Consider the following 288,358-nt stretch of genomic DNA (forward strand, 5'->3'; position numbering starts at 1 on the left):
CTTCCCCTCTGACATTCAGGTGGTATTGGATACTTGACTGTACATTTCAAGGTGATCTGAACAGTGACTGGAGACACATTCACAGAAGTTGTGAAACTGGTGGTGTCTCTCCATTGGTTATAAAAATAACATATTTCAGCCCATACCTTTGCGAACTGTTAATGGAGACACGAATGTGAGATCCATACATCCATGTTTGTAAACAGACGAATTGATAACAGCAAACAGTCTGACATCAAGCGTGACCACGCATCTTTCGTATGCACCTGTTCTATGCCTGTGATGGCCAATGAGTTTCAAAATATAAAACAGTGGATCATGCAAAGCTTTATTTGATCCTTCTGTGACAGTATCCTGCTTATCTGATGCCTGGGTGGTGTGACAAAACTATGAGGCATATAAGCAAATAGAAATTTAAATCACAGCCTTGTGCTTTTCACAGTTCCTGGAATCCCCTGTGATCAATCAGCCAGAGCTCTCAAGAAACTATTTAAAATGATTAGTAGTTAGAGTGTGGGGGACCACTGTCATGTTTATATTTCAACATAGGATAGAAAAGCTTCAAATGTACCTAAGTTAAAGCTAAACTTGTTCAACAACTTAGTTCTCTCCTTATTATTTTTATGTGCGTGTGCAAGTATCTGAACGTTATCACTAACCTCTGTGCTTTTTAGAATTTCTCCTATACAAGCAATTAGCCTTTTACGACAAATGTCCACTGTTAAACAGCATTGAGATAAATTCTAACACAACCATCATCTCAGCCTCCAGGGGAAGTTTTGTGGTCTCTCTTTACTCTTCTTCCTTGATTAGGTCAGATCAGTATACGAATAGATTCTAACTAGGGGATGCTTCTCTTAGAATCTACTGCTCACTTCTCTTCTCGCCTAAATCTGGAAGCCTATTTCATAAGTATTTCAGGTGAGATTATCTTAGAGGAATTTGATTAGAATATCAACAGTTTATGAAATACTGCAGTTAAACATCACAGATGGCTTGCACAGTTATTACTCAATTGAACTTCTTATTCTTTAGGCTACCGTTGCACAGCTTTTTTTTTTCCTTAATGGAAGAAAATCGATGAAACCGGGAAATACACCTCGACAATATGATACTAGATTTTCTCCCACGGCCACGATACACTTAAATAGCAGAATGTTGGATTTGTGATTGTTGCTGAAGAACTATGCTATTGTCATAGTAACGGGAAATGGAGGAAGGGGGTTAATGGATGAGTAGGGAAGGGAAGGGAAGGGTGGAGGAGGGATCCTTCTATCTACAAAACCATACTACGGAAAATAATAACAACAAAACCAGAAAAAAATAACGGCCTTAATGAGGTCACATTTTCCGCTCAGCTCTTTCAATTCAACACCTATTTTTTTAAAATCGCTTATTACATATATAGAGCATCAGAGGCATTGAGGATGTCCTTGGGTTCATTCTTCCTTGGAGCATGAACTACCTCTTTGAAGACTGCACCGCGGCCCCTCTTTTGGTTGTTGGAAGGCACCTGTGTGTCTCTTCACCAGGTTTTCCAATCAGTGATGTCATGGTCAGGAGTGTGAACTTGGCTGTGCAATGGACAGAAGCTACACGGCTGAGTTTTCCTTCTTTTTTTCTACTGGAAAGCCAGTTGTTAAAGGATTAAGGGTGTACAGTTGATTTTAATCCTATTCATATGAAGTTTCAGGGGAAATAAGTTAGTCTTGCTTTTGTCTTTAAAGCGGACATAGTGGGACAAGCATTTGGCCTAGCAATTCCATTCCTGCCACACAGTGGAAAACGTGATGTTGAATTTCCTAATATATTCTGTGAGTTTAAAGATATATTAATTCATCCCAGTGATTGATTCATAAAGAGATCAAAAAACGTTAAACTATAAAAGAAAAAAGAGTGAAGGAAACATACTAAAGATTCCTATTATTTTTAGGGAAAGTTATAAACAATGAGCAAAAGGAGTTTCTTGGAGAAATTTTGATATATTACTTGAGAAAAAGACATGTAGACATTAAGGTAAGTTGCATATTCTTAACGTCTGTTTCAGATGTCCACATTATAGACAAGAACTTTGTGAAAATGTGTGTTTGAAAGAGAGAAGTTCCCCCAGTCCTCACTTCACCGCCCGTATTCCTATAATCCTCTTCCTTCTCCCCAAGCTGGAGCCAAGGCTGGGTGCCGGGGACTCAATCTGTGGCACCCAAGGGAGCCACAACAGCCCAGTCACCTGAGCTGTCACCGTGCTATTTAGACTGTGCATTTGCGAGAAGCTGGACCCATAAGCAGAGGACTGAATCCAGATATTTCAATATGGCATACAGGGGTCATCACGACTAGAACTCACTCATGCTCTTGTAGCTTATTGCTTGCAGATGTAGGAAAGGCTTTGTCCAAGCTGAGTAGGAAAAGAGAAATGTGAACTGTCTTTTCCCTTCCTCTAAAAATCTGTCTTCATTCTCCGCATCACGGTGTATAAAAATAAGGAGAGTCGTGCTCTCCTAAGCGATCCGTTCTACAAGATAGTGGCTGGGGTACCTGTCAGGAGCTTGAAAAATAGACTCTTCCAGATCAACCCACAGCTGCACCACGCAAAGCTATAGTTTCACAGGACTGAAAGGAGATTCACACACACATTCAAGTCTGAGAAACACCAGAATTGAGAAGATAAAGATCATGAATGAGGAGAGTTGGGGGAGGAGGGCATGAGGTGCCAGGTTAGGTGGGAGACACAACCATTCAGTTCTCCGGCCCTGCTATGCTAGCTCTTCTAGAAAGAACAGACACCACAAGAATGGACTCGGGCTTGTTAAAATGACTTTTTTCTTCCCCCTCCAATGACGTTTTCTATTTCCCTACACCTGTGGTTGCTTGTCTGGTTCTTAGCACCTGTTAACAAAGAATGCGATGCTGACAAGATAATTCTCAACTACTGCTGTGAAACGCTTCTTTTTTTTTTCCAGCATGTAGGAACAGCAGGCTGGGGAAAAGCATGTTTTTCCTTTCATTTTGGCTGTGTTTCGCACTGAGGCCCCAGAGTTGAGCAAAGCCAAATGAGACTGACCCAAAAAAATGTGATCCAGTTAGACAATACAAATGGACAGCAGCCAGCCCGTGAACTGCAACTCTAGGAATTCAAGCTGGAAGGGACAGGACAACAGCTGAAAAGAGTCAGTTTTTTTCCCCCCTGTCTTAGGGTACATTTCCACATTGCATAACCAGGTCTCTGGGACACCTACATAGAGATAGAGAGCTTGGCACTGCAACATGCAGGATCTGCTTTTGCTCCAAAACATGTGACCCCTTTGCATGTCTGAGAGTCACATGTGCCAGTGCCCAGATACTCAAGAGCCAGCTAACAAAGTTAACTGTTTCTGTGTAACATCAGCTGCCCCAGTGTGTGCTGACAATTTGTTCCTCTTGCCTTAGCTTTTGTGAGTCCTCAAGGTCTATATTTAATATATTTGTCAGAAAGATTTTTTTTTCAGCTCAAATATGGACATTGTGATTATTTCTCTACTTAGATGATTTGTTTTAAAGATGTATTTCTTTTTATTGCAAAGACAGATTTATAGAGAGAAGGAGAGACAAAGAGAAAGATCTTCCATCTGCTGGTTCACTCCCCAAGCGTTTGCGATGCATGGAGCTGAGCCACTCAGAAGCCAGTAACAAGGAGCTTTTTACTGAGTCTCTCATGTGGGTGCAGGGTTCCAAGCTTGGATGGTCAACATTCCATCAGTGGCAGTGGCTTTAATATCCCACAATAGAATACTTGCTGGATGGCAGGTTGGGATCACAGATATGCACATTAAATCACTCTAGAACAAAAGTTAAGTTGAAATAGAAGCAAAAGGGACGCAGGGGAAAAAAAAACAAGCTAATTAGAAAGTAAGGAGAGTGATCAGGTTGGGCAATCTGTTGAGATAATTCTAAGCTTTGTTAATATTTTTAAGGTTTATTTTTATTTGAAAGGCAGATTTCTACGGAAAGGAAGGAGAGACAACGGGAGGTCTTCCACCTGCTGGTTCACTTCCCAAATGGATGCTGTGGCCAAGGCTGAGTGTCGTGAGCCCGGAGCATCTTTCCGTATCCCAGGTGGGTGCAGGCCACCCTCTGCTGCGTTCCCAGGCTACAAGCAGACAGCTGGATTGAAAGTGGAACAGCCACAACTTAAAAATCTACTGCCCCATGAGATGTTTGCACCACGGGGTGCAGGATTAGCCTGCACGCAGGCTCCAACATATTATTTTCTCCACTCACATTATTATAGATCAAAAGCACCAAGCTAGAAAAAAAAAAGTTATGGGCTCCTTCAGCCAAAAGTGTTAAGAGGATTATGAGCTAACCTGTGGCTTCCTTCCTCTGACTTTGGCAAAGGCTTCTTTTATTTCAAAGATATTACCTGCTCCCCGGGGCTTTAGCTGTCAAAGGGACTACCAGGGCTTGAGTCTCCACTCCATTTCTGATTCCAACTTTCTGCTAGCCAGTACCCTGGGAAGATTAGGTGATGGTTGAAATACTTGGTCCCTGCCACCTGTATCTGAGACTCCAACTGAGTTCCCGCCTCCTGGCTTCCGTCCAGCTCAGCCGCAGCTGGCCTGGGCTTTTGGGAAGTGAATCAGCAGATGACATACTTGTCTACGGTATGTCATTGTCTCTTTTCTGTCTTTCAAATATAATAAATATAAAAGATATGTTGTTACAAATAACTTTGAAATCCAGGGATAGTGGTCTTCCTATTCTTTATTTCCCATAAAATTTTTGAAGCCCAATCTTTTTTTTTTCATGAGAACCCCTCTGGCATTTTAAAGGTGGAACATACCTTGATATGTACTTGTTACAAAAATCGATGTTTATGATAATTAGTAGGATTTAACTGATTCTGCTACATGAATAAGCAACCAAATTGTACATTAAAACAACAGCCAAAGACTTCCCTTGGGGAATTCAACATGTTTTATTTTTTCCAGACAAATAATTTAAGTATCCAATTACGTTTTCGTAGGCTAATTACATTTAGCTTGCTTTTTTTTTTTTTTACAAAGAATTAAGATTCACTGGACGGTCCCATCATGCTATTCACAAACCTACACCGAGAGGGGCAAAAGTGCATTTCTAAGCAACTGTACGGACGACACACTTGGAAAAAATATCAAGTCATGAAATTGTCAACTTATGCAAAATAAAACCAGCCAACCATACATATTCAATAACCATGAATGATACTTTTGGGGAAAAAAATTTGTTTACATTTGGCAGAGTTATTTTTGAAGACAACATCTGAAGTTTTAAAAGACAAGTAATAAAGGCATAGACACTTTAGTAATGGTCAAAATAAAGGGCATTCAATAGCACAATAATGATATTAAATCAAATATCTTATTACCTATCAGTTTGGGTTGATGTGAAGCCGGGGGAATCGGGATTCTTAAAGAATGACTTTTGACGGTGTGCGTAGCATAGATTGATCACAACCACAGAACATGGTTTTCGTTTTGCATGGACACAACTTTGTTTGCTCAGGTAGAGGTGACAAGAAACCTAACATCTTTAAGGCAGACAAAGCATGTGCATTGCTAACTTCTTTAAAGATAAGTTTAGGATTAGATACACTTGGGATAGATTTTTAAAGCTAGTTTGCCGTTGCCTTGTTCATTTTCACTGCCACGCTAGAATGCCACGACTTGTACCCTTTGATTACAGTCACAGGATTTGAATGGTAACCCCACTCATTTTGACAGTGGTGCTACTTCTCGAAGTTTCGCATTGAAATTTCTTAAAGGGCAGTATGACCTTAATGACCTGCTTCACAGATTGCTAATTTCAAATATAATTTTAACACCAGCTTATACTTAGGAATTTGGTGCAAGTTTTGTATTTATCTGAAAACATGAAAATGTCTTCAAAGCAAATGAATTGAAAAGCCCCACGCTGCATTTTTAAAACATGAGAACAAGAGGAAATGTATCACATTTTCCTCATCTAATTTCCATGGGAAGAAGATGATTTCAGTATGAAATTACTCTAATATAATTATCCAAACACACAATTCGGAGATAATTATTTTATTAATCATAAAACTTTCCGCATTTACCAGTGAACATAGGCGGGAACATTCATTTCAAAGGATGCTTGAAAGAAAAAACAATATAATACTAACATAAATAAAATGAATATTTTTATATTATTTTTCCTTTCTTGACATAATGAGTACCTCTCCACCACAAGCAAAAGCTTATAAAAAATAAAATATTGACTTCAAAATCAGTCTAGAGTCTACTATGTGAGCCTTGCTTTGTAAAACAGTGACAATTCATCACCAAGCTTGACTACCTAATTTGAAAGTGAACCACATTTACTAACACATTCCTCTTACTATTGAATTTCCTACTTGGCCTTTTCAGTCTTTTTTCCTTTTTGGTGATTTCCTTCCCCATAGACAAGCTTGATACTTCCAAGCTTTGTTCCTTTTCCTATTGACGAATATCAATACGAAACTCAGATACAACACAGTAATCAATTAAATAGTGGAAGGCTGTAGGTAAGTCTAGAATAACTTAAATAACTTCTCCCCCAAAGTGCTTCTGTTCAGAAGATGATCCTGTAACAAGATAAACCCAATTGTTTCTCTGCTCCCTCTGCTTTAGGGTGTAAGTTAGCCATTTTTAATCTACCTGAAACAAGGGAACAGAGGTCTATGACGGAAACCAGCAACGGACAAGACCTCTGATCTGAAAACACCTCCACACGTCACTGGCAGCTTATCAAAACATTCTTTTCCTTTATTATCCATTAGTGTTTTCATATCACTCTCAAATGCCCCTTCTGAGTCAAGTACACTGTCTACATTTCTTCTGTCGGCTATTCTGTTTCTTGCATTTGTACATGACTGTTTCTACGTGAAAACTGCAAATGTGGAATTTGCTTTCCTGCAGAAAAGTACTACCAATCAGACCTCTGGACTCACAGAGCAGGATAGGAACAGCCCAGGGTGAGGACCCTGTCTCAACTGAGGGATACAGCCACTCTTGCTTTTGTAGCCGCCAGATGGATTTTGAAGGTGAATAAAGGATATAAATAAAATTTGGGTTCAGTTAAATACTTCTATGCACCATGAAGACCATGACAAGTCTAGTGCTAGTCAATAGCAGACAAGAAAACGCATGCTCATTTCAGTTCGCGGAAAACCTTCACTGGAGGAGTAAATAATGACCTTAGTTCAGTGATTTCTCAAACGGCAAAGCACAAGTGATTGTTGGTTCAAAACGTGCCCGTTGCAGACTGAGCATTTGTTGTCAGAGGCTTAACCCACATTGGGAGAGTCGATTATGACTCAGGCAACTGATTCCTCCTGTTCCTGCTTTTCCGGCTGCTGATGAGCGCCTTAAGCTTGCCGTAGTCCCCCCTCATCCTCTGTGTCTCCTCGCCATGGTGGTGGTGTTGAGACCGAGTGTCTTTGCAGTATTGGTTGATCATCTGCATTTCGGAGTGGCTGAATGCCCCCATGATGTCCTTGGGGTGGAAGGGGAGGGCCCTCATGGAGCTGGCCCAGGTCCACGGGGACCATTTTTCTGTTACGACAGCCACCGTTTCGGAATCTAACACCTTGAAGTTGATCTTGGCTATGGTCTGCTTGAAGCTGTTTTCGGTGGCAATGCAGTGATACAGCCCTTGGTCAGAATCTTGAACTGAACGGATCAGGAGTCCTTGGGATGTGGCAATGATGCGTTCGTTCAGCTTAACCTAACAAAGAAACGTAGTTTTTAAAGATGGATTTTGTTGTTGTTGTTGTTGTTGAATCGGAAAGGCAGATTGATAGAGAGAAAGAGAGATGGAGAAAGATCTTTCGTCCCCAAATGGCCACAATAGCCTGAGCTAAGCTGATCTGAAGCCAGGAGCCAGGAACCTCTGCCAGGTTTTATACGTGGAGGCAGGGTCCCAAAGCTTTAGGCCATCCTTTGCTGTTTTCCCAGGACACAAGCAGAAAGCTATAGGAAGTGGAGGAGCCAGGACACGAACTCTGTCTGTATGTGGTTCTGGCGCTTGCAGGTGGATGATTAGCCATTTCAGCCACCGCGCTGGGTTGAGAAGGAAACCTATTACATTTCCAAAACTGTATTTTCTAAAATGATATAACCAACATATACAGAATAGTTTGGGTCTTCACAAGTTTGGGTAGGAAAAGCACTGAGTACCAAACAGCTTCCTGCTCAGCGGGTAAAGACCGTTGACCCCATTGTGTGTTGGTTTTTTTTTTTTAAGTGAATTAATTAGTTGGAAACCTCAGCTTCCTCTTAGGGGTTGTGGCTACGGGAAGCTGGACTGAGGAGGTGGGACCAGGACTTGAACCTGGGTCGTGCAGTGTGGGATGCTGGCTTCTTTACTGGGGTCTTAACCGCTAAACTAAATGCTTAACTTCCTCAAAGGCTGCATTTAATGTATATGGAAAAAAAATCAACTACAGAAAAGCATAAAAATGCAACTATAGTATCGAAAGCCCATTGATAGAACAGAATTAGAAAAGAGAGAATCATTGGGGGAAATCAAGACACAAGTTTCGATGTTACTCTTTGTACATTTACATGTACCTCAACAACAATGTAATGATTAAGGAGGGTCATGCAGAAATTGAAAGAAAAATGAAAGCTTTGTCCTGTCTATGCAACATCAAAGAACGTTATCTGAGTCCAATTTAATTAAAGCTTGTACACGCTCTGGTGCAGCCATTTCATTTCTAGGAATTTACTTAGAAGGCAGTCTTAAAAATCCACCATGTTTGTTTACATTGTGTGCATTGAAAGGCATATGTACAGATAGAGGGAGACACAGAGAGAGAGAGAGAGAGTTCTCTCATCCAAGTGGCCCGAATGACCAGGGTTCTACTGCACTGAAGACTGGGTGACAGGGGACTTGCAAGCACCTGGGCCACCTTGCGCTGTTTTCCTAAACCCATCAGCAGGAGGGTGCTGGATTGGAAACGAAAGAGCCGGAGCTCAACTACCTCTCCTGTGAGGGTGACGTCACAGATGGCAGTTTACCCCACCTCCACGGGCCCCCGCCTTGTGTTTCTGACTAGAGGAAAGCTAAGAAGCATCCTAACCCAAGATGTAGTCACAGCGGAGAATACTATGCAGTTGTTACAAGGAAATTGGCCCCAAGTGTCCTGTGTGTGTGTGTGTGTGTGTGTGAGAGAGAGAGAGAGAGAGAGAGAGAGAGATACAGGGAGAAAGAGGATTTATAAAGCACATTTGGAGGAACATAGAATAATAGAAATCTTTTAGTCTGGAAAGTGGGCATAAATGCTAATGCAGAAACAGGCTCTCAGATTTTACTTAATGCCATTAAATATGAACTACTAGGAGTATTTTGGTCCCAAGTTTTTGTCACTTAGTCTTTTTTAGAAAATGCTCACTTTTTGCGCACCCGTGACATGCATAACACGTGTATTTGTCTGAAATAGTAAGAATCGGGACAAATTTTGTGAAACACAAATAGCTTTTCTAACCAAATTAAGAATAAGCAGAAACGTGTTCTGATTCAATTTGTTGTTTTTTTTTTTTTTAGCTTTGCCATTTGTTTATTTCTGATTAAATTTAAAACTGAACAGCTGTCCGTGACTGTGCTGGAATTAATGGTATCAAACCTTCAGTTAGTTTGTTCTTGTTTTTGAGATTGTAAGAAACATCCACTTTGTGCCAGCTCAGTCGCCACACTCTTCAATGTTGAGACGCAGTGCTGCAAACATCATGAAATGCTACATGTATAGCATATCACATGCAAAATCATATGATTAATTCCTATGGCATGTATCAAAACCCATCTACAATTATTTAAGCAATGGGAATTATTCAGTTGTACATTGTTTCATATTAACTATTTGATTGACAGGAAGTATTTTATCTGTATTAGGTATTTTTGGAGTTCAGAACCAGTTATACAATTTGCAGGCAAGCACTGAGCGCTTTTTCTGGAAGAATTCTTATTGTCCACACATTCATGGCCTAGCCCTGGCCCTCACCAGCACACACGATGACTTCTGCTTTATCTTAAAGTAATCAATTAAACTGCAGAAACTTCAGGACTTTTTTAATAACTTTTTTTTAAAACAGTCAAAAGGCAATCTCTGATCATTGTCATGAAGTTTCTTTCAAAGGTTCATAAAGTTTCATAGAATTGTGGGGAAAAAAAAATTGGACTCCGAATGAAATCCTTTTTTCTCCAGATAATGAAACCTCCTTTGATGGGCAAGGAGACCCATTTGCAGCTTAACATTCCTGAACACAGGATACACAGCCCACTCAAGAGCTCTCAGGCAGCCCCCAGTGTTGCAAAGAATCCCTGGTGAGGAACCAATGTTTATTTCAAGAGCTGTGATTGGTGATGGCCTTGTACCCTGTGGCCATTCTACTTAGCCTTGGCCAATTCAACACTTAGCAACAAAATTGCCACAAGAGGACACAGAATTCAGATAGCTGGGGGAAGAGGCTAGTTCAGGCATCTCTAAGGATATACATATCAGACAAAATGGCAATGCTTTGATTATATTCTGTCATCTCCACCCGTTTTTTAACAGCTTTTACCCTCAGTAGAACAGGACAGTGAGTGCCTTGTGATTGGAAAATCTAGGCTTGGTTTCTTCCACAGCAAATCAATACACGTGATGCTCCCATAAGCCATTCACGTCTCACCTATGTCAAGTGTGTGCATGTTAGGGAAAAAAAGCAAAACCAGGAAAACAGATGACCTAACAGCAGAAGAATGTTGCGTGTTATACGAGGTAGGCTTCAGAGTCATTTCTTTGCTGTGGGAAACTAGAATCTTGTTAAGGACCTCTTTTATCTTGTGAGTCACCCTAAGCTGCTGTTGTTGGAGAATGTGGCTTCCAGATTTACCTTATTTCTTTCACAAACACTTCCTTGTGTTAAGACCAAAGTCTTGGGGTCATGATTCCTGATTCAAACACAGAGGTAAAAAGACAAGCGACGATTTCCAATTAATCCATTCATTCCAAGAATAAAGGGTTTTGAAGGGGGTGGCCCTTGTCACCGCAAAGACAGAAGAGGGGATGCTCATAGGCCATGACTTTTCCATTGACCTGAACTTGGCCAAGGGGCCAGTGACTGAAGGCTCCTTCCGGAGGAGGGTTCCTTGATGGTGTTGGGCAAGTCACTCACCTCTTTCCTCCTGTCCTTGTCTTTCTGTAACAACCACTTGATGGATGCCTGGGGAGACTTGGGGGCACACTCGAGGAACGTGGTATTATTTTTCACTCCGTACTGAACAATTTCAGCTGCGTTTCTATATTCTGAAGAGCAAAGATAGAACAAGAGAGAGCGTAGAAGTTAGAGCATGTGCTGTCCCGTGACATGATTTTTCTGTGACATGGTGATCAAATCACGCAGCCAGCACAAGGCAGTGTGACCACGGAACAAGGCCATTCGTCTCCATTTTTCCCTTGGTGTTTTTATCATAAAGGGACGGGGGCTGTCATTGTGGTTCTGCAGGTAACACTTCCACTTTTGATGCCAGCATCTTACAAGGGCGCCAGTTCGAATCCTGGCTAATCCACTTCTAATTCAACTCTCTGCAACTGGAGTGGCCGAAGCATAAGAAGTGGTCCAAGTGTTTGGGCCCCTGCTGCCCACATGGGAGACGTGGAAGAAGCTTCGGGCTTATGATTCCTGTCGAAACAAGCCCTGGTGGTTATGACCCAATGCAGAGTGAGACAGGGGATGGAAGATTTCTCTTTCTGTCACCCTCTTTATAACTTTTCTAAAATCAATCAATCAAGCAATCTCAAAACTAATAAAAGCATAAAAGGGGTGGAGCAAATGATTTTTTTTGTTATTATTGTTTTATGCCACATTTTTTATGGGCACAAGTATTCCTCACTCTTCGTACCCTTCCTCGCTCTCCACTCCCTCATATTATCACAGTAGTTGAATAACAGTTACAAGTTTGACATTCTGCTATTTTATCTCGTATTATGGCACAGCAGGTATTTAGAAGTAAAAGATGCCTAGTGTAACACGTTTTTACTTTTCAGTGTGCCTGGTTAATCTAACCAAGGCTACACTATTGGTGAGGGGAAGCATGTTGATTGGCAAGAATCTACACCAAGAACTGTATTATCATTTTGGCCTGATTGCTATGACGCATTTGCAAGTGAGGGTTTCTTAGCTGAGTAAACAGAGGTGAGAGTATTTAAACAGCTGCATGTATTCCAGTTTTTTTTTGCAAGTCACAGTTACACAGAGGGCGAGAAGAGATGACAAGAGATAGAAAAACCTTCGTCCGTGGGTTCACCGCCCCCCCAGCTAGCCACAACGGTAGCACTTTGGCCATGCCAAAGGGCCAGGACCTTCATCTGAGCCTCCCATGTGGGTAGCGGATAGCCAAACATTTCAGTCATCTTTCTTTGCCTTTCCCAGGCCATTAGCAGGAAGCTGGAGAATAAACAGAGCATCCAGGACACGAACTGGCGCCCACAGAGGATGCTGTTGTAGCAGGTGGCGGCTTTGTGTGCTACGCCACATGGCCAGCGTGTGTCCCCCGTTAAAATGTTTTATTTATTTATTTGGGAAGTCGGAGTTACAGAGAGAGGAGGAAAGAACATTTTAACGGGGCTGGTAGGGACTCATGGATAGCAAAGGTAGCTTTGTCCCCACTCCCCCACACCTCAAGCCCACCCCTCCGTGAGGCATGGAGGAGGACAGCCTGTGGGATGAGGGATGGCATCGCAGCTTTAGCTCGGCTGGCCATGCAGCCACAGCCAAGCCACGCATCTCTCTTGTGCGCTAGCTCCACTCCCAAGCAGGGGTTACAATGAATTCATATAGGCTCCTGAATGAAATCATTGAATGAGGCCGAGAATTTAACATCATCACTTTGAGATCAATTCTCACTCGCAGAGCAGGGATAAAAATGCATTCTCATCTAGATCCATGAGCATTCAGTACATCACCGTAAAAAGACACTCGCATCCGGACACAAATTCAGCCTCCATATGGCACTAAGATGATCACTACTGTTCATGGGGTTTGACACAGTCTCAGAACATGCCTGCGTATTAAATCACACAGAAATTGTGATTTATTTCGGCAATGAGACTTCAGGAACAATTAATTTGATTTCAGCAATTAGACGTCAGGAACAATTAATTCCAATCTGCCTTCGTTTGTTCCCTGTGGTTAGGGGCACTTAGTAACGAGAACAACTTCCTTTACTAAAGGAGAATCCAAGGCTTCAAAGCATCATTAAGAGGAGGCCTCAGGCTGATTTTCCAAAGCAGCACAGCTCTAAGCACTTGGGGGCATCAGGACAAAGGACCCCCTGGGGATGCTTCCCCGTTGGTGGGAGGAAGGGAAGGGGGGGTGTGTGTAATGCTATGGTGTCTGTACTTCTTGGACGCCAAGAAAGGATCAGATGAACTGTAAGCCACAAGGCAGGGCTGTCAGCAGCAAGCAGGCACTGCAGCCCATCTGTGCACCACGTTGGCACATTCAGTGCAATTCAAAGAGAGAAGCAACTCAAGTGGCCAGCAATAGACGAGTGGCTCGGCACACTGCAGCCTGTGGGACAAGCCCCACAGAGGATTCCTCAGGCTTGGCTGGGGGGATCATACGGACACACACAAACTCGAAAGGAAATGAACAGAACCTGGCAACTTTGATGCTATGTGAGAACAGGGCAATCACGGCAGGCCAAGTGTTGTACAAGTTGACTGTCAGAAAAACCTTCTAGGAACTGCACTCATATGAAATTCATAACACACTAGAATGGCACCAGTAGGGGCTGCTGAGAAGGAATACTTAGAATGCAATGGACGCAGGGATATAGTTTGGCAAAACGAACAATGCCTGGGGACTGGCTGAGTGAATGTATTTGGGGATGCAAAACCACACACTACAACATGGCTACAAATCCTAAATGCGACGCTACCTGTCTTTACCATGATCAAAAACATTGTTGGATGTGTCCTGCAACAAATTGTGAGAGCAATTGATTTTTTTGCTGAAAAAGGCAATGACTGTGAAAACCTGTAATTAAAATATATAGGAGAAAAAAAAAAACCCACCAATTGCTGGAAGTGTGTGTGTTTCTGGGAATTTGACTGTCACAAATCTCAACCAATAATACTTGTAATTGCTATCTTTGAATACTAGAAATTTCTACGGTGAATTGCTTAAAACTGAGAGGCTTTACTCTAAACGTATTTCTCTTTACTGAAACATGACAGGGAGCCCGGTGCCATTGGCCAGGGCTGATCGAGTTGGCTTCTCATACCTTTGAGATTAAACCCTCTGCACTGGGTCAGTGGGTTGCCATGTCTCACGTCCTGTCTCCGACTCCTCCTGCAAGCACACAAGTACATTAACAAGACTCAGTATCATCGCTGCCAATTTAAACTTCTGACTTGCCGATGGCCTCCGTTGTCATCAAAATGAAAAGAGATGCTCTGATTGGCTGATGGAGGAATGGGACATTGCCCAATGATTCAGTGTATCCACGAGAGAGCTGATAATGAATCCAGCCTTCAACCTGAATAAAGTCTATCCCTCCCAGCTACCACGTGTGATGGAACCACTTGAAACCTGCTGTTTTACCGTATTCCTAGGCAAATGTTAGACTCTATCATTAAGAATGTGCGATTTTAGTATAGAGACACTCAACCAAAATTTTCTAAAATAATGCCTAAAAGGATAAATTCCTCCTATGAAACTTATCCAAGATATTTTTTTTTCTACAAAGGCCAACACTGGCTAGGTATATTAAAATCAGTTTAAAACAAGCAAGCAATCAAGAAATGGACGTTCATTTATGAAGGGATGTTATGCAATTAAAGGAAAAATATTTTCCTCTGGAAAACATTCTGGTTTCTAGAAAAATGCGTACGTGAATGGAGTGGACACAGGTGCAGCTTGATTCTTAATCTATCATATTTTGCAACATTGATCTCATACTCTGACATGAGCAGAGACATGCCACACACATACTGATAAACACACACACACACACACACACACACACTCCATCTGCTAGTTCACTCTCCAATTACCTATACTGATTGAGTCCAGACCAGGTTGAGGCTGGGAGACAGTAGCTTTACTTGCTAGTTGGGACCCAATTGCTTCAGCCAAAATCAACTGTTCACAGGGTTTACATGAGTAGAAAACTACATTTAGGAGCCCAAGTCACCAGGACATGAAGTCAGGTATTCCAATTTGAGATGTGGGCATCTCAATCAGCGTGTTAATTGCTTGGCTAAAAGTCTACTCTCTGGAATCATTTCTGATATATTTTATTTCTCTAACCTGTCACATCTATCACATCAATAGGTACCATGAGGGTACTATCAGGATTGAACCACTTTTTTTAAATAAAGATTTCTTCTTCTTTTTCTTTTCTTTTTTTTAATATGAAAGGCACATTTACAGAGAGGGAAGATAGAGAGAAGGTATTCCATTCCCTGGTTAACTTTCCAAATGGCTGCACTGGCTTAGAGCTGAGCTGATCCAAAGCCAGGAGCCAGGAGCCTCTTCTGGATCTCCCAAATGGGTACATGGTCCCAAGGACTTGTGCCATCCTCCACTGATTTCCAGGCCATACATATACAGAGAGCTAGATCAGAAGTGGAACAACATGAACACTCACCAGTGCCCACTGGAATGCTAGAACCATAGCAGGCAGGAACAGCCCATGGAGCTGTGGTGCTGGCTCCTGGACCACTTTTGTGATGGCTCTATTCCTATCAATGCTGAACAATAACTGCATCTCACCTGGACATACAGTGAAAAGCTTGTCTTACAACTTCTATCATCCACCCTCACCCAAACTTCCTAGCCCGGAGCTTCAAAGAAAGCTTGAGATTCAAATTGTATCCCCTTTCAGATAGTACGCCTTCAGGAAGGCTTCCTTACCACCCACATAGCATCACAAGCCCTGGTTCCCATGTGCTTCCCACGCCTTCTCTGTTGATTTTAAATTCATAAACCTTATCATTACTTGGAGGTATGAGGACTGGATATTTTCCTTCTTGATTTACCACCCATTAGAAATTATTATTCCAGAAGGCAGAACATTCTTTGCCTTTGTTTTCCATGGTATATGTTGACTTTCTAGAACAGTGCTTGGAAATCTTCGTTCCATGATAGGTCTTTGACATAAAAACAAAGGATTAAAGAGAAAAGAATACTTGGGCTAAAGCAAGGGTGATTTTAATCACCTGTCACAGGACTTAACCGAACATATGTGTTACAGAGAGTAAAAGCTACAATCCATCAGCCAGCAGGGCTCTACTTGGAACATTATTAGCACTCGTGGCTGGTTCTATTTGTTCCTCTGTTGATGCTAATTTTTATAGTTTTGGCCCGTTTCCCCATCATGACCAATATCTCAGTAAGATTGAGAGCACTGATTATCTTGGCTTCCCCCTGAATTCTCTGTAATTTTGTTCTTCAAGCTATTTTTTCTACTAGTGGCCCTTTGCCACCTAGACATGGTTGCTTCTGAGTTCCCTGAGTGAGTCTTTCCTCGGACAAAATGCACCTGCCACAGCACGCTTTTCTCTGTTAATCAAGCCGTACCCCCCCACCTCTCTTGGTGGTCAAGACCATCCAGGAAACCAATGCACCCACATTGAGAAAACACTCCCCGAAGCCTGAAGGATACAGTTGGCCTCGCTCTAGATAATATCTTTGTTTCTGTAATCTGCAGGACAAACATTTCATTGTAAACTAAGTCAGCAACGTGGGCCAGGACGATGCAATCTAAAGATAGAGTGGATCCCATAAAAACAACCAAACACATAAATTAGTTGGAGTGAAAAAAAAAAAAATCTGAATGCTATCTCGACATCTTTCAGCATCTCTTTCTCTGTAAGAATCTCAAGTTCTAAAGCCTGGCTATGTTAAATATAGCTACTATTTTAATGCTTTTTCCTTTTTTAAGAAAACTGCACCAATTGCCCTGATGGTGAGCAATTTGGTATGTCTGGCAGCACACATCCTATTTGTCAGTGGAATGTGGAGTCCTTACCGCTTGCCCGTTGGGTAGAATCTGGAGCAGGACTTGCCATCCCAGGCACAGTATGGGTCCCTGGCCAGGCAGCAGTCAGCGCAGGCCGTGCCGTAGATGTGGCAACGATGCAGGGATACTTGGGAAATCCCTTCATTGGAGCTCACATATAACTGTTGCTATGAGAGAAACCATGATGATTTGTATCAGATGTGGAAGTTCAAAAGCAGACTTTTCGGCAAGAATATTTTATAACATATGCCCATGGAGTCCCAGGTTGATTCGGAGACAAACTGAAAATGAGCAGCGAACGCACACAAGGTTTCCAAGCCAAAATAAATAGAATTTTGCTACATTCATGTGCCTATAACATTACCCCTTTTCTGTTACAGAAAGAAAAAAAAAAAACCCCTTCCGAGCTCCATGTAGAGTGGGAACATATTTTGAACACTGGACTTCATTGTTCTTTCAGGTTGTGGCTACCACACTACAGATTTAAATGATGATATTTTGTTTCTTTTACATTGAATAATGTCTCTTGGCAAAGCAGAAGGAAGCTTTATTTTTCAACTCTGGCAACACAAGCCTTTACAGATTTGGAAAAGTGATTAAAACAAAGGGTGTTTTCAGTTAGAAGAAAATAGAGTAGTTTTTTTTTTTTCTTTTTTCTTTTTGGACTGGGTATTAGATGACATGAAGAAACATTTTGGTCATCTGCCTTGGCGTGTGTTATACTCTACTTATTTCGGTTGCATTCCAGTTAGTCAAAAGAATATCAGTATGTGTGTTGAAACATCGAAACATTTCTGCAAGAGGCAGCTGCCTTCATCAGCCTAAAGCAAATCATCCAGAAAGATCTTCTTCAACTGGGTAGCGTCACAGCTTCTCAACATCCCCTTCCAATTGCTTCAGACAACGCGGTTCTTAGGAAAAGAGTTTTTCCATTGGCACAGTTTCTTTTCCAAAGGACTTGCAGTAAATCATTCAATTTTGAGCAAGATCTCTAAGCTCGAACTTGAGTAGATGTGGCTACGAGGGACATGCATTTCCACTCCTCCCCTTGCCACTGAGACCTGGACAGTCCATGATGAAGTTTGTAGGGGCGCAGTTCACGCTGGAACTCTGAGACCCCTACACTCAATCTCTCAGCAACATAGCTGGTGAAAATAAATAAATAAATAAAGAAGTTGGAGTGGCTAACGCACCAAAATGCATAGAATTGCTTTGTGGGTGTTGCTCACTTATTGTTTAAGTAATAATAATGGTAGAGCAAATTCTGTAAATTCTCGAATCTAAGCAATCATTCAGGTCCTGTCTTACTCCGTTAGGTCTTCATGTAATTACGTCAAGTCAACTGTTAGATCGCTAGTTAGGGGCAAACAATCACATGTTTTGACAAAAACGACTGGCCGAGGAATACCTGAAATAAATCCTGTTTGTATGATTCATGAATCAACAGTGAATATATGAATTCGATCAAGATATTTTAAAAAAACTACTATGCCTGGGGAAAAGACCCACATGATTTCATTCAAGACAATATATTTTTAATGTATCCAGCTATTTTATATGGATACAAGGATAAATTAAAAAATGGTCACAAATGAGCAACAAAGTCCTTAAGTATTAAGAAATGGACTAAATGTATAGCAGGTCCTTCACTAACAGCAGCCCCCTTCCTCCTGAAGAAACAATGCAACAGGCCATTGTGCAAATGATCTCCAAAAAATGAAACAACCACCTGTACCAGTTGTTTCAACAAAACATTTTAAAGCACATTTACCATAATATTTTGAAGACAGACGGAGCATAGGGACCAAAGCAACATGACACTTGTGCCCCTATGGTTTCTGGGTCATGTGGATGGAGACTTGGTGTTTAATGAGAAGTAATTCTTTCAGTCAAATGGATCCATTTGGAATTCTGCTCTTTCTCTCTTCCCATTAAGCTACCATAAACAAAGGGCTTCCCCGCTGACATCAAAGAGAGCCCAAATTTGGATCACGGTCCCGGGACATTAGACAAAATGCCACATGGCTCTTTGTTTCTTGGGAAAATGTTTGTGATGTACCATTCAAACATTTTTACAGATGACATCTTTAGTTTTATCATCCCCTATTTGTTTTTCCTTGTAAAATTCGGTCAAATAGAAACAACGCAAGACTGATTACGGAATCCCACTTTGTCTCAACAGACCAGATATGGTCACCGGCGCTACATGGACACAGCCATTTGTATTAATATTGAAACCTTTATTCCACAGTCCAAAAAAAACAGGTCGCAGGCGCTCACAGATAGAGACCGCGAAGGATGCACTTGATGTTGGCAATTTAGAGAAATCAACTCTTTGCAAGGAAGGGCCTTACTGTGCAGATGTGGGAGCTGTGGTCAATGATGTTCAATGACTGATTCATAACCGACGGGCAGGCTGGGGGACAAGCACATGCTAGCCCCCATCCTGAAGCCTTCTCTCTCTTGTTCCTATTACCTCACTCTCTAGAGATTTTGTTTTCAGATGACATGTTTGGGGCCCTCAGACATGCATGTCTTATATGTGTTCATACTGGTATCAGGCTTTTCCCGGCCACATCACTGCACAGAAGAGAAGGTGCTGCCGATTTTTGGTTATCACAGTCAAATACTTTGTTCCCAAATGTTTAACCCGTAGATTTCAGCTTTCCATGTCTACCTCTCTTTCTTTTGTTAAGGGCATGTTCACACATTGGAAAATTGCATTTCCTTACAAATCAACATGGAGGAAGGCATTGTGCCTTTTAGACACCAGATTAGAGCAGCGATTTTAAACAGGATCCACCGTGCGTTCTAGGCCCCTGAGTATGCCGTGATGTGAGAGCTGCCCAAACATTATCTGATATTCGTCCTTCAGAAAGACTGCTTTTATTTAATTGGCTTCACACACTATAATATTGGAGAATACAGGTTATACAAATGAGGCATATCTTGGCTGTCTATATGGTCTGCTCTGACGAACTTTTCTACAAAAATAAACTGATAGGAATGAATGGGTTTTATGTCAAAAATAATCTTGTCGCATTTAATACTAATAATTTTGTTCACAGTAAAGCAAATGCTTAAAAGTTACATATTTGGATAACAGCAAAGCTTATGAAAAGAACAGGAATGCGAATTAGTACTTACCTTTTTGGATGAAATTTTCATGGTTGTTATGGGAACACGATTCTAAAAAATTAGAAAACAATGTATTAGTTGTGCAAATGATTCACCTTTTCAGACAATCTGTTAAACTCAAGCAATCATCATTTTATCGCTATGTGAGAAAATAACCCGTGTGTCATATGCTCCTATAGCATGTATTCCTGTACTTAGCTATAAAGTGTATTTTCTCTTTGGGATTAAGGATGGATTTTGAACATGATACATGCATAAATAAACAAGATGATTACAACATATCTATCAGTACAGAAAGATGGAGAAAAGTAAAATTTGAGAAAAATGAGATCTTTAAAGAACTGTCTTAGAACACTGAATTCGCATTTGATCTACTACCATCTTTGCAGAGGCTGTTTTTGGGGATACCCCGTCTAAATTCTTCACAGTACAGGCATTTGCCCAAGATGCCACTGTGGCGCTGTCAAGGATGGCACTGGAAAGATATATTAGGCTAGCTACACGAAATGTCACTATGGTAAAAAATACTGATAAATTTCAATGAGTGAAACAACCACAGTATTTCCCGAAATACCAACCATCTGAAAGTTGCTCTATTCATGGTGTTACTTCTTTTTAAATATCCTATTGTTTTGCACACTACACTTTCTGTAGGTATAGACTTCCTGGAACTTGATGAAGATCCCAGCTGTAAGTTAAGGGGCAGTGAGCTCTCATGAGAAAATGCATCCCCAATCATTTGTCTTCTCAAGTGATACGCAGTTGAAAACCCTTAAAAAATGATATCTTTATCTCCCAAATATAAGGAGTTTTTGATCACTCCTTATGAACACACACATTACACATATACATGTGGTAGAATTTATAAACACTTAGGCAAAAGTTATCACTGCCAGTAAATGCAAATGGAAGACTTATTTTCAGGAAACAGGAAGAGGGGACGGCAAGCAGGGGTAACAGTTCTCTGTAGAAGGCCAACTCAGCTAGGGACTTCTTAAGACTTAAATGCACTCTTTCCTCCTGCCCCCGTCACACTATCTCCTACACACTCAATTATTTCTACCTCACCTCAGGAGATGTGACACAAAGACCCCGCTGAGGAGTCGCTGTGTTTGGTAACTGTGTCTCTTGATTTGGCCACATCCCTCACTGCTGCCACACGCATCAGTAAGAAAGCTCAGACATTTCTTGGGCTCCCACATACATGTTGAGTGGCTCAGGTTTTCCATTGAGAGTTTATTCCTCAAGATGATAACAGCAGCATAGCTCAAACAGCAGGACATGTGTAGTTAACACATGATCGGAACAACTTGCAGCTCTTAAAGGCATCCCCCTAACACACTTGTTTGGATTTAAGTCAGACTCACTTCATGAACACGGACTGATAAGCAGTATTAAAAATGAAGTGCTACAACATAATCCTTTCGTTGTCTATAAGAAAACTTCACAAAAAGGCACTCTACACATATCTAACCAGCCTAGGTGTCCCTGCTAAATTGAATTGAGAAAAAAAAATATTTTATGTGCAATTAATTTTGCTTAATCTAGTGAGGCAATTCTTTACAAAATAAGACATGGAAAAATATTTGAATGGTAACACTACTGTATGAGCATGATTTTCATGCAATGATCAAAAACGGAGTCATGGCTGGCATTAAAACCTGCAAAGCTGTAATAACATACCGGAAAACTTTCCAGAGTTTGTTAGAGTTTCTGTTTGGGTTCATCTTATATATCTCCTGACTTACATGTTCAGCAAAATCTTGCAACACTGCAGGTATTGCAACCACTTCTATGTTTATAAAATGAAGATTTTGGGTGATCATGGGGATACATTAAGGAACCAAGGCATTCTGAGTACACCCGGCTGAGCAAAGCCGAGAGCTGGGTGTGCGCATGGCTGTTCTGATGTGCTGCCTCAGCTGCTGCAGAACACAGTTTCTTGGTGGAATTCACTAGAACCGGTGGTCTGCAGCAGGACTGATACCATGTCAAGGTATCCCGTGTGTTCAAGGTTCCTGTGGCTAAGCCTTATCCAGTACTCCATCTCCATGGATGCGCGTCACAGGGGAGGAGGTCATAGAAATGATCCCATGAGTCCACTCTGCCACTTCACAGACAGCGGCCACCCTGCCCTGACCGCATGGCCTGTCACAGGACCAAAACCCCCTGGTTCAGACCTTTCAGGCTCTGTTTTTGTTACATTTTTATGTCCCAAATTCCAGGAAGCATAGAATAATAACAGTGCCAATAACGCAATCTTAGAACATGAGATGTTGAGTAGTTAAGAGATACTGGTTGTGCTGAGTGAGAGTGACATTTGAATTTAAAGCAATAAAACATGAGAGAACCATGCAGTTCTTGAAATAACTGCCTACGAAAATATAAGAAATCTTATCTGAGAATCTATACTGCGAAACCATCTGGTGTCAGTGGCTGGGGAAGCAAACTGATAAAAATCCTTTCATGCCGAAATCTTCAAGACCCTCACCCCGAGAGCTCATTTGTTGAAAGATAATGATGGCCCAGATTCTTCATGTTGCAATGATAGCTGAAGAAAACCAAAAATGAACCCTTTTATGTTAAGATACATTGACGTGTAAAAAAAACAAGTCACAGAAATATTTGTTCTATATTTCTTATTTTATCTGCTGTTTTCCTACCCTCGAACATTAATCACGGTCACTTATTTGAGCTTTCACCCAATATTTTTTTCCTCTTCAGTAGCTGGAAAAATCAAAGAATTCCATTCATCATGCACGTTCTGAGATTAATGGAGAGGAATGTTCAAACCTTAAAGACTTCTAGCTCTTCCAGAATGAGTTCGCCGTTGGCAGAATTGTTCGTAGGAAGGACAACCACCTTTTGCACAGTGCCTCGGTCTAGAAAAAAGACAGCAATGAGATGTTAAAATGTTTTCTTACCAAAGGGAGGGAGGGCTAGTGGCTTAACTACGAGATTACGGTATGCACATATTTAGTTATGAAAAAAAAAGATGCTGGTATGTATTGATCCAGCACCATTTGCAAGACACTGTATCCACTTGCATGGAAAGGAATCCTGATTTCTAGAAGCCCAAAGATAAAGCTGTCACCTCTGACAGTCATAAAGCATAAACAAATTGACTAATCGTTCTGCAATGCATACATATAAAAATACATCACGTTTCTATATCAAAAATACAGAGAAGTTTTATTGAGCAGTTAAAACTGGAAAAAAAGAGACAGAAGTTTAGAAGATTGATTTAAGACACAGGATGGGACATTGTAATCCAATCAGACAACCTGGGATTCATGCAAAATTGTCTCCTGCTTGTTGCTAAGACTCACTACAGGATGCAGTGGGGATGGCTTGAATTACCCAGGCGTGAGGTTGGGATTCAATACCAGCTCCTAGTTTCTGCCCCAGTGCAAACCCGCCTATTATAGGACTTTGGGGAGTGAATCAAAGATGACAGATGTCTGCCTCTCCAATTAATTAATTAATAAAAGAAAAATAAGTGGGGGAAAAGTAAGTATTCTCCAACGGGGGAAAAAAAATCAGTTCTCTTCTTTTCAGTCTACCTTTCTGTTTGCTCCAGATTTGGCATCATTCATCATTTTCTCCTGAAATGGGTTTCAACAAACACACCCCGTCGAAGCTATTCACAAAATAGTACACAAGAAAGCCAAAAAATGGGCTAAAATAAAGGTCACGCAAAATCAATTCTTGACTTATTTGCAATCAAAAGCTAAAAATGCTACGGTTATGAATCGCTTTCTTCCTAGATTTCATTCATTTCTATTTTATGGGGACCTTATTCTCTACATACAGAAGACTTGGAAGGGGTTCTTGATTCCCCCCCCTCCCCCATTCCCAAGCAAATAAACAAAACTGGTGAACCTTCTATCAATTTTGGCTCAGTGACTCAAGAGGAAATCACTGTGTGCCTTCCATGAGTTAGACAAGAGGGCTGCTGAGATCAACGGGCCTGGGACTATGAGTTCACAGACCACAATTTATGATTTCTTTTTTTCTTTGGAGTAGTGCATGTTTCCCCATTAAAATGCTTGCGATTGAGAGAGATGCATTCCACGACAGCCATAAAACTTCAGTAACTTTGGCTGACATGAAGGCATCTCCGTACCCTCTCACTGGAAGATGATAAATAGACAGTGCATCTTTCTTCTTGGGGAGCTGGTGAGAATCATGGTTCATGAGTGCACACATAACTATAAACCCCTTTGCGTTTTCCTCTAGAATTGGAATATTGCCTTGACATCCTCTGCCTAAGCTATGGTCACAGTGACACCTTTTTTTTTTTTGAGACCTCCATTTCGCGTGTATGCAAAATGTACGTATTAACCATATTTCTTGTGCCTGACCTATGTTACCGATGCCTAGAATTACATCCCCTGGTTTTGGTACACCCTTGCCGAAGCTCCATTGGAAAACCATTCCCATCTCATTCTCAGTCTCCAGGAGTTAAGGAAAGAAAGGCTCCAACTTTTAGGTCCCCACAACTTCAGCCCAGCCAGGAAGAACAAAACTTCACTTCTGACTCTCCTGGAGCTGGAGGCCCTGGAAACATGTTAGAAACACGCTAACGCAAAAGAAGGTACAACCAGAGGGTTGGTGAAAAAAAAAAAAAATGTTAGGCATCGCACGGATAACAGCCCTGTCTCTGGCTGGCTTGTAGAGTTTGCTGCTGAACCAAACAAACAAACTGCCTTCTCAAGACTAGTTTGAACAAGAAGAGTGGCCAGTTTCAGATGAAAGAGTTCTGATAAAAAGGAAGAACTCGTGGAGTTGCTCAGTGCCACGTCAGCACATCCCAGGCCTTCAGTAAGTAGAGGTGACTTTGCAGTTCTGGCTCTCAGTTACTAAACTCCTGACGTCAGTGGAGTAAAAACTTCTTTCCTGGCCCCAAATGTCCTCATCTAGAAGGTACAAATAGCAGAGGACTTGAATGTGTTACAATGCTATCTAAATAAGCAAGGAAACTCTTAGACGTGACTCACATCAAATGCAATCCTATACACAAGATTATAAAGACACATATTAATGACGTCAGCATTATTGCAGCGTCTTTAGAAAAAAATAACCCAACAGACTTTTTTTTTTCTAGCAGTGTTTATACCATCAACTTATCGCTTCTTTAAAGCCTATTTATTTACTTTCAGGCAGAAAGGAAAAGAGGGAGAAATGGAGAGCTCTTCATCAACTGTTCACTCCCCAAAGGCCCACTCATCACAGGTGTTTTTCCAGCTGCAACAACCCATGCTCACCCGTATGACCGTGTACGCATGTCCACACTCTCACCTCGACATTTCATCCCTACAGGCGCCTGATACGTGTCAGTGTTTAGAATGCAAGTCTTTTGTGCAAGGTAAGATCCTGGAGTGAAATGCATACACCCCTCGCCCACATCAACCAGCCCTCTTACCTTGGTCATTGCTATCCCTACGCTGCCTTGTTTCATGATATTTCAAAATCTTTGTTACTTCACCCATTCCGTATAGGTTTCCCTTTTTTGTCAGGCTACCCAAGGCTGCTAACATCCTTTGAATAGTCCCTGAACAATGCGAGAATGAAACCGAGCCATACGTCTTTTATAGACACATGAATCTACTTTAGTTTTTTTCTTTATGCCCTGAATCTACTTTAAGAGGTGACGATTCTAAGCACGCACGCTCCTTTACCAAAATGAATAAATAACTAAATAACATCACAGTGCCTCCAAAGTGGGGCGATGAACAGGGCTTCACACCTGGGGCAGCTCTGCCACTCTGTGAGCCTGGAATAGGACACTGCCATTGACATCTTCTGACTCAGCATAGAAGCAGCGGGAGCCAGGGACTCAGGGAGAGGCAGAGCGTGGTCAGCATGGCCTTGGACAGGCAGCCTCTACCAAGGATCCAATCATCTCCCCCCAAGTTTTTAGATACTAAGCAATTCGGAGGGTCATTTGAAAACCCTCGGTTACCTGATTAAACAGGTGTCTGTGGTCATCTTTAGCAGAAAGGTTAAAACACTTTCATGCTTTTTAGGGAAAACACAGAATTCCAGTTGATTAAACAACACTGTTCATTTCACTGGGCTCCTGAGTACCTTCAGACACGAACAAGTGCAAGAAAAGTTTCTCAAAGAGTGCCTTCCCTTTGGCTTCCCTCAAAGTCACGTGGGGAGCTCACTTAAACAGTATAGACAAAGGTTCCCACGTCAAAGGAGAGACTCCTAAGCACTGGAATTGCTTTGTGTTAGCATTTCAGAATCATGAGAGACAAACAGCATCATTCCTTTTGGCCTATTTCATGTCTCAGCATCTGTGTTTATAGAAGAGGAAGCTACAAAATTATTTGTTTAAAATATAAATCAGTTAAATTGTTATTTTCTTTAGGTCTAAATTTAGCTAAAAGATTTTTTTTAGTAATAAAGCAAATTAAGAACTTATTTGCAATGCACTCAAATACGCTTGGAAAGTGCCCAAGCAAAATTATAATAAGGACATTTCAGACATTTCAAAAAATCAGAGGGTGTGGGGTCAATATTCTGTTGAGGAGGCTTAAACTCCACTGCATGGCTAAGATCTCGCATGGGAGAGCTGGCTTGACTCTTGGTGGTTCTACTTCCAATGGAGCTCCTGGCTGATGTACCTGGGATGGCTGGGGGGCAGGGCAGAGGAAGATATGCCAAGTGCTTGGGTCCCTGGCACCCATGTGGGAGACCAGGTGGGCTTCCTGGCTCTTGGCTTCAAATGGGCAGCGTTGGATGCCTGAATATTCCAAGCACTTGGAAAGTGAACCAAGAAAAGAAAGAAATTTCTTTTTCTCCCCACCTCCACGTCTCATTTTCTCACTCTGCCACACAACCAATAAATGAATACATAATATTTTGAAAAAAAAATAGATGTGTGTGATATGTAGCGCGCAATGACAAAATAACTCATTTTCTAACATCCAAACGAATGACAAAACCAGGAGTTCAAGTGACTATAAAGAAACAGAATTTTTTAAAGTTCTTTCAGAATTCAATATGACCATTGACTATGATGAGCTAAATGACTTACTAGGTATCTTTCTGCAGTAAGCTAAATACAAACGAAAACAAAGCTAAAAGGGTTGCATGAGCAAAGGATTTTTAGGTACCGAGTAACAGGCAGTACGCAACTTCAGAGAAGGACCCTCACAAAGTAATTTTCATCAGCATCCCTTCTTTTCCTAGGGATCACTTCCTAGGAAGTAGGGGTTGGAATTCAATTAGAACTGAGTGTTCTCCCTGAGAGGAGAAGGTAGGTGTGAACATTTAAGGCAACAGAAGAAAATGAATTCTCTAGTGTGGAATATCACAGAGACAGATCTTTCTAGAAAGGAAATTCCAGAAAGCCATGTTAGAACGCGTTATGAGCTGGTGGCTGTGTCCAAGACACATGGAGCGATGCTAGGTGGCATTGAGACAGCCCGCGAACGCCTCCTTTAAAACTTCTGGCACCCAACTGACATAAGCTGGACTGGGTCTTTAAGAATATACAGCACATTCTAGAATAAGACCTACTGTTAGCTTATTCTATCAAAATATATAACCAAGATCTGGCAAGTGATGGAAAAGAGAGTTTCCAGCTTAAGAGTCCTGTAAAATTATTAGTGACTAGCCTGAAGCATCAAACAGGTATTTTACCAAAGCATATTACTAGATCAAACAAGTCCCAAGTGATTGGCTAATAACAAAATGCTTATTATAAGAAGAATGAACACTACTCAAGAGAAGTTGCCAGAATTCAAAGCCAGAGAATTATCTGAAGTGCCTAATATTCAGAAACCAAATTCATGATCCATAATACAGGGAAAGTATGATTAAGAATCAGAAATAATAAAGAAGTTAACATAATGCAGGCATTGGATTCAATAAATAATAATGAAAGATACTACTATGGCTGTTATATAAATGCTAAAGGAACTAAAGGAAAATTTGTTCAGAAGCTAAAGACATGGTTTTAATGACTAAAAAGAAAGGAAAATTCAACAAAGAAATAGAAACAATCGGAAATGAAAGAAATTTTAGAACCACAGTAACCACAATGAAATATGTTGAAGGTTTTAATGCTGGCTCCAACTCCTGACCTCAGTTCCCTGCTAACACAGATGCTGGCTTGTAGGAGTGATGGTTCGGGGTTTAAAGCCCTGTCGCTCACCTAGGAGACATGCATTGAATCCCTTGTTTTTAGCTTTGGTCTGACTTAGCTAGACCTATACGGGTGCTTGAACCAGATTAGAGAAATTTCTCTCTCTCTCTCTCTCTCTCCTCTCTGTTTCGTTCTCATCCTATCTTGCCCATCTCCCAAGCAATACATGTTAAAAGCTTTTCAAAAGATAAACGTGAAAACAATCATTGGTACAGAGATTGAAGCTGGGAGGCAGTGCACCTGCAGACCTCCTGCCTTGGAAGAAAAACTGCATCTTTCATTCTGAAAGCAAAATAAGGCAGAAGCGAAAGTCAGGTCTTCAGGGAGGAAATAATAAGGACCAGAACTGACCCTCTTTGTGTTGCGGCTGACCTGCCGGCAGATCCAAGTTTTGGAACTTCTGCAGACTTTTTGGGAACAGGATAAAAGTTATTGCCAGCACAAAGCTGAACCCTGCTCCTTGCAAAGAAAGCAGAGCCCAAATTCCAAAGGCATAAGCCCAGGGTCTAATTGAATCACAGGGAACATTCACAGGCCCAGTGGCTTTCAAATTAGCAAGTCAACAGGATTTAATTTAAAAAGTAAACATGGAGAGAAACAGACCCCTTTGAAAATCTGAAGCCAGAGTACAGTAAAACCGTTACTCTGAAAAAGTCATCTGAGTTTAAAAAAAAAAATCAACATTTATTGCATGATACCTGTATATTAGCAGGAAATGACACTTTTTGGATCAGCATTTACGTTTTCACTTTTGAGGCAACATTTTAAATTCACATACAGAGAATCAAGGCTCCATTAAATTAAGAGTTCGACAACTAAAAAAATGATCCAAGAGAAAAATCTAATCTAAAGCTATGAAGATAATAGACACTTACGTATGAGAAGCAGCTGTCGTTTTACTGATTATCCGCAACATTAAAATTCCAAGTTTTTGTTTTTCTTTCATTAAAAAGAAAACTTCCTTTAGCAGCGAGGCCTAGCCCAACGTGAAGTAGTTTAGTCGTAAGCCTGAGCTGCACCGACACGGGGTTATGGATGGTATTTACTCATGACACTTGGCTTGAAGATTCCTCTGGCTGCGGAGACAGCGCAGGGCATTGATTGTTACAGGGTGTGGTCCAAAGTCAACACACCCCTTCGTGCACACATGGCCTTTGTAGACTCCCAGGCTCGTGAGTCCTGAGCAAGGGTGATTTTGAAAGAAGGGACGCCAAGGATAGTTTGCTCATTTGTTTGTGTTGTGTTTTGTTTTTTGCCTTTATTTATGCGCATTGCTGATTCTCTACTCTGAGCAAGCATCATTTGAGCAATCAGATCAACAAGTGGAGGCAGAGTTCGATAAGCTATCAGCTACAATCAAGTCGCTGGCTTCACCACGGTCACAGCGCGGGTCTGGTTCGAGACACATGTGGTGTTGTACACTTCCTGATCAGGACACGCTCGTTGTACCTGCGGAACACCTGTCGTGTTAGACGGCATGCTGCTGTTGGAGGGGCTTCCTCACATACTCTGTGTGTGTGTGTGTGTGACCCTCTTCTGCTCTACAATGATATATAAATGACATAAATGGGTCATGCATATGTTTAATTATCTTCATGAAAATGTATTTTCACTATGTAAATACCTGTGCTAATAGGCCTATTGAATGTTTACAAATTTCCAGGCAGTACACCCAGGGTTTCCTATACATTATCTTATTTAATCTTTAAAACAAGCCTATCAAGCAGGTACAGTTAATAAAAACCTAGGCTGGGAGACGCTAGATCACTTGTCCTAGGTCACACAGAGCTAGCTGATCAATGGGAACTCACAGCCTTGGAATGTCAAAGCATATTCCCGAATTCATCCAGAAATAACAAGTTGTTCCAACAAGTCATTCTGTATTTAACATAGTTTGCGAGAAATCCCAACCAAAATTAGAATTCACAATTTTGGGAGACTCGCTGGGCATCTTAATGATACAGCACCTTGCCATATGTTGACCTAGAATTTTACAAGTCAACACACACAGACTTGGATGCATTATTCCTGCAGAAAATTTTAAGTCTCTCCTTTTCGGTAGGTAGAATAAGTGAAAAGCTAAATTCAGGGACAAAGCCAAAAGAGAAATCTTAAAAAGCAGTGAGGTTGCTAAATTAGAGAACATATAATAACGGGTGATTAAAATACGTTATGAGTTAACTGAGGCATTAGTAAAAGGTCAGAAAACAGCAAAAAAAAAAACCTTATGTATTCTGTCATAAAAACATTTGCTATGTTTAATATATCAGAAATAGTTTAATAATTTTGCAGGTTTTTTTGGTATAATTATGGTTCTAGAACCTAATTATCTCTAGGAGGGTTATTGAGTTCAAGAGGCTACCTTTTTGGGGAAGTGGGTTGACTCACTGCTTGCAGGGCTGTGAGCATGGTCCCAGTCCAGGCTTCTTGCGTTCCCATCCAGAGCCCTGGCTGATGTGCCTGGAAGAGCAGTGGAAAATGATCCCAGTGCTTGGGAATCTGGCACCCACAATGGGGAATCCAGATGGAGTGCCTATCCCTTGACTCTGAATTGACTCAGAGCAGGCCATTTGTGGAGCAAAACACAGAATGGAAGACCTCTCTCTCTCTCTCTCTATTTCTGTACCTCATCCCTTGATATAAATAAAACTAATTGTTTCAAAAGGAGAAAATCTACTTAGAAATTCACATGATCTTAGTGATTGACTGGTCATATAGCTAAAGAACACTCATGTTGGGCCTTAGCAATCTTTAAAAATGAACACTTTGGAATCGTGTAAATTAAACTTCACTTATTTTAATAGTTCTAGTTGCATTACGTCAAGTATTGTTTTTATTTGTATTTCCACATCAAGCAAACTGCCTTATTGTCAGTACAGCAGGCATCCTATGTAAGGATTTACTCATCACATACTGGAGGTATCAGCCAAATTTCCATAGATCCAAATTTACGATAAACTTTTTCCAGAACCCTTTATCAGATAAGAAAGATGTATTCTTCGGAGGTTAATAAATCGCATGGTCATCATTTTCCAGCACCATTTTGAGTTTAAGATACGCTACTCTGCATTAGCTTTCAAGGTTGACATCACTCCCACAAACTGGCTTGAAACATCAACCCACGCTTCCAGGTGCCCAGTTGTAAAGTGGGTCAAGCCTCTGTTCACAAAACCTTGGGCATCCATAGTTGCTTCTTCCGCTCAAAATGCCTTCTTTCCTTCCTCTCAAATGTGACCAACGTGTAGCAAGGTGCAACAATATGAAGAGCAACTCATGACAGTGACCCTCAGCTGTAACAACGCCACGTCTGATGACCACTTCTGCCTGAATGTTCTGTCCTCCCTCAGGCCACCACACTATTGTTTCTCTTAATCTCTGGTAATTGAATGACCACTCCTCTTCCTTATTTCTAGTAAACGCTCTTATTTTCCTACCCTCTAAATGAGCTTCGAGAGTGAAGCCCTTGTCTGCACAGTCTCCTAGAATGACCTCCATGAGGCGCTGTCAAGCACTCAGCCAACACCCGCACAGGAGCGACACCCCTATCTCCATCTGCAGCACACGCTCTCTGCTGAAGTGCCATGTGCAAGGACACCTCTTGGTCTTATCCTTCTCCCACAGTGCACCAAATCTTCTACCCAGTTTGGGACAGACATGAGCTGGAAAGAGATTATGGTTCCTAACACCTTCACTAGCCACAGCGAGCCACTGAAGCTTTCAAAACCTCAGTCTACACCATGCTGACTTTGTCTGAAGTTTTAGTGAGATGATTCACTTTAGGTGACGAACTCAAACCCTAATGATTAAGAAGCCAAACGAAGGACAGTTACCCCATTCAAAAAATGATCTGTTGCTCTCCAAATCAGCCTTAATGATTCTCCATCACTCTGTTGAGCACGATTCCTGTTGCCTATTGGACTAGTTTTCAACCTACAAATGAATTTGTCCTCATCAGCCCCTTTCGTCCTCCTAACAAACTAAACAATAATAATAACCATCGTTCTCGCCACTCACTTCTAAATTACTGATTTTGATCTGAAAGGAACAGTTACAGAGAAGAAGAGATGGAGAGAGGGAGGTATTCCATCTGCTGCTTCAACCCCAAATGGCTCCAACAGCCAGAGTTGAGCCCATCTGAAACTAGGATTCAGGAAGTTCCTCTGGGTCACCCACAGTAAGCCATCCTCCACTTCTTCCTCAGGCCATAAGCAGAGAGCTGAATTACAAATGGAGTTGTGGGGACATAAAATAGCTTCCTCACACGGAAGCTTAGGCCACATGCTGCTGTGCAGACGCCATGACGGCACCAATTCACCTTAGTACTTTGATTTCAGAACTCTGGGTTCCAATTGCACTATGGTCCCCATCCTAAAATGAATCATTTCCTTTGGTTTCCTGGACCGTGAACGTCTCCTAGGCTGATTGCTGGCTGTGTATTCTGCTCCTGAGAACCAGGGCTAGCAAGTCTGCTTCGGGGAAATGACTGCACATCAAGAACGAAAAAATGCTCTGTGGCTCTGTATTCTGGATGTCGTTGACAACAGACTTAACGGACCGTAGTCTGCCAGCTGGGAGACATGTTGATGTTTGCCTAAGAGTGGAGGGTCGGGGAGAGGCAGCACACAGGGCCAAGGCAGAACTGTATGCTCACAGGTCACCCAGAGAAATCTTAGTGGGAGGAAAGAAGCTCTGGTTACCAAGCAGGACAGTCTTACCTTCTACAGGCAAGTGTTACATCCTTGGAGGGTATTCGGAAATCTGCCAATCATCTCAGCCAACTATGTACATTCAATAAACAGATGCACACCAGAGACCCTTACCTCTATTTTAAAGAGTTTTTAAGACCTTTTGATGGCAAATACACACTTCATTTGAAAACTACTTTTAGAGGTGTAAACATCTCATCGGACACCAAGAGTTCAGGTGGAATTGCACGGTTTGTGCAAATTCTTCTTCCCCTGCAAATTTTTATCTTTGCTCCTAACTCAAAATGTGACTGACATAAAACAAATCAAACTCACAAGCTACATTCTAGCAGAGCTAACCCCTCACACAGATAGCGCGTTGGCTCCAAAGCCAAGAGTGTCCAGGCCTTCTCTGGCACCTTGTAAAACACATCTAGTTCACATGGAAGACTTGGTGACAAGACGTCAATGAGTTCTTGGAGGAGTATCCCTCATCCGGCGCCATGCCAACGCTCACACTGAATGTCAACACAGCAACAATATCATTTGCACAGCCAAGAGTCCTCCAAAAAGTTCATGGAAAAATGAAGTGAAAGATATGTCTATGCTAGTGTAAAAACCTTTTCAAGGTCATGCATACTTTTCCAGGTACTTCCTGAAGACCTCTCTCGGGCATGATTGGGACGCTGATTTCAGACTTATATAAGCAAATGCAAGGGCAACTAGCGTCATGAAATATATAAAGTGATACTGACAAATCACTTTGAAATGAGAAGACTAGTGTTCAGATGTGAAATTGTTCATTGTAGTCTGGCCGTGTCATAAGCTAATGATCTGGGACATCAACTGGGACACAACTACAACTACATCAACTACACACAGGGAGAGAGAAGGATGCAATTCATTCATTCATTAAATTAATAACACAGACTGAGTGGCTCCTCTGAGTGTTGTGTTGGATCCAACAATCCAACAATGAGTAAGCCAGACCAACACCTTGCCTCCTGTTGGCCACCTCTTACACTGCCTCGCCAGGTTGGTAGGAAACTGGGCAAAGTAATTCCTATAAATGCCCAGTAAGAGGCAAGGATTATAAATACATTTAATTGGTGTCATCAAAGTAATAACAAAATAGGTTAGATTCCTGACCGAATTAGACTCCTTGCATGACAAGTAGAATTTAGATAGATACATGGGTGATTCCAGCAGAGTAGCTCGTCTACACAATAATCATCGGATATTTTTACACTGTGTCTAATGATTTATTTGAAAGGCAAGAATAAAAGAGAAAAAGGAGAAGGGGAGGAGAGTGAGAGAAGGGGAAGGGGAGGGGAGGAGAGGGAAGGAGAAAGAAGAAGATACAGAGGGAAAAGGAGAGAGAATCTTGATGATCTACCTGTTGGTTCACTTCCCAAATGGCCAGGAGGGCTGGAGTTCAAGGGTTGGGCCAGGATGAAGCCAGGATTTGGGAACTCTGTCCTTGTCTCCTATGCGGGTAGAAGGGGCCCAAGTACTTGGTGCATCCTTCGTTGCCTTTCTAGATGTATTGGCAGGGAGCTAGATTGGATCAAAGCAGTAGGGACTTGCATCTTTGCTCAGTTTTAGATCCCGGCATTGCAAGTGGCAGGCTGGGCACTGTTGTTAAAATTAAACTCCAAAGAGCAGTATAAAAAAATGAAAACTAAGGAATCTCTTCATCAACCAGCTACTTCTCTTTAATTCATTTTCTAAGATAAGATTTAAAATGAATTTTAAATTCATCTCAGGACAAATGATGCATTTGTCAATAGATCAGCAATCACTCTGGGTTCTTTTCCAATTTTTCCCCTTCACATCCTTCTACTATCTAGTTACCCATGATCACGTACTAGACGCCATAATTCATCATTTTTCTCCTATCAAATCACTCTCTCCTTCTCTCTGTTCCACCAATACTTCCTGCTATGAAAAATCCCTGCAGTATCCATAATAAATTCCCAGGCTTGGCTTGGAAAAGCAGTGACCCACAGAGATATTACAAGCTGATGGCTTACAGAGGGATTTGCTCCTTACTCGTGGGCAAAGGAGACGTCTCAACCCCATCTCAGAGTGCCACGCAGGCTCAGGCTCCAGCCAACACTCTGTCTTTCCAGAATTCAAGCACACTCCCTTCAGTATCATAGGGAGTCCTGCAAAAACCAAGATTCCTGGCCCTGCAGTTCATTAAGAGAGCCACTGCATGGGACAGAAGTGGTGACAGGCTCCAAGATGGTCACACATGGGGCACACACTTGAAAACTCCCCATGTGCAAAGGATTCGCAGCAACCAGCCTTCCAGCTCAGTACCCAGCCCATAACACAGAAACCAGCAAGAAGGGTCAAATAGTGTATGTCCATCAGGATTTTGGCAGAACAACCCTGCATACTGTACCTCCAGGGAAGACCTATCAAGGCATTAAATCACACTAAATCCTAAATCTTTAACACCCATTCATTCTGATTCTTGCACAGCGCTAACATACAAACTTGACAGAACATGTTTGAACTTGACCCCCACAGTTCCATAAAAATGCCTCCAGAAGCAAAAGAAAAACAGGGAACAACCTCTTGACTGTGTCACACAGTCGGCTCTGCACAAACGGCCTGCATGCAAGCAGTAGGTGGTGAGGTTAAAATAGAAACATTAATCCTAGGAGAGCCCTTGTGTGCTGTTCTACAGCCCTTGCTAAAGATGAAAACAAAAAACAAAAAGTAAGGAATATAAAAATACTCACAGTACTAATGCGAAGATCCCAAAACGAAAAATCAACAAGTTTAGAATTAAACAAAGCTTTGAAACAGATTTTTTTGATCTGTGATCTTTTTTGGAGACTAGAAGGAATGAGGTTTTACTTAAGAGCAAAGAATCATTCACATTGAGCCGCATAAGGAACTCGTGTTTCATATCTGTAAATCAGAAAACAGCTTCTTTACAAAGTCCTAAGTCTTTCAAAATTCTTCATTCCTCAGTCAAGATGGATCGGCCAAAGGTTTTTTTCCTTATCTTTATTTGATGTAGCGACATAGATGTTTATGGAGTAGCCTGTGATCTGTTGAGAAATGTATGCACTCTCTAATTTCAAAATTAGGAAATCATATCTCTATCTCAAATATTTTATTATTTTAACATGATGAAAATATTCAGTATTGTTCCTTCTACCTTTTGAAATTCACAGTCCATTTTTAGTATCTGCTGTCACCCCACGGTGCAACAGAACCCCAGAACTTCTGTCTGCAGTCTGACTATAACTCCATCCCTGTTTTTCCACCCTTTCTTGTCCCTCCCAACCCTACCTTCTCCCCAGAACCTGCTGCTCATCCTTCCATTCTGAACTTCCAAGACAAACTCACTTTCCTGGATTCTATACAGAAGATTACACAATATTTGTGTTTCTGTGGTTGGCTTACTACACGTCATTCCATTAATGTTATTGAAGACGACAGGGCTTCTAGTCTTTATGGCTGGAGAGGACTTCCTTGTGCGTATTAACCACATTTTCTTATCCCTTCCTCATTGGGTGGGTTGAGTCCGTTGCTTGTGAATGGTCCCACAATAAATATAACAGTGTCAATATTTCTTGGACAGACTGATGGTATTTTCTTTGGAAATATACCCAGAAGGGAGATGACATTTGCAACATATGGTAGCACTATTGATAATTTCTTGATAGTTTTTCCATAGTATTAGTCCAGGGTCATACTAATATGCATTGTAACCAACATGCTCACCAACACAACAGAGAAACAAGAGGGTTAACCCACACACAAGACCAAATAGACCCAACAGGTATCTACAGAATGTTCTACTAGAGCTCCCAAACAGTGTTTTCATCGGCACATGGAACATTCCTCATGTGAGATCATGTGGAACACCTCAGAGTAATTCTTCACCTTCTCTGTAATAGGTCAACAGTGTATTTATTTTAAACTTCATGAGCTGATGGCTCTCCAGGACCCTGGTAGTATTAAAACAGCCACAGACAATATGAAAATAAATATCTGCATTTGAATAAAAATTCATTCAGAGATATTGAATTTTAAGGATTTTATGATTTCCACCGTTCACGAAATTCCTTCCCAGCTTTTTCTGTATCACATTCACCATTCTGAGCCTAGATATTACATAAAAAGAAATGCAAAGGCTAGACTTAGTTCACAAGTTATATGTGCTATGGTCTCCATTCCTTTCTTTCTTTCATCTTCCTTTTTTTTTTCATTTGTTGACTTTTTTTTGGCCTATTTTGCTTGGTATCTGGTGCCATACAAAATATAAAAGGAGACAGTCTTCACAACATTGGAAAACACTTAGGACTCACATCTTAAACTCGGCCAGAACTGTGTGTAATAACAGCAGTGGGATGATGGTGACATAAGCCAAACATTAAACATCTCTAAGTATCACAGAGACACCTGGGAGCTTGGGTTAAGTACAGACAACAAAGTCTCATCCTTAGATCTCAGGGTAGGGCCTGAGGAAGTGTGTTTCTAGCAAGTTCTACATGACCCTGATTTTATCTTTCTGAGAAACACCCATGGAGACAGGCAAGGATAAAGCTTCTTTCGGTCCATAGCAGGTAGGTGTGTGAAAGCAGAGTCTGCTGCGTGATATTCTACTGGCACTGCAATGACTAGCCAGACACTGTCCCAACACATCTTCCCTGACAACAAATGTTTCCATTGGATTTGTCTAGATTTCCCATGATGGGCCAGAAAGGAGATTCTGAAAAAAAAATATTCTGCAGGGGCAGTAATGAGCCTATCATTATTAATCCAAAGGCCACCGAAGGGCTCTCTGGCATGGGGGGCATTTGGCAATACCCAGGATGATTACAGACATGAAGACGCACCAGCTGAGCCATCCTGGGGACTGTGGTCCAAGAGCCGTTTCAGACAAAAAGCTATTTCATTCACTTCTGACAACCAATGTGCAGAAAGAACTTCATTGGAAAGAAATCTCACCAGCAATCCAGGCACTAAATGGGAAGAAGTATATTCGTGTAGACATGAATACTATACTGGTTGTTAGCACTTACAGCAAGCACACTGAAGCCACCGCTTTTGTCCTGCAGTGTGTCTGCTGTGACCATGTGGTCTAGAGGGTTGGAGTCCACTCAGCAAGGTGCTGGTGCCGAGGCACTGCCTGTGAGGATGGGAACCCTCAAGAGACTCCTGTGGCTTCGTAAGCAAGCATTAGTGAGGTTTCCCACCACCACTGAAAACACATGCTTCAATATTATTTCTGAAAATGACACGTGTGTTCAAATACCAACATACAAAATGTACAGAAAGATGCCAGAAGTCTATGTGGCAAGAAAAGCCAAAGCATTTGTGCAAAAACGTGTTTTTTTTCCACTGAATAAATATGACTGCACAGTTTGAAAAGGCTTGAAAAATCCATCCATGAAATCTACATATTTTATGTAGATTTTCAAGGAAAAATAAATGAAAGCCTACATTGGGACATCAAAGCCTACCTCTACAGCCGACTTCAAAGGACAGAAAAGTAAACAGTCATCATTCTGGGGTAATATGAATATCAGGGAAAGGTGTGACTCTAAATTTTAACTTAGCTTGAGGAAGAAATTTGCTTTTCTGCCAAGTGCAAACTTCACATCGAATGTTCTGAGTTGAGGTCCAAAAGCAAATTTGAGTCAACTATATGAAGACTATATGACCACAGACTATATGCAAATGAAGATGAACATTTACAGGTGTTTATGAATTCATTTCATGGCATGGGTTAGAATATTTATACCAGATGCTGTGATATTCCTTGACAAACAACCTTGAGAGGAGTGTGTGGTCATGGACATGGTTGTGGAGGACCAATTGAAGTTCTGGGTACAGGACTCGGAAGATGAGAGGTGGTGCTTGGGCTAGTGACACCCACGTTTGGCTTGTTTGCACAGAACAGACAACTAAAGGCAAAGGAATGAAGGAGACGGCCGAACAATATCCAAACGAAGAGGATGGTGGACAGACCCTTGGGGACTCTCCGTGCTCACCGTCCAGGGAAAGGCTACGGTTAGGGGAGGGGAGATGAGGTGACACACGTCTGATACAACAGGCAAGAGGGGAGTCTGCAGTCCCAGATGACAGCATGAGGGGACCGGCAGTTCCACGGGAAACAGACTAGATGGTCCTAGCATCAGTAAATAGGCAGGACTCCGCAGAGAGGCGCAGTGCCGTGCAGGCGGCAACAAGGGCAGATGTACGCGTGGCTCCACACTCAGGCATAAGGAGTGTAAAGTAAACACCAGTGTGGGCAAAGGAGAATAAAGAGAACGGGCATCCAATTTGCAAGAAAGGCCATGAAGATCACAGGCTAGATCAAAAGCTGAGGGCAAAATGAGGGAGCTGACATCGCAGCACGGATGGTTAAGTCCCTGTTAGAAGCACCTGCGTCTCCTATTGGAGTGTTCCGGCTACTCCACACCCAACACAACACTTCCTGTTCACAGCAGCAGCAGGTGGGCCATCCAGACAGAGTTCCTGGCTGTGAACTTCAGTCTGGCCCAACCCCAGCATGTGTGAGTGAAGTTGTGTCTGTGAACACAAGTTGGTCTGTGTAAGCGATCATTCATTCAGTCAAGCACGGCCTTTCCCATCCCCTATGTTACGGCTGCGTCACAGTGCGGTCTTTGCCACCTTCGGGTAGGGCTTCGGGCACACACTCACCCGTCCCGAGGAACAGCACGCGGTAGCGGCCGTCGGCCGCGTGCACCTGATCCACGGCGATCTTCGTGTACTTGTAGTCGGTGCCGATGCGCACGATCAGAGGCCGTCGGTGAATGGGGTAGATGGAGTTGTACATGAGCGGGTGGTTCCGGATGAACGTGACCACGTCATCTGGAAACTCCTTGGTGCTTCGCATGTTAGGCGTAAACGCTCCTCCGGGGCACTGAGAGGTTTTGGCAAAAAAAAAAAAAAAAAAAAAGTAAATAATGACCTCATGCTAGAAAGAATGAAAAGGCCTTTACCTCTCAGAACACGAAAACTCCTGTTGCTATGGTACCCGCGGAAACATCAATAACTTCCTGCTTATCTGTACGCTATTATAGAAATATTAACACAGGACGTGTATGATTTGATCATTTGGACGAGACGAAGCTCATTTTTCCCGTCCTATTCGTGTGTAGAGAAAATTACGGCCATTGTGAATGCATTATTTCCTGCTGAAGGTTATCCTGTCAGAAAACACACACACACACATTGTGGCCCTAAGTCTCCGCTTCTACTGTTTGACATAATCACACTATTGGGATAAAATTCAACTTTCCTGCACAAGAGTTTTATTCCAGCTCGTCTCCCCTGCACAAGGTGCAGCTGAAATGGGAGACGGCAAGTCCGCTGCAATGATTTGATTCTAGAAAAGTCTCTGCGACGTGTGTTATCCTCAGGATGAAATACCAACCGCTTAGAATGGCTGCCGTGACTTCTGGCCTGAGCTGTCACTCCCAGGCTTATCGGACCTTTGCTTTTGCTTCAAGCATGTTCTGTCCTGGAATACTGGCTCCTGCTACTGCCATCCATGGGCCCTTCTAGAACTCGTCCCCCATGGTTTTGTCGGAGTCTTCTTTCAGTCCTGATCACGCACGGGCCCTCCTGGGGGCAGCACTGCGGTAAATGAGTGAATGCTGCTTCCCCAACACTAATGGTTCAATTCCCGGCTCCTCCACTTTTTTTTTTTTAAGATTTATTTGTATTGCAAAGTCAGATACATAGAGAAGAGGAGAGACAGAGAGGAAGATCTTCCATCTGATGTTTCACTCCCTAAGTGGCTGCAATGGCTAGAGCTGCGCCAATCCGAAGCCAGGAGCCAGGAGCTTCTTCCGGGTCTCCCACGCAGGTGCAGGGTCCCAAGGCTTTGGGCCGTCCTCGACTGCTTTCCCAGGCCACAAGCAGGGAGCTGGATGGGAAGCGGGACTGCTGGGATTAGAACCGGTACCCATGTGGGATCCCAGCATGTACAAGGCGAGGACTTTAGCCGCTAGGCCGCGCCGCCGGGCCCCCATCTCCTCCACTTCTGATACAGTTCCCTGCTAAGGCATCTAAGAAAGCCACACATAATGGCCCAAGTGCTCGGGCTTGTGTCACTCACATCAGACTGAGATGGGGTTTCAGCCTCTTGGTTTTGGGGCTGGCCCAACCCTGGTCATTGGGATCATGTAGGGGGTCTATTGTGGGGTGAACCAGTAAATAGAAGATCTCTCTGACTCTCTATAGTTGCGTCTTTCAAATAAATAAATACATAAATAAATCTTAAAAGAAAAAGACATGCCTGGGGTCTGGCGCATTAGCCTAGCGGCTAAAGTCCTCACTTTGCACACACCAGGATCCCATATGGCCGCTGGTTCTGATCCCAGCAGCCCCTCTTCCCATCCAGTTCCCTGCTTGTGGGAGCAGCCAAGGACATTCCAAAGCCTTAGCACCCTGCATCCAAGTGGGAGACCTGGAAGAGGCTCCAGGCTCCTGGCTTCGGAGCAGCTCAGCTCTGGCCGCTGCCGCCTCTTGGGGACTGAACCATCATATGGAAGTTCTTCCTCTCTCTGTCTCTCCTCCTCTCTGTGTATCTGACTTTCGAATAAAAATAATCAATAAATTAAAAAAAATACAGGTCTGAGTATGGTGGCTCAGTGGATTCAACCACCACTGTAACGTCGGTATTCTGTAAAGGTACCATTTCATGTCTGGCTGCTCTACTTCTAACACTGCTAATGGGGTGGGGAAAGCAGCAGAGGGTGGTCCAAAGTGTTTGGGCCCCCACCTCCCACATGAGAGACCCAGAGGAAGCTCCAGGCTCCTGGCTTTGGCCTTGGCCATCCCTGACTGTCGCAGTCATATGGGGAGCCAACCAACTCAATGCAAATTTCCCTAACTCTGTAACTGTGATGTTCAATGAATTCAGATGCAACTTGTCGAAAAAAAAAAAAAAAAAGAAAAGAAAAAGAAATTAGCAAAGCATTATCAGGTAGAAGGAAAGTACCAACGTAAACCTTCTAATCCAGCAACGACAGACAGGCACTGGTTCTGTGGACACTAGGTTACAACAAGAATGGTAACTCACCCGGAAGTTAAATCTCATTCAAATGGAATAACTTCCTGATCCTGTCTGCCCTATCCACCAATCCCTTGCGGCCCCTCCCACGACTACCCACCTATCCCTGCATCTACTAAACGCTCATGGCCCGCGAATAGCCCTAGCTGCCAATCCATGATGGCCACCGCCCCTTTCTGTGTTCTCTCTCTCTCCCTCTCCCTCCCTCTCTATCTCTCCTTTCCTCGCTCCCTCCCTTGGAACCCCCTCGTGGCACTACGCCAGGAGACCTCTCTCTCTCTGTCTTTGCTCAGGTCCCCAAGGCCGTCTTCCCTGCTGGATTGAAACCTCCTGCATGGCCAGCTGCATCTGGTATTTTGGGTTTGTGGCAGACAAAATGGAAAAAGCGAACACTGAGCAGAGCTAACACCAGTAACATGACCTCACTCCACATCCTGGCGAGGGCATGTTTCAGGCTAAGTTTGACGAATGAAAATGTGCTAGCACTTTTTGTAGTAGCAGAATTTATAGTTGTCTTATTCCACGGAGGCGTAAGAAGTAGTCCGATGACTTAACAAAGAGAGGTAATGAAGTAGTTATTCTGCTAGTCTTACTTTTTTTTTTGTTATAGTATTAAATACATTATCCCGGGGATGATATATAAAATATATCATTTGGGGATGATGTATTTTTCTTTTAAGAAGATGTATTATCCTTAAATGTACAAGTTAACTTCCCACAGTGAAGACCCAAAGGAGGACAAAGAATTGAACTGGAGGTTGTCCTAGGCAGACGGGTGTGTCTCACATTGTGTGTGGTGTGGGATCACGGGTATTTTCTCCCCAGAGTCTTCACACAAAAAGGAAAAAGGGAAACCCATTGCTCATTAAATGAAAACATGGAAAGAACAATGCATGGGCAACTGAAATAGTTCCAGTTCTTTAAGAAAACACCACAAATTATGGCTTGCGAGGCTGAGATGTTTTCTTAAATATGCGCAAACACTCTCATTTTCAAGTTCGGGACAGACCCAAAGTTAGCATATATTACAAGGCAACTTTTGTTATTTCCAGTCTAGCATGGGATAAGCTTATTAAAATACCAGTGCCTAGGGTGTACATTTCATTTCCAGGATAACTGGAATTCAGATTAAAAATTATAAAGTTGCTCAAAAACATAGTTATTGAATAAGTAAATGAAATAAAATCAGTGGGTTTACATTCATCTGACTGCTCGCAAGTGGAGAACTCCATGTTCACAATGAATATTTTCGTTTAGAAACAAGGGTCTTCTCATATAATTTTGTTGCTAATGATGGTTGATCTATTAATTCATGTCACAGAGCCTTCAGGTAAGGCAGAATGAATAACAGCAAAGGCGACAATAACCACAGAAAAAGATACCCTTTTTAAGTTATTTGCACTGGTAAGTTTACTCAATCTAACAACCCTGAGTTTAAAAAAAAGATGGAGTTAACTTTTCTCTTCTCTTGAACTATAATAGAGAGTGTGTACTGAACTGTCAAGATAATAATATATTCACATGCTGTCATAAAAATAAAAGATTCGGTCCACTAATTGGGCTGGCTAAATTTACTCCACAAACAGTCGTTCAATAATTCCGGTTAAGCTTCTCCTTTAATTGCTTGCTTTTCTGCTGCTCCGGTTTAGTGAGCAGCGATAAGTAGTCCTTCTTGAGTGAAGATACTTTAAGCATTGTGATTAAGCAAGGTGTTGGTGAAACCCAGGAACCAGAGTGTCACATTAAGGAAGGGTTATCATTCGGATTCCGGTGTGCAGAGCCCCTTAAGGACCAAGGAAGCAGGACTTGTTTCCCAAAGCCTTATGTTAATGGTTAATGGGTTATTGTTAATGGCTGACACATTAAGGCTGAAGCCTTGATGCCATCCGGGTGTCTGAAGCGAAGGCCTTGGAATAGTAAGTAAACTGGATTGGGTTCGGTTGACCATGAGCTCATGATTCAATTCTGCCGGTTTTGTGAGGAGATACACACGGACATGGAGAATGGGCAAAGTCGAATTTTTCTCTCTGATTTCTAATTCACTCCTTCTGCCATTCTGTGGCCTGCCCAGATGCCTACCCAGATGTGGCCATTGGATCCAAGTCAATCGGCCCCTTACCCAAGACGTGCCTCTCATTTATGGCAATGGAGAAGTGACTAATACAGGGAGTGTTAGCAACTGCCATCCCTCCCTAACTTCTCCTTTATACCCAGCTACTTCTAAAACATGTATCATTTCTGATTCTCTGAAATGTTTCTAATCCTCATCTTATACAATTCCTCAAAAGGAGCATGCTAATGTGAGTCCTTTGGGAATGTCTTATTTAGAAACCATTTCAATGTGCCCATGGGGTCCCAAGAACCAGAAGGTCCTTTCTCTACCCAAGCACTCCAAGCAGGAAGATGGGCACACTCAGAACTCGATTGCATTGGAAGTGTTCGAGCTCTAACTCCCCTAAAGAGGCATCTGAGATCTGTGGTCACAAATGCACAGAGTGCAAAAATGTGATATGTTTCAGCAAGATCATCATCTTGGAGTTTGATTATGGTTTACAGCCTTGGTCTATACTTTCCAACAGTGGGACCTTTTCCTACTTATTTTCGTTTAATTCTTTACCTAACAGAGCATCAAGCTTGTGATTAGGAAGCGAACTGCAAATATGTCATTGTAAAATTGTTTTATAGAAAGAAATAAGGAAGGAGAAAGAGGAGTGTGGGCCACAGGTAGGATCTGTTTTGCGATACATGAAATCTGTTCACTTTATGCAAAGAAAAGAATTTGAAGTCTAAAAAATAAAGCAGGACGTTAAGACACGTAACAATGATGTAAAATAATTAACAGTGCTTGGATTGGGGCCAATTGCCACGGACATCGAAAAGCCAACACATTTAAACAAACTGAGAGCAATAAAAAAGGGCTACCAAGATGGGCAAAGGCGCTTAGAGATGTGTAAAGAAAAAGCTGGGCTTCTGCAGGGAGCTGTGATTCCTGGGGGCACCACAGGGTCACACAACCTAATGTGAGTGAAGAAAGAATTGGGAGTGGGAGATGACACGCAAGACAGCAAGCAGGAAGTGACCCGAAAACCTGTCACAGAGTGACTAGTAGGTCAAGGGGATCTTGACCTGACACTGGAAAGATGAGTACTCTGTGGATAAAAGGAGACACCCAGTGGCCTTCCAGAATCCGGGCTATGAAATTCGTGGCTGGGAGAAGCCAATTTTACATTACGGCCCTTGGTAATCTAGGTCTTCTGTTTGAAGGCCAGATAATCATACAGTAGGAGCCATGGATTGCAATAGGGCTGGTATTCATCTTCCCCATATTGGCCCTTTTGTACCCTGAAAAGCTCCTGGCTCCAGTCGCACTAGCCATGCAGACCCTCCAAGATGCATTCATTTCTACTGGTACCTTGTTGTGGAAGCTGGACCCTTTGTCCACACATCCTTCCAAATCGGTTCTTACCCGATTTATGCAAACCGCCTTGCCAGGCATGCAAGCATAATTTCAAAATTGTAATGGGGCTTTTTGCACAACATTTGCCCATTGCAACCTCTTTTTCCTCTAAAGTCATATTTATGTTTAAAAGTTTACTCATACGTTTACGCGATGGGCAGAAAGTGATGTGTAATTAACTTTTCCTGCATACGGGTCTTTGGTGTTGTGTTTTATCATGACTCTCCCTAACTCAACACACTCCAACATCAAAGAGAAATACAAGCGCTTTAAGCTTCAATCAGAAGATACAGAGCCAATCAAAATGCCAGCAAGAAAAATACCTCTGATTATCTGTTTTATAATCAACCACGCTGATTATTTGTTTTGCTGATGCTTGGCCTGCTTAAAGGAGACAGCTCAGCCTCACTCCTTTCCAAATAAATGGTCAAGTTGAAGGTTCTTAGCAGGTTCAATCTGAACAGACTCTATCACGCACACAAATCTCCTGCAGACACCACACAGCCAATCATCAGAGCATGGACCACAAGAGCCGAGCCGCAGAGACAATCTGCAGACTTTGGCTGCCCTTTGCAGCATACCAAAGGTGTCTTGTTGCGTCCACAGACTTGAATCACTTATGGAAAAACATTATGACACAATTGGCAGGCTTCCCCCTACTGATTCGATCTTGCCGCTTGGGCTGTTTGCTCACACAGCTATGCAGCCTGCCTTAAGAGCAGCACCTACGGGGAGCACTAGGATGAGGGTATAGGATTTCTGCCAGTGGCATTCTTTGGAAAAACACAGTTCCCTATTTATGGGGTTGACCTGGCAACCTGACTACTGTCTGGAGAAGCGAAGCCCAGCGGTCACAGTTGATCCTTGCCCTGGGAGGACTTTGAAGGCTGGCAGCGAGGACTGCCTGGGGTCACTTGGCAGCAGGTGCGCTGGCTGCAAGGAGTAGGATATGAAAGCCTGCAGGAGACAGGGGCTGGCCAGTCTGGGTGAAAGAGCTGACTCCTTGGGGTTGGCTCGGCGCACGGCTGAGGCAGTGAGTCTTCAGGGAGGTATGCCTTTCCAGGATGAGTTCCAGAAGCCAGTCCTCCACCCTGCCCCCTTCAAGTCCCCAAGGATCATTCATCTGACAAGGATTGTGATTTAAAGAAGCTGTTCTGGTCTCAGCACAGCTGGAGGAAACCACATTATAGAAATATGCCTCAAGCCCCGACTACTACCTTTTTTGCCATGGTGTCTTTTCCAGATGTGTGGTGCTGAGCCCCGGCTGATTCTAAACTGTTTTAGAACAGAAACAATAAAAATCTTATTCTTGAGAACTAAAACACAAATAGTGACAATCAGGATTGTTAATTTAAAAAAAAAAAAAAACAATAGTTATTTGAAAGGCACAGAGAGAGATATCTTCCATCCATTGGCTCAGTCCCTCCAATGCCGCACAGCCAGGGCCGATTCAAGCCAAAAACAACATCCTGGATCATGATGTGGGTATCCCGGCTGGTTGGCAATCACCAAGTCCTTGACTCATTACTGCTGGGTTCCAGAGTGAACAGGGAGCCGGGATAGAGAGCAGAACGGAAGCCCAGGAACTCCAATATGGGACGTAGCAACCCAAGCAGCTGCTTCACCACTGCACCAAAGCGCCAGGCTGAGCCGTTCCTTTTCAAAACTTATCAATACACAACCCTCGTACATGTTTGCAGCATACAGCGAAGTACTGACACTCGCAAGCATAGTGACCAGAGCAGCATCACATCAGACAACCAGCACTTCCACTTCCTTACCTATTCTTTAGACCTGCTCCTTAAAAAAAAAAAATGTTTATTTTCTTATCCGAAAGTCAGACATACAGAGAGGAGGAGAGACAGAGAGGAAGATCTTCCATCGACTGATTCACTCCCCAAGCAGCTACAATGGCCGGTGCTGCGCCAGGAGCCAGGAGCCTTTTCTGGGTCTCCCACAGGAGTGAAGCATCTCAAGGCTGTTCTCTTTGGTTTTCCCAGGTTACAAGCATGGAGCTGGATGGGAATTGGGGCCACTGGGAAACCAACCGGCACCCATATGGAATCCCGCCGTGTGCAAGGTGAGGACTTTAGCCACTAGGCTACTGCACCGGGCCCTCAGGCCTGGCATTTTTTAAGCACCAACTTTACCAGGTAGCAGCAGTTGTGGCTTATTTTGTTTTTACCTAGACGTGCATATCTAGTTGCACATTTTATGCAGAAGAACTATTCTTCAACCTAACAGTTTCCCTATGAGTCCAGTCCTATACTTTTGGTAAGCTGACTCTCACAGTGGCAAGTTTGTAAAGCAGTCAATGAAGGACGGGGACGGAAGCTGTCCCTGTGACGTGCCTAACTGAAATGGAGAGCAGGTGTAGTCATGTCCCGGCTGCCTCCAGCGCACACCGCGCATGCTTCTGAGGCCTCAGACCTTAGCACCCGCAGCACAACTCTTGCATCTGGTTTCTTTATTTGAGAGGTTTCTCTTCAGGTCAAGAAATGGGATTCTGTTGAGTTTGCACATCCGTGGAAATGCTAATGAAAACGTTCGCAGCCACAAGCACCCCTTAGCGTGCTCAGTGCAGGTGAAGCTGACCGAGTCAATTTCAGCTCCTCCTCAAAAACACGCCCGATTCGGGATTAACTCAATAGTGAAATGCCAATACACATATCTTTCATGAAAATTATATAAGTCTTTGACTTTGAATGAAATTCGTACTTCCGCCTACGTCTCCCCTCAGTACTTCCTGCTCGATCCTTAATTCCTAGCTAACTCCCCAAGTGGTGTTCTTGGTCGGTGGCCCAAGAATGCTGCGCGTACTCCTGTTTGTCCTGTGGCAAAAGGAAAGAACCAAACACAAACCCCCCACTCCTGTCCTGACCGTCCTCCTCGAAGCTGTGAATAGCAAAGGATGAACATTCAAAAGGACATTGCCAACTCTTAGAAGACATTGTTGTTAGTCCTAATTGCCACGGCTTTCTAAAGGTTAACGTGTTCACGGCTAAGTGGCAATTCTCAAAACTGGTCCAGTTAATGGTTCAATATAAAATATGCATCAAAGGACATCAGGGCATCAAATGAAAGACAGCTTAATTTTGAATCGCTTGGCCTAGGAATGAAAACACCAATCAAGATGGCCAGTGGCGTGAGACAGGTTCCTGGTCCAGCGTCAAGCATTATGGGCACTCCCGGACTAGCTGATGGAAGTTTTCCCCTTAACTACCTTGTCAGTGTGTTTTGCTCAGTCCATCCCTCTACCCCTCAAAAAATGAGAAAAAGCAGCTTTTCAAGTTATTGTTTCTATTAAAAAGTAAACCGAGGGTGTCATTTTAAGACAATGAGAAAACAGGAGTGAAGGAGTAAGCAGTACATTGAAAATCAGTTCCTTTAACACAGAGAAAAGAAGAATCTAGAAATAGAGAGAACTCCAGAAGACCTGAAAGAATCGTGGCAAAAGAAATTTCAAACTCAAGGAACAAATTAAAAAATACACACCTCATTAAAGTAAATATCACGATAATCACTACCCTGAGATTTTTATGACATAGTTCCTGACTGTTTCCTCCCATCAGCCACACGATAATGATAAATAGCCCTGTTCTATGAAATACAGCAATGGCTAAAGATTTCTGCGCATGGTCTATTACATAACAGCTCCTCATAATGGCCACCCTGTCCCTGCTTTCATAGAGATGGAAGCTAGGATTCTAGAAGACACAACTATTGTTACTGAGGTCTTATACAAAGTCCAGCTCCTTCTGGCCAAGCACTCAGTATCCCCAGCTGGAAAATCAGTTTTCAATGTGTCCCATAATGCAACTGCCATCACACGCTGTGGTTATAGTAACATGGTTCAGGGATTTCTAATTCAAAAGCTGGGCAAAACTAAAGAAAGAATTCCAACTCACCTATTGCTCAACAATTAGAAATGTTTTCTTTGAGTGATGACATCACTTCCCTTTTCATTATTTGCTCACATATTCAAACACATTCTTCCTTTGAGAAGTATGCAATATAGAACTTTCAACACAATATGCCAATTACGAATGAAATGTCGACACAGGCTATCATGCATTAATTCTGACATAGTTATTTGGTCACTGAAACATGGAGACGACTTAACAGAGGGCAAGGCTCTGAAAAGTCACTAAGCAAATTCTCTGGCTGTCCTGCAAAAGTGAACTCCTATCAAAACTAAATCTCATGAATTGAAAACCTACAAAGGGCAGTGGTCCATGGTGATAGTTCCTACATGCCTGGATGACATGTACTTCTTGTTAAGCAATATTTTCCATAAAGCAAGGAGCCAAGATTCCTTCTAGGATACTTACAGTTCCAGGGCGAGGATAAGGAATCCTGCCCTGGTAGGAAATGAGCTGATGGTTGGGTCCTTCCTTGTGGGCAAATGGTCCATTAAACACAGTCTGAATGTCAGAGAAATGATACACACACACTGCTGAGCCTTTAAAAACTGAGCTAAAAGATAAGAAGGCAAAAGATTAGAAGTTCATTTTCTCCCATTTTTAAATACAATTTTTAAACAATGGATGATAAATACAACACTGCATGCTTTGTAGAAAAAAAACTGAAAAGATTTAGAATATATTTACCATAGAAAAACAATAACGATTTGAGGATAGAGAAATGTTTGCGCTTATTGAAAATTGCACAATGCATACATGCAATTATATTGCATGGCTCACCACAGAAATGAAAGATCTGTCAGCTAAAGTTTTTAAGTTTGATCTGTCACTCATCAAAATGATGTGATGCAAAGACGTCAAAAGAGCCGAATGCTAGGCTATGGAATTGTGTATTAAAGTTGAAAATGTCTGATTTGAAATTAGACTTTAACACAAGATATTTAATCCATCCATCCATGAATGCAATAGGCAACAATTAATGTTACAGAAGATTCCTTCCCGCATTTCCCAAAAGTGTGTCAATTTAAGCAACTTCCTATCTAGCTAACTTACTTATACAGAAGTAAAGATTCATACATTTTAAAATATATGAACTTGATGGGGGGATGTAAAGGGGAATCCATGTACCTATGGAGCCATATCATGAAAAATAATAAAATATAATAATTTGGTTCCTTGATGATACATTGAATTATTAAATAAACTGTTTTTGTCCCTGCCAAAAAAAATTAAAAAATAAAAAAATAAAATATATAAACTTGAATTCCAAATGACTACCAATGCAGCCTATGATAATGTTACCCAAAATAATCAAGCCTGTTCATACGAAATTATCATAGCTTTTTGTATTAATATACACTTTGATGAATTTGGACATACGCACAAGAAGATATTTCAAAAGTAATGGAAATATAAACTTAAAAGATAAGTTTACTGTGGCACAAATCTCCTGAAATGCAAGCACAGTGTCCCTAGAACATTCATTTTCCATGAACTTTTGCAGGGCCCGGCATGTGGACCACACTGTCATCTACCATTACAATCCAGGTGGTAAACATTTCCATCACCTCCAAAAACAATTCCTACTTAAACATGTTCCTGTGCTCAGACTCTATCCTCATTGCAATTTATCTTATACACTGTAAGATTTTAAAATTCTTTTAAAAAAAAAGGCACAGAATCATTACCAAGACTACCCTAAGTAACTGTTCAGAAAGTAGTGTTTTGACTCAAGTACAGCTTATTAATTTGGACAAAGAAATTGGAACATCTATACCCCAAATACTCTGTGAGAATAAAAGTCAGACAAATAATTGTTTCATGCCGAACACTCTTACTCAATAAAGTTCACACAATATAAATGTTCAAAAATTACCTAGATGTTGTAAAAATGCCATATACCAGTGTTGTCCTTGGATTATCAGTTTCCAGGAGAAATACATCCTCTATAAATGAGAAAAAATCTTATTATTTCAAGTGTCCAAACATCAACAATATTCTTAAAATAGTAACAAATAATTCTATTCTCATACATTCTGATCTCAAATCAGAATATCAGATCATCTAGCAGGCATGAAATAGGGAATTCGCTTCCATAGTACAAAACTAGGGTTCCTTATAAAGAAATCAAGTAAGTATGATTATACCTCTCTGCCTGTCTTTCAAAGAAACAGTTAATACATGTAACACATTCCCTCATTACAAAACATGGTGATGTTTAAAACACATTTAAAACAATTAACTAAATGTCTCTGCAGTATATTCAGGGTTATAAATAAGGCTAAAAAATGCATGGGGAAAGTTATAAACAGAATCTAGGCCATGAAAACAAGCTGGCACATTACTGACGCTGAAATATCCATGGGAAAGACATTTTCTTCCTGAGAGCTTTCAAGTGCATAAATATGTTTCCATGCCACTTCTCCATACCTAGCTCATCGAAGTGAGTTTCCGGGCCATCTTCATCTGTGACGGAGCACACCAGCCTTGCTTTTAAGAAGGTGGTCCACTTGTTGACCAGGCTGCGCAGCCCACCCGTGTCATTCTGAAACCATTTGGCACACATCTTTAGGATTTTCTAAACACATACTGGGGTGCATTAAAAGCTCAGCATCGACTTACTTTCATTGGGGGTTGACAACCATCTAAAGAAATCAAACGCTGACCACATCTCCACATGAATAGTTCAAGTAGAATATTTACGATATATAGTATTTTATAAAATGACTATCATTACCCTATTATTGTCATGTCTGACATTACTGAATGCCCTCTTGCTCTCATTTTAACAATTCACAAGGAACATATTCATAGAATGCTAGGAGGGGAGAAACCTTGAACTTGCCTTTTCTTGATTATACACCATCATCAAGAAGAAGAAAATGACTGTACATCATGAGGTTATCTGTACCTGCGATGGTGAGGGGAGTGACTAGAGACTAAGGATCCCCAGTAATTTTTATTTTCACTCATTCATTTCTCTGAAGTATCATTCAGCCCTCAGTACTTCTGGTGTTTATTATGCTTAATCCTGTGGTCACAGCAAATGGAATAGCATAAAGAACATCCCTATACAATCTTTATGAATGGCAGTTCCCCCTTCTGTGTCAAGAAAATTGTACCCTTCTGCTGGCTTGGCTATGAAATGATTGAAAAGGAGTCTGTGATCAGTGGAACATCATAGTTAAAGATAATGTATAAACTAGTTCAAGCACAAAACCCTTTTAGAAAAACACCTTTTCAAATCCAAAAATCAACCGAAGACCATAAGATTCCTATATACAAGGACACCACCAATTTCTATGAGTTGCTATGTATATTAACCATGTGTTTGCACTGGTTGGGTTGCTCTTTATAACCGATACTTTAGTTACCAAGACACTTCTTCATTCTCACAATTATAAACAGTCCCTCCACAACTACCTTTTACCCAGTTTAGTTGTACTTCACTCACAGTATTTGCCACTATCAGGACTTTACATTGATATGCAAAATTAGCTCAAAATCCCTGTCTGTTAAACACTATGCAATGTTTCATTAAGATATATAACGAAATTTGGTGCCTTCGTACAAGTGACAAGAATACTTTTTCTCCACATTCCATTTCTTTGTAGTTCTCAACAGCAAAAACAAGAAGATACACCACGCATCTTTATATACTGCTGATGCATTGGCCTTCTTTCAAATTAGAACAGAGGTCTTACTCACAGGACAGATTCTGGCAATCATGGAATGAATCTGCTTGGTACTCCGGTTGTTGTCCGTCAGTTTCTCTTTGAAGAAGAAGTACACCTTAGCATCATTGGGATCAGTGCCGTCGGGAATGACATGAGCATCCACAAACATGGGCTCTGCAATAAAGCAGGTAGACAATCTGTCATCATGATGAAGATCCAACCACTGTGTAAGCAACAGACACACGCTTTTCTCAACTCTGACAGGCATGAGTAAGGCTCCCCACATGATGCTTCTAGGAGCAGTACGAGTATACAGTCCACCCGACCACCTGTGGAGGGTCAATTCCCTCAACACAGAGCTACGAGATCACAAACTATGCCTCTCCATCTGCAGTCTATTCTGGAAGCATGGTAAATTAAAAAGTATGTGCCTACTGATGAGTCCTGAAAACAAACTGGAAAAGCGTTTCTACTAGCTATTTCCCATGAAATCGGATGACTGTTTTATTTATAAAAAAAAAAAAAAAAAAAAGTTTGTTTTTCAACCTGTGGTTTTTAATCTAGTGCGCATACATTCCCCGAGGCAGGATGAAGGACTGGGAGTCTGAGATCTGAAAAATACATTTCTTCAAATACAGCAAATGAAATGAAATGAAGGGGAACATTTTCAAGGAAACTATGCAGCCATCTGAAGACAGACAGGGTTTCCTTATTTGAAGAACGAAATAACTTTGAGAATACTCTATTTCCAGATGTACTGGAAGAACATCATCCAGAAAGGAATGGGACAAACGATGCTTTCTTGTGCTGGCCTATCAAGAACGGGACGCTGAACTGTAGCAATTCGTGCTCAACTGTGCAATGCTAAGAGAACCGCCAAGTTCAGGGTCGGCGACAGATGTGCCCTAAGCTGAGGCCACAAGGCTCTTAGCCTGCTTCTGTCCCCCATAAACAACAGCGACTAATTGGACTCGTATAGTAAATCCTGTAATTTCTATAAAAAATTAGCCAAGTGCCGGCAAATATATGGCAGCTTTAACATTCTAGAATCTATACATACAGAACACATAAGATACCTGCATATAATCTGTTCGTTATATCTACGTGAGATCAATTTAGGATAATTTCTAGATTTTACATGGCTAAAAAACATAACCACATTCAAATAAGTAAAAAAAAATCAATTTTAATATACTATAACTGAGGAAGATGCTTGGGTCCTGGAATTTATAAAAAAAATATTATTACACATTTATTTGCGCTTGTATAAAAGTTGTGTGATAGTTTGCCAAGTGAAGACTTGGCATTTGGGATAAGCATTTAGCTGAGAGGGTTAAGATGCTAATTAGGTACCCAGGTATGGTACAACAGAATCTGCCACATCAGACTTCAGCGCTCACTTGATGAAAATGCCAGGATGCAGTGGCGGTGGCCCAAGAAGCTGCGTTCCTGCCAGCCATGTGGGAGACCCAGACTCATTTCCTGGCTTCCAGCTTCAGCACTGACCGCTGCAGGCATTTGGGGATGAGCAAATGGGAGCTCTCTCTTCTTTCTAACAACTAGCTTTAAAAATCAGAATACGCAGTACGTGGCAACTCATTCATTTATATCAGATATTTTCAAATCATAGCGTACCGAGTTATCATTGCTCGTGTCATGGCCAGATATTAAGTTTTGTTTTTTTTTTTTTTCACTGTTTGTCATCTGTCATGATGGAATTAAATGTTAATTTAAAACAATGTGAAAAAGAATGCATGAAATGTTTCCTTACCACTGAGCCATTTAGAATTGTGTTGGTCAGTTCTGACTGCATTTCTCTTGGTTAAACTTCGAAAAATGGCCGCATCCGTCCCCATGAAATCTATGTACATCCCAGAGAAAAGTTCCTCATCTGTGAGACAGGAAACAGCAACAGAAATGTTCGTGTTTTTAAAGGTAATTTTGAAATTCAAGAAGAGTGAATTCAATATCAGGTCACGATACATATTACAGTGCGTTTGTATGTGTTTATCAATTTTCATGTCCACCGAACCAAATATTGGAAAACTCTTTCTCCGGTCTCATTATTATCTGTATGGTTACTCATATAAAAACACACACAGGTACTTTGAAATGTTGGTGGAAAATGCAATTAAACGATACACTTGTTTTGCTGAATAATGTCTGAGTTTAATGCAGAATAAGAGGCCTTCCAAAAGAACATGAAAATATACCTTATGAAAAGCTACATGCATTTCAAATCATGCTTGCAAATTATACAAAGATTCTTACTTCATTTTCCCACAAACATTCTTAAGTATCAATTTATATAGGAGTATAGTTTGAAGTAGTAAGTCTTTCAGCATTTTTTTTAAGATTTACTTATTTATTTGAATGAGAGAATGACAGAGGGAGATATAAAAACAGAAAGAGAAAAATCTTCAGTCTGTTGGTTGACTCTCAAATGGATATAAGGCTGGTGTTGGGTGAGGCCAAAGCCAGAAGCCAGAAACTTCATCCCAGTCTCCCAAGTGGGTGACAGAGGTCCAACATTTGGGCCATATTCAACTGCTTTCCCAGGAGAGAAGCCTTAGTAGGGAACTAGAATGGACACGGAACAGTATGGACTTGTACCAGCACTCGAAAGGGAAGCTGGGATCGCAGGCAGAGGGTTAGCCCGTGGTGCCACAATGCCACCCAGTCTTTCAATGATGAATAGCATTTTTGACAATTTTCATGTGGTCTTCACAACATGAAACACTAATAATAAAAATTGCTATGTTGAATCCATTTGGTAATACGACTGAGTTTTAAAATGGGATGGGAACTTTAGGGACTGGCATTCAATTCTGATGAGAAGATTAAGATGTGGGTTTTTAAGGGATTTAAAGCTGATTCTCAATTTTTAGTAACTTCCAAAATTAGAAACCAAGTCTTCTGGTTTGCCTAGTGCTTATTTACTAAAATCATCGTTACCTTGCGCATACTGCTATTTCTGATACACATTATATAAAAACTGACACTTATTATAATTAAGTACTTGAAGAAGACTGGTAATTTCACACAGAAAACAGGTCTTAGGGTGTTTGATTGGTTTGTGTGTAGTGACAGGGGAGAAAACATGTTACAAATCTGAATGAATTATGATAATCCACAGTTATTTCAGATACGGCAACCTGCATACCAAAGAGCCTTCAAAAAGTCTGTGGAAATTTCAGAGTATGGAAAAGAAAGTGAATTTCAAAAATCTCTTGCATCAAAATCTATTTTAGCTTCATTGTCCGTAGACAATGGATGGATCACAGTATCTATTCCCCTATAAACTCCCTGTTATGTTAATTCTTGTAAGGCGTCATAAGCATTGAATTGGTAAGAAATAATGTAACATAGCCCATGAGTATGAAATAGCAGCTAGGTACCTATTTCAAAACAACAGAACTGATGGGCTCTTGCAGCCCATTGAACTGTCAAGTAGCTCTGGGCTGCCTGACTGATGCTCCAGGAACACTCTGTGGCTCCGTGCCAATGGAGGCCACTTGGCAGGCTTTCTGAAGCATCCCTGGCTCACTGTTGAGTAACAAGGAGCACAATCTGCCTAGGCTGGAATGAAGAATAGCATCCTTTTTGTATGTGCTGCTCCGGTTATGAATCGAGCCCCTACCCGTCAGGGAGCTGGGGAAGCAGCCTGGTGTCGCCCAGATCACCCTCCTAGAAGGGGTTCGGAACCCAGGGCACTAGATGATAGGAAGAAAACAAAATGGGCATGAAGGCATCCTTGAGGAAGCTGGCTTCTTTAAAACTCTTGTCAAGGGTTTTGAATTCTATCTACACAGTATTTTTTGCCATGGCGCCATGATGACTTTCTAACAATAACCATAAGGCTACACATTTATATTCATACTGTTCAACACATTGTAGAGTCATTCATGGTCAAATATATTTCTAACAAGGAAGAGGAAAAATATACTGGTAGTAGACATGACAATTTTGTTTCTATCACATATCACACGTTCAGCTATGTTATAAAAATCTCATGATTGAATGTCACTTGTGAGTTGTCTTGTAAGAGACACACTAGTTTTTATCGGTGTATGCTATTATCTTAAAGAGTGATTTTAGAAGAATCTTAGAAGTTGCCACCAAAAGCACACGTTTAATCATTCAGGAAGAGTTTTATTTGAGAAGGAAATTTTCATCAGAATTTCTTTACAAGGTATTAGGCAAAGTTAAAACCATGCTTTTTCACTTTAATTTAACCTCGCGAGGCCAGTTTTACTTTCAATAATTAGAAATGCCCCCACGATTTTTATGACAGTTTCTTTAAAAGGCAGCAACTGTTTTTCTCGGTCTCCTACAACAAGGACTAAATTTAGAAAAGAATGCTAAATTGTTCAATGAGTTAGATGGCATCAGTACGTTATGAAGCTGAGAATTCTTTTCATTCCCAGGGTTCTTCACATTTGATAACTGTAAGTATTTTAGCCAATCTATGTCAGTAGATGATAAAGTACTATGACATGGTAAAACGAGTGCATCAAGAAATTGTTGGACAAGCAGTTAGAAAAACAATCAACTGAATAAAATAAAATAAAACCGCAGCCAATAATAAATGTCATAAGTTTGCAACGTTTTGAAGTTTTCCTGTTAACAAAATTGCTCTAAGACTTTGATATGCAAATTGCAAGTGTTAAGCAAAATATCAAAACTCAGCATAGGATTACAGCAGCAATTCGAATCAAAGGTCCTTGAGAAAAAAAATCAAGAACGTCAATTTTTAACTCCCATTGTGTAAACAAATCTAATTCTCTAAGACCACAAATATTAAAAACAATGCGACAGTTCAAGTTAGAAAATATATCTTGTTCTAACCCCTTTCATTTTACACAACATCCAATAAAATTACACTTTGGCATGGTTGTGTTAAGAGATATTTGAAGGTCATATCCATAGTATTTATTCAAAAGAAATGGAAACAGTGACTTTGCAAAAACTCTGCTTTATTCAAAACATTCAGAAATATCTCTGAATAGACTGTATCAGACCAAATGAAATAGCTTGTGTTCTCCATTTTACGTGAATTTTTTTCCCTAATGGTGGTCCTCTGGCTCTATGTTGCCCCATCTGGCTGCTCTTACGTACAATGACGCACTGCATGACACATAACCTCAGACCTGGTCAGCACCAGGGGAACCTATCTTGACTCAGTTTTCAGATATAAGAAAGATAAGTCACCTACATAAATGAATTAAGCAAGAATTCTAAGCACAACATTTTTCTTTTACCCTTTTTATTGTTAAAGAAGGAAATTTACCTACTGGCCACACATACAGAAAGCCAAAGAAGAAACCTCCAGTACACACTGAACACACTGAAATCCATGCTTCCTTCCCCAGAAGGAACCAGTCAACTCGGATATATTCTCAAATGTCTTAATGAACCAAAAGAGAATATTTTTCTTTTCCAAGTGAGACACAGAAAGTCCAACAGTGACAGAAGTTGAAAAATGAATTGTTTCACCACATTATGTGAACCAATTGGGCTTGGTGCTTGCCTAGCATTTTACCAAAAGTAAGAAAATGCCAAAAGATTATTTATCATTGTCTTCTTTTAACACGATCACTGGTAGAAACTCCACAGAGGAAGCAGTCGGCAAACACATGAACTTGAAATGTACAAATGCTAGATTAAAAAAGAGGCACAGTAGCTATAACAGACTGACCAATAGTTACCTAGAACACTTCAAACTACTTTATTTTGTTGCATAGGTTAGATATACATATAGATGTATCAATATATGCTATGTACATGCTTTTTCAAACGCTCAACAAATGCCAAGAATGGGAGAACTGACACGTACATCATCTAGTCCAGAATTCTTCAAAATGAGAAATTTGGTTCCCTAGTTGGCATCTCTCCTGATTCCTCCAATGACTGAGCCATGCGGTGTCGGCCCGCAGTCACCCACCATGGTCTCAGCGTGCTGTGTTACTTTTATTTGTTCCCACGGGCTTTGCACCTCCCTTCCCTGTACTCACTGATCATCACAGACACCGTGTTCACGCTGGGGTTGAAGGAGCAGCGTCCTTTCCCGGATTCGCACTTGGAGTCGATCACGAAGACTTGATCCTTTACCACAGACAAAATGTAAACCAGGATCAACAAGGACAAATGTGAACAATTCCTTAGTGAACGAAGAGTATGCCTCAAAAACAGTACGCGTCTGCTTGCCCAGCCTCTCTGCAGATACTTTATTAGGGCATGCATCCCATTTCAAAAGAATTATCTGGAAACTAGGAGCTAACTTCAGCAGGCCCAGCTCTCACCCTATTAGAATCCCCTTACAGGTAACCAAGAGAAAAAGGAGCTCTCTCCAAATCAACATTGACTAAATCAATGAAAATTATAAACATGGACTAGAGGTGCTGGCTACTGTCCACAGAAGAACAATATCTCAGAGGATTCTATTTCCAAAATAATTAGGACATTCTGAAAATAAATCAGTGTAACTCTTTACTTTTGTTGTGTAAAGTATTACACAGGATTCAACAAGAAATGTCATAACTTAGATTAAACTGTAGCATTTCCCCATCCACGTCCCATAAATTTAGAGTATTCATCAGAGGTCAGATACTGTCTAGACAGTACAGAAAATATGTGACTGTTTTCATCCTCAAATAATATGTGCTAATGAGGAAGACAGAAAACAAAGAGGTCAAGTCAAATTAAGAATATGCTAGAGGACGTTCGGTTCTTTGAGAAAAATCAGACAGAAACGGGAAAGCAGACAGAGTGTGATGGAACTGGGTATAATGTGAAATACGGTGATCAGCATTTTCTTAGCAAGAGGGGTTGTCTGCAGGTGCAAATGTGTAAGTTTTCTTACAGAAAATCACTAAAAGCAATTTCGATATTTAAAAGAGAGTGATAGTTCCTTTTGTAGGTTGCATTAAGTGAGAAAAGTCCTAACTTGATGTGCCAGCACCTCGGTGTTCATGACAACAGCCAAGATGAAAGAGATTCTATCATGAAAATCAACAGAGCCTGTCCTTGTCAAGAAATTGGTTCTAGTTCAGGAAGATGGAGAAAACAAAGACGATTGTAGAGATTTGGCTGCCTGGAAAAAAAAAATGCAGCTAGATCAGTATCGTTAAACAAGTACTGAGGTTGACACATCGCAGGACAGCTATGAACCCTTAAGGAATGACGGGGCTTAAAGACAAGGGTAGTACTCTAGCCTGAGAAATTTCTACAAATGATCTGTTATTCTCTTCCTGACTGTCAACTCTTTCAAACCCTGGTATGGGTCTTTAGCCTGGCAAATAAGACACTGGTCAGAATGCCAACTCCACATACTAGCATGCCCAAGTCTGGATCCTGGCTGTGTGCCTGATTCCAGCGCCCCAGGAGACAGCAGGTGGTATTCAGCCATTAGCATCCCTGCCACCTGCCCTCTGTGCGGATGTCTGCCTCCCAGCTTCAACCTGATCCAGCCCTGGCGAATGGGAGGCATCTGGTGAGTGATCTAGCACACTCCTTCTCTCTCCCTGTGTGTGTGTGTGTGTGTGTGCTTCTGTCTTACAAATAAACAAGTAATTAAATAAATACATGTATAAATAATTTCAACAGTCTTAACCTTTTGCCACTACCATCAAATCTTACTTTGTCTTATCTCCTGATATTCTCACCTCATTTACTGCCACCTACATTGTAGAAAAATAAAACCCTTAGATGACATGTCTTCAACTCCTAACAAATACATAATTAGCATACATACATATGCATATGTGCAAATACATGCGCTCACCTGCAAGAAGGGTTATATCTGTGCTCTGAGGACAATTATTCAACCACTCCTTTTTAGACTTCTCAAACACTCTATACTTTCTTTTATTCTTTTTTTAAAATAAGTTTCCTTTGTACCCCATCAATTTATCCTTTCTGCTTCCACACATCGCTACCACTGTCATATTTCTCAAAGACATTCATAAATATTCATTGCTCCTTATGACTTTTCATTCTAGTTTCAATTTATTTCCATTGGGCATTCAACCTCAGCTGCTCTCTTGCAACACGTTTTGATAAGATCTTTCTTGAAAATCCTGGTGCCCAATTCAGTGCTTATTTTTTTAGACTTCATCTTACTTGGAATCTTAATAGCATTCCGAAATTGGCAACCATGGCAGTCTTTCCAAAATGACTGTTTTTATCCTCAGAAATAAACAACAACTTTTTTCTCCCCCCTCTATCTCCGTGTCTGACTCTTTCATGTTTCGTTTGCAAGTCTGTTTTCCTCCAGCTGGTCCCCAGTTTTAGTTACAGCCGTTCTGTGCTTATTCAGTTCTCTGCCCAAGTAAACCTTTAGGGTCCTTCTAGTACTTTAATGAGCAGCAGATCATTTTATCCGGGCTTATGTTCAACTATGTACTTGATCGGTCAATGTGTCATACAATGTATCTCTGAATGAAGATTTTCACCATAACACTTCACGACAACTCTAGAAGGCAGTAAGCTCAAATTAACAAATTGTCAACAGTGCTGGGAAATTGGGAGGGAGAAAAAAGCAAAAACAAAATGTTTTAAGATATCAGTAGAGGTACTGACAAGCACAGGGCATGGCCAACAGTGCTCAGTGCTATAGAGGGATCTAAGATAAGAGATACTGATTGAGGTATTCAAGTTGGTTACCAAGGCAACTTAACCATTCCATACACAGTCTTGGTTAATATGTAGGAGCGAAAGTTAGATAAGACAGATCTAACAAACACAGAGAGTAAGAACATGGACGCTGGAAACACAGCTACCAGAAACGCTCTGTGTTGAAGTGAAAAAAGAGAAAGAATAAGAATTGGAAAGAGTCATGAAATCAAGATGACTTGAAAGAAAGAAAACAATCGTATTTCTAAGCTGGAATAATTGAAAGCCAAATTCTGGGGCGAAGACATCAAGTTCACAAAGTAGGGATGGAAGCTATTGCTCAAAGAACTTCATCGATGAGGAAAATGCGCTGTATTTTTCTGCGAGATTAGGAAAACTTGGAGTTCAGTGACGGATACACCTCAAAAGCAAAAGGGCTGCTACTCTGGGTGCCTGGGGTGCCCTGAGTTATCGTGGTACTATTGGTCAGGTACAGACAACTACCTGATAAAGGACAGTGTGGCTGGAAAAGTGTCCTACTGAAAAAGATGTTAGAGAGATACCTAACAAATCAACCAGACAACAGAGGCAGTAATATTCCAAAAGTGGCTGCAAAATTTCTCGCTTTTTTTTTTTCCCTCTGTGTATATTTGACTTTGCAATGGAAAAAAAGAAATCGTATAATTAGTTCAAAAGGGAGCGGAAGACTTCCCACCTGCTGGTTCATGCCCTAAATGCCATGGTATTTGGGACATGGTATTTCGAGGGGTTGAAGCCAGGAGACAGAAATTCAATCCAGATGTCCCCCAGGAGTGGAAGGGATTCAAGTATTGGAGCCATCACTTCTGCCTTCCAGGGCTTTCATTGGCAGGATCCCGGAGCATCAAATCCAGGGACTTTGGACAAGGGTCTCATTGCAAGACCGTCAGCCAAGGTCCCATACAAAAGAATCTCATGCCCCAGGTTGATGTGCTCATTTCCAGGAACAAAAGACAGAGAGAGGTAGGACAGTGGCACAAGGATCATGACCGGATCGTGATGCAGAAAGGAGTCTAGACTGTTGTGAATGAGCACTATGCAAATGCTTCAGGAATCTTCCAGGTCCACCTTGCAAATGAACAGAACAAAGAGGATATGTAATGAAGGCGTGTGATGCTCCAAAATGAAGCAACCTCGAAAACCATGCGCTGAGAACCCATGAGGGTCCATGAAGACCGATGGAAGCAAAATGGAAGGTAACACTCGAGAAATTCAATGGAATGATAACGATCATTCCAGCTTAAACTGGTTCACTCCCACACCACTCCATCTTTGAAATATGGCATGTCTTAATTATAAACATGTCCTCATTAGTAGCAGGGACTGCTAGCTCACATCATTCCCCAAAGCAATAGTACTGATGCTGAAGAAGAGGGATTCGCTCTCAACATCAAACTTCATTGATCATCTAGTCACCGTATTGAAGTAGACCTTTATATAACATCAGCGGGTGCAGTACAGACCCTTAAGTTTGATGTTATAGTCGAACTCTGGAATTGGAGTTGACTATGAAAGAAGCCACACAAAGCTTAAAATTCGTAATTCTTTTCATATTTAAATTGGCTGTTAAGATGATCACCTGTTATGTAAGAAACTAACTAATTAATGCTTCACTCTTTGAAATGATGTATTTTGGAGACCAACATGGTTTCTCTTTAGCCAGGTGATTAAAATGTTCTCCATGCTGGTTTTCCCAAGGTGATTACTTTTTTGATAGACTTTCCAATGAAGGATTCAAGTGCATTGTGGGTAATTTGTACACGGGGAAATGATTTTATTTGAAATCTATGCTCTGAAAACTGCTACGCTATTGTTGGCGTGTACAGTGGTTTCACAGACATCAGGGGAGTGTCTGACAGCCTGAGGACATCCGAGGCAATAGTTTATTTAATCAATTGATCGCAGGCATGTGGTTCTAATGATTAAGTTCAATGTGGCCATCTGTATTCTTCCAAAAAGTCTAACTTTCTTCTCCTTTAAGCATCTTACTGTAACATAGCTTTCGAAACCCCTTTTGGAAACGCCTCATTGTGGGGTCAAATGATAATTGCTTGGTTATTTTTCAATGACTTTGCAATCATTAGAAGGTATACAAGTGTAAATTGCATGTCTGAAATAATATCAATTTAATCATGAAGGCATAGGGAGAATCACTGTTCACTTGCATTCGTGGTAGAATATATTCATTTTGGTAAAAGAAAATAAACTCTCTGAGGTTTATGAATATCATTTCATCTGCACAACTCTACCCTCCAAGATTGAATTATGTCCCAGCGGGGCAGACTTGTGGACTTACGCTGCACAATGGAAGTAAACAGAGATCGTTTGAAATAATCCAGTTTTTAAAATAACCACATCAAGTAAGACACGTCTGACCAGAGGCATGAGAAAAAAGCTCTTGGTCTAACACGTGGTTTCCTTACCCAGCAGCTGTGCATAGGGACGATAAACAAAGGGTTAAACACCACAGTTGAACTCCAACCAGCTTTTATTTGGCTGTGGATTAGCGTTCTGTTTGTCTAGTCTTTGGCAAACAATATGCCTTATCATTTTAATTCACGTGCAAATGAGGCTACAGTAGCCCTAATGTAGGGTGGCGCCAGGCTATCTAAGATAATGACTTGTTCATGATATAAAGTAAGAAACATGATTTATTCATTACATAAAGCTCTTCCCAGCATCTTGCTTTGTACAGATATTACAGCGTTAGGTCTCAAACAGGTTTACTGATATGAAAACTTTTTAAAAATCGCTCTCAGTAGATCTACTTATGATAGATCGGAGAAGTCAAGTTCATACTACAATATTGCCTACACTGGAAGAGATGATCAGCGGAGACAAAACAAACAGGAACCTGGCACACAGAATCCAAACTTTGAGCTAACAAGGCCCATGAACATTCTATAGACATTGATGATGTGTGTAAGTCTTTCTCTCAAATGCAATGTTTGTCACCTTTGACCCTTGCGTCAAAACTCAGAGCCTGAATGTGTTACACTTACCTCAGACCTCCTCCCTCTGTTTAAATACGTGCAGACGGGGCTGAAGGCGCCACTCCCACAGACGTACAGGTGCGTGCGGTTGAACGTCTGAATGACACGTACGAAGTTCCCACAGCCGTGCTGAAAGAACCCAGGAGGAAATGGTCAGTTACTACGTCGTGCTGTGAGAGGACATTTTGCTAGATAACAGTGACGTGGCATCAAGTCTAGAAGATTCCATGTCTCTGAGAATCTCCGCGTGTGCCTCAAAAGGGAAAGAAACCTTTGGTGCTTGGGGATGCACCAAACCAAACCTGCATCTTTGGTTGGGTGCAAATAAGGAAAACGATAATTCAGGAAGAGTTGTGGAGTGTTAAAAAGATGGTCACTCAACAGATGTTTATTAGGTACGCAACATACGTCACTTTACAGTCAGGTGTTTTGGGCACTCTCAGTAGATGAAACATGCAAACATTTCTGTTTCCACAGAGCTCAGTGGAGCAAAGTTTCTCTGGGGCCCGGGTCCTGCTATTTCCGCTAAAACATTTTTAACACATCTATCAAATGAATACATGTCAATTTAAAGCAAGAATCATTTAATGATACTTTGATACATATCTTTTGTGTGTGCTTTTTAAAATGGTTATTGTTGGGAGATATATTTGGAGGGATTATTAAATGAACCACATGGCTCATTGACTGATTTATTCCAGCGGAAAGGGTGTCTACCCCAGGTAGCAAATAAAATGATCTCACCTAATCAAATTTCAATATTTTACTTACTTGTGAGGCAAGGCTATCATTGATTCGCTCATTGAAATATAAAACGATTAGTGTAATGCTAAACTGACCGTGACCTGGCAGGAACACAGAACGACCTTGTAACCAAATCAATCATCGAATGTTCTGCTTGTCTGACTCACAGTCCTTCGCTGATTACAAATGAACCAAGCCCACGACTGACTGATATTCCTTTCCCAAAGTCGCTTTTCTCTCAAGGAATATTTATACAGTAACTTCATCATCAGAGACAGAACATATCGTTTTATAAAAGATCGTACAGAAATCTATTAAAAACCACCAGTAGCTGTTTTTTTTACTGGTGGTCAAAGAACAGTTGTGACTAATTTCCTACCCCAGGTAGTTCTTCCCTAATGCATTCACATTGTTTTCTACTACTGGAATAGGAGAAACAAACCAACATGGCTAGAAGTTCACTTTCCCTAAAAGTCCGTGGCATTTCAGGATTTCCATCCTTTTCCGTTTCCATTCGTTATTTACCTGCCAACACACATTAGCGTCACTGACCACAAGAGAATTTTCACAGATGTTCCTATTCTAGGTTTGTATGATCAAAGAAGCAATCATTAACGCTGTTGTCGCAGAAATGAATCCTTAAGTAGCAGACTGAACGCTTTATTTTTGTGTGAAGACATTAAGGGTTTCTGTCAAATGCATACCTTGGCATTGTGCCTTGACACCTGTTGACAGGGGTACTTGGGAACATAGCAACAGATGAGAGGCGTGAGTGAAGGCTGCTGTGTCTATGTGAAGGCAATCTGTCAGCTATAAAGCCTGTATTTATTTTTTCACACTTTAGTTCTCCTGGGCATGTGTATAAAATATTTTTTTCATAAGCCACCGACCCAACTCAATTGTATGAATGACAGGTTAGGTCTGTCTCATCCTGGATGTTGTAGACCATTGACTGTCACAAACTACTGACATTTGTAAGTCAAAGGCATGAATAACATCTTTTCTTTATCCCCAATACACTTAAAACTCATTCCTTCTACATACATCAACTTACTATGCCTAAATTGTTTTGGGTTTAGTATGTGCCAGACATCAAAATAGAAATGTATGTATTTTATCTCCAAGGAGGTTTGGATGCCAACTGATAGATGGCATTTACTGAACAACTTGGAAATGTTACTTCGACATTTTACATGCATACATTGAATTTTTCAAAGCTTAGCTTCTGTTGAGTAAAATACAGCTTAGATTCAAGTCCCCACAGGTAGAAGCTAAAAACAGATTTACAGATATGTATTTGTCTAATGTTGAATCTTGTACTTGTAGTGACGTTACAATCTGTCATTTGGTGAAGAGTTCATGGCTGGTACTATAAAAATTATTCATATTTACATAAGTATAGTTCTTAATGGTTATTAACATTGATAGCAATGCCCTAGTTTAATATGCAGCATTCCATTTAGTGATTTAAAACAAAAATGAATCCCAGAGCTGTGGATTTAAGAAATAACTGACTGGGTCTTGAACCATGGTCACTTTCCACCATGTAACTTTTCTAGAGGAAGTTCACTGGCAATTAACAGATCCCCAGCATGTTTCACACTTAGCTCCCTTTCCCACACCTGCTCCCACACAAGAATACACATGGGACAAAATTCATCCAGTTGAGTTAATTATTAGAAGTCATTATCTCGGTCCTTCCCATTTCCGTTGTGTTATTCTCTGTTTCTGTCCACATGCCATTTACCCTAGGCCATTACAATTCAGTCAATGCCATATGGCAAATATTTACTCAACTCATTCTAGGTAAAGCACTAAAGGGTGCTGGCAACATTGGACTAAACGTATCCAACCGCTGCTTTCAGAGAAGGGAAAGGCCATGAGGGCATGCCACGTTTGAGGCTAGACAGATCCATGTTTGCTCAGCGTGCTATGGAAGAAAAGAGAAGCGAGCCAGTGACGCCGACCTGAATAGAAAGGCTTGAGGGAAGGTTGCTGGAGCCGAGCCTTGCAGAATTAGCTAGAGATCTGGACATTCAAAAGCACATTGAAAAAGAAAAAACATTCCAATAGAAAGCAGAGCATGAGTAAAATGACAGGGCATAAGGACTACAAGCTTCCCTAGGGGAACACTGCCTCTGGGAGCTGGAAGATGACTATGAGAGGAAACCACAGGGGCAATTAGAGCCGGTCTGTCATCATACTGGGAGTCTTCAGAAGCGCAGGGGGATGGTACTATAGAGAGTATGGGGTAAGTATAAGGATTCAGAACAGGACAACCTGATTTCACACCCTGGTTTCTTCTTTTGTTTGTGACTGGAACTGAAGAATGACTTAGTCTTCTTGGGTTTCAGGCTTTCTTGTCTGCCTAACAGCAATGGTCATCTTTGTTATGTGTGGTCTACCTGGGATTGAAAAGCAGCTGGCCTCTAACAAGCCCCCAGAACTGTCCCTGAGAAATCGTGTGAGGCAGACAGGGAGTTCATTCCACACAGAGCTTAGTACTAGTCCTGACAGTAGCAGAAATCCTTAGGAGGCCTGGGGAAAGAAGGGAAACTTGGGATCTTCAGGGGAAATTAACACCCGTGGTGTTTCCTGTTCATGGTACATTCCCCTTCAACAATCGTAATAAAACTAAAGCTGTGCATGTTACACAAAATGTAACAACATTTGATTTTATGTGTACATGGGGAGCTGAAATCCTGCACAAATAGACCTTCAATTGTGGAGAGCCACTGACTTATCGGTTGATATGGTGTTGGGTGTTATGGCCTGTTCTAAGCTCTCTACAAACAGTACCATGTTAATCCTCTTATCTACCCACAAGGGAGCTCAAGGATTGGGCACACTTCATAGTTAAGGGAACCCAGACACAGGACAGGCTGGGTTTCCATAACTAAAGACCTAATTAGAGCATCTCTCCTACTCTCTAGGTGCTCGGCCAAGGCCTTCAAGAACTTGTGCACTGAACCTGCACAAAGATAACTATGGTGTGATGAGCTTTGTGGGGCGCTGGATGAAGTGACTCCTTGGGACTCTCCCACACAGGAAAGTACCTCGCCCCAGTCCTAGCTACTCTGAGCTTCTAATCTAGCTTGCTTCTCATGACTGCCAAGGAAAGGATGATGGTCCAGGCAATCGGGTCCTCCACCCACAGGGAGGACCTAGTCTGTGCTTACTGGTTTTGATCTTGCCTCATTGTGGCTGCTATGGGCACCTGGGGGATGAACCAGCAATGGAAGATATCTCACTCTTTTTCTCTCTGTCTATTCCCTCTCTCTCTGTCTATCCCCTCCCCTGTGTATTTTTCCCTGTAATTCTGCATTCAAACAACAAATATTACAAATATTTACATACAAATAATATATATGTACATATGTCCCAGAGCAAAACAAGTTTATAATAATATTAATTCCTCACGGTCATGGGCATATCAAGCAATAAAAAAAAGGACCAGGTTTTTTTTCTCTACATTTTTGGTCTGGAAAACAAATCAAGATATTTAATGAAGTTATTCTAATAGGAAAATATATTTTTCAGTAGCTTCCTATTGCATGGCCATAGAATTAGGTAAAATAATGTTCTGTGATTAATAAATCAAGGTTGATGATGCGTACATGCACTTAATTAAGCCTAAGCAGACTTGATCCTGCTTAATGTTTCAATAATTTCCTGTACTAATACATTCATTAAACTGAATATCATTAGCCATTTTTGACAGCAAGTGCTGTGCTTAAATTCAATCTATTTAGAGAATTAATCAAAACAGTACCATCTGTATATAAATTGTGTACATACAGCTTAGCTCATGAGGGCAATTGCAATGGCAATGGAGCCCCTGGATTTGGCCTGGTCTAATCCATTATCGCAGACATTTGGCAGTTGAACCAGGGCATGGAACTTCTCTCTCGCTTTCAAATAAACAAGTACATTATTTTATTAAAAAAAATTTTGAAATGCAAACAGAGCTCTTCCCTTGTTACTCTTCTGCATATAGCACGGAGAAGAATTTAAAGATGTCCACCAATGATATACAGGATGCCAAATGACTGAAGATTTTATGTCATTATTTGACATAAGCAGACAGCAAGCCAGAAAGCATCTCATTTCACCAAAGGAAAAAACAAAGAACCAGATAGCTTAACTAAGATTCCTCAGACAGTTAGTAAAATTTGCGAAAATCAAAATTATAGGAGAAGGTCCTCTATTCTCCCTGGGGCGGCTTCTTTGAATAGGAGATGCGAATGTTTCTTGAACAAAGGACAATCAAATTTAATAAGGCAGTCACCACGTGTTATGGTGTTGAAAGGCAAGACATCATTGCTGGGGAACAGTCGTCATTAGGCAATGAACCATCTACTGTAATGCACCCACATGGATGTCACTCACCTAAGGGCAAGACATCATTCTTCAAATGACACTTCCTTCTAAGATGGATTTCATAAAAAGTTTTCATCGCGAACACTTTCAACTGTTTCTTCCGCATTTTTTTTCTAGATTTTACCCTCTATATAGTGGTCCAGCAAATCCCTTATAATCGTGCAAGTTGCTCCTTAGAGAATATACTGTGAAGCACAGAGCTTACTCACTCCTGGTAAGCTTTCTGGCCAGGAACTTTCCAGTGAGACCCCAGATTCTAGGTTCCCTGGATTCTTCTGTTATCCTCCCTTAAGCCCAACCTGCAGCAACATGACATGTGGAATGATCAAGGAGAATCAAATTTCATTTCCACCCAGCCTCCATATTGCATCTCAGTCCTTCATTAGTATGCATTTCCAGGCTCATTTGATTAAGCTTGACTTTTCCAACAAGATAATCAGATTGATTGGAGTCAGAACTGTGTCTATTTTGGGGGCAGAGTGGTCTGTGGCAACCAGCACTGCACCAGATACATAAGAGGTCCTCAATCAGTACTTACTGATGATTGAATTCTGAGTAATTGAATTCTTGAAAGATGAATTGAAAGCAAAAGTGAGCAAAGGAATTTCTCGAGCGAAGTATTTGCTAAAGGCCGGATGTTTTTTAACCCTTGTTTTCCTTACATTGCTTTTTGTGATTTCAGGCTTGAAATAACAAACATTGCAATAAAAGAAATGACATGGAGACTTCAGGGTATTCATTTTGTGAATCATACATAATATAGATTTCCTCCATATGCTTATTTGTGATTTTAAGAAAGACTACATGTTGTCAACCCGAAGCAGTCATTTGCAGAAAATGATACAGATTTCATCCTTGACTCTTTGATAAGGAATCCCACCGAAGAGAATACAATTTGAACAAGAGCCGCACACTGATTATTTATGAATACTTTTATCTGCCTGGATGGCTGCTTCTGAGGTTATTTTTAACGAACAAAGCTGCGATTGCATCACTGTTGATTTTTATCTTTGGAAAGTACTAGCAAACCTGTACCCATTCACACAGAATCTTTCTTTAACAAAGCCACGTGTCTCCTGGGAACTGTAACAGACCCTCGCATCATCAATATTTCTGCAACCTGCTGGGAATTCTGCAGGGTGGAACCACTTGGAGCAGGGGCTAATGACTGAAATCCATCATAAAGTGTGCTTGTGTGGAAATTAAAATTAAAAAAAAAAAAAAAGAGCAAAATGGGGCATTTTTAACCAGTCAGGAATTCCAAAGCTACAGGCTTTACGGTGTAAAAGTTTCATTGTCTTCATATTTGGAACATCTGTCCAGCTGAGGATTTTAAAAACTAACACCCCCTTCGGTCTCACTCTTGGCTGCACTCAAATTACACGAATTCAAAGAGCAAATATTTAGAGTTGTGTGTGGGGGGGTTTTCTTTAGCACTCACTGTGGGATCTTTGCCAGCCATTTTGCACTCTTCAACTTTGATTGCAGACGCTGGCCAGAAAACCTGTCCAGAAAAGAGAAGAAAGGTTGGTTGCATTATCTCACTGTGATAAATGACAGCTCAATGCTCGTCACCTATTTTTCCCCAGCCGACTTGAGTCGGGCATTTCTACAACTACGCCTCAAATGACTTATCAACTCAATACTCGGTTTACTTGTAACAACGCCGTATGTCTTCATTAGTTTTTCTTTTATTTTTTAAATGTCTTCATTAGTTTTTCTTCTAACAAAGTATTTAACACATGGTCATTCATAAATTTTCTATGAAAATACAGTTATAAGCATGGGGGGGGATGTTTAACCCAGGAGTCAAGCTGCTGGTTGAGCTGCTCATATCCCTACATGGGATGTCTGGTTTCTTATTCTGTGCTCCACCTCCTGACCCTAGCAGACCCCAAGAGGCAGTGGGGACTGTTCCATGTGGAAGAACTTGCTTAGGTCCCCAGACTCCAACTCCCACCCAGCACAGCCTGGCCCTCACAGACAAAGTCATTTAAGAGAACAGTGGATCGTAGGCCTCTGTTTTTTTTTTTTTTTTTTCTCTCTTGAGTGAATTAATTAATTAAAAAGTTGCTGGAGTTTCTGAAGTAATTCAATGGGCCCCCAGTACTGCAGCCGCTAAAATCCAAGAGTCTACATCATTATATCCTTGGACCAGGTGTGGCTTTAACGATAACTTTTGCTAAGTTGTCATAACTTTGTCAGTGTTGACATGGCAAACGCGCAAGACTCTTAGTGCAATGATTTCACAGCGAATCTACCTTTACTTCCTCACCACAATGAAACTCGATTTTATTTTCTGCTTGTACAACAGAAAGAGAAATACTCTGGGGGGTTACTCTTGTTCGGCCAAACACGCCTCTGGGGACTGCTCTGAAAACTTCCATGAGTTACATGTGGATCTTCTGTAATCTATTAATTTCCTTTCCATACTTCATGTCCTTCTTTTTCTTTTTTTTATATCCATATATATGTAAACACCAAAAACATTGACGTATTTTGCTCCAGTTTCGGGATTGTAAATAAATAAATAAATAAATAAATAAATAAATAAATAAATACAATTTCAAAACTATGAATTTAGGCCAAGCAAAAGCTGAACTTGAAATATTTTCAGTCCAAGAACTAAGGATTTCCTTCACACTTGACATGAAAGGTAGCCAATATTCTCTATTGGTTTCCATGAAATTCACATCATTTCCCGTTGCATTTGAATCTTTAAAGAAAGGGGCCAATGGTAAGCAATGATAAAGGACAGAGCCAGTCCCTCTCCAGGTACCTCAAGCTCTGATCCATCACCCTGATGATGTCTTGGGGAGGGCTGTGGAAGATGACCCAGGCTCATGGCTTCAGCCTGGTCCAGTCCTGGTAGCTCTGGGCATCTGGGGAGTGAACCAGCAAATGGAAGATCTCTCTCTCTCTCTTTCTCTTTCTCTTTCTCTCTCTCTCTCTCTCCTTCCTTCCCTTTCTTCTTCCCTCTCTCACTCTGTAACTATGCCATTCAACAAAATCAATCTTGAAAAAAGAAAGAAAAACGCACCTAGAAAGTGCCATTGCCCTAAAAAAAAAAATACAAAAAATTGATGGACTCACACTCAAAGGTTCTTGACTTATATTGTTAATATTCAAGGAAAGAATGTGGTCTTTGCTGCCCACATATATCCGATCTTGGTCTTCATCCATTAGTAATATCCTGTAGTCTAGCGGGAGGGAGGATAAGCTAAAATACTCAGCAGTCTTGGTTTCTCGAAGTTCTGGAAAAACAAACAACACAAAGAAATAACACACGTGAAAATAGAGTACTCTGGTTCTATGATTCTACTATTTTGATGGTTCTATATTTCTATGACAGAAATATGTCTCCAAAAAACTCAAGACAACGAATCAATTTTACAATAGAGTTACAGTCATGGCTTTTTGGTCTATGCACAAAGTAAGAGAGAAGCAAATTAATAGTCACAGTGTTAAAGCTTATGACAATAAAACTATTGTCTGCAACCATCTCAAATCTGTTTTGTTACTGGATGACATCAGCTTGAAAGTGGTCAACGAAAAAAATACATATGCAACAAGAGGGGGGCAGAAAGAACAGAAGCAATGGTGCTCTTAATCATTTATTCTGGACCTCAATGTAGTCATCTGTTTGGGATCATATGGAAGCACCAAGGGCCAAAAGAGGGGTGGGACTTTGGCCGGGAGGAGCAGATACCAGTTGAGGTGTCCTGCTTCCCTTTTGGAGTTACTGGTTTTGAGTTTAAGCTCCAAGCCTGTTTCTACTTCTCCACATCTGTGCCCTTGGAGGCAGCAGGTGGCACAGTCGAGCCCCTCCCATCCCATCGGAAGACCCGGAGTCATTCCTGGCTTCTGGCATTTCGAAGGGGAACCAGCAGATCAGAGCAGTTCTTGCTTTCTCTCGGAGATAGACGAACAGACCAATCGCTCATTGAGAACAGACTAGGGAATGAGACGTGTATGGAAGCAGGGTTTAGGGGACTAACCTTTCTGTTACCGAGCCTTACTGGTTTAGAGAGGTGGCACAGTTAGCAGATGGTGCCACTGGCCCAGAATCCGCATCAGCTTCATTTATGAAGAAAGCAGAAATGGGGAAAGAAGGTTGTCCGGGGGGAATAAAAGAGTCGTTGGAATTACTCAAGGGTTGGCAAAGACACGGACAGCCTTGAGCTTTTGGTAACATCCAAATGTTTTATAAAGCATGCTTCTCATATCCCAGGGTTGTGACTCCTGCCTGAGCGAATTTACCATAGAACATCAGGAACGAGGTATAGCATGGGTTGCACAATTGATGTTCACCAAGTACCTGCAGATAGGTAACTTTCATGCAATACAGAGGAGAGTAGCGACAGGTGACTGGATCCAAGGAACAAAGCCCTATTGCTGCAGCTGGAATTCCGGCTCTGCCATTTCTATGTCTACATGTGTTTGGCAAGTGGACTGTGGTATGCTAATGGGTAAAGTCAAAAATAACAGTACCTACATCACTGGGTTGTGTGGAGATATAAGTCAGTAATATTAATGAGGCACTTTAAGAGTCCCCGAGCTATAATGACATTCACTACATGGGCTATGTATGATTAAGTCTTGGGGAATATGTCAATCTTTAGCCTGCAAAGAAAGAACACATCCTTACAAAAGGGAGGTAGAAATAGAGGCATGTATTAGCCGATTTATATTTAATAATAATATGGTTATTTTTATACTGGACTGTGTTCAAATTAAGCACGAGAGGACAATAAAAAATTTAAGCATTGTTAAGGAAAATAACAGTTCGGAAACGCAAGATCATTTCAGAGTCTGTCAAGGAACAAACACTGTTTTAGATAGCAAGAAAAATGTTGACAAACACCTGCTGGCTTCCAAAGAAAATAAAGGTTTAATGGGATAAGCGCTTAAAATAATCCACACAGAATAATATTCTGAAGTTAGGGTTGGACAAAAGGGGACTAGGCAATTCCCCTAAAAGGTGCCTGCTAAGGAAAGGGGAAATGAAACCATCTTTATTACCTTCCTTGACAGATGAAACTCACCTATGGAAAGATTAAGGTCGAATATGCAAGAATCAGGTTGACCCCCATGGACAGAGCAATGGGTGGAACTCTCAACTTCATCCCATCTTAAGTCAACAAGGATATTTCAAAACTTCACAGTGACTGAACAGGCACTCCTATGTGCCATGCGGCTATGACAGTGTGCCCTGCTGCTATGCCAGCCCAAGCGCACCCTGGCATGGATCACTAGCCAACAATATTTAAGGGGTACCTTGTTGCGGAGTACTGACATGAGTTTCATGGGTCCTAAATGCTGGCACAGAAACTTTCCTTTCTTCGTCTCTGGATTGTATAGCCTATGAGCATACAGTACTTCTAGCAAAGACAATTACCAAGAATGCCTCCAGTTAAACAGGGCGAGAAGGTGTCTTCGAGAAATAAAAACAAAAACATCAGGCCTTTTAAGTAATTTCCAAGTCACTGTTTCACCACAAAACTGCACTAACACTGGACTATTTCAGAAGATTGAAAACTTCTAGAACTTCGTTCTGACACACTGGTTTTTAATGTTCACAGCACCCAGCTTCCTCTCTATCACCCTTGCAACCATGGTTTAAGTGTTATGTTTAAAATACCTCCTTCCTTTCCCTTCCCTTTCTTTCCTAATCAACGTTGAAATACAACCAGGAGTACATCCTGAGCCACAAAAAAAAAGCCTCAAGTGAAATTTACTAGCAAGTAACAAACAATGGCAGCGTCTGACGTTCGAAAATGATCAGTTTCATGCATCAAGCCAAATACCGCAAGGAGCAATAACCACATTAGCTTAAGACCTTTCTGGTCCATGGATCTTTAGTTTTCCAGCCCATAAAGCATCTTCCAATTTAATTACCTGAAGCTCACGGACAGTTGACAGCTGTGAACCAAGGATGATTTACTTTAAAAGCGTTGTTGTTACGATACAAGGGTAGGCTATTTTCTTAAAAGGTTATTTACATGGTTGTTAGTAGCTCTTGTGGAAATTTGGAACTTGGGGACTTTTTCATCTTCTCTGCTTGGAATAAGGAGAAGAGTTCAAAGCAAAGAGAATTTTCTCTATAAAAAGAATAACCCAAGCATCCATCACTTGGGGGTTAAGGCAGACACAAGGAAATTCAATGATTTGGCGACAGTGAGAGAGGTTCACAGTTGGTAGACTTTCATCTAAAGCAGTCCCAGAATGGTTCTACCCTATACTCCTGTCAATCTTCATAATGATGTCATCCTTTTTACAGCATCAGAGGGACAGCAAGCAGTGGTGCTTCTAAGGACATGATCTACTGACAAAATGAGGAGAACTTGCCAATAAATGCATGGACTCCACAGGGGGCAATACAAACAACAAAACACTGAACGCTTCTATGCTAAAATCTGCACCGTTGCTGAACCCCCAGGGTGGAAATTTACTGTGATGTTTCCTATTGGGATATTTCTAGCGGCCAAATTTGCAGCACGCTGTGCTGGAATAGAATCGACATATTCGCACACACTGCTTTCTGTAGGGACAGCTCTGATGCGCTTCGAGAATATCCCCAGCAGGGAGAATATTCAGATTCTGCAACATGCAAATCCCTGGGGGCGGGAGTTGTGGTGTAGCAAGCTAAGCTGAAGTTTGAGTTCTCTTGCGCAACAGAGTGTTTGCTTTAAAGCTTGGCTATTCCACGCTTAAGATTCAACCTCCGGGCCCGGCGGCATGGCCTAGCGGCTAAAGTCCTCGCCTTGAACGCACCGGGATCCCATATGGGCGCCGGTTCTAATCCCGGCAGCTCCACTTCCCATCCAGCTCCCTGCTTGTGGCCTGGGAAAGCAGTTGAGGACGGCCCAATGCATTGGGACACTGCACCCGTGTGGGAGACCCAGAAGAGGTTCCAGGTTCCCGGCTTCGGATCGGCGCGCATCGGCCCGTTGCAGCTCACTTGGGGAGTGAATCATCGGATGGAAGATCTTCCTCTCTGTCTCTCCTCCTCTGTGTATATCTGGCTATAATAAAATGAATAAATCTTTAAAAAAAAAAAAAGATTCAACCTCCTGCTAGAGCATGGGGGTGGGGGGGAGCAAAGCATGGTTCACACAGCTGGTTCCCTGCTGCTCCCACACTGCTGAAGTCCCTGGCTCCTGGCTATCGCCTGGCCCACTTCTGGCTGTTGTTGACACTGCTATAGCGAACTTGTGTTGGAAACTCGCTCTCCCTCCCCGCCACTTCCCTGGGTGTGTCTCTCCCCGCCCCCTTGTCTTTCGGTTGTTCTTTCAAGTAGATTACACCAGTAAATACTTTAAAAATGTGTAAACCCTAAAGATATAACTTTCTGTGTCTACTTAAGCGAGGCCAGGTTTTTGATCTAACAATTATAGCATAGTTCCATATACATGCGTACATCACTTTTGTCAATGATACTCCGTCTTTGCCTACGTAAGAATAAATATGTGTTTTCTGTTAAGCCAATCAGTGATCTTGAAATCTCATTAAGGACCTCATTCATATGCTCAGAACTGCAATTTTGGCGAGGAAGATGAGCGAGGGTAGTGTTTTCTTATATGAATTTTATACACCTGCTTAAACGCACGTAGAAAAACTCATTTACCCAGATCAACCCTTTGACATTTTTATAAAATTCAAAGCTATGTAAAGGACTCCTGGATTGAAAAGCAGTCCACGGGAATCTGCTGATTAGAAGCGTATGAGGTAGTTACTCATTAGTTACATTTAAAGTTCATGATGCACTATGAATATATTTAGGCAACACAGAATCATCGAGCCCTTAGCATCATAGCAGTCTAGACGCTGTTCAAACAAAAAGGACAAAACCAGAAAATTCATTTTGTGCCATGACGATAATGTCACCTCTCCCCTTAGGCTCAGTCAGCCCTGGCCATCATTTCATCTGGGCTCCAGGCAGAAGCCAGTGTTCTTAATTTTATTTAACACCCATTTAAAGTCCCTGCGTTAGGTGCTTACACTATGTAGTCTGACCCACAGAGAAACTAAAATTCAGTGAGTTTGAGCAGTCGGACCAAAGTCCCACATTGACCCAGCAAGAGACAAGATCTAGCATTCAAAACAAAGTAGCTTCTTAATCCTGGAATTTAACCCAATATCCTCCCGCTTTTCCAACAGGCTACCGTGCCTCAATGCTTATTTATTTCCCTATTCAGTAGCCTAGAAAGTATCAAATGGTGTAAGATATGCCTTGGTTTCTCCTGTTTTCTTGGTCCGTCCAGGAGCTTGAGAACAATCAAGGTCTCCTGGATGTTGTTCCCAAGAACTATCTGCAGCTGAAGGTGAGAGTGGGCGTGGCTTCCAGGAGATAAAAGGCTCTGCTTGTCTGTTTCTTCATATGATTGGCTAAGTGGAACAAAGTGACGTGCATATTCATGAATGCGGAAGGAGGAAAATGGTTCTACTGAGTGAGCTTGCCCAAAGAGCTATATATAACACCTCGGGTTGGCGGCGGCGCAGGGGCATAGCCCGCTGGTTTTCTGCCTGAAGTGCCAGCATTCCATATGGGTACTGATCTGTGCCCTAGCTGCTCCACTTCCAGTCCAGCTTTCTGCTAATGGATAAGGAAAGCAGTGAAAAATTGTTTGAGTGAATGGGCCGCCGCACCCACCTGGGAAAAAACTAGAAAAAGCTCTTGGCTGCAGGCTTTGGGCTGTGTCTGCTTGGGCCGCTGTGGCCATTCTGGGAGAGAACCAGCGGAGGGAAGCCCTCTCAGGGTCTCTTCCTTTCTCTCTCTTTCATGTCACACAAATAAATCTTTCAAAATGAGAAAGAGACAGGCAACAGTGGACACAGCCAGTATCGGGTACTACATCCAAGAGATTTTCAGACACACAGTGAGCTGCAGGAAGAACCACCCTCACCAGGGTTGGCCCCACACAGCCACAGTCTGTTCCCATTTTTTTGCAGCCCAATTCTCAAGTACCCCCGTTTCAACTCTCAAAGAACTCAGGGTGTACATTGCTAAACTCAGTCGTCATTCGTTCTGTTTCCGTTTCTTAACAATCTCCTTGAATGGCTTTTTGTTACATTTAGGATGAACTCCAAATTTGCAACATGGCACATCCCCAGAAACCTCACTCATCACCACGGTCCGGTTTCTTCCTGTTCTTGTTCTGACCTTCCAATGGCTACAAACTTGCCTCCCTGCCTCAGGATATTTGTGCCTGCTTTTCCTCCTGCAAACAAGACCGTCCTGCCTTTTTCTAATTTAGGCTTCTAACGCAAACAATAGTTTCGATTCTCTTTGGGCAAAGATGCTCCACAAAAGCTCCCTTGATCTTGAGAAGGGTTCATGTCTCAGGTTTGATGCTGGTCCCTTTCGTGGTTTTCTCTTCTGGAATATCACAGGACATGGTGTACATTGCCACAGGCTGGGGACTGGAAGAGTGTCCTACTGAGAGACCTACTTGCTCTGCTATGCAGTTTTATCGTTAAACTGTGAATCTGCAACAAAGTTCTTTGCTCATTTAAATTGTAACTTTTTGTGCTCTATCCAGTTGCAAGAGTTGTAAAATCTCAGGCCTGCGAAAAACTGAGAACCTGGGGCTGGTGTTTGGCCTGAAGGGGGACCACGATACTAATGAAGGTTGGAGTGCTGAGGTTCTATCGCTGGTTCCAGCTCCTGACTCCATCCTCCGGTACTGCAGAACTCAGGCAACAGCAGGTGCTGACTCTGTTAGCCGCATGGGAGACCTGCATTGAATTCTTAGCTCCCAGTTTTGGGCTGCTGCATCCCTAGATGTTAAGGGTATTTGAGTTGCGAATCAACAGACGGGAGCCTCTCTTTGTCTTTCTAACTATTATAAAAATAAAACATGTAGGGAGTTGGTGCTGGTGCTGGTGGGAGCCCCACTTTGGGATTAGCCCAGTAGTGCTGATAGCCTAACATCATCTTCTGCAGGCGGAGACATCCCTCAAACTCTCCCCTCCACACTACTCCCTAAGGAATCCTCACTCTCCTTGTTCGTGGCCCCCGTAACAAGTATTCTGTATTATTGGAGCACGTGGTTAAAGTTAACCCAATTTTCAACTTATTCTAACTCAGGCAGGGAATAAAAAGCTCTGTTTAAAAGTTTGCCTCAGAAATACAGCCACAGAAATGCAATTGTGCTCTTTTATAGAAAACCAAAGGTCAACCAAAGACTGACTTTTTCATTCACCTAGCAAACATATATTTCTCATTGGTGTTACGTGGTCGAGATACAGGAAGAATTTTAAGTTCTGATTTCCCATTCATTCCGCTCTGTTGGAGGCATGACTGAGGACTTCAAATGTTTCTAGAAGTCAAGCTTTCTTTTAGCCTAAAAGGAGCAATGGCCAGATTAGACTTTCAGAAGGAAGAATAAATGAGGCAGTGGCTCAGGTGTCTTGGGAGACTGAATTCCTGGAAATTAAATTTAATTCTGATCCTACGAAATGGTGGGGCCGTGACAAGTGAACTCGTGTTTCTACTGTAAGCGCACTATTTCCGAGTGTCTGTTTGAGTTTGTAAACACGCAGATAAGCTTGTGGAAGAAGAAACATTTCATCTGAAACTTGTTTTCTAGAACTCTCGACACTCCTGAAAAAGCTGCTTTGGGGCAAAGCGCTTAAGAAGAGCAGGTCCTGGATACAACTAAAACAACAGCAGCATCATGGCAACAGAAAGGTGGGAAACAAAAGTAAGGGATAAGTTCCCAACTGGATTGCTGGGAAAAAATGCACCTGCACTAGACGGGAGGGGACCACTACCACTACGGACACAAAGTTCAAGATACCACAAATGTTTGCTCACACTTCCAAGTGTTAAAACCAGTCTTTACCAAACCTGAAAAACAGTTGCTTAGGTCATTCACGAAAAATATAAGAGACACTAAGAGAGACAAATACCAAGGTCATTGGATAGCAGAGAAGAAATTTACAGACAGGGAAACAATACGTCAGACCCAGAGTGTGTAGTGGGCTTGGGTTGGGTACATCATTATCAGGAGAAATACAAAGCAGGGAAAGGCGACAGATCCCACCCCTCTGAGACCCCCTTGCTATCACTCCCCAAAATGACTACAATGGAACTCCACCTGCAACGATTCTAAACGCAACACCTGCCACTTGTCTGTCTAAAATTTCCATGCTATCTGTCAGTCTTTCATGCACCGGCTAATGTTCCCTTGTGGCCCTCCCTGGGAATATTTTGTGAATGTAATCAATTGTAGAGAGAACTGGGGGATCTTGCATGTTGAATGAAGGTCTCTTAACCTGCCTGACCCTCCACACAGCTCTGATTCTTCACGCCACAGTTCTCGGTGACATGCAGTTTCTAGAGAACGCAAGAGGGTATGCAGACAATCAAACCATGTTTAAGACACAGCTGTACTAAGATATGACACAGAAGTGAGACAAAAAGACATAAAACTTCTAGAATCTTCCGAAGAGTGTTTTCTAGAGTGGGGATAAACTTCCATGCCTGCACCAAAGAATGACCTGCAGTGTCAGAGCAGTACTGAGAAGGGAAGCCTATGTTTTTCTGGAAATCACATATCTTAGGAGGCAGGGGTCAACGTCATGTCTTCATTCAACGAACAGCCACAGAGTTAGCCCCAACACGAAGCTGATCATCACAGTGATGGAAAGCACCAGGGCAGCCACCTGCTCTGAGAGCTGAAAGATGACGTCATTACGACAGGAAGGATGCTGAAGCGTTAATACAGACATCCGCATTTTTCAGGCAGTGGAAAGTAAGCAGAAATTTTGATGTAGGCTATTGGGATTTTTATTATTATTATTATTATTATTATTATTATTATTGGATTGGAAAGGCAGATTTTACAAACAGAAGGACAGACAGAGAGAAAGATTTTCTGGTTCGGCTCCAGAATGTCCACAACCAATCCGAAACCCAGAGCCAGGATATCCTTCCGGGTCTCCCACATGGGTGTAGGGTTTCTGGGCTTTGAGCCATCCTCCCCTGCTGTCCCAGGTGCCTTATTAAGGAGCTGGATGGGAGGGGGGGCATCCGGGACACGAACCGGCACTCACATAAAATGTCAGCACTGGCAGGTGGAGGATTAGCCAAATGAGCCGTAGCCCTGGCTCCCTGCCGTAGGAGATCTAAGGAACCATCAGAAGCTTTTTGGAGTTGATAAAGAAGAGAAACTGGGTTCATTTCCCCCCCTCAAAAGCAAGGAGCTGACCAACCTGCAAAATGACATCTTCTTCTTCATGCTGGGCTCAATCAGAAATAAATGTTTGGTGAAGAGTGAGGCCTCACTGCTACCTTCTCCTGATTGAAAGCACTCTATTAATCCTGATTAAGAGGGAGGAAGTTCATGGGGCTGGCATTGTGGCACAGCAGGTAAAGCCACCACCCTTGACACATGTATCCTATGTAGGCACAGGTTCAAGACCCATCTGCCCCACTTTTAATCCAACAGCCTGCTACTAGCCTAGAAAAGGCAGGGGAAGCTGGCCCAAATGGCTGACCACCTGCCACGGGCATGGGGGACTGGAAGAAATTCTGGTTTTGGCATGGTATAGCATTGGCCATTGTGGCCATCTTAGAGTGAGGAAACCAGTGGGCCTAAGATATTTCTCTCTCTCTCATTCTCTACATCTTAACCTCTCTCTGACTCTAGCTGTCAAATAAATAAACATCTTAAAAAGAGTGAGGAAATGCAAGCTTTATAGACCACTGTGAACGATTCTCATAGGAGTCCTACTGAACGCACCTAGCACAATGCTGAACTAGAAAAGGCAAGAGATGCCAACGACTAACGGGAAAGCAGTGACATATTGCCAGAAAAATCTCTCTGTCTTGATTGCTTCAGAAATATGGAAGGCCACCCACGACTCTAAGGAAGACAAACTCCTTGCAATGTAGCAGCCCGGCTATCTTCACCAAAGAGAATTCTGATGCATTCTTTAATCCCTTCGCCTTTGAGCACAGGCAAAAAGAAAAAAAAATGTGCACCACAAATTCCCCAATGTAAAGCATGAGTCCATACATACAGACATAGACTTTTCCTAAAAAGACAGCTACTCCAGCTACTCTCCCTAAATATTTTTCAGCTCAACATGAGTCATTGTTTAGCTAAGTTACAACATTTGGCTTCAAAAGAAGCAAGTTTCAGGAAGAACCTCCAAGGCTTGTTCATTTGACTTTAAACACACTCTACGGTTCTTCTGTGCAGAAATCCCTCATTTTTTTTTTTTCCTTGCCTTTCTCCCCCTTGCTGGAGTCAGAAATCCAAGGGCAGCAGGTGCCTTCAAACTCACACCAAGAAACTCTTTGTTTCCAAGTGGCATTCTCTGAAATGACATCACTCAATTTTCTTTTTTAAACACAACATTTTGTGGTCATTTTCTGTTCGGCTCTGGGAAAAAAAAAATAATATTTATCATTCTTGCATGCACGTCAAGGAGAGCAACCGGATATGGGACTCAGAGCTTATTTGATAGGATGCTGTCACTTCTGGGAGTTCAGCAGCAGGCACGGCTGTCCTTTCATTTTCAGTGTGCAAGGAAAATTTTCGGAGAAACTTAGGCACGCTCAGGTGAGAAAGGAAGAAGGCTTAGAAACCATAACCTGCCACCCGAGGATTCATAGCTCATGTTGCCTTATTAATGTGGAAGTATCATTCCACTCACTCTTCTAGCCATTTCCATGTGTGAATCTCAAAAGGCAAAACACTTACTTAGACAAAACGATGGGGATACAGCCAAGGAGTTCAGGTACTGTGACAGGAGTCACGTGAAACAGGTTAAGCGACTTAGCAGAAGTAAGTCAAACTACATCTCAGAGTACATGAACAGTTTTCTAGTCGGGAACTCATCTTTGCTGTCTCTTCTTCAAAGAGAGAACAAGTTTCAAGACTTGGAGAGCTTTGTAACTTGACACATGATCTTTTATAGCCAAGTGGAAAATCAATCCCAGTTAGTATAATGTAAGTCCAAAAACCAAGTTCTCCTAAAACTAATGGATGCAAATGGAATCTTTCTTTCCCCTTCTTAGGAGTGCATTTTCCTGAAACACGATTTGTTTTTCAAAGACTCAAGATCTGCTCTTAAGTGTTGGCTGGGTTTCTGCCGAGCTGGAGGTTTCCATTTTGAGCAGAATATTTGCACACTCTGACCCAGCCATAGGCTTGTTTTCTGAGCTAATCCTGCCTCAGGAAACCTAGTCAATGAACATATAAGTTACACCAGTGTAGTGATGAAAAGGTTACGGATATGGCACAATTTTAGCAGAACTAATTCTTGTTGTAACACATGCAAATGATGAATAGGACAGGAAACTCCCTTTAAGCTTTACCCCTCTATCTTTATTATTTTGAAACGATTAATTAATTTACCAGAAAGATGAACTGGAGAAACAGAGCAAAATTGTTTCATATCCTAAAACATGTCCCAAACAATCATAATGGCTGTGACTGGTCCAAGCCGAAGCCAGGAGCCAGAAACCCCATACGGTGCTCCAATGAGGGTAGCAGGGGTCAAATATGTGGTTCCGCATCCGTTTGCTCTCCAGGCACATTAGCAGGGAGCTGGATGAGCAGCGGAGCATCAGGAACTTGCATGGGTGCTTAGACTCAGATGCCCCTGACTTGGGCGTGCCCCTACACCTGCTGACCCACAATGCTGGACCACCCATACTGCCTCTGAGCTGGCATATGGACTGTGTTTACAAATATGCTAAGAACTCTCCAGCACTTCTCAGCCCATGGCAACACAACCCAATGAACCAGCCTTATTATCTTTTCTCACCACACATATGAAGAAACTGCAGTGAGTGTCTTTCTTCCTCCGTAAATTTTGCAAGCTCCCTAATCCTTCCAAGAAGAAGGGAATTCACTCAGCTAAGATTCTGACTTTTTTTTTTTTCTGTGTATACAGATGTGGTCATTTGTTTGTTTAAAATAAACTGACGTGCTTCCTAGAAACACTCATTTAGAACCTTTGTATCTCTGCCTAGAAATGCTCTATGTTTGTCTTAACGCCAAAGGCCACTGCCAAGAAAGACCAACACCTTTCCTGGGGAATCTCCTACAAACAGCTGAGACCTTAACTGTGATGTATTGCTCATCCGGCATGCCTTAAAGACTTGCTCCGTATTATTCTGTTTGGTTTTTTTTATGGTTTATTTCATTATCTTCAAGGTCCTAACATCATGTTTTGTGAAAGGATCACATTTCTTTTTGGGATGGAATAAATATTGATATGCAACCATGACAGTTTTCGGAGGGCATGTGTGTATAAATGAATGGTTGACAAATTTGAAAACTTACAAGCATGTTTTAAAAAAAATAGTAATAATAACTCAAGGGCCCGGCGTAGTGGCCTTGCTGCTGAAATCCTCACCTTGAACATACCAGTGATCCCTTATGGGCACAGGTTCTAGTCCTGGCAGCTCCACTTCTCATCCAGCTCCCTGCTTGTGGCCTGGGAAAGCAGCTGAGCACAGCACAAAGCCTTGGGACCCTACATCCATGTGGGAGACCTGGAAGAAGTTCCTGGCTCCTGGCTTCAGACTGGCTTAGTTCCGGCTGTTGCAACCACTTGGGGAGTGATTCATTGGACGCAAGATCTTCTTCTCTGTCTCTCCTCCTCTCTATATATATCTGACTTTGCAATAAAAATAAATAAATCTAAAAAAAAAAAACCCTCAAGAACCTTCAAGCAAAAACAAATAAAACACACACGCAACGTTATATTGATATTCTGTTTTCTATGTAAAAGTCGATCTTGCCGATTATAGTAATATTACAAATGATGACATTGAAACCACCTTTTGTATAAAAATCGTACATAGTTCAGAGTGTGAGGCCCAAGCAACAGCATTGGGGCAAATAACCCTTTGGTAACACTTACTACCTTATCCATCAAAGCCACTCCTTCTCCCGAGTCTGTGATAAGGATAAAAGGAAAAAAAAAAAAAAAGGCAATCCATCCAAACACACTTCTTCCAGGCCCATTCTGTTGCTCAGAAATATTAACGGGAGTCTTCCTCAGAAGGGTCACACACCTTTTTCTCAAGCTGATATGGCCAAAGGGAGAGAATGCAGCTGACGTCCGTTGGAGCATCAACGCCCTCTTCCACACATCGCGCCAGCTTCCAGTGCTGGCACTGCCCGTCCTGTGAGCTCCTCCAGTTCACCCGTGAACCAAGACTTGGAGAAATGCACGACACGTGCGAACGGAGCGCGCTACTGCAGGATTTTAGAAGATACCCACGGAGAACCCGGCCACCAGGAATAATATTTCCCTCCACCCCTGCGGCTGCTTTGTCAAGCACTTCTGTCTGTTTCAGACAGCGTCATTTCCTGCCTGCTGGTCGGGACTCTTTGCCAATGAAATCAGGGAATCCGGACGTTGCCAACGGCAACCACTTCTGTACATTCCAGGAGGAATATGTCAACTCCAGCGGTGGTGTTTTTGAATTTTTCTGAAACCTATATTCTCTGAGTTATTGGTTAGTCGGATGTCACTGAGCCAGTTGGTATTAAGAACATCATAAAAATAAACAAACTTCAAAAATTCCTTAGGGGGAGAGCAATTGTTTGTCCGCAGCGATATGATAAATGGCTTTAAAGGGAGGCACCAAGCGGAATCCTAATGCAGCCTGTGTATTAAAAAGTCATGTTCAATTCCACCTTCAGAGCCAACCTCTAGTGTGGGGTGTTGCTCATTTTACTCCTTACATGTTTCTTTCTCCCATCTGTCATGTATTCTCCTGCCCCCTGAGCACCCATTATCACTCTAAATTCCAGACATTCCACCTGTCACCTATGATGGATGACTACAGCAGGAGCCCTACCTGCTCTTCTTATCTTCAATCTTATCTTTGATTCAAATATTTATTGAATGTCAGGAAAATGTGGGCACCCTGGACAGTCTGTGCGGCTGGGGGCTGGTAAAACCAAGACTTTAGAGCCAAGGTCGCAAGTGATGTGAAATCTACACAGCTGTTTCGTGTTTCCATTTGAATGCATCCCAACCTGAAACACGGGCCACATCCTTGACACACTTTGCCTCTGTCTGATTGCAGGATCTATTCAGAGACTTTTTCTTTATTTTCGGAACCAACGATTCTGCGACAGGAACCGTGCAACATTTTAACAAATGATGCCGCTTTTCCTGCAAAGGCTCACACGTATCTTTTGTGTCTCCAACGCCTTTGAGTTCTCACCGTTTCCCACAAGGGAGGGGACTCACACGCCAAGGTGAGAATTGACTGACCTGAAGTCATGCTTCCAAATGACACAGGCGGCTTCAGAATGTTCGTGGGAGTGTGTCTAACGTTTGAACAAAAACTTGCACACTTTTGCAACATCTGGCGCCATGCTAAAGCTATCTCATTTTTGCGTGAACTCTTAGCAGCATCCCACCCCCATCAAGCCGGATGCTTTATGATCTGCTATTTTCTACTGCTTCAACACCTGTTTCTCTCCCATGACCTTCCTGCATCAATCATGGAGCCAGCAGTTTCCTCCAGTTGTTGCCTGCAAACTCTCCCACATTGCTAAGGTTTAACCAGTACTGCCATGTCTACAAAATCATTCTTCGATCTCATTGTCTTCTGTGAGAAGTGAGAAAGTTGCTTAACTGGACTGGATAACAAACTACTCTACAAAATGACAAGCGCCCTTCCTACTACATTTATTCTTTTTTTTTTTTTTAAAGATTTATTTATTTTATTACAAAGTCAGATATACAGAGAGGAGGAGAGACAGAGAGGAAGATCTTCCGTCCGATGATTCACTCCCTAAGTGAGCGCAACGGGCCAGTGCACGCCAATCCGAAGCCGGGAACCAGGAACCTTTTCCGGGTCTCCCACGTGGGTGCAGGGTCCCAAATCTTTGGGCCGTCCTCAACTGCTTTCCTAGGCCACAAGCAGGGAGCTGGATGGGAAGTGGAGCTGCCGGGATTAGAACCGGCGCCCATATGGGATCCCGGGGCTTCCAAGGCGAGGACTTTAGCCGCTAGGCCACGCCGCTGGGCCCTACTACATTTATTTTTGCAACAACATTCCTATGTGTGAACATTGTACTTCGTGTCCAATATACAAATGACTTGCAGGAGTTAAGTGTGTGCTAATGGGCTGGGACTAAGGAGTATAAGAGTATCACTCTAAAGCCTTTCCATATGCTTCTCTTTTTTTTAAGATTTATTTTTTATTAGAAAGGCAGATAGACAGAGAGGAGGAGACAGAGAGGAAGATCTTCTGTCCACCAGTTCACTTGCAAGCAGCCACAGTGGCCAGAGCTGAGCCCAAAACAAACTCAGGAGCCATGGGCTTCCTCCAGGTCTCCCACGCGGGTGCAGGGTCCCAAGGCTTTGGACCATCCTTGACTGCTTTCCCAGGCCACAAGCAGAGAGCTGGACAGGAAGCAGGGCAGCCTGGATTAGAACCGGCACCCATTATGGGGCATGCAAGGCGAGGACTTCAGCCACTAGGCTACCACACTGGGCCCTCCATATACTTTTTTTATACATAGTAAACAGAACCAGATTCATTTCCTCCATAAGTACAGGCATGTTTTAAACTTTTATTTATTTGTTTTGGATGACACCGGAACTGTTTAGAGAGATGGGGAAACTACTTGTTAAATTCTTTAAGCTGAACTGAATATAAGGCCTTCAATTTTCCTCACCAGTTTGGGAGAAAGAGTCGGGGCCAGGGAGCAGCAAGGGCTGTCTGATTAATGTTTATCTTTTACCAGGGAAGAAATTTGAGGTGGGAATGGTATAGACCGTTTGAGATGCCCAGTGGTAAAGAATGTGTTTTGTTTATTTATATTTCAATTTTATGGCACACAGTAAAAGCAAATACCAAGATAAACAAAAGTTAAAACAGTTCAGGCATACAAATACATGCCCGGATTTCGCAACATTAGATCCATTATTCACTCAAGTGCTTCGACTGCTAGGCTCACCGTTTGCCAGCAGCCTTCTGGGCTCTAGAACCACCGTTGGCACCTGCCGCCACCTCTGGAAGACCTCACTAGATGATCACAGATACGAAAGAGCTTGTCCATTTTCCCCAAGGAATAAAGGCAAACACACTGGGCATTTCATTCTGCTTTTAAAACCTTTAGGACAGGCAAGGAATGAACACAACTTCCAAAGCTGAGAAATTAACAATGGGTCTAAAGGAGATGGCAGGTTGCGAGCCGCTGGGCTTGAAGCTGGCAAGGTGTGTTCCAGGAAGGACATAGACCAGAGTCTGTGGCTCCTGCTTTTGTACTCAGGGTCATACATTTTACTTCGGCTCAGCTATACCACATGTCAACAAAGAGTCTGAACTAAATAATCAGGCAAATTCTTCCAGGAGACACTCAGCTTTCGTTGACTTTTAAGATTCTAAAAGTTTACCTTTGAGCTCTGCCGCTGGCAACAATATTTACCGGGAAAATTCCTGCTATCATGTTGTCTCCTACACGTGCAACCCAAGCTAACGCCTAAGAAGTTATATGCTTTCTGAATAATAGTTAACCATGAAAGCCGAACTGAACTTGAATTTGTGTAGCTGGTTGGATTTCCGAGCAAACATGAACATGAATAACTGAAGTTCAGGATAATAAAAGGAAATGGACTTTGTTTAGCCTCACAATTGAACTTGAAGCTCTACTTTTTGACCGCACGCAGGATCTGTTCTTTCTTTATTAAAATTGTATACCTATTGAAAGAATGCTATTAGCAAATAACCCCACCTTCCCTAACTTTTGAACAACACTGCACAAAAATCCAGCCATTTTAAAGTTCCACTAGTTAGATAAATTTACCCACACTTCCCTAGATATTCAGGGGCATGCTAGTCGGCTCAGGTTACAACATGCTGAATATTCCTTTGCTTAAGTTATGTGGACGGAGTAAACCGCCCATCCCTAGGTAGGTTTGCTTGTTCAAGTGTTCATCTTTAAGCATGTTCTTTGCTCAGTCTCGCTTCCAGCCTGTGATGCCTTTCTTGTTCAAAAGATCCCTACTCTGTTCTGTATACCCAGAAAACACAAACTGTTTCCTTTGAAACGCAACATTTTCTAATAATTAGTAGAAGACAGATCAAAGAATTGCACTTTCCCCAACTGTGGGAGGCCCTCTCTCTGCACGGTAGAGTTCTCTGCGTGGGGAGGTAAGCCCACTCACAAACCTACGGGCACACACCCCTCCTCTCATCATATTTCACAGCAACACACGTGTATTAAGGCAAGAGATTTTACTTTCTTTACATCCAGCTTTTGAAAATGTCACACGCAACCTCATTTTGCAGTTAAGTTTCTAAATTTACTCTTAGTATGTCCACCTGCTTCTGCCATGAGTTGATAATTGCTCCATCTACTCTAGCAATCTGCTCCATCACTCAGCGTGAGAAATAATCCAAGAATATTTAGGCAGCCTTCATTTTATATTTCTTGTCACGAGCTCTTTAACCTAGAATTTCAACCTCGACAACACATACGTTTTACTAATGGTGGCAATTAATTAACTCTGATGCGTTTGCCAAAGATTCCCATAAAATTAACTTGCCGCTGTCGACAAAATGTGGCTCACTGAATTGACAGCTTAAAGTGTCTGCTTTAAAATTGATGGTCTCTAGGCTATTTTTTCCCATAATCTATCCTTTTCATGTAATAATAAAAAAAAAACGATATATGTAAATACACCTTCGTTTTCAAATGTTTCTCACAAAACGGATTCCTCGGCCAGGGTCTTGTTTCTGGAAGGCATGTCCAGCACACATCAAAATGTGAATATTTCCACAATATGCGCCCTAAAGATAATACAGGGGACTCCTGTTTGTAAGTTTATAGATCATGATTTAGTACACAGAAGGGATACATCACAATTAAAAGCGTGAGGAATTAGAAAACATAAAAATATGGAATTTCCGTGCAGAGAATGCCACCAAGTATGTGGGAAAAAAGCCAGTTAAATAGAATGAGGAGAAAGATGTCTAAGCATAAGTCCTGCTATAGGGCTCATATGCGGAAAGTAGTTTCGAACTCGCAGACGTCGCTTAGAAAAAGACAAAATGAAATCCGACAAGCAATGGCTTGAAATCAGTATCGTACAAGATCACTACATGATCCGTAAATACGTGAGTGCGTCTTCAAACTTGCTATTAATCTAAAGGAGAACAATAAAACCACACTGCATCACAATACATCGGCCATACAACTGGAAAAAAATCTTGTCTCCAAGTGGCAAGATAACCACACCAAGGGACAGGCACGGTGGCACGGCAAGCTAAGCCTCCGCCTGCTGTGCTCAACCCGCTTGAGTTCTGGCTCCTCCACTTCGAATCCAGCTCTCTGCTAATGCCTGGGAAAGCAGTGGAAGATGGCCTGTCCCGTTAGCTTTCCTCTTATACAGAACTCACTCTGGGCTGATGTTAAAGGTATACAGGTGGAGTCCACAATAACTGTCGCATCTCAGACCTTGGGCTCGTATTCCCATGTTCAACGTCAATCTCACCCAGGGCAGCAACGTCCACCTCTTACAGGTATTTCACAGCGTGATCATTCAGCCTAACTACATTTTTTTTTTCTAGATAATAGTTTCTATCAGGACACGCAGGCGGGGCGGGGGGGGGGGGGGAGAGACCGTCACGCCACAATTGGCCACAAATGCATAACAAGTGACGAAGTACAAAATGCACCTGAACTAAAAAACAAACGGAAAGCCTGCAAGCCTACAATGCTGTGTATTTTCATGCGGAAAAAAAAAAAAAAAAGGCTGTGGGACGCGATAGCACGCAGAGTCAATTTCATCAGCAAGCTTGGGCTGCATTTCTGGGAGACGGACCCTGTGCCTCCTCCCTGTGTCTCTGCTTGGGTCTCTCCTGCCACATTGGCCGGGCCACTCCTGGGCACACAGTGGACGGCGTGTGGCCAGCACTGCAGGACTCAGACACACTCTGCTGGAGACAGACGTGGACCCCCGTCGTTCCCTGCCCTGACCCACCCGGCTTCTGAGCGCGGCGCCTGGGGAGTCCAGACACTCTCCTCCCATCTGCCCTCCCCATGATTGCTACCAGGCCCAGCGTCATCCCTGACCTCATTCATGTTTCTGCTTCAAATGCGCGTCTGTTGCCCTGGATGCAATAGCTGATGTCACTCGCTATTCATAGATCTCTTTCAAGAAAGGGGAGGCGTGTGTCTGAGATCCTTTCTGTCCAAAGGAAATAGATGCTGTGCGCAAGCGGTCAGCATCAGGAGAGCCCGGCTCATCGTGGGGATGGAACGCATGGACGTATTCTAACAGATAACACAGTTCTCCGTGAGACACCAAAATGATTCAGTAGAATTCATTAAAAAAAAAAAAGTGCCCCGACAAATCTGAAACATGCTGTGTATCCCAGCAAAACACTCCGAAGGCACATGACAAAAAGGCTTTTCAAGATCTCCTGATGTGACCTTCAGAACCGACGTCACGGAATCTTGCCGCAGAAGAGCGGTTGACAGACAAACACGAGAAGGGGGGAGACTTCCTGGTCCCTCATCACACCACGCTCTCAAAGCAGCAGCCCCCCCCCATGTCTTCCACCCAAGGACGAAATTCAAGGAGAAGCTTCTTTCCCCCCCCTAGGAGGGCGGGAGCCACAGCAGGGCCAAGTACTGATGCCCTGGGGTTTGGATCTTGGGACAGACCAAGGTTTTCAGGCAGGGTTAATGCTCCCATGGAGGGGCAGGTTCAATTGGGGCTTTCAGTGGCTTCGTTTCAGCATAGGTATACTGAGGCTTATCAGTTGAATATCAAATGCAGAGCCGCCTGTGCGCTTTGATATCTTTCTGGAAAGTTCTTCCAGCCAAGGAACTCGGTTGTATTGCAACTAATACGTAACGTGCGATTCACGCACCAATCACGCTGTTGTTCCGGTTTGGCATCGCGTTGATGGGCTGGTTTGCAGATCCTCACTTCAGCACTGAGATACGAGCAAAGCTACAGCTGCATCCTCTGCCCACAGACAGCGGAGTCTCTGTTAGATGCCTGTGTTACTCCGTGTTCACTATGGGTACCCTGTGAGGTACGCAGGGCCCATTGGGGGTTTCCTCTCTGGATTCTGTTTCTTAATGTTGAAATGCTCATAGATAGGAAATAGCATAATCTCACTGACAAGTAATATTTCTCTAAACCCTTTCCATGATCGGGTTTATCATGTCATGTAATGTTCAACACAGCTGGGGCGGCAAAGGAGCCATGATCTGCCATCCCAAATGGGACATTTTCAACAGCAAAAGGGGGAAGCTTGTTAGGCTTATTTCAGGACACCTGGCATTCAATGAGTCTTTCCTGGCCATGCCACTAGGCACAGCCGTCCTGCACAAAATAACTTCCAGCCCAGGGTACAGTGGAGGAAATGACAGTATAGATATTCCGATAAGATTTGCAGCTTCACGGCCAAGCCAGGCCATGGGCAGCCTGGCTTCTGGCACCCTGCTGTGTCTGAGCCCTGAGCCTGGATGAGTCCAGCAAAACAATCAGGATGCAAGTTCAAGGCCACCGGTAGTGATAGAAGGCAATTAAAGTTGTAATAATTTCCCTCCTCTGAAATATTCACTTATGAGTCAGAGCTAGAGAAATAACATCTCAGCTCGTCTTTCATTTCAACATCAACGTCTTTTTAAGAAAGCAATCGCACGTCAGTTACTGACATTCTATCTTAACTAACTTGGCCTAGGGTTGGCAGTCACATTGCTGCGTCTTTATGTAAAAGATAGGATTTTATGAGTTGAATGCCTGCTTCTTGAGAAGAAATCAAATTTGGCGAGATATCTGGATTAAATAGATTTAGATAACAATTTTATAGCATTTCAGAATTTGGCAAATTCTTTTTTCCCCCACAAGATGTAATTGTCAAATGTTTTAAACATTTGGAAAGGACTGCCAACTTTTATGACGCCGGCACCACAGATGGCGGTTTAACCGACTGTGCTGTAACCCTCGTCTCCAGCATTATCTTCAGAAATCATTTGCTCTATTTCTTGAAGGTCTTACGACCATAGGTAGGTAAAAATTCGCCACGGTTCTAATTGCATCAAGTTATCAGAATAAAGAAGGATTAGATAGATAATTTTCTAAGTGTTAGATTTTATTTTTTTTTGAAGATTTATGTATTTTTGTTGGAAAGGAAGATTTACAGAGAGAGGGAGATCTTCCATCTTCGTGATACATTCCCCAAGTAGCTGCAATGGCCAGAGCTGAGCTGATCCAAAGCCAGCAGCCAGGAGCTTTCTCTGGGTCTCCCATGTGGGTGCAGGGTCCCAAAAAGCCTTCAACCATCCTCTACTGGTTTCCCAGGCCACAAGCAGGGTGGGAATCAGGAAACCAGGATTAGAACTGGTGCCCTGGTGTATACAAGGCAAGGACACGAGCCACTAGGCTTCTGCACCGGACCCGAATTTTTGTTTGTTTTTGTTGTTTAATGTGAAAGCAACAGTCGCAGAGAGAAGGAGAGACGAAGGGAGATGCTCCACCCACTTGGCCATGGCACAGCTACAGCTAAGCTGGATCAGAAGTGGAGCAGCCAGGATCCAAACATGTTGGTCATAGGCAAGACCTGGACTGCAGGCAGAAATTTAATGCACTACACGACGGAGCTTTTTCCTTTATCTTTGAAACAGAGAAAGAAGGAGGTACAGAAAGGGGGCGGGGGTCTTCTATTCTTTGGTTTACTCCCCAGATGGCCACCACAGCCAGTGTTGAGTCAATCTGAAGCCAGGAGCCAGGAGCTTCCTGCAGGTCTCATGTGGGTGCAGGGACCCAAGGCCATGAGCTGTCCTCCACTGCTTTCCCAGGCCATAAGCAGGGAGCTGGATGGGAAGTGGAGCACACTGGTCTCGAACACACATCCGTATGGGATGCCATGCTGTGCCATGACATTTTAAATTTTAAAACTGCTTTAAGGTTGCCTGTCTCCTTAATGCTTTCCTATGCAAAGCAGAGCGTCCACTTCTGAGATGCCATAAGAGACCTGCGCTGGGACAAAAGAAATGACGCTCATACGCATTCAAGGTGAACTAATAAAATGACGGATGGGGGGAGACAGAATCAGAAGCAGGTAGGCACTGCCTTAACGCATAGCAGCCAGAAGACCCGCTGCTGTCTTGCCAGCGTTCCAACAGACACGCAGTCCTGCAACAGCTGGGAAAATAGGTCAGAGGAGGCATTTATGAAAAAAAAAAATTGTACCTTAGGCCTCGAGTTCCAAGGATTAAGCAACAAAGGCTCAAACAAAGGCACACTGTCATTCTACATCCTTCGCTTGGAAGGAAAAAAAAAATGTTATCTCCGTCAGCCTGATATCTTACTGCCACTCCTGCTCCTGGATAAAGCCGTCCTTGGCTGCCCGGCTCCTGTGCCCAAGGAGCCACGCCGGGGAGCGTCCTGGTTATCAGGGCCCTGGTGATCAGGGGGTGAGAACAGAGAGGTCCTCCCACCCTTGGCAGCAGCGGCAGAGCCCAAGTTCAAGGTGTTATCGCGCTAAGTGACCTTTCCACTCGCCATCCCCCACACCCCGTGCTTCGGAAGGAAAGTCACAGCCCTCATGATTGAGCTGGAAGCAAAAATCAACACTGTCCCCTTCCTCCCTGCCTGCCTGCCTCTTGGTTCATCCTAGCAACCGCATACCAGGGAGGATAGGAGAGCCGTCCCTGCGGCCCCATCTCACAGGGTGGATCACCAATACACGTTAAGGAAGAAGGAAACCCTCTCCTTGCCTCTGCCCGGGGCCTCTATCATATCTTCTCTGGAATGTAGTGTGCTTTAATATTATTATTATTATTATTATTTTTTGCCTTGTTGCACACAAGCAGGTGTTCCTCAGATCTGAGTAAGATTTCCGGCGGAAGTAGCACTTCAAAGACGGGTACCTGAACGTCTGGCGGGATGCGGGTTCGTTCTGGCATCAGAGGCCATGCAGCCCTTGAACCGAATTTAAGTTTTCAAGATCTCCTTCAACACCCCACACTATGGATTTCATAAATATTTAGCCATTGACAGAAAGCAAAATGACAGGAAATGATTTTTTAAAAAATAAGAAAAAGGTTACACGGAATCTCCAAAAGTCATGATTCATGGCATCTCAGAATTCCTTAGTAGTAAAGATGAAACAAATTATATAGAATTGCTTTCCAGGATTTATTTTTTTTTTTAATTCATTTGAAAGCAGGCCAAAGACAGAAAGAGTAGCAGAGAATTTTCATGCATGAGTTTACACCCCAAATACCACAGCCAGTGCTAAGCCAGGCGGAAGCTTGGAACCCCGAAGTCCACCAGGGGACCCCTGCCAGTTATAGAAACCTAGCCAGGTGACCCATCCCTACGTGCAGGATGTAAAATCTGCGACCAGGAGGGGAGCCAGTATGGGAGTCCCAGCACTGTGGAGCGAGAGAGCTTTTCACTCCTGGGCCTCATGCCTACCTCGGAAGGGTTAATCTCTCAGCAGGCCAGTTGACTTCTTCAAAATGGAATGTTCATAGCCATAAACCTTTAAGTCAACTGCAAAATGATTCTCTGGCTGGTAGAGTTTGCTATTCGCCTTCTGCAGACACTATTATCAATAATAATGAGGAGGAATATGCAAGGAGATCACCATAAGCTAGAACAGGAACAGGCAAACCTATAAAGCAGCTCAAATTTCTTTGCTGCCCAAGACAAATGAAATATTTCTACTGGTTCACAGTTTGGCTAAAACAAACAAAACCCTTGCAACGTCTCAGCTGCTGAGTTATCTGAGAACAAGTTTTAAGTTCGTGTCCTTTTTTTATGGCTCGAACAGACCCAGCTACACTCATACTATTGACGTTTTAAAAGCAAACACGAGGGACCTTGTGCGGTAGCCTAGTGGCTAAAGTCCTCGCCTTGCACGCTGCAGGATCTTGTATGGGAGCGCAGCTTCTGGTTCCTGGCAGGCTGGAAACCATCACATGGCCCTTCAAACCCCGGCATCCCTGCCATCCACGTGGGACCCCTGGGTTGGATTCGCAGCTGCTGTCTTCCTCCGTTCACCCAGGGATAGATCAAGCTCCGTCTCTTCATGTTTCTGTGTTTTGTCTTCGAAGCAAATAAAAACACCATAACAACGGACGCATTCGCCATGCAACTTGGCAATGACTCCTGGGAGGAAGAGGCCTTGGAGGATTGGCAGAGGCCCCGTGGTAAACGGTGGGGCCCATACATATATATTATCAGGCTGAGAGATGCTATGTAGGATCGGTCTGGCTAAGCAGTCACTCTGCTGAGTCTCGCCTGAAGGTCTTCCGTTTAGTTTAATGGGGGACCAGACACAAGCATCCACGAACAGAACATCATTCGTTATGTAGTTATCCACACCTGCACCAAAGCGAAAAAAAATTTCCCTAGAGCTTGGCCCTTAAGCATCCCACTGTGAGATTATAGCTTTTGCTTGGAGATGCGTGCAACCACTGAATCTTTTTTTTTTTTTTTAGGAGAAATTCCACTTACTATCACAGGCAAGGAAATCATTCAAGTGGTGTGTAGACTTCAACTCTTTACAAACCTCATGAGCTCAAGTGCCAGTGTGTGTGTATCTATATGATGTTTCAAAAAAAGGCCTATGACAAACACAGACCAGAGCTAGAATTACATTGGGTTGAGCCACTCAAGTTCATGGTTCAGTGAGGCATGTATCAAAGATCAAAGACCACCTGTTCCCTACTCTATTTTCCTGGCCCTGGAGCGGTTCGTTGTATCGAATGCATTTTAGCCCTGACTGGTTCTAGCTGTGTAGGTGACTCTCCACTTCCCCCTCGCCTTTGTTTCAGGAGGGAACACATCTTTGTACTGCAACTGAACTTAGGTACCGATGGTAAAATTCAGGCTCCTTTATTAGAACGGTGTTATTGGTCTCCTCCATCGTAGAATTAAACTTCTGTAGGATATTTTCTTCAAGCTTTTAGGCCTTTTTTTTTTCCTCCACCTTGGTGATCGTTTGTGATTGCGTCTGAAATTTTGTCATTAAACACATTCATCACATTTAGGTTCTTAGAGGATACAACATAAATAAACAGTGGTGGAAATAGGTCTTTAAAAGAACAATTTTTTTTCTGTGCCTGAAAAGAAGTGCATTTTTTAAACTATATGCAGGTGGCATTGTTTTAGCCAAGTCAAATGTTTGGACGAATACATTCAAATAACCTTCTCCCCGAAGGTCTTATTACTTCCTTTGTTGGCAAGCACACGCATGAGTTTGGTATGCTATTTTCCTACAGATTTGGGACGTGTTTGAACAAACTCAACCTATTCTTGAATTTCCAAGTTCAACCTACATATCTGTAACCAGGCCCCAAGTGCATCCAGTAAGTCCAAAAATGGTTACAAGAGCTGGAGTTAAGACAACGATCAGTCTTCAACCAGGAACTGAATTCCACATGTCGAAAACAAGGAGCCAAAGGGAAAGTGCAGGTCAAATGCGGACCGGGATAACTTCTTGGTTAGCAATTGCTGTGGGCACACATTTTCAAACGTGGCACCTTACTGCTGCCATGCTGTGCTGGCAGTCTCCATGTAGCTGTGTCTTGGGCCCAAGGAATGGCAAGCTCCTCTCCACGACAAGGCATGAGGCCTTATATGGTGATGAGGGCTCAGCCGGCAGCCCAGTGGCTGGCACCGAAAATGTTGCTGAACTTCCCTGAAACTTAGAAATCTCTGACACCTTTCACATGTGTTTTGGTTTAGAAGTCTCTTTGTAAGTCAGCCAGATCCGAGTTATTTTTTAACTAATCAGGTTTCAAGAATGTCTCTGTTATTGGGCTACAGACATATATTTTCAACTTGGCAAGCCATCTTTTAACTAATACGCATAAAAATGCTGGGCTGTTTCGTTAACACTCACTTTATTCAATGGAGTCTCAGACCTCTGAAATAACCTGTTCTATGATTGCCTGGCAAATGCCATAGTGACTGGGCGCTTTCATCTCATTGACCACTCAGGGATAAGGGTGTTTCTTAGGAGAAATTAACTACTGTCAAACTTTGCATGAGTAAATGACAAGTAAATTCTCACCTTACAAACAGCTCTTCAATAAAACGTATGTATTTTTTATGGCAACTCACTATTTTCTGACTCGATAAGCTTTTGAAACTATAAAAATTCTGCCCATTGATTCTGCAAGATGCGTCACCATCCACGTGACGGCCACTTGTCACAGTGGAACACCTTCATGTTTCTGCCAAGATACACAACAAACCCAACTGCGCTCCTCAAATCGCTGCTTCATCACAGAAGAGGAAATTGATTCAGCGCGATTGTGACCCACAGACAGCTCCGCCCACACCCACGCAGGTGACAAAGGCATCAGCCTGCTGCCCTTTGCCGCTATCAAAATCATCTCCACCGGGATGTGAGATCTAAGCTGGATCGGCAGAAATACAGAGAAGAGGTTTGAGATTCAAGCTTGCGCAGATCAAGGGTCCGTGGTCATCACTGTTCCAGCAGTGGCAGAAACAGGACACACAAGTGCATCCAACCACAGCAGAGGAACAGCGCGGAGGAGGCCACCCACGCAACTCCGTGTGCTAACTTGGACCCTTTCCTAGAGCGCCACGAAGCTAAGTACTGTGGGTGTAAATATTGTGCTTCGGAAGGTAATTTTTGGTGAATGTGTTTCTTTTCTTGATACCTTCTTCCAAGGATATGATGCGGGTGTATTCAGCGTCAAGTACGTCAACCTTTGACTTAAAATATACACTAGGTGAAAGCATATGGATCTTTTCACTCATTAGCAAAGGACTTTATCCAGTAGGTGGAACATGAGACAATGAGAATAAACCAACGAGCAATCATTTTTTTTTTTCAACCATTTCTTCCTGATTTTGGCACTACAGAAAAAAAACCAAAAAAAGCGTTTTTTTTCTTTTTTTTGTAAACTCAGCAAAACTTTGAATCTTTAAATCTATTAATCCAGGGCCCGGCGGCGTGGCCTAGCGGCTAAAGTCCTCGCCTTGAAAGCCCCGGGATCCCATATGGGCGACGGTTCTAATCCCGGCAGCTCCACTTCCCATCCAGCTCCCTGCCTGAGGCCTGGGAAAGCAGTAGAGGACGGCCCAAAGATTTGGGACCCTGCACCCATGTGGGAGGCCAGGAAGAGGTTCCAGGTTCCCGGCTTCGGATCGGCACGCACCGGCCGTTGCGGCTCACTTGGGGAGTGAATCATGGGACGGAAGATCTTCCTCTCTGTCTCTACTCTCTGTATATCTGAGTTTGTAATAAAATAAATAAATCTTTAAAAAAAATAAATCTATTAATCCATTACTTGTAATCTCCAGTGAAGGTGTTATATATGTCGTATTGTGTAATATTATATGTCATGATATGTAATATTTTAAAGAGCCAGGGCTACCAAACCTGTTCTGAGAACTCATCATATATACATTCGACTCTATGTCACATTTGAAACAATGAAAGCTTCAGTTGAACTTACTATGTAATGGCATGGCGTCATATATTTACTTCCAATTATTTCGACATCCTGGGTCAGGCTTTAATAGCCAATAAAATGTCCAAATTTCAGCAGTTACCTCTTTCTGTATTCACATCACACTTTACAAGGAGTATGTATGGCAGTAGGTCAAATCAAACATACAGCTAGCCAACTTGATTAACATCAAACCTGCCTCTGTTCAGACCAAAGAGCCAGAGCTGAAATGGTTCATGCTTTTAGAAGTCATAATACGCAAATGCTCCGGAAGTACGAAGATGTACTCTCTCAAAGATTATTTGCAAATCTGCATTATTTGTTTATCGTTGCAGTAGGCTCTGAGAAGTAGGCAGCGTGTCTTGTCCCCCTTAAATTCCTCCAGCAGTTAACAGGATGCAACCATGATTACATTGTGACCCAAACCATTGTCATGATCCGGTGCCAAGAGAAACAGGACAGAAAACAGAAGGGTGAAAAATAAGTAAAACAAGCAAGACTTTGTAAAGAAGCTCTGAAATAATAGAATCAGAACAAGTGCTTACAATCCATGAAAACATGCAACTGCCTACTACATATTCCTTCTGGATTATTCTAACCATAGTTCCAACTCAGGTGATGTTAACTAGAATTTCCTGTCATAGCCCCAACCCAGTCATGTCTCACCAGCCTTCTCCTGTTAAAGGTGTTTTTTTTTTTCTTTCTAAATATTTATTTATTTTTATGGAAAAGGCAGATGTACAGAGAGAAGGAGATACAGAAAGATCTACATCTGCTGGTTGACTCCCCAAGTGGCCACGGTACGGCAGGAAGCCTGAGCTGAGTTGAGCCGATCCGAAGCCAGGAGCCAGGAGCTTCCTCCAGGTCTCCCATGCGGGCACAGGGTCCCAAGGCTTTGGGCTGTCCTCCACTGCTTTCCCAGGCTACAAGCAGGGAGCTGGATGGAAAGCTGGGCTGGCAGGGATACAAACCAGCGCCCATAAGGGATTCCGGCACATGCAAGGCGAGGACTTTACCCACTAGGCTATCACTCCGGGCCCTATCAATCTGTTTTATCGTCTTAAACTGATCACGTAAGGAATTGTGTGAAATTAAATGATATCACCTAAAAATCTCTTTCTTTAAAAGTCAAGCATTCGATAGCAAAGAAACAAGTTTTTCCCGCAAATCCCCAAGTTTACATATGTTAAATATACACTTAGGGTCAGCAACACTGAACTAACCCCGGCAGCATACTGAACAGCTTCCTGGGTCACAGACACATTTCAATCTGCCTGTTTTTCCTGATTCCTATATCTGGAATATCTCTTCTTACAATTTATCTGTCAGTCTTGAACGATGCATCCCCGCGGCCAACAGACAAACGTACACATTTTTTTTCCTAATTTTCCTTACTTCTTTATTTATCGGAAGTGAAGAGGGCTGATGAGGCAGACAACAGGTGGACAGAGTTCTTGGCCACTTCTTCATGACCCAGATGACTGTAACACGTAGAGCTGGGTCATGCCCAAGTCGGGAGCTTAGAACTTGATGTTGATCTCCCACTTGGGCAGAGAAACCCAACTCCCGGAGCTGCTGCCTGCGGCTGCCCAGGATGCTGGAGTTGACACTGGAGCTACAGCTCAAAGCCAGGCAGTGGGATACGGACACGAGTATGACAAACAGTATCATCACTACCAAGCTAACATGAAGCCAATCTCCCTTTGCAAGGTCAGTCACACTTGGTTTGACAGTTGCGCCATCGAGAGACAATTCTTCACATTATAGTCACCAACTGTGAATGCTACCTTCCTGGACTCACACAGAACTCCAGCACACACATCATAGGTTGAATGTGCAGGGAAGTTAACTGATTCCCATGGCAATCAAGTAATGTGTCAAGATTCCATAACTTGATGAGAACCCCCGAGACCAAAAGATGTGTTCTCTACCCAGCGTCTTTGCCATGACGCTACACCGAAACTTCCAATTCAGAAAACAAAAATATAACAAAACGTGGACTGGCACAAAGAAGTTTCCTGGTTTCACAGGAGATCTGGAATCAGCGACCGTCACACAGGTCTGTGTTTATCTCTTCCCATTTTCGCTCTTGGACTTCCTTAAGAATTCATCGCGTCCACTGGGCCAAGCCCCGCTTATCAGGGAACGCCACGACCCTGCCCAGCACCATGGCAGACAGCGCTCGGCCAGTGCCAGGGCAGCTGCTACACCGGTGTTTGTCTTGACCGAGAAGCATGTGGCCTTCAATAGAAGTCAACAGCCACTCGGTGCCGAGAGAACCACTCCTGGTGTTCCTACAAACTCCGTTGGCATCCGAAAGTCACCCGACAGCCAAAGCACTGTTTGCACACACACCCTTGGTTCGCTGGTGACAGAATTCCCCGGGAAACAGAAATCAACATGAATACAAACTTTCTACAAAAAGAAATACTTCCGTGGCCTCCCCAGAAGTAGTGAGAGCCGTAACATTCTTGACTTAGGAAAGCCAAGCCGCAACTGGAACCATGGAGCGGAGTAAGAGAGACTTTGAGGGACAAGGTTACTTTGGAATAAATGTCTACTGGGGAAATTTCTAGAAGGAAAGTACTCATTTTCTAAGTTTCTATGTTTTCTAAAAAAAAAACAAAAAAACAAAAAACACAAATTCCAATTCAATATGAAAGTATGGGAATTCATACTAATGTTTTCTGATCTGTGGTTACAACAAAATCTTCTAAAATGACCAAAATGCATCTGTTTTGGAGCATACATAAAGACAGAGTTTTACAATATTCACTCACATACCAAAGATACTACCCATGTTTCCAAATAGGACGGTGTAGAAATGATCATTAAATAATACTGTTGTGAGGCTAACCATGATTTCACATTCTTCTACATTGTTAAGGTTTTTTTTTTTTGTTCAGATTTATAGTTATTATTTGAAAGACCTAGAGAGGCAAAGAGAGAGGGAGAGAGAGGCAAGGAAGACTGAGAGAAACTGAGAAAGTAAGATCTTCCACCTGCTAGTTCCTTCCCCAAATGAAATGCTCAGAACGTATCCTGGTCCCCCAGGTGGCTGGCAGAGGTCCCAGTCCTTGGGCCATTTTTGGGACTTTTCCAGAACATTCCTAAGGAGCTGGATTGGAAGTGGAGCAGCTGGGGCATGACCTGACACTGTATGGAATGGTGGCATTGCGGGTGGCTGCTTCACCCACCATGCCACCATGTCTCCGAGTGTTGATGTGTTTTGTTGTTGTTGTTATTGTTTATTTGTTTGTTTGTTTTACCTATAGTCTGCTGGCCCAGGAGGTTCGTGAAACTATGAATTGCTCATGGAGATAGAAACCATAGCATGGTGCTAAAAAACAACAAAACAAACAGAAATTAAAACAAGAGTATAGAGGATCTCCTATGATACTGCTGGGGGCGGATTTATCTTATCTATACCATACGTAAAATCATATATACCATATGTAAAATCTCAGACACACACACACACACACACACGTGTGTACATTAACCTCCCTGTGAAAAAGATCAGGGCAGAAAACTCCCCAGTAAGTTTAAACACAAAGAATATACACTATCATTGAGCCTAGCACATCAGGAGAGACCACAGCTAATACTAATTAGGCACTGGGTCTTGCTTTTAAAGGCCGCAGAGAGGATCAGAGACCCTGGAAAGCGATGCCCCATCGCCAGCGGGTGGCTCTTTCTTTTTTTTTTTTTTTTATATATAATCCATTTTATTGGATTGTTGTTGACAATCTTTACATAGTTAACTATAGTTGAAGGAAAATCAAGAAAGAGAAGGAAAAAAAAAAAAAAAAAAAAGGTTCAGGGGGATAGGGAGGTGGGCAATGCTATTATGTCCATATTGTTTCCATCATGTATCTGAGGTAAAAGGGGATATTGAGGGAGAAGCCCCACCCGGTTTCCCGCCCACCCCAAGTCCCATATGTGGGGCATGCTCTGAGATATGTGCTCAAGTGGAGTTAATAGTTCTCCAGTTATGAGTCACTGCCAGTTTCGCTCGATGAGGTGGTCCACTGATTGATATGGTCCATCATGAAGTCTCCATTTGTCCCATATTTCGCTGCCAACATGTAGCTGAGATGAATGATTGTCCTATTCTGTCTTCTGTCTTTTCTTGGTTAGAATTCTGAGTCCAGCAGTTCAAGTGGGGAGATCTCCAAAGATACTTTGAGGTATTCCCAGACCAGATTCTTGTATGTTCTAGCAAGCACAGGGCCCGGCACAGTCCATCACCCTGATCAGCTGGTGGTTGCAATTGCTGTGTTGGTTCTGTTTTCAGTCCCGAGTTGCACTGGAACCAATGGGTGTTGCAGTCCAGTCTGGTTCAGCCCTTACATCAACCAGTGGGAGCTGCAGCCTAGTCGGGGCGACCCACAATAACCCCCACCAAGCCTGCCCCCTACCCTGGTTTGCCAATTTGTGTAGCAGAAGACCAGTCTGTCCCCCATCCCATTTGGCTCTGGTACTTGTCAATGGGTATTAAAGCTTAGTTCTATCTAATCGACTCAACCATCCAGCCCTCACAGATGTTGTTGAGTGCCTCTGTCTAGCCATCCCAGCCCCCGTCCTAGTTTTCATGCCCTCCCACGGGAATAGTGACCCAAGAAGGGGGAACCCACTTTTTCCCTCCCAGGTCTCTCTGTCCCGGTTTATGCACTCTTTAGGTGGTCCTGTGATTTGACTCGACAGAATTAGTCCCCAGTGCCAGCTTCTGCCAGCTGATGCTGTGGCCCTGATCTTGTCCACATGCAGCGCACAGGTGTTGTAGCCTTGCTTAGTCGTGTCTGTCTCTATCCCAGCCAACACTCTCCAGTGGGAGTGGTTGTCCAGCGAGGGGACCAGCCCCTTAACCCCCCCGCCAGCTCTGCCCCTCCCTTCCTGGATCTCACGTGTGCTGGATGGGTGTTGCATTCATATCCAGTACAGGCAACCACGCCCTGGCGTTCCAGAATGTGTACTGGTTTTGTCGCAACCAAACCCGGCCCATTCCACACTCTGTTCTGGTGATCGGATTTGCCAGAGGATGACATGAACTGATTCAGCCTGGCCTGCTCCTGACCCATGCCGAATGCATGCCAGTGGGAAACTTTCCATGGCCTATTCTGGGCTGTTTCCAATCATGCTTCTCGCGCTTACCTGCAGGGACTGTGTCCTGCCAGAGGAGTTGCCCAGGCTCCTCCATCAGAACCCCTCCCAATGCCAGATTTTGCGCTTGCCAGGGGGTTCTTGAGCCAACCCTACTCAGTTCACCTCCTGTCCTAGCAGGAACAGTGGCTTTTCCTGGCTGGCTTTCACCCTATTCTGACTCTTGTTGTTGGATGTTTCAGCCCAGCCATGGCTCGTCCATACCCACATACAGCTCACACATGGCTCAGAAGGGGATTGAGACCCAGCCTAGTCAGTCCCACATCTACCCTGTTTCTCCATAACACCAGATGGTGCTGAGATCTGAACCGGCCTGGTGCATCCAATCCCAGCCCACACTAGTGCCTCGGGTGACTGCAACTGTTTCCTAGATAGAACGCAGCCCCCATTCCAGCACATACACCCCTTGGTGGGAACCTCATCCCAGCTGTGGCTTCCCAGATTGGAACCGTATTGCCACACCTCCTATCTTTTCAAGAGGAGCCACTTATTTTTATATGGTGCCTTCTGGCAGCAGGGAGACGAGGACAAACCAACTCATTGCTTTCATCCCCCGTGTACATGAGGCAGCCCTGCGCCTGAGGGCCCGTCTGAGCTGGAAGCAGCTACTGATGCCTTCTGGAAGCAAGCACAGTTCCTTACAAAGGAGAAGGCAGGCTGGAGACGCACTGAGAACAGTAACCCTTTTTACTCTGCAGCCCCCTCGCTCCGATGTTAATCAAATGGAGTCCTGAATACCCGCATATGCTTGAGTCATACATTTGTGATCAGATGACCATCCACCCACTTTCTCTCGGAGTAAAGACTAGAATACCTTGGTTGGACACGTGACTTAGCTTCCTGCCAAAACAGGCTTGGGGAGGCAGCAGGGATGGTGTATGGAGGTGGGTTTTTGCTACCCTCTTGGGAGACTTGGTTTGAGCTCCTGGTTCCCACCTTCAACCTGACCTAGCCATTGGCATGACAAGCATGATAGAGAATGAGCCAAGGAATCAGAGTTCGTTTCTCTCTCTCTTTCTTCTCTATCGTTCTGTGTGTGTCTCGCCAGCTCTAAAGTTAATTCTTATTTCATCAATCATAAGAAGAAAAAAAAAAGTGAAAGAAGGAATACAGACCCTGGAGTCGGCCAGCGCCAGTATCTGCACCTGGAAGCAAAAACACTATCTAACATACAGGGCGATTTTACAGACTAAATATATCTTAGTCATAATTGGTATTTTTCCTCTAAATAAAGGAACACATGATTAGATTACAAAAACCATTCAAATATAAATAATCAATAAAAAGTAATCGATACTTGTTTTTGATCTGCAAAAAGCTTCTTCTGCAACCTAAACTAATGCTTTTGGGAAGCTTTAGATGACAGCACACTGAAAACCCCACACATTTGTCTAGTTTCTTTTGATTTCTTATTTCTTTTACATTTTTTGTCACATGCAAACTACCTACTCTTAAAGCAACGTGCGAACATGTTGCTTTAAAATGAATGATGCCACCGGTCTCCGTTAAATCTTTCTTATCTCTCGTCACCACCACCCTGCTCTCAGGGTCACACTCAACCGGACCCCAGAGATTGCAAGACCGCCAGGCCCGTGGTGTCGACACACGGCTTTGTTTCACAAGCTGTCCAGGACAAGGAGGGTGTCATCTGTCATGCTGATGGCCACCGGTTAGCCTGAAGTGGTGCTGATGACTCCTCTGACGGGGCAAGCTTACTTTTCAACCAAAGGCAACAGGGGCTATCTTAGAAAAAGATTACAGCAAGATTAGGTGCCTTTCTTGATAAAGGATAGCCACAAATTGAAATCGCAAAAGCACAGGGCGGTGTGTATAGGTCAGTCTTAAGAGCGCCTCCGACTGCAGTGGCGACCAGCTGTTTTTAACAAGTGCCCTAACTCATTATGTATTCAGAGCTATGATATTTGAAGTCTTCAAACTGGAAATGTTCAGCCTCATTCTCCTCTCGCTGCCAAGCTCTGTGCAACCTGCAAGTCTCTAACTTAGGATACGTTCCTCTGCGCTGAATGGCTTAAGGAAATCATGAAGAATAACCTACTGTGTGATTTTAATATCCGCATATCCCCTCCTCTCTAATCCCACTCAATATTTTCATGTCATTTGGTGATAATGGTCACGTCTTTTTGAACAATAGGTTAATTAGTCTCGTTTTGAAAAATACGTCGTTTTTCTCACGTGGAATGAAATAACATACAGTGACTCTTTACAAAAATGAAAGTCCACTATTCCACAGCCTTTAGTGATTCCATAACATTTCCCTCATCTTGTCTTTTGATTTCCACTGACTGGACAATGATCATTAAGAGGAATTCTATATTTTTATTTTGTTTTCCCGTGATGCATTTATCTATTTGAAAGGCAGAATTACAAAGATAGATCTTCCATCTACTGGTTCATTCCCTAAACGGCTTCAATAGCTAAGGCTGAAACCAGGAGCCAGGCGCTCCATTCAGGCCCTCCCATGGGTGCCAAAATCCAGGCACTTGGGCCATCTGCCATTACCTTCCAGGGGCATTAGCCAGGAGCTGGATCAGAAGAGAGGATGGCGGGGCTGGAAGTGCAATATAGGATGCTGGCATTGCAAGCAACTCTATCACCTTTGTAGTTTTAAGTGCTTCCAAAAATTCTCTTTGGAGATGTAGGGGGTAATTTGTACTGTGCGAGGCTGCACGCACGGACAGCTGAAAACAGCAAAATTCCTTTCCATATATCCTATGTCACCATCCTCCTCCAAGATGAAATCATTTCAAGCTAAATCCTACCACCAGGATGTTGGAGTGCCAAGCTTAAACTGCATCTTTTAAAAAAGATTTAGTTACCTTTATTGGAATGACAGCTATATAGACAAAGAGAGACAGAGAGGTTTTCAACACACTGGTTCACTCCCCAGATGGCTGCAACGGCCAAAGCCGGCAAAGTCAGGAGCTTCCCCCAGGTCTCCCAGGCGGGTGCAGGGTCCCAAGGCTTTGGGCCGTCTTCTGCTGCTATGCCAGCTCACAAGCAGGGGGCTGAATGGGAAGTGGAGCAGCCAGGACACGAACTGGCGACCATATGGGATGTCAAGACTTGCAGGCAGAGGAATAGCCAATCAAGCCATCCCACCAGCCCTTAAACTGTTATCTTCTTCATTTAAATGTAATCACTTTCTTTCAATTTGTTCTTCTTCCAATTACATACATTTCATTTTCATATTGCAATTTGTTACATTTGTTTGAAATGCCATCGAACAAACCTGTGTACGTTTTCACACACACAAAAACATTCACATCGGGACAAGCAAGTAATAAAAAAACTAAAATGCTTGTGGCATAAAAATCACAACACAACGGACAAAAGGAATTGTCAGTGTGCTCGTACATGTGTGGAGGGAGGGTAATTAAAGAGGATTCTGACTGGTGGCCATCCTGTAGATACAGGAGTATGCATGGCTGCGATTCGCTGAAGAGAGAACCAGTAAGGGAAACATGTTTGGGAAAACCAGCAGGTGATACACAGAGTACGAGCTGGCGCTTGAGGCACATCTGGGCTGTGGCGCTTCACCCGAGTGTGCAGAGCCGCCAGCTCGAGCTGATCAATGGCATCAGGAGAGACTTGAACCCTAGGAAGCACAGGTGCACAGACAGTGATGCAAGCCAGGGCAGGAAGTAAAGAGACCAGGAATGCCAAGGGCGACCCTAGGAACACTGACGACACTTAAGGAAATGAAGCAGGAGGAGGTGAGAAAGTTGATAAAGATGCTGACCCACATAGGAAGGAAATGATGCAAAGAACGTTGCCATGGAAACGGGAAAGAAAAGTTGCAAGAAGAAAGCAGCTGCGTAGTGGTCAGTGTTAGCAGGCGGTTCATACCAGGTAAGAAGAGCTCAAAGGCATCCTAACCTTGAAGAGAACTGGGGGTGTCACTTCAGTAGGGTCTTGGAGGAAGGAGCACCCCCCACAGAGAAGGCCTGTAATTCAATGGATGGGTAAGGAGATGCAAAGAGCGGCTACTCCAGAAATGCATCCAAAGAATTTGGCCTTAGGCAGGAGCAGGCAAAGAGATACTCCGGAAGAACTGAGATTTGCAAGGGATTTTTTATTTCTTTCTTTTTTTTTTAATGATGGGAGACAGCTGCGCAGGCGTGGAGCAAAGATTTGCTGGAGATGTGGACAGAAAGTGAGGAAGGAAGATCCTTTCAGAGGAAAAACCATGCGGCATTCCAGAACACAACTAGCATCCTTTGCAGTTAGGCGGGTAACAAAGAGAAGTGTGGACAACGTGTGACCGCGGACACCTGAATGTCGCCTCAAATGCCACAGACAGACGGCCACCAGGGAACGCAGATACCAAACACGGAAGTCATACGTATCATGAAATCCTTCCCTCCCTCCACCCAGCATGAAATGAAATTTAGTGGAATTTAGTGACTTCTTCCCATATACATAAAATCATATAAAACACCCACAGTGAGTTAGAATAACAGAAAGCAAACCACCAAGAAGCCAGTTGATATTTAAAATTGGTCTGGACACACAGCCAAACCTAATTCAGGATGTCCTCCAGCCAAAAAGCTTTTCTAAGGTCCTCTGAAGTTTTGTGAATTTCCAGGTGTCCTTTTGTGGGGGTCCGTGCTGGTTCCCAGGCAACAGGGTCCAAGCCAAGCCGCTTCAAGCGAGCACCTGCTGAAGGTGGCTCTTACTCTTGCCCTCACTCATTCGCAGAATGGGCCAAGGATTTTACTCTCACAACTCTAGCCATTGCAACTGGCCCTTTCCTCTGTTTCAAGTTCCCTTCCCGCAAATTCCTCCCTGGTTACATTCCTCGTCAAGTTCACGTATGTGTTCCAAGATCATCCCTAGGAAATCCTTCCTATCACTTCAATGTGACAGGTTCACCACACCTCATCCACGTGAATATCACTAAGCTGCTTCATGCTTCCTTTTTTTTTTTTAAGATTTATGTATTTTTATTGGAAAGGCAGATATTCAGAGAGGAGGAGAGACAGAGAGGAAGATCTTCCGTCCAATGGCTCACTCCCCAAGTGACCACAACGGACGGAGCTGCGCTGATCCGAAGCCAGGAACCAGGAACTCTTCTGGGTCTCCCATGTGGGTGCAGGGTCCCAAGGCCTTTGGGCCATCCTCAACTGCTTTCTCAGGCCACAAGCAGGGAGCTGGATGGAAGCAGGGCTGCCAGGATTAGAACTGGTGACCACATGGGATCCCGAGGCGCGTGCAAGGTAAGGACTTTAACCACTGCGCTATTGCGCCGGGCTGTGACTTCATGTTTTCTTTTCCAAGGCATTCATTTATCACTAAGATACTGAATAATGCACTTCACCTGTTCTGTGTTCATCTCTCTCCCTCTTTAAAAGTAGCAGGAATTTCCTGTTTCAACAAGTCCATGGAAAAGAAAATGAAGAGAAGTTAGCATATTTTGTTGTAGATTATTTTTGAAATCCGTGAGTAGCTTTTCACAAAGAACACTTTTTTTTTTCCATGAAGACATTCCAGGGACTTCAAAAAGATTTGGCACTGAAATAAACTTGTCTGTTAATTGCACTTTTTCACAAACTTCCGGAAGTAGTACAATACATGGTAAACTATGGCTTGGGAAGTATTTGCTTAGAAATGTATTTCAAGTGCAACAGAAGTATCTAGTTGGTGCTAAGTTAAAAGTATCTATTAAATATGTGCATTTCCATTACATTGTAGTGATGCAATATGTTTAAAAGTCATAGTGACTATGTATCTAGGGGCCCAGTGTGGTGGCCTAGTGGCTAAAGTCCTCACCTTGTACGTGCTGGATCCCATACGAGCACCCGTGCTGGGATCCCTTCTGGGCACCAGTTCTAATCCCGGCAGCTCCACTTCCCATCCAGCTCCCTGCTTGTGGCTTGGGAAAGCAGTTGAGGACGACCCAAAGCCTTGGGACCCTGCACCCGTGCGGGAGACCTGGAAGAAGCTCCTGGCTCCTGGCTTCGGATCAGCTCAGCTCTGACCATTGAGGCTCTTTGGGGAGTGAATCACTGGACGGAAGATCTTCCTCTCTGTCTCTCCTCCTCTCTGTATATCTGACTTAACAAATAAAGAAATAAATGTTTTTAAAAAGTTGAAGAGTAATTATTCTTATGAAATTACAACCTTGACAGTAATAAAATACTTCATCTGGCTGCTATGTCTAATAAAGAACTGCCTTCTACCAAAAACTCCCTGCGTGAGGGTCATCTTACACGAGTCAAAAAACACGCACAATTTTTCATTTTACCCAAGAAGCCAACAAGACCAACATGATGATTCTCCAACATAAACCTTTCACTGTGCTCTAATTATAATATTTACGGTATTGTCACATGATTTTAAAACATTCAAAAACAATGTGTAAGCAGGACATTTTGAAATAACCTTCATGGAGGGATTTTTTTTTTTTTTTTAATTTGGACTGCTAACATAGCAGTACCATTTTCCAAGAAAACAGAACTGATACTTCCACTGAGTGCATTTGGAGTTTTACACAAATTATGCAACAAAGAATGGGGAAGTTTTGGCACCACTGGAGGAGTTTTGCAAGTGTAATTGATTAGCGAACTGAATTCCAGAATGGCTACAGTTCCTGCTGCTTTATCTTTTGTAGCAAAGGAAGCAAACAAAATTAAAAAAAAAAATCAAACATCTCTTACACATTATTTTTTCTTGGTAATCACGGGAACAATAAACTGCATTTATAGTTGGCTTCATAGCAGCAGCAGAATGAGTTGAAATAAGGTTACAGAATTGCACTGATACCATTTCTCATGGAAAAAAAAAATATTAGGACCAAATCCTCTATTCAGCCAGGGGTTTAAAATGAAGACATTGTGAAGCTGAAAATATCAAGCCACATGAGAGAAAAAACTTGCTGAATATCACAAAAGATTCATTGACTGGAATGATCATGACAAATGATTCATAAAATTTTGTTGAGTTCATCTGATAATACATGTGTTAGATATCATTATAGTTACAGAAAACACAGGTATCCCCGTCAGCAAATACCTATAAAGCTAACAGTTAAGTGAATGTTTTTGAAATTCTTGTGCGGGTTGTACAACGTGTACTGAAACCACACACGAGTTCATCAAAAAGTTAATGGGGGAGGGGAGCAGAATCAAGATGGCGGAATAGGATAAGGACCTGTTTAAACAGACGGAGAAACATTAGCCAGTGTGAAGCAGAGAGGGCACATTCCAGGAAATAAGAGAGGACAGAACAACAGCAGAGAGGTACCTGGAGACTGACGGACACAGGAAAGCATCGGACACAACGGCGTGGTGGTGCAATGACTAATACCCCAGCGCCATTCAGAGAGTGGCGATCTGAACTCCACCGGCATCCAGAATTCTAGCAGCAACCAGGTGGGAAGGGACACTCACCAGGAGCTCAGCAGGTGCACCCAGACAAAGAACTACTCATCCTGCTGGTCCGTTTGATTTGACCAGGAGCAGAGACAGAGCAGCAGGTGCCAGACGGGACCTTACGGGAACAGGGTGGATTTCACAGCCCAGTCCGCCCCCTAGAGCAAAACTGTGCACCATTTTGTTTAAGGAGGTAAAGGCTACAGGACCGGACTGCGCATGTGCTGAGCTGGGAGCAAACTCACTGAGCTCAGTGCGTTGCACTGGTCCCACAGGGAAAATAATACCGACTTTGGCATCCTATGGGGCAAAATAGGTCCGTGTGGAACTCAGATCTAACGGCCAACAGGTTCCGGCAAAATCAGCACCACCAACAACCTAGCTGTATAGGACATCCAGTGTCTCCCTAATCCTGGGACCTGCTCCAAACAGAAGTGGGAGAAAGGCTGTACAGACAATGGTGTAGCTACAGCACAGTATCACAGGAGGTGGAGACTGGTGAGCCAGGAGCTGGGGCTCCAGAGACCATAGTGGAAATCTAAAATAAGAACCCAGACCTGGAACTCGCTGGAGGGTGTGGCACAACTGACTGCAAACAAAGAGCCGCGTACCAACTGCGATACGTAACATTGAATTGTAGACCTGTGGGTGATACAGCTTAGAAACCTGCCCCAAGGAGAAGACTCTGCTCATCAGAAGTACAATGACCAAGAGCAAAAGAGGAGACAGAGGCACTATGAATATTACTGAAGCCCCCCTCCCCAAAGGAGCAAAAGCTTTTGCCAATCTCCCAGGTCATTAAGGAAGACATCGAGAAAATGGGGGATACAGAATTCAAAACACTTGTTATAAAACTTCTTATCAACAAGAAGCACGTAAAGCAGGCATTCAAGGAATTAAAAAAATCATGTTAGCATATGGATCAAATGAAAGCTGACATATCAGAAATGAAGAATACAGTAGAGCAAATTAAAAGTACAGTGGAGAGTCTCTAAAATAAAATGAAGGAGGCAGAAGAACGAATTTCAAAATTAGAAGATATTTCTTGTCACCAGGGGGAAACAAACAAAAAGTTGCAAGCAGGGCTGGGTCAAGCTAAAAAAAAATATTCAAGAATTGAAAGACACTATTAAAAGACCAAATGTATAAGAGTTGTGGGAATCCCAGAAGGTGCAGAAAGAGAAGCAGGGTTTAAAAATGTACTTGATGAAATAATAAGGGAAAATTTCCCTAATCTAGAGAAAGGATTGGGAAACAACATCCAGGAGGGGCACAGAACTCCCAACAGGCTTGATCAAAAGCGATCTTCACCAAGACACATGATCATCAAGCTCTCTTCAATCTAACATAAGGAAAAGATCCTTAAATATGCACCTGAAGAAAATCAACTAACATATAAAGGAATGCTAATTAAACTCACAGGAAACTCTACAGGCAATGGAGTGACATACTCCAGATTTCTTTTGTCTTTGAAAATGAAATAAAATTCTTCCACAGTAAAGAAAAGTTAAAAGAATATGCCTCTTCCAAACCTGCCCTACCAAGGATACTTAAAGATGTTCTCTTGACAGAGAAAAGAAATAGCATCCACCAAAACCAAAGGCAGATGCAAAAACACATCCCAGTAAAATAATAACATAAGACGAAATCAATGAACAACCCATTGCTAAAATGACAGGACCAAATTACCACCCATTCATATTAACCCCGAGTGTAAATGGCTTAAAATCATCAATCAGGCATCAGAGATTAGTAGACTGGATTAAAAAACAAAACCTATCTATTTGTTGCCTACAGAAGACAGAGCTCACCAACCAAGATCCAAGGAAATTCTATTTCATGGATTTTGATTTTTTTTTTTTACTTTCATCTCTTCACAATACTTTCTCATTAAATTCCTCAAGCACTCATGGATCATACAGCAGCATCATTTTCTTCAAGAAGGTTCTTCATTTTCTTTTTTCCTTCCTTCAGCGACACATTAGTCATTCAGTATTGTTTCATTTCGTGGCTTTGTTAATTTCTTTTTTTCTTCCTATTGGTGATTTTATTTTGTGGCTTTTTCATTTAAGGGGAAATACAGTAACTGTGTAATGGAGACTATCATATCTAATAGCATGTTATTTAACTTTATGGCATGGTAAATTTCTATTTTTCTTCCTATTGGTGATTTTATATTGTGGCTTTTCATTTAAGGGGATGTACAGTAACTGTGAAATGGAGGCTATCATATCCAGATGTGAGGATACAATACAGTATGGATCTCTACTTCCAGACAAAGATGAACTCCCAATGAAATTGTCCACTATATCTGGACAATAGGATGCTGGACTCTCTGCCGTTGTCCATGCCCACAATGATGGGCATACGACTGCGTATGAAGAACTATATTATAGTAATGATATAGGGGAAGAATTCAGTGTAGGGGAAGGGAATTGAGGAGGGAATAAAGGAAATCCCAGAGCCTATGGGACTGTATCATAAAATGATAATAATAATAATAAGCAAATTTTTTAAAAAGTGGAAAAATGAAATTAAGAAGATGAGATTATTAATGGTGCAAAAACATTTTGAAACATATGCATCTTTTTTCATAATATCAAATGACTATGAACATCTTCAAGTCCCCTCAGAGTAAAAACTACCCAACCACAGGTGACTCTGTCCATTGTAAGTGATAAAACAAATTGCCACTTGCGGTTGCCCATAGGTTGCTGAGTCATTTCGGAAAAGCTCAAAGAATCTCTGCGAACGAAACAACATCTATTAATTCTTTCTATCAACATGGACCTCTTTCTCTGTTGAGTATGTCTTAGTCTGAAACACAGAAGAGACCCAGGGATTTGTGATGCCAACTCGCGAACCATTCCCAAGCGTAATGAAAACTTTCGCTGTCCTACTCCGTGTCAAAGTTGATTTGAATCTTCTGTTTGGCAAGGATCTGCCTTACATACGCAACCCACCAATTAGTCCTAGCTGGTATCCCTGCAATCACCTCCACTAACCTGGATACCAGACGCTTGTGTTCAAGGAACTGCTGTTGAACTTAATAACAGCCCCAAGGGGCAAAAGTAGTGATGCCTGAAAGATACCAAGCTACAAACCCTGGCAGGACAGAATAACTCTGGCGCCAGGGGGTGAAGCTGTGGAACCCAGCAGAAAACACACGATTGTTTTGATGGCTGGTTCCGTATATCCATCGGAGCAGGTGGCAGCCTTGCCTAGCATGAGCAGGAACAGCAGTGAGCGCAACCTCAAAAGGGCACGTTTTCTTTTCTGTTTTGAACACGTCAGCCATGCCGCGTGTCATTTACATAAGTTCTAAAGGACAACCACAAAGGGGAAAAGTCATTTAGCAGAGCTCCTGGCGCACGGCAGATATTCACTGAACACTGGATGATCTGTGAAACACTGATGTGGATGAAACAGCTCTGCTCAACAGGCACGGTGGAGGCCACCTAAGTATTGGCTTCCCACCCTGGGGGACGCGCGATCACCTCACGTCTCACTTCAAACAATTTATTTTTCTTGCATGCATGGCTGGGTTCAAGAATTCTTTCCTTGTTTTAATTGGATACATTCTTCAGCCTTTCTTTTCTTTCTCCCCTGCTTATGCGACTTCTCGGCTGTCTGTGTCTCAACTCCTGTAACGCCGTAAAGGTAGCCAAGAGAAAACGACCACATAGAAATGCTTATTACCGTGGCCATTTTCCATATAAAAGTGAACATACAAGCATGAAAAAAAATCTATGAAGAAAAAAGACCACGAAGAGGAGGGACTTATCAAGAAGTGACATGCATTGCAACTCATTTATAGAAGTCATACGGATGAATGCGCTCGAAAGAAAAAGAGAATTTCCTGATTTACAGTCATCTGTCCAAAACCACATGGAGTTCTGTCTATCATCAGGTCAATTAGTTTGAATGCCTTTGAAAAAAAAAAGTTTCAAACTACAATCTTTTATATTTTTCCCTCCAACAGTGGATAGGAGACACAAGCTACACCCTACAAGGAAACTTCAAAAATGTTGGTGGGAAATTGACAAGAGAAGGTGTTTCTTGAGTCTGGGGGGAAAAAAAAGGAAAACTCGTGTCTAACTTTTTCCGTAGCACAAATTTTCTATGAGCTTTGTAAAGAACAGTCATAAACAACTCTTACGCTTAGCAATGAACACAAAATACCCGATTCAAGTAAAAGGGGGCTGCAAAAAAAGCTGCATTTGGACTAAGCAGGTGTTAACAATGGAGCCTGTCCAAGTTTTAGAAGAAAGGACCATCTTCTAAGACCCCTTCTACAGGCCAGGACAAGAACTGGTCCCAGGAAACACTGTGTTTGGAATCGGTCAGTCACCCACAGCTGCAAGCTGAATCAAAGGCCATTCAAGTGAATTATCCAATAAAAGCAACTGTATAACCCATGGGAACCAATTCTCAAGAGGAAAACAACAGCGTTGCTCTTACTACCTGAACTTTTGAGAGCATGGCTCATTTCCCCCGGACTGCCTTTGCGCATGCTCAGACATATGGTCCTAGACTACACCCAGTTTCTTTCCCTTCCTCCCACCCCTGTAGACACAATTCAAGGCTCCCAATATGCCCCGCGGCAGCCTACATTCATTCGCTGCTCTGTTAACCTTCCTAGAATTAAAGCACACCTTTTAATCTGGAAGATTTGGGATGTTCACAGAACTCATTCATACCTTACATTAACCCATAACTTGCAGGGAGAAAAAAAAAAGACAGCCAATCATTTTCTCTTAATACCTATGAAATATTACTGGTCTAAATTTCCACCTGAGTCTCCATGTTTTAAAGGAGAGATCATCAGGTTCCATTCAATACAATAAGGCTTTTGAGTGGAAGAATCAAGATAAGACTAGTTTGAAACCCCTGGAGATGACTTTCAGTTCTATAAGCCTTATTTGTTCCAACTGTCCTTTTCGATCATACAAGCTAACTTTCCAAAAACATGAGATATCTATAGGAAGAGCGAAGAGCAGACCGAAAAAAAAAACCCAACAGAACCCTGGTTGTTCCCATGGTGAATCCATGACTGGAAGCTGTGTCGCTCAGACTTCTGTCGGAACAATTCCTTCTACAAAGCAGACAAGCAGCAAATAGTTTCCATCCTTCTCCATGGAAAGGTGGAGGAAAGCGAAAAAAACTTGAGCTCGGAGAAAGTGTCGAGGCGAGAACATGAACAGCCCAGCCCCAGACACACTGTAGCTCTGTATTCTCCTCTGAGCGCAGGCTGGGCAACAGTGATGTAAACTCCAACCACATGTTCGGCAGAAACAGAGAAGCAGCTATGTTGCTCTGTTGAACAATGTCTCCATGTGTTTATTACCCCTTTGATGTGGCCCATAAATCTCTACTGAAAAGTCACAGGACTGCGATGGCCCACAGAGAACCCAGGCTGCAATAATACGCTAAATGTATAGAAAGCCTGTAAAAACGGGGACAATAATAAACATTAGGAACAGCACACGTGTTAAGAAAATACAGATGAGCTACTCTTACAAATCACCATCATCATAATAAAAAAAAAAAAAAAAGAAAACCTTTTAAGGAAATCTTTGGCCCTCCCAAGCTCTCACTGACGATGGATAATTCTTACAATTAAAAAAAAGGTGGTCACTTCTTTGACAACTGGGACATTCAGGATTAGCTCCACGTGCCATCCGGGATGCAAAATTACACCTGATGCCTGATGTCTAGGAAAACTGTGTCAAGAAGCACTTCTGGTGAATGTGTAGAAACAGTTATTTAATGGAAAAAACACATACATGGCTCATCACGCATATGAGGTCTAAGCATGACTCAGCAAACTGGCTGCTACATCCACGTCAATGGGTTAAGCTACAGATCTGTTTCTAATATGAAATACCAAAATAGGCACCTGTAAACTGTCTTGTACAAAATGTTGCCCTTGTTGAATTGTACCCCATAGAGCCCCCGGCCTGGGCAACCAATCCTTTCATCCTGCTGTCTTGCCCTAGCACAGGGCGTCATTAATTTATGCACACCTGCCGAGCTCAGCATTTCTCACCGCAAATCTGCCTTCACTTACTGATGTTTAGTTTGGGCTGTCCCCCTTGAGAATTAGAGCAGCCGTGTTTGCCCTAAAATTGCGCATACACACATTCTCCATCGTAACTAATTGAAATAGAGGGCTTGCTAGTCACTAGCAAGTGGGAAAGAAGCTATCTGACAGTTAAGCAATCGGTACATTACCATAATCTCTCACAGACCACGTCTGCTTTTCCTATCCATTTGTGACACAGGATAATGTGCTTCCCATATGGTATAGGTTACATAAATGTATATGCTATGCATAAGACACGTCCATAGGCCCCAGGATTTCTAGGGAGAAAGTTCAGATAAGTGTGGTCTAGTTGGACGTCATCCTGGAAAATAGCGTAGATTTTCACGTTGTCTCAGAGCACATGCTACAAGCAGTTGTTTGTTGAACAGGATTTATCCATCGGAGAGTTAGTTCAACACAATGGCACTAAATTCATTAAATCAACCTTGTGTTAAATAAGTCTCACATAGTCTAGCTCTCAGTGATGAACACGGTTGAGCTCATCTATGCACTTATGATTCTGTTTTCTTTTAATTCGACTAAGCTAGTTCCCGCAGTGCCAGCATGTCCCATGTGAGCATGCTCGAGTCCTGGCTGCCCCATGTCAAGCCACTTCTTGCTAACGTGCCTGAGAAAGCGACAGTTGACTGTGCAAGAAACCGCACCTGTCACACATGTGAGGGGCATACTCTAGACCCCTGACTTCAGCCAGGTCCAGCCCTGCCTTGTTGCAGCCATGTAGCGAGTGATGAGCAGAGAGAATACCTCCATCTCTCTAAGGTTTCCTCTCCATCACTCTGCCTTTCAAACAAGTACATATCTAAAAAGAAAAGGAAAAAAGAAGAGGAGAGAACGGCTTGGTTGAAAAGGCGGCTTTCTCTCCAACATTAAATACCGCGATCTTCATTGGTACACCTGCTTCTGTGAAACCATGCACCAGCGACATGACTTAAAACATAACATGCGTGTGTACTCCACTCAGTGACATACAATGACCGTGGAATTGAAACGTTCCACGAAAAGTTTTTTTTAACACACCAATGCCATTTTCTAGGGTACATTCAAAATAGAAGGAATAAGGCATGGTACATGAAATGAATTTAAATTTTCTAACATAAAGTATTTATTGAAAATGTCTACCACAGAGATGCAAACACAGAGTTATTCATTATCTAAACAGACTAAGTTTACCAGTTCTTAGATAATATTCAAGGCAATCACTCCAATTTGCTATAACAGAACTAGATGGGCTGAAGAAACACGGTAGTCAGTAGAAAAAAAAAAAGACTCCATGAAATATGTTTCCTGAGGTTTTATACACGTCTTACTGCGATTCTTTTCAGTAAATATATAACACTTGGAATAAAGCAGAAAGATTAAATCAATCACTCAATCCCTAAACCAAGATTAAATGGATTGACCAAACCACCAAATCAAAGAAATGCTGTACGTGTCAAAGTTACATAATTTCCTTGAGAAAAAACAGTTGAGCACCATTAACAACTAGAGTGGTTGGCATGGCGGTTGCACGTGTTACATTTCTTCGCGTTAATCATAACACAGATATGTTAACTTTCCTGAGTACAGAGACGGGAAACATACCGGCAACTGCACATCACGGCGCGTGTCTTAAAACACCTGCAAACAGATTCAAACCAAAAATGCAGTGTCCCATTGTTTAACACAGTCCCATTCGGAGACTTCTCAAATGTCAATCTTTCACATTCAACTTAAAAAGCTCCATAATTCGACTTAATGATTTTAGCTTATCAGTAGTCAATCATCCATACAAGTGTGAGTATCAAAAATGTAACTGGAAAGGCCAACAGGTGAATCAAGCCTTCTTGTGTGCAATGACTGGTATTGCATAATAAGATATTTGGACAGTAGGCCCTTCTGTTGCCTCTCTGCTTTTGTAAACGACTTGAAAACTGACATGATTTCTGCGACGGCCAATTTTGAAGAAGCTACCTAATTTTGTGACTTTTATTTGACACTCCTGGCAACACACAGCCTCTCACAATATTAACTTCCCCAAAAGATAGCTGCCCATGCTTGTGCTGTGGCTCAGTGGATTAAGCCACTGCCTGCAACACTGACATCTTAGGATCCAGATGGGATCCGGGCTGCTCCACTTCTGATCCAGCGCCTTGTCAAGCCACCCAAGCAGCGGAAGGTGGCCCCCAGTGATTTGGCCCAAGTACTCCCATGAGAGACGCCAGCAGAGTTCCAACCCTGGCCTTGGTGGACCTCAGGGGAGTAAGTCAGAGATAGAAGATCTCTCTCTGTCTCTCTTTCTCTCCCCCATTCTCTGTAACTTTGCCATCCAATTAAGTAAATAATCTCTTTTTAAAAGATTGATTTCTTTTTATTGCAAAGTCAGATATACAGAGAGGAGAAGAGACAGAGAGGAAGCTCATCTGTCCAATGATTCACTCGCCAGGTGACCACAATGGCTGGAGCTGCGCTGATCCAAAGCCAGGAGCCTGGAGTTTCTTCCAGGTCTTCCATACAGGTGCAGGGTCCCAAGGCTTTGGGTCATCCTTGACTGCTTTCCCAGGCCACAAGCAGGGAGCTGGATGGGAAGTGGAGCTGCCAGGATTAGAACCAGCGCCCATATGAGATTCCAGCACATTCAAGGCAAGGACTTTAGCTGCTAGACCACCGCCCCGGGCCCTAAGTAAATAAATTTTTAATAAGCAACGTTGTTTTCACCTACAATAATTTTTCATATCAAATTCACAAAAAATGAACAAATCAACCGGTTGCAGCTAAAGCACGCAAAAAGCCATTCAACTGACCCTTGTGTTGCCCTTTAACAAAATACGAGTTAGAATTAGCCAGGCTTTGGGTTTTAGCCTTTCTTACACAGAGCCTGTTGTTCTCACAAGGAGTCGGATTATATGTCCATTCTAAGAAACCACTTGTTTTCAGAAGTCCAGTTTATTAAAGGGACAGACACTGTGGCTAAACTGTCTGTTTAGCTTCAGTAATGCAAGCGCTTGTCCGGTTTAATGAATCATAGTTCCAATGCATAAATCTTTGCCATTTCTTGTTCGCACTTCAAATATGATTTCTGTATTTCAGAGGCAAAGAGCTAGAGACAGAAGGAGAAATACAGAATAGAGATATACATTTGGTTCACTTCCCCCGCCCCTAAATGTCCGGCAACAGCCAGGGCTGCGCCAGGACAAAGCCAGGAGCCCAGAACCCCATGTGGCATGCCCATGTGGATGGCAGGGACCCAAGTTCTCAAGCAAACCGTTTTTGTCTCTGAGAGTCAGGAGCCAGTAACAGTTATCAAAACTAGGTACTTTGCTATACAGGAAATGCTATGAATCATGCGACTAAACATATACCCTTGTTGTATGTGTGTGAGTGTATACAATTTGCTCACATATATATACAATTTGTCCCTCTCTCAGGAAACAAGGCAGACTGGTACTTCTCCACGCTCCAAATCCCCAGACCGACTGGGGGAGCCTGGACAAGGCAGGAGCAAGAAATTTAACATGGATCTCCCTCTCGGAAAGCAGGGACCTAAGTACTTGATACCACCTGTTGCCCCCCAGGGTGAGCAGTAACAGTCAACTGGCATCAGAAGTATAAGAACTTGAACCCAAGCCTTCCAATATAACTCCCTGGTAATACAAGCAGCGACTGTACCCAAGGCCAAGTGTTTGATCAACTATGACCACAGCTCCAGCAAGGACAAGGACAACCGCAAACAACCAAGTGTATCTTTATGGTCATCACCTTCAGTCGCCCTCACAGCTGAAGATCTTCCAAGACACGAAGAGTTTCCCCCATGACTGCCCCCCTTGGCTGGCAGCACTGTGTATTCAGCATAGATCTTAAAACTCAGCAGCATCTTAATGTCAAGGTCAAAACTGAATCAACACGAATGAAAAAAAAAAAGCGTAACTTAAAATGTTGAGGGAATACTTGCTTAAAAAAAAAAAAAAAAAACCTTGCAAAAGCCACTTCCAAGCAGCCAAGTGTGATGATTAAAAAAAAAAAAAATTTTTTTTTTTTTTGCTTGAGGTTTGGCTGTTTGGCTGAGTTCTTCCATTGTATATGTTTTCAGCTTTTTGTATGTGTCGGCCTGAAAACTGAGACATACATGTGTGGTCAAGGGATGGAATTTTCTCCACCCCAAGTTGGCACAGGATCAATTACCAAGTTCAGGCAGTTCCAAACATACCGGAGAGGACCCATGAGCTCAATGTCAGAGACATCGCTCTATAGAGAATGTTTAGAGTCTAGCAAGCCTGAAAAGACATTCACTGTCGTGGGTCACTGGCAGGTGATCAGGTTTTCTGACCTGACAGCTGGCTACCCACAATGCACCAGGCAATGACCCTGCACATGAACTGAACGCATCCTGCGGGGACCGCGCCAGGACTGTACGACCTCTGCATTTTTGCATTGGATCTGTGTTGCTGGTGGTCTCTCTGTGCTAAAAAGATTTCATGAATGCCGGTTCCAATCCTAGGTCTGGCTGCTCACGCGATCACAGGTCTCTCAAATCCTTGCGATGTTTGTCCTCTCGCTGTGCCAAATCTGTTGTAGCATGAGCCCATTCGCACTTCCTCACTCTGTCACCCCTATGGGACTTGACCCATCTCCGGAATGACCAGGCCTGATGGGTCAGGGGATCTCCACCTCTCCCCCTTAAATGATGATCATGAACTATCTCTATTGCAGAATTCTTCAAATAACCGGGAATACCCATGGAGGGGGAGAAGGGAGGACCGGGGGAAAAACTGGGGCGGGAAAAGGAAGGAAAAATAGGAAGATAAACATGTCCTTCCTTTATCCACATCTTTTACTTCTTTTAAAGGACACACTGCATGAGCGTGATCCAAAAGCCATTTTCCAAGGGAAACGATCAGCTTCCTTCGCAAGGAAAACAAAAACATACAAATCATTCTCTTGAATCCTAGGGGAAATACTCCACATCGTGCGGTGAATTGAAGAGTTAAAACATAACTAAATATGTCAAACCAGGAGGATTACTGATTGCACTAATCGCTTAACTAAAATGCATTGTTCAGGATATACAGAATGCTCATGGTCTTCTTTAACGAAGATTATTTTTCCACAGTAACCAGAAAATGAGATTATTACAGCATTGGTTCGGGAATGTAGAAATAAGCCAGCTATAGCTGCATAATTTAAATGAAAAGGATCAACTTGGTACTTTAAATAAAAATGATCCATTTCACTTCGTTCCCTGTCATATATTTACAATGTTAGACTGAGATAATCTATTACCGTGAAATGGCAAATGTTTTTCAAATCCATTTAAACCACTGTCTACACCTATGACGTCATGATCCACTTATACGGCAGAACGACAGACCAGTGACTGTTGTACGATTGTAATCAAATAGGAGAAAACTGTGGGGGGGGGGAGGGAGAATGAAAAAGGTGGGAGGCGAAATCCTTGAGCCTACGGGAACTATATTACGAAAAATAAAAATCTAGAAATACATATAAGCCTCCATCCATTTTTATATTTGTTATAGAACGTTTGGTTCAGGAAAAAAAAAGGTATAATCACTCTTTGCATAATAGCATAATCCTGGGTTCCCACACAAGTTCCTGGTTTCATGTCCTGTGTCTGGTTGGGGATAAACCAATGGAAATCCTTGGCCTTTCAACCTAATCTTACGGTTCTTTATAATCTTTCACAGTTAGAAGTGGACGTACATTAATATTTTCCCGGAAGCCTTTTGCACAGACTACTGAAACGCATTTACACAGATCTGTATTTAATGTGAATTTTTTGTTTTTATTCTGATACAAATGACACCTCCATCTTCAGTTAGATAGAGATTGTTTGCTTGGCACTACAGTATTTCAAGACGACCATAATACTTCTTTTTTTTGCCAGATGATTTTCTACCTAGGCAAGGCCTAAGCTGTCAGTATACATTATCTGTGTATACATTATCTATGAAGGAAACAGAGGCAGGTTGTAGCGTAGCCTCTGAAGGAAACCAAAGCAATTAAAAGATCTGAAACTGAAATAAGCAACGTTCTCTGTCCTAGCAAATGACTGAAACAGCTATGTCATTTTTGCAAAGAAGGACTCTTTCAAGGGATGCGAGTGCAAAGTTTTTAAAGCCTCTTTGATGACTCAGGAATATGTACGTCTTTCCTCCTCTCCAGCTTCCAGCCAACAGCTGATTTCCCCTGAAGAAGAAGGTTTGGTTAATCACGGGCTTCCCTCCGTGGTCTTTGCTCTAACACGATGATGTTTCGTGATTTTTCCCAGTATGTTTTCCTAGTCTTCACTGGAAAAACTGCAGAAACTAGGAATCAGTGTGCACGGAACAGTCTCCAGCCATGCTCCAACCACACGAAGCCTGCTGTCCCCACGCTTCTTCCTTGCCAGGTGACCTAAGGGGAGGTGGCAGAATCAAGAAGCGCAGCGTGCCTGCTTCGCTTCAAGGTCACAGTTCCTGCAGTGAACTTGTCTATACTACTTCCCTTCTTTCCCGTGTTAACCTTACTTTCCTACCCATGCACCCTGAACTCCAACTCCATCCAACGGCCTTGGCGTGGCAACCTGCCTCATCGGAAGAACAACGTATCAGCCAGGTTAGTTTCTTTAAACTCCTTTCATCCTAATCTCTAGAAACGTTGTTTATAATCCAATCCATCATGTAAGAGAACAAGCTGAAAAAATAACATCTATAACATTGTGATTTCAGATATACTAACTGCCTCTTGTCTTGCCTGTATTAATTATATTAAAAGGGCAGGAGACAGTGTAACCTTGAACACGAACTTCTACTTGGGTCCTCTGCTACATATTTACCATCCTCTTCCTCTCCTTACGGGACTGCACGTTTCTGGAAAGCAAGAAATCTTTCCCGAATGTTCCATTCCATGCCTTACATGCAGCAAGCAGTTGCTCCTGGAGAACTTCAGCTTACTTACGGGAACTATAACTTCAAAAGCTGGGGAGCATCTTGAAATACAGGCATGTGTATTCTTTGTGTTTTCACAAAAACATGTTTATCTACATAAAAACATCATCCTAGCTTTATGTAGACTCTGGCGTTTCCTCCTTCGGAGAACATATTATGGTATTTCCAAGGTCTATAAACAATTCCAGTAAACACAGAGAGTCTTTCCAGTAAAAATTAACCTAAAGTACACTTCAGCCATCATGAAACAGATAAGCATTGCAAATGTTCAAAAAAAGAAAAAAAAAAAAAGCCCTAAAAGTGTTATAAGGATGTTAATGCCTTTTAGTGATTGGAAGTTGACTGAAAATATTTCTCTGGTTTAAATACCATTGCTATGATTCACTCACTCTTATCCCTTCTTGCCTGAGAATGTTCAAGAAACTAGACATCTTTCCCAAAGAAAAACAACTTATTTTCATCATGGTTAGGATACAAATCCTAACTACTATAGACTAAATCCTGATTGCTGTGAAAAAAAAAATCTAATTGGGGAAGTTGTTTAAGATCCTACAGTAGATTATACTAGCTCTTGCTATTCAACTTAAAGACATTCTGTATCCCATCTCTGATTGTTTGGCTCAATTTGCACTCCCTGCTGATGTACAACCACGGGAGGTGGCAGGTGCTAACTGGAGTCATTGGATCTCTGCCACCTTCATGGGAGACCCAGACTGAGTTTTTCATTTACCAGGTTGGTCATGGCCCAGCCCGAGCCATTGGCAGACATTTGGAGAGTGAACCAGTGAGTGGGAGCTCTCTCTCCCTCTCTCACTTTTTTATCTTCTTCTCAATAAATATCATAACAATATAAATAAACTAAAATTCAACTTTAATAGAATTAAATACTACTTGTGAAAATTAAAGGTAGATGCTGTACCTACAAAATAATGAGGTATAGAAATTGTTTTACGCATTCTTTCTTGGTTGTTTCACACTGACATTTTCTTTTTTGAAATTTATGTATTTTTATTGCAAAGTCAGATCCACAGAGAGGAGGAGAGACAGAGAGGAAGATGTTCTGTCCAATGATTCACTCCCCAAGTGACCATAACGGCCAGAGCTGAGCTGATCCGAAGCCAGGAGCCTGGAGTCTCTTCCAGGTCTCCCACACAGGTGCAGGGTCCCAAGGCTTTGGCCTGTCCTCGACTGCTTTCCCAGGCCACAAGCAGGGAGCTGGATGGGAAGTTGGATCACCGGGATTAGAACCGGTGCCCACATGGGATCCTGGAGCATTCAAGGCAAGGACTTTAGCTGCTAGGCCACGCCGCCGGGCCCATTACATTGACATTTTAATAGAACATTCATATTAAGTAAGATTTCACAAAAGTCAGGGGTTTTTTTCTCATTTTTTTTTCACCATCCAAACAGTAATTTCTCAGAAATGCAGAAGTCAACAATGCGAATTTTTATGAATGGATTTTTTTCCTTGTGGTTTAGAAAGAAAATTCCTTCCATCCTTTGCTTCTTCCTTTAGAAGCTAACTGTAAGTAGCGAAGGTCTGTCTTTTAATAGATCAACATTTTTGCTTGTTTTTGGTTCCCAAATGTTCTCATTTCACAGATCTGTTTGCCTTTCATAGCTGTGTCTTTTGCAAGTCCAACCACTTCTATTTCAGTCTCTCCATCATGCCTTCCGCTGGGTTTCTGAGGTTCTCCATGCATCCCCTCAGATGGTAGACAAGAGAGACACAAGGTGGACAGATGGACAACACAAAGCCGATCCAATTCCCAGTCACCCTGCCTCATGGCTGGGAACCTCACCTCTCTTGGGCCCTCCCTTAACCGTAACACAAACGGATCCGATTAGGTGACGTTCAATTTTTCCTCCTCCAATAAAATGTGCAGTCTAAATATAGGAAAATGATGCGCGTTCTTTTTGGCCAGGAGACACTGGTTCACATTTCAGCACATGCAGACTTCGAAATAAAACGGAATCCTCAAACAGACTGCAGTCATAGCATCCAACAACCACCACTTCTCTGCGTTGATTCATCCCAACACACACACACACACACACACTCACCACCTCCCAAACCCTCAACCTTTTGGAAAATGACTCTGATTATAGATCACACTTTTTCATCTTGATGACGGGCGCTTCATTTCCATGTAGCTTGGAGTCACAAATCAAGGAGTTTGTGTGCGGTAAGCGTGTGGTCATGCATAAGAGGGCAGCAAGCAACGGAAAATGGAAGCCAGCCCACTCCCTCTGTTTTTCCAGCTGTTTCACTGGTTAACAAATTTCTCAGAAAGCAGATAGTGTTTCTCTTCACCCTCATTAGTTTCCCCAAGAGTAAAGCCACAGGGCAATGTGCTCAGTGGCCATTCCTGTCCCGACAGCAGCATCTTTGCATTGGGCAAAATGTGACTCTCAACATGCACCTTAACAAAGGAAAAAAATAAAAAACACTTTCATAAAGGTTTTAAAAATCTGCACCGCTATGTATTCCCTGATACACAAACAAATTTGAGTTCCACGTACTCTTTCCAGACCACACAGTGGGGCGGAGTAATTAATAAATTGCAGAGATGCTTAAACACAAAGAGGTCCCAGTGATTTGTGCCATCAATTACCTAGGCAGGAACAGCACTGGGCTTTTAAAACAACACATGGGGGAGAACGTGTTTAAAAAAAATCTCTTGTTACACATCCAAACAGCTACCTCATTTTCTCATATTTCTCTGTGGCTGGAAAAAAAAAATCAAGGTGATGATGCAATTTAGCACTGCCTAAGGCAACTTTCATCCTTACCAAATTAATTACCTTAATTGCTCTCGGTTTGAGAGTTCCTTGCTCCAAGCCACGCCTAACGCGTGACTTGGTCTACAAAGAGCATTTGGGGGGCACTCTTTGCTTAATGATCTTCATAATGACTCCTACAATTCTATGAAGTAAGAGGAGAAAATGCGGAGAATGAAGTCATGCAAGAACGAATGTAAATTACGTGGGTTGTATTCAGTACCATCCCCACGGGACTAGGAGCATAATGTCAGGATTATAGCGCATATTATCATAAGATCACTTTAATTAATTCACTATTTCCCCAAAATGATATGTCACTGTCTTTTAGCTATACACATGGGACTCCTCTACTCATGTGTTGCTACACAAGGCAACTGCACAGAACCTGAAAAACGCTGCCAAGCCTAAAGGCGCGGAGGGTCATAAAGCAATTACCCCGAGTGTCTGTCTGTTGGTATAATTGTGCAAAGCAAAGAAAAGTCACAATGGAACTCTGGCCCGCCCTTGACCTAGGCCATCTGTAGAAGTCCCCTCTCATTATCCCCACAGTCATGGAAGCAGCCACTAGCAAATACAGGTACCCCTGCAGCTATCGTGAGCACAGGAATCTATATTCAAGACACGCTATGTGTGTGTGCACACTGGCAAACATACACGTGGAATCAAGAAGAAAGGGAAATTGCCTTGGGAGCCCCTTGAGCCGCTGGATGGCAACAGTGGCCTCGGCTGGAGTAGACGCGCAGCCCTGAGAGATAAGAACCCATGATCATCACAACCCTAGTGGTCCCTGTTGAAGCGGCTGTCCTGCAGCTGGGGACCTCCCAGTCTCTTGGCGCCTCTTCATTGTGTGCCCACTCTCCTACCTTCTGCTGCACCTGCTTGGCACCCACTGCCATGCACTTCTCTAGTATCTGTGTTCTGCCTAGGATCCTAATGTCCTCGTGTGCTCCTGAGGCATCTGTCTTTCAAGCCAACCTCCCAAGCAAGAAAAGCTAGTGAGTTTGCGTAGAGTAGGGGTGGGCAGGGTTTGCGGGGGAAGGGGACAGGTGCAAGGAGTCCGCTAAGGCAGCAGGGACTGGGACCTGAGCCTCCAGCCCACACAAGCCTGATGCTACCACGCAGCCACACTTTCTGGGTATCAATGACTCCATTGCATCCTTCTGAGCTTGCCTTTTAGTAATAAGTACTAGGCAACACTGAAGACACGAAATGTACTACAGCTACGTAAACTGTGGCATAGTGTATGAAGCTATTAAAATCAGATTTCATCAAAAATAGAAAAACTGAGTGCGAGTGTTTGGCACCGTGGTTAAGGCATGTGCATTTCATTTCGTAGTACCTACACTGAACCTCCGCCTCTGGGTTCAGATTCCAGCTTCCAGCTGACGCAAACCCTGGGAGGCAGGGTTGGTGGCCCCAGATTTTACAACCTTGTCAACACAAGTGCTACAATTCCATGGAGTTTCTGGCTCTCAGATTTGACTGGGCCTATTTCTGAATATTATGGGCTCAGAATATAGTAACCGCCTCTATATGCCTCTCTGCCTCTCAAATAATACATGAAAAAAAAAAAATAAACTGGAAAAAAAAACCAGTATGAAACAACCAAGAAAAAAAGTGATAAAATACCAAATCTTTCCACTCTTCTCAGTGGAACATGAGGATCTCCAAAGGAAAGAAATGGGGGGGGGGGGTGGATGGTCGTCAGAACTGTTCTAGTTTATTCCATCAATAGCATTCACATGTTTTTGCATGTCTGGGCCAATGCTGATCTCTCTTCAAGAACTCCGGACAAGAAAATGTCAAGAGGGACAAAAATGGGCGGAGAAATGTTTCTGGGAGCAGAGAGAGAAAGGAATGCCCAGGAGTGAAGGAGAAGCAGAGTAAATGAGAATGCAGAAAACGGTTCACATAAAAATAAGTAGCCCAGAGGTTCCTGTGGACCTCTTTCATATAAGGTTTTAATTTTTTTTTCATAAAAGTTTCCCTGGACCAAAAACCGAACTCAACACGTACATCAAACCAACCATCAAATGCTCAACAATCCCTACCGACGATAAGTAACACGGATTTCCATGGACAACCGAAACAAGATGAGGGAGAGCAAAACACTGTTCTCGCCTATTATTAGGCAGCAAAATACGAGTAGAATTCCATCACAGCAGTGCCAGAGCCCCCAACCTATGGGAATCACTACATCCATTGTCTCCTGGTACTGTGTATCAGCACCCTTAGGGCAGGGCACTCCCCTGGTAACAGCTGCATGGCTCAACAAAAGGTTTTATCCAAACGACATGATCACAGCAGCTGCTGCTGTCTGCTCAGAACTTTCGATGGATAATGAAAACTGGAAGAGCGGCTTCAGAAACTCCATCCCAAAGCCTGTCATGATGGTTTGGACTGATGCACGGTATTTGCAATTCTCTGTGAATGTCACCATATGTATACTCTATATGTACTACATACCCATCACAGAGTACACCATATGGATACAAAAGGTTGAAAAAGAAGTCAGGAGGCAGATGAACACTTCATGCTTCTAACAATTATTCACTGATCTTGAAAGAGTTATGGAGAGAGAGAGAGAGAGAGAGAATCTCTCACCCACTGGTATACTCCCTAGATAGCTGTGACAAGCCAACATGTGAGGTGGGGCCAAAGCCAGAAGCCAGGAACCAGGGACCAGAGCCTCCATCCAGGGCTCCCCCATGAATGGCAGAGACCCAAACTCTCGGCTTATCCTCTGCTGCTTTCCTAAGACCATCAGCAGTAGAGCAGCCGGGACTCGAACCCATGCCCGTACGGGATGTCAGCGCTGGCGGATGATGACTTAGGGCACCAACCCAGGAATGGGCATTTTGATAAAGACTTAGAACTCAGGTGGATGTTAATGTTTCGTGTGTGTGTGTGTGTGTGTGTGTGTGTGCAGTGTGCAATAGAAATTTCCTGAGCCCTAATATCAGCAGCAAATTCATTTTAATTATCGTGTGAGCCACAAAAGACCTTTCCCAAGCTAGTGACCTCCCAAGTTTTATGTGTCTGGCTTAATGTTTCTTAATAACTGCAGAGAGTATAACTCCAGAGTAAGACATAAATCCCTGTCATTTCTAATTCCCTCGTTTCATACAAAACCATCATCCTTAACATTTAGTATGTTTCACTGGGTGTCCCATGTCACTAAGTATTCCGCATACATTACCTCCATTCGTCCCAATGACATCATCACTATTTATAGTTTACAACCTCACAGACAAAGCTGACAGAAGCCAGGGCAACTCGCTACGAATCTCACAGCTCCCAAGAGGTGGATCCGAATTTCAAAGCAAGCCAGCCACCCTCCGAGTAGCCCAGGCTTCTGGCAGTTGCCTTGGACAGTGGAAGGTGTGCCAGCAAAATCCACCGTTTCCACTGCAGTGTAGACATGGCAAAGATAACACCTGCGGGGGGCGGAGGATCTACACACCGCCAGCCTACAAATTGTCCACTCCACCCAAGTAAGCCAAGTCCCTCCAGCGTGAGAAAGAAATAGATTTGATTCTTTTCGATGATTCATTTGCAACACCATAAATACCCCAGCATCTAATTTTTACTACTGAGATAGCACAGAGAGGAAATGTACAATGTCAGGGTGAGATCCCTAAGGATGATGCTGCCTAAAGTTCCTGAGTGGTTTAAAAATAGGTTGGAAATATTGCGCTCTAACACTGATGCTCCACACTGCACTAAACAGTTTCCTGACTTCACGGGGTGTGGGGAGATGAGTCATAACTGTGCCTGCTGCAGAGGGTGGTGCGGGAATCACACCTCATTTAGTCGGGTAAACAGCACACACACACACAAAGAATTCAAAACACAGACATTATATCACCATCCAACTGTCTTTTTCCAACTATTAAGATAGAATGAGTGGGGCCCGGCACCGTGGCCTAGCGGCTAAAGTCCTCACCTTGAACGCCCCGGGATCCCATATGGGCACCGGTTCTAATCCCGGCAGCTCCAATTCCCATCCAGCCCCCTGCTTGTGGCCTGGGAAAGCAGTTGAGGACGGCCCAATGCATCGGGACCCTGCACCCACGTGGGAGACCTGGAAGAGGTTCCTGGTTCCCAGCTTCGGATCGGCGCAGCACCGGCCCGTTGCAGCTCACTTGGGGAGTGAACCATCAGGCGGAAGATCTTCCTCTCTGTCTCTCCTCCTCTCTGTATATCCGACTTCGTAATAAAAAATAAATAAATCTTAAAAAAAAAAAAAGATGGAATTAGTGGAAAAGGGCCTGTGTTGCTGCACAGCGTGTTAAGCCACCTACCAACAATGACACTGGTATTCCCATTCAATCCCACCCTTGTCCTGTCCATCTCTTTGCTAATATGTCTGGCAAAATAGCAGAGGAAGTGAAAGGCTCCCTGCCGCCCACAGGGAAGACCCGGATGGAGCCTCAGCTCAGCCTACTGGCCAGTGAGCCAAGAGACAGAAGCTCTCTCTTTTTCTGTGTCCCCGCTCCCCACTTACTCTGCCTTTCAAGCAGCTGAATACATAAATCTTTTACTTATTTTATTCTTGCATGATACACTTCCCTCCTCCCTAGTGCTTGGGCCCCTGTACCCACAAAGGAAACCAGGAGAAGTTCCTGGACCCAGCCTTGGCCTCAGCCATTCGGGGATGGGACCCATGGATGGAATATGTTTCTCTCTCTTTCTTTTATCCTGCCTCTTGAATATCTTCTTCAAAATAATCGATAACTAATGAATAACTTAGGGTGTCAGCATCAACATCCTCCCCAAAATAAAAGGCGCAATATTGAACGAAATCTAAAATGTGTTTCAGACTGCTAGATCCTAAAAACTATTAGTCCCCAGTATGGTCTGCTCAGGAAACTCCATTTCCTTCTTCCGACTCAGGGAAGTCTGAGAGGGTCAAGTTCAGATCTGACACACAGGGGAGCTGTCTTACTTCCAGGCCACACAGGCGCTACTCCAGAAATATCTGAAGTTACTTCCGGTGGCAACCTCACTTTCTCTGAGTGACAACACTTTTCTCCGGCGGTGTGTCGCAGGAACCCAGCGGGCTGTCTCACCCCTGTCTGATGCCAGAGCCGTCACTTTCTATTCAAGACCCGTCACAAAGTCACACGTGGAAGCGGGGACATAGCAGCTGAATTTTCTGGAATTACAGCCCGGCTATTTCATTCACGTCTATCTGCCACTCCAAGTGCATTCCGTGGCAAAAATTTTCATGTTCTGGCTTTTCTTCCATTCAATATATCATGCAGACTAAGGTATAACTATACGTATTTCACATAAATATAATTTATATAAAACTAGAAATGTATACTGTAGATGGAAAAAAATGGTTTTATTTTCTCATTATCTCATAATGAAGACATTATACTGTCTATTGCAAAAGGTGGTTACAACATTATTTAAGACATGCTATTGGCACGATGAACCAAAACACTTCGCTAGTTTTTGACAAAACACACAGTATTTTATCAATTATGTCTTAATAAGAACAGGATGACACACCTTTTATATATATAAAAAAAAAAAAACCAGCGAAATCTTCAGACCCAAAACGTTGACTTGTGAGATTTCTTTTTCTCACCTGCTATGGCTGTTTGATGTGTTTGCAAGTCAAAATTCTCACAAGCATTTTTTTTTTCCACAAAATATTTCTAGTTGGTAGCTATGAGTGACAAGCTAATCTGAGCATCAGATGTGTTCATATTAAACTGAAACTGATCTTTCATCAAACTGCAGGAACATGGACTCTTTTCCTAAAAAGTTCCTAGTAGCAAATTGACCACAGAAACAGCTAGAAGTATTTTGGTCCACATCATTTCTTTGTACTAAGTGAGGCTAAGATTTAACCTTGTTGATTCCTATACGTGTCTACATATAATTATGACATGATGAAAACATGTCAAAATAACACGTAATAATGTATAACATAAATCGGGGGGAAGTCTTGCTACCACATCCGGTCCCCAGTGAGTTCCCTGATACTTCTCTTTGCAGTCCCAAGTCTGTATAGCTGTAGAATTCCATTGACATTTATTCTTTACCCTCTGACAGCTCAGGATGTATTGTTGGACCACAGAATTCTGGGAATGTGAGCCCTTCAGGAAACCATTCATTAGCATTGACCCAAGGCCAGTTCATCTCCTGAGACAGGGGATGAGACCACATTAAACAAGCCTCTGAATTATCGACACTCACTAAGCCCATAAGAGAATACCAGGGGGTGTTTGATCTACTGGTTCTCTCAGTGCTTAGTAGTTGAAGGGGGCTCCTTGGCAACTCCATGTTTTCTAACAACTGCCTGTCAGGGGCAGTCGTTTTGAAATGTAAGCTCAGATGAGCACCACCTAAGATGGTTTCGGAACACAAGCACCATCCCAAGAGAAGCTAACTTCACTGGCGTTGGATGCTGTCTTGGCATTGACATTTCTAAAAACTTCCGTGTGTCTCAAAGATAAAACCAAAGTTGCGGCTTATCATTTGAGATCTCAAACTTTAACCATACCAACCATTCCCCAATCTCAAAATGACACCTTTCTTCTCCCTGGATTAGTATCTACTTTTCTTCCCAATCTCTTCTCTTGAGGAAAATGCTAAATGTGCATGAAAACCCAAGAGGATGGCCTTCGGAAACCTGGGACTGGAATTTGTTCTGGGGTGTGAAAGCCATTTCTGAAGCCCCACGTGTGTTGCTTTTAAACACGTGTTTATTTTTATTGCAAAGGCAGATCAAATTTCTGCAGAGAAGAGGAAAGATCTTCCATCTACTGGTTCACTCCCCAAGTGGCTGCCATGGCTGCAGCTGAGCCAACCAGAAGCCAGGAGCCAGGAGCTTCTTCTCGATCTCCCACAGGAATACGGGGTCCCAAGGCTTTGGGCCATCCTCTCCTGCTTTCCCAGGCCACAGGCAGGGAGTTGGATGGGAAGTGGAGCAGTTAAGACATGAACCAGTGCCCATAAGGGATCCCGGCGCGTGCCATGGAGCCATCATGCTGCACCCACCAGGTGTTTTGACATCCAATATTTACCATAGATTTCTTGTGTCTTTGCTACAATTGTCAAAAATGGAGGGGGGCCAGGGAGCAAGTGAGAGACACACAGACTCAGGGCTGAAGAACAGAAGGACTCTAAAAGCAGTCCTAAGCACTTGAGATTTTTAAATGTCCCGGACAGTGGGGGGGAGGGGGAAATTTGCCAACTCAAGAGCTTTTCCTGCTATCGACCCTTAATTTCCCAATTCTAATCAGATCATCCGCTTCCAACTCCAGATGCAACAATGTAAATGTTTCTTTAGTTATACTGACTGGCGAATATGACGTATTTCACAATTTAGCCTCCTCATGTTTGTAGATAATTCTACATAGGCAATCATTTCAAATATATATCAGAACAGCAGATGGGAGATGAAATAAAGTAAACTTTTGGAGTTTAATGTAGACAAGGTCTTTGCAATCTGCACATTCTAAAAGACACGGGGTATTACCAACAGAAACAAGGAAAAGGGTGGTTTGGTCCTTTTCTCTCAAATCTGAAAATTGTATTATTCTGGGTTGAAGCCGTGTGATCTTTTCCCTTCAACAAGACAAAACTACAGAAGGCCTCTTCTGTTAAGACAGAACATCATATGTCCCACTTTTGCCACCGGAATTAAATAGTCAAAAGCTATAATAATAGCATAAAAATTGTTTTATTTATCCAACTGTAGATGTCAAAATTTAAAAAAGAGATATATCGCTACATAGGATGTATGCATTATCAGTTCTTCCTGAAAAATGTTGCATAATTAGGCTTCCACTCAGCCGTTTTAAAACTCTAGTCATGTTGGCAGGTTTAGTGCATTAATGGGCAAAGGAATTGATGCAATTATGTTGAACGGTGGCAGGAAGCATGGCTTTTAAGAGAATCGGCTTAAAGAAGGAAAAAAAAAATAATCCCAATTGCATGTGCATTAAAGCTGTCAAAACTCCCAACTGAAGATTTGCTCTCTGTGCCAGCTAAGCTCCTACCAGGCTCTGGAAAGTAACCTTCTGAAGCCATGCCAAGCCCTCAGCTTGAAAATAACATCTTAATTGGGTTCTTCAAATCAAATCCAAAATGTTCTTCGGGTAATGATAATATACTCATTGTTTTAGCCCAGCTTCATGTTCTGGAATGTTCAGAGTATTACTGTTCGGAGAAGAGGGCGTGGGGGAATGAAAAGAGAAAACAAAAAAGTCCGTGTGCCTGAAACAAAGGAGGAGGAGCAGCCTGGCAGCGTGGAGCAGACAGCACCAAGCTGGCAGCAAGATTCGATCTATGGAGAGCCATCCTTTATAAAGGCTACAAGACTGCAGGCTCTTTCCACTGCCTTCATCATGGGCACATAACAACTTGGATGAAGAATCAGGTCCTTTACATAATGCTCCAAGCACTAACTTGCAACTGACACTAATTAAATCACTCGATTGCTCTTTCCAATGGAGGGCTAATTTGAGTCATAAGGTTTTGCCTGGGGTTGAGTTGTGACAGCTAAGATGTAACCAAAGAGGCGAGACAAGGTGTGAAAAGGATTCCAAGCTACTCCCCTAGCAGACCCACACGCGCGCATCCCTAGTTATCAATTGGCCTTTCTGCCAAGGGCCGGTGTGGCAGTGGAGCATTTTAGCTGCCGCTTGGCAGCAGCTGCGTTCCACGCTGGAGTGTGAGAAGGCAAGCTGGAGTCCTAGCTTTTTTCCTTTTAGATCCTGCTCCCCGCCAGTGTTCCAGGGAAAGCAATGGAATATGCCCCCAACTGCCTGGACTCCAGCCACCCACATGGGGGCGATCAGGGCTCCTGGCTCCTGGCTTCTGCCTGGTCTAGCTCTGGTTGTTGTAGCCCTTAATGGAAGGAAATAGCAATGAAAGATTCTCTCTCTTTTTTTTTTTCCTTCTCCTCTCCCCTCCTCCCCTCCCCTCCCCTCCTCTCCTCTCCTCTCCTCTCCTCTCCTCTCCTCTCCCATCTCCTCCCCTCCCCTCCTCCCCTCCCCTCCTCCCCTCCCCTCTCCTCTCTCTCTCTCTCTCTCTCCCTGTCTCTCCCTTTCTCTCTGACATATGCCTTTCAAAGAAATACATAATCTTTTCCCTAAAAAAAAAGAAAACAAAAACTTTCTGATTCAATCGAATATTTTGTACGCCCACGAATCAGATTTTATTCTACAGTGAAATTCAGTAAAATATGAATTCTTGTATGCAAGCTCATCCTGTAATCACACTACCGCTCTTCACTTCTGCCCTTGAAAGTCGGCTGTGCTAAGAATTACAGTTCTGCCTGAATGGTGTTCTTCCATGGAATATTCTTTACAGCTTCTAAGACACCGGTCCCATGGAACGCGAAATCAGCCGCTTCAGGAATATGCACGCCAGGTCGACCTCCCGTGCCCAATTGCTAATTTTGTCTGTGCTGTGTTCACATCTTCCTGATCAGATTTCACTAGCAAAGGAAGTGCCAAGGTGCCATGCTCCACCGTCTGCACCAAGCCATGTCCGTTCACTGAACTGAAAAGGTATTTTCCTAAACTCAGGTCTTGAAACGAAGATTGTAGGAAAAGAGAGGCGGCGTATCATGACTGAGGACAACCTACTTCTCCAAGTGGGACTCCCTCGCCCTCTGACAGCAGACGCTAACTGTAGCAACATCAAGTTGCACATCTGTGCCCAGCTCATCCCTCCAGACATCGCTAAGCACAGGGTATGGAAACATGATGCAGACTCACCTGTCTTAGAGTGTCTAGTCTGGCCCTCAGCTCACTGGTACACAGGCTGCTACCAAAACAAGCCTCACAATCCCATCTGAAGGACTAATGAATGTGTTTATCAGAGTAATCACTCGATCACTGTCTAATTGCGAATCTATAATTATCTCTAAGTGGCAAGTAAGAAAACATATAAAGAACACATTAAAAGTACTCCAGCGCCTGGCGTGGTAGCCTAGCGGCTAAAGTCCTCACCTTGAACATGCCTGAACCCCATATGGGCACCGGTTCTAATCCCGGCAGCTCCACTTCCACCCAGCTCCCTGCTTGTGGCCTGGGAAAGCAGTTGAGGACGGCCCAAAGCCTTGGGACCCTGCACCCGCGTGGGAGACCTAGAAGAGGCTCCAGGCTCCTGCCTTCGGATCGGCTCAGCTCTGACCGTTGCAACCGCTTGGGGAGTGAACCAACAGACAGAAGAGCTTCCTCTCTGTCTCTCCTCCTCTCTATACATATCTGACTTTCCAATTAAATAAATAGAGAAACCTTTAAAAAAGTATTCCAGAAACACAACACCTTTTTCTGAATAACTGGTGGTTTTATGTGGATTTACAAGAGCACATATTCAAGGTCAGGCTAAAATGTATTAAAATATGATGGGTTTTGCTCACAGACTGCATAAATACTTTTGAGAGACAAAGAGAGAGAGAGAGAAAGGGAGAGAGAGAGAGAGAGACGCACTGCTCAGTTATTTTTCCTCTCCGTAATTCATGCTGTCTTCAGGAAGAACAATACTGTGATAAAGAAACACGTTTGGCATAAAAGAGTTTCGCAGCTGCTTCTTTAACACTATTAAGTCTACAGGGTCGAGAGTTTCTCTTTGCTAAATTAGCAGCCTGAATCTCATCTTAAACAATCCAAATCGCCTTGTATAAAATATGGTCCCAATGAGAGACCGCCATGCTCAGTGACATAAGCCAGCCCCCAAAGTGACACATCTTACAGTTCTGACAGAAGGTGACCTTCCTGCAGAATCCCAGAGCAACAGTACACAGGGAAGCACGCACACGCGTGGATTGACCTGGAGGATCTGTCGAGGGGAGGATGGAAGAGGAGATCCCAAAGACCAAGGAACTGTATCAGGAAAATCAAGAATTAACAAAAAAGAAACCGCATCTTCACTATAGGAAGGGATAGTATAATGGGTAGACTTAGAATGCGAACAAGGGTAATTAAGAGGCAAGTTTAATCATATTCTTTTTTTTTCAGATTTATTTATTTGAAAGGCGGAGTTATAGAGAAAAAGAGAGGAGACGGAGAAAGATCTTCCACCCACTAGTTTATTCCTCAAATAATTGCAACGGCTAGAGTTAGGGTGGTTCGAGGCAAGAGGTCTAGGAGCTTCTTCCAAGTCTCCCATGTGGGTTCAGGGGTGCCAATACTTAGGCCAACTTCCACTGCCTTCCCAGGCCATTAGCAGAGCGCTGAACAGGAATGGAGCCAACAGAATATCAACTGGTACACTTACGGGATGCCGGCATCGCAGGCAGCAGACTTACCTGCTATGGCACAACACCAGGCTCAACATCACTATGAATGACCTAGTGTCTCTACAGACTTGACAATATGCATTTGCAGATTATCTCTATTTCCACATATGCCCCATTCATAGGTAATTTTGTCCTTCCAATTTTGGTCTTTTCCCCTATCATCTTCGAGGCATGTGGTCTTAGCCCTTGGCTTTTACTTCCCTGGGCCTCCTCATCCACCTGCTTCGTATCCATTCCGTCAATGAGATGACACGCGGAGTTAAAAGCCCTTGTGCAGAGATACCATCTAACTCGCCACCCAGTGCTCACAGACAATTCTTTCCCAGCAGATCAACAGGGAGGCCGAGATGATTGTTTCTGCATGGCCCAACTTGGCAACGTGGAAGGTCAAGTCCTCGCCATCTTTTACAGCTCAGCACATTGTTTCCTGGCTAGCGGCGACCCGAAAATAGCACCTGGCTCAGCACCCGCCTGTGCCTCTCATGTGCCTCTCTTGCCAACTCTAGCAAACCCAGATCACCTCCCAATCCTTACATGTTTGCCTGCGTTTCCCTGGACAATAGAAGGAGCCCAGGAGGGCCGAGGTTTGCTCAAACTTTGCAGCTTTCCTTCTAGACATTAAGCAGCTCAACTCGAAGCAAAGGACTTGTATACGTTGTTTCCAGAAAAGATGTTCAAGAAATGGAAAAACCTGAGTGTGTTCTCAGTGCTATATTTGGAAATGCTGCAATGTCACTCACGAAACTTAAATTGCTGGATTTTGCTTGTAAAAAAAAAAAAAAGTGCAGGCTACGCTGAACTTGAAAATGCTTTCTCGTAGAACGCTGTACAGAGAGAGGAAGAGAGAGCATGATCAAGTTTTCCCTACTGACACATGTCTATGGAGCTCTTACCGCCCCAAGAGAAAAGTAAAACTCCACTCACTGTGATGCCTTGGACATGCTAAGGTGAAGATACAGAGAGCTCCCCGCAGAAAACCTTCCTTTGCGTTCATTGTATTTGCTCTGGATGGACCTCAGGCAAGGTAGGTCGCTTTTCTCTGCCTTGAATTTTATCAGGATACAGGCTGAGTCCAACCCCCCAGTGCTGTCAGGTACTACTGACTGACATAAGAAAACCACACACAGCAATGCCCATGTTAGTGATTATCTCCGGAACTATAACTAAATCCCCGAGGAAGTTGCAGAAATGCCAAAGAAAGACAAAACAGTAACCAACCATCCGGAAGGGTAGGGGGAGAAGACAAGCACCGCTTTGGGTGTATTTCTGGGTTTTTTTGAAATCCAAACTGACAATAAAGATTGCATTATACACTAGATCAGTTTGCCTATACCTGTGAACCACACAGAAACATGTATAGGCTACACGGGAGCAAACTTAAATCATATAGCTAGATTCACTGCAGCCATATTCATTTGATAAGGAGTTTCATAAACTTCAACATAAATGTCTCAATATACATGAGGTTAGCCCATGAAGTACAAGGTGTTGGTCTCATAGGACAGCTTTGTGGGGATGGTTTGCCAGACACCTGACACTCTCCTTCTTGGATCCATGCTGCACCTGTACCTTTGATGTGGCCGGTCACAGGAGCGTTAGTTTTGGGAAATAAATTCAAGCTTACTGAAATCTAAGAAAGCACCCTGAATACACTTAATTTTTCAGAAGAGGAAAACTTAGGCTTCCAAATTTTACATATAAATGCAATGCATTTCTATCCTAATATTCCCCAAGAGATGTTGTTTGTATTAGTGAAAATAAAACTTCTCCCTGCAAAAGGAAGAGTAGGGCCCAGCACGAAAGCTTAGCAGCTAAAGTCCTCTCCTTGAATGTTCTGGGATCCCATAGGGGCACCGGTTCTAATCCCGGCAGCCTCTCTTCCCATCCAGCTCCCTGTCCGTGGCCTGGGAAAGCAGTCGAGGAAGGACCAAAGCCTTGGGTTGCTGCACCTGTGTGGGAGACCCGGAAGACGCTCTGGGATCCTGGCTTTGGATTGGCTCAGCTCTAGCCATTAGGGCTGCTTGGAGAGTGAACTCTCAGATGGAAGATCTTTCTCTCTGTCTCTCCTCCTCTCTGTATATCTGCCTTTCCAATAAAAATAAAAAAATCTTTTTAAAAAAGACATAGAAAGCAACCTTTTCTTGGCAATTCTTCCCATCTTCTTCATTACCTGTATTTTACAAGGTTTTCATTTGTAGCTTTGTGTCACAAATGTGGCATCACTCCATGCTAGGCTGTGCACTTGGGGTCACCTGCGAGTTGCACCTGTATTCATCCATGTTTTCCCAAGTTCACGGCCAGAAAAAAAGAGGAGACAGAGAGCTCTGGCTTCACCCAGCCCTCTTCATAAAATCCGACTTCATTCACTGAGTCTTTAAGCAACATCTAACTGATACTTCTGTGAGGAGACATGGCAGAAACTCACAGGACCACAGGGATCCCTGAGAATTGATATTTGTAAAGACACAGTACAAGCAGAGGGAGCGTTCTCCAAGATGATTAGAGAAATCCAACCCAATTGGTTGCATTTTTATCACTTGGGCAGCCACAACATCGCTTTTCAACCAATGCGCCTTGTCATGTTAATACTATCAGACCTCATAAAGAGGCAATTGATTATTTTGAGTTGATTGTGTGATAACAGCTCATCAGCTTTGGGGTTTCATTCCCACGTTCTCAGGAGCCCTTTTATTTGGCACTTCATGAGCCTAGCTTGTGGTCAAATGAGGCAGTTATTGAAAGATAAAAGATGTTTACTTTCATTGGAACAAAATTGTCTTGCATTGATATACCTGAAGGCTTTGGCAGTACTGTTAGTGGGAGTTCAGCACTTAAAAAAGGCAAAAGGAATTGCCAAGTAAATGAGTAAAAAGACTGCTCGCCCTGGGTAAGTCTATTTCTATTCATAACACACCTGCTTTTCAAGTCAAAACTCACACTCGGCCACTTTGGTGTTTTGAAAAACGTTGAGCTGCCCACGTAAAATGTCAGAGTAAAAATGTAACGTTGGGCTGGAAGATGAGCCCATAGCAGCTTTGAAAAAAAAATAAGTTTACATAGAAATCTGCATGCGATCTTAATCTTTTAATTGCCATTTTTTCCCTGTGAGTTTTCAGCAACTTAGTCCAACGTGTTTATGCGCAATAGAGGACAAGTTAATAGTAAAATAGGCAAGGAATTCGCCCTATGATTGTAACTACAGATGCATTTATTTTAAATTTACATCACAGGGGCTTTGGATTTTTTAGTGGGCACCTTCAGAGCGAAGGAAGTTAGGCTAAAAGAGATGATGGAAATGGAGCCCAATGTCTCCCTCTTCAGTGCAGGGACGTGACTTTAAGCAAACTCGATTTTCTTCTCCTTTTCCTATGATGTTAGTTTTCTAGAAACCCAGAATTGAGAATTACTTTCTAGAAAAAAATAAGTCATTGTATCAGTCAGGTGCCCCTACTGTAGAGACAAGTATCCTATCTCGCCGCCTTCTTTGGCTAAGAGAAAGCGCTACTGGGTAATCAGCAGTGCTTTGGTGTAGGAGGTAAAGCCACCACCTGCTCTCATCCTACAGGGGTGCTGCTTCCTGTCCCGGCTGCTTCACTTCTGATCCAGCTCCCTGCTGTTGATGTGGGAGAAACAAATGAAGATGGCCCACGTGTTTGCATCACTGTCACTCGGTGGGGAGACCTGGATGAGACTCCTGGCTCCTTGCTTAGGCCCCGTGCAGTCCTGGGAATCGTGGACTTCTAAGGAAATGAACCAGTGAATGGTTCTCTCTCTCTTTCTCTCTCTCTCCCTGTGTGTGTGTGTGTGTGTGTGTATACGTTTGTGTGTGTGTCCCCTCTCTCTGTAAGTATATTCAGAAGTAGTGGAAAACAACAGTTTGAAACCCGTCTGATTCCAGAATCATGCATTTTAAAATATATCCATTTTTTTGTGCTTTCACATCTCCAGGTCCGTCACTAGCTGTTCCTGAAAGAAGGCAATAACTGCAGGTGTCTTCGAAGGAGCAGGTGTCATTTGTACAAACTAAGCAAAGTGGCTGAGACTCGGCCTGTGGCGCAGGGTGCTGTTTGAGCAGCGCCATGTGTCCTGACAGCCCCACTCTTCATCCAGCTCTGTTATTTTCATGACCTCTTCAGTACAGTTCTCATTCTCTGTACTGATCAATATAAAAAATTACACATCTATTCAAAATACTTCCTCATATTTTCATCAAAACACCAGAACCCATCAAGATTCATGACACACTCAGTTATATCCCATTTGTTAATATACATCCATTCTATAACAAAAAAAGTGTTTCCTACACACAAAACATATGTCCGTGTGAGGGCTGTTACCAGGAAAAATCAAGGCTATTCCATGATGGGAAATTGGTCAGAGAGCATTCTAGATTTATCTGGGCTCAAGAAAAGCAACTTAGAAAACATGAAGCAAAAACAGATACAACTGGAAGAAATAAACTAAATACACCCGTGGTATGGTTGGAGAGTTGAGCCATTTCTGTTAGTAATTAAAAGAAAGAAACAGAAAAACATTGACATTACAGAAACATCTGAATTGATTGGCACTAATTATCATTACCAGAACACAGAGCAGTAAAAGAATATGTTCATGTAATTTTTTAATGTTGACTATATGTCATAGAACACATGAAAATACTCCAAAGGTTCATAATTTATGTATTTCTAAATAACATATCTATGAAAGAATAAAACAGCAACGGAATTAAAACAAATTGAACCTACTAGAAACCTAAACATAGTTTGATCAAAATATGTAAGTTGCAGCTAAAGCAGTCTGATGAGGAAAATTGATAGCAATTAATACAGTTGTATAAGAAGGAATTTCTGAAGTCAATGGCTAGACTTTCATATTAACAAGGCCCTAAGAGAAGAACAAACTAGAAATTCGTGTTTCAAGAAGAAATTAGAAGAAACTAAACTCACGTGATAATGAATTTTAGAGCCTAATCAATTAAATATCAAAAGGGAGACTGGGTGGGGCTTCTCCCTTAATATCCCCCTTTACCTCAGATACCTGAAGGAAACAATATGGAAACATTAGTCTTTCCCTCTTTCCTGTAGCCCTTGAACCTTTTTGCCCTAATTAACTATGTAAAGATTGTCAAAAAATATAATAAAAAAAATGGAAAAAGTTAAAAAAAAGACTGGAAAAAAAAAAGAATTGGAAAAGAGAACAATGATCCAGCAATAGATTATTTGAAGAAGTCAAAAATTTGGGGTAAACTTCCAAGAAAGCTAATAATGCCATAAAAGATTCAAAATGCCAATTATCAGCACCACAGCAGAGATCAGGAATACAACTCCAAAACCTAGACAACGTGCTAAGGATCATAAGAAAATACCAGTAATCTGCTTACATAGAGTATCTTAAATTTATGAAGTTAATGACTAGCTGAGAAACAAGATTTTACCAGCAATTTTTACAACGGAAATTTCCGTCTACAAAATTTTTTCCAAATATTGAACGCATCTGTCTCATACTTCATACATATTCAAATCATAGACTGCATGATTATGTGAAGTTCAGAAACATTTTCTGAAAGATGACATTGAGCTGATAGAGCTTGTCAATGTATAGAACATGTATGATTGATTTCACAAAGTAACGGATCCTAAAATCTCTACTGGAAATAGGCTCGGACCTTCTATATTAGCAAGCAGAATTGGGTTCGACTGTTAAATCTACAAAATAGTTGCTTTCCCAGTGACCTTTCGGGACCCCAAAGCTTTCTGTTGGGCAGGGGCGGGAGCTGTGCAAAGCTAATCATTTTGTGAAATATGAATCTGTCAATCTATTGGCACTTTTTTCAACCAAAGTTGAACTTCAACCAAAAGCATTCGGCAGAACTTATATTCATTAAAGTATTTAGTGCACATAAAACGAGAATCCCCAAAGTGATATTATCCACAGGGACCGTACTTCTCTTAACACGGAGGTTTGGCTAGCACAAATGTAACTAATCAGGAACACGCGAAGTGCCTTCTCCCAAGGACTGAAGGCCATCTGGTTGACCCTGACCCAGATCAACAGGAGGGGCAACTCCGTAAATCATTTCTCCAAATGTTATCACTCCATCCAACCACCCCGAGAAGAAGGATGGAACGCGGGTGGGAGCAAAAACCCTCTGCCTCCCTTATCTTCAACTTGATTGCAATGCTTAATTGGCTTGCCAATGAGTCCAAACTTACTAGATTCTGCTAATGTTCCAATCAGAAAAAGACAGAGGGCCAGAAGACGGGGTTAATGAGGGCAGAGGTCAAGGAAAAGGTGCCCGGAGAGAAGGCAGTAGGAGACCATAAAGATGTGTAAAGTTTTAAAACTACTTGACCAATTAACTGCAGGATAATGATTGCTATGCTATACAGCGATGAGAAAACAGGATGGACTTTTTTTTAAAAAAAATATTTCATTATTATTATTATTATTGGAAAGCCGGATATACAGAAAGGAGGAGAGACAGAGAGGAAGATCTTCCGTCCAATGATTCACTCCCCAAGTGAGCCGCAACGGGCCGGTGCGCGCCGATCCGATGCCGGGAACCAGGAACCTCTTCTGGGTCTCCCACGCAGGTGCAGTGTCCCAATGCATTGGGCCGTCCTCGACTGCTTTCCCAAGCCACAAGCAGGGAGCTGGATGGGAAGTGGAGCTGCTGGGATTAGAACCGGTGCCCATATGGGATCCCGGTGCGTTCAAGGCGAGGACTTTAGCCACTAGGCCATGCCACCGGGCCCAGGATGGACTTTTTTTTAAAAAATTAGATTCATTTAATTGGAAAGTCAGATCTACAGAGAGGAGGAGAGACAGAGAGGAAGATCTTCTGTCCAATGGTTCACTCCCCAAGTGACCACGACGGCCAGAGCGGAGCTGATCCGAAGCCAGGAGCCTGGAGCCTCTTCTAGGTCTCCCACTCAGGTGCAGGGTCCCAAGGCTTTGGGTCATCCTCCACTGATTCCCCAGACCACAAGCAGGGAGCTGGATGGGGAGTGCAGCAGCCGGGACACGAACCCACATCCGTGTGGGATCCCTGTGCTTCAAGGCAAAGACTTTAGCCACTAGGCTACCGCACCAGGCCCGGGATGGAATTTAAAAATTCGATACTCGACTTTCTCCCATTTGCTATAACTACAATGCTGCAGTAATTGTTACTCTACACAACAGTAATGACACAGGAAGAAATAGAATGGAAAATGGGGTGGGAGAAAGGAGGAAGGACATGAAACCCCTAGCCTACCAAACTGAATTATGGAAAACAATAGCAATAAAAAAATGCAAACATGCCAGGCGTGATATTTTTAAATGCCCTCAATCACAACGTGGACTCTCGCAGAGTACGACCCTGTATCACTCACGTGGGATATGAAATGATAACCAGTGATCTGAGAGTTCTATAATGTCATCCTTTCCCAGAAACTACAATCCAGGAACCAGACTACCACGTCATCAAAATATTGCTTCTGAAATGAATGCTTTAAGCAATTCCTAAATGAAGTAAGACTACCCGGCAACAGGAAAAGTAACATGGCCGAACTATAAAATATACATGACATTCCTTGGTTTTCCTCTTCCAGATACAACTGTTAACTTCTTTCCACTCAGGGATTCGATGCATGACACGCTTAATAATATTCGCATAAAAAAGGTTGAGAAAGATTTCCAGATAGGGAAAAGAGATTTTTCGACCTCTTACCTGACTCCACTCCCCTATAGCAAAAGAAACACACACACACACACAAAAAAAAACCCAGAGGGAACTTGGGACAAATGAACTCCGAATGCCTTTTCTTTAAAATAATCCGAAGACAAAGTGTGTGCGACCACTAGATGCTTTTAGTGAACGATTACGGAACATAAAAGGACCACTTCAAGGGGGTCTGTTTGCCCCATTCTTAGTGGCATTGCTGCCTATGACCTCAAAGGGCTGCCTGGCCTGGAGGCCAAGGGAGCAATTAGCATCTCACAGGCTCTGAGTTCTAACCATATGGTTTCTTCTGCACTTACGGTGACCTTGGGAAAAGCACTCCGGTGAGTTCTAAGAAAGGCGAAGAAAATAGTCCGTGGACTGATAAGTGTCAGTCACGCTGCTGTTTGGAATCTGAGATAAGGGAGCCTTGCAGAGCCTTGTGAAGTTACATCATTAGCGAGCTAAGTATAATGAGGACGCTTCTGCATGCCGAGTTCATAGAAAGGATGAAATGATTCAGATTAGCAAGGTAGTGACCTTTAGCCATCTGTCCAATTAGTATAGCCTACTGACCTCACCGAGAACCACCTGTAAGCCCCGTGAACAACGCCCACACTTGGCAACTCATCCCCTCTGAGGACCATGTACTTGTGCGCAAATATCACATCCATTTCCCTTAACTCTCTGAAGACGGCATTTGCACACAGCCATCCAAAGCAGGTTTTGAAAGATGCTCTTGAATGCCCGTGCCCTTCATCAGGGTGCTCTACCAATCACTGGAAACGCTTCTAGAAACAGAAATACAGTCAGAACAACCCGATGGAGACCAATGGCCCAAACGGTTTGCAGTCAACCAACATGGCCAAAGTTGGGGACTCCTCCAGAGGACCAGGGGAATACTTGACCTAAACCAGTTAGGCTTCAGGCACTTCCCAACCCCCTACAGGCCAACCACAAAGGAAACCCAAAGTTTAAAATGGCAGCACACAACTCACAAACTTTCATAAACACATCCTCAAATGAAAAGCAAGGCTTTCCTCTACCGCCCTAGTGGTTTAAATGTGTCACACCATCCAAAAAAGCAGTCCATTAAATATATATTTTTTTAAATTAGGAAAGCCTCAGTAATATTTTGCTATCATTTCTTCATTCATGTTTGGGTTTGGATAAAAAAAGGAAAAAAAGAAAACCTTTGAGTCACATCCCCCCCCCCCCATGTGTCTCGATTCTCTTACCATCAAATGTTAAATACACTCTTGCTTGTGGCTGGGAAGATCCGTTCACAGAGATGGAACAAATAAACACTCCAACCACCAGGCAAATCCCCCGGAACGCCATGCCTTCAGATGTGCCAGTAAATATCCAAGCGAAAAGACCTTCAAAAGAGAGAGGACAAGTGTGATATCCCCCATGTCACATTTCAGGAGTGCGAACACCCACCCCTCTTAGACACAACGTGCTGTTCACACCAGACGCAGCTCAACTTGTGCAGTCCTGCAGACAGTAGGAGGTGCTGTGACATTGCAGCAAGCAGGGGGAAAAGTGTGCACTGGCTTCGTTTGTCTCAAGAACTCTTTGCAGCAAGCAAAACTGTTTCATCTTTCCTAACATCGGAGCAGAGTAGCAAGCAAAGACACCCGGTTTGCAAAGGCATTTTAAATGATCTCTCTAAAAAGCCACTGTATTAAAGTGACTTTAGAATATTACCAATGAGGTATTGCCTAGTTTAAAAAAAAAAAAAACTCATTCCCTCTAAATTAAATGATAGAGAAATCCTTTATACAAATTTATACACATCTATTCACAGCACACCTTATCCCCGGAGGACTGTCTCTGATAGGGTGTTTCTCCTAATAGATCGAACCGCGTTCAATCCCTGAGGGCTGAAATCGCCAGACTCAATTATCGGCCGCTTTATCCAGATGACCCGGCAGCTGTTAAAAGATGCCGATGAGGTAACCATGGACTGGGGCCAAGTCCAAACCAATGACATAGTGGTGAGTAATCTGGGGAACCCAGTAGCTACCAAGACGTATCTCAAATAAATCAAGCAGAAATTGGGCTGTCAAAATCCCAAAACCGTAACTCAGAAGAGAATTCCTGCTTGACAAACCGTGGCTATAAAATCGAGAAGAATTAAAGAGCGTCTGAACAGCCAGGAAGATCAGGCCATGTGTCAGGACCAATCTACAGGAACTCTAGTGGCCACGCTACGCCAAGGAAACTCCACAAAAACAGATCAGTTGGCATGCACGAGTCTCTGATTAAAAAAAAAAAAAATGGCATGACAGGTCCGCTTAGAATTTCTTGTTCAAGATACAAGGCTTTTTCACGTTAAAATCCCATCATTCATTTGATGCACTGATGAAGTCCCACTGAAAACGCTGCTCCCTTTAACACGGGAAGGGAAGAACAACCCATCTGAAATTGCAATCTTCTGCCTCAAATCCTGAGCTGCCGTCCTGAGCGGAGCAGGTGTCCTGGAACCCCTCCCTCGCCACGCAGCTGGGGAAACCCCTGGATGTTTGGGTTGGTGATTTTCAAAAAGAAACCGTGTCTTCCTGCTTGCACAACCACTTCGCCCTGTCACTGGTAAATTAACTTGGAAGAAAATTGATTTCATGAGTACGCCTCTACTTCTTGGTTCTGTTAACTTGAGGGTTCATTTTTCTTAAAAGCTATTCATAGGTATGGCCTCTGTTTATTAAACAGGCGGACAGCATGACTTTCTTACCTCTTCTTACCAAATCTACTCTCATTATGTCTTTCTAATAAGCCTCCAGTTGCAAACAGTAACAGTATTGAGGACTGAAGGACGCCGGGGTAAGAGATTTAAACTCTATCTGCCTCAGAAAAGGCAGAAAGCCGATTTTTTCCACGCACTGCCCACGCCCCCCACCCAGAACTTACAACTCCTTCCCTCTCTCGCAAGCACTTGGAGACCCGGGACACTCACGGGAAGAGCTGAGTCGTCTGGAGCAGTTTTCGCCTTGAAAGGGCACACTAGCAACTTAAACGGCTCGCAGGTGTAGGAGCCGGGGAGCAACAACTCCAGCCTGGCTCCCCGGCCAGAGGAGCGCGCCCCCACAAGCCGCGTGCGCTCCGCAGCTCTCCGCGGATCGGCAAAGTCAACGCGCAGCCCCGAGGAGGGGGACAGATGAGGGGTCTGGTGCTCCGGCTGTAAAAGCTGGAAAGATCCAACGCAGCTTACCCACGGAGCGGGGATGAAATCAGCGCGCGGAAAAGTCCTCGAGGTGCCGCCGGGTGGGATGACGCGCGTGTCCGGCGCCCTTTAATGTCGAGAGGATTCTCTCGGGGAGGGAAATTCTTTCTAGCCGGTCCTCGGAGTATCTTTGTAGATTAATCTTCGGGTCCGCGGCACCCGGCGCCCGTCTCTCAGCCTCGCTCAATCAGGCACCGCGCAGTAGTGAATGGAAAAGTGCCGGCGACCGCTCTCGGGGTGTCCGGTTACAGCGACGCGGCGGCGCACGGCTCGGGCTGCCCCGGGCGCACCGCCCAGCCGCCTCGCCTCCCGCCCGGGGGCAGTGCCGGCCGCATCCCTCCTCCCTCGAACCCGCCTCAGGCCCCACCCCGAGCAGCGGAGGGTGGCCGGGAGCCGCGAAGGCGGGGCGGCTGCCCGGAGGAACGCCAGGCTGCCGGGCGGGAGGCCCTGGCGCGCGGTCGCGGAGCCCCGGGGTGCCTGCTGTGCCAAAGGCTGCGCGCTCCGAGCGCTTCCCTACCGCCGCCTCTCGGACGGCGCGCGGGGCCGCTGGGTGGATGGCCAAGTGCGCAGCGCTTCCTTCCCCCGTCCTTCCCCCCCCAACTCGGAGAAGGAGCGACGGGGGCTCCTTTTAAGGCAAAGAGATGTGTTTTTCTCCAGGGCCCCGAGTCTTGTCCTGACTCCGCAGCAAACTTGGTCGAACTCGTGGAATTGCACGCGGAGTCTCCTCGCAGCAGTTTTAACCCAGTCGTGGACATTGCATCCCGTTGCCCTTTGCTGACCCCTCCAAGCTCACTCAATGCAGCGCCTCCGGCCCCACTCCCCGCTACCCCCAGGAGACTCCTTAGACACAAGCAGGAATCATGTCACAGTTTGTGCACAAGGAGGATTGATGCCGAGGGATAGGGGTTTATGAGTCTGCAGGCTGAGGTCTGCTCCCCGCATTAGTCTAGGGCGAGCTCCCTAAGCTCTGAAACTGATTTCCCTATCGCAGAAATAATTGCTTCTTTGATCTTCAAAGATCAAAGGTTTGGGCAGTGGAGGAACGTGTGCCCATGCGTTCAAGGAGAAGACGCTTGCTGAAAACCTCTGCATGGCATCATGCGGCTCTTACAGGCGGCATCAGACAAGGTGTATCGCTGTGGGGATCTCTAGCAGAAGGAAGTACAGGCCTAACCCAGGCACACCTTTCCTCTTTCTGGACACCAACCCCTGGGCCCAGAGGACATACATATGTATCGCTGAGTCTTGCTACCCTGGACAAGTGAAGGCATGAAAGAGGAAGGCAGATTTAAGAGTTCAGAGATGATATTAGAGAAGTCCTGTTCCATTCAGGCTTACCTATATGTATGTGTTTCAAAGATGGATTTGGGGCCCAGCGCAGTAGCCTAGTGGCGAAAGTCCTCACTTTGCACATGCTGTGGTCCCATGTGGGCCCCAGTTTGTCTCCCTGTGGCACCAACTTTCCATCCAGCTCCCTGCTAGTGGCCTGGGAAAACAACTAAGGACGGCCCAAGGCCTTGAGACCCTGCACCTGTGTGGAAGACCTGGAAAGAGGCTCCAGGCTTCAGATCAACTCAGCTCAGCTCTGGCTCTTTTGACCACTTGGGGAATGAACCAGAGGACGGAAGATCTTCCCCTCTGTCTCTCCTCCTCCTCTCTGTGGATGTGACTTTCCAACGAAAATAAAAACACCCCAAAACAAACAGACAAAAGAGATGGATTCATTTGAATGGTAGAGTTACAGAGAGGGGGACACAGAGATAGAGAGGAATGGGGGAGACGGATCACCCATCCATCCCCTGGTTCACTCCCCCAGGGCGCAAGTTCAAGCCAGGAGCAAGGAATCCCACCTGGATCTCTTATACGGCTGGCAGGGACCCAGGCAGTTGGGTCATCTTCCACATGATCGGGGAGCTGGGTTGGAAGCAGAGGAGCAGCGACCCCTAACTGACACCTGTGTTAGATGCCAGCATTGAAGGGAGTGGCACTGCCCTCTGCAGCAGCCTGCTAGCTTCCACATTCACTCATTTGGAAAGAAATTGCCATCCAGGGGAGCTAGGATTTCAGCATTAAATAGAGTAGTAAGTCCGTGAGGATGAAGGCACCATTAGTGTAGTCAATACAAGCATATGCAGCTTCCTGACATGCGTTTGCAAGAACAGGGTTAACCCACAAGGCATCTGCCAGCATGAAAACCAGATGTGAAGGAGCCCCGGATTGGCTTGTTTGAAACGCTTCTGAAACTGATTAAGAAGCAGGTTACACCATCCGCACTTCTCCCTCTGCTCATCTCACAATCATCAACGAAGAATGAAGGCAGGGAGAAGCGCCGATCATTAGAAAGAAGACAGGCGAACAGTAAAATGAGGCATTTGCTTGGAAAAAGTGGAGCCGTGAGAGATTGGTTAACCCGCAAATCTTTGTCAAGTGGAATGTCTTGATGCGTTTTATTTGTAAGATCCAGGGTACCGAGACAAAGCAAAGCAAAGCAAGGTGAATACATGCCGAATGCCTTGTTGACAAGTGTCTAGAATTCCAGACTCAAATGATTAAATTTGCAGAGAAGCGGGTCTAGGGTTCATGCTGAGCCGCATGGCTTTGGACACAAGGAGAAATCATTGCATTCGGTCGCAGTCTGGAAAACATGAGCTGGATTTCCTCTGTCTTGCCTAAATCCACCTCTCTTCTCTGTCTTCCTGGGCCTTGGTGTTGTTTCCTTAGAGTTGAGCAGCTCCAGTTGGCCACACCCGCGGTGAGTCATAAGCTTGGTGTTAGGCATGCGCCAGGAATCGTTCAACCGGGAGGACAAGAGGGGCATTCAAGCTGCCCTGAAACTCCGGAGTGCCATTTTCAACATTGTATGTGAACACTGGAGTGGGGGACCCCTAAACATATCCAATGAAATAGTTGATCGAAATGTCTTGGGGAGGTATCAAAGCTAACATATTTATGGCAGTGGCATTGTACAGTTGCAAGGTGCAGTGCCCTCATCCCATATATTGGGAGCAGAGGTCTTGGTTGCTCTGTTTCAGATCCAGCTTCTTACTATAGTGCCTGGAAAGGCAGTCGATGATGTACCATGTACTTGTGATATGGGTTGGACAGGCAGCTAGCTAGTTTAAACCCCACCTGCCTGCGTGATCTTTTCTGCCCACCTGTGAGTCAAAGGATGCTCTCCTATTGTTGCCTGCACCTCAGCGTGATGGGGTGGGTGGGAGTGTTGCCTGGCTGCATAGCCATCCCTTCCCAAGCTCCCTAAAGCCCCTGCTGGGGAGGGGACCCCCTCTCTTGCTCTGGGCCACATACTTCCTCCTTCTGCTTTGGTTCTTTTGGCCGCTCCTGTACTGGATACAACTCCCAGGAGAAGGGGAACAATTCCTTTCTCTTCCTGGCTCACTCTCCCTGAAGATGGCCCCCCATATGTCTGTATTCGTCATCCTCTGAATAAGCTGCCACTTCCTTACACCTGGTCAGTGCCCATGCTTACCCTGTTGTGTAGAAGAGGCCAAAGCCTAAGAAATAAACATCTGACCCAAAGCCAGACCAGAGCACTTGTAATGAATCTTGCCTTTGCTCGGTATGTTCACGGCCCTATTTTGGCTCTCCACGAGTTAAAGAAAAGCTAGCGGAAACTTGTAGTGACTGTGAAGGTTGTACAGCTCTAAATGCAGTTATTTCAGGTGTAAAGAAAAAGAGTAAAGACTTGATTCAGTCCTCGTGTGTGATATGTTTCCGAATTAAATAGCCAGTAGCCAGTATTGTGGCACAGTGGGTTACGTTGCCACCTGCCATATAACATCACACACGAGGACTGAATCAAGTCTTTACTCTTCCACTAGAAGTCAGCTGCCTGCTAAGGGAGCTACGTTAATAGGTGTTAATACGTGTTCTGTGTCTTAGGTGTTCTTAGATGTTATAACACGTGGAAAACAAGACAATTCTGAGAATCAAGTATGTTACATGTCGTACGGCGAACATTGACAAAATTTTGCCAATTTACTCCACACTATATTTCCTCATCTACAGAACCAAGAACAATGTCTTGGATTGCTTTTTAAGTTGAGTGTTTTTACAGCTCTCTCCCTACATATATCCTTGCTTGAGCATCATTTGAATAACATAAAGAACACCTCGATAGTATGATCAGAAACGGATACTTTAGCATTTTGAAGACATTCTATAAAATATTTGCAACAAGTCTGGCAAGCATCTGCGTTCCTTCTGGGTGCGGTTTGTTCCTGCTTGCTCCACCTCCTGTCCAGCTCTCTGCTTATGCCCCGGGAAAGTCACAGAAGTTGGCCCAAGATCTTGGAACTGCGCCCCCATGTGGGGGACACTGGCATCTAGCTTTGGACCACCTCAGCTCCAGGCATTTCAGACATTTGGACACTGAACCAGCGGATGCAATTTTTTTTTTCTCTCTCCTCTCTATACATCTCTTTCCAGTAAAAATAAAGAAATCATTCAAAGTATTTGCAGAAATGATTTTGATCTCTGAATGGGAAGCAACATTTGCATATGTCTACGTAATACTTCCTACTTTGTGCTTCTTATGAGTTTCATTATGGACAGATCCCTCTCACTTAATAATCCGTAATCAATAAAAGAAGATAAGATTATACATATTTTTATAAAGACTGTGGCCACTAGTCTTGATGTTGACGTGAATGGCCACATTCCTCTCTTAGGATATTTTTCTTTATCTCCAGACCTGTGTAATGGACTTCTTATGTAGAGTGGAACAGTACCTTCACTGACATTTTAATGGATTCTAAGTGGATCCTGACCTTATCTGATTTGAACGTGACTTTCCATAAACCATTAGGCCTGTGTTCTTCCACTGAAGTTGTGTGACATGAAACGGCTACATTCCTCACTCGCCTTCCCACCCTTTGCTTAAGTCACAGAGCCGCACTCATAAAGCCCTTTAGCGTCCCTCGTGAATTGGTGACAAGACCGATATAAAGAACACTAGAAGTCAACGGTGGACCAGGGCATTGGACCTAAGCTCTCTGGTTGCTGCCATTCCCAAGGGCAGGGCAAACCTCTGCCTGATGTGTCATCATTTCAGTGGGGTCTTGTCCATCTCAATTTTTTCTGCTGGAGATATTAATAGGGTTTCTTTTTCTTTCTTTTTTTTTTTTTAAAGATTTATTCATTTTATTACAGCCAGATATACAGAGAGGAGGAGAGACAGAGAGGAAGATCTTCCGTCCGATGTTTCACTCCCCAACTGAGCCGCAACGGGCCAGTGCGCGCCGATCCGATGCCGGGAACCAGGAACCTCTTCCGGGTCTCCCACGCGGGTGCAGTGTCCCAAGGCATTGGGCCGTCCTCGACTGCTTTCCCAAGCCACAAGCAGGGAGCTGGATGGGAAGTGGAGCTGCCGGGATTAGAACTGTCACCCATATGGGATCCCGGGGCTTTCAAGGCGAGGACTTTAGCCGCTAGGCCACGCCGCCGGACCCAAATAGGGTTTCTTTATGTAGACACACATAGTAACACTAGGGACATATCATAAAACTTGGCATTTTTTTTTGTGCAAATAACAAAGATGTTAATTTAGGAACAGGGCTTGATTTTGATAAATAATACAACTAACGAGATTATCAATAGATATCTTTCTTCAATCTTGAAGCCTTGTTTGATTTTTCTTTCAGGGAGAAATCAATACTATTTTCTAAAAGATGACATCTGCTGGATTAAACTCTCATGCAGTGAAACTACCTTTTATTAATAAATAATCTTTAAAAACTTAAAAATGGGAACCTCTGTGATTATCTTGTATAACCCTATTCATAATACCTGCTGAAACTGAGGCTTGAAAGTATTGGCAATTTATTAGTGAAACGAACATGTAACAGAGTTTTACAGGGTATTAATATCTATTGGTCACAGGACCCTTCTTCTTTACCACTTTGTGTCTATTAGCTCTTCATATCCCAATGGATCAGATATCAATTTCTCGTTGGTTCAAGAGAAATGATGAAACTGAGCACCTATATCAAAAGTTATTGGGCCCCGTGCAGTGGCCTAAAGTCCTCAGCTTGAATGCATTGGATCCCGTATGGGCGCTGGTTCTAAGCCTGGTGACCCCCCTTCCCATCCAGCTCCCTGCTTGTGGCCTGGGAAAGCAGTCGAGGACAGGCCAAAGCCTTGGGTTCCTGCACCCATGTGGGAGACCTGGAAGAAACTCCTGGTTCCTGGCTTCAGATTGGCTCAGCTCTGGCTGCTGTGGTCACTTGGGGAAATGAATCAGTAGATGGAAGATCTTCCTCTCTGTCTCTCTTCCTCTCTGTATATCTGACTTTGCAATAAAAAGAAATAAATCTTTTTTCTTTTAAGTTATTGTAGTGCAAGCATGGCGACACAGTGAGCTAAGCTGTCACCTCTGATACCAGCGTCCCATATCAAAACACCAGGTCCGGGCCTGACTCTTCTGCTGCCTCCTCAGCCCTGGCGAATGGATGTGGGGAAACAGCAATAGCCAAGTGTGTGGGTGCTGCCAACCACGTACAGACCTGGAACAAACTCTTGGCTTCCATCGGGTGGAGGCCACTCAGTTGTAGCCCTTCCGAGGGCACCCACAGATGGAAGTGTCTCTCTCTCAGCCCAACAAATAGAATGAGTAAATATGTGTTAAAAGGCTATCTGCCATTTACCAGTGTATGGGGATTTGAGTCCTGTAAGTGCGCAACAAACAGACATACTCACAAATACACATGAGTGTACTTAAAAACCTAAGGGGACACTGACATAAAAGGTTGACTTTGGTGCAAAAGAAACTGACGCCCATGCACAAACGCATCCTCAGAATGCTCACCAAAATGTGAGTGATTGAAAATTTGCACGTATTTCACTAAAATCCAATGACCTCATTCTTTTCCATGACCTTTGAGGTACCTCTGTGCTATGCAGACTTCTAAATATTTTTTAAAATTAAAATGTATTGAGTGTTTATTATGTAAAAGCCATAATGCATATCCCTTTATAATATATAAATATATATCATATGGGTTATATGTAAAATATATATAAATATAAAATATATAATATAGCATTTTACATATTATGTATAATATATAACACATATGATATACATTATGTATGTATTATACATATAAAGGGATATGTATTATGGCTTTATGTATTTATATATATTCATGTTCACACTGATCTTGCTACTTTTGTACAATTTACTGAGAATATCTCACTTCTTATAAATTTAAGTCTGTCTCTACAGCTTAAGTTTTAAGCATGCTTTTCTTTTGACATTTTATGTTTCTGTTCTTCCAAACTGAAGAACAGTGTGGAAACCATCCCAACTTCATCACCAGAGGTTTTTAATTTTTGCTTATTGAAATATCAGCTCTTCCATGGGTTCATTTCAGTTGGTTTATGTATGGTCAGCTCTCTGGGTCATCTCCCTACCTTTATTTTGTTTTCTGTCCACTGAATTGTAACTGTAGGAGGGCTGTAAGTTTTGTCTTCATCATTATGATAGCTCTAGACTAACACCCAACACAGAGAAGCTCTTTAAAAAATGTACTTGATTGAAAAAGTGCATCACCACAGCTCACAGGTGCTCAGAACCTTCTACGGCTTCGACATTTCATCGTAGCGCCGATTTTGGTCAACAGAATAATCCATTTGAGATACAGCACATTAGTTCATCGAAAGAATACAGTATAACTTAATCATTCCATGTTTTTTTTGTGTTCTTAAAATAATTAGTATCATTTTAACATCTGTTGCTGTTTGTTAAAGTTGGTGAGAGGAGGCCCTGCATGTCACTTGATGTGTTGACAAAGTGTGATTCCTGGATGGTAACCACCACCTCTAAATTCTATGAACCAAAGAATTCTCAGAAAGCACCAATTCCCCTTTGGAGCTAACCTTTAAGTTGAGAAACACAGCTCCCAATGATTCTGTGCTTCTGTATGCATAAAATCTTGTCTATATCTAAATGTATTTGAAGCGTTAGCATCTCAGATTCATTTTAGGCATAAAAAAGCAGAATAAAATCACTTGGGTTTATTCAGTTAGGAGCATCAACATCAAAATGAGAGTCCAGGTCTTTGTACAATACAGCTGTGTTTTAGACCCCTAAATTCAGGCCCCTCATGCTGTGGTCCCAGACTGCAATGTCCCGCTTGTCAATCTCCACTAGCCTCCCCTAACCCTACCTCTACTCCTTTCTTCTCTGCAAAGCTTAGTCTGCCCTACCCTGACTTCCAGCGACTTTTCAGTGGCGTTCCCATCTCACACTCAGAGATTGGATTGTCCTTTTAATCCTACTTTTACCCACCTCTGTGTTTTCCCTGGGAAGGTTCAGTGGAGGTTGACTCCCAGCCCAGGAGGGATGTGTCAGTGATGTATCAAGGAAGTGCCTTGGTGCACACACACTGGCTGGGGGATTGGAGGATACAGGGGAGGGAGGGAAGGGAAGGGAAGCAGCCAAGTGGTGGTGCAGGTGCATTCTCAGGTGCCTGAAGCGCCTTCAATTGCCCCAAGCAGAGGTAGGAGGGTGTGTGACAGCGGCTCCCAATCTTCTGTCACTAATAGGGAGTAAGGGATAAAACCCAAACAAAACCCTTGAAGTTCCTCCTTCTGATCTGGGAAGAGCTTTCCCGGAGTCCTCTGCCTGTTTCCCAGGCATTGGGTCAATCATCTCCACTGGGATGCAGGCAATTTATCAGCTGTAAATGTTGCTGCAACAACAGTTCTAGGCCCTGGCTTATGAATGAGGGACACTTACAGATCATGTGAACAAATCCATCTGGGTCATAGATCTGAGAGACTCCGTGTGGCTTTGTGACTAAAAGAAAATTGCTGAATCAGCTCATGTGTGTAGCAATCCATTGACGTCTGACAAGGGAATTATGTATCAAAAGCGGTCACTCAGGGGACGTCCATCCCAGGGACCTGTCTTAGGTTGAGCTAGAATTTGTGGTCTGGAAAATTAAAGGACAATGATCTCACCTTGAGACAGCTGCTACTTTCACAGAGGTTTACATTTCATTAATAGTTAGAATGCGGTCATGTTTACATTCATACACAAGAATCCATTGTGCTAAGCAGTACACTCAGGGTAGGCAAGGAGGGGCAGAGGGGACAATTGCAGTTTTGTTTCAGTGTCACAAAGCAATTATCACATGAGTCTGGACACAGACACATTCCCACAACCAGGGATCAGTCAACTGTTGCCCAACACACAGTGACTGCACTTGGCCTTAACTGCTGTTTCTATTGTAAAAAAGAAAAAAAAAAAAAGACACTAAATGGTGGTGACGCATAAGGGAGAGACACATTTTTGAATTTCTTTATAGTAAAGACAGCAAACACAAATTCAAGTTCAAAATCAGGTGACCAAAAAGTCAGTGCACTGCACATATCTAGTGGTACCTGGTACCACTTGTGAGCAAGGTTTACATAAGCGACCCAAGTGGCACTTGTCAGATACCTTCTCTTTCATGGCTTCTGTCCTGTATTTTCAGTTAGCATGTGTAGGAATCAAGTTTGCGAATCTCTGAACTATGGAGTCTCTTCTGTGTCCATTGCTGTATTCAAGATATTTTGGTAACACAGCCCATTCGCAGAGGAGTTCAGTGTTCTCTGATTACCTTACCATTGTGCCTATAGTGATTTCGGGGCAGGGATAACACGGAAGCACAGTTTAGGAACAGATAACTGGCTTCTTAGTACAGTCCTCTTCCCAACACTCAAGTCAGGGTGTAGAGTCGTCAGACTCCTGCTGTGCGAGGGTCCGATTCTGAACAGCAGGCTTGGTTTTCCCTTCTCATCCAGCAGACACTGGCTCATGGCCAACTCCTGCCAGCCCTCTCCTGGCTTCCCCAGACAGCTGGTTGCAGAAACTGGCTGAGTCACGTCCGTGCCAGGCAACTCAGGAATGAGACATCTCCAGGGACATTCCTGGGACGAGCCAGAGATGGCACCTCTGATCTCCATCCGTGTCTTCATCATCCCCCAGGCTGTGCCCATGTGGTTGGCGTTCGAGCTCCCTGCCCCACTCAGAGGACAACGAGAAAATTTTCCAGAATTGCTGCTTCATATGACTCAATCAATCAGTAACAGAAACAGTGAATAGGATGCAATGGAACATTCTCGGCTCTTGCCTCAGATAGAAGCACTTCCTTCCTGTGAGCAAACAGTGGTGAGTAGATCAGCTTGGGGCTACAGCAGACACAGTGGGTGAGAGGGGAGGAGTTGCCACGTAGTAAATGTTACTATGGAAATAAGTCTTTGTAAGGAGGAAGAATATGGTACTTCTCCCACCCCTCCCTTGAGAACTGAGTCCTTGACTATAGGTAAATAGTACAAAGCCAATATTTGCTGCTTTTCATAGCTGAACGAGTGGATTTTAAAGAGTTCCTGAGCAAAGATTTGCCGATTTAATAAATGAAGAATTTTTGTTATAACCAATATTTTGCTGCTATCCCAGGAAATGATTCCAAAGACTCTGCTGCTGTCCAAGTTCAACACAGTCAGCTTGGAAGGAGGGGAGAAAGGATGAGGAAGGAAGGGGAGAAGGAAGCAAAGAAGGAGAAAAGCAGTTAATAAAATTTAATAAGGTTGTGCAGAGGGTCAAATGCAGAAGCAGATCTTCATGGCCCCTAGTTTATTTCTAACTCATCTGCATGAAGATCAAAAAACAAGTGGACAAACTTTCCAACAGGAAGATATCTTCTTTTCAATGTTTCCTGTTGTCTTCTCCGAGATGCCACGCTGCTGCAGGTGGTAAAACATGTCGTCATGACCTCGCAGGAAACTTACAGATACAAGGGCAAAGCAAAAAAACAAACTCCCGTGTAGTCAGATATAAAGAATCAGTTAGTTGTGACTTGAGGATTGGTATAAAGAAAACAGAGACGTATAATGTCATAGAGGGTCCAGAAGTTAAATAGGGGAGGAGAACTTGCTAGAGTGTTCTAGCTTAGAGGTAGCTGTGCAAATGCCCTGTGGTCTGTGTTTCAGGATACATTGGAAAGTAGGAAAATCTGGAAAACAAAAATCTAGCAAAAACTGCATTGAGACCTCTTAAGATGACTAGGGACTAAGTGGGCTTTTGTAGGTCATTTTCAGGGGTTTTGTTTTTTGTACAGAGGATTGGAAGAGGTCACTGGTTTGTCAGACGAATCATGAGTGGGAGATAGAACATGTGGATTTAAGGAGCTCAGTTTACACAGGAGAGATGCATGTATTTGATCCAGCCAACAGGGCTTTGAGGCTCCCTTGGCAAGCCTGAGGGACAGGACAGTAAGTATGAGTGTCTGCACACCACCTTCAGCAGCCAGTAGTGTCGCTGACACACTGCCAGCGAAACACAGAGGAGGGCGTGGGGAGACACTCCTCTTGGTTCTGGATGCTCCTTCAACTCTGGCACTGGAGGTGGAGTGTACAGGTGCACTCTGCCAGTGCAACACAGAGGAGGGCCTGGGGAGACACTCCTCTTTTTCTGGCTGCTCCTTCCGCTTATGCACTGCCTGTGGAGTGCGCAGGTGCAGCCATCTAGCAAGAGAATGGGCACACGGGTGACCACTGCGGGAGTGAGCATTCTATACCAGGCATGAAGAGGTAACAAAACACCAAGGGAGGCAAGAAAACCCAGGAAAAGCCTACAGAATGGAGAGGGAGGAAAGCCTGGGAGAGAGCCGCCTGAGGAACTTCAGCACCAAAATCTAACACAGGAGGACTGCGAGGGAGTGCCCAGCAATGCATCAGCTGTCCCAGGCGATCCGGTGACTTAGAACTGTCACAAAGAGCTTGGCACAAGGCTTGATCCTTTCCTGGCAAAGTATGTTTTTGCCAAGTTTCAACAAGAAGGCTTTTATCACAGTAAGGTAATTTTAAGGGAAATTTGGAAAACAAATACTGGTAGGAATTGAATAATTATTAAAACAACATTAGTGTAAGTATTACGCAATTGCATATAAAATGACACTAGTTTAGAAAATGTGTTTTGCCAGTGGAAGCAAAAATATTTGCCTGATGAATATTACGCAGATAATAGCATCGTGTAATGAAAGTGGTAACGGGATCCTGTGTACTGAAGGTTTCTAGAATCATGGAGAGAGACGAAAAAGTGAGTATTGGTGATTTCCTGGAAGGTGAGAGTGGAGTGGAGTGGAGGCTCTCAGAGGGTGAGGAGGGGATGGAGAGAGAGGGAGGGAAAGGTTGAGTAATAGACACTAAGTTATAGTTGGATAGAAATAAGAGGGCACACTTAGTTGACTATAAATAAAGTACTATATGTTTCTCTTAAAAAAAAACTGTAAGATTTTGAATGTTTTCAGCACAAAAACATGATCAATGTCCAAAATGATATTCTTTGCATTGACTTGAATGCCAACCATCTCCACATGCATCGGTTTACCATAGCTCACAAATATACGATTCCTGAATCCATCGCTGATGTCTTCGGTGAGCCGCGGAGTAACAGTTAAGCCCAGGACAGAGCTCCAGGTTACAGGTGACGCACCTGGGCTAAACACCGGCACGATGACCTTCCCCACCATCTTCAGACCGTTTTGTTGGTCTGCATTTGCACCTATGTAGTTCATAAATCATCTCACTTATGCAAAATAGGTCAGCTTTTTCATTTGTCCCTATAATACGATGAAGCCTTCTCCTCCTCCTCCTCTTCCTCCTCCTCCTTCATTTTTGTTTTGAGGTTTCATGTATTGGTGCCAGAGCTTGACAGTATGGATTTAGCCATGCACCAGCTCAAGTCTACTGCTCTGTTGCTCAACCAGAACCCTTCTAAGATGACAGAAGATAACTTACGTGCTTGAGTCCCTACTGTGCATCTGAAATATGATATGAAGGTCTTGGCTCCTGGCTTTGGCTGGCCAAGCCCTGATTGGTATGGCCATTTAGGGAGTGAGCCTTCAGATGGAGACCCTCTCTCTCTCTCTCTCTCTCTCTTTCAATCTCTAATGCTTTCTCATAGGTGACTCTGACACCTGCCTTTTAGATCGATAGGTATAGACAGATAGATAGGTAGATAGACAAGTAGATAGATAGATAGATAGATAGATAGATAGATAGATCCATTGTTAAATGGGGGATTCAATGATTTATTTGCAAGGCAGAGCAATAGTCAAAGGGCGAGAAAGAGAGAGATCTTACATAGCAAAGTCTACTACCCAATGACTATAATAATCAGAGCTGGGCCAATCAAAAGTCAGGACTGGGGAGCCAGCAACTGTATTCAAGTTTCATTGGTGAAAGGGGTCAGAGCGCTTGTACCACCCTCTGCTGCTTCACCAAGCATATGCGCACTAGCGGACTTGAAAGAGCAGCAGATTTTTGAACCACTGAGACCCTAGGAAATGTGAGCATTGCAAATATACCCTCACCCACTGTATGGCACCCACTGCCATCTCCAGAGATGAAGCTTTCTCCTGAAGGCAGAACAAATGATTGGTCGTGGACTTCCTTCTAGAACAGGGAACTGATGCTAAAATTATATGAAAGGTTAGTTTCAGCTTTGTCAAAAATAGCATCATGAAACACACACCAGGATATTCTTTTCATATTTTTCTGGTCAGAATTTAATTCTTTATTTTAGAGAATATTTCATAACAAAGTCTGATTTTTGACTGAATGAATCTTTTTGTAATAATTTTTTTTCTCTGATGATTAAATTTTCCTCTGCAGAAACAAGTTTAATGGCCCAGAGGTGTGGCGCTGTCATTACAGCTTATTAGTGCTGTAGAAAAAGAGATTGAGAGTAGAAAATAAATTTGGCATACATGAATCTCTCTGCAGCAAAATCAAATACCCTGGATTTGAAAAAATTTTGTAATAATTCTTAAGAGGCCATGTCAGAAGAGAACAGATGAGAGTCCAGGATTATAAGGACCTCCGAAACATTTAAGTGATGGGAAGGGGCGCTGTTTGTACTCAGACTTATTCTTTTATTGCTAAACCTAAAATATGCTAGTAAAACATTAGAGACATGGAGAGCTCCAGAAATCCACCTCTCTCCTGGAAGAATTCAAAAAAGCCTCCTCTTCTTTCAATGAACAGCTTCTTATTTCACTCCATCCATGTGGTTTTGTTTGGAGGTGGACCATGATACATGACTGGTCCCTCCATCCCATCCTTACCACAAGAATGGACAGTGGGTGGCTTTTGCCAGGCTAATGGGAATTCTGGATAGTTAAGGTTGAAAGAAAGGGCAGCTCTGTAACTTTCCCTTCATTTTGTTGGCAGTACAATGCCCTTCCATCCAAAATCTTTCCATATCCTTATCCAGAAAGGCTGTGACTCCCATTAATTTACGTGGAAGAGTGATATTCATATTGGAATCGGAGTTGTTAATCTGCCAGATTTTAAAACAACTGGATTATTTGGGATTGTCAATTTTAGACCAATTTTAGTTCTAGGTCGTTAACTAGAAGAGGGTTGCAGAAGAACAGATTACACTAGAGATATGTTAGAAGGACTCATCAACTCTAATTATTCAAAAGGCAGAGAGCGAGGAAGGAGAGACAGATCTTCCATCCATTGGTTCACTCTTCTTTTGGCCATAATGGCCCAAGCTTTGCCAGCCTCAATCAGAAAGCGAGAGCTTCTTCTGGGTCTCTCCTCTGGGTAAAGGTGCCCAAGCACACAGGCCATCCTTTTCTGCATTTCCCAGGCTACTGGTGGGGGAGTGCAATGTGAAGTGTAGCAGCCAACACTCCAACTGGCACTCAGGTGTGATGCTGGCACCGCAGGTGGTGTCTTAGCTGTGCTATACCACAGCACTGAGCCCTGAAAGCAAGCTAGAAAATGGAAAAGTTAAGATAATGGCCTCTCCCCTAGAGCCTCCAGAAGAAACATTGGCTGCACAGGCCTTGCTTCTTACCTAGAGCATTGCTCAGCTTGGGCTGTATAGTAGATAGCTTTTCTTCACTGTAACTGAATGTCTGAAACAAACAACTTCTCAAGGAACAGGATTTACATGGATCGTGGTTCTGGAAATTTGCAGTCCTGGCTCCGGCAGGTCCCATGGTTCAGTTACTTGGTGAGGCTGGAGGAAGCCAGTGGTGGAGCCTGTGTGCAGGGATTCTCACAGGCCAAGCAGTTGGGTCTGGTTCTACTTTTATACCTAACCATCCTGTGAAAACTGCCTTTTGAGTGTGTGACCCCGGTGACTCAGAGACTTGTCATGAAGCTCAACCCAGGGACATCACAACTGGACACCTCCAAACTTCCAGCAACAGTGATCCAGACTTGGGGGTTTAACTGTCTGCATGAGTACAGGCGTTATAGCAGACTATCATAGCAGGTGCCATGCACTGTGTGGCTTAAACAACAGAAATGTACTATTTTTTTTTTTTTTTACTGTTTGTGCTGGAGACTTAAACTCAAAGACCAAGTGTGGATGACTGAAGAGGACCTCCATTTGTAGCTTGCAGGTGGCTCTTTGTTCCATGAGTGAAGTGAAAGACACAGTGAGAGATTCCACTTCTTATTATCACAGCACTGATTCTCCGATTCTGATTCCTCGTGCCCCAGGCTGGAGAGTGATTACCTCTTTTCAGGCCCTGCCTCCAAGTACCGGTTGTTGGGAGTTTCATCATATAAATTTGGGGAGTGGCAATAGTTTGATCTTCTGACCTATGAAATGTTACCAAAACACATTTGTATTATTTTAACAGACATTAAGGGTGTGGCCATTTGTTATATAAACAATCAAGCTCGTAAATTTGTTTTAGCAAAAAAAAAAAAAAAAAATCCCTTTGCGTTAGCCTGTAGAATTTCTCTCTCTTGCAAACTAGAGGGTTGGTGCGGAGCCAGAACATGTGCGAAGGATTAGGATGCCATCAGTGAGATTAAGTAAACAGAAAGATGTGATATTACGCATACTAAGGAAAGCTATGCAGTCTGCACTGGAGAAGCCAATATTTTGAACCTATTAATCAACTGAACCTATCTAATGTAAAAGAAAAGATGCATGGAACAAAATAAAAATAAAAAGTGTTACTATCGTTTATGGTTTCCTTTCCATGTCATCAAGTGGCTGTTTACACTCTGGGAGTTGGGCCCATCTTCTAGGAGGCAAATAGCTTTAAGGCCTAAAACAAAGGGTCCGTCAGGATATGATTTTACAGTAACACAGCATGCATGAATTCAATGTACGTTTAGGTGTGAAGGAGTTAAGGAAAGGAGATGAAAGTAGCAGGAGGTGGAGGGAAGAAAAGCAACAGGAAAAAGGTAAAGAAGGAGGGGTATGGAAGGGAGGGACAGGCAGGGAAAGGGGAGGGAGAGAAGGGAAGAGAGAGAGGAAAGGCACGGAGCGGAGGAAAGGAAGGAGAAACCTGAGCAAAGAAAGAGGAAAGAACGACACCATTAATTCTATGATAGGTTCGTACTTAGGGCAAAAGATTGTCACTTTTGTTAGTTCAATTCAATAGAACTGTATACTTCAGTATTTTAATTAGTAACTATGAGTCAAATTTTAATAATGCTGATTCTCCTATTACTTTCTATGACAATTAATGATTTCATTACGAAAATTATTTTTATCTCCCAATATAACCGGATCTTCCATTCGTTGTATTAAGCTTAACACATCTATAGAACACACATCGGCATCTGAAAAACAATTACATATGATCGGTTCTTCTCATTAAAAAAGTATGCATTAGCTCTTGCTATTTTGACACTTTGGCTTTGCAACACCTGCCGATCTTTGATCTTATTTGAGCTTCCTTTTGTAGATAAATAGATCAGTCATGAAAGTCATTCACAAGATGATCCTTCTGGAAATTTCTTTCATCTTCTCCACCTTATAGGGCATTCTACGCTTGAGAAGTTGAAGGATTTCCGGGGTGGCTAAGGTGCTGTTGTGGTATATGATTCTGTTGTATGACCTACTTTTTTCTACTCCCAGTCCTGCGTGTATCTGTGTGGAGAGTGAAGGATGAAGATTTAGAGACACACATTCAAACGCCTTTTCTTTCATACTGCTCACTGTTCTATTTCATGCCATCTTCGAGAGCAGAGCGGGATCCCTGGCTGGGATGCTGACACTATTCACAGGTGTGCCTGAGCCCTTGCAGAATCTGAAGCAGCGGAGCGTTTCCCCAGGGATTTCTGGGAATATCCTCACTTCGGTGGTTCTGTCCCTTCCTTGACCAAGGGCGGCAGGCACAGCACGTCATAACTAAAAGAACATCTGTTTAAGGAAAATCAACCTTTTCACTCTACAACATCACACCCACACAAGAAAAAAGTGACTCACTGTTCAGGAGGTCCTTGTGTTTTCTGCTTTACTGCAGGCTTCCAAGTCTGGACAGGGAAGCTCCCTCGTGAACTAGCTAGGATCCAGCTTTTCTCCCAGGGATAAATGCTTCAGGTTCTCTAAACCCTAATTCCTAGTAAAAGCATTTCCTCACTGGAGGCATGCAGGAAACTTACTCAGCCCCATGGAGGATGTGTGCAGGCTTCCAGCAGTTCTGCATTCTGGTTTCTAGTTATCCCTGGCATCTGACATTTCGGGGTTTATTTTCCGCCTCTTCATTTCCTTGTCAATACAGGTGCCAATAGATCAAATTTCTTGGCTCCTCAGACATAAGTGAGTTACTTTTTGAATATTTCCTAATATAGGGTACACAGTGTTATCTCTATGACATCTACATCACATTTTGCCGAGTTACATTTTCAAGTCTAAGGTTTGCCTACAATATTTGTCCGTTTCAGCAGAACTGACGAGATACGCTCATCTATATCTAGCTGTCAAGATGATTAAGTGATTTAGTACGTATAAAGTGCTATGGAGGGTAGTTAGGAAATGTGCTCTTCAACACATGTCAGTCATTATTATCACAAACATTACTGTTATCACCGTGGGCCATTAAGCGCTAGTGCTGTAGCCAGACACACCCGAGTCCAGATCTCTGTGGTTTATTATCTGTCGGTTCTGGCAAGTGAAAGAATTTCTCTAAGCCCCAGTTTCCTCTTACTAAAAACAGAGATACAGGATTGACATTTTAAAAAGTGCTGAGAGTAAGTGAGAACATCTATGATCCAAGTATGTGGTACTTGGATCATAGAAACATGTAGTTGAAGAAATCCTTAATGGTTCCCAAATAGCTGTAGCCAATTATGGGAGAGCACAGCACGCTGTGGGCTGTGTTCATTCACCGGCCTGGCATTGCCCAACAGGCATTCTCAAGATGCGGGAAAAGATTCAGGAACAGAAGGCATTGGATACGCCTGGTCCTGGCTTGCTTCCTAAAACCAGTATCATTGCGTTTGGATTTGAACCTGATGTTATCTCTGGGCCTGATATGACAGATGATCACAGCTTTGTTAATGCAGTATTCATAGAAACGAGAGGAAAATTATCAAGGCCTATTGGATGATGACTCTGGTGGCGGGGGAGCTGTGGCAGAATCTTGAAGTTGTCCCTGGTGCCTCTCTATGAGGGGGTCTCATGGTTTGGTGCATCTGTGAACCCACGTGTGTCCAGCACTGGTACAGCAGGAAGGTGGTGAGACCTACTGGCAGATGCAGGAAGCTTATAATGATGCTGTAGAAACGACTGTTAAATGTTCCATAGTTCGTGCAAGCCAATCAGGAGAGTCAGTTTTAAAAATTAAAGTGGATAAATTTCTAATGAAACATTGATAGCATAGGTTATTGACTTTCTCAAAGGACAATTCATAATTATTTCACTGCATCTTTTCATACTCTGGGGATACTGAAATCTACTGTATCTACATAGTAAAAATATGATTAGCAGTGTGGTGTGCACACAGGCTTTCGGCTCTCAATTCTGATGAATTTTTCATCAACATTCTGTGTTAAAAGGAAAAATGCTACCCATGGGATCTGGATAAATCTGTGTATGCAGATACAACAACAAGTAAAACAAAGGTGATGCCCTATATCTTAACATCATTTTTACCTTAACATCAGAAAAGCGTTTAACTGAAAATATCTTTCGGACTTTTCGGGGGTTGAAATTCAGGTGGACACATTCACGAACGTTTGGCAAGAGGTGGAGGATACTTTGCATTTCTTGAGGCAATCCTTCGATCTTCGAGTGTTACCTCGTGTGGTCTACCGCATTCACCTGTTTATTTGTCTAATTGGAAGCTACATTTCAGACATCAGTGATTTTCCAAGAAAATACAGTGTGGGAGCATAGCCTGTAAAATAGGGTGCAGTTAACAGGATCATTTTGTGGATACGGGACAGGGCATATGATGCTCTTTTTGGAAATGCTTTTTAAGCAGTCATCACAATAAGCGGCTCTATTCTAGATTTTCTAGAATGTATTTGAGGTCAAAGAAAGACTAGTTGGCCCAGCACAGTGGCATAGCTGGTGAAGCTGCCCCACACAAGGTCAGCATCCCAGATGGTTTCAGTTTGAGTCCCAAGTATTCCACTTGCAGTCTGGTTTGCTCAGTTCCCTGCTGATGGCCTGGGAAAGCAGCAGAAGGTGTCCCAAATACTTGGGCTCTGCACCCATGTGGTAGTTCCTGATGGAGTTTCTGGCTGTTGATCAGCCCTGGCCATTTTGACCATCTACGGAGTGAGCTAGTGTGTGGAGTTTCTCTCTCTCTCTCCGATTTTGCCTTCCTTTCTACAACTCTGACTTTCAAATAAACAAGTCGTAAAAATAAAGAAATCGTATCTTCTCAGTAGGACACAGTTATTAACTATCTAGGTATTTAGGCACTCATTTGGCAAAGCTGGTGAAATTGTGCATGATTTGAAAATATTTGCGTTACCAATGACTGTATTTTATCTGTGTATTTTTAAGAGTTATCTATTTTTCCCTCTTGTCCAAAGTTCCAAAAAGCAAATATTGCCTGGTTTGTCATTGTGCTCAGTTATTTGAGGATTTAACTTATCTGGTCCCTGTGCAATATTTAGTGGCAGCCTGTGAAAGATACAGGGATAATCATTTACCAATCTTTCTGAGAATACAATAAAAATGAACCTACTAGAGTATGAGCATATATTGACACAATACAGATTCTGCACGCAACTAAATAGTTTTGCAACTTTTTTCTGTTTCTAAAGTGCTTTGAAAACCTTTTATTTTTTCAATTTGGATTCTTTCCCTTATACATCTTAAAATATACTGGAAAGTTTTTGTCTTGATAATTGTGCAAGTTAATGAGTAACTTTTCCACCAATTTTCTAGAGACTCTTGCTCAATATGTATCTAAAGCAGTTTAAGATAGATTTTCTTGTGTTTTACAATACATAATATGAAATTTTATCAAATAATACTGGACAAGGCAGTGCTTACAAAGTCATCGCTAGCAATTTCTGCTTGGCTCTCTTGCTTTGGCTTTAGGTAATTGGTTAAATTTGGAGGTCTACTTTTTTTAAAAAATATATTTATTTGTTTTTATTAGAAAGTGAGGTATATAGAGAGGAGGAGAGACGAAGAGGAAGATCTTTCATCTGCTGTTTCACTCCCCAAGCGGCCACAACGGCCAGAGCTGCGCCTGCCCCAAGACAGGAGCCAGGAGCCTCTTCCAGGTCTCCCATGTGGGTGCAGGGTCCCAAGGCTTTGGGCCATCCTCTGCAGCTTTCCCAGGCCACAAACAGGGAGCTGGATGAAGAGTGGTGCTGCCGGGATTAGAACTGGTGCCCATAAGGGATTCCGGTACATGCAAGGTGAGAACCTTATCTGCTAGGTGGTCTATTTTCTATTTGGCTTAGATAATTGGCTAATTTTTGGGAGGTCTACTTTTTATTCCATGGGAAGTCCTAATGCAAAAACTAACTTATCCTTATCCTTCTTTCATTATTACCTCATTTAAAACACTACAAATAATGTCCGTTTGATACAAATACTGTCAGCCCCATGTAGTCCTATGATAATAATTTGTTATTACTTATCGATAATAATAAACTATATAATAAAAAGATCATCTTCCAAAATGAGTTTTGCAGAGGCATTTTTAGAGGACACTCTTTGTGGATCCCTTCTCGGAGCTCTAGTTTCATGAACAGAAAGCAGACTTGACTGATGACACGGAGGGTCATGAGGCCTGTAATGGTGTTTATCTTGTAAAGTCTCTAGTACAAGTGAATATGTGTCCGGCTTTCCTACTTTCAGTATGCAGTGCCAGCATTGCCAAGATTCCCCAGAGCATGCCTGAGGCTTCGGAAACTTTATCCCCAGATTCCAGAGGTTCTATCATTAAATCCTCTTTGATTTTGTGCACTTGCTAAGCCAGTGTGTCTGCTCACATGATGTTCCCAGTGGACAGAACCAACTTCTGTTCAGATGATGTTCCCAGTATGCGATCTGTGGGCTCAGATCTTTGCCACTTAGTTCCTGTGAGCTAGCGTAAAGAGTCACGCAGGAGAATAAAGCTGTAGATTTTCATAATTGAGGATTTACCAAAGGTATTAATTTCTTTCTTTTTTTTTTTTTAAATTTTGGTGATCTTTATATAGTTGGTTCGGGCTCAAAGGGTCAAGGGTTACAGCAAAGTGGGTAAGACCATTGTTTCCATGTTATTTATTTATTTGTTTATTTGTTTGTTTTTAGATTTCTTGCCGGAGTCCAGCTCTAGCCAAGTTTGGAGCTCAGGGAGGGTGCGTGGAGTCGGCGATAAAGAAAGACACAGACACTGACACTTGGTGCGTTCTCACCACAGCTCAAAAAAGGCTGTCCTTTTTATTTACTCAAAACCTCACAAGCTTCTGCACAAGCAACTGACTATTCTATTTTTACTTCAAGACTAAGGGGGCATGTACAGACATTTGGTCACTCTGTCTGCACTTCAAGGCTAAGCAGGTGTCCCAAAAGATAATTCTTTAAAACACTGTATTCATATTCTTCAAAGCAAGCCATTATTTATTCTTCAACAGTAGCCATGGAGTAACAGCCAGGACTCCAAGGCCAAGGCACATGCGATTATCTGCTAATTAGTAGTACATTCCTACCACATTTCTATTTCTACAATTTGCCCATTATTTAATGGGAAAATAGGTTACAAGGGAAAAAATGTAAAATCTAAAAACAAAAGTTACAAATATTAAATCCCCCTACAACTATAGACTCTACAACCCCATAAATAATGAAACAACAATCAAAAGCATTTTTCTTTAATAAAAGCATCCTTCATTCCTCTAGCTAAAAATTATAAAAGCGGCTAAAACAGTTACATTTTCTATGCTCCAAAAAATTGCTAAGACAGGCTAGCCTTTGAGATAACAATAACTATATTTATTGTCGTAGCAGTTTCAGCTCTCACTCCCATCACTTCCATTAGTTTGTAAAATTCTTATTAAGCCATTTCCCAGAAGGCATGCTATATGTCTCGGCCTGATTTCAGGGCAATGGGTAGGTGCACAATAAGGTGTCCAGAAATGGCATGGGTTTAATTGTACTCCTATGCACAGTTAAAGGCCCACTTACCAAGGCATTATCAATACCATTAACTCTCAAGCTCACGTTGGTGGCAAAAGCCATCTCACAGGGGCAAACAATATCTCAATAGATTACAGAATTCTTAGTGGAGTGTTTGAGTTTCCATGCAAAAGGGTGGTGAGACTGTGTCAAGGTGGTCAGAGAGAAATCCGCTGGGCCCTGCCAAACAGCTGGAAGCCACCCCAGGCCCTGCCAAGCAGGGGAGCTGTTCTCTTCACACCTTCGTGCCATCCACACCTACTGCACGGACCCCAGCAGCCAAAGAAACTTCATCTGACATGATCCCAGACCTGATTCTTGAGTGTGCTTGTCAGTACAGGGTCCGGCTAAGTCCATCACCCCAATCACTCTATGCATATGTTGGTGGTTGCAATTGCTGGGTCAGTTCTGCCCCCAGCCTCGTCTTCTACACAAACCAATGAGTGTTGGAGCCCATCCCAAACCTGCCCACCACACATTTGGCCCTCACGCAAACCAATTGGAGCTGCAGCCTAGTCAGAGTGACCTCAATAACCCCCAACAGGCCTGTTACCTGCCCTAGTTCCCTTGCTTGCAAACTAGTTGAGTCTGTCCCACAGCCCACTCAGCACTCATACATGGCAATGGGCATTGAAGTCTAGTTCAACCCAAACAGCCCCACTATCCAGACTTTTGTCCAAAGCTCCCACTTGTTTCTGTCATATAGCATTTCCCAGCACTTGTTACAGCTAGTAATGGCCTTGGCAATGACGGGCATCCTAGCATCTGCCCTAATTCTAAACATCCCCGCTGTTTCCCTATTGGGCTCACTCCCACTCCCAGATTATGCACTCTCCAGGTGGTTCTGCAGTTTGGCTTGACAGAATTAGCCCCCTGTGCCAGCATCTGCCAGCTGATGCTGCGACAAAGCCCAACCAACCCACATCCACTTTGACTTATACTTGCACCAGTAGGAACAGTCAACCCAGCCTGGCTTTTCCCTGGCGCATGTGAAGAGAGGATTTGCCCACTGAGTCATCACAATGGGTATTTTTAAAGGTTTATTTGTATATTTGGATGGCAGAGTAATAGATAGGGGAGAGACAGTGGGCACCTCCCTCTTGGGTTGACACTCCGTCTGGTGAGCATGAGAACCAGCAGTGGGGCAGTCATGGCTAGATAGAGAGTGGCACCCATCAGCGGGTGTGCCCTGATTCTAAAGAGGAATTCAGAAATGTTTCCACTGTGGTGAATAAAACTACATTCCAGAAAAAAGGGTGTTCCACGTAGGATCACCTAACCTCCTTGGAGTTTATATTTGAGATTAAAACACAGAGCACCAAGACACATTCTGGGGTTAACACACATCTGCGTTGATTCTCATCTAATGTATGCTCTTTACAAATCACCCTGAGGTGCCGCAAGTCAACTAAAATACTCCACAACTGAGTTAAGTAATTGCTATGCATGGTTTAAAGGAGGGGTTGGAGAGAGAGAGAGAGAGAGAGAGAGAGAGAGAGAGAGAGAGAGAGAGAGAGAGTTTTTCTAGCTAATTGCCATGCCCTGTGTTGGCAGCAACCCAGAATACGACTCAAATTTCACTTCCTCCATGCAGCTTCTTCCCGCCTGAATTTCTCCTGTTTCCAACACTCGTGTGGCACCGATCACTTACAATCAAATAGAGAACACTTACAAAAATAGCTTTACTTTCATCCCTTTCCAGTGAAGTCCCGTGGTTTCAATCACAGGGTTAGAGGAAGGACTGGTTTCACTTCTCAGCCCTGCCTCTTAGCCTGGCGTGTGACCTTAAGGATGCTACAAGGCAAATTATTCCTTCTCTTTGTAACATTTTCCTCCAATGTAAAGTGAAATGAAGTGTTGCCATTTGTTGAAAACCTTGCTTTAGAGCGTTCTCCTAAAAATTAATGGAATCTATTGAAACTCTTGGAGGGATTTTGAATAGATTATTGAGAAGGAGTGAATAGCAAAAGCTGCTAGTCAAGTCACCTTTGTGCTGGACACTCTTGTTAGTGATTATGTATGTTACATCTCTTTTTATCATGCCTACACTTTCAAGAAACCTGAAATTGGTAGAGGTTTTATTATCTGTCCCAAGTGAATACAGCCTTAAGAAGTGAGAGTTAAATTTGAAGCTCAGCTGTTCTAAGACAGGGGCGATGCTTTTACGCCAGATACAGTCCCCATTTCCACTCAGCCCCGAGAGAATATACGAGTCTCTATATTCCGATGGAGTACGATGGGAGCTTCGTATCAACTATCACTCCGATATTGCAGAAAATTAGGCCAGGGGTCTTTTGATTTACTATTTCAGAATCATTTGTATTACATCTTGTTTTAATTTTTTCTTCTTATTATTAAAAAAAAACAACACCCAGAGTGCACCTGTACCACCTAAGTATGGATCACAAATGTATCATTCTTTCAGAATGCTCCAGGAGGTTCAAGGTTAGGCCTATAATGGCTTGATACAGTTATATGATAGAATGCTGGACTTGTGACTGTTGCTGAAGGACTATACTATTTTGTTATTATGAGGGAAAATATTTGGTTGGAGGAGGATGAGGAGAGAAAAGCAGAATTGGAGGAGGGAATGTTTATACCTACAAAATCATAGCATGGAAAATAACAATAAAAGTATGAAATAATAATAATTACCTCCGCATGATAGCCTGGTGGTTAAAGTCTTCACATTGCAAGTGTTGGGATCCCATATGGGCAACAGTTCATGTCTCATTTGTTCCGCTTCCATCCAGCTCCCTGCTTGTGGCCTGGAAAAGTAATTGAGGACGGCCCAAAGCCTTGAAACCCTGCACCCGGGTGGGAGACCCAGAAGAGCTCTTGGCTCCTGGCTTCGGATCAGCACAGCTCCGGGTGTTGCAGCCACTTGGATAGTGATTTAGTAGCTGGAAGTCTTTCTCTCTGTCTCTCCTTCTATCCGTGTATCTGCCTTTCCAATAAAAATAAATATAAATCTTTAAAAAATAATGATTATTAAAAAGAAAATAAAATACATGGAACTTTCTTAATGGAAAGGGAACTGCGAAACCTGGAAACCTCAGTGTAACGATCTGAAGATACGTGAAGAGATTTTTACACAAAGAATTGCGATTTCATTTTTGTATAAGGGGTTTGAGTATGATGAAAGCTTTTCTTTGATTTTTGTTCTATTTAGAATTGGTTCTATGAAAATGTTGCAGAGGGTGGGGAAGGAGTGTTCCCCTCTAAATCATGCGTCATGGGAAAATAATCTTTATAATAACGCTAAAAAAGAAAATGTAAAAAAAGACAGATGTATCGGAATAGAACAATGGTTGTATCGAGAGGCAGGTACAAATCGATCAGACCAACTCCACAGATCTCATGGACTTCATATTTGAAGGACAGGAAGTTTATCAAGGGTTCAGGGGGGAGAAGAGTGATTAGGGAAGAGGATAAATATGAAAGAATTGCTGTGCCAACTCCCAACTGAAAAGACACAGTGCTTCCTCTGCTGGAGGCAACTACCTGAATTCAGAAATACTGTGCCTGCTGAGCCACCTGCCCAAACTCCCATCATCACACCAGGGGCGCTATTTGTGTGATGACGTTTGCAATTCTTCATTGATCTTCATCCTCCCTTCTCAGCTGCTCTCTGACAAGCTTTCCGATTGGAATTTGTTTTTTCTTTAATTCTCTAATTCCGTCTCATTCTGATCACCTTCTGTTTATGATTCTGAAGGCAGCATTAAGTTAATGTTATATTCAGGTTTTTTTTTTTTTTTTTATCTCTACTTGAAATTTGAACAATCTGTTCCATTAACGTGTGAACATTTCAACGTGGTGCTATCCAATTCTTTGTCTCCATAGTATTTTATATGTAGCATGGATTTAGAAAACGATTTGGGTTTTAAAAATAATTTTTATTTTTGAGTCCCAAATGAGTTAGGAATGTTGAAGGAAGAAGAAATTAAGTTTTTATAATTCATTTATGTACTTTTAGTTGTCTTAGCCACAACAAAAAAATAGGAGTTTATTTTTTACAAACGATTATAGAAGGGGTGAAAAGTTCAGAACTGGAAGAACTTATTTGAGACCTATTATTTTTTCTTAAATAATGTGTAAATTACTTCCGGACAACACATATTCAAACATGATTTGAGTCATAAGTGGAAATTCCATGGAAGACAATCATAAAAACAAATTAAAATGCTCCACAAGTCCATGCAAAAAAAGTTGTTTAATACAAATCCAAAGTGGAAAATTCAAGAATAAAGAATTATGATATTTCTTTCTCAATGGAGAATGATAGCAAAATACAGCATATGGTTTGAAATCACATTGATGACAGTTTTTGGAAATTACTCAGGGCTTTCCGTTGTGAAATTAAGGAGTAACTACTTCCTTGCCTTCAGAATGTGATAAATCAACATACATTTGGACTCTTTAATGAAGTCCTTTGGTGTTAATTGCCTCTAAGAGGGAAATATCCTGTGTAAGTGGATTTGACAGATTAGAAAGTTAATTGACCAGCTTCAAGTGGCATCTTTTTCATCAGATGGCTGCCGGTGCTGCACCACAACAGACGTTGGCTGTCAACCTGAACTTTCAGACAACAGGAAGGATTTTATAGGTGTTGGGAAAATGCACATAAAACTCTAGAATCTACCATCATATGGAACTTCCGGAGCATATCTGATAGGGAGCAGCACTTCCTGGGACCCTACCTAGCGACTGCAAAATTCTTGTCAAGCTGATGCCACTGTTTACAGAAAATAATAATGATAATAATAAAGGGACTGCTTCTGTTATTTCCATAATACGGGCTGGTATATAAATACTGGAAAATAGTCATAGCAAATGCGTCTTAAAAATACGGTCATGACAGTGGAAACAAAATAGGAAGTATTTATGAATCCTTTCATATTTTGTCGCTTTGATAAATAGCACTCAAGAATTCTGCATCTAAAGAGTTGAAAGCATACTTTAGAAACCTAAAACCTTAGTTGCAGAACTCCCCAAATACCATGAAATGTCGTACGTTTGCCTGATTAAGTTATCTGACCAAGTAACAATGTACTTGATTTTTATATCATTTTCAAAAATGTCCAAAGGATTAATTTGACAAAAGCATTTTATCTTCCGTAACGTTCTTCATTGCAAAGGAAATCGTGAAAAGTGACATTTAATGCCTTTCATTCTCTTATTTAACATCTATCAGTAAAATCTGAAATAACTTGAGTATATATGACTGCTTTCTGTGAAGCTTAAAATTCATTCTGAGTCCAAGGTAGCCAACTCCTGTAAAGATGTTTTTGCATTCTCATTTGAATGAGAACTAACAGTGAGAGTAAAACCCCTTGCAGACAAAATGTGAAGGCATTAGGAAGATATGAAAACGTGCACTTTAGTCAAGACAAATGGAGTCATGCTTTGCTGAGTTTTGGTGAGGAGTCAGCATTCACTTAGCTGTTTTCTCCCCTCATTTAACAATCTATTCACTAGCAGCTTCTGACCAGGATTCTTGCACCTGCCTTCCTGTATCCATAGAGTTCTGGATATTCAGCTGCAATGTCTATGTTAGGATGACAGAGATGAGAAAGAGAGATCTATCTGCAGGCTCACTTCCAAAATGCCTACAAGAGTCAAGAGTGTGCCAGGCTGACAGCAGAGGCCAGAAACTCCATCTGGGTCTCCCAGGTTGGGGGCAGGACATTCTTCCCTCCCTCCTCAGGTTTATTAGCAGGAATTTTAGGTCCGGATTAGCTGGGTCTCAAGCTGGCACTCTGATGTGGGATGTGGGCATCCAAGCATCAACGTAACTTGCTGTGTCACAATGCCCACCTCACTGCGTCTCTCATGCGTCCACCTCTTTTCTCCAGGTTAATGACTCAGAAAGGGACTCCATGCTGTAGACACTCAACCAGGTCACAGTGATCCCACCACATTCCTCTTCTGAAAATGCCCAAACACGGGCCCAGTGTGATAGCCTAGTGGCTAAAACCTCACCTTGAATGTGCTGGGATCCCATATAGGAGCCTGTTTCTGGATGCTGCACTTCCCATCCAGCTCCCTGCTTGTGACCCGGGAAAGCAGGGGGAGGACAGCCCAAAGCCTTGGGACCCTGTAGCAGTGTGGGAGACCTGGAAGAATCTCTTGGCTCCTGGCTCTGGATCAACTTAGCTCTGGCTATAGGGACCACTTGGAGAGTGAACCAGTGCAGGGAAGATCTTTCTCTCTGTTTCTCCTTTTCCAACAAAAATAAATACATCTTTTTCAAAAGAGGTCCACACATTCTAGAGGGGTAGAAGGACAATATCCTGAATCATGTAAGTGACAATGACAAGGGGAAGGGAGCACTGAGAGCCCACAGAAGGGCATGGTCCCACACTGGGCTCTCAGAAAGCTCGCTGTGACTAGGGTTCCAACACTGAACCCTGAGCATAGACAGACACAGCCTGTGAAAAAACTGAAGGAAGAATGTTCTAGAAGAGAGGACAGTGTGGCGACTGGAAGCATGGCTTTAGTGAAAGGGAGCATGCCCACTCCTGGGTCTAGTTGAAGAGCATGTGGTTGCAAACAGCAAGTACGAGGAAAGGAATGTGCCAGTAGGTGAGGCTGGAGAAGCCGATGGAGGTCACAACCTGCCAGGTTCTAATCCTTTGTAGGAAGATTTCTCGTTGTCCTCAGGGCAAGGGGACCCAGGAGTGACTTCATGCTGGAGGAGAGATGGTGAAGAGAAAGGTTAGGTACTAATTTGCCACTAAGAATATAGGATTTGTAATTGTCAAGCTTGCATAGCACACAGTTGGGATTTATTCAAAGACACATTATAGCGCATTGAATGTAAGTGCTCTAAAACACTGTAAATTACCACTCCAAAGCATGCTGTGCTGAGATGTGCAGACTGTAGGAAATGCCTGAGAAAGTGACAGCCCAAAGTCCTTTTATAAATAATCCCCAAAATAAAGTCTAGAGAATGGCTAAATGTTTTGAAACGAAAGCTATGGAACTGAAGAAGGGAACAGAATGTTTGCGTGATTGCAACTGGATATCTCCATGGAGTCTTCAGCAAGCTTCCCCTACGCCCCTGGTTTGCTTCCAGTTCGAAGTGACTTGACAGTGTTACCACCTGACAGCTGTTGACATACTTGAATTTGATAGATTCCCAGCTCATCTCTCAGGGCAGGTGTCCATGTGGTAAAGCCAGCATCCTCACGGCCACCCGTGGGCTTCATCTTCAGCAAAGTCAGTGAATGAATCAATGACATGGATTCTTTTCTTCCTCTTGTAAGACCTCTGAACACTTTGCTAGTTTTCCCCCAGAGTATTCTGCTGTTTCCTTAGTGAACATCTTCAGGAATCCTGGCCCAGGCTGTCCGTATTGTCAGGACTCAGACACAGGGCTGAGATGTTCAATTTGGTCGTGAAAAAGCAATGAGATGGAAAAATCGACTTGCCTCATTATTTCTGTGTGTGGTCCTTGTTCCAAAGCATGGGAATTTATCAGAGGGGTGGGATTGCAGTAACTGTGAGCCATCCACAATACAATAACAAAAAACCGATGTGCGTTTGATGTAATGATCAGATATTGGCTAGGAAAGAAAGTCAGCACAAATGCTAAACAAATAGAATGGATTAAAGGCTGGAGCAGAGATCTGGACTCTGTGATCTGATGTTTTCCATTTGTGGCATTTTTAAGTCTGACCGAATGCATACGACTGTAATAAATACTCGTGTTTGATAACTAGATCTGGGAGTCTGGTAGTAGATATGTAATCTACATTATCTAGCAAGCGTAGACATTTGGAGAGAGATTTTATTTTATTTTTATTGGAAAGGCAGATGCACACAAAGTAGAAGATATGAGAGATACAGAAAGATCTTCCATTCACTAGTTCATTCCTCAAGTGGCTGTGATGACTGGGGCTGAACCAATCTGAAGTCAAGGAGGAAGGGCAGGCATCCCTTCCTGGGCTCCCATGCGGGTGCAGGGTACTAAGAGTTAGGGCCGTCCTCAGCCGATTTCACAGCCCACAGGCAGGGAGCCAAATCAGAAGTAGAGCAGCTGGAGCATGAACCAATGCCCATTTGGGATGCCCATGTGTGAAAAGGAGGACTATTAGTTTTTGAGTCAGAGCCTGGCCCCTACAGAACATGTCTATGAGCAAGTGTGGTTCATTTTTATATCTTGAAAAGTGTTCTTCCTGTGTTCTTATAAGATTGTGTGTTCTTATAAGGTTATCTGGGAAGATCTTTCACAGGACAAGAAATTAAAGTTGAATACTGTAGTTACAAAGAGAGAAAAAAATTCTCAAACTGGGTTTTGGGATTCTTGCGTTACAAAGCTAACTCACTTAACAGACACAGTCTAAGTTTTTTCTTTTTATATGGTTTTCGTTGCACATGAGGGACAAAATGCCGTGCTCTGACTTCTGACAATAAACCCTTACAGTTCTGTGGATAGAATTAGGGAGGGAAGCAGTGGTGGGTTGCTGAAAAAAGAACTTAAACTTGATTGTTGCACAGAGGAGAAACGATTGTGAGTTCATAGAACACCTGCTTTCCTACATTCTGACATAACTGGCTTACCCCAAGTTCTTTATTGTCCTTTTTATGTAAAGGATTTACTGGTAACAGATATGCCGCAAGAGATTGTCAATAACAAAGATCACATGGAATTCACACAGCTCAGAGGGTGTGATCTCCGCTCTGTATCCTCAAGGTGTGTTACAGAACTGGGGCATGAGTTCGTAGCCAGTCAGGATTGCTAATCTCCATGAATGAGAGGAGAAAGCGGGGATGTAAGAACTGATATTTGAATTTTACATATAAACCCGGAAGTGGGCTTGGTGGGTCATGTGGTGATCCTACTTGTAAATTAGCTTTAATGCAATTACTTAATAACTTAGTCTTGAATTGGAAGCCTAATAGTAATGGCAGAAATCCACATGTAGTTTTGATGGTCTCAAGTGGAGGGTATCAGACGGTGCTTATTGATTAGTTTGTTTATTTATTTTCCTTTTTACTGATTTAAACACCCTGAAAGGGAGCAGCCCGGGAGCAGGCCAGCTGTTAGCTGACTGACTACGTGATGGATTAGAATCTGGGAGATACTTACCTGGGGCAGGTTGCCATTGGCTAATGATTTTTCCTTCACTAGTGATTTCCTTATCTCCAGGGACTTTTTTCTTTTAATTAGGGACTTCCTTATTGCCAGGAACCCAGAAGGCCTGCAGCTAATGTTGGACAAAGAATATACATTTTCAGTTAGCATGTCCTTTGTTTCTAGGAGCATCCTCGTTTCCGTTCTAGTAACAGACGCTGCTAAGCTGTTCATGGGAAACCCCACACCCCAGCTTGATGCTCTATTTGCGCACACAGATTGTAAAATTTCAAACAGAATCTTCTTTTTTTATTTTAAAATCAAATTAAGTAGTAATTGCTCTTGTAAAGATTGAATGAGGATTTGTTTTTTTAAAGATTTATTTATTTATTTATCAAAATCAGTATATGGAGAGGAGGAGAGACAGAGAGGAAGATCTTCTGTCCGATGATTCACTCCCCAAGTCACCACAATGGTTGGGCTGCGCCGATCTGAAGCCAGGAGTCTGGAGCTTCTTCCTGGTCTCCCCTGCAGGTGCAGGAATCCAAGGCTTTGTCTGCTTTCCATGCCACAAGCAGGGAGCTGGATGGGGAGTGGGGCTGCCGGGATTAGAACCATCGCCTGTATGAGGTCCTGGCGCATTCTAGGCGAGGACTTTAGTAGCTAGGCTATTGCACCGGGCCCCAGGATTTGTTTTCTTTAACCTTTTTTTAAAAAAATAATTTTCATGAGGCAAATCAATGTTCTAAGTGTTAGTAAACACCTTTCAAAATATACTTTTTAAACAATAGATGAGCACTCAGTATCAATACTAAAGTTCAGGAAGATTCTAATTCCTCTTGGATATGCCAACAGGGAAAACTTGTCTGTTTACAATCTTATTTTCTTTCAAGGTAAGGTAGTTTGGAATAAGATCAGAAGGTGAGCCCATGCAATATTCCAACCAAGAAATGTTCAGTACAAAGAATTACTATCACAGAGGTTGGAGCAAGTGAGGTTGGCTAATGAGAATTAGAGATAATGCTAATGAATGCAGGCATGGGATATATGAGCACCACTAATTATCTGGGGACTGAGACAGCATCTACAGAAACCCCTCTTCCCAGTCTTGAGTGCCAGATGTCCTTGGGGAAGATGAAATAACCTTGACCTAGTGGGGAGAGAAGCCATCATTGTCCCCTTCCAGGGGGACAATGTCCCCTTGCAGAAAATCTATCCTTCAGAACTGACCAGCAATGACCTTGTAGGTGGCTGGGAAGGCTGTTCACAGAAGATGTCCTCAGGGGCACTGCAAGTGCAGCTACTAGGAGGGTCTGGGGGAACCAGCAGGCTTTCAGTGGGCCTGACCACCATGCTGCATGAAAACATACTACAGAGGCTGCTTGCCTTGGGGCAAGCAAGCAGGCACCGGATTTCAAATGTAGGTTGTGTTGTTGTTCAGGTGGGGTGAGGCTACCAGCACAGGTGGCAATTGCCTTTAAAAAGAAAATGTTTATCATACTTAGGATTTGCTTGGGAAGTGGGCACGTCCCTATAGTGTCCAAGAGAAAAGGATCAAAATGGGTGAGAGGCAAGAGGTGGGAAAACGTGGACAAGAGTGTTTGTGGTGTGTTGTGCAGGACAGGGATGTCTGGGAATGGCTGGTTTGAATATGGCAGCTGGCCCTAGTCATTGGTACCAGACCCTGAGGTGATTAGAGCAGTGGATATAGCCTCCGGGGGTGTGTGAGAGCCCTTAAATGAGAAGGTTGGGACAGGGTTGCCTTAGCTACTTTCAATTCACTTAAGTATGAATGGGTTCATGACCACCCAGGGCCAAATCGCCTTAAGGTTCAGACTGGATCTCCTGGAGAGCTTCCTCTTGTCCTCAATCTCCTACTATTGACATTTCACCTTCCAGCTGTGTTCTGGTTTCAGTCAACCACTCCAAGAATTTCAATCACCTGCATTCCTTTGTGTTAGCACACTCTTTCACGTCCTTGCAAGGGGCACACATGCCCATCAATCTGGTTCAACCTGAAATTGAGATCTTCTGTAGTCATTCTAGAACATTTAGTATTTATCTCAGCAAACACACCCAGCATGTGTTGGCATAGAGCAAACACGCTCCCAGGAAATTTGTGGAAATACGGGAGCGATGCAGCCCACACTGAGTCAAACTGCAGTCTTAGAATTGCCATAGTATAGGAGCTCTCAACCAGAGTTGAGACTGTTCCAAGACTTTTGGAAGCCTGGGGACTTTTTAGTTGTCACAAGTAGAGATGTACGGCAAGCCATCTGTTTTATCGAGGTCAAAGATGCTGCTAACCATCTAACAGCATCAGGTGTCACACAGACACAAAAAGAATGAATTATTTGACTCACAAGGTCAACGATGATGGATGAGGTTGTAAAAGCATTTGGAGTCAAACAAGGCCCATGTTGGAGTGAGAAAGCCCACGCAGAAAGGGCTGAAGGAGACAGCTTTAGAACAGGCTCACCAAGGAGTAGCCATGGCAGACCCAGACCCCATGTTGGCCACAGGGTTGGCAAGCTCCACATGGCAGTGGAGCTACTCTACTCTTCCAAAAATAAATATTTAGCCAAAATTGGAATGGTAATAATTGACATTTCCTATGAATATTTTTGAAGGAAAAACACTTGTTTAGTACAGAAATCGTTAGACGTTGGTTAGCTTCTTGCTCCCCTCCAATTCCCAATTATTTAGCATTGTTATTTAGATTGATCTTGGAAAACTGAAGTTTTATTTTGTCCTAGATACACTTTTCAAATAGCAAAGTAGAACAGCAATAACAAAACAAAGAGAGGATTTTGTGTATTCATTTCCACATGAGATTTATATCAGTGTTCTGTGATTTCTGCCTGGCGACTCAAGCATGGATCTGCAAATCAAGTCATGTAGCCACCACCTGAGGAGGGAACTGCTCTGATTTTCAGTCCATAAAGTTTTCTCTTGCAGACTTTGGGACTCAGAAAGCTGAAACTACTTCGTGAAGATCACAGCCTGGATTTCTACCTTTTAATTTAATTCGGTTTCCACTAAGTAACAGTAATGTGAGGAAGGTCAGAAAAAAAATGACTCCGTTGAAAAACGTATCGGTGTTTGTGTTTTAAAAAAACTGTGTTTCTTTGGGTGGGCCTAAATAGATTTAGTAGTAATTTTCACAGTAGTGGAATAGCTTTAAGGGAGGTAATAATGAATGCATTCATGTTAGAGGGAAGAAAGGAAGGAGGGAGGAATTTAAGAGTGGATTCTTAGGATTGGATTGAGTTACATGGAATCCGTTGTGTTCATATTAATATCACATTAACATGAGAATGGATGAGGGCAAAACCAAGCATGGAATACCAAATGTTGCTTTTTCAACAAAACAAATTTATCTTTTATCTCTGAAAGAACCGCTGACAATAAAAACCCACATTCATATTAAGTAGGTACTGAATGCTTTGCTGGACTGAATACTTGATTGACGCTCCTAAAATACAATTTTTGTTCCAACACCATTCTCCATTTTCCACAGCAGAGTATGTGAATCCTTGGATTCAGAACGAGCATTTGCAGCTTGTATCTGCGACATCAGACATAATCACCCACTCTGGATAAACCACTCCGTCCTGTGAGCGTCTGTCTCCCCTCTGATGTTCTGTGTTTATTCTCCTCCTTTACACAGTGGGGTGCATGTGGATAAGTGCACAGAAGAGTAGCTGTTGGGAGGCAAAGCAGTAAAGAAGGCTTTAAATAGAATGTTCCCAGTGTTTAAGGTATGATTAACAGTAAGGCGCTAAATAATGACTAGATCCGAACAAGACACTTGGTGGAGAAAATGAAGTGATGGGAAAAAGGAGAATAATGGAACCTATGAGCAAATTTTTCTCTTATAAAGGCTTAATGTCTACTTCTTTTTTCTAGTTATAAATCAAAGAGATTTACTTCTTTGGCATAGACATTTGTTTTAAGGTCTTTCTGTGGTATTATCTCATTCAAGAAAGAGTGTCAATTATTCTCTGGGGTTCGTAAGGAAAGCGAAACATACTGCGAATAATTCAAAATCTAATTACTCAGACTTTTTCCAAAATCGGGCTGCATACTGTAAATTTGACTCCTAAAATACATATCACATAAATATTGCTTTAATCAGAAATGTATTTCTTTATTAAAGATTTATTTATTTTTCTTGGAAAGGCAGATTTATGGAAAGAAGGAGAGACAGAGAGAATTTTCCATCTTCTGGTTCACTCCCCAAGAGGTCACAACATTTAGAGCTGAGCCAGTCCAGAGCCAGGAGCCATGAGCATCTAGCAAGTATTTTCGTACAAGATTTCTTTCCTCAGTGTTTCTTGTACGATTTTATTTACGAAATTTTTTACTTAGGGGATAAATAAGAGAATAATTCAGAAGGTCATTGCAGCAATCCATTGTGCAGCAAATTTTGAATAATACTGTAACGTGCCACAATAGATTTCAGACTTTAATCTCATTTATAGTGACAGTTTTAGGTGTATTTTTAAATGTGCAGGCTTTCTGCTCATACCTCTAGGATGTTGAAATGAAGAGTGTTTTCAGATTGAAAAAGATCACATTTATTTCAACTTTTACAAATCTTTAATCTTTATAATCTGCTGAATTTGTCAGAATCCTCTTCTTCCAGATTTATAATATGGAAATAACAGACGTAGCCTGAAAATCCCACATTTGAAAACAGAGCAAAAGGCACGATTAGAATGAAGTCACCAACACATCAAGTCAGTAAATATTTTATTATTGATTCAGTTCATGTCTAGTTACATAATGTAGGGAAAGCTAGCTCTCTGACGAGTGACCCATTTGAGGCTGTCCACGTACTTACTATTTCTTTCCAGAATTTAACCATCTAGCATAATGTTCCTATTTGTGTTGGAACACATTTCCATATCTCTTATCAATTAACAGTATCTCCAAAATAAGTGAAAGACGTTTTTCATCTTAATAAAAGCAACAAGTGAATCTTTCTCTTGCAATGTATCAAATAATGTGAAGGGTGCAGGAAGAACATTCTTCATAGAGCTTCTTAGCTGCATTTTAAATAAATTGAAAAAGTTAACATAGATGAATGGGATGATCAGGGAACTAAACTACATTATTTAAAAGCATTAAGCTACATTATTAAAAGTGTCTAGCATCCTTTTGGATCATTTTGCTTAAAGATACAGGAATTTATACTTATGTCTAATTTTCACAAAATTGCTTGTGCTTCTAGTTCTAGCATCAGAATCTAAGTACTGCGATATTGAATACTCTCAGAAGGTCATTCGCACTGATGTGGAGAAAGAGGAGGAAGAGGTGGGTGGTGGGAGATAAATACTTCAAGCAGGAACACAGAGTAGCTTTTCAACGTGTCAACTCCATTGAAAGTCCAAAGAAAAAGAGAAAGGAGGAGTTGGAGTTTCCTTCAACACAGGAGCCTTTGAGATCTTTCTCTGAGTCATCAAGGTCAAAAGATACAACAAAACTTCTTCAGAGTGAGTCAAAGAGAGGATGAGGGGTTATGGGGTCAGGACAGGGGAGGGGCACAAGACATGGATTTTTGGCGCTTGTTGGTCAGTAGTTGTATTCCAATATAAAATGTTATTTTAATGGATAATGTTAAGATGTATCTGTGTGCTTGGAATGATCCCAATGATGATTTAAGGTTTTATGAAGCAGGAAATCTTTCTAGAATTCGATGAGAAGTTGCTTGGGAAGAAGTAAAAGGAAGAAGAAACAGAAGAATTTCCTTAATCTTGACCCTAAAATCCTAATCACGTTTCACTTAGTAGCTATTAGAAAGTGTTTTCCTTATGGATATAGAAGCATATGAAAGTGACTTAGAATCATCAGGAACGATACAAAGAAGCAGGGCATACAACATGTTCAAAAGGATAGAGCAACAGCTCAGAGAAATGTGCACTGACAAGAACAGAGAGAGAAAGAGAGAGAGGAGAGAGGGGGAGAGAGAGAGAGAGAGAGAGAGAGAGAAGGAGAGAGGGGAGAGAGGGGGGGAGAGAAAGAGAGAGGGAGAAAGAGAGAGAGGAGAGGGGGGAGAGAGAGAGAGAGAAGGAGAGAGAAGGAGAGAGGGGAGAGAGAAAGAAAGAGGGAGAAAGAGAGAGAGAAGAGAGGGGGAGAGAGAGAGAGGAGAGAGGGGGAGAGAGAGAGAGAAGGAGAGAGGGGAGAGAGAGAGACAGAGAGAGAGAGAGAGAGAGAGAGGTTCTTCCACTTCTAAGTTTACTCACAAGGTGATGTGTCTCAGGTGAGTGCTTTGGGCCGTCACTGCCTGCTGGAAGTACACAACAGCTAAAGCCTAAGCTACCCACTCCCACATGGGCTCTGAATATCCCAGGTGAAGTTTACCTACTGTGCCATCATACCTGTCTCTGGAAGTTTTTGATAAGGCATTAAGAATCCTGCATTTACAGGTCTATAATAATCGCCCCCAAACCTATTCTCTCAGCTAAAGTACAAGAGAAGGTTAACACCAGAGACTTAAAGGGCATCCTGTTGTGTGTGGGTTTGATCCGTCCATTGATGAATCCCAACTTAAGGCAGACAAGGAACCGTGTGTTTTTTTCATCTCTGAGGTCCTGGTTTGTTTTTGAGATGAAGTTATTGAGTCACGTGTCAATAGCTCTTATTCTTGCTATCCCCCAATAACAGTACCAGTAGTATTAAAATCCCTGACAGTGCACTAGAAAGGCTACCCTTGGTCTCACGCTGACAATTTCTGTAGAATTTGGAATTTCTCTTCTGAGTGATGCTATGAATGTTGCCATTAGGATCCATGAAGCACCGGTGATGGAATTTGTCAGAAATTGAGTATGCTTTATGGCAAACAAGCTCTTTCTTTTAAAAAATAAGATTTATGTCATTACTTTGAGATTTAAAAAGTAGAATTATAGAGATTGGAAAGACAGAGCCAGATGTTCTATCTTCCGGTTCACTCCCCCAATGGCAGGAACCCGGTTGATCTGAAGCCAGTAGCTTGGTGTTTCTTCCAGGTCTCCCACAAGGGTGTCGGAGCTCAAGAACTTGAACCATGCTGTGCGGTTTTCCCAGGCCTTGTGCATAAGTGGGCTCAGAAACGGAGCAGTTGGGATATGAACAGATAACCACATGGGATGCTGTTGCCTCAGGTGGAAAGTTTTTTTTTTTGATGATCTTTACATAATTGATTATGGCTCAAAGGACCTGCAACCCAGTCAGAGTGGCCCCCAATAATCCTCACTGGACTAGCCCCCAGCCTTGGTTCCTGTGTCTGTTAGCATGTGCAGAGGTTGCCAGAGACTTGAGTTGAATCTCACCCCATCACCCACATCATGGAATCACGGAATTCCTGCAGTAACAGTACATGAAATTCCCATAGCCACAGGATGCAGAGTATCCACTCCCATCCCTGCCAGCCTGCTCTGCCATGCAGAGAACATTCCCAGAGCAGGCTGCCTCTTTGTGCTCTGCTTTGTGCTTTGAGCCTGGGCACCTGTGATAGAACTGGGGGAGTTGAGTGCCTCACAGTCATAAGTGTTGCTCAGCCCACGACCAAATCTCCAGGTTGGACCCCAAGTCAGTTCGGCACATCAGGATCTCCTTCAGGCAACGCCTACAGACCTGGGATGGCCCCATCATCTCGCACTTTACTTCCATCTGATGGCATCTTCTCCAGTCCCTGCTGTGAGAGTTGTGAGTCCTGTCGCTGCTTGCTGCTTGCTGTGTGCTTGGACTGTCCGTGCTCCTTCGTGGCATTTCTCTTTTCCTGTAGAATCTCCACTGCAGTCTTCTCTCCAGTTACTCCCTGGGAGTACTTCCTCAGCCTTTTAAACTTTTATCTTCCACGGTCAACATTAGCACATCTTTCCCCCATGAAGCCCTCTTAGGTTTTGTGAGTCTTTTGCTTTTTAGATGTCTAATTGGCCCAGGGAATGATATATTTTAAGCAAATGAGCTTCTGTATTCTTGATCTATAAATTGTTATTGCTGACAATCTTTTGAAAACACAATACTTAAAATCTTCAGGATTCCAAAATTTATGGTATATAAAGCACACTGCTCTCAAAACGTACCTCTGAACCACATTATTTGCTAGTCTCAACAATTGTTATCTGGGCTCAGCAATTATCTTGTCTCAACATTTTTTTTTTTTAAATCTGATCTCAACAGTTACAATATGGTCTCAAAATTACCATCTGGTCTCCACAGTTTTTATCTGATCTGAACAAATGCTATCTGGGCTCAACACTTACTATCCGGCCTTATCAATTATCATCTGTTCCTATGAATAAATACAATTTTTCCTTAAAGAATAAGCTGAAACTCTAAATCTCATTCTGATTATATAAAAGTTGCACATGCAGATATATACCAGGAAGGATCATATTTATGAAGTTCAAGTTTTTAAAGTATTATCTAATAGTTATAAGTAACTTTTATGGTTTTAACTCACTATAATATTTTAAAAAAATATTTTATTCCAGAGAGACACAGAGACAGAGAGAGACAGACACAGAGCTGGGGAGAGCTCCAGTGTACTGGTTCATTCTGCAACAGCTGGGGCAGGGCCAGGCTGAGACAAGGAGCTGAGATGTATGTCCTGGTAGGTGGTGGGGACTGAACCACTTGAGCCATCATCACTTGCCTTTCAAGGTGTGTGTTAGCCAGAGGCGGGACTTGTGACTCGAATCCAGAATTCCAACGTGACTGTCTCCAGCAGCAAATGCTTAACACAAAGGTTAGACTATTGTGTAAGATCATGCAAATCTTTCTGCTTCCGACATGCGTGTAGCTCAAATCTTCAATGCCTTTACACTGTAGATTTTGGAATCCCGGACACTACATGCAGTTGCTTTCTAAAAATCAATATTGATTTAAATTAATATGAAAGAGCAGATTTCATGTATCTTATTAGGTGTAGTTCTAAGGTAACCATACTGTCCTCTCTTCCTTCCTTCCTTCTTGGAGGAGCCATCCTCCAAGAAGCCATCCTGGTTCTACTAACCCACCCACAGAGAATGGGGTACATCACAATGGAGTTTTAAGGCTAACTAGTGCCCAGAGAATGGGCTAGTAAAATGTGTGCACGTTAGTCTCATTGGTGTAACTACATACTTATTAAGCAGTGGGGTTCATAGAGTGTTGTGTCCGATTCTTTCAAATAGGTTACTTAAGCTGTGCTCCTTTTTCTTAGTTTCTTTTCCATTCATATTTATTGTTAAAAGTTACAATCAAGTTTGCACCAGAACAATCACACATAACCACTCTGTTTATGAATATTTATATTTTTATTATTTAAATTCTGAGACCTGCACTGAATTCAACTCAAAAGGAAGAAAAAATCCTGAAAGGCAAGTGTGCGCTAGTTATTTTTGCTCATGTGATGTGTGAGAGAAAATATACTGTCTTCAAATCTTAAAGATTTTGAAAAGATGAAAATTCTCCAATTTTAGAGGCATGCAACAAAATTATTGCATTATTTTTGTTTCTAAGTTTGGGACCATATTTTTCCGGTAGTATTGCCATTATCTTTTTTCACCAAGGAAAGAGATGAAGTAGTTTCACAAGAGGCAAGAAGTGGAAAAAGGTCAACATAATTGAATTTATGGTTTCAAGAGGAATGTCTGTTAGTTCACACTCTTTTTTTTTTTAAAGATTTATTTATTTTATTACAAAGTCAGATATACAGAGAGGAGGAGAGACAGAGAGGAAGATCTTCCGTCCGATGATTCACTCCCAAAGTGAGCCGCAACGGGCTGGTGCTGAGCCGATCCGAAGCCAGAAACCAGGAACCTCCTCCGGGTCTCCCACATGGGTGCAGGGTCCCAATGCATTGGGCCGTCCTCAACTGCTTTCCTAGGCCACAAGCAGGGAGCTGGATGGGAAGTGGAGCTGCCAGGATTAGAACCGGCGCCCATATGGGATCCCGGGGCATTCAAGGCGAGGACTTTAGCCGCTAGGCCATGCCGCTGGGCCCAGTTCACACTCTTAGCACGTTTCTTAAGATAACATTCAGGCTATGCTTCTAGAAGTTTAAAGTGTCATTGCAAAGTTCCTTTTAAAGCTAGTTATGACATACTCTCAAGTCAAGTACAATTTTCTTTTATTTAAGACACATTTACTATAAGCCTTTTACACCTTCTTTTTAGGATTTATTTTATTTTTTTATTGAAAAGGCAGATTTACAGAGAGAAGGGAAGACAGAGAAGGAGATACAGAAGCTTCCATCTGCTGGTTCACTTCTCAAGTGGTCACAATGCCTAGAACTGAGCCCATCTGAAGCCAGGAGTTAACAAGGATTTCCAGGTTTCCCACGCGGGTGTGCAGGGTCCCAAGACTTTGGGCCATCCTCTACTGCTTTTCCAGGCCACAAGCAGGGAGCTGGAAGGGAAGTAGAGCAGCCTGAACATGAACCGGCACCCATATGGGGTCCTGGAGTATGCAAGGTGAGAATTTACCTACTGAGCCGTTGCACTGAACCCCGTTAAAGTTTGTTTGTAAACCACTTGAAACATGCTAGCCCATGTGCGTCAAGCAAGGGTTTGCTTACCTGCAAAGGATGGAAACAATTTTGTCACTCAACCAGCTGCAAGCGAAGCGAGTTTAGAGCTCTGAATCTTGCGCCTCTGGGCGTATTCCTAGTAGCTGACGCTGTTTAAGAAACCAGACAGCCAGAGAAGTGGAAGCAGCGAGGGGCAGCATCAAAACACAGCATTTTTCTCCTGGTGAGGTGGCTGCTTGCCTACCATTCATATGCGCAGCAGATGGCAAAAAAGACAGTGGAGTTGGGAGTGGCTGGCACCTTGTAGACTGCCAGTCTCTGGGCTCTTGATAAATATTAATTAAATGAATTACATCCATTGAAGAACACTGTTCAGGCTGCCAGTTTTGAGTGCCAGCTTTTGTTTTATGTGCTGTCCTCATGTTAGCGTGACAGGAATACTGATCACTCTTTAGTAAAAGTGCTGCGCAGATAACCTGATAGAGGTCAAATCGAGACACATGTGTATTTTGCGGATCCTACTTTATCACCATATTACTAAAAAATCATATCGTAATGATATGTTGATGAGTAGCTCCTCTGCAACTGAGAGGGTAATACTTTAGCCAAATCAATCGTGCGTTTGAGAGTCTGGGAGAGCTTAGGGTTGATCAGTACTTGGCTTGGTGCTCTCGTGGAGTAGGAGGAAAATGAGTGTCCAGACCCCACTCTGGAAGAATGTCCATGAACCACACAGCCCATGAGCTGTGAAAGTGCTCACGGAGATCCCTAATGGCACACCATTCCTAGGGACCTCCTTGGCAGGGCTTCAGGGGACAGAAAGCAAGGTGACCTGGAGCTCAGGGATCCCCTGGGGAGCCTGAGGATTAAGGAGCCATAAACAACTTCAGAGGTCGGAAAGCATCTCTGTGTCAGTGTGTGGATGGGCCTCTGTTTGCAGGGTGTGTCAAGTGAAGCAGTCACAGGGACGCATCTCCTTTGTTAGAGCAGGGTACCAGATGGGGGTTCAGATGAGGACTCATGAATATTAATGTCTCAATTCCACAGGCTCTCTCATCAGGGCCAGGCAGCACTCCCTTTCCACATGTACACATGGAGATGCCGGCCGGTGCTTTCTGGGGACCTGTTGGTGCCATCTCCTGGCTCTGTTTGCCTCCCTCCAGGCTTCTTGCTACACATTATTGCCAGGCTGTGTCGTAAGGAGGAGCACTGCTCAGCATCATTTGGTCAGTCATTTCTACAAGGATGTTGGTAGGCACCTGTGTTAGTCTTAGGAATGAGGCTTTTCCTTCTGTGCTCCTAGTCATGTATGCTCCACAGCAGAGCAGGTAGTACCCAGGGCCCTTTCTAAATACACCTGCCAGCAGTTTAGGCACATCAGAGCTAGTGCCTCACATGGGTAGGAAACATTTTGGTCTCTCTAACTGGTCCTTCAGGGAAGGGGGATAAACATGATTTCCTAAAAAATGTGTGCTCCCCTGGAGAGCATGTGAGGACTTCAGACTTAATATTCTCATGGCAATTAGGGATTTGGTTTATATTATTGTGTCTCCTGCAAACTCCTTAGCTGTAGGAGCAGAAACTGTGTGCCCTGTATATCTCAGTGATCCCTACCAGGGTCACATGTGCCACAAGTCTAGAATGTACCATTGACATGGGATTCTCGGAAATTGGGTAGGAAGGGCCCCAATTTCCAACTTGAATAAACATGGAAAATGCCTAAGTAATTTGGAATGCGTGAATTCTATTATGCATGTCTATGTCTTTCCTATAACTTCAGTTAAAATGTATGCATAAGACCTCATGGTTCTGCTCACTTATAAGAATGTAAGAGAGGTTAACATAAACCCTTTCACTTTGGGGACGCTGATGGTGACGCAAGTGCTTTTCAGAAGGAGCTGAACTTTGCATCAACGCAGGAACTAGAGAAGTAAACAGCAGAGAATCTACGGGCATTGGAGCATGGAAAGCTACATGTATTCCATCAGTTATTCTTGGAATTTTCCCCATGGGTTATGTTTGCAATGAGTTATCAACAATGTTATTAAGGAAGGTAACCATGGAAATAGCTAAACAGAGAACTCAATTCATGGAACATTTACATTAACGTTATTTATTAAATATTTGCCTGCTTTTATTCACAACCACTCATCCTTCATCAACCAAGGGATGGGAAATTACATTGTTAATTTTGTTGAAGCAGTTTTGAAAGACTTCTACTAGTTTTTCATAAACTGAGCAGGAACAGAGTCCAACTCAGCTGCTGCTGCGCATTCACAGCACCTTGCCCAAGCGCTTTGCCTCCAACCAGACACAGTGCTGTTAACAGGAAAGATGGGTTGAACAGATACGCAGGGCAGTAGTAGCAAAAACACTTCTTTGGATAAATCGCTATTGGAAGATAATTTTCATGACAAAAGCCTTTCTGAGTGCTCCAGTGCCAAAGCCGAGGCACAGACAAGGACAGATGGCAACTATGTTCTTACCAACTGAGATGTGATATTTCTGTGGCCAAGTGGGTCCTGAGTCAGGCTCGCGCACTCCAAACTATGTCTAAGTTCAACATGTAGTTATCACTAATTAGCAAATAATTGGAGCTGCTATAGGGTATGTTTGATAGGAGAGAGAACATAAAAACAGCTACTAACATTTTTAGGATATTAAAACTTTTATTTAATTATATATACTGTGTCATGTTTTGGGGACTATTTGTAAATATTATAGAATTCACCAGTTAATATATATAGTCATCTAAAAAAATATTTTCCATGATGGAGACCAAAACGACATCATTCAAAAATAGCTTTCCATACTTAGCTGTTTCAATGGATTTTAGAACTGCTTAAATGGTTAAATGTTTATGGCAATTGCTTTTTTGGTATGCACTTGATGCTTTAGAAAAAAATTGTTTGCAGTTTCTCCAGGTTTCTATAGAATAAAATTCTGCTTGATTTTACTATTGCTTTGTTACACAGAAACTTCTTTTTCTAACACTAGTAAGTGTTGCTCACCTAGAGAAATATGGTCATTGGCTGATATTCAACTATGGAACAGATTACAAATGTTGACAGTGTTGGCTAGTTCAATACAAAAAATCCTTCTCTGCCTCAATTTCACTACTACCCAAAAGCCAACATTTCAGCTCCTGCAACAATCCCCCTAAATACTGGAATGCATACACACCAAGGTGAGCGATGCCCTGGGTTGTTACTGCAACGTTGGAAAGAATCCATTCCCTCAGACTGGCAGAATTTTCTAGGACAGTTATTTTCATGTTGAGTTTGAGAACAGGGCTGAGAAGTTTTGCCAGACCAAATCTGCTGGGGTTTGGATGCTTACAGCATTCAGTTGTTAGCTCTGCCAGCTTTGAAACAAGGGCTGAGTGTAAAGCCACATGACCTGATATGACTGCAAGAAGGTCAGTCACCTGTTCATTAATAATTTGCAATAATGATGTGATCCCATAGGGTGCCAAAGTAGATAATGTAGATCAGGAAATAATCCTGATTTTCTCAACAGATTGTTCATGCTGTATTAATCTAAAAGTTGTCAAATTTCCATATACTTTGTTTTTTAATCTGCTTATACTATAACATCAAAAAGGATAGACTATGTCTACTACTAAAGACACCTGTTTTCCTCATTAGAATGCTTGGGTGAAACTCCAGGCTCCATCTCTGATCAAGTTTCTTGCCATGAGGACCCTGGGGATGGAAGCAGTGGTGATGGCTCAGGTACCTGTGTTCCTGCCGCCAAGGCGGGAGATCCTGGGTGGAGTTCCCAGCTACCTGCTCTGACTCAGGCTGAACCCCCCCCTGCCATGGCAACTTGGGGAGGGTGGCACCAACAAACAGGAGACCTCTGCTGCTTTTCCTCTCAAATGAAAAATAAATAAACAAATACAAAGGCAGAGGAAAAGGCTAATTAATATTTTGTTACCATATTGTGTATCTTCTTAGTTTAGGGGACCAACATGTCACCCTGAAATTTTGTGACCTAATACAACTATTTGTCTAACACAATTCATCTAATAGCACTGTGAGCTGGATTTCATGGGTGGCCCTGTAAAGGTTTCTCCTGCATCAGCTCCCTGGGGTCTGACTGGTGTTGAACTATTCCACTCACGTCCCTGGTATATGGTTGCTAAACAACTCGTTCAAAAGAGTTCACTGGGATGTGGGTCTATCTTCATCCTCTGGACTGTTTAAGGTTTTTCACGTGGTGGGTATATACTTCCAGGAACACCACAAAAGGGCAAGCCCCGGGGCACAAGGATTTCCCAAGTCTTTTTATTTGATCATATCCTCAGACATAGATAACACAGACAGAGCTTGCATTGGAGTAGGTTGACACTCAACATTATTGAGGAAAGAAACATAATTTTTGAAGATTTGTGACACATCACACTTTGTTTTAAAAAGTGTTTATTTGAAAAGCAAAGCAACAGAGAGATAGAAAATCAAAGCAAGAAGTTGTATATTAAGGCTCAAGTACTGGAAGTTGAACTGGAATTGGAAAAGCTGGAACATGAATCAGGTGCTTGATATGGGATTAGGTGTTCAAGTGGTGGCTTAAGGCACCGAGCCAAACATCCACCTCGTAGCAGAACCTTAACTTACTGTTCTAAGCTGTTCTTACTGAATTCATGGGAGGCTCAGCTTTTTTTTTTTTTTTTTAAGATTTTATTATTATTGGAAAGCCAGATATACAGAGAGGAGGAGAGACAGAGAGGAAGATCTTCCATCCGATGTTTCACTCCCCAAGTGAGCCGCAACGGGCCGGTGCGCGCCAATCCGATGCTGGGGACCAGGAACCTCTTCCAGGTCTCCCACGCGGGTGCAGGGTCCCAAAGTTTTGGGCCGGGCCGTCCGCGATTGCTTTCCCAGGCCACAAGCAGGGAGCTGGATGGGAAGTGGAGCTGCCGGGATTAGAACCGGCGCCCATATGGGATCCCGGGGCTTTCAAGGCGAGGACTTTAACTGCTAGGCCACGCCGCCGGGCCCAGGAGGCTCAGCTTTTAAGAAGTAATGCTTTCACCATTAGTTTAAAGAGAAGGGGGAAAGAAATGAATGCATTTCCTCAGACAACAGCAACAAAATTAAGCAACAGATTTAATAATTAATGTCGATGAAATCATAGGCCAAGAAAACCAAAGTGGCCTGTTGAAGCAGACTTGTTGGTAACAACAGTTCCTAGATATATACATCTGATAATGCTTGCATTTCAACTGTTAGAACTGATATTATCAGATTTTATGCCTAAATAGTCTCACTTGAGTACACACGTCGGAAGAGACATGATTTAGCCTTTGTCATTTCCCATCATCTCTTCATGACACAGTAGTCATACCTCTTCATTCCTACCCAGCACACACACACACACACACACACACACACCAGTATTCTCTCAATTCTACCTTTCATTATCTATATATACTCACTAATACTGGGACTGTGATCTTGCAAAAGAAATGGCATGAGCTCATACAACTACCATGGCACCAATATGTTAAAAATGTTCTAATATTTTCATGGCCTTGTATTATTTGTGCGGAGTCCAAGTCACTGCATTAAGGAAAGAGCTTCCAGGAGAAAGCTCAGCCTCAGGGAGGGGTCAGGACGCTTCAGGATGCTGAGTCCAGTGGAGAGAGCGGGACAGCCGGCAGAGCGCTGGAGAGCCACCTGGGAGCTTGGTCCTGCCGAGCGTTTTGCCTTGGCCTTGGGCTTGAGAGGCAGAAGGTAGCAGCACTGCCCAGATCTGCAGGATCTGTGCAGAGTTCCAGCTCTTGGAACAGAAGCAGCTGGGGTTCAGGTCCAGCCTATTGATCAGGTTGGATGGTATACAGAGGTGCTGCATTTGCGGTGCTTTAGGGAATAAACACTGCTCATTCACTTCAAGGTCCAAGTGCAGCCCAGCTCCAGCTCCACCAGCACCTTGCGAGGAGAAGCAATAACTTTGCTGGGAATGCCCTCTGCACCGGGAATGGTGAACTTTGGGAAAAGCCTGGATGCAGAGTTCTGACTCAGCCAGCCAAGGAAGTTCTGAGAACGGTTCCAATAATTCTTGTCATATTTTTCTTCCTTGTAATTGGTTTTCTTCTTTTCCTAAAGGTGGATACATTGAAAAAATGTGCTCCTTTTAAAAATTGTGTGCGATCAGAAGGAACGCTAAGTTGGCATGTAAGATTTCCCAGTATCCAATGTCCTGGAGTGACCTCAGAGGTGGAGCTCTTGAGGGCCCGGCCCTCCCCTCTTAGTCTCACTTCCCTCCAATGGTGATTTCCAATTCAAAGTGACTCTTTGGTAGCAATATTCTCACAGGCAAGTGAGGGGGCCTTGGAGCATGGAAATTCGGGTAGTAATATCAGTACTCTGCACCTGCCCTGATTGGACAGAGGCACCTACCTTCACGTTGCAAACAGATAAGGAAACAGGTCTGGGCCACAGTTCTAAATTCCAAATTCTATTCACCAAACCTTACGCAATAGGTAAAAATGTGATTCATTCACTGTTCCTTCAAATTAATAAACACTCTTGGGGATGGGCCTGAACCTCAGTGTAAATTATTACCAGATTTTTCTTCTCTCTACCTGGAAGAAATAACATAAAATATACTTTTTAAATGCAAACAATATGGTTTAATGAATTTGATTCTTGCTCCATCCCTTCTCCTCCCTTTAGCTCTTGGCTGACCTAACTGGGATTGGAGCCACTCCCTTCATTTTCCAGCAAAGATTGTATTCATTCTTCTAACTTACAGTAGCCTAATGTTTTTAATCAAATCCAAGGGCTTGGGAGTTAGCTTGAAAGCATCCGCACAGCACATTTGGTGCAGAGAAGTTATTACAAGTGTCACCCTCTGGTTCCTAAAAACAGATTAATAGTAATCGAGGCTCTTTTCTCCAAATCTAGATTGTTTTCCATAATTTGATTAGTTGCCACTATATTTTAGTTTAAAACTCAGTTTTCTGTCCTCCATATATATTTTTTTATTAGCTCTTGCATAGATAAAATTCCTCCGCCATTGCATAAATTCAAACTCAATTTGTTGAAAAGCTATGGGGACTCTATTTTAGAGAATGCTTAGTCTTAGGCACCGGACAAAAGGAATTTTAGCATCTTCTACTTCTTTGTCTTGAAGTTCCTTTTATGGATGCCCAGTAACCAGTTACAGACTTGACCCGAAGCATCTCACTGTTTATGCTTTGAAATAGTGAAACTACATACAATCTGATAAGCCAATAAGTTGTATAGACAACAATAGGTCATGCTCTAAAGGCAGTGTTATAATAGAAACTTTGTGATATTAAATAACCTGAGATGATCCAGTAAACAGGATGAGGAACATGCTGGGGACCCCACGTTCTGATGTATACAGAGGTGACGGAGTACAAAATGCAGCAATGCAACCAGAGGGATCTTAAAAACCAACACAGAGTGCTAAAATGTCAGTAGCCATGCCCAAACTGTAAGAATTAAAGTAACTCCTAGTGGATTGGAAAGAGATAGTCAGAAGTGGATAGTCAAAAATGAGAATAGACACGAGACAGCTGAGTAGTACTCTATAGCCATCTTAAGGTGTATAGCAGCCAGTTGGGCACAAACTAAAATTGAAATGTCAATGAAGTAGTCACAGGATGTGGTTAAGAATTTGCATTTTGTAACATATTGGTCACTCAGTACCATGTCATTTAACTCCGTAAGGCTGTAAACAGTTGTTGATGTTATGTTGTGGCTTTTAATTGGTCGGGATGATATTCTGCCAGCTCTGCCTTCAGACCAGAGGTGTTCTGCCCAAGAAACTGTTGAACAATAAGATGCTGGACAATAAGATGCTGGATTCTTCTAGCTAGAACTTCAAACCACTTGATTTTATTGCAATAAATATTTCACATTGTTTAATAACTGATTTATTTAATGTTAGAATTTTAATTTTATTAGTCTTAATAATCTTAGCATTCCAGTGCATTCAAGGTGAGTTTAGCTGTTGGTGGCACCCCATATGAGCACTGAGTAGAGTCCCAGCTGTTCCACTGTTAATCCAGTTCCTTTCCTAATAATGTGCTTGGGAAAGAAGATGATCCACATGCAGGGCCCATGCCACACGTGTTGGGAACCCAGATAAAATTCAGAGTTTCTGGCTTCAACCTGGCCCAGCCCTGGCTCTTGTAACCATTTGGAGAATGAGCTAGTAAACGGAAAATCTCTCTCTCTTTCTCTCTCTCTCTCTCTCCCTCCCTCCCTCCCTCCATGCATGTTTGTGTCACTGTTTCTTCTTCCCTTTGGTAACCTGCTTTTCAAATCAACAAATACATTTTTAACTAAAAGATGTGTTGCCTTTTCATTGTGCCTTAGCTATAATTTTTTCTCCCAGACTTCAGTTAATGTCATTGAGAACAGAAAGAAAAATTAGTTAAAACTCCGAGCCAGGTGATTGGTATAAATACTATCACTTGAATGTCATTGCTTACCTCCTGTGATTTGAACTAATAGATAGCTGGAGTGAGCAGTTAGAACTCAAGCACTTAACTGATAGATTACCTGCCCTGGTATTTATGTATTCTGAATGGAGATTTGTACATATCCTTTGTCATATGCCTATGAAATCCACTTCCATTTTAAAGCAGGACTCAGTCTTTGGCTCATTAGCTTCCAGCTTTTGTTTTTTAATGTACAATTTAATGTACAAATGGTTCAAGTGCTAAGTTCCCTGAGACTCATGTGAGAGTTTTGAATGTACTTGCAGGTTTGAATGTACTTGTCCAGCCCAATTGTTGGGGGACATTTGTGGAATACATCAGTGGGAGGGAGCTCCTCTCTCTCTCTCTCTCTCCCCTGCCTTTCAAATAAATTAAAATACATAATGATAATTAATACATTTTAGAATTTCAACAACAGAGTTTTAATATTGAATTTATTTAGGCTTTTGGCTTCTGGATTGTCCACTGGCGTCGTTAGACATGTTCTTTTTGTCTTATTTAACGTGACTGTCTCTCTATGCAGTAAACTTCTGAATGTGACAACCGCCTACAGCATGTCAGCTCTCCTCTTTCTGGTTCACTACTCTGATGGATCTTGGCCCCACAAGTCCTGATAGTTTCAATTTTTCCAATATCCTTCCCTTTCGTGATTTTACTGTGTGTTTTAGCAGTTTCTTAGTCACAGCGTTAGTCAGAGTTACTGTATTGTAGCCACCCGAGAAATACCCAGGAAGTTGGTTTTGATGATTCAAGAGTTCCACGTGGGTTTGAGTGTGAGTCTGATGGTTTACCAAGTAATACATAAGCTTGAATGACACATAAAAACTGTTCTTGCACAGTATCCACATTTCTTCCTTACACAATGCTTATCAGTATTCAAAAAATTGCGTATTTTGCTTATGTTTTTTGGTTACCATTTCGTCTGATCTGTTTGCTTTTGGCCATCTCTCTTCTGGCCATCACCTTGCCAGTGAATGCCGGCTCTGTCATACTGTAGCAGGAATGGTGACTTTGGAGAAAGTTGGCTCCAGAGACACCTCCCTAGCAGGTGGTATGTGGGGGCTGAAGGCCAGTGCAGGTCCATCAACGTCTTCCTTTGCTTCCATCGGAATAGAATTTTGTCTCATCGCTGGATGCACACTTAGGTCCGACAGGTCCCCAAGTTTACGTGGGAGTGATTGATGGGGACCCAAGCTCTTGGTTCCTGCCTGAGGGACAAGCAGAGTGATGTGTGCCGTCTACCCTGCTCACATTACCAGGAAATCCCTAGCTCAGGCCATCTGCTCTTTCACTCCCTACACAGGCTGAAATGGAAACGCTCACAACAACTTTGAATGTTTGAACAATGTGAATATATTATTAATGCAACTAATTAAAATCAGATTAAATGTAGAATCAGTAACAATGCTAATCAGTGTAAAAGAAGACAAAATGCCTCCCCAAAGCAAAATGAAGCATATTCTAGATTCCTGCTTTTCTCAGAATTAGATTTATTTCCTAAAAGCATCATGGACCATTTGCAGTAACACATTTGGGATCTAGACAGGGAGCCATTCTGAGGTCATTGTGACCAGTGAGCTGTTATGGCTCTATTGTGTCTGGCGACTTGACTGTGTCATCAGAAAACCTTGTATGAAAAAAGAAGCGATTTCAAGAAACTACAGAGACACTGGTAGGCAAGCCCCTTCCCCTTATCCCTATATGGTGTTTAGTGTTTGACAACAAATATGCTTAGACTCCAGCCTGTAATCTGAGACCGTGCTCAGAGGATGTGAATCAGTTTCCTGATGCAAACATGTAATTAGAATAAAAAAACGAGAACAGTGAAACACGTCATGGCCACGCAGGTTGTGTAGTGAGGGACTTCCTCTCCCGTGTTGAAACGTAAGGGTTCATTGCAAATATTCTGCAGCCCAAATGCAGTTTGTGTCTCAAATATTTTCAGACAAGACATTTGGTGCCGTAACCGTATAGTTTCTCATGGACTAATGTTAGAATTAATGAGTGTTTTATGAAGCAAAACTGCTCCTTTTCTTAAAATTCGCTAGGCAAAAGTTTAACTAAAAAGATACTTTGATTAATTCTTTTTTACATTTCTGATACAATGAACAGTAATTAGGCTTATTTGTGTATAAGAATATAGAGGGTGTTGGACCCAGGTAGTAGCCTCGTGCCTAGGGTGCTCGCCTTGCATGCACTGGGATCCCATATGGATGCTCTTGCACATCCTGGCTGCTGCACTTCCCACCCAGCTCCCTGGTGACCTGGGAAAGCAGTAGAGGAAGGCCCAAGGCTTTGGAACTCTCACACCCATATGGAGGAGACCCAGAGAAAGCTCCTGGCTCCTGGCTTCAGATCAGCTCAGCTCTGGCCGTGGCAGCCACTTGGGAGGTGAACCAGTAGATGGATCATCTTCTCTGACTCTCCTTCTCTCCGTAAATCTGCCTTTCCAAGAGAAATAGGGAAAATATTTAAAAATTAGGTTTTCAGTTTGTAATATAATCAGATGGAAAAGCTTGGCTTAAGTTTAAATACACTACATTTGTATATTATGTACATATTGTTTATATATATTTTATATATTTGTCATATATATAAAATAAAAAAATATTCTGTCACTATCAAAATTTCTTTGGCTCATTATTAATACTTCCTTATCATTCAGCCCCATCACAAATTACCCACCTCAAAGACCTCTATAGCATTTTTCCCCAACACCATGATCTGAATATACGATGTGAACCAAGGAAAGGGAACAGTGGAAGTACCTGTAATGACTGTGGGATGAAGATGCTGAGATGATAGCCCGTTCAGTTTTCACCTGTTGTGCTGTTTTGTTTTGCTTTTGAGATGATTTTCTCTATGTGCCTGGACATAGACTTTTTTTTTATACCTAAGCATGGAAAATTGGCTGGTTAAATAGTTTCTGAACTTTGCATTAGTCTCTCTAACATGTGGGAGATTTAAAAAAAAATTACAAAAGAAAACAAAAAAACATATGCATACCTGCGTGTATCAGTTTTACTGCAAACACAGTGTTTTGTCAAACATTTTTCTGAATCTTGGACACAAGTTCTTCTCCTGACCACTTATTATTTGTTTGAATCTTGTGGAATACAATTGCAAGATTTCAAAAATACAGGTTTTTTTTTATGACAAGCAATATGTGTATTCAAAAGAAATATTTTGATTTAAAAATATGAGAAACTTAAAATGAACTTCTATAAAAATCGAAGTAATTGCTGCAGAATAAGAAATGCATTGGGTATTTTTGTCTTTCAAAGATAAACGACATTTTTCTGGGCCAACTTGATGTATGCTGTGAAACCAGAAAAATCTTGGCAACAAACAATTTCATCTTTTATACCTTATGAATGAAAAGAAGCAATTCTTCAGGCATAAACCTTTTAAGTGCCAATGAGGAACTGGATACTAACTTTGCGGATTTGTTTCTGTTACAATCGAGAAGCTGGTGTTACCTAAATGTGAAAGGTGATGAACCAACTAAGGCTTGAGGAGCCATCCCTTCTCAGATCACACGTTTTCTCAGACAGCATTTTGAGCTTGGAATAGAACAGATTTCCACATTGGTTTAGGGTTCCTTGTGTGTGCAATCCATCATGCTGAGTGAAACCCTTGACATCATTTAGCTCCTTGGAGTTCAGATGGAGAAGAGCTGAGAGCGCTGTCTGTACAGCTGAAGATGATTGGTCTCCAACCCAGGTCGGAGCCGCCTGCTTCCTCAATGTGCATCCGTTTAAAATCAAACGTCGAGACGGAGAAGAACGCGCTGACAATTTTATGGTCTGGAAGCTGTGTTTCCACAGCGGTACTCTTTTGTCAAATGGCGATACACAGAAGAAAACATTTCTGATCAAAACCCATTTGCTTTTTTGTCTGGTTTTCTCCGTTGGCAGCTGCTCCAGACTTTGAAATCACCATAGGAACTGAATGACAGATGCTGGAAGGATTAGGGTGAACGACTTCTGTCCTACCCGAACGAGATAACACAATGGCTCTGAACTGTCTTGCTTAGATCCCATATAAGCTGGAAATAGGAAAACGAGCCTTAATACTTTATAAAAATTGAAATCTGATTGAAAGTATTGGTCCACTCGGTTTAAATCATGATGTAAGATGAAAAGATTAAGTGGAAAAGATGATATAAGAGTGAGATATTATTTGCTAGTTTCTAGAAACATGAAAGTAACTGCCAAAAGAACAATAGTAATTGAATATTTTCCTTGGAAGTTTCAGAAGTCATTTAGAAGCTACATGAGTCATGACAGAAATGTATATTTATTCAATGCCTGATTGGGGTCTTAATCCAAGCTGTTTTGAGAAGAAAATGATGTAAATTCTGCTAAAGCACCAGTACAAGCTAGCTTCTCACATCTGTGGATTCTACCTCCAAGGAGCCAAAGGATGTTGGATCAGATATAGGTCAGTATTGTCCTGCACCAGCAGGGACACCAGCAGCCCATATCAGATTACTAGTTCCATTCTAGGTCATTCCTGTCATCCAGGTTCCTGCTAATAAGCAAAGCAGTGGATGATGGTCCAAGTATTTGGGTTTGGGTTCACGTGCAAAAACCCAAATGGAATCCCTGACTTCTGGCTTTAGTCTGAAACAGCCTAGGCTTTTGCAGCCATTGGACAATGACCCATTAGATGGAGGATTCTAACATTCTCTCTCTCTCTCTCACACATATATACACACATATATTAATCTGTGCTTATAAAACATAAAATAAATCTTTGAAAAATGTTCAGAGAAAAATGCATCTGTCTTGAATATATGTAGACGTTTTCCTTGTCATTATTACCTAAACAATACAACATACCTATTTACATGGAGTTTGCATTTTGTTAGGAATGAAGTCATCCACTCACGATTTAAATTATATAGGAGGATGAGGGCCCTTCACAAACTTTCTGAAAAATGCGTATCATGGAGAAGAACTATATATTGATTTCCAAGAAAAAAAATTTTTTGCACCAAAATACATATCCGTTTCTGTGTACTTTTGAAATTCCCTAATAGATGTTATTTTATGTTAAGGGATTTTAGAGCCGCATAATACAGGGTTCTGTGGGAGGTCTTGGAAACACTCACGTTTGAGAATACGGGGCCGCCATTTTACGCTGAGTTCTATGCACAGCAGATGTTGTGTTTCACCTGGAACACCCATACATCTTGGAGCTGACTTTCCAAGCACAGTTTTGCTCTCTTCGATATTAATATAAAAGATGTTTGGCTCAGATCAGTCTCTCATCCTTATGCCCATTTTTGCTCCTACACTGAATCGAATTTCCATTGTTTGAGAAAAATTGCTTTTCAATCAATATCACTTCTGTCTTCTGAGCTTTTCTTTTCTTTTTTTTTACACACTCCTTCAGACTGTTATCATATTCTGTGGTTTCAGAAGGAGTTGCCTCGGTTTTGGTTTAACCTCTCCCATTTTTCCTTCATTAACTCATAAACCATTTACGCTGAAAGCCAAGTATGAGGCTCCACGTGCACTCAGCACCCTGTCTCCCATGGTCAGCTGTGGGCTTATCCACTTGCATAAGGCTCTCCCTTGAGACACATCAGTTTCCTCAGCATATGAGTAAAACAGTGGAAATGCATTATTCCCCTGTTAAACTGTGGCTCTATCTCTGGCTGTGAGTTTTGAGTTGCTCAGTAACATTTGTGTCTATAAAATATTTCCAATCAATCAATACCAAACAATCCCTTAGTTTTGCACTCATGCACCCATGACAGCACTGCTTTGGAATTCATGAAAACCTGTCTCTGATATTACAATGACCTATTCTTATTCTTCTAATTTAAAAATGTTCATCATTTTGGATAAAGTTTAGAATCAACACTTTCATTTTTTGGTACATGATATTAAAATTTTTTCAGGATTTACCTATTTTTATTGGAACATCGGATTAGTAGAGAGAGAAAAGGAGACAAAAGAGAAAGATCTTCCATCTGCTGGTTCACTCCCCAAATGGCCACCATGACTGGAGCTGAGCCAGTCTGAAGCCAGGAGCCAGGAGATTCTTCTGGGTCTCCCAAGTGAGTGCAGGTTTCTAAAACTTTTTAGGCCATCCTGGGCTGCTTTCCCAGGCCACAAGCAGGGGGCAGGAAAGGATGTAGAGCAGTTGGGACATGAACTGGCACTCATATGGCATCCTGGCTCATGCAAGGCAAAAAAATTAGCTATGAGGCTACCACACTGGGCCTGACACTAATTTTTTTTTTTTTAAAGATTTATTCATTTTATTACAGCCAGATATACACAGAGGAGGAGAGACAGAGAGGAAGATCTTCCGTCCGATGATTCACTCCCCAAGTGAGCCGCAACGGGCCGATGCGCGCCGATCCGATGCCGGGAACCTGGAACCTCTTCCGGGTCTCCCACGCGGGTGCAGTGTCCCAAAGCATTGGGCCGTCCTCAACTGCTTTCCCAGGCCACAAGCAGGGAGCTGGATGGGAAGTGGAGCTGCCGGGATTAGAACCGGCGCCCATATGGGATCCCGGGGCTTTCAAGGCGAAGACTTTAGCCGCTAGACCACACTGCCGGGCCCCTGACACTAATTTTTATTACTATTATTTCCCTACTTCTGCATTCTTCCCCATATCATTCACTAGTGCCCAGGAATCAATTAATTCTTGCATATAAATATTATGAAAAATTTTCCTATATTTTCTTTTAACCAAGTATCTATCATTGTGTCTTCATCGGTGTAGTTACCCATCACATCTTTTCTGTTGATGTTGATGCAGAATTTGCTGGTTTCCTTCATGTGTTGGGATACATGAAGGTATTTCAAAAAAAGTTCAAGACAAATGAAATTTAAGGGTAAGTTAAGAGTTGAGCAAAAAATTTGGAATTCAAGATATGTTAGGGGATTTCCAAAGTATAAGGAAACATGTATTATGAAAAGTTATACATGGATTTTAATTATTATTGCAAAAAGTATACTATCTTCTACTTGTATTTTTCAATGAATCTTTTGTTGAAGGATATTTGTGCCTGAAGGGATGTATACATAGGTATGCAGTGAACTTCATATGAAAGGTTATATGGGATAGATTTTGAAGAGTTTGAATGCCCATGAGTTTGCACTTTACTTGGAAGGCAAAACCATTGGCAAGAGGAAGGGTGAATGATTTCCTCATTTTTTTCAGAGGGCGATACAATAGCTTTGTTTTGGTAAGAATCAAGCTACTCAGAAAGAATTGGCAGAAAATTTGGTACCGGAAGACCAAGTTTAAAACCTGGCATTTTTGGTTGGGTGAATGACTTGGATCCTAACAGTTGTTAGAGCAGGAATTGTTGGGATGCATAACTAAGAATAGAGGGAAAGACTTCAGCTAACATATGGAAAATCACAATCACAGAGGAAACACATTGAAAACGGGAGAAAGGAGGAGAATTTGGATCCCAATGATTGGGACAGTGACACTAAACAGAAACAGACAAGTCTAGGGGAGGTGAAGGGTGGGCAACTGGGTTTCTGTTTAGCCAAGATGAATTAGGGTAAAAGAATAACAACCAGACGAGAACACTCAAGGCACATTTGGAAATTCAAGAGGGAGATGAGGACAAGAGATAGGAATTTAGAATCATCCAAGACAAAGCAAATTAAAGAAACCAACAAAAGTAACTCAATGCAGTTGTTTTACGCCTTCAAGTTGGATCCCTGTGTCAGGAGAGCCCATCTTTCACCAACAGACTTCTAGCTGGTCTTCTGCATAGATGCCCTCCTGTGCGAATCGGTGGGGCTGCCACCTGTGGACAGGGTTGTACTCAGGAATGACGTGGTGTGAAATTGCTTTCTTCTTTCATTAATATTTTGCATAATCAGCTCTATACACACATGGTTTCTGCATGAACTTCCTGAACCAAGGTTTTCTGCCAAAACAAGTAGAGGAATGCAGACCAGGATTCTAAGTCTTGCTTCGGCGGAAACGTCTTCATGATTTTAAAGTGGAAAACAGTAGTTTGTGGCATTCGACATTTGTCTATCTTCAGTTATTTCTGCTTTTCAGTGACCAACCTTGTGAAATCCGACCAACCTGTTAAAGGTGCTTCCTCAGTTGAAGCAGAATTGCATTAATACAGTTTTTAGGAAACATTTCATAAACACGGGGGCCAAAATAACAGAGCAACTAGTTATTTGGGGGGAAAAAAATCTCACTAGTTTTGGTTTTAGTAGTGAGTGTAGCTAACAGCTAAAATTCTAGTAACTGAAAATTAAAATGAGAGACAATGCTTAATGGTATTTAGAAAATAACTTGATAGATGTTACACAAAATAAAAATAGCTTGATTATTCATGTCTTATAATGTAGGAATCACAATCTTCTTTTACATGCTATGGGTATATTTTGGTAGAGAATATTGTATATGCAAATTATTTTTTTAAAATGACTTCATCTTTGTTCCCAATGTCCTACTTTTGGGAATACAATGGCATTATTATCTGAAGAATAATGTCTGTTATTCATTTAAATTTTAGAAAAAAATAGCCTTGCGGGGGGGGGGGAACCAATTTGAGGACAGTCACATAATTAAGTAACATAAAACCATCAAAAGTATTAGCCTGTGTATATAATATACAAAGATACTTATGACATATTTTGTAAGTGAAAAACTAAGTATGATGGAATCTTTACAATTCATGTATGCAGCTGGTAGACATAATATTATATGAGGTTTCACTTTGACAAATGTTCAAGTGCCCACAGGCTCTGACTCTGCGTCCCTTTAAGAAGAGGGAATGCCCGTCCCTGTTTCTAGTAAGGTTGTGTCTTTCTCGAGTGTCCTAGACTTCCAAGGGCATCTCAGGAAGTGCAGGTGGCAGTCATGGGGAAACAAGTGTCTAGAAAGGTTTTGGCATTGCTCAGGCAAGGGAGTAAGTAACACAGAAAAGAAAAAGGATGGACCCAAGAGAAAAAGTCTTGGAGTAAGGAGCAATGAGATTTGGGGATGTAAGAACTAGAGAGAAGGGAACAAGAAAAAGTAGACATATCATGTATGTTGGCGGAGGAGTGAGCAGCTAAAGAATAGAACATTTTAATGAGAATATTGAAATACTGTATTTCTATCTTAAAACAAGTTATTTTATCTCTAAAGAGAATTGATTCTTTCATTGTAGTTTTTAATATCTACATGTAGACATATAAATACGCTTTAATTATATTTATTACACAAGCAATAATTTTTCATTTTTCAAAAAGATTAATTTATTTGAAAAGCAGGGTCTCTCTCTCTCTGTCACTCTAACACACAAACACACACAATTTAAAGATTTATTTTGTCAATTTTTATTGGATAGGCAGATTTACAGAGTTAAGGAGAGACAAAGAGAAAAGATCTTCCATCCACTGGCTCATTCCTTAAGTGGCCATAATGGCTGGAGCTGAGCCAATCTGAAGTCAGGAGCCAGGGACTTCTTTTGGCTCTCCCAAACAGGTAAGGGTTCCAAGGCTTTAGGTCATACTCTACTGGCTTCCCAGGTCACAAGCAAGGACCTAGAAGGGAAGTAGAGCAAGTGGCACATGAGCCGACATCCAAATGGGATCCTGGCGTGTTCAAGGTAAGGATTTAGCCACTTGGCCTTTGTGCCAGGGCCTCATATTGATTTAACTGCACAGAAAAGTGGAGAATGTGACTTGAATCTGGAGACTGACAGCACTTGCTACTTTTTTCCTTCTACACAGAGCTAGCTCACACGCTCAAGTGTTGAGATGCTGGGCAGTCATGGCATCCACCAAAGGGAGTAGGGCTGTCAGGGTGAGGATACATCATGGCAGCTGCCTGCAGAAGAGCAAGAGCAAGGTGGGAGTAAGCCGAGCACAAGAGAATCTCATGCAGGTTGAGCCATGTCCAGAAACTTGGTTATTTCACAGATGAAAGGACTCACTGGAAAGAACTAAGGCAAGGTGGAGGTAATGATTTATACATCTTTCTCACTAAAAAAAACCCTCCAACCAATGGCTGGGAAGGACATTTGAAAAATGGGAGAGTCATCTTTGTTATGGTTTTGCTTTAGTTTATTTTTTCTTGGCCCAGATGTTTATGTGTCTTTTTTCCCCTTCCAGCTAGAGATTTTTACTTCCTTCTGAGCACATGTGGATTTGTTGTCTGTGTAACATTGGAAAATGTCCCAGTAGAAGACTCCATCTTTCACAAAACCAGGTGTAATAATTTACTGAAGCAATGCAATATATAATCCTAAAAATTTTATTAATGTAAGAAGAATTCGTATGTTTCATAGATAACAATTCTAGAGAAGATCATATATCCCTCCCTCCATTTCTCCACCCCCTTTCTGTTTTCATTTTATATTTGCAGGAGCATGAATTCAGTCTACTTTCTCTCTACAGGAATAATGCAGCAACAGACATAATTTTCAATTAATAAGAAGGATAAAGGATGACAATTCCACAAGATTATACACAAAATTAAAAAAACAACAATCAAGTCATTCTTACGTTTTTATATTCCATAGTAACACTTCAGCTGTGTTTTTATTCTTTCCAGAAGCTACAAGGAAATAGTTAGGTAGGAATGTTTAGGACAATTATTTAGGACAATGACTTGGTTTTCCATAAGAATCAAGAATGACTGCTCAATACCGAAATGCTTCCACCTTCAGCAAGTGAATAACATGAACATGTATTAATCATGAGAAAAATGATCGCAGCTGAATTCAGCTCTTCTTTGTCGGGAGAGACCATTCTGCTTTAAATAGCACCCTAATAGGTCACTTTGAGAAAACGAGATGCTTGAGTGTCGCGTCGTTCTGTATGACTCAGAAAGAACTTGACAGGATGCTGCTACCAAAAGAAGAATGGAGTGAAGTTGTCCTGGTAGAGGAGAGAGAATAAGAGGGGGTGAACACCACTCTCTCAAAAAGACACTCCATTTAGGAGAGACGCCTTTCTCACCAGCTCTAGATTCTAACCAGGTGAGAACTAGATACAGGAAGGAGACATGAATCATCAAAGATAAAACTGCGTTGGTGAACGGTGAATGTGCTGAACATACAACTACACTGGACTGCTGCTTTTCCCTTGTGGACTGAATTGAGCATGTGTCAACCAGGGTACAAGCGTTGGACTGGGTGTCACAGGATGGAACTCTGAGTGTCCTTGGTTTGTCTGTTACAGAGAGCGACTGTCCCCAAGATATCTCAGGGTCGGGTCTGACTGCTGCACTGTAGATTCACAGAGAAAACAGAGAGAGCAAAGGAGAAGCAAATGCAGGGGCAGCTGTCCGAGGAAAGAACTCGCCTTCTTTTTTCCTATTAATTTCATACAAAGGCATCATTTTCTTCAAGAAGGTTTTTGATTTCTTTTTCATTGCTTCAGCAACACACTGGCCACTCAGTAGCCTGTAACTTAACTTCATGTTGTAAATTTTTATTTTTCTTCTTGTGGTTGATCTTTTTACGGCAGCTCGTTTAAGGGGATGTATAGTAACTGTGTAATGGAGATGATCATATCCAGATGTAAGAATACAATACTATATGCATCTTTACTTCCAAACCAAAGATGGACTCCTACTGAAATTGCTGAGTATATCCTGACAATAGGATGCTGGACTCCCTGCCATTGTCCATACCTATAATGTCAGGATACACTTAGATAAAGAAATGATGGACTTATTACTGATTGTGAAGGACTATATTATTTTAAGAGTATGGGAGAAATCAGTGGGAGGCAGGCAATTTCAAGAAGAAAGATGGAAAATCTTGGAGCCTACGGAACTGCATCATAAAATAATAAATAAAAAAGGAAAATATAAAGTATTAAGAAATATTGAGGAGATAAATATAACACAATGCTATGGACAAGAAAACGTAAGGAGAAAGCAATGTAGAACTTTTGGGAGATAGTAAGAAAGGTGTGCCTTATAAGATCTTTTAAACATTGAGAATGGCTTACGCTACCAAAAACTGAAAGACAGAATTAACCCAAGACATTATAAAATTGTTTTCACAGTTGTCAGGAGTCTGAGTGTATGAGGTGCCCAGCTGAATAAAGCACAGGAAAAAGTGGTTGGTAATATGAGTTGACATCAGAAGTTTTATGAGATTCCTGACTTGAACAGACAATTTGACCAAGACAAGTGTGGAAAGAAGATGAAATAAAATGTCACATTCTTCATTCCTTTGGGCTTGTGCTGTTAAACTAATCCACACATGGAACCATGAAAACCCAGACATAATGAGAGGTCAACTTTCCCTGAAAGAATAACATACAGGAAAGCTTTTAAATTTGTGATGATAATTCTCTTTTTATTTGAGAATGCTGTTCTAGAAACAGACATGATTCATTTATAATTAAATCTGTGATATAAAATCAAATTTATACATAACATGTGAAATGGAAATCTAAATGTGGGGAAATTAGAAAATAAAAGGTAAAAAGTAGGAGACGTTATAGTAAAATAATCTGTGTAGTATTTTGTTCAAATATGAAGAATTCCTGAAGTATGCAGAAGTTTTCCTCAGCTATTTTGGCTAAACTCTACTGATAATTTGGCTTTTCAGAACACTTTATTGGCAAGGTTGCTTATAGAGTGAGAAAGAAATCCAGTACTCGCTCCTCTTAACAGAGAGAGGATAGAACTTTTACAGTAAGGACCAGCCACAAGCCAGCTTCTGACAGTTGACTTCCAAGGTGATGTAGCTGATGGAGAGAATGCTCTGATGTCTTAAACTTCAATGACTCAGATGCCTGTCGCAGGTGTTTCTCATAAATGAAGAAGGTCAAAACTCCTTTTTAGTTCTCCAACCACTTCTTTATTCTCGAACATCGAAACTCAGTTTTTCAAGGGCCAGGCACTAACATCAAAATCAGTCACACTTGATGGGGTCAAGACGAATGCCATCCGGCCATCCTGGAGCAAAGTCTGATATCAGAATGCACACTGACAACACATCTGCTCATTCACGTCTATTCTGCGGGTGACGAATACATTTGCATGCTGCAAGGCCTTCAACACTCATAGCAATTTTACATATTAAGAAACTAAGGATTCAATAATTATCCACACATAGATATACACACATGTCTCTATCTAGGTCTATATTTCTAAATCTATCCATCTATACCCATCTGTATCCATACTGTCCTGTTTCCAGAAAATATGTGTGTGTTTGTGTGTGGAGTGTCATTATTATTCCGTGTAGTTCTGGGCATTATAAGTAGATCCATTAGTTAAGAAAAAATAATCAAGGGATGCTAATGGGAAGGCTGAAAATCAGAGTACCCCTGTTTACTGATGACAAGGTCCTATACAAAGTGGAAGAGACTACTAAGAGGCTATTAGAACTTATAAAAGAATATGGCAACGTTGTAGTATATAAAACCAATGCATAAAAATCAATAGCCTTTGTATACATGAACGATGCCATGGATGAGAAAGAACATGTTATGTCAGTCCCAATCAAAATAACAACAAAATTAGTAAATTAGTAAACCATCAAATGGACTGCTTACCATACACTTTCCTCATAACTAAATAACACACAAAAAAATCAAAATAATATTTGTCATCACTCTAAACTATTGCCAGCAACTGACGAAAATTTTGTTGTTGTTAATTTTCTTGTTGTTGAGAAGTCCGAGTTGATTATGTATTTAATATGATAACAATTTGTGTTCTGTGAATTGCATGAAGAGTTAGGTAGGGCAGAGATGATGCCTACTAAATGTACAAAATGGATTGATGAGATTAGCCAGTTAAATCTTCTCACCACTAAGGCACTCAACAGCCCATGAGATATTTATTAAAAATGTCAAGTAGATCCTCTTATTTTTGTATCATAGTGTCAAATAGCAGTAAAATAAACATGTTAAGATCCTTAATCTACTGCTATGTTTCACTGTAAAATTTACCTTTGTTAAAATTTGCTTCTGTTCAAATTTGTTGAGATCGCACGTAAAAGTATCCTAATATTACTTTGGCTGGTATTTTCTAATTACTGTATAATATTTTGGGAATGTAAATTTTATTTGAATGTCAACTACAGTTAAGCATGTGCCATTTGTTTTTCTTGCTCAGGTTTTGTAATTTGATTGAATGTTTTTATTATAGTTTAATAAATGTTTGCTTTATTTAAAAAAAAAAAGAAAATTGAAGATAGCTTTTAAAAAAAAATAACAACAAAAAACATTGTAAATATGTTGGGGCCAATTTTACCAAGGATGTGAACAATCTCTACAGAGAACATTTTAAAATATAAAGGAAACAAAGAGAAGATAAAAAAAAAATGGAAAAATCTTCACTGTTCATGGATGGGAAGAATTAATATCATTAAATATGCATGTTGTTTCCCACACCAAAACAGAACAGACCAAAACAAAAAACAACCCAAACCAAAACAAAACAGATTCAATGTGATCTCCATCAAAACAACAAGAACATTCTTCTCAGTTGTGGGAAAAAAAAATGGGCCTAAAAATTTATGGAATCAAACACAAACCCAAAGAGCCAAAGAAGTTTAAACAATGGAAACGAAGCTGGAGACATTAAATACCAGAGAAAATGTAATCAAGGCGGCCTAGGACTCCACAAAACTGAATGTCTGGAGCGATATTATAGAGACTCTAGAAATTAATCCATAGATCTAGAATGGTCTGGAGCGATATCATAGAGACTCTAGAAATTAATCCATAGATCTAGAATGGTCTGGAGCGATATCATAGAGACTCTAGAAATTAATCCATAGATCTAGAATGGTCTGGAGCGATATTATAGAGACTCTAGAAATTAATCCATAGATCTAGAATGATCTAATTTAAAGTAACAAAAATCACTCCTTGGAGAAAGTAAAGTTTCTTCAACAAGTATTGGTAGGAAAATTCTTTTTTCTACATGCAGAACTATGGAAAAAGGCTCCTGTTCCACATGGTATCCAAAAACCAACTCACCACAGATCAAGGACCTAAATCTAAGACTTGAAAATGTAAAATTGCCAGAGGGGAAAAAAAAACATAGGCCAGACACTGGGAGACATTATCAAAGTAAAACATTTCTTGGATCAGATCTGAGAAGCACATGCAATCGGAGCAAAAATAAATAGACACATTGGATCATATGCAGTTAAGTAGCACAGTGAAGGAAATCAAAAAGTAAGGAGACAATGGGAAGACATGTTGTCAGACTATTCAACCGAATATTATCTAGGACAACAACAAAAACAATGAAACAAATAGTTCAGTTAAGAAAAGGGGGAAGTACATGACAGGTGTTTAGTCAAAGACTGTGGATTCCCTCCCCAGACGCACCAGCTGCCATGGCGGGGTCACCCAGAAGCCAGGATGCTGGAATGCCATTCTGACCTCAGGTAGGGGTGGCAGGGAACCCTGGGCACGGCCCTCGTCTGCTGCCTCCTTGAGTGCCCATGAACTGGAAGCTGCACTGAAAGAGGAGCTGGACGTTAACACCAGGTTTCTGTCCTTTGTAGAGAATGTTATGTTTCTTCTGTTTTCTCAAAAATGTGTATGAGCAGCTCGGAGTTTTACGCTTTCTGTGCCTGAACGTCGGCGATTAGGAACAAAACTCATCTTACAGTCTTAATCAAGCCTTTTTTTTTAATCAATAAAAAATGATGATTTGCTTGATTGTAAGGTTAAAGGTGAATGATAACAAAGCGGGTGTTTAATCGATGATAGTGTTATTAAAACATATCAAGTTCATAAGCTTGAAAATGCTGTACATCTCAGGTGATATTTTTTAATAAACTGTTTGTTCTATTATCAACTGTGCAATTCTATGCAGTTGTATTCGGATGTAGGCTTTCCATGATGTCTTTTTTATCACCTTAAAAACAAATTTCCCCTGTTGAAGCGCCGATAAATGGCAATGTTGTGGTAGGCAGGATCTTTGGTTTATTTGCGTTTTTCTATTGTGTAGCAGTTGGTAAAACATAAGATTAATACATGCAGAATGGATTCCTGTGAATGCAACAGACGTATCCTAAGGCAGAGGTGTTAAAGTTGGGCTGGAAAGTGGAAACCACCTACAGAACATGCAAGGGCGATGTTACCAATAAGTTGACACAATTGAGGCCTCTGTTGATGGAAGGAAAAATAAACTAGAAAACATTTTCTTAACAATGTCATAATGGGCTCTTTCTTCTGCTGTTCATATCTCAGCAAGTTCACAGCTACTTGATATACAAAATTGCGCGTAATAACACAAACTTACAGCATAACAAGTCAGCTATTGTCTTGGTCTGCAGCGTCCCTCTTCATAAGCAACAATGAACATATTTAGTAAAATATACTCTTCTCCATTTCTATTCTTGTAGCAGTTGTTTCAGAAATTGGCTCTTTCCTCTGGCTTCTTTTAGACAGATGGGGTCTCAGGAAACAAATCAATACAACTGTTAGAAACATGTGCTTTTGGATGTGGGTTGTAAAATAGGTAAAAACAAAAGTTCTGTTAGCGCTTTGTCTTTGAAATCCATTCCCCTTCAACACTCTGAGAGCACTAAATCAATGAATCCAATAAAGAAATCTGTTTTAGGGCCCAGCGTGATAGCATAGTGGTTAAAGTCCTCACTTTGAGTGTGCTGGGATCCCATATGGTTACAAGTTTTAATGCCGGCGGCCCCGCTTCCCATCCAGCTCCCTGCTTGTGGCCTGGGAAAGCAGTAGAGGATGACCCGAAAAGTTTTAGGAACCTGTACTCACATGGAAGACCCAGAAGAATCTCCTGGCTCCTGGCTTCAGATTGGCTCAGCTCCAGCCATGGCGGCCACTTGGAGAGTGAACCAGCAGATGTAAGACCTTCCTCTCTGTCTCTGCTCCTCTCTGTATATCTGCCTTTCCAATAAAAATAAATAAATCTTTTAAAAAAATTCTGTTTTAAATTGCTGTCATGTACATGTAGTAGCTAAAACTCTTTACAAAATTCACCAAAGAATCAATAGGAAGTGTGTGTGGGGGTGTCACTTCAGGAAGAGAGAAAGAAGCAGTGAGAGCGAGCGCTATAGGTCAGATCTTTGAAGAGGATCAGCTGGGAAAACTTACGCTGCTAGCAAATGTTCACGCCTTGGGCTTGTTCAGCTGTCTAGGTGCTATGCAGTTTTGTTTATGAAGTGTAGACGGGCAGATTGCCACAGAAGATTGTCACAGGGCTTGTGACATAGCTGATCTCTCACAGGGGACATGTCCCCACGCTGGAGGCCTGAGCGTTTTCTGCTGGACAAACTTAAAGCAGACATGGATGGGACAGAGCACATACCGCACTCAGCTGCCAGGCCGGTTGGGTTCCTGTTGACCATCAGTAACTCAAATGTTACAAACCTGATACTTGTGCGGTTCCCTTTGCCCCACATAGCCAGGCCTCCTAACAAAGACAGGGATGGCGGTGGTCTCCCTGCCAGCTCGCTTCCAGCACCAGTTGAGTTCCAAATGGGAGGCTGTTGTCCCCAGAAGAAGGCTAGAATCCTGCATAGACTTCATGGTTTCCCCAGCATACAGCACTCATGCGCTCTCTCTTTTGAAGATATATCTATTTTTACTGGAAATTCAGATATACAGAGAGGAGGAGAGACAGAGAGGGAGATCTGCCTTCCGCTGATTCACTCCCCAAGAGGCCGCAATGGCTGGATCTCAGTTCATCTGAAGCCAGGAGCTTGGAGCTTTTTCTAGATGCCCCACGCGGGTACAGGGTCCCAAGGCTTTGGGCCATCCTTGACTGCTTTCCCAGGCCACAAGCAGGGAGCTGCATGGGAAGCAGGGCCACCGGGATTAGAATCAGCACCCATATGGGATCCTGGTGTGTGCAAAGTGAGGACTTTAGCCACTAGGCTACCGCACTGGGCCCAGCAAAGATTCTCTTGTTTATCAAAGAATTTCTGCCAAAAACATGAATACAACCAGACGAAAGGAAAATGAGACTCCATTTTCAAAGTTTTCTGAGCAAATGAGTCTGAGGAACGTAAGTCAAGTTTGAGCAATATAGCATCCATAATTATAACCAGAATGCACATTTTTAAGTAGTGTATGTATGTGATTTTTTTTCTGTTTTTAAATAGGGATTAGAATTTTGGGATGGGAGTAGGTAAAATATGTCTGGTTAAGGCATTGAAGAAAGGATGCCCAACAGATCAATAGTTTTAGAAGAATATTGGAAAATTCTGTCCATATGCGCTAAATTTTAGAAATGTGTGACTTATTCACACCATGAATTTGAATTTTGTTTCTCCATTGCTGCATTTAAAACCCTTTCACTTAATTAAACCAACATTTTGTCAGTTGTGCATGCAAGAAGTTGGGGCTTAATCCTTATTTTTGCATATTTAAAGTTAATTTCTATTTGTTTGAGAGGCGGAGATGGTGGATCCACTCTGGCTTCCTTGTGTCAGGTGCCCTGGGAGGCAGCAGATACCTGCCATCTACAGGTGAGATCTGGAATGAACCCTCAGGCCCCAGCATCAGCCTGGACCAGCACCTGCTACTGTGGCCTGTTGCGAGTGAATCAGTGGGGGTAAGATGGATGTCTATCTTTCTCTCCCTCTGTCTCTACCACTCTCCATCCCCCATCTCTGCCTTTCCAATATTTTTTCAGGAGCAGAAAAGGTAAAAGTGAAATGTTACTGAGTTCTGGGTATTCCTGCCTCAGATGAGAGTAGATTGTGCTTAGGGCTAAATTGCAATCCTCTGACTTGGAAGGTCTTAGCCTTCCTGCCTGGATCAGTGGACGGTCCTTGGATTTGTGGCCTATTGGACAGTCGTGGATGGAAGAGTCTCACCTGATTCCTGGTGGTGAATGAGGCAGCCTGTACATTGAATCAGGTGTCCTCAAGCCAGAGTATGGGAGAAGGGTCTGAGCAGGTTAGGCTCCGGAAGTTCTGGCCTCTGGAATTTCAGCGATGGTCCTTGCAGCCAGCTCTGTGGTCTGTGAAGAGGGGCACCTGGGCAGACACACTTGGTAGGCAAAAGAGTGTTGCCATCCCAGAATATCAGAATACAAACGCATATAGAGTAATAAACCTGGGTGACATCAATTTTGATGAAGGACAGACTAGGGGATGGTTATTTATCCTCTGTAAGCACCTACTGGGGCAGTGTCTAGAGAATGCAAAGTCCTCATCACACTAGGAATCCGTAACAGGAAAAGGAATATCTAATTTACAATTACATTCCTAGAGTTAATGGAAAAGTAAAGAAAACGATGTGAAAAGCAGACGGAATGGTACAGGAGTGGACACCCTAGTTTTCTGGAGCTAAAGAGATGCACCTTTGACTTGAACAATGAATCCCATCAACATTTCAGTGGTTAGTGAAGTTGCATACTTTCTGCTCACGTTACCTGTGGAGTGCAGGGTGGCTGGAGTTCTGCTGGTTTCGTCTAATCCTGGCTTAACTGTACTTGACTGTACTTGGCTGGACTTGAATCTATGTGTACCCTTTTCTTGAACACGAGCTGAAGGAGTAGCCTGTATCTGAGAACTGTTGGCATTTGAGAGACTTATTTATCTGTTTGTTGATTCATGCATTCATTCATGCTTGAGGAGCATGAGAGTTCTCTTCCATCTCTTCAGTTCCTCCCCAGATGGTCACAATGGCCATGCCGGCCGGAGATCTGCAACTTTTTCCAGGTGCCCCGCATGATTGACATGGCTCCAAATGCTTGAGCCATCATCGGCTTCCTCTCCATCCAGGAGCATGATCAGGGGTCTGATCAAAAGCAGAGCAGTGAGGACGTGAACTGACATTCCAATACAGTAGGCTGGTGTACTAATCGGCAGCTTAGATTACTTGGCTACCATATTGATGTCCTAATTGGAGCTGTTCTAACAGAGTAGGACAGCCCTGATAACATAATGGAAGAAGCACTGAGAGCTTGCTCATGGAGTGTATAATATCTGCTCATATTCCACTGGCCAATGCAAAACACAAGCTTAATGAGGCAGAAGAGTGTACTTTGTGTAAAAAGTTTTGCACAGCTGCTGCACCCGTACCACAAATGAGATGGTGTTTAAGAACACGTCCCAAGATAACAACTCTATAAAATAATGAATTCCTGCAAAAAAGGACCGTGACGGTTATCTTGATTTCTATCGCTTAAGATAATGTGCTGATGAAATAAAATGCATTTATTAATGTTTACACTAGATGCCAATGGGTTTCAGTTGTAAATATGAACATTTCACATGATATATATTCAGCTTGCAGTCAGAGTAGCAAAATCAATCTTTTGGCTTACGAGATGGGCAATATGAATTTTGAAATTAAGGAAACGGTGCTAATGAATTTAAATGTAAGTGTTCAGTTTTAGTGTGTTCATCTTTCTTAAATCAATGATTTGCTCTCCACAGATCATAATCCTTTGCTATAATCCACATAAACTGACATAGTGTAATCTAACGTCAGCCAGTCAGCCTGTATAGCATATGTTCAATCAAGTTGACATTTGTTCTCTTGAAAGTGGCTTGACCTCAGGGAGGTGAACACCAAACTCCCCTTACTGGCCACTTGAGAAAGAGGAGTCAGATGGGGCATCAGACCAATCTCCCAAATATGTTCCTAATTGCTCTTGTCGGGAACACTCAGATATTTATTACCTGATATATCTTGGATTCCATTTCCACATCTGCCTTGGAACATGTATAGTCCTAGAGGCTGAGGTTTGACAGAAACTACAAAGGAGTTATTTTTTTAAATAGTTGTTTTATGTTCAACCATTGTTATTCCTCACTGTGGTTTTTGGAAATGAAACCAAGAGAATACGACGATTATTAATGTACTACTCAGACTTGAGTTGAAGAAAGGTCAAACAGTCTCTATTTAGGCATGCCAGCTTTGTAATGCTATTAAACCTTTGTACAGTTAGTGGTAAAATGGAAAGCCATTTCCTAAATTCTTTCGTTTGAAGCACATAGAATGCAATCAAACTCATCTACACAAACACACCCACACTGCAGGTTCCCGAAACATTCTTGGAAAATAAGCATTGTAAAAGAATTTTACATGGATGCTAAAATTGGTTGCAGTAAAGTATACTTGTCTTTTCATTTTTTTGTGAACAACGTAAAATCTCCTCATATGTATTATACACACTTACATAAACTGTATCATACATAGGGAGATGGTCAGATGTGGTGTGAAAAAATGGAATTACATGATTAAAAACAATACACTGTATTTCTAGACGTAAGTTTCATCTGCTGGTTCACTCCCCAAGTTGCCTCAGTGGCCAGAGCTGAGCTGATACAAAACCAGGAGCCAGGAACTTCTTCTGGATCTCCCATGTGCATGCAGGGTCCCAAGGCTTTGGATCATCCTCTGCTGTTTTCCCAGGCCACAAGCAGGGAGCTGGATGGGACATGGAGCATCTAGAACAGAAATTGGTGCGCATATGGGATCCTTGCACATGCAAGGTGAGGACCTACCCACTAGGACACCGTGCTAAGTCCTTTAGCACCCTTTTAAAGATCCTATGTTAAAAGACCTGAGACTGGGAACTTGGTGTAATGAGTCATAATGTAACCAGAAGTAATTGCCCTTATCAGAAATCATATTTGTTAATATTGCCATCAACAAGAAAAATCTCTAAGTTTTGAGTTGCCTTAGTAGAAGAGACAATTACTCAAAAATTCTCATTTCTTCTTGCACTTTCGAATGTCACAATGCGGAACAGTAAACGGCAATTGTTTTCTTTGAAGAGACAACCGCATTTGACTGTTTTATGAAAGGAAAAAGTCTGACGGGCATTCACATTTGAATAATTACAGTGCGTTCTACAAATTCTCTTTTAATAAGAATGCTGTTCGTAATCGTGTAGAGTCACACAACGTAGCTTTCTTCCATTGATGGGAACTTGCATTTACTTTTAACATATTGGTTACTCATTACTATGTCAATTAATTCCATAATGATGTAAATTTTTGCTGATGGTATGTTGGAGCTTTCAATTGACTGGGATGATACTCTGCTGGCTCTGTCTTCAGACCAGAGAGGGTATACCTAAGGAGCCGTTGAACTTGACTGGACAATAAGATGCTGGACTCTATGTTTGGTATACGCTTGCAATGGGGGAATCTCAACTGAACTTGAGCTGTGGTTATGCAACAAGGTGGAGGAATCCACCATGGTGGGAGGGTTTGGGGAGGGGTGGGGAGAACCCAAGTATCTATGTAACTGTGTCACATAATACAATGTAATTAATGAAGTTAAATAATAAATAATTAAAAAAAAAGGAAAATACCAAAAACAGTGAAAAAAATCAAACAATATCTTTGCGCTATCATGAACCAACTCAGGCATCCTGGGCTCAGCATAGCTGCTGTGGGGGCTTGGAATTCACAAATGGAGAGTCAGAACCTGAGACACAAACTAAAGTTAAGTGATAAATATTCTATGTCTTACACAACTGGAATGTTGTGTTGTAAAACCAAATCCCCTCTGAGGATTTGGAGAGATCGTGGCAGTCTACAATAAAAAGGCCATTTGTACGGTAAACCCAAATTCCCTTCCTATTTGAGTTGACTGTTCTGCTTAGAAAATAGCCGGACTAGGGATCCAAAAAGCCTTCTTTTGAGTCTCAAGGTCAAGAACAATCTTAATGAACCAAGATTGCTGTTCACGTATTTGTCAACAGCACCCGCAGTAGAAAATTGCTTTGGAACCAATAATGCTTTTACAGGCTTGTGGCTCTAAATTAGGCAGACAACTAAGTCTTATTTTTATTTTCACATCTCACAGTTACAATTCCTAGCTAGAATTAAAGTGTGTTTTCAGTGAACATATTTTTAATAACTAGACAAGGTGTGTCAAGACCAAGTGTTTCTCTGTATATTAAAGTTTTCATTTCAATGACTGCCATAGCATTCATTTCATGCTTGTGGTGCTTAAGCGACAAAATATTTTGCTTATTGAATTATTTTGCCAGGATCCGTATTTATTTGCAAGTTTCCCAAAACTCATGGAAATATCTGGTTTCTTGAGGCACAGCATGGTGCTCAAGGAACAAACCCCAGGTAGACAGTTTGGTGTTTCGTGTGCTAAGCAGCCCAGTGAGATGTACTCCTTGGACCTCCATCTGCTTCGCATTTGTAGGAAAGGTTTCAGTGATAATCTCACTGAAAGGATGACAATTGGTCTATAGACAGTACTCACAGTGTGACTGGCGGTTAAAAGTTAGTTTGCAATTACACTGAAATTATTCCAGCAGAAGAGTAAAATAAAACTCTTTTGTTCTAGGGAGTAAACAGCTAGTTAAAGATGAACTCTCTAATAGCATGGTCAAAAGGTGTGCCATTGAGGAAAACCAATAGATGTACTGTATTCAGAAGCTATCTCCCGACTATGTTTTGCTTTATTAATAAACACTTAATTTTATTTTCTCAGAGCACCTGGCTACAGAGTCTACAGTGACATCAAACTCTGGATCCCCAAGAGCACTTGAATTTCAAATTGCAACTGTGCTCCCTGCTTGCATGTAACCTGAAAGCGGCAGGTACCTTCATGTCAAACATCAATCAAAAAGCTTAGTCAGATGCCTTCTGAAAACCACGGTGAATTGTTGATCGCCTGAAAGTTACAATGCAGTGGTTTGTGGTCATGGATTGCTTCAGTAGTGAAAGGGGTAATAAGTATTTTTTTAGTGGCTCTAGTGCATTAAAGTTCATTCAGTCAAATAAAGTAGCCCCTGGGTATTTCCATCCTCAAAGAAGTCACTGAGGACTTTGATCTCAGACAGCATGTCTAACTTGGAGTCAGAGTTTTAACTCTCCTCAGTCTTTGTCAGGCAACAATTCACTTCTCTCTCTGTTCTTTGCAAGCCTGTTCTTCTCTCCTCTGCCTGAGGGAGAGCTGTGGCTTTTGCTCTGTGCCAGTGTGAAAATATTACATAATTCTGATGGCTGAGCATTTAGAAGTTAGTGAAAGCCTGCTTGTCTCAAGGAACAATTGGCACCAAGGTGGTAATCTCTTCATCTCCTGATGAGACACCTGATAGATTTTTTTTTTTCTCCAGGATCTGTTTCTTTTCCTTGGTCAGAATGCAGTATTTGCTTATCCTTGCTACTGGAAAAAAATAAAAAGAAAGAAAATGGGTGACGTGTGACCTACCTTCTCCTTCCCCTCCCCTCATCCACTTTATATTTTTTCTTTTTCACTTTGGCTTGTGTATATGGGAAGGATGGGATGGTGAGGAAAGGAACTAAACCTTTGGCAACCAGAACATCTCTCCCATCACGAAAACCCTGAGACTGGAATTGGTGTCGCAATGAGTGTTGTGTCATGGAAAATTCTGCACTTGAACTACCAGCATTTAAACTGTTAACAACTGCTAGGGGAGTGCTTATTTTACTGTGTCATTAAAAGGCATCCTTCATCAGATTAAAATTAAAAGTTGTCTCTCCCTTTCTTTATTAAATAACTTGATGAGGCTGAATTTTTTTTGGCCGCATAATTTGCCAGAAAGCTTTCTCAGCTGTCTTCTCCACTTTGCAGACAGGGGGTCAGAGTCCCTCGTCTTTTGTTCTTCCCTCTTGAGCTGGTGTTGATATATCTGCTGAAAAGATGAGAAAAGGAGCCACGGTTACCATGACAGCTTGAGAGTGGTCCATTTTCCCTTTTAGGTAGCTCCTCCTAAGGAAAAGTTCCAAGAGGGAAACATGTGAAGAGTGTAAGAAGACAGAGCCAATCAAACAGCAAAGCTAAAATAGGAATTCATGTCTTAGGGGAAACATCGTAAGCCTAATAGCGCTCCCATGTGTATTGCATTTATTTATTAAACATTAATGTATTTGAGAGAGTTACAGAGCAAAGCGGACACACACTGAAAGAGACGTCTTCCATCCACTGGCTCAATCCCCAGATGGCTGTAACGGTTGGGCTAGAATCAGGAGCTTCCCCTGGGTCTCACACTTGGGTCACAGGGGCCCTAGCATAGGCCGTCTTCCACTGCTTTCCCAGGCCATTTGCAGGGCGCTGAATTGGAAATAGAGCAGTGGCTATGAAATGAGCACCCGTATGGGATGCTGGCACCACGGGCGATGGTGTAACAACTATGCTACAGTCTAACCTCCTTCTGTCCCAGCAACTCCAACTACCAAAGTGAGCTAGTAATGTTTTCCAATACACTGATAGTGTTTTTCTCCTCAGTTTGGTTTCCACGTTTAACTTCACTAAGGTTCTGGATTACATGTAAAAACTAAGGTAGAATAATTTACTTCCAGGAATCCTATTAGAATAGATGAAAGGCAATATGTTCTAATAATATCAGCTTAGAACATAACAAAAATAATATGGATTAATGTTGGTGAGTTTTATCGACTGTATAGAGAATACTGGAAAAAGAAGGAGTGGAGAAAGAACTTCTGAGACTGTCTAGGGTGCAGAGTGGCAAATTTCACACGGACATTCATAAGTGATGGGAATCATGAAATAATAGCTGCCTCACTGAATGTCAGCTATGATATTGTTGATTACTCCAAGAGTTTCCAGTGTAATGTAGCTATTACAGTAGTCTGTATTTTAGGAAAGAAAATTTCAAATTCTTGACATATACATACGCAGCCATGTCTGGTGGAAGGATAACACAATTTTATAGACAATCGTAATTTTATACTTAGGTTTAACAAAAAAATTTAATACAATTTGTACCTCTAAAACATAATTCTTTTCGAGATGTTGAATGTCAATATCAATTGTATCATGAGTGATCAGAAAGATGTAGGCCTCACAGCCAACAGGATAGATTTTGTCTTATAAATAAAACCTGAAAAAAAATGAATGGGATATAACGCAAAAGTTTACTTTTGAGTCACCAAAATATTGATTCAACCAGTGGAGAGTCTACAAAAGCCACACATAGTGTGCACCTGTTTTCATCTGCCTCTGCTCCCAGTCCCAGCTCCCTGCTAGTGCTCAAGCACTTGGGCCCTGCATTCCACTTGGGAGACCCGCAGGGAGCTCCTGGCTTCTGATTTCACCTGAGCCAACTCCTGACTTTGTAGCATTTCAACAGTGAACCAGCAGATAGAAGAAAGACGCGTCCCCTTCCTCTTTCTCTGTTTCCTGTTACTTCAAATATTTATTCATTTATTTATTTTTAAAGATTCCTTCTTTTTGTTTTTTAGGAAAGTCAGATTTACAGAGAGGAGAGAGAGACAGAAAGATCTTCCATCCACTGGTTCACTCCCCAGGTGGCTGCAATGGCCAGAGCTGAGCTGATCTGAAACCAAGAGCCAAGGGCTTCTTCTGGGTCTCCCATGTGGGTGCAGGATCCCAAGACCTTGGACCATCCTCGACTGCTTTCCCAGGCCACAAGCAGGGAGCTGGATGCGAAATGGAGTAGTCGGGTAAGAAACAGTGCCTGTATGGGATACTGGCACATGCAAGGTGAGCGCTTATCCACTAGGCTATTTGTGCCGGGCCTTCAAATATTTATAGTAAATAAATACCTTTTCATGGCCAGCAATAACATATACAATTTATAACATTTATGATATAAAATATAATGTTATTATGGGAAGTTGTTTACTTAAATGCACAATATTATTTTTTTTAATATCATAGACTCTTCCTATTATGTGTTAAAGTCTGAGGAAACCATTTTTAAATTGAACTTGAATTGTTCCTTTCTTTTTCTTGGAAGAATTAGTTTTGAAAATTTCCTAAGCAACGTCTCGTAAAATGTGCTGCGCCTACACTGTGTTTGTCAAGTAAATGTTGCATGGTTTGTCATGATGTTTATAATGTTTTCACTGAATAATAATTTAAAATCAGACAATTTGTCACATGCAAAATTAGTAACAGATGCAGAACAATGTTTCCATTCCCTTTTGTGTGATTTCTTGTATAATTATGTAAACAAATTTGACAGCCATTAACCAAGGTTGCTAATGGCTTCTACCAACCTCCACAGAGAAATCGGAAGCAACACGGAATTCTTGGTAGGAAGGAAGTAGAAACTAAATTATGTATATTATAAGCTACGTTTTTTCATTCAGAATTACTTTTGTTTGTAAAACCAACATGAAGAAAAAGAGAAGGTTTAAAACGCACCACATATATTTCTATCATTTTTATTATAAAATTATTCATATACATCTTTCTGACACATTAGCAAATCAAAATTTCATATAATTTTACAAAGAGGATAGTAAAAGGCAAAAGATTTATATGATCTGAAGAGAAGCCAGTGTATTGACAAAGAGGATTCTTTGCAATCTGTCTTCTTTTTAAACTTCTTTCTTTCTTCTTTCTTCTTCTTCTTCTTTCATGTACTTCTCACTGTTGGTAAGAAGTTTCATTACAAGTGTTTTGAGTTGTGTATCCTGCATTTTTATAATGTATCCTCAGTTAACTCTGAGGTTGGCAAAGGCTTTTGCTGCTTTTCAAGGGAGTGCAATATTCATTGTGTCTCTATCTCTTCTTTTGCTTTTGGTCATTGCATTTCTGGTTAGCAGATTCTTCTGTTTAGGGCCAGTTTCTAATCTGTGTCACCAGCAGGTCTACTGTTCAATTTTACTTATTGCAGTTGGTACCTGGTTGTTTGCAGTCACTTGTGCTACTCCCTCCAGGGAGTTTCAGGTCTGGGCTCTTGAGTCTGCACAGCGCCAGCTCCATAGTCCCAGCTCCATAGTCCCAGCAGGGCTCACCACTTTCCACCTCCTGTGATCCTGTGTTATGGCTGTACCATTGTTTGTGCAAATTTTCTCCCACTCCAGTTTGAGCTGTAGGTTTAGGATGTGTTAAAGGAGATGGAGAATCCTAAGCCAGAGTAAAGCAGAGAGGACACATTCCGGGAAGTAGGAGAGGACAGGCTGATGGCAGAGGGACACCTGGAGATTAATGGACATGGGAGAGCAGTGGGGAAATGGGGTGGTGTTGCAGTGGCCAGGTACCCCAGTGGCATTCAGTGAATGAATATCTGACATCCACCATTGACCCTCTAGAGCTCCAACAGCAGCCAGGTGGGAAGGGGAGTTCTTTGGGAACTCAAGAGATAAACCCAGCAAAAACAAAAACAAAAACACCCCAAAACCAAAACAAAACTAAACAAAAAACGTCCCATCTTGCTGCTTTAAACATGAATCTTTCTCGTTTCATTCAGCATCGACAAAATAATCCAGTTCAATGCAAAGTAGGTTTTATTTTGTTTTCCAAAACTGGCCAGACTAAGTGGAGCTTAAATTCCTTTTTTTTTTAGCCTGGTACAAACAGTGACTTGTGATACTCCTGTTGATCTACTGCTTCCAGAATACTGCAATCCCATTCAGTGATGTATTCATAATGTAACGCAAACTCACAAAGCACACATTTCAGTAGCATTTTGATCCTGTTAGCCCTTCAGAAGGCATGTGGTCAACCCATAAAGCATTCTTAGACACATTGTGCTCAGGATCATTTATACAAGCTGCAAAATCTCAAAGATATAATTTGCGAACTCCTTTTAGAATTTATCATTCGATGAAGGGTCAATTTTTCAGTTCATGAATTTGCTATTTCCCGTCTAGACATGTATAACACGATAATTTTTTGGGGGATAACTTTGCTGTTCTTTTCACTTTTTAACTTTACAGAATGACGCAATAGCTTTGTAGCTTTTTGAAGTCTGAGTAGTAAGATTTCTCAAATACTTATCTATATTCATATAGGATTTTGTTCCCTTCCCTTGCCCCTGTACTGCCCCAACACACATTTTCTTCCCTAACAGAAGATAAAGGATTCTGTTATATGTTATTTTGTTTCCACAATGTGTACTAAGTATTAGTAATGTATTTTCCAAGAAACATTCAGATGAATAGCAGGTATTTGAAAAATAGACAATACTATGTGTGGTATATCTCTATTGATATAGAAAATTATGCACTCTGTCTATTACCATGTTTTACAAAATTTAAGAATATTCTGTGCTCCTGCTCAAGAAGTTTAAATGTGAAGTTTTATGTGTACATAAAACAACTTCTAAAAAAATCACCTAAAGAATAATTCTGTGAAATAAACTGAGATATAGTCAAATACCGACTAAGGTTGCACCACAGTTGTTTGAGCCTGCATGTGTTGGAATCCTGGCTGTTTGCTTCCAATCCAGAACCCTGATCATGCATCTGGGAAATTACAAAATAGTTCACATATTTGGGCCTCTGCCGTTAGAGCGCGAGGTCTAGATGGAATTTTGAGCTTATCACTTCTGCTTTGCCTGGCCTCAGCAGTCTCTCCCATTGGGAAAGTAAGCTGGAGGATAAGAGATCTCTGAGACTTTACCTTGGCTATTTGTCATTAACAAAGCCATCGAGTTCTGATGTTGATTGGTTAACATCAGATAGGTCACTTTCTAGTTAAATTTTAAGTCCTAAAATTAGGTAGTTTAACTTCTCTAGGGGAACTACAGCTTGTATTACAATCCATTTCATAGTCTTATCATGATGTAAAAGTTTTCAAATTCTCATAAAACTACATACAGTTTTATTTTTTGTACTATTAAGATCATCTGATAATAAAACTGATACTCTATTTTTTACTCTATTTTTTTCCCCACAAGTTATTTTATTTATCTCCTCAACTGGGTTTAAGGAGCTGTTGTAGTCTGTGGGAATATTTTCTTTTTTTTTTTAATATTGAATTTATTTATTTTACTGTTTTATGGCACATTTTAGAATTTCTCCTCTCCCCTCTCCCTGTCTCCCCCCTCACACTTACTGATTTCCCATACTATAGCATTACAATAGTATAGTCCTTTGTAATAGGTCGTAGGTCCATCTTCTGCTATGGAAGTATCTCCGACATTGTCGGTACAGGCAATAGCAAAGAGTCCATCATTTTCTTGTCAAGATATAGTTAAGTTTCATTGGAAGTTCATCTTTGATCCAGAACTAGAGTTGCATGCTGTATTGTATCCTCACATCTGGATACTATAGTTTCTATTACACAGCTGCTATACATCCCCTTAGATGAAATGCTATCAAAGAAAATCAACAACAGGAAAAAAAAAATAGAAAATTAAGAAGCACATGAAGTTAAATAATTCTGTTTTAACAGAAGTAGACATGGATCAAAATGCAACGAAAACACAACGATGAACTTTTTAAAACAATTACAACTCATTCAGAAATTGAGAGTCAAACAAACCTAGGTTATAGCGCTTGCTAAGACAACTTCTCTTTGGTGTTATTGGCGATATCTATGGAAGGCTAATTGTACTTGAATGAAGAAACCAGCTAAATGTTATCTCCATATCATTGCACTCTATTTTATTTTAAAAAGTAATCTGTGTTTGAATGTTTTATATGTTCCTATAAAAAGAAACTTCCTAGTGACTCTATCATCCCATTTATTCAAAAAATGCAATTAAAATAGAATATGTATGTCATTTCTACTCCCTGTAACATTACCTCATATGTTGTGATTAAATGGGAAATGTATATATTTATATTTAATGATAAATATCAGGCCAAATTTTCCAGACATGAAAATAAAACAAAAACTTTATACTTGTACTTAAATGAGGTAAATCCACATCTATGGCAATTTTTTTCAGAAGCTGAGAATAAGGAGACATTTCTAATTTTTTTCTGATAGCTGTTTAATATTTTTTATTTTTTAATGAAATGAATGATTTGGTATCTGATAAGTATCCCTAAAACAATGCAGTAACATTCAAAAATTCAATAATGAGAGTTGCACGAACTCTGAACAATCAGTATTAAGTGTCTGAGATTTACAACATCATTGATAATAAAAATATGATTTTTGGAAGGTGAAGTCCCATTTCTGGAGGCAACTGTTGGTAAAATCAATTTTGTCATTAATTGCTGTGTAATGTAACTTAAACCCACAGAATATGTGTGTCTCACTGCACTTGCATGGCCATTCCTGGACTTCTATAACTCCCGAGGTATTATTATATCAAAAAAATTATTAATTGCTTCCTTCTTGCAGTATTGTAAATTAGTCATCTATTGATATAAATAATGGGAAACCTGAATTTTTTATTTCACCTTTTCCTAACAGCGTATTATTCGTATTTTATTGAAGAAATGTGGTTGATTCTGCATGTCGAACTTCTAAAACATATTGGATTTTGATAAGTATCTAGGATTTTGACAAGCATCTAAGAGAAGTATCTTTAAAAAAAGGTTCATTTACTTTTTTTTACTCAGATATACGAGAGAAGGAAAAACAGAGAGGAAGATTTTCCATCCGCTGATTCACTCCCCGAGTAGCAGCAACAGCTGGAGCTGCGCTGATCCAAAGCCAGGAGCCGGAGTCTCTTCCATGTCCCCCACACTGGTGCAGGGTCCCAAGGCCACAAACAAGGAGCTGGATGAGAAGTGGGGCTGCCTGGATATGAACTGGAGCCCTTATGGAATACTGGCGAATGCATGGGAGTTGGGGGGAGGCTTTAGCCACTAGACTCCTGTGCCGGGCCCAGGATAAATATCTTATATACACTGGTGACGAAATTCATTTAGTAAACATTTTCAAGGGTCTGCCCTAAATCAGGGATTAGGAAAAATATTGATAAACAATGCAGGCAAATCCAAATAGTTAACACTAACAGCAATAGCATTCTGTGTCTTTTCTTATCACAGTTTTATAGGCCTGTATAAATGGGATTGCTGTTGTTTCTATCTGTATCTTACTGAGGAGTTCACAAAGGTAACAGCAGGCTGGGTGATTTTCCCAAGATTAAATGTACAATTAAGATGTTGTCTCTCACTGAAGGGATCTCAGAGCCAAGATAACTATTGTACCATGTTGCCCTTCTGGCATTAACTAGGCTATTCCTTATCTGGAAGGATATTTCTTACCTGGTAACACAAAACTATAAGAGTAAGTTCTTAGAAATGCTAAATAGTCTATTCTTAACCAAGTTGAATTCAAGCAGCTCAGTTGACCCATGAATATAATATGTAAGACTAGAAATTTGAAACGAGGGAGAGTTCTAGAAGTTCATTGAATGACCTGCAGAACTATTAGGCAAGAATAAATCAAGACAGTGCTTGATACACATTTCCAGAATATATCACACTTGTCTTTCATGGTCATTAACTGGAGGACATTAGGCTTCTAGTCTATTTGCCTACCTTAAGGCTATCTAAAAATGTTTTAGAGATTTTTGAGAGAGATTTGAGTGACATGGTCTAGATCATATTAGCAAATAATGATTTAAAACCACCATGAACAATTTGCACTTCACGCACTTTACTGTATTATCTTTGAATTAGAAAAGATATTAGCTCTCCCAGAGTTTCCATCTGTTTTTCTTCTTAAAGTAAAAGTGGGATAAACAGTGGGATTACTGTTATGGAGTTTGGCAGAGTGGGGAGAGAAACTGTGCCTTTCTTAGAATAATAAAACCTGAGCAACTGGGGACTCGTGGATGGAAATTTAGTGAGAAACAGTGAACTTTATAAGGGTAAAAGTCGTATTCGTTCATAATTTCTGAAGTTCAGGTTCAAGATGGCCCTGTTGCTTTTGTCTCTCGTGAGAGTCATGGACAGTAACTGGTGTGAGCGCTGGCAGAGGAAGGATTCCTAGGTGGGAAACAGTGACAGACTCCAAACTTGTGTAACAACCCTTTTCTTCTGAATCTTCGTGGGTGTCACACACACAGATTTAAGATCATAACGATACTTTCCACACTGCCACCCTCTGGGAACTACTTTCTGCGACCGTACACTCAAGCATCTAAGTCTCCCCAGGCCCCTCTTCCTGAAGTTTCCAACCCCTACCAATAATGTGAACACATTGGGTGACACCCACACTAATATGCAAATCAAGGAACTTACCTTACGGAACTTTTGGCGAAGACAGGGTGTCTGTCTAGTTATGGGGATGAGCGTGAGGGAGAAAGAGCCTGACCAGATGTTAAGGGTGAACAAATAGCACGGTGGTTCTTGGTAAACTGACAGCAGCTGTCTTTGCAGAACTGTACTTTATAAGCAAATGCATACATGAGCCTAGGAGATGCTTTAGGATGCGGAGTAAGATTTGAAGCCTCGGTGAACTACGTGCTTGGAAAGATGGTGATATTTGGTGTTTCAGCAAAATAGCAAGTCTATCATATTCTAAATGTGTTTGGGGTTTTGATAACGATGCTTTGCTTCAAACTACATTCTCATAGACTACGCTACCACAAGTTACAATTCGTTGAATCGCACTTTTTCTATTTTATGAAGATTATTTACAAGTTTCTTGTTTTAGCTAAAATAAAACCGCACTAAAAGCAGCTTGAGAAACCTGGGGAAATCCTGTAAATCCACAGGAGCCTATAACTTGCTTACTAGGGGATCCAGGCAACAGATGTTCAGCTTCCTGCTGCTCCGCCAGTTGCTCATTAAGAAGAACCGCCTCTGCTTCTGTCCCAAGATGGGTGAATAACTTAGAGCTACCGCAGCTTGGTTAGCTTGTAATTAGTGCATCTTTTTCTTTGGGGATTTATTTCATTCACCTTATACAACTTTCAGAAACTCCAATGAAGACTTAACATTGCACAAATATCCAAGGGGCTATGGAATCCAATGGCCCGACTGAGTCATTTCTTGAATACGATATCACCACATCACAGAGCATCATATGGGAGTACTTGGAAGTGGTGGTTTGATACAAGGGCCAGCTGTTATGCTACTCAGCTTAGCTTGTTCAAAGACACATCGAGTCCTATTATTAGAACATTCTAGGTAGTCAGATAAGCATCACCACCCCCTTGAGGGCGCATGAAAGCTTCTCTTCCGGAGGAACTGGGCAATTTGGAGAGGACAAATCATTTGTAGCTGTGAGAGAAATGGGCCTGACCATGACATTGGATTGTGTTGACGACCTGTATGCTCCACAGAATGAATGGCCCATTGTGTCTCATTCAGAACTGACATAAGAAGATTAATGTCCCCATAGAGTGTACACACCTTATAGCAAAGAGCACTTTTAGACTATATGATAGATTTAAATACCAGTAAGTGCAGTTAGATTTCTACATAATTGTGCACACTTGTTGTTTTCACAAAGTACGGTGAACACATCTGAGAATTGTGATGTTAGAACTTGTCTTCCTTGAAGCGGTGGTAGTGGAGCAATGTTGAAATCCTGGCTCTTCTCTTGGAAATTGCCAAGGCTGATTAACTGATGCTTTTTCCTGGCTATTTGTTGTTACTGCTGCTGTTTTGCTTCTTTGCAAAGGTATTAGAAAGAGATGCCTCGAGTTTCCACAATGAGTAGAATAAAAGGAAAGGAATCAGAGAGTATTTAAGTTCATGCTTGTTTATAATTTGTTTCTGGGGGAGAAAAACACTTTTCATTCTCCAAATATTTGGGAAATGGTTAAATAAATTTTGTGCAGTATTTAAAGAGCTAAATTCTTGGACTATCACATTCATGAACTCATCAATGAAATAGTTGTTGGTTCTATTATAAACACATTAATAATTTGTGTTCAGTAAATAACCACAATAGGCATTATATATTATATAATATATACTATTATATCTTGTATATTCTAACAAAGAACAGGATTTTTTTAATTTCCTAAAAGATTTAAAGACAAATATCATTATCTCTTTGTTTCTCTAACTTATTATTTTGAAACTAAAAAAAAAAACTCTGGCACCAAAGATCAAATATAGTTACATATAAATAACAAAATTAACAAAGAGTTTATATACTGTTTCCTTTGAAAATATTAATTTTCCAGATTGTTAGTTATGCTTAGTCATGACTTGCACATATTTTTATTTGCTTGTTTATTTGAAAGTCAGATAGAGTGGAGAAGAAACAGAGAGGAAGATTTTCCGTTCGATGATTCACTCCCCAAGTGGCTCCAATGGCCAGAGCTGAGCCAATCTGAAGTCAGGGGTACAGAGCCTCTTCCGGGTCTCCCAGGTAGGTGCTGGGTCCCAAGGCTTTGGACCATCCTCAACTGCTTTCCCAGGCATTTATAACAAATTAGCAGTTATGCCACCTAGAGAGACAAGATGAACAGGAGGAAAAGAAGGTGGTAATGAGAAAAGGAGGAGAACGAGGAGGAGAAAAGATGCATGGTCCTACTTTTTTTTTAATTTGGACTTTTAATTATGAAATAGTAGCCATGGAGACTTGCGCCATCACACTTCACATATCCTACAACATCTCTCTGTGTCTATGTGCTATTTACGTCCCACCTAAGTTTCCTATTTTCTTCTCTCCTTAAATTTTGCTCGCTGAACTTTCCTGATTCTTCTTTCTTTGTAGTGACCTATTTGATTGGTAAGGTGCAGTGACAGAATCAGAGCGCACACGTACAGGAGTATCGGGGCTTGAGTACTTGGGGTATCTTCTACTTCCCAGGAGCGTTAGGAGAAATGTAGGTGAGCAGTGAAGAAACCAAGACTTGAAAGAGCACTCGCACACACAATATAAACATTTTAAGTGATCATGGCGTAAGTGCATCATGGCAGAGGATCCATGTGATGACTTGCCTGTCGATCACCACATCACTGTGTATTTTGTGGAAATATAATGATATGTGGAATCCTTGGTTTCATTACTGATTCTCATGTTTGGTCCAATGGGGCACTGAAATTTTCCAGAGGTGTGTGTATGTGTGTGTTTGTGTGTGTGTTGGGGGGGATGCCAATTATGTGGGATAGGGAATGATAGCCATGTTAAGTTTTTGTGGATCTAAATGTTACAGCTTAGTTTTGCAAGGTTTATTCTCTCCAAATGATAAAGACATGGCACAAAAAAGAGATGAAGTAAATAATATCGTGAGAAGTTGAAAGCGTGGTTGTGCGATAGCCTGGACGAGTGTCACTTTATGCAATGAACGTCCTAGATGCTGTGAAAAGAGTGACCAAAAAGGGAATGGGTGTTTGGCTGAGTGGTTGGGATACCTGCATCCTACAGCAAAGTATGCATTTCAATACCCTGCCCTGTCTTTTATTCCAGCTCCCTGTGTAAATCCTGAAGAGAAGACACTGGGTCCATGGCTCCAGGAACAGGGTTCCTGTGAGCATACACAAGAGCTCACTGGAGGCCCTAACCCCGGACATCCGATGTCACCCTGTCAGTTCGGAGTAACCTGTCTTCTGTGTGCAACTGGTGGGCCAGTGGAAGGCAGTGTTTGCTTGGTGTCTTGAACTCACTCTTTCATGGGAGGAAGAGTAAGTTATTGCTTCCTGGATCTAAAGCTGCAGGAAAATGAGACACATTAATAAAAGGGAAACCTGATTAGTAACGTACTCTTTGGGGTCGGTACCTTACAGGTGCAATTCCCTAGTGATAACAAATGCCTTGTCATTATTGCTGCGATGGCCATTCTACTAACTGCACATTCTCAGTGCTCTTCTTTCTCTCCTCTCCTCTCCTCTCCTCTCCTCTCCTCTCCTCTCCTCTCCTCTCCTCTCCTCTCCTCTCCTCTCCTCTCCTCTCCTCTTCTCTTCCTTTTTCTTTTCTTTTTCCCATTACACCAAGACTGCAGTTCCATATTTGTCAATTCTTGCTGTTCTGATTTTTTGTCCTTCAGAAATCTAGACAATGAAAATGAAAACCTGCTTACAGTTTAGGTCTGAATTAGTACTGCCAAGGAGGACATTAATGGAAATACTCAGCCAAGGTGTTATAAAAAAATGAGATTCAGTGTAGTCAAGCTAAAACACTTTTAATGTGCTTCCGATCTGTTCAAGGCAGTTTTACTTCCAAAATTACAGGATGGAATGATAGGGTTGAAATGCCAACATAAATAGGTCTTTGCTATAAAGGGTGTAATTATGTAGCAAGAGAAAAAGCATGTAAGCTCCTAAGTGTATTACGACCGTGTAGTAGGTTCAATCAAGGTTGTCCAGCCATTATGTGCAGCGGTGTGCAGGAAAGGCTTACTCGAGGATGAGGCCTGTGTGGGGATGTGGGATTCTGTGTATAGGATTGTGTAAAATTTGTGCAGAACATGAGGCAAATGGACCGAAAGAATGTCAAGTCATTTGATGGGTACTGCAAATGAAAATGACAGGGATCCAAAGGATGTATTTTCAAAGCATCAAAGCACATACAAAGTTACACAAATCTAACATTCAGGTTGCTAGGGGTTTAGTTGTTGCATCTTGTTGCCGCATGTACCCCAAAATTCTGCATTCACTAGTGACCTCACAGATCCCAGAGGCAAGTGTTAAACTTACTTTGTGCTGGGCCGGGCCTGGTCCTCATCTTGAATAGAACGGGATTCTGTATGGACACCGGTTCTAATCTCACCAGCCCTACTTCCCACCCAGCTCCCTGCTTGTGGCCTGGAGAGCCCAAAGCCTTGGGACTCTGCACCCGCGTGGGAGACCCGGAGGAAGCTCCAGACCCTGGCTTCCGATTGCCTTAACTCTGGCCATTGCGACCACTTGGGGAGTGAATCAACAGATGGAAGATCTTCCTCTGTCTCTCCTCCTCTCTGTATATCTGACTTACTAATAAAAATTTTTAAAATCTTAAAAAAATTATTTTTTTCTCTTTCTTGTACACTGTGTTAACTATACATGTGCTTCTTTCCTTATCTGTGTCCTGCTACCGAAGACCAGTCTGTTCTCCCGCACACGGCTCACACACACACACACACACACACACACACACACACACAGAGAGAGAGATATTTCTGGCTCTGTTTGGTAATGAGCAATTAACTACAGACTTTGGCTGCATGAAGACCACCAATATGCACACAGCATGAACACCATCAGTGTCAGAAAGGCCATGCTAGAAACCAGTCCTCCACACAGGGTTAGCTTAGTGTTCTTTGCAATCTTCCCTTCCCACGTTAAACTTTTTTTTTTATTATCCTATGTTTGCTGTTTAGCGCTGTGACCATCTAGAGCAAACAGTAAAATGAACAACTTGCCAAGACATTGCCTAATAGTCCATGGGGAGGGGAGGAGAAGTTGGGGTCGGTTTACAGAATCAGAACACTCCAAGGTTAGTTACATGCCTCGATAATGAGGCTTTTCAGGAAAAAAATACAGATGCGCTTTACTTGGAGAGGGATTATTTGATTAGATTATATTCGGAATGAATCATGTGATGCGTTTTTATACAAACATTGCATTCCTCATTGTAAAGAGTACTTTCAGTATGATTATCGAATGGGTTTGCACTTAAGATAACTGAAAATGAAAACCGAGAAAATGCTACCTAACCATTTTCATAGATGTATTTTTAAGCAGGAAATGATAGTATGTTTGAGAAGCAGTGGCTTTCTAACATTCCATTTCCTTTCAACGTTCTGAAAGTATTAATGCGACAAAAATAACTCCTCTAAGCACCTCGTTCTTATCACAGCTGTTTTGTTCTCCATTTAAATTACTCTCCCTGCCCTTGACTCAGTAAACCATGACTGCGTTCATATTTACATTCTGTGCATTTTCCAATACCTTCAGCCTCACGTATAAAATCCAAATAGCTGTGTTAATTGATACATGGGTAGGCACAGCTTTGATTTCCAGAGTCCAACGCAAGAGAGTTCTCTACTAGGTTAGCCAGACAACAGTCGCAGAAAACTATGATTCCTGATATGACTAAGAGGCAGAATAGAGGGCCAAGAAGTGACTGCAACCTAAAAAGAGATTGCTAGAAAGAGTAAAGTAAAAAAGTGAATCCACATGTCACCCGACTTCGACATGTGGATGAAGTTAATTGGGACAGAAGTTGTATCTCTCTGACCCAGCCTGCGTGTGTGTGTGTGTGTGTGCGTGTGTGTATGTGTGTGTGCGTGTGTGTATGTGTGTAATAGAGAAGCCTTTTAGCAAATATTCCATGGGAAAGACACTTCACCCAAAACTGAGGATGCCAAAATGCTACGATTCTAAGCAACTTTCCCTTTTTCACAAGAGTTATTGGCACTTTGAGGTCTCCAGATTCTTCCACTGATCTAACTCTCACCTATCAGCCTAAATGCTTTTATGTCATGTTATTGGATGCACAGACGGGTGGATCTTCCATGTCACACTTTTTTACCACGTGAACACTCTCTTCACCTTCCCACCGGCTAAGTGGGCTATCAGCACATGGTCTGTCTTTCCCACGTGCAGAGACAAAAACGAGAAAATGCAATGGTGGAACAGTGTGAGAGACTGAGGAATATTCGTTCTAGAGATTGTGAAAATCTGTTTAAAAATGAAGGTCTTGCTATCTGGCACTCAAAAGAATTTTTAAAAATTGCACTCATGTGTCTTACTAATGAGTTTTGAGAGTAAATACTAATGAAAATGAGTAGAACCTGGTCAACTTGAATGGCCATTGAATTAAAAGTATACAATTGATTTTTTTTTCCCAAGAGGTCCCTTACCAAAAGGAATTAATCATTAACTGGAAAGCCAGATAGTTAAACGCATTGTATGAATATACAAATATAATATTACAAATATATTCCTGTTGATGTACCAATATCTACTGATTTTCTAATTTGATGCATGGGGGGGGGGGTTAGGTTTTAACAAGGTTAAGGCTTAAAACTCAGGTAGATTGCAGTTCTGCCTAAGAAAATAGAAGACAAAATATTTTACAGCTGTCTGAGCAAAGGCTCGACTTAGCCTCCTGCCATCAAATAAGCCAATCTAAACTGGACCACATCACATCACAGCAACGAATGCCCACACTGTTTCTGGTTTGTTTCTTCTATATGAATAACCCTTTCAACTGTGGGATGATATATAGTCTCATTAAGGAGGTATCCGTTTAGGAAGTTTAGTCTAAGAATCACTTGTACAATTTCTCTTGTTTGTATTTCGGTGGCACCTGGAAATGGAGATTAGTTGCTTCAAGATTGTTCGGTGTCATTTTCTAAATGATTCACTAAGGGCAGATATTTGGTTCAGAGTTGACACTGTGCAAAGCACTAGGAACCAATAAGAATGAAATTCCAGGAAATGACTTAGTGCAGGTAACAAAAACAATAAAAATGATCTCATGTTTTAGTTTTAGTTTTTGGGTTAAAACACACATTATGTAATATTTTTACTGGGGATTGGTCATGAAAAATGCAAATTGCATTACTTGTTAAGAACAAATCATTATAGTTTTCTAAGCCAACACCAAGCGCAGTAACAGTATATAGACAACATGAATGTAAAACTGAGGCTTTTCATGTTTTGACTGAAATAGAGGTATAAATAAGCAAGAAAATTAATAAACTATAAAATAGCTTCTGGTAAATATCAAATTAAGAACCAAGAAAATTCATATGCCAAAATATTCTGAAATTATAAAATTGTTTACTCTCCAGTTTTTCATACATAATTTTTATTAAATGATTTAATATTCAAATAGCATATGAAAACAAAATATGAACCACATACAGTTAAAAATACAAGTTTTGTGGAAATACTGTGTTTTCAAAAGTTAGATAATCCTGATTTTTCCCAATGCGTTACTTTTGATAAATATTTAGTATCTGTAAAATATACAGGGAGTAACTGGATTGCTACAAAAGCAAGCAGAGCGCCAATACTTTATAAAATCCAAACTATACATAAATTTGTCACAGTGAAGATCTACAATAAAGAATAGATAAAATGCAAGATCCAGTACCTATAATGTCTTTATAATCAGTGATCATCGCATAAGAACAATGATAGGGTTCTCCCCTCACACCTATTGTCTCTTTTTCATGGCATGGAGAACCTGAGTGTGGTTATTGGGTTAGACTGAATTAACAGTTTCTTCCAACCACGTGGAGGCACAGCTTGACATACTGTGTTGTTTCATTCCCCGATCACTTGTGAACCAGAATCCTTGTACTTCGTCGTATGGTTACTGCGATGTCTTCACTCTGACGCCACCGCCTTCTTCAGATCATCAATGTGATCACTCAGCCCACCTGCATTTGGTTCTCTGCGGATCCCTTCGGCGCATGGTCCGTATTTGTGTCCTCCACACAGCCTTAGCCAGGCCCCTTCTCATGATTGCTAAACTGATGTCGGCTCTCATGCAGAGCCTTAAGGTCCCATGATTCTGTCTTCCTCGACAATGCTGATCTGCTCTTTGCTTAGCGGTCACTCGGGAACATTAAGCCCACGCAGACCCTCGTCAGCACAGCCACATCCCGCCGCTCTGCTTCTGCTCTTGCCCTGTGTTATCAAAACTTCTTTTTTCATTTACTTTTGTATGTCCCCGCATGCACTGACTCTGTCCTCCAGCTTCACTGAGAAGTCCGTTTCTCACCCTCTCTCTAACTCTCTTTCCTGCTTAGTTTTTTCCCTCCTATCACTTCTAGCTTCATGAATTTCTTATAGTCTTTTTTCCTCCCTGGATTTTCTGCTACCTTATTGCTTCTTCTGGTTGGGATGGGGGTTTGTCATCCATTGTATTTCTTGTCTACTTCTATTCAGAGTGTCTTTCCACTTCTGTTCATCAGGACCCTGAGCTGCCTCGGTGTTTTGGGCAGCTGTCGTGAACTCCATGCACACAGTAGCTTCAATCTTACATTTCTGGAGGATGTGGAATCCAGGACGGAGCGCTTATCAATCTTTGTCCTTTTGGTTCCTGGATTACACCCTAATGACTGTATTTGCATATTGGTATGGGGAAAGGCAGAAATCATAGTTGGTACTTTACAGCTCTGGCTCACATGGGGGGTCGGGAGGAGGCAAGGCATATTTCTGGGCACTTTTTTTTAAAAGGGGGCATTTATTGCATCCAATTATTCAATTCCCTTTCATTAGCTAGAATTTCAGATCCCACTGACAAAGAATGTGTGATCACATCACTCAGTAAGCTTATTGGAAGTCTTGGAAACAATACTTCCTTTCAATGTTTGGGTTAAGTCAATTTATTAAAACTAAGACACATTCAGATCAAGTCCTTAGTCCTGGGCTTGGTGCACTCCCCAGGTCACCAGATTCCCGGTTAGACCAGGGGAGACACGCTCTGAGGGCAGCAGCGTACATGGAGTGTGTGGTCTGCCTCAATCCCCACAGCTCGGTCAGAATCCCTGCTCTAAAGGAGCCCATGGTTTTAAACATACCTGGCAATGAGATACTGGAAGTACAAGTTCATTCAATTCTGGTGTGGCCTAAGACTTTCTGCAGAATTACACTAAAGAAGAAAGGATTCGTAAACTTGTCTGGGCCCCTGGAAGATGGAGCCAAGTGTCCCTGGAGACTCTCCAATGGCTCTGTCCATTATGGCAGGATGCTCGGGGGTCCCATCAATCCATCAGCAAGCCTCCCGGGGCACCAGATCAGCTTTCCTCTCCCAAGTGATATTGTTCCGCCTGACCAAAGTGCTTTGACCTCCACTCCACCCCACTGCCTCATCTTCCTGCCACTAGTCCACCCCCTTCAGCTGTGCCTCAGGCTCTCACATTCTGTACACACCTGCGCGCCCACTGCAGGGAGAGGATGGCCAATTGAAGAATCTCCCAGAAGTTCTATGAAAGGAATGCATTGTGTCCATGTTACCTTCTGAGAAAATACACATTTAGGTATGTTTTCTTCATAGTTTGAAAATGTTTAGATCCACTCCATCATATTTAATTCGAACAAGAGCTTTGTCACTTCTTCTGCATAATTTGTAAGTCACATGAAAAGAGAGTATGCATACATATTTGGCTTAGTATCAGCCACATTTGTAGAAGTTTTGTATTAGCACAAGATAAACTATAACAAGTTTTCTCTTTTTAATTTAATCTTTGTGGGATGGTGCAAAGGGAGACGTTCACCAAGAGGGAGTGGCTGTTTATTTACTTTCTGAAAGACCCTCATGCCCACTTTAGGACTGTCGTTTATCTGGAAGGGCCTGAAAACTGATCTGGGAGCTGTGATGTGCAAGACCCAGCTGTCCGACTCTGACACCGCCCAGGTGGGGCAGGGAACACATCCTGTTTGTGCAACACAGGGAAGAACACGCAGCCCGGAGCCTCACCAAGCTCTGCACGTCCGCAGAGCTGTGGCAGGGTTACCAATGATAAAGTGTGCACGACTTCACTGGCAGGTGCTGCAGCAATGTCTCTTTAAGAAAGATGTTCACCAGCATTAGAGATGCTGTCCTCAGACCCAGGCCCCATTAGTCTTCTGGAGAGGAAATGCTGCATTATTAAACAGAAGATGCTCTGTGTGGGTGGAGTATCCCTTTATATCACCTTTTCTATTCCAGCAAAGTGAAAGGCATTTTTAAATGGCCAGGAACAATGGAAGACATGTGAATTATTCTATTCAACTTTGAAAGCTGAAAAAAGTCATCAAACCAGAGTTTATTTTGGGGGGGCATTGTTAAGAACTTTCACAAATATATCTTTCTTCTTCTATATAATGAATTCTATAAATACAACTTTAAAAAAATGCTTTAGTGTGTATGCTTTGCATACTGTAGGGATAGATTAGTAGTGACACCGTGTTTTATTCCTCACTAAAGACATCACAGGCTGTTTAAATATTCATTTCAATCATTTATTGGAGATGTCATTTTAGTATATGTCTCAGATTCTTATAATTTTATGTTTTTTTCCTAGACACATGCTAAGTAAGGAAACCAAGACGGTGTCAACCTTCTGTGGAATCAAATTTAGCCATTTGAAACTTCAAAGATAAAAAGCACCAATCATCATGTAGTGTCTGCTTTTTTCTTTCTTTTTAAAATTCTTTTTGATGGTTGATCAGAGTGGGAAGGGTCGAAGATTGGGGTGAGAGTGGGCGAGACCATTGTTTCCAAAATTTCTTTCTCTTTCTCCCGTACCTGGGGGAACAGGAAAGACAAATGGACCAGCGTCACCCAGATCCCAGCAGCCCCAGTGCCTGGGATTGGGGACTGGCCACATGATGTCATTCCAGGGTCCCCAATGTGGATTTTCCTGAGGATTCTGAAATACTGTCAATCTTGCCAATTCAATGCTAAGGAAATCCTCCCAAGGTCTGTGGGCTGACATTGTCCACTTTAGAGTCTCCACTCGGCCAAATATTTGCTGTTATCACTTGGTGGGGTAGTTGTCCAATTTCTTCTGCCCTCCTTTCTCTGCTGTGGCAACCACACTGGGTCCTGGCATCATGTTTTACACTTTTTCATTGTCTTAAAATATATGAACTTCAATTTGTCATGTAGTTATGACTTTAGCTCTTATTACTTCATTCCACGTGGTATCTTTGAAAAGTTTATTTTTTATGAAATGAAGTCATACTGGTATAAATATTTCACACTATCTGAACCTGTATACAATTCCAGTATCTAGATTTTAGCATATATACATTTTATTGGTGAGATAATATTCTGGGAAGTATATAGCCATACCAGCTGTCAGGATTCCAACACATATTACAGTTGAAATTATTATTCTCTCCCAAAACTACTGCTCTTATAATCCACAGGCAATATTTTTAGAGCCAACAGCTGGATTGCATTCCAGGTTTGGGTAGTAAAAAATGCAGAGAAACAAAATTAACCAAGTCGTTAATTAGAAACTTACGTTATAATTAAAGCAAGGGAAAATATGGGCCGTTGTATGCAGTGATTAGTGAGAAACTGTTCCAAGTGCCATCTATTTCCACATATAATTTGCACACAGAAAAACTAATCATTGATTTAAAAGGTAGATACACAGAGGGAAAAGTGATAGGGCCAAAGTCAGAAAGAGCCAGAGCTAGAGAAAGTGAAAGAGAAACCTTCCAGACACTGGCTCACTTGCCAAGTGCTGTGACAGCTCGTGCTAGGCCAGGATCAAGCCAGGAGCCAGGATCTCCCTCCCAGTGGTTTTCCAATCATGTCCTAGGAATCCGAGGAGTTGAGCTGTGACCTGCTGCCTCGAAGACACAATGGCAGAGAAATGGAATTGCTGGAACTCAAATCAACACTCCGATGTGGGATGCAGAAATTCCCAGTGGATGCTTAACCTGCCCAGAGAAAGTATTGCTTGAAGTAAGCCCTCTTGTTTATTCACACTTCTATTCAGAATTATGCTTATTCTACATGGGTTGATTATACTAGGATATTTATCTTCTCCATAAAAACTTCCTACCTGCAAAGATACTTAAAATTCAAAAATAAATATAGTTAAAGACTAAGTAGATTTTGGGTGGTTTTGCATTTATTCTTGCATGTGCTTCTTTTAGATTAACAAAACAATTCACACATCTCATACCTTGCAATTTTCACCAGTCTGTTGCAGAACTTAGGTCTTCAGAGTTGCGTTTTAATCGGATGTGAGTCCCTTAATTATCTAGATTCTTTCCTAATATATGTGGTTATCCATCTTGCAGCAAATGCTCAGTTATAGATAGGTAAGGCTTCATGCCCAGGGTAGCATGTCAGTGTTGTAGGTGTACTCAGGACACATTGTCCTGTACAGGCATGAGTCTAAGTGGTCTGATTTGTGTAGCGCACTGTAGTTCCCAGCCACAGCATACTGAACAGTGGTCTCAGAGAACATCACGAGGCAAGAACTCTAAAGGAGCTGTTGGCGGTCTGCAGATCAAATGGTCACGAGCTCTGCCAAGGTGGCATAAGCAAAGCAGTGCAGACCCGGGTGATGCAGCTGTGAAAGTGATCCTGCTGCCAAATGAGTGATGATGTCAGACAGAGAATATCAGAAATGGAAAAAAAAATCAAAAAGCTCAAAGCAGAGGCAGAGGAAATGTGCCATTTCACCCCACGCCTTTTGCATGAGACCTCATTATCCTTCCTGTATTTTGAGTCCAAGGTGGTGTCTGTAACAAACTTGTGTTTGTACCTTTGTCTTGCTGCTCTGTGTGTGCTTCAGTTCTTTGTAAAGATGGAGTTTTGACTCAGTGCCAGGGCTACGCAGTCCCACTTCACAATCCTTAATTATGACATGGGATAAATGCTATCGGATATGTGTACAGCCCAAACACTTACCCACTTATAACCATCGCATTGATTCAAAAACAATACCATTAGTTGATTACAGTGGGGTTTAATGATTTACACTGAGAGGAAATTATATTTCCAAATCCATGATTCTGATGAAACATAACCCAATACACAAATTCCCCAGAACAAATTAGCCAGAGACATATGCGTTTATTTTAATACAGTAAGTTCCTCTTTCAGTCATTAAATTTCACATCATTTGTATTACTTAGGAGGTGGGATTATTTTAAAAATCACTAAAATACAAATGGAACCGGGATGCCATGATTTTCATTGATTATGACTGGTATTTGTAGTTACAAAAGGTGATACAAGGATTAGCGTACTTGATTTTAAAAAGGGCAAGCCCAGGATCTCAGCCCAGAGGTCAGTTTTTGCGTCGAGCTAAACGTCATAATTCCGTAATCTATCTTGATGAAGAAAAGATCAACCAATGAATCTAATACACATTTAAGATTGTGAACTGAGAGTTAATTCTCATCCTTAAAGCTATGTAGACATTGAGCAAAATCTTTGTTTCCAAAATGAACCTCCTCATTAGCCTCTCAGTATGTAAGAGCATACTCTATACTTAACCCGTATCCTTTTTGTTTTTGAAACATAATCATGAAATAGGAAACCGCCTAGCACCAGTGTACTGGAACCAGCTTGCAGTGGCTTGCAACTGCTTGATTTTCACGAAGTTTCGAAGTCCTTCGCCACATTCACATAGTTATTAAGTGCGAAACCATCCAGATTTAAAATTGAACGATTACACACAACCATTAGTGAAGTGCATGCCTCGTCATGATTTTAGAATGTGCTGTTGACTTCAGGACTGTGTTGTGATTGGTGGGAATGCTGTGAGAAGGTGAGCTACCGTGCCTCTTTCCACGTCTGCTTCGCTTCTTGTCACACGGGGAGCTTGAAACAGGACATCGTGCGAAAAGCCGTATCATGACAGTCTGAAACAGACAATGAAGGCTTGACCTAAAGAATATTCTGATCGCTTCAATTCAGCAAAGGATGGGGAAAATAATAATAACGAATCTTAGAATTTACAACACATGCTTCTGCAGCCATAATATTATAAATGTCCAAAAAATGCCACAAAAGGTCAAAAACATTTCGCTATTCATAAACAATTAGTCGATCTGGGAATTATTCAGTTCACATCGCTGAAAACTGAACAAAGTTCAGCATGCACCTCTCTTTTGTTTTATCTTTTTATGAAGGAATTGTTAGTCCTCAGTGCTCTGCAGAACTGTAGTCTCCATGATACAAACTTTTTTTGCTGAGTCAGTTTACAAATAATGTATTTAGAGTTAGGGGTTTTCGGTCACACAATTTTAGAGTCATAAAAAATGCTATTGTGTTTCGTGTTGACATTACAGGCGTAAATTTTTTTAAAAGTGTGGTCACTTAAATTGTGCTGATTTCCAAAACATATAATAAAATGATTAGCAAGATTTCTTGCATTAGAGCTACAGGGGGTGACACTTACGAATGCCTGGACATCTCCTTTCTCAGAAAGCTGCTGGTGAATTTCCCAGCACAGCACTGCCCAGAAATCTCACTGAGTAAACATGTTTAGGTTGGTGATTTGAACTGGGCATAAGACGGGCAGCAGGGTGCCTCTCTGCTGCTCCTATTTAATCACTCTCACAAGCGTGTGCCTCTGTGACTCCAGAATCTCCATCAGGATTATTTCTGCGGAGTCACATCCCTTTCTTCCCGAAGCATCAGCCTGACCCCATCTCCCTGGAGTTCCTGGTTCCTGGCTGGTGCTGGCTCAGCTCAGATTGTTGAAGCCATTTGGGGAGGGAACTAGTGGATCTCTCTCTCTCTCTCCTTCTCTCTCTCTCTCTCTTTTTTTCTGGAATAAATACATCATTAAAAAGCTTGCATTGTGCTAATCAACAACAAAAGATATCCAATAAAGCTATACCCAGGTATGGGGTGTGTGGTCTAATATGTAGGTAATAGTTACATATGACTGTTTAAACAGAAAATAATTACAACTGAAGTGCAAGACTTAATTCTTCACCCACGCTATCTACGGCTCAAATGTTCAATAGCCATATGTAGCTGGCACGTTGGTCAGGACAAACAGGACAGTTCTCTCAAGGTGGACAACGCCATCAACGAATGCCGGGACACAGCGTTCCCAGTGGAATCTGCTTGCTTTTGTAAATGGAACAAAGTTGCAACCAGTTGTTTGCACATTTGTGTTTAAGGCTATTTAATTCCTCGCAAAATTGGTGACTGTTGGAGACCTTATGATTCGCAAAGCTTAGAAGAGCTAATACTTGGGGGAAAATTGAAGCAGAACCATCATAACACTGATGGATTCATATGGAAGGATTAAAAAAGATGTTAAAAAATTTTTAAAAACCCTAACATTTGGTCCTATATGGACAGCTCTGCATAATTGGGACCTAGAACTAAACAATTAATAAGTTAATTTTCTGGCTTGCGAGTGATTTTTTACAGATAATTTTGAAAGCCTTCATTTTTCCCCCTCATTTTCCTATCCCTGTCTCAGCTTCCCCCCTCTCCTTCATGTTATTTCATGTATTTCTTGACTTGAATTGGCAATCATGAATGAGAAACTCCTGAGGAATTTCGCAGTGGTTGGATAATGAAAAGAAGAAATGAGCCTTAGATTTCTGAATGCTTTTCAGAGAGTTGCAACCACCGTGACATAACAGCGAAAATACAGTAGTGTTTTTCAATAAAAGTCAGAGAGAATATTGCTGTTCTGACATGTGAGCGTGGGCTGTGGAGAGGAAGCAATTTTGTTTTATGGACTTAAAAATGAGAAAAGTTCCCAAGGGATGGATTCCAAAGAAGAGCTCTTTTGCTGATTTCTTTGTAAGGAAAAGTTGACATTTTCACATTGGATGGTGACTGTTATTTTCCAATGCAGACTGATTTATTAAAAAAAAAAGTCAGTAGGGTGGCATCAAGCTGATGCCTCCTTTATAAGCTGCTCTCAACCTGCTGGGGTCAGCTCTCCCGCTGAAGAGCTGCTGCTGAGCAAGCAGCCAGTGATGAGGCAGCTCCTACTGTTACTATTATTGTTGTTGTTATTTTTATTATTGTATGTCAGGTACCGGATGTGTAATTTAGCTATTTTTCATGAATCCTAACTAAGAAATGTCCAAGGTGTCTTACAAAAATTTTATGAAAATACATTATGAAAATACGTGTTGATTTCAAAACTCCTTGCACCAAAGTAAGTTTACCATTCATTTCCATATTTACACAAAGTTTTCCGAAGAATGTTTGCCCAATGAGCTCACAAACTGCACAAAGTTTGCCATTTCTTCTTGGGTTTGGCTTGCATCACCACATTGTTCATACAGGTGTGGAAGACACGGATGCTCACAAGCACACATGTACACACACACACACACACGCACACGGCTGTTTCTGTTTCTACAGACAGAGCTGTGTGCACAGGACAGCTAGATGTGCCTTTTCATAAAAGACAGACATTTTATGTATCCGTCTATGCAAAAGACACAATCCAGTATGTCTGAGTGTCTGCTTTTGGCAGGACTTCCCATGTGACACATGGACCGCAGGCATCGTCTCTAACATGCAGATATCTTATGAGCTAAAGCAGCGTGGCTCACTGAGTTAGAGTTCACTTGGAGGCTGTGACTCGGTCTCAGCTGCATGATCTAATGTACCTACATGATGTTTAATTAAGAAATGCAGTTCTAGTTTCAATTTGAATAGGAGAATTTACCAATATTAATTCCATTCAAACAGACGTCTCTCTCTTGACTAGATGCCATTAGGTAGAAGAATTTGTTGGAAAAATAAAAGAAGTTTGATTAATGAGGCTTTTGTGATTGGCAATCAGGTTAAAATACATGCAAATAGAATTGAAAAAAGAAAGATGAGGAGGAAAGCAAATAAACCATGTCACTTTAATTTAAATCTCATTCAATATAGGTGGAGTTTAATAAATACCAATCTTATGATTAAAGCATATCATATAATGCTGCAATTTATCCCAAAAGGAATTGAGTGTTTTTCCTGTTTAATAATATAATTTAGGGGCTTTGCATGATGATTCAATGGCTAAATCCTCGTTTGCAAGGGCCAGGATCCCATATAGACACTGGTCATATTCCGGCTGCTCCATTTCACATACTACTCCCTGTTTATGGACTGGGAAAGCAGTAGAGGACGGGCCAAAAGCTTGGGACCCTGTGTCTTTCCGGGAGACCCTGAAAAGCTCCTGGCTCCTGCCTTTGGATCGACTCAGTTCTGAACATTGTGGACATTTGGGAAGTGAAGGAGCAGGTGGAAGATCAGTCTCCCCTTCTATCTGTAAATCTAATCTACCTTTCCAATAAAATAAACATATCTTTTAAAAGCATTCATGCAATTTAGCAGGGAGGAGCAGAATTACAGCTGTGCAGGTTTACCACTGCTTCTGCACAGTGAACGTTCCCCATCAAAGCAGTTATTTACACCCTAGCTGCTCTGGTTCCAATGAGCTACCGACCAATGCAAGCGCAAAAGCAGTTAGATTGTCTGAGGGACTGGACCCCTACTGCTTACACTGGAGACTTGGAAGAGGCTGGCAGTGGCCCTTCTTCCCCTGCTTTTCCCAGGCCTTGATCAGGGTGATGGATCAGATGTAGAGCAGCCAGAATGTGAATCCATTCCCACATGTGAGGCCAGCATGGCAAGAGGCAGCTTTACCTGCTGTGCCACAAGTTGGTCCCATTTCTGCCACTATTTGGTAATACATGAGTGCAGTTGAACATCTTGCATTTGCTAATTATTTGTACCCCTCGGCTGCATTCCTACTGAACATGGTCTTGTTAGTTTTTACTTGTTGAACTCTCTAAGGAGTATTAAGCGATGGACTCTAATGTACCCCAAAAGTTGTTATCTCAAACATGATAACTTGTGGGCCCAGTGCTATAGCCTAATGGTTAACGTCCTTGTCTTGCATGTGCTGGGATCCCATATGGGCACCGGTTCTTGTCCTGGTGGCCCTGCATCCCATCCAGCTCCCTGCTTGTAGCCTGCAAAACAGTCGAGGACGTCCCAAAGCCTTGGGACCCTGTACCCGCATGGGAGACCTGGAGGAAGCTCCTGGCCCATGGCTTCTGATCCTCCCAGCTCTGGTCATTGAAGCCGCCTGGGGAGTGAATCATCGGATGGAAGATCTTCCTCTCTGACTCTCCTTCTATTTGTATATATGCCTTTCCAATAAAAATAAATAAATCTTTACAAATGATAAAATGTTAAGTAAAAAAAAATAGCATGAAAACTTAACGGAGAGATGCAGTTACTGAATAGAACTTGAGTGTTTTGTGGAAAGCCTCTAAGATTTGTCACAACAGCATGACCTTTTAGCTTAAAGCCCCAGTCTGCACATATTCACAGCACTGCCACACAGGCATTTAGCCTGGGACTTGCCTCCTTCCCCATGAGTGACCTCAGCTGGGGCTTTTTATCCGGTCACTGTATTTCTGACCTCACTGATGGATGGGGGAAAATCACCCACACTGTGAGTCCTATGCCTTGATACAGAGATGCTGAGTGGGAGTCAGGGAGTGATGGCCTCTCCATGAGAAGGTGATTGTAACAGTGTGACCTTCCAGAGCCCAGGGACTGCTTCAGGCATCAAGGCATGGGGAGCAGACCAAGATAAGAGGAAGACTGGACACAAAGGCTGCTTTCTGAACCGCTTCTTCCCAAGTCCTTCACAGACATGCTGCTGTTAATGAATAGCCACTATTGAGTGGCTGCTGGAGAGCCAACAGAGAGCTGTTCTACAACTAGTTATATTTTCATCAAAGATGATGTGTTTATCCTAAAGTGCCAAATATCCCATAGCATCCCAAGAGTAGGATGCAGAGGAATGTCCAGGTAGCCAGTCGGGATAAAACAAGAGGTAGGAAGCAAATAATTTGGAAAAGTTGACCACAGAGGAGGTGTTCTTAAGCTGAAAAAGACCCAAATGGAAGACAGAGATGTCAGAATTGTTGGTTTGTTGAACGAGGCTCCAGGTTAGAACATGAGAGCTCTCCTATAAGCTAAAGTCATGGAGAAGCAGATGCTCACATTTTCAGGAGTGTGACTCCTACTGAAACATACATTTTACTTTTGAAAACCTGGTCGCAAAAAAGATTCGGATTTTGTATTTGAGGGCACTTCACAAAGTTCATGAAAAAAAACTGAATTAAAACATTAGTTGATTTTGACGCAAAGAACTTCGAAACCACATGTAACCTTTTCATAATATGCACTTCTCATGGCCTAGTTGAAAACTCTTTAGAATTATTCTTGGTATAGTACCAGTGACAGGAAGAATATTGGTCATGTAATGTTAAATACTTCATGCCGTACTCCTTGTTATAATCCCATGATCCTGATTTGTTTTACTTAATGCTAATTCTTTAATTTCCAGGACCACTCAGAAAAGTCACAGAATCATATCACATTGTGGTTAATAACATGTCAAATAAATTCTGTTGAGCATTGACACGGACTGAGTTAACATTTTTCATTTTTGTTTTCATGTGTTAAGTTTTTCCTCCATAATTAAGAATTCAGTATGAGTTTTCCAGTAATTTCGCTCAAATTTCAGTGGAAATTCAAAGTATTCGATGCAATGTTCAGCTTCAAGGGTTCGTGTGTGTACCACACACCCTTTAGCTAAAACACTGAGCAAATTAGATGCTCTAGAGACGTCAGGCTATATACTCCAGTGGCTTCCAAATTCAGAGTTCAAACCGAGTGTGAGTGTGTGCTTTGTATTGTGTGAGTATCAACGGAAGCCAGGACTGCCTGTTCATAACTGAAGATGGGAATAATTCATGATGCCCCAAGCCTCAAGAGAGTTCTTCTGAGAAATAAAACAATTTCTTTTTAGATCAGAGCTCACAAAAAAAATAGTGTTTGTTTGATTCTTCTATTATGAAAATAAGAGGAACAGGAAGTCAAACACTTGCTAAAATGCCAAAGAAATGGGATTTTTCTGATGTGATCATAGGTGTTAGGTGGCATTATTCTCTGCATTTCTCTCCTGTGATTGAATCAATGCATTCCAACCAGATTATTAATGAAAATTCTTCATCTTTCTAAAGTAAAAAGCCAGAAATAACCTGCAGCAATCACTAGGTGTGTTTATTTCAATTGATGATTTAAACATCCAAGAATCATCAAATTAAAAGTGAACATTTTTTAAACTTAAAATGTATTATTCAAATCAATATCTATTGTATTATTTGAAATATGAAGCTCACATCTCTAAAAAGGTGTTATGTTCATGTTCAGTCTCTCAGATCCTTAGGGGCAAGGGTGTTGTGGCATCATGGGCAACTCATAGTTTGGAATTCCTGCTCACGTTCTATAATGGAATTCCTGGCTTGGAGTCTTCTTCCCTCTTTTCCCAATCCAATTTCCTCTGGCGTTTAGCCTGGGAGGCAGTACATGATGGTTCAGGTACTTGGGTTCCTGCCACCCATGTGGAATAACTATATAGGGTTCCTGGTTCCTGGTTTTGGACTGATATTGAGGGCATTTAAGGTGTTAACATGTAAGTGAAAAATATCCCCCTTTCTTTGCCTCTCAAATAAGAATAACCAAATACAATTTGAAATATTTTTAAACTTCCAAAAAAAGCACTTACATATATGTTTGACATCATGTTGAAAGGTAGAGTGGAAGTTATTCATGTTGAGTTTTTTTTGAATTTGTTACAGTCAGTACGCTTTCTTTATATATAATCTATCGTCTACACACAACAGTGTATCCTGAGAAGAGAGGCAAGATTGTAGCCACAATGGATTTTAATGTTGCTGAAGCATTAGCAACTGAATCTAAAAGTCAACAGACCAACACTGCATGTGTGTGGGGACATGTATATAGTGTGTGCTCAACTAGGCAATTCTCCGACCTGAAGAGAGCTTAAAAATACAGCAAAAATCTAGAAGATGCTTTTCAGATATGGGGTGAAACATCTATATTTAAACAAACATTTGGTTTGCTAAGATGTCAGTGTGTTCTATTCAAATCAGTTCAAAATCAAAAACACAAACCTACAGTGTTTTTTTCATTCCATCTTAAGAAAGAATCTACTGAGTCTGCATTAGTTTCATTTAAAAAATAAATAACAGGATGCTAATCCCCTAAAAATGTGTCTCCTCCCCCCATTTTTCCCCTCCTTTAAAACCAAGAGATGCGTATAATTTAACCATGCTTGCTTTAAGCAACAACCAGCAGGGGGTTAACATGTATTGAGTTCTCTTTCTAAGCAAGTACAATAGCTCACATTTGTGACGCATCGCTGAACAGAGGTCATGTTGGAGAGTTCCAGCACCACACAGACCATCCAACCACCCACACAAAAATAGCACTATATGCCCTGTGTATATTTCTCCCAGTGTCAAGTGGGTGATCACTCTCTTGGACAACTTAAGTTCACCTGTAAAGTTTTTGTTATCGTACATCTCAGCACACCCTAATGCAGTTCTCATGATTGTCTCAATATATGATCATTTAGAAAATCAAGAAAACTTATATTTATTCTTGATTTCCAGATTACCTTAAAAGGCCATTATTTCCCACTGAGAATTTTGGAAAGCTATACAAACTAAATTGGAAATATATTTTTTCCCGATAGAATATTACATTCTGATTTCATCCTTGTTTTCCTGCTAATATTGAACTGAGTTGATAGTCACCTTGAGGCTAAACAATTAATGTCAGAAAGTAGAATCTATATAACTCCTAAACTATAAATGTGACGTTGTACGGAAGTTCACATGCAACTTAACAATTTTGTGGCTGAGAAAGTAGATACGTCACTCCGTTCGGGTAATGAATAATCTATATGCTGCATCCTAACGTAGTCTCTTTGCTCTTTGGTACTTGGTGGTTGCTGGTTGATATCTTTGTATCATTAAGCAACAAAGAGTGACTGCAACATTTGTACTTTGACAACAAATGTCAACAATGAGTATCTGGCTTTTTGAGCAAGTATGTGTTCCTATTGTTAGACAATCCTACTTCTATACAGCAAAAGAAAGTTTTTCATTTAAAAGAGTTTAAGGTCATCTTCCTTTAAGTAAATGCAATTAAACAGCTGCCACATATGCATATATGGAAATACACACATATATGTATTCTGTAAAATAACTATATTAAAAATGATCAGTTACTTCTTAAGCATTTGATGGGCACGCATTTTTGGAGACAAACTGAGCAATATATAGTTCCTGGTTTTGAAGAGAGTATAGTCTACTGGATAAAATACTTCAAAATGTTCCTGGAAAATATGCATTCTTTTTAAAATTCATTTTATGCAAACTTTTGGAAATATCCTCATATATTGCAGGAGAGGGTTTTGCTTTGGGGCTTAGTTTAATACAATTTGGAAGCAAATCCTTCAGCCACCTTGAAGATTCCCACAGCTCTTGTTGATTTGACTCCTGTTTTACGATGTTGGAGACTGACTGTGTGACCACAAACAACACAGGTGAGCGTATCTGCGGGAACAAGAACCCCATGTCGGGGTCGATTGTTCATTGGCCAAACCTGAGGGCCAGGGATTGAAGGAGTATTAAACTGAGAATGATGCTCGCTATTCCTTACTTCAGACAACGTTCCAGATTCATTCTTTGTAAAGGGTAGGGATGGATGAAGTGCTCCTTTAATTTGGGATAGAGAACTATGCTCAGGCTTAATTACCATCATTATCACTGCACAATGTTTAAAGGCACTTTAACAAACACACATGATTTGAAAAACTTTTAAGGAAAATTATTTGTAATTACATTTCCCACAAACCATAGCAGGTTCCCTTACATTCTAAAAAACAAAAGCAAAACAAAACAAAAACCAAATCTTACTAGATTGCATTTCTAGCAACTGTGAAATTATGGCAATTCATTTTTTTAAAAAAAGAAGAACATGTTGCTTAAAATGTGTTGAAGGACAAATGGCCCTGGATTCCAATCTAGAGGTTAATACAGTTCCATTCAGCAAACTAGAATGGTTTTCAAAGATCTGGAAATGTTCTAAATGTTATTACTAGGTAAGTTAAAATTATGTCAAGTGATGGTTTAGATATAAACATAACATGGAAAAACACCCAGGCTACAGCAAGTGCAAAACATTTTAAATAAAGGAGTACACATGGATGCCTATCATGAAACCTATCAACACAGAAGTCTGTCGACAAATTATTAAGTTATAAGAAGGTATAAAGTATGGCATATTTAAAAATATTCAACATGTTGCTTTGCTTATTAAAATACAAACAAAGGGTCCAGCACTGTGGTGTCGCAGGTAAAAAGCAAAGACATGTGCAAGCATTTCAAATGGGTGTTACTAAGTCCCAGCTGCTCCACTTTCAATCCAGGTACATACGAATGTGTCTGCAAAATCAATGGAGTATGTCCCCAGTGCTTGGGCCCCTGTACCTACGTCGATGATGCTTCTGTCCCCTGGCTTTGGACAGCTCCAGCTTGGGCAGTTGCGGTCATTTGCATAGTCAATCAGCACATAGAAATCTCTCTCTGTCTCTTTTTTCCTCTGTGTGACTCAGCCTATAAAGTGAATAAATACATATTAAAAAAAATACAAACAATAATTCTCATCAGATGTTTTATAACTGTTCATAAATATGCACAATATGCAATATATTATATACACTATATAACATATAATAAAATATATAACATGTAATGCATCATATAATGCATAAAATATTATGCAACATACATAACATGTACTTATAACAGAATAAACTGCACAAAACATATATTTTATTATATGTAGTATATATAAATATATATTCTATATAAGACGTCTTATATATCTCTATATTAAAATATTCTATGGCTCTTCTCATTCCCAGGTCATGCTACATTAGCCAAAATTAGCTAAAAAGAGAAGATGTGGAAAAGGTAGATTTTTGTCCAGTGAAGCTGTTTTTATAAATGGAAGTGGGAATACAGGGACTTCTCTCCAGGGAGACACATCCATTGAGAAGATGATTTACTTCCATCCTACCTGCCAAGGAAGCTTGCATTTGAAGTATTGGCTCCTATGCGCTCATGCAGCAATTAAATATGAAGCAACATGTTACTGACATGCACTGAACATGTATTCCAGATTTCTAAAGGTTCTGTTACAGGCTCCCTTCATGCGCTAATGAGATTATTGTTCGGTTGGATTCATGAGTGAGAAAGTAATAAAGCCCAGGGTATGCAACTCAAGCCCTCCCCAGCGCCTGATCATGTCTCCATCCCCTATGGATGTCTTCTCACGCCATCAGGGGTTGAGCAGCTGCAGTAGGATCCACATGGCCAACTCTGAAAACATTTATTCTCAGGGCCTTTCCAGAAAGTTCAGTGACCCCTGACCTGGAGTATCGTGTAGCCCATTTCTTGTGACCCAGCTTGCCCTTTGTCATGGATGATGACCCTGTCTGGACACTGCACCTGCGGCTGTCCTCAGCCTCATCTTCCTGGCTCAGATACTTATGTCTTTCCTAAAGCAGCTACCAGGCCGCTCAATGCCATGTACTTCCGGTTGTCCTGGCCAAGACAACCGTGGTCTCCCGAAACACCTGAGACAACAAGGGTGGCTTGTGTTCTCTTGTGCCTTAAAGAGGTAGGGTCGTACAAATTACCACGGGTGAACATAATCTCCCACTTACACAAATCTATTTTGGAAAAAATGCTCCTTCTACTTTCCAGCATCTAGAAAACCAGAATGGAAGAGAGAAGTTTCAGGTGGGCACTTCGCTTGCAAGCCCTTCCTAGGGAGCGTCCAGGACCTCCACTGGCTTACAACCTAACAAGACTTGAGCCATCAGCATTGTGCTGGACTCCGCATTACTTTTTCTCCCAGAAAATTTAAACTTTTCTGCATCTTTTATGTTTTTTTTTTCTCATTAGAATATTTCTTCCCAGGGAGGTATTAGTCTTATTGGGTAAATGAATGCTTGAGAGGTTCTTTTCAACTCACTAAGCTTGGCTCTCCACACGTCTGCGTTTGAGACACACAAAACTTGAATTCTAATTGTGAATACGTTCACCGCAAGTCCCTTGCATCTGGTAATCCCTAAAACAACTCTCGGGGGGAGGCAGGGTCCCCGCAATCATCTGGATGAGGAAATTGATCCTCACAGAGGTTATAGAAATTGTTCAGTCTTAAACAGTTCAAGCCAGGAGAAAGTCAGAATCCTAACTTGAGCCCCTGGTAAATAATGACCCATTCCTTTTGATAATAAATCACTTATGCTTACTCTTAAAATGTAAAACCAGAAGAGAAAACTGAAAGGGTAGCTTCAAAAGAAAGGAAATATCAGAAGAGGACAGCTTTGAAATGGAGAAAGAGCAGTTCACAATTTACCCAATGTGACTTAGCATATTAATTGGCTTATTTATGTGAAAGAGCCTCAGTTTTGTTTTTGCTTTTTTCTTAAACACCATCTGGTTAGAGCAGCTTCTTTCTCCCTGAAGTCTCCTTGATTTAATAATCCAGTCCCAAGAGCTTGGTTTTCTTAAGGACACATCTTTTCCTCAACAAGGGCCGTGGTAAATTATACCAACTATCCAGCTGCAGGAGTTACAGGATCAGGAATGGGTAGGAGAATGAACAAGGCACAGGGACCACCTAATTCATCCTCCAGAGAGCGTCTCCTGCAAGGAGGCCATGGTATACAGACAGAGTAAGACAGACCCTCAGCATCCTGCTTGGCTTATCACTCAAATGATAAGGTTTTGGAGGCAAGATCTTTCCTGGTTAAATATTTCGTCTGTACTGTGGATTGAAATTGTTTAAATGGAAGTAACAGTGAATATTAAAATACCCTGCCTGTTAGCAATGATTCAGAGCATTAAGGTCGCATGAATACAGAGCTGTACTATTAGAAATCAAGCTGACCATACAGAACTATGAACTGTATGTGACAGAGCAGCTTGGGATGGCAGTGGCAGTAGTCACAATATGATGGCACTTGCATTCCGCATGCCTGAAGAATGAGCCCCACGTGGTCACCTCCAAGTCTTGACTTTTAGCTGGTGGTGTCCCAATTGCCCGTTGGGGGATTGTGCCCAGATGCAGGGAACCTGAGCCACAGGAGTCCCTTGGTTATGTCCCTCACACTTTCCTTCAGCGTATTCCGTCCTCCCAGGCCCCTCTGCACCTGTGAGGGGAGGGGAGCTCAGAGGACCTCTGCCTGTCTTGGAGCCCGTTTCCATTGTTCTGGGTAGGGAACACCTGCTCCCTTGCAGCCTCACTGATCTCTTTAACAATCTTTGGCTACACTCAGCGGGCTTTCCTGGACATAATTTGCAGTCTTTACACAGCTCGTCTGGGAACCTTCCAAAGTTTACACTCTGCTTCTCCTGATCTGTGTATCTGGTCTTGACATCCCTCTCTGTCTGGGAGCCAGGGGGTGATGACTCAAATAGTTGGGTTCTCGCCATCTATGTGAGGGTCCTGGGTTGAGTTTCACCCTGCTGGGTCCCCACATTGGCATTATCTGGAGAGAGAGAGGAGAGAGAGAGAGGAGAGAGAGAGAGAGAGAGAGAGAGAGAGACAGAGAGAGAGAGAGATTTTAAATGTCATCACTGTGGTGTGCGTTCTCATACTGCTGTATATGGTCAAACATAACCCCACAACAGCCCGCATGCCTCGCTCTAAGGCATTCCGTGCAGTTGATACCCTCGCTCACTGCTCCTAAGCTGCCGAGCTCTCAGGACCGGGCACGGCTCAGTCAAGCCCTTGCTAGTGCGTGACAAGGATTCCCGTATCCAGTCCGGCGTGCCTCGCTTAAATCTGAGACACCATCAGCACCGACGTCATTGACTATATTCCGTCTCGCATTCTGACTATGACCAGGCCGTTATCTTCCATAAGGTCCAGTCCTCATTTGAGCTCTCACCTGAGCCATCCTTAACGTGTTTACAGCCGTAAGACTTCTCCGGCACACCTTCCCCAACTCCTTTTCAACATCACACAATCCCAAAGCCACTGGCTCCTTTTCAGCCATGACTGTCGTTATGCCCAACTTCTCTGTACTCATTATCTCTCACCCTAAAAGGGTCTGTAGACTGAGTCATCGGTAACGTTTTGCTAGTTGTAAGCAAGGATTTGACTTTCATGTCTTGCATTTTTCAATGAACAGGGAATGGTGATTATCACCGGGAGGAAAGTTAAAGGAGAGAAAAAGCAGATCTACTACCTGAGCAAGAGACCTTGGGGTTGAGGGAAGTGAGCCCAGCTGGGAGACACTCTGCTCTTTGACTATGGCTGCAGAGTTCTGCTTCTGTTATCACAGGCTTCCCTGTGTCCTCACAAGCCCTTCTCCTTTGCTTCTGCGGATCATCTTCTTTCCTGGGGCGCCTAAGGAGCACTGCCATTCCAAGTGGGACCCATTACACCATTCCAACTGCCGTCATCTCAAGCTCCATCATGTCGTTGCTTCTGCAAACACGCTTCTCTTCACATAAGCTTGCAGTCACTGGTTCTTGGAGGCCTGTCATTCACATAAGAGCTACCAGCTTGTTTACTAAAACATTGGATCTTATGTGAGTATTGCAGACTGAATGCTCAGGTATAAGATAATGAGGTGGCAGAATATGGTGGCTTTAGTTTGAAAACAAAATCAAACTTAATAAAGCAATTACAGTCTCTCAGGTACCACCTTTAAAACCTGTTTTCCTGCTTCAAGGCAAGAACCTAACACAAAGCATCCGTGAAATGTGTTTTTCTTGGAAAATTCCTAGTCTCATATTTTAACTGAAATGTTTTGTTTTTCCAATGAACTTGAAATATGAAGGTGTGGTAGAAGATTACTAAACAAGACACATTTTCAAATTCTGGCTCAAACACTGAGTACGTAAAAAGTCATCTTCTGAAAATAAATATTTTACCTAAAAGCAGAACGCAAATGTAATCATCATTTTCAGTAAGAATTTATTTAAATTTTATTATCTAGATTTGAAGAATATTTTTCCCCTGAAAAATACCCTGTCTGGTATGTGTCCCTCCTGAAGAAAGGAACACTGGTTGTCCATGTAACAGGAGGACTCCCTTATTCAGCTAGGTAAGTCTTCAAGCCTCCTGTGGTCTATAGTGAAGAAAGTGTGAAGATTTAGGGAACCATTTCCATAGGCTTTGAGAAATCAGTCATGACTATACTAGGACCCAAAGGCTTGCAACTGTCTGCTCTGACCGCGTGTGAAGGCCAAAACCAATATGCATTACCATAATCAGACAGTTTGCAAATCAGTATTGCTTGTTCTATGGAAGAGCGTAATGTGGGTCTGTATAAATTAGGAAAGCTCACAGATTAATAATAATAAACAACATACATTGAATATTCACTAGGTACTCATGTACAGATCTCATAAATATGTTTGAAAAATTATCTAATGTATCCCTCGCAAAGACTTAATGAAGTACATGGTTGTCCCTTTATTCAAAGGAGAAAACAGTTTATTCCCTCAAGTTAGCAAAAGCTGAATGGTTAATAGAAGATTCAAAATGAGATCTAGTTATCACAGTAGTTTTTCCATGGGTGTATTTTAAAGACACACACCTAGCATCCAAAACAGCTATTGGTTTAAGATGTTTGGCTACTACGATGGATAAACATCAGGTGTCTTTTAAGGCACCATAAAGCGCATCGCTTGTGAATAGTCTGAAGTCACCTGATCTTTGTGTCTCTCGAGGTATGGGCAGTACTATCTATCCAGATGCCGATTTCATTCGCTCCAGTATCTTCTTGGCTCTCACCCACCTGCTCTGGCATATTTAAGACTGCTTTTCAATGGAGACTTTGTTGTTGTTTTTAAAGTATTTACTTTATTCAAAGGCAGAGTTACATGAGAGAAATCGTCCATCTACTGGTTCAATTCTCGAATGGTCACAGGGCTGGAAGAGGCTCCAGCTAGGAGCACAGAAATCTATCCACGCATTCCATGTGTGTGCTGGGCTCCAAAGTCTTTGAGCATCCTCTGCTGTGTCTTTCCAGGACCATTAGCAGGGAACTGTATCAAAGGTAGCAGAGCTGGGGCTTGAATCAGAGATCCGATGGGATGTCAGCCTTACAGGTGGTAGCTTGACCCAGTGGACAGCACTAATTGTGATGTCCAAACCACCCACAGCACACACAAAATAAGATGATTCCCAGTTCTGCTGATGGAAATTAACAAATGTCAGCATTTATGTTTAACTTTCCAACTCATTCCTTCAACGAAGTTCTTTCTTCAAAGCCTGAAAGCAAGGATGACTATTTCTAGACTAAAATGTGACTTTGTCACTCACATGTTAACTCTCTGCACTTGTTCAGTTCAGTGACCCAGCAGAAAACATCCTACTCTTTACTGCTGAATAGCTTCTGAAAGCCCAAATACGGTATTTAGAATCAGAGTTCTTCTGATTACAAAGTAAATTCAAAGTGTGTCCTTGTCAAAAGGAAAGGAACAAATAAGAAAGGAATGGAGGAGGATGGGCGCAGGAGAGTGGAGCAGGTAGGGTGGGAGACTATTACACTCTTAACAGTGTGTACAGGAAAGAAGTAAAATTGTTTCCTTTTTAGACATTTGTTTAGGATCAAATAAATACAATTACAGGAAGCTATTGTTTGAGGCTAAGCTCTTACATTAGGCCCCGGACAGATGAAGCTGAAAATCAAAAATATTTACCTGACATCCAAAGAAATCAGGATTTTGGCAATAATAGCCAGATTCTACAAATAGGCAAGTTTTCATACAATTCCTTACTCGCACCAAAATGGATAGCAAAAATGCAACATGAAGTTAACTAACCAGTTAGTTTCAATTGTTAAGTCTACTTGTTTCTGGTTTACTTGGAAAGTAACTTTGAAATAACAATCTGTGTTTTGTTTTGGTTGCTGCTCAACCAGCATGTCTATACAAATCATGTTGGCTTAACTCATTGGAACACTCACTGTGTTTTCAGGAAATGAAGTGTTGCTTGATTCTAATATCAAAAAATGAAGCCAATTAAGACCTTAACTAAAGGTTGTAATTTAGGATTTTGGCACAAGTTAAACACTTCCTTTCAAAATGTATTTTTATGGCGCTTAACTTTATCCACATTAAAATTAGAATCAGAAAACATATAATTTAGCTCACTAATAGTTCACAGCACAAAATTATCATATTGTTATTTAAATCCAAGATAAATTATAGAGGAACTGCATGTTCCTATGGTCTTAATCCTTGATATTAAAATTTCAACAAAGGAGGAATATATGAGATGGGTGGTAGTTTTTACAACTTCAAAGGCAGAGTAATGATAAAGAGAGATAGAGATGGGAGGAGGGAGGGAGGCAGAGAGAGAAAAAAGAGGAGAGAAGAACAGTGAAGAGGAGAAAAGAATGAAGAGGAGGGGAGAGGAGAGGAGGGGAAGAGAGAAGAATGAAGAGGAGGGGGGAGGGGGAGGGGAGAGGAGGGGGAGGGTAGGGAAGAGGAGAGGGGAGGGGAGGAGAGAAAAGAAGGGAGGAGAGGGGAGGGGAGGGAAGGGGAGAGAAGAGGGGAGGAGAGGGGAGAGGAGGGGGAAGGGGAGGGGAAAGGAGGGGACAGAAGAGGAGATTTCCGTGTTTTGGCTCATTTTCCCATATGGCCACAGAAGCTGGGGTTGACATCACTGTACGCCATAGTCAGGAACTAGGAATTCTATCTGGATCTCCCCCATGGTTGGCATGGATTTAATACTCAGGCCATCACTTCGTGCTTCTGAGGTGCATTAGCAGAGTAAGAGAAACCCGACTGTGATATGGGACACAGGTTTCCTGAGTGCCAACTAAACTTGCAGTGGCACCTTGCACACACCAACTGTTCATCTTTTAAACAGACCATTGACTCTTTTTTTTTGTTTTGGATAAGATGAAGTTTATAGGAACTGTGAAGATAGGTGTTCTGGGAAAACAAGCCATTATTGAGGCCTCTTCTTGTGTACATCCCAGTTACCCAAGGACTGTATCCTTGCTTTTGCCACGGGTAGCTGCAGAAGTTGCTAATTTTAATTTTTAGTATGTGAAACAACACAATGGAATTTACAAGGAAATCATAAACTGAGAAAAAGTTGATTAGAGCAGTTCTGGAAAAGTTGCATTTTTCCATCTTTCTTTCTTATGTACTAATGCCCACAGCTTATCAAATACAGGTCTGAACGCTTCTTTGGAGTGGATTTTTTAAGTTCCAGGCGAGGATCTATGACCAATTGAGCGATGCCTTCCCCTGTGATGGGCGTCTGCGCACATCACTGGACAAGTGGTGGGAGTCAGTCTGCTGGCCTGTGTTGTTTAGGCTTAAGGTCCAGTCTGCCTTGACTCATCAAGCCACAGAACTCTTGATTTGGCCTGAATTTGCTGGTGAGCCAAATGGTAGTCCCACACACATAGAAAGAAGACAAGCACCACCAAGGGAATTATGTTCCACAAGAAGCTGTGGAGCCATCAGCCAAAGAAAACAAACACAAAGAAAGAAAGAAAGGAGTAAGAGAAACTCTTACCACGCAACTAGAACTCACTCCCAACGCTCAGTTTCTCCCTGACCTGGAGAACAATGGAAGGCCACTCTGTGATCAGAGCTCAGCCTAAGCAAAAAGGATTTTCTGAAGCGTTTGTTGACTGCTTTTTCTCCACATGATTAAGCAATAAGGTAAAACAAAATTTTGTTTGCCTGAAACATGAGATCAATAATCCACCTGTCATTCATCTCCATTCTGTTCTCACTGTAATGGAAACTTTTTTCTTCCTTTAAGATAATGATAATGATATATCATTAATGGTGGCTTTCTTAATCCATTTTCCAATCACCAATGTACCTCATTACACTATTTATTAGAAAGATAACTTTTATCTTGAATTAAAATTAATTTTGTATTTTAAACTGCATCTGAGTAGAAGTTGATTCTCTTGAGTGCAGACTTCTGATTATTTTTTAGATTGTGCAACGAAATTTGGATTCCAATGTCCATGAATCAGAATTTGAATAATTCTCTCAGAAACTTTGTAAGTACTGTTGTGCTGTGGTAAATATGAATAAATAAAATACCACTTATGAAATGAAACAGAAAATTTGGATCCTCCATATATGTATATGTCGCAATGTCATTTTTCTTCACTCAAACTAAAAAGCTTGCTTTATTGAGACCAGTTTATTAACATCATTTTAAATCTCTGATACACCAAATGTGCTTGGAGTCTCTGATCAATTTTTATAAGACAATTTTTTGAAGTTTCTTTACAAACACTACAGAGAATGAACAGGATGTGCTATTTTGGATGGTAGTCAGATATTAGAAACTATTTTATTGCGTGAAAGGCAAGTTAGTCAGAACCATGTGGATTAAATTTTTTCCTGCAAAACTACAAGGGCTTAAAGTAATTGCACTTTGCACATTTGGCAAAATCTTACGCATTTTTTAGAAGTGATCTGATTTAAAATATGGCCGGGTTTGCCCCTCCCTTTAGGAGACCAGCTGTTGATGTGTCATTAAAAGAAAAAAAAAAAAAAGCTAGAGTCCATCCGAGTCTACAAGCAGGCGTGTCGGGTGCACACAGCAAAAGGTCACTTTCTGTGTGTCTGCATCCACTAAAACAGAAGAGTGTTCAGACTCCAGTAGCAACTTCATGAACTTGTATCAGTAGCAGGGGTATTTACAGAACGCCGCACATGCTTTTCAAGGCATACATTTTTGGAATGACGATAATGAAGAATTTCATCTCTGTGGAGAATGCATTTGTGTGGCTTGTAGAACTGGTCAACGTGCCAAACCCTCCACCATGAAATGGCAATGAGGGTGGGAAAAGGGAAAAGCTCATTTTAAGGGCGAACTTCAACCTCAGAAATCTACAGACCTCTTCCTCTTGAGGAGAAGCATAAGCCGTGGGAGACTTCTCTTACGAACGAGAATTTTCAATGACTGTGGTCCAAAGCAAGCTGCAACGATGCTAACAGCATGGCCGGGTGTGGCTTTAGAGAGCAGAAGGTCGACTTGCTTAGGAACAGAATTCAGGGAGCCACTGACGCACGGATGATCAGCTCACCAGCATCTGTGACACCCCAACAATGGACGCCAGTCTTCATGATACAACCTTTAACGTTATTCAGGCAATGATTTACCAGCACAATAAAACACAGGATTGCAAAGGAGTGGGAGCTCCCGCTGTGGAACCCTGCCCATTGGAATGCAGGCTGGTGATGCCACTAACACACTGTGCAGTCTTACAACAGGTGCAAAACCATCATTTGTCAGTGTGGACTCAGGGCAACACTGGCAGTGAGAATCGAGTTGATGCAAGTGTTGAAGTGTCAGGGTCAAGGATCACAGGAGGGAAATATAAGTTAGGAGGAAATTAAGCCTTTCTAAGAACTCTCTGAAAGTTTATAGCAATTGCAGAACTACATGAGCATTTAAAAAATGGATGGATCAAAAATGAACATTTTCATTCCATTGTTTTTGTTTGAAGTGTTTTATATTTGAAAATCCAAAGTTGTTAGAAACATTTTATTTATTCATGGACCTGATCCGTACAGTCCTCGATTGCTGACTGCTGGGCTCACAGCACTTCATGAGGAGTTTGCAGGATCTGCTGTGCTGGTGGCTTGCTGACTATCTCCACTCCGCTTGTACCAGGCAGTCCTGCAAACCCACTGCAAAGACTTGATAGCCATTTCAGAAAATTAGAATTGCTCTGAGAGCTAGATTAACGTGTTAGCTGACCCTTGCTGACTAAAATTCCTAAAAAGAACTTCGTGGGAAGGAGGACTTTTTTGGCTTATCATGGCGCCACCGATCCCAGCAATTTGGAAGGTCAGGGGATGGCTAGGGAATGATCACCTGGTGAGCCCTGAGGCAGAGGGACACCGGAAGCCCATCCTCTGTCCCCTATGTTATTTCTTCTTATAAACCTGCATGATCACATCGTGGGGGCCCTAACCCAGAAATGCAGGCTAATGTAATTACTTCCCAAAGGTTCCACCGTGATGTACAATTGGATCAAGTCTTCAACCCATGATGGCAGATCCATTAACTCTTCATTTATGACTTCAAATGCCTACATGAGTTAGGGAAGGCAAATCCTGCTGGAGTGATAACAATGAGTACATTTCAAACTTCAGTGGTACATCAATAATTTGTTTTTCTTGTATATCCTTCATTGCTGAAAAATAACTATTTTTACCAACTCCCCAACCATATCCCATTTGATACTTGATAGGCAGGCATAGTGAATGACTCTCCTAGACTGGAAGAGAGTTTGAGAAAGTAGAATGGAGCTGCATTGGGAATCTTGTCTTCAACCAACCCACCATGTCTGTCACAGACCCAGTTTGGGATCTCTTTGGGACAGTGAGGAAAAGTAATCATGGTAGAATCCAAGCTGGTGATGAAAAATAAAGGCTTGCAAGTTGACCTACCCGGCCAATACAGCAAAACCATGCTGTGGTCATTCAGTTAGAGGATTAGGATAATGCTCTCTCTCTTTTTAAAATTAACCTTTATTTCATGTACACAGCTTTAAAAAAAGCTACTAATGTATTTGTTTGGCAAGGGGGGAGAGGTGAGAGAGAGGAGGAAGCCTCAAAAATACAAAAAACCCAAAACGTTTATTTTGATGAAAAATTACTGAAATTGTTTTAGTGTTTTCATCATACGCATTTTCAGGAATCTTTTCAGAGAGAATTCTGACCTGTTGGCTCACTCCTTGAATGACTGCATGAATAGGGATGGTCCAGGGCCAAAGCTGGGAGCTTGAGGCTGGGAGCTCATTGTGGAGCTCACAGCCTGCAGGCAGGAACACTGTGACCTGAGCTATCATCACTACCTCCCAGGGTCAGCGTTCGCAGGAGCTGGAGTCGGCAGGCTCTTGGGTGCAAGCAGTGTCTTAACCACTATGCCAAGCCCCCAGTGCTAAGTAGACTCTGTCTACACCTACTCTCACATTTCGTGATGATCATCTTCTACTTCTCCTTCTTTAACGTGAGGTTATCATGTTTAGGGATTGCCTTAGCTACTCAGGGTCACAGAAAATATATAATTACAACAACACAATATTCTTTCCGATTTGTCTAGTCTTTTGAATATTCCGGAAAAAAATGGCTATCTTTATTTACGTGGAAAACAGTAATTTATTATCTCATTTCCTTTTCTTGAAGGAAATATTAGCACTAATTTACTTTTTTGTTGAAATTAAGCCTTTATATTTATATTATATGCAGGATAATATAGTTCACAGATCACTGCTTGATCAAGTTATTTTGCTTAAATGTCAAGGGTTTTAAGAGAGAAAATGAACTTAAATAGAGGACATAATATATCCTCGGAACTGACATTGAAAATCAATATATTTCAAATAATAATTCCTCCCACATTGTTTTTGTCTGATTCAGAGTATTTTTATTATTGTGAGTGTACTGTGAATATTTACTTCCAAAGAGGTGTCTAGGCTTAATGTTTCTTATATTACGTTTGAATTTGCAACTGCTACAAACCTTACATACATTTAGCTAATTTTTTTAGCAAAATAATTATTGCAGCTGCTTTTTTTGTAGGGCATGCATTGGGACTAAGAGCACACAGGTTGTTCCACGAATATGATCATGCAGAAATTACCCAATTAGAGAGTCACAATCCTTAGTTAGGACCAAGTAGAGCACAGCTGTTGTTTTACGAGAAAAGGGAAAAACACTTTCACTGAATTCCACATAGGATACTCCCTTGGCTCCCACGTAAGGGCTTGGATTAGATATCATGGCCCAGAGTGAAGTCAGGTTATTTGAATTCCTATGATCTGATGCTTTCTTAGTGTGTTTGCTGTGAGAGCTGCCTCAGAAGACTTGGAGAAGAAAATGATCTTTGTGGCAAGGTCTGCATCAGCCCAGCAAACCTCCACCCTGCTCCAGCAAGTCAGCCTCCCTGGGCGGGTCTTTGGCAAATCCACCCAGAGCCATCTGTGAAGGAGAAATGAGAAAGCAACCTGTCTTCCCTAGTTAGCTATGTCTTCACTGAGGCTTTGCAAGCAAAACAGGACAAAAACAAAAGGGAAATCTAGGAAGCAGCTGTTGCAACAGCTTATCTTTTTTTTTTATTCATTAGAGTGGAAGTCAGCATTTGAATTCATAGAAGAGGCAACTTTTGACTGCCTGGAGCTGCACTTTTGATTCTAGACATGCGCGCAAATAACTTTGGAATTAGCTTCATCTCTACTCATCTTAAGGGGAAACTGTACGGTGTTAGGACCCTTCCTCTCATCCCACAGCCGAAATCCACAGGCACAACTCCTCAAACCCAGGTATTCTGAACACACTGATCCTTACTTCCTTGTAGTTAAATTATGTGCTGCAGCAGGCACTTGTGAGGCATCATGCTGCATCTCCCTGCCCCACTTATAAGGACAGCCATACATGTTTCCCAGGGTTTCACAGCAAGCTCTTCCGTTCCCATGAAAAAGTCATTTAACCACGAGTTTGCACAGTTGCGAGATACAGGATTTAATGGTTTTGATTTGTTTAAATTTGAGAACCATAATTTTATTGCAATGGCTCTCTAAAATTTGGGCACGATTTGCATATATGCAGATATTTAAATTATAAGAGTATTTTATTATCATATTCATGACTCGTTTCCCCATTTTATTCTGAAAAAAAGTGAGGTGAGTATGAAAACAAAATGGGCTATACTCAACTTTATCGTGTGTGGACACCAGTTGTAGTTGTTACAGCTCATCTAACATCTCGATTCTATCAGTACAGCATCTTACTTTACATCTTTCTCTCTTGTCCTCTTTTCTTCCTATCTATTGCTTTCCTTTGTTCATTCTTTTCTCTGAAAAGCAAGCATCAGCATGAGAGGGAGAGATAGAGTAAGAAAAATTTTTCTTGTACTAGTTTAATCCCAAAATACACATCACAGTCAGAGGAGAGCTTGGGAAATGCCAGGAACATCGGACATGAGTAGGGTTTAAGAACTTGAGCCACTGTTTCCCAGGGTGCTGTCTTGTAGGGTGTGCCTTGGCAGGAAGGGAGAATCAGAATCAGAGTCTTGGGGTACAAGCATTCCATGCCATATCTTAACCACTGTTCCAAACACCTGCAGTATCACCACATATTTTGGTTCATGTCTCAGAGCTGCACGACTTGTCTTTCTCTGTGTTGCAGTGTAGTCTAGAGAACCTTTTGCTTAATAGCATGGTGGTTGATTCTGTTTATGCTATTGGGCTAATTCTGCTTGATGAACAACAAAGACCCAGTACTCAGAATAAGCTATTAAGAGAGTGGGAGATGTGGGTGACAAACCCTTCAATGCTTCGGATCACATCAATTATTTTGGGGGGATCAAATGATCTGAAACACATTAAAGTGCGAAGTTCCTGTATTGTGATTCTTTGGTCACTAAGGAAGAATGTAGTGCTTTTGGGTCATCATTGGCATTTTTCAAGAAGTATATCTTATAATTGAGAATGACTCCCTCTTCTGTTTGATATGTGACTTTGGAAGTTACCCATATTAACTGAAAATGATGAATACAGGTTCTGCAGCAGATCCATCCTGCAGGGCAACCTTCCCGCTCACTTGAAAAATTAACAGAATTGGAGGAGTTTTGATTGCTCAGAAGAGGAAGGTAAAAGTTTGGTAGGGCATTTTTGGCAAAATCCTACATAGGACACTCTAATACGACCCCCTAGGATTCCGGAGCAAGGACAGGCCTCTGTCACAGATAACTGCTCGCCATTTAAAAGTAAGCTGGTAAGATGTTCTTGAGCTGTGTTTTAATCAAGTGATTATGAAAAAAATCACACTGCATAATAATCTTGGCAATGTATGTTTACCCATTTGTTAGTAATAGAAACCAATGGATGGAAAAAAATGATGGAAATGATGAAAATAGTTCAGCATGGCTGGTCCAGGGGGCATGTGCAATTTACAGGAATAGGTAGTTCAATGATTTAATGATTCAAAACTCCTGTCATTATTGTAGCTATGATCTTGGTTAATGGGTCTCTTTGATCACCTGTTAGGGAAGAAGAAATTCCAGGCTTACATGGATAAATCAAACTATGTCGAACTAACCCTGCACTCATACAGATTCCTAAAGTCAGAGTTAGCGTACTCCTCCAAAGTGCACAATAGTGAAGGGCAAGGCATGTACAACCTGGTAGCTCGGAACTCAATCCAGATCTGCCAAGTAACCAGCAGGAACCCAAGGAGTAACACGAACTTTGGTCTTAAGGAATGCACACTGGCAGAAGAATGAAGCTGGAATGATGGTCGAACTCAAACCCACACATTCTGATCTGAGGTACAGGTGTTCCAAGAGGTATCTTAAACACTTTGCCCAACACCTGCTTCCTGAAAAAACACTTTGAACTTATTTTCCAATAATGATGTGTCATCATGTTATAATGGTAGTGATCCAATTCGCTAATACTTTGTGCACATCACTTTCCATGTCCTTGAATTAGAATTGAATCTTTACATCCCAACACAATAAATACATCACATTTGCTTCAAACTTGGGCAAAAGCTACAGCTCAGAAATGCCTTCTTGAGGCCAAGACTAACAAACAACAGGTATCAAAATTATCATGTAACCTGTAAAAAAACTGAAAACAATCAAGAATTATTTTGAAAACGATGTTGACAAGTGCATGAGTGAGAGGAGAACTGGCCAAGGTGAAGAAAAAGAGCTATTTCATGGAATCAGGAAGAATGATTCTGAAATACTGACATGAGTAGAACTATACCTGCACCAACCATTACAGTGCAAGACCGCTTAATTCACAGAGAGCAATAAAGCTCCCCCCCCCCGAAAAATTGCCAAAGGAATAAGAAAACTACCTTGATAACAAACACTAGTTGTGTTCCAGCTAGGGAAGAAAGGGTAAACTGAGAACTAAAAGAGCATAGGTTTTCTAGGAATATTTCCAAAAACTTGTTACACGAGAAAGCAACATGTACCCCCTACCTTAATAGGCACCAGAAAAATCACAGGTCTCCATTCTCAGTGAAGAAATCTACACTAAAGCACATGGCGATAAAATCAATCAATATCAGTGACAAAGAGAAAAAGCTAAAATTAGCAAAAGGAAAAAAATGTATTACATACCCAGCTGTACAAGTGAGAATCAAGCAATTGTCTTACTGAATTCATTACAAGTCAGAAGACAGAGCAGCAACACCCCTCATATGTAAAAGCAATGCCAATGTGCAATTGATATGTTAAAGGAAATGGCCAACTTGGAATGCTAGAACAATTTCAATACAAATGCAAAATTATTAGAAGGACAGGAATCAAAAATTGACAGCATTTGTCATCACAGGACCCGAAATAGAAGCCATAATAGGAGTAGTTTGTGCAGGAGGAAATTAGCGTTAAACAAAAACCCAGATCCATGTTTTAAAACAGAGTGCTACACATTTTCTAGAATGATGAAATCAACTCTTTTATTCAATGTTTCACATTTTTTAATTCGGCCTGGCACAGTAGCCTAGTGGCTGAATCCTCACCTTGCATGTGCCAGGATTTCATACGGGTGCCAGTTCCTGTCATGACTGCTCTAACTTCCCATCCAGCTCCCTGCTTGTGCCCTGGGAAAGCAGTTGAGGACAGCCCAAAGCCTTGGGACCTGGAACCCACATAGGAGACCAATCCGGCTTCATGGATTGGCTCAGCTCTGGACAAGAGCCACTTGGAGAGTGAATCAGCAGATGAAAGATCTTCCTGTCTCTCCTCCTCTTTGTATATCTGAGTTTCCAAGAAAAATAAATCTTTTAAAAAATAGTTTTGAAACAAACCGGGTGTCTAAGTCGAACCGTATCCATGTTGCTTAGGGTTTTACCATATGAAGAAGTACAATGTGATTTTACACTTAAACAGCAGAATGCTGGTCTTGTGCTAGTTGCTGAAGAACTATGCTATTGCAGTGATCTAGAAGGAAGCAGTAGGGGCAGGCGAATGGGAGAGGTGGAACTGTGTCATGTAAAATAATAATGATGATGATGATGATGTCAAGGCAAAGAAAGAGAATGCAAGAGATGAATCAATCCTCAGCATCTTCTGCAACTGAATTTCGCAATGGTTTATTTCACAAATTTCAGCAACAGTGGAGGTTGGGCTACAACATGGCCAAGAGCCATCTGGGCCTCACCTAGGGGTGGCGGAGGCATGACTTTTCTTCAAATGCCCTCCCAGGTACATTAGCAAGACACTGGTTTAATTCAGAGTAAGTGGGATACAAGCAGGCATCAGTTACGGGATTTATTGGCATTGTATTGTTGCTGGACTGAAATGCCGGATTCAAGTTTGTGGATTTTTTTTGAAGGCAGCTTCAGAAAACATTGCTATTCGTTTGTAAGCGGTTTCTCACTTGTTTCCATATAAACATCTGTTTTGGCCAAAATCTCTATCATCGATTTGCTTATGGTAATTTTTGACAATATAAAGTGGCACAAAATTTAACTGGCATTTATTAGCTGGTATCTTTTTATTCATTTATTCATTGATGGTCAATTCATCATGCTAAACTGATTTTTTTTCTATATATGGGACAGTAGGAACTAGATATTCAGAATTCCAACCCTAAACAAAGGGAAGGAGGCAACATGAGCCTCCTGGATGTCAATGCTATTCTTAGACATTGGAGGATTTACACAGTTGCTTATCTCCAAGGATACTGTGTATCCAGCCAGGACTCAAACAGCAGTTTACGCTGCAAGAAAGAGCATAAAGGTAGGCTTTGGAATACCAGAAGGAATTTAAAATTTCTCCTACAAATGCTGCCTATAGTCTCTGTAGGACTGAGACACGGTGAGATACATCCTTTTGAAATCAAAGAAACCTTGATTTCAAAGTTACACTCGAGGCATTAAAAAGAGTTGAATTAGAAAGCAAAATTTTGCTTAGCTAGGTTGAATCATTTTGTTCTGAATGATTTAACTAATATTTAAAGAAATGATTTGATGTTCTACTAAAATTTTTGCTGTGCTCTTCTGCTGTGAATTCCATTTGTACTGGAAGAGCCTGGATGAAGTCGAAAGATTTGCAACCTGAAAATGTTGGCTGCAAAGCTGACTAGAGGATTTGCTCACAACGCTATCTTTAGGACAACAGCTTGCCTTTGTTGTTGGTAAACAAAGCTACTCCCTCCAGCTCGTTTACTAAGTAAGGACATGGTGGGGCACTACCCTCTGAATGTCAGGGACAGAGAAAGAGAAGTGAGGTTTCTTATTTGAGGACAACATCACCTTGTAACGTTGCATATTAATATGATTTTGATAAAGAACTTCAAGAAAGAAAATACAGGACGTGTTATTAACTAGGCATTCATTTAGTTTATGCATAATTCATGAAATTATTATACACGGGTAAACTCTAAGGTTGACTCACTTAAGATGATTAATTTCTTGATCTACCCAGTTCTTTTTTTTTAACTTTCCATTTTACTTCTCAGGTTCTCTTCCATATTAAGCCAACATGACTTCATTTATATAAATTCAAGAGCATCAGAACTTTTCTTAGGCTGTATATGTTTATTGATAGGGCTATTTTTTCCATTTAATTTTGTGTAAAATGCTGTATTGTTTCCCCGGTCGTGGAAGCTACCCGTTAAATCTTATATCTCTCCTTGTTGGGTTCTATTGTTGGATTCTGTCTATATGCAGAGTTATTGCAAAGAAATGAATCGAACCAAAAAATTTAGACATCAAATTTCACATTAGATTCTCCTGTCATGGTGTCTCCTGGCTGACAATAGCTTCCAGATGCAACTGTGCAAACGCATTTTGGAAATTAGCTATCATTCTATCCCTAAGGTTCACTTCATGTTCTTTCTCTACATTTCATAAAAGTCCCAAGAGTTCTTTGTATCGTCAAGGTGCTTTCTGGACCTGTTCTGCTGCTGCTTAATTAGCTTAAGTCAGAGATTTTCTTGCTTTTCCCTAAAGATAATCAGTATTTGGCTCCATATTGATCCAGATGTTGAACCCAGATCATTTTCTTTCTCTCTTTTGGAAGATTTATTTATTTTTCTTGGAAGGTCAGATATACAGAGAGGAGGAGAGACAGAGACGAAGATCTTCCACCCATTGATTCACCCCCAAGTGGTCATAATGGCTGGAGCTGAGCCAATGTGAAGCCAAGGAGCCAGGAGCTTCTGGGTCTCCCACCTGGCTGCAGGGTCCCAAGGCTTTGGGCAATCCTCAGTTGCTTTCCAGAGCTACAAGCAGGGAGCTGGTACACAAACCAGTGCCCATATGTGATCCCCATGCAAGGAGAGAACTTTATCCACTAGGCTACTGCACCGGGCCCCCAGGTACTTTTTAAAATGTTCATAATGATAAATGCTCACTTAGTGTCCAGGATTTGGTGTAGGAGAAGACGGTGGTATCACATCCCTTAAACAGGAAAGTCCTCAACTTTCACACACTGGGATCTCATATGGGCGCCGGTTCTAATCACAGTGACCCAGCTTCCTATCCTGCTCCCTGCTTGTGGTCTGGGAAAACAGTCGAGGACGGCCCGAGGCCAAGGCTCAGGGTTTTGCCTCATGGCTTTGGATTGGTGCAGCTCCGGAGGTCGCGGCCACTTGGGGAAGGAACCAGCAGATGGAAAACCTTCATCTCTTTTTCTTCTCCTCCCTGTGCCTCTGACTTTCCAATTAAAAAAAAAAATCTTAAAATTAAAAAGAAAGCATATCATCTTCTCCCATAGCATTAACAATTATTTTCACCATCCTTTCTGATTCCACTGGGTCAGCTAACTAGCTTCTGTTTTCTCTTTTATCCTTGACATCTCTCTCCCCCCAGTTATTTGGTTTTTTTTTTTTTTTTATAATCTATTTTATTGTGTTGTTGACAATCTTTACATAGTTAATTACAGTTAAAGAAAGAAAAAGAAAAGAAAGAAAAAAAAAAGGTTCAGGGGGATAGGGAAGTGGGTAATACTATTATGTCCACATTGTTTCCATCTTGTATCTGAGGCAAAGGGGGATATTGAGGGGGAAGCCCCACCCGGTTTCCCGCCCACCCCGAGTCCCGGGTGTGGGGCATGCTCTGAGATATGTGCTCGAGTGGTGTTAATAGTTCTCCGGTTATGAATCGCTGCCAGTTTCGCTCGATGAGGTCGTCCACTGATTGATATGGTCCATCATAAAGTCTCCGTTTGCCCCATATATCGCTGCCAAAGCCAAGCAAGCAGAAAGCTGCATCTTCCTGTCTGGACTTGATGCGATGGCTTTACTTAGCTGCTCTAGGTCTGGGACTGAAATTGATAAGGTAGAGACAGACTATGTCAGAGGAAAGGAAACAAAGAGTCAGCAAAAGCACAAAGAAAAGTAAATACCAATATGAGACGAGCCAAGTAGACCCAGAGGAATCAGTTATAATCATTCCATCAAAGAGAAAGTGATTAATATCACTGTTAGAGATAGGCTGAGTGAGAAAGGCGTTGAGGGTTGATAGGTAAGGCATTAAGGAAGACGTTAGATAACCCTGTCCAGCCCAGTCTTCGTACAGTAATTTCAATAATGCTGGACAGTTAGATTGGGGGAAATTTGGGAAAAGGAACGTTAGAAAGAAGTGCAGGTAACTCATCAAAGCGCTCTATGTTCATGAGATTTTTGATCAGAGAAACCTTAACTAAAGGAAGATGCAGGGTCCAGGGAACTGTTGTGTATGTAGGATAAGTGAAGGCTGATGTCACTCTATTATTAAAGGAAAATACAATTCAGTGAGAGAATATCCATACCATGGCTTTATTTCTGTGGAGGGCTGCTTTTTGATAGAAGCAGCGAACGTTTCTTTTGAGCAAAATGAAAGCAAAATGCAGTCACAGGCTCGGAGAAGTTGATGGGTTGTGGACATGGGATACTTTTTATTTGCTCACTGACAATTTCTCCTTAAGACACGTCATCTCTGAAGAAAGAATGGCAAGATAAGTGAAGGTTGCTAATAGCTTGCTATTGAATCAATTGTTAGCCGTAGTGTGTGTATCAGTAATGTCCAAGGACGTCACCCTTCATCTTGATGTTCATGATTTTTCAAATTCAAATAAAATCGCATTCACTGTCAATTTAATTTCTATTAAAATATGTGTTCATCTAGAGCTGCACATTTAAAAATGACAAGTCTTCTTTAAAAAACAAACAAGGAAGAACAGAAATAGGGTTGGTCAAAAAATGTGTTTGTTTTAGGTTCTCTGCACTATTGGTAACTGTCTGCTGGGCTTTGGAATACAGTCCCAAGATTACAAATGACTTTGGATCTCAGGAAATCTCTCCTCCAAGCAATGGAGGATGAACAGCTATGTAAAGACACTCAACACTTTCAAAACAGGCCTGAACGGCAGGAGCTGATAAATGAAGTTTTAGGACAGTGTTTCTGAGTTAGCATGCTCAGTCTATGTAAACACGTTGTAAACACGCGATAGTGTTTATGTAACTAATGCAAATGGGCAAGGGAACAGAGCTCCCAGTGTCTCACTTTGGATACAGAGTACAGACTGCGTGGCCACCTACAGAGGCATGCTATGGGTTCAGATGTCTTCAACACACTGTATAGCTCTAGAATTAGTTGTGTGTTGTTTGTTTGTTTGTTTTAGTCTTTCAAGACGACTGTAGGGGGTGTCTGAATCCTGTTTGAAAATATGAAGCAAAAATGTCTCCAGGTCTTTGGCCACCCCTGGGTTTTGAATTTGTGCCTCTTTAAATGGAGGAAGTTCACTTCATCACAATCGCTTGCTACCCCTCCTGTGATTCCCCCACAATCGTGATCTCCTTTAATACCGCGAGCACAAAACCTGATTACCACTGGGCAGCCTTGGAACATTGTAGTGCATAGCTGTTCCCACTGATGGATAGATTCAATGATTGTCCCAGTTTTAAACATCATCACATTCTTTACCTCTGTTAAATAAGATCACTGCATGTTATATGTTGTAATATTGTATCTCATATATGCGTATTATAGCATTGTGATAGATATTTTTAAGGGAAGTTATACGAATTACTTAACTTTGCATTGTTGGTTCCAGACCATATCCTCACAGTTTTCTTACTCAAAACTTGCAGAATGATGGAATTCGTTAATGAAATCTGAAGAAGAAAGAAAAACTTGGAATCTATAAGGCAAAAATAGTCAGATAGCCCTGAGAAAGTGTTGACGTGGCTTTTCCAGCAAGTTAACTCTATACCAGAACAGAAATTTGTATGAAAGAAACTTGAGGCTTATTAAGACTCACCCTAACCAGGCTATGACTGTCCATGTCTTCCTCAGTTATTTACAGACTTAGATGTTGGCTGTAGAACATGACCTGATGCGGTGTTCAACATGCTTTTCTTCCCACTCTTTGTGGTGGTCCTTGAAATGTTCTGTTGGATCAGAGGAACCAATCGTCTTTCGTGCACATCTGGATATGTCCTTTGGTGTATGTCTTGACGCATTCAACCTTGCCAAGTTGCTATATGCCAAGTAGGTAAGGAATTATCTTTCTCCTTAGAATCCAGAAACAGATTGAAACTCTTTTGCATTAGCATGGACTAAGTCATGTAACAAAACTCCCTACCAAAGACTTTCAAGACCCAGAGAAACTTAGCGGTTTCATCTTCCCTCCAATGTCTTTGTCATCATCTCCTAGGTCTAAGAATAGGACAAATTTGTCTTTATTAAATCCTTCTCCCTGACTGTATATGAGAACTGGGTGGGTCGATATATTCTCATCCTACAAACACATTCTAAAAGATAGAGCCTCCAGTGTTGTGCCTCATGTCAACAGAGCAAATAATTTCTACTGTATTGTCTACTATATTGTTGGCAGCCTCCTCTTCATGATAGGAGTGATGCTATGACATGTAATCTGATGCATACACGAATATGCTACAGTTTTTCAAAGAGGCTTATAGTGGAAGGGAGAAGTGGTAGCTCACTGGCCAGACTTGGATGGGCGTGGGGAGGCAGCCATAGCCAGGGAGGAGCCTCATACAGACATGAGCAGGATCGGGCACTTTCAGGCACAAGCTGCGCCTGGTGCAGCACTTCGCACAGAGCCCTTAATGTGTATTCCACAACCTTGAACAGGACAGAGAAGCACAGTTGGAAGGAGCAGCAGGGCTGCAGCCCAAATAGGATGCTTGAGTACATCCGCAGACGTTATGTGGCGTGCACAGTGTTTCTTGGCTATGAATGTGCGTTAGTGTCTTAGAGATCCAGGTGCCCAGGCCCTGCCCTGTTGCATCAGACTCTGGCTACAAAACTCATACACTCAAAACTCCCAGGGCGCTCCTAACTTGCGGCCAAGTTTGAACTCGAGGAAGAAACCTGGAGACTGCGAATTCTGTTTCTGTGAAACTGCAGGTTTGACACCATTATAATCTCCTTGCAGTGCAGCCACAGAATTACGTCCAAGGACAGGACCTTCTATTGTGTATAAGGAGCAGGGGAGCAGTGGAGTCGCTGTTGGGGCTTCCCCACAATTGCTCTTGACTTGGGTTTTTTTTTTTTTTTTCAATCTCATATCCTCCACCAGTGAGGATAGGAAAAAAAAAACTCAGTGAAAAAATCAATAAACTTCAGCCTGAAAGAATTAAATCATGACCTAGAGTATACAAGGATCCGAAAAGAATTACTCATTTTTTGATCGAACTCTCATCTCAACTTTTCACCTCTATCAATTCTTTTTACCTCTATCAATTAAATTTAAAAAAACCCTTCAGTCTATAGATGCAAACTTCCAAGGCTCTCAGCTCTGAGTTTAAGGAAATTGAATTGTGTTCATTAATTCCGCAGCCATCAGCCAACCAAGAAATCATCCTCCCGATGTCTTGGAGAAGAGTTCACTTAGGTGTACTAATGCAGCCAATATTCCAGGGTGGAGATCAGTGGGGTATCGTTCTGCCCATGGGGGTGTTCTCCAAGCGGACCAGACAAGCCTCTCCGGGCCTGCATCTCCAACCCAAGCACAGCATTGTTTATCATTGTCCACCGTCCCCTTAAAATGACATTTCACAATGCTCGTTCATGTTAGAACACAGAGGCATTAGTTCACATATTTCAGTGTTCATGTCAGCTTGCAACAGGCTTTATGAGAGAGCGCTTTATGGTTCTGTGCAGTGTCATAGCAGTGGAAGATGGCTCATGTCTTTGCGTGCCCTACCCTCCCGCGGGAGACCTGCAAGAATCACCTGACACCTGGCTTCAAATTAGTTCAGCTCCACCCTTTGAGGTCATTTGAAGAGTGAACCAGCGGTGGAAACTCTTTCTCTCCCTTTCGCTGTAAGTCTACCTTTCAAATAAAATAAATATATCTTCAAAACCAGAAACAATTGTGATTCCTCTGGCTAGTGGACAACTTTTCGCTTTCCATTGAGTAGGGCAGCTAATACAAGCAACTCCTTTATTGTAAGAATATATTTTCACTTATCCAACTATTGATATCACAGTCTTCCAGGTTAAGTTTAGTACAACTATAGGGTTTTTTTGGGGGTTGATTACTTTGATGTTCAGATCACTATTTGCTCTTCTTTTTATTATTTCAAAGAATCACAGAAATGGTTTTTAAAACATTAGCAAATATTTGATCCAAGTGAATAATTGCTCTTACTTTCTGGCCAAAATTCACACTTCATAATATCAGTGCAAAACAAAGCTTGATTTTTAATTTCCAAACTCAATACTCAGGAACGGAGACATTTTTTTTTTTTTTTTACAAAAATAGACTCAAATATTTCCAACCTGACCAGAATAGGTAAAACAAGAAATTACTTATCCATTAACCTTTCTGCTAGGTGGAGACAAGTCAGGGCAAAGAAAAATGAACCAACACAATATAATATATTCACAAGAGGTTCTTGTTTTAATGAATAAGTAAACATCTACTCAAAGGAAGAAACTTTTTTTTTTTTGCAGCATTTATTAGTGAAAAAAATGACAGATTCCAACAATCATTATCCAAAATAAAGAAAACTAATTCCAAGAAAAGTCAGAATAATATGCAATTGTGAAATTCCACACTGTCCAAGTTTCCATTTGAAGGAATTCTCAGTGAGGCTTTATCCAATATAAATCTGTAGCTCTTGGTTTGAAGCCTGTGTGTTTCCATTTTGCTATTCAAATCTCCACTTCCCTTCAGTCTTTCAATTCATTGACTAATCTGCCTGAGTACGCATACACAGGTTAGAAAGTCTACTGCATGATGGTTGAAGCAGACTAAACAGTATGGAAACTCTTAGGTATCAATCAAACAGAAAGAGCAATGTACAAGCAGAGTTCTGGCACGCTGAAGGTTTTGGGACTTGGTCTGTCCCAGACCTGGCTTTCTACCCATTTGGGAAATTTCTGTCTCTAGCTCTTCCTTGTCATTCTCCCCTTCGTGTAAACACATAAATCATTAAACATGCAGGGTTTTCTTTTTTTTGTCATACATTAAAATGATCACAAAACGCACAGGTTGAAATCTGTGAACTTCAGTGCCTGGTGGAAAAGTGTGTTGTGCAGAACCTCGGGCTCATCACAAAAAGAGCAAAGGAGAGAAGTCAGATTGACAGGTGCAGGTGCTCAGAATGTCCCTCGGGAGATGTTGCTGTGTGTTGTGGAACCAATGAGGCTGTTAGCATTTTACGTTTCCTGTCATACCGGAAGCTTCTCTAGATTGGCTGAGGAGAATGGAGGTTTGAAATCTGTGCTCTCTGAGTAGATTTATTGTGCAGATATCAGGCCACTGCTTGGGGACATGTACTTCCTGTGTTTAAGTGCCCGATGTGAGCTCCAGTAGTTGTGTCTCCAATCCAGCTCCTTAGAGACACATAACTGTCTTATGTGTGCATTTGGGTGTGGACTTGCAGACAAGTGATCTCTCTCTCTCTCTCTCTCTCTCTCTTTTTTCTCTCTCTCTCTGTTTCCATCCCCTTCCTTCTCTCTGCACCTCTGTAGATAGAAGTGATTGACAGGCAAAGATACACAATACTAGAAAGTTTATACTTCATAATATTCACATGTAGGGAAGGAAAAGAAGTTATTAGCAATTGGGAAAGGGTAGAAAGTGCAAGGTTGAAACTGGGTAGATGTGTAGGATCTTGAAGGACCTGCTTTTATAGTCCTGTGTCCTGATGCCACTAGAAAATATATTTTTAAAAAAATGTATTAAGTAGAAGAGTAACAGTTTCAGTGTTCATTTGCAAAAAGGCAACGTGAGGGTGGCATGGGTTAGCAGGGATAACACACTGCTCCAATTTTCCAGGCAACCTGTTACGGAATCCGGCTTCGTGATGTCGAAGAGCGAAGGGCGGGAGGGAGATCAGCTTCAGCCCCCCCTCCCCCCCGAGAGTGAACACTGTTGATTTTGGTTGGCAGAGCTGTAAAGAAGAGGTGGATAGTTGTGGGAACTCCCAAGTGACACCATCGCTTAGAGAGACAAAGAAGAAAGGTGTTCTGTGAATAGATGCTCAGCTCATTCCAAGATCCTTGTCACCTTCAAGCGGGGACACGATTGATTTGCATCAACAGAGAAACCTATGGGGGGAGATACACCTGGCAAACCATGGTGAATCAAAACAAGGGAATGGGCATCATTGTTCAGCATGTGCATAAAATGTGAACCAAACGGAAAGCACTTGTCAGACTTTTAAGAATCCAAATGCCTGGGCCCAGCATGGTAGCCTAACGATTAAGGTCCTCACCTCGGATGCGTCGGTATCACATATGGGCGCCGGTTCATGCCCTGGGAGCCCTGCTTCCCATCCAGCTCCTGGGAAAGCAGTGGAGGATGGCCCAAAACCTTGGGACCCTGCACCCATGTGGGAGACCTGGAAGAGGTTCCTGGTTCCTGGCTTTGGGGCTGCTCATCTCTAGCTGTTGCAGTCACTTAGGGAGTGAATCGGCAGATGGAAGATCTTCCTTTTTGTTTCTCCTCTGTATATATGACTTTGCAATAAAAATAAATAAACCTTAAAGAAAGAATCCAAATGCTAAATAGAAAAATAATATGTGGCTTTAAGAACAAGCCAGAGGAATAGGAAGAAACTAGAAGGCTATGGTGCCTCGGTAAAGGAGGAAATGATGTTTTTGTTTGTTTCATTTTATTTGCTTGACATTTGACCCAGTGTGGAAGATGCCATTTTGAATGCCCACATTCTAAATTAAAGTGGCTTAGACCAAGTTCCACACCAACTTTTTAAAAAAATGATTTATTTAGTTTTATTGGAAAGACAGAATTACAGAGAGAAGGGGAGACAGAGATAGAGCTTCTACCCTCTGGTTCACTTCCCAAATGGCCCCATTGGTTGGAGCTGATCCAATCCAAAACTAGGAGCCAGGAGCCTCCACTGGGTCTCCCATGTAGGTTTAAGGTCCTAAATCTTTGGATCATTCCCTGATGCCTTGGGCGGCTGGGTGAGAAGTAGGGCAGCCCGGATATGAACTGATGCCCACATGGGATGCTGGTGCTTGCAGGGTGAGAATTAACTAATAGAGCCTTCATCCCAGGCCTGGAAGCAGTGTTTCTAAAAAGAAACGTCTAGTGTCGATAAACCCTCCTAACAACTCAAGTGGCACGATAGCCATAAGTTATCCATTATAATTTCTGAGAACGCACTGTTAGCAGATGTGTGGAAAACATTCATTGAGATGACATGAACTGCGCATCTTCCATGAGAAGGCAGAGAAGAGATGCTAATTAACAGAAGGATGCTGTTGCAATCTGTGTTTTTTCTAATATTTTAAACATTCACAAAAGGTTCTGCATGGTTCATCATTTGGTGTAGAAATTCCAAATGAAGTTCACCAAACACTGGCACCACCCTTTTTTCATGCCCTGTAGGTGCCAGACATTAGACAACACCCTGAGGAATTGGGCGCAGTACTGAGGACTGAGCATGGTGGCAGTTGCAGAGGGCCTACCCAGTTGAGGAAGGCAGTCAAACTGCCGTGTGGTTTGCCAGTAGCATACCTTACTTCTGAGAGCAAACTCTCAAATAATTACAAACATAAAGTCTGCAACTCCGCTGGGGTCATATTTCAGAAAAGTTCTCTTTGGAAAGCAAGAAACTCAAGTTTGCCAAGCAAAAGGGCCAAGAGAAAAGTCGGTATTGTTCTTTTTGATTCGTTGCCAGGGCAATAGGGGACTGTGGGAGTTGGGGAGCTAAAGTATCACATCAATCAATAGATTACATCCAACTGAGAGCAAAGCCAGAGAATGCCAGCATGCTAAGGAACAGAGCAGCAGGGAAGCCAAAACAAATTATGTATGGCAAGAGAGAAGCTCTGGGTCAGGGACCAGAGCCTGAGTTTGCTACTCTGAACTGTGAAAGCTAACATGTCAGAAAAGTGAACATCCAGATGTTAATTTCTGGAGTCCCTGTAGCCTGATCCACCCTCTCCAGGGTTCCTAATTGTTAGATACTTCAGGCCAGAGGGTTTATTATGACAAATGGAGGAGCGCAATGGTGGGGACTTACTGCATATTCCACAAGTGTCAGATGATGTATTGAAAGATACAAGTCAGCTCTGACATGCAACAAAATTAGACAAATGAGTTTACAGCATAATACATGCATAACTACAATAGAAGAAAATATGAAAGCCAGTCTTTCTATTTTTGCAGAGGTAAAATCTGATTTGTAAGGCAAAGAAAATGTTGCAGGTTCTTCTGATTCTCTCTTCTTGGTTGAGTCCGTTGTCACCTCGTCACCCATAAGTTGTTTGTGATCCACATTCTGTAGATCATCAATTAAAGTTCCTCTTGAAGACTGAAAGGTTATTTATACCTCATCGTGGTCCACCCCTTTTTCAAAATCTATTTTTAAATTTCACATTAGAAGCCAGTTATATAAATAGCATTATTTCTTCACTTGGGAGCAGGGATTTATATTTTAAATTTAGACATATCATTCATGCTACAAAATGAGGCTTATGTTAAATTTAAATTATTTTATTCAGAGTGGAACAATATAAAAGGAAAGCTGGGAAAATGCTTTCTGGAAGTTAACATCAATTTTTGTTCTACCAAATTTTAATATATTTTCCCCAAGATGTATGAAGAGAATATATGTATATGAAAAGAGAAATGACAAATGTTTTTTTAGTAGGAAACAGCTAAAGTCCCTAGGCCTTGAAAAGAAATAAAAAACATCTATTAGAATTTTCCTAAGATAAATAGATAACATGGAACTGGTTATGGCTTCCCTGTGAAGGGCTAAAGCAGGTATTTGATCAGTTTTTGTAGTATGGTATTAGTATGTTTCTGTTTCATCAAAGATACGCAAACCAATACGAGTGTCTCAAGGAATGAGACATCTGTATACATCTGTATATGCCTAAGAATTTTGTTAAGTGACAAAAAATGCTGGAATTGAGATACAAGCCTATCTCATTTAATTTCTATAATAACCACAGAATGCATTTGCTGTAGCCTGGGGAAGGGGTTTGTATTGCAGTCTCCCTTCACCCCAAATGTGCTCATCCACAGGTGTTCTGACCAGTGGCTCACAAGATGTAGCTCTGTGCATCTGTGCCTATTAACTGTGAAAGTCAGAGATGAGATAGCCCAAGGTATTTCAGAGAGTGTTCCATTTATACATATGTGTCCCTGGCTGTTCCGAGCCTCAGACCAGGGCATGGCACTTCCCCATACCTGATTACGACATCATGCGCTGGCTTTCACTTTCCTGAATTCAATCTTTTTTCCAGACCTAAGAGTACATTGATGTTACATATCCATAATTTAAGAAACATTGTTTCATTGAGGTTGATAACTCAACTCACCTTCATTCTCAGTACTTTATGTCACCTGCCAATACTCCTTGCTCCTTAGCATTGGCTTTAGAAACACGCCCTTTCTTTGGGCGTATCTTTGGCAATTTTGGTATCCATGGAGCCGGCACATCAACACCTGGCCTGTCACTTTCTTTATTTCCTTCTATTTAATCTTAGACTCTCTTCTCCCATGATGGTTCCTGCTGAGGATTTCTAAAGCTAAACCATAACTTTATTTCCCTCAACTTGCATCACATTTTTGGATTAATTTTTGATGTGCTTTTTGATATCCATTTCCTCAGACTCCAACTCGGTCCTGTTCTACAGAGTTTTGTCTGATCAAAGTCTAACTTGAATGCCAGGATGCGACCATTGAAATTCTCACTCTCATCTTTTCAGATACTTGGTTCCACATAGTCACTCTCCTGTACCCATTTCCCCATCAAGTTGTTGCCGTATTCCCACTTCAAATGCAAAATCATGTCCCACACCCTTTGCACTTGAAAGCCAAGCTCTTCAAAAGATGTGTGCAATCCTTGACTCAGCCACCTCTACTCCTTCTTTGATTTCTTTCCAGGCGAGTGTTTGCACTGTTCTACTAACGACTCTGGGAACATTCCTTAATATGCAAAAAAATGTTGCATACGTTTGGTAATAGTGGTTTGTTCCTGAGTAGAAATGACCTTTGGAGACACTGTCAACAGGTTGAAACAGCATTTTGTCACAAATCTTGAAAAAAAAAATTGATGAAGTTTGACACAGATCCTTGGAGAAGACAGAACCATTCATTATACTGTAACATCTCAATCGAGTGGACAACGAAGGAAGGTCTTGTGACATACATTGTTTTTCACAAAAATGGGACAAATTTATACTTTTTGCACTTTACGGAATTGTATTTGTGTCAAAATGTGTTTTATAAGGAAGACAGAAGACTTTGAATTGTGGCTAAGCATGGTATTGTGACACTTCTATCTACTGTGGGTATGTATTATGAAATGGTTAAGGTTTGGGCATGAAACCTGGGGGAGGGAAACCATAAATCAGGCAGGATTACCCAATCAACTTGTCTACTGTGCATTGCAACTTACTCTTTATTTTTATTCTCATTTAAAATGTTTGTTTATTTGAAAGACAGAGAAACAGATGAAGAGAAACAGTAAGAGGCCTTTTACCTGCAGCCCCACTTTCCCATATGCTTGCCACAATGAGCATTAGGACCACAGGCCATACCCAGCAGCCGGGAAGTCCATCTGGATCTCCCACAAGAATGACAGTACAGAAGTTTTGAACCATCATCCACTGCGGACCTGAAGCCCGGAAACCAGCACTTAACGCACGTCTGTGCTGTGCGATGCAGCAGTCTCAAGGCACACCTGAACCCATCCTGGCAGAACAATATGTC

At 41.9% G+C, this 288,358-nt stretch overlaps 1 protein-coding gene across 1 annotated transcript; it reads right to left on the reverse strand.

Annotated features, from left to right (window-relative positions):
* Positions 1–7,277: 7,277 nt before the first annotated feature.
* SEMA3C (semaphorin 3C) lies at positions 7,278–149,060 on the reverse strand. The gene is made up of 17 exons (XM_058657423.1): positions 148,943–149,060; positions 73,005–73,165; positions 71,353–71,415; positions 64,797–64,916; positions 59,157–59,247; positions 54,914–55,033; positions 53,174–53,316; positions 51,896–52,010; positions 51,342–51,411; positions 49,874–50,018; positions 39,706–39,928; positions 22,957–23,045; positions 20,173–20,214; positions 17,035–17,192; positions 14,284–14,351; positions 11,172–11,302; positions 7,278–7,740 (listed from the first exon to the last, which is right to left on the reverse strand). Exons 1-17 carry the CDS (start codon positions 149,043–149,045, stop codon positions 7,324–7,326), a joined length of 2,259 nt encoding a protein of 752 aa, XP_058513406.1. The 5' UTR covers positions 149,046–149,060; the 3' UTR covers positions 7,278–7,323.
* Between the last annotated feature and the right edge of the window lie 139,298 nt (positions 149,061–288,358).

The sequence above is a fragment of the Ochotona princeps genome, chromosome 32 (genome assembly GCF_030435755.1).
Source record: "Ochotona princeps isolate mOchPri1 chromosome 32, mOchPri1.hap1, whole genome shotgun sequence".
In the NCBI taxonomy this organism is placed as follows: Eukaryota; Metazoa; Chordata; class Mammalia; order Lagomorpha; family Ochotonidae; genus Ochotona; species Ochotona princeps.

Bases quoted from the DNA above. Each gene is read 5' to 3' on its own strand.
- SEMA3C (XM_058657423.1), bottom strand. From the start codon at position 149,045: ATGGCGTTCCGGGGGATTTGCCTGGTGGTTGGAGTGTTTATTTGTTCC. The intron at 64,917-71,352 runs GTGAGTGCTAAA...GGGTTCTTTCAG, and splicing joins TGGCTGGCAAAGATCCCACA to CACGGCTGTGGGAACTTCGT. The intron at 55,034-59,156 runs GTGAGTACAGGG...CCTGTCTCACAG, and splicing joins CACGGTGTCTGTGATGATCA to ATGAGGAACTTTTCTCTGGG.